The sequence below is a fragment of the Vanessa cardui genome, chromosome 16 (assembly GCF_905220365.1).
Source record: "Vanessa cardui chromosome 16, ilVanCard2.1, whole genome shotgun sequence".
NCBI classification, from domain to species: domain Eukaryota; kingdom Metazoa; phylum Arthropoda; class Insecta; order Lepidoptera; family Nymphalidae; genus Vanessa; species Vanessa cardui.
The window spans coordinates 12,212,423-12,448,157 of NC_061138.1; the positions used below are offsets into that span (position 1 = coordinate 12,212,423).

The 235,735-nt window shown below is 32.8% G+C and overlaps 2 protein-coding genes across 2 annotated transcripts; one reads left to right on the forward strand and one right to left on the reverse strand.

Moving 5' to 3' along the window:
• Positions 1 to 55,305: 55,305 nt before the first annotated feature.
• LOC124536534 lies at positions 55,306 to 56,785 on the reverse strand. The gene is made up of 2 exons (XM_047113095.1): positions 56,697 to 56,785; positions 55,306 to 56,112 (listed from the first exon to the last, which is right to left on the reverse strand). Exons 1-2 carry the CDS (start codon positions 56,722 to 56,724, stop codon positions 55,316 to 55,318), a joined length of 825 nt encoding a protein of 274 aa, XP_046969051.1. The 5' UTR covers positions 56,725 to 56,785; the 3' UTR covers positions 55,306 to 55,315.
• Positions 56,786 to 59,288: 2,503 nt separating this feature from the next.
• Positions 59,289 to 227,057, forward strand: LOC124536402. The gene is made up of 30 exons (XM_047112933.1): positions 59,289 to 59,304; positions 80,264 to 80,687; positions 108,971 to 109,038; positions 122,741 to 123,620; positions 123,889 to 123,989; positions 138,607 to 138,786; positions 177,670 to 177,865; positions 193,963 to 194,071; positions 195,373 to 195,595; positions 205,556 to 205,650; positions 210,999 to 211,235; positions 212,180 to 212,321; positions 212,778 to 212,929; positions 213,312 to 213,424; positions 213,954 to 214,114; positions 214,621 to 214,911; positions 215,309 to 215,526; positions 215,898 to 216,081; positions 216,748 to 216,888; positions 217,143 to 217,380; positions 218,250 to 218,440; positions 219,525 to 219,662; positions 220,972 to 221,527; positions 221,607 to 221,844; positions 221,925 to 222,224; positions 222,303 to 223,439; positions 223,751 to 223,912; positions 224,901 to 224,957; positions 225,597 to 225,694; positions 226,730 to 227,057. The coding sequence occupies exons 1-30, from the start codon at positions 59,289 to 59,291 to the stop codon at positions 226,995 to 226,997; spliced, it is 7,314 nt and encodes a 2,437-aa protein (XP_046968889.1). The 3' UTR covers positions 226,998 to 227,057.
• The last annotated feature ends 8,678 nt before the right edge of the window (positions 227,058 to 235,735 follow it).

Genomic DNA, 235,735 nt, shown 5'->3' on the forward strand with positions numbered 1-235,735 from the left:
CACTTGGTCATTTTTCGCGTCTGGAGCTGGCACGTGATAGAGTTGAGATCACGCTAAGGCAAGCGCAGTCGTGCGTCCCATAGTGGGGAATTAGAAGGCCAGGATAAAAAATTCGAGCTGCTAAGATCAAATCGGTTGGCTTTGGAGGCTTTCCTCAAGAGGTATTTTTTTTTAATAATTGTAGTTTAAACACCATAACATCGCGATGTTTCTTAGTCAATAGAGTTGTATCTCAAACAGTTTTACATAACATAACATACCATTACCTCAATGTAAACTAATGTGTAGTATCAATTATAGAACAAATTATTCCTGACTATTGTAACAGTGTCTTAAATTTGTTTAAAAGTTATTTAACATTTTTTATTTGTGATATCTAGGGACGTAAGTACATAACATTCAATAAAGAAGTAAGTAAATAAATACAGAATACAAAAAAAATTGTTTAATTATTTATTTAAAACGCCAGCGCTACTGAATTAATTCCAGTTAAACTTTTTATAATAATAGAGTGTAAATAAAACGTCAGTAGCAAGTCACTTGTATAGAATAGACATATCTTTCAAAGAGTATTTATGTCCTTTTCGGAATAAGTCTGTAAATAAAACATTGCTTTCCATTTATTCTTGATAAATTGGCGTTCTTCCAACTTATATCGATCGTGACGTCACTGTTAATGTTATATTTCATAAGAAAGGTTCCGTAGAATACGGATTTGTTACGCCTTGTTTTTGATGGATATCTCGTTTCCTGGATACGTTTCAGCGAAGTCGAAGTAACTTAGTGTCGTTTTACGTCCAATATAACCAACAATATTCCTTAAACTATGATTAGTTTTCATCGGTTTCAACTGGAAATAACCGGTTTAAACATGTTATTGTTTTTAATTCTTACGTCTTATACTGAGATTGATATAAACAATTCTGCGATATACCTATTATTGCCATGGATAAAGTCTGTATACGTTCCCCTCCTCTTAAAAGACTTGAAGTATATTCTACCATGCACCGTTCACAGATCTTCTCACTTCTTCTTCTTCTACTTCTTTCACAAAACCACTTAGGCTGGATTATAAAAGGATAATGTATAGATAACGCAACATGAACACAATTTATAAACTTTTGAAAAATATTTTGCGATCATATGTTACTACAAAAGAATCGCTTTTAAACGCTCCAATAATGCCGGTACCAAACTTCCTTTAGATACAAAGAACGACGAGATCGATCGAGCTCTTTCTTGTTATTTCGCTTGGTCGCATTAGTGTGGCCGTAGCTTTACGGATGATTTTGCGTGGCTTCCGCTTTATTTGTTCATGTATATGTTACCTTTTGTATCTAGGTGGTGGTTTTATTTGTACAATGCAAAATAACGTATTGAGATTTTCATCATTGTTTAAATAACCTATATGAATATTATGAATGTGAAAGTAGCTCCGTCTATGTGTCGCTCTTTAACGATTAAACCACTGAACCGAATTTCATGAAATTGGTATGTATGTATGCAAAGCCGCAGGCAACTACTAGTTTGATATATGATAAATTAGTTTGAGAAGAAATTAAGAAATTAGAGAATTTGAGAGTCGAGATGGCCCAGTGGTTAGAACGCGTGCATCACCGATGATTGCGACCCAGGCAAGCACCGCTGATTTATGTGCTTAATTTGTCTTTATAATTCATCTCGTGCTCAGCGGTGAAGGAAAACATCGTGAGGAAACCTGCATGTGACAAATTTCATACAAATTCTGTCACATGTGTATTCCACCAACCCACATTGGAACAGCGTGTTGGAATATGTTCCAAACCTTCTCCTCAAAGGGAGAGGAGGCCTTTAGCCCAGCAGTGGGAATTTACAGGCTGTTGTTGTTGTTGTTGTTGAGAATTTTGCAGTACACGTTTTTGAAGGAGAAAGGTCTCCAAGTTATTGGACCTAATTGTATAGATTGGCAACACTTGTATCCAAGGAATGCCATTTTTGCATGAGGGATAAATTAGTATTTTTAAAAGAAGCATTAGCGTAAACAGTGATAAATCTCATTGCCCGTTTTATATTTTATAAGTTTACTGATAATTGACTTCTAAGCCGTATGTGTGTCTGTATGAATATGTTTGTGTATGCGTCTGTGTGCCTATAGCGTTCTTTGTTAAAAATAAGTTATGATGATTTTTTTTTATTAAACTGATTCTTATGAGTAATATATTTGATATAAAAGCGTTCACAAAGGGCTATGCTCTTCAACACAAGTGCTATAAGCCAGGCATTCAACTTTAGTACTCCAGTGGATTAGAGGGCCTCAAGTTCAAGTTTATAGTTGAATTTATTTTCAGGATTCTTGTGAGTATTTTATTAAATGTTTGAAAAAAGTTTAGGAATTAATTCAAAAGTCTAAAATCATTCAAAATTTATTCAAGTAGACTTTTGCAAGGACTTTTGAATGGTCATTTAAAAAACTATATTAAGTAAGGGACCATGGGTTCACAATGATTGATAGATTCTATCTAAAAGTACCGGTAAGAAATTTAGTTGTTAGAAGACTCTTTTCTGTCATTTAATAATACAAATTGGGGAAAGTCGGTTTCTCAATTTTATTGAATATTTGATGTACACTCTGGTATAATTGCTATTTAATAAAAAGCGGTTTTGCGTTGCTGTCAATTTTAATCCGAGGCAGATGAATAGAGTAAAAAGTAAAGTAACAGCCTGTAAATTTCCCACTGCTTTCATAAGGCCTCCTCTTCCATTAAGGAGAGGATTTGGAACATATTCCACCACGCTGTTCCAATGCGGGTTGGTGGAAGAATAGAGTCATAGCTAATTAAAATTACATATATAAAAACATTGAATACAATTCATATGTAATTGTTAATATAAAACATACATAATGTATAAGAGTATATACATCATTAGGGATACCTTCTTTAACTCCTAATAATATAAGTAAAAATACGAATAGAATTGTATTTAGTGTTGTTAGATTTTACTTACACAGAATAACAAGTAAAGTTAAATAAAACTCGAAAAATAGGGCAACTGTGCCATTGGTAAAATCTACATACAAGTTAATAACAATTATTTCTCACACAGGAAGAAATTTGAAACACGTAAGTGTGGGAGCTACATAAAAGTGTTAATACCCTCCCAGGTGGGGTGAACGGACTGCAGTCGATACGGGTGCAACGAACTACCAGTGGGTGACTGGGGCTTCAACACATATATAGATATACATTTATGTATTACAATAATGACGAGGCGAATATTACTGCGGATGAAATAAACTATTCGGTCGGAAAAAATATGCGAAATATAATTACGTACATATTTTATATTATATTAATAGCGACCCGCCCTGGCTTTGCACATATAAATAATTTATACAATATGACTGATGATATAATTAGGAATGATGTAACTTTTTATTAGTAAATATATTTTAGGGTCATTTCGGGTCATTCCATTCGGGTTCTAAAATTAAGCGTACATACATATAAGTATATATACTTTTGAGTATTGTTTTGATTATAAGTTATTAAATATTATAAAAAAGTAAAGAAAAGTAACAGCCTGTACAGCCAATAAAACCCTACAGTATATCTATCAAAAAACAATACGAGAATACTTTATAACAAATATGTTTTTTACAAATTACCTTTTACACAATAATATACTGGATCAATCAAGGGGCTCGTATCGCTTCTTTCTTTTGATTGTTGGGGCAAGGGCACCGTGGCTGACACCGGCTCCAAATATACCAATAACTATAACTACATGATATAATCGTTAAGCGACTTTTAAGTAGTCTAATATTTTTCATTTCATTTAACTTAGGAAGACTCTAAAGAATATGTTGAATACGCAATTATTTTTATTACTTTTTCGTGCATATTCATTTGTTTTAAAATAGTGTTTTGTTTGAAGTCGGTTTTTCTTTTTGTTAAAATTTTATTTATAAGCGTGTGTCTGTCAAATCTTGCTGACGTCATACTGAGTTGAATTTTAAATCAATGTTATTCCAAATTCAAAAAAACTTTTGGAATATATCCTTAACTTTTTTTTATGTTGAAACAAATTTCGGAATGGCACTAACCAAAAAGTTTGGTTTGCTGAAACGCAGATAGAATGTCGACATTTAAAACACAGAGTTGGCACTTTTAGTACGTTTCAGTATTTGAATTACTACGTTGGAACAAGTGTCAACCGGAAGCATTTTCGGGTGTGAGTGTACCGTGTAGTTGTGTACACCACTCAGTTGATTGAGTTGGAAAACATACATTTCGTGCTGGAGACACAATAGGATAAATTAGAAGATGGATTTATATTTTAAGTTTTATTTTATACGGAGAATTTAAGTCTGTTTCTATCTTAAAGAATCTTTTATAAAATTAGTAGCAAAGAAGCTTACATTAGGATTTAATACAAAAGTAACTACTGTATTTCGTGTCGGGTATTCTTGGTAGAATCTTTATTTCAAACCAGTAATCGTTTTTATATTTATTACAATTATGAAATCTACTTTTGTTTCACATTAAAAATAACTCCAGCCCCAATCATATTAAAAAAAATTCTTCAAAAAAATTCGATATATGTGTAGCTTCCATATATGTCGAACATATTTTTTTTCTATTATTTATTTTCAAATCTATTAATAGTTACTATATAAAACCAATTATCATAAGAAAAAAAGTATTGAACTGTTTTTACCTTTTTTCACTGATTCGTACCAAATTCCATCGATTTCGGTTCTCTGGTTCCGCCGTGGAAGAAAACAAACAGAAAAACAGGCAAACAGAAATAGATGAGACATAAAAGAGACACTTTTTACATTTATAAGATTAGTATACATTTTGAATATTTGGCGGTCGAGCATATGGGCCATCTGATTGTAAGTGGTCACCACCGCCCGTAGAACGCTGTAACAACAACAAACAACAACAGCCTGTAAATTCCCACTGCTGGGCTAAAGGCCTCCTCTCCCTTGGAGAAGGTTTGGAACATATTCCACCACGCTGTTCCAATGCGGGTTGGTGGAATACACATGTGGCAGAATTTCTATGAAATTTGTCACATGCAGGTTTCCTCACGATGTTTTCCTTCACCGCCGAGTACGAGATGAATTATAAAGACAAATTAAGCACATGAATCAGCGGTGCTTGCCTGGGTTTGAACACGCAATCATCGGTTAAGATGCACGCGTTCTAACCACTGGGCCATCTCGACTCTACGACGACGCTGTAAGAAATATAAACCATTCCTTATATCGCCAATGCGCCACCAACCTTGAAAACTAAGGAATGGTTATGTCCCTTCTATCTGTAATTACACCTGTAATTACACTGGCACAACAATACTATTTGGTGATAGAATATCTGATGAGTGGTGGTACACATCTAGACGAGCTTGCACAAAGCCCCACCGCCAAGTAAAATTCATAAATTGTTTCAATATTCCAAGACCTCAAAAACAAAGTTAGCTAAATATGCACCCCTCGACAGACTCATGAATTAATTTAAAGACTTATCATCTCACGGCGATATTGACATCTTCCACGATAACAAAACTAATTTTGTTAATCTTTCAAACGATCTCGTTGGAACGATCTCATAGCTTATTAGTTAGATATTTCATTTAATTTATTACATTTTTCCTTGTTACGTTTACACTTAAATTAAAAATTTATTTTTATATTTCGATTATATTTTTAAAGTTGTTTATAGATTTAAAGACGTATCATTTTCTTATACTAGTTGATAATATTAAGTGTTAAAAGTAATTAATAAGTTGAAGCTGTAACATCTTAATAAATATATAAATCATCATAATAATCATCAACAGCCTGTAAATTTTCCACTGCTGGACAAAGGGCCTCCTCTCACTTTGAGGAGAAGCATTGAGAAGCATGGAGGATGGAGCAGGAGGTTTCCTCGAGATGTTTTCCTTCACCGCCGAGCGCGAGATGAATTACAAACACAAATTAAGCATATGAATATACAGTTCCGTTTCTATAATAATAAAATTCCGCAGACATTTTTAACTTTGCCGTTTCTTAAATTCAAATAGTTTGTAAAAAATACATTGGTAAAAAAAGCAGATTATTCGATACAAGATTTAATAGATGATAAAAAAGCGTGGAGTTAATACCTTTTGACTTCCAAGCAGGATATATTAATTTAAATAATTGTGTTAACTAACATGACTTTGTATTTTTTAAATGTTGAAAAAGAGTAACTACTGAGTTTCTTGCCGGTTCTTCTCGGTAAAATCTACTTTCCGAACCGGTGGTAGCTTCACTTCATTGTAAAATGACGATTCAAAAGTGCTTGTAAAAGCCTACTTGAATAAAGTTTACTTTGATTGATTAATTGAGTGGTGCTAGCCTGAACCCGCAATCATCGGCTAAGATGCACGCGTTCTAAACACTGGGCCATATCGTCTCAACTATATAAATGTCAATGTAAAAAGGAAATAACTCAAAGAAGGGTTTATTGAGCACACGACGTTTTCAGCAAAGTATGACAATTTATTTGATAAGTGTTTATTTTGAAAACTGTTCTATAAAGGATTTCTTAAAATTAAGGTCGATATGAAATTTCGTAGATCTCAAATAATAAAAAGTGACTTAGCCGAGCACCGTCTTGGCGTCGTCCCAACATTTTTAAAATGAATTTTTATGTGAAAATAATAAAGATTAAATACACTTCGAGACTTGGATAAGGCTTGAAGGGTTCTTGCTAATGGTATCATCTAGTTACTTAATCTTAAAAATTAAAATATATACTCGTATAAATTATAATTTTCTTTTCAAAGGATAAAATAAAAAATATTGAGCGCTGAGACTTGTTGACATTTAGGCAGAATACTATTTAAAAACAATTTTCTTGAGCTGATATAACTGTGTATCGCGTATGTTGAAAAATATTTCAGTAAAATGTTCGTAAATTCCGAAACTGTTTAACGATAAAATAAAGATTAAAAAATGCTCTTCATATTCTTATTAAATAAATTAATTTTTATTCTGCCTAATTTTAATTATGAGCAAGGTAATTAAAACTCTTTAATGCCCACCCTACACAAACAACATTATAGGCATAAGATTGTGGCAACACTGAAACAAACCATTTCGTTCTAGACTTCGTATAAATTCCGAACACAGCCAATGGATTTATTCAAGTGAATATTTAATCCTATTTGCATTGGTTTGCTCTAGTCTAATACAGATTACAATATTGTATTTCAAATTTACATTCGTATAAATGATAAAATATGAGTCTCTGTTGCCGGCTTTCAAATATAACAAAATCGACGAATATCAAATGAATCGTTATTCACCCATTCAGAGTAACATTAAACATAAATAATATTAGTCAAGTTCAAAACATTTTTATACAAATTGACATTTACAATATTATTTCACGATCTTTGAGTCGAGATTACCTACGAGAAAGTCAATTTGTATGTGATTTTTATTGGATGATGAAAATTACAGCTCGTTAGCGATAGATGACGTGGATTGAATGTGTCGAATTTCTTAATCGCGCTGTCTAGATATTCGAAATAAAATACGCCTTCAACTATTCACCCGAAGAAGGAAACACTTCACATGAAAGCGCCTCGAAGTAAAGTATCTTAATGATACTGGATATCTACATCCATCCATCCATCCATCCATCAGCCCATTTCCGTCCACTGCTGGACATAGGCCTCTTCCATTATATCTACATACATACTAATGTACATACATATACTATGTGTCTAATTTAATAAAGTCCTATCAGATGTGAGTCCATCAATCCATATTGGAGCAGCATGGGAACAAACGCTCAAACCTCTTCCAGAAAGAAAGACGATTTTATCCCGGCTGCGGGATGTTTATAGGCATTTACTATAACTTCTTACTGTAGGTCATTAGTGAAGAAAAACGTTGTGAAAAAACCTGTAAATTTCAGATGCAACTTAGCCAAATTTATTTATCCAGTCTGCTTTTTTTTGACATTGCAGAGCAAGCTCCAAGGTGTCTCTTTATAGTAGAGCATACTTTTGCTCAGCAGCAGAACACTTACAAGGTGTTATGTAACTTTTAATTCCTAAAATGTTCTGTTCTGTTCTATTCTGATCGGACTATCTATTTAATTATTCCTTAATGAACGTCTACACGAAATCTAGTAATCGCTAATTTCAAGTATCACAATCCGATCGTGTATTCGAAATTCCGTTTTCAATTTGCAAGCATTTCAGTATGTAATTAGTAGTTAAAAGTGAAAGAAGAACTAGAAACTGGTAAATAAAAACATTTAATTTTCATCGAAATTCTGCCACATGTGAATTCCACCAACCCGCATTGAAACAGCGTGGTGGAATGCACGGAAGTGTATACATTTTCACTTTCCAGACTCCGGAGTTTCGTTGAGAATCTTTCGAAAGAAAACTCCAATCACTTCTTCGTTGCGATCTTGCCTGTGTTTGGATAGGCACTCGCTATATATTTATATATATTTGTAAAACTACACTTTAAATACTACTATTTTTGCGATGGAGCCTTTACATTAATTTAGTTATCGGCAAAATTTTAACCTACTTTAGGTTAAAATTTTACTATGGGAGCGAATCCTTATTTTACTTATAAGAGTCGGGATTGGCAATTTGATATTAAGAAATAAAAAAAAAAACTGATTCAAAACAATGAGTATGTTTTAAATATTAGCTTATTATTTGTAATGTTATTTTTAAATATATACCTTCAAAGCACCCGTTATTATTACTCTAGCTTTGAATGAAATAAATTGCTAAAGATTTTAACAATAATCTCGACCCGAAGGCAGGGATCTGAATAATTTTATCATAAGGTTTAATTTCCAGAGGTCGATAAAGTCACTTCAATTTCATTTTGCTCTTTCCACTCATGATGAATTGGGATCTTCATCAGATAGAAGATAAAGTACGCTTCATATTATTTCGATGTTACTTAAGTTTAATCTGAGTAATACTTTTTGAATATTATTTTACTAAATATAGACGCTGAACAAATGTTGGTAATTTAAATATGTAGTTTAAGATGCATTGCACATAGTTTTATTATTACGATATCTAAGCATATTTGTAATATCACTTTTCTTGATTTTTATATGAATAACATTGATAATATACTCGTATATTGAGTTTTGTGTTCAGATTTCAGAAGTCCGATAATTGTTTTACTCATATTTATTTCATACATATTTAATTCTGTGTGATGATTTGATGGCATTATTAGCGAGTGTTACAGGTGCAAGAAATTTTTTTCTCGATCGTATAGTTTACGGACGCTACGTCCGTAAAATAATTAAAGTAATTTGATCTAGGAACTAGTAAAAATAATATAATATAATAATCATAGTTATGTCTAGTCAAATTTCTTCTTTTGAACACCAAATAAAACTGATTCAAGAAGCTTCAACAAATATTATAAAGTCTCTTCCATAAGTGTTCTGTCAGAAGTGCGCTATTGCCCAATTTGAATTAATAATTATTACTTAAATTACTTAATTTTACTGCAGTATATCTGTCCTTTACTTTTTCTCATCTAAATCTATCTTAATCTAATCTAGTCTATTATTTATAGAATTTTGTCAAATTTCTTTAAAGATTTTCGTTACAAATTAATTATTCGTGAGCGATGACATGAATTCAGCTAGTTAACCATATATGGTAGCACCTTTACAGTCAACATTCTTAACTCTTGCTCGCAGGTCTAGGCACCACTTTCAAAAGATAAAATGATAACAGATAACATAAAAAATTACTTACATCCTCTTCTTGAGAAGCTGTCTAAAGGCGAATTAACTATCTTTGCCTTCAATCTGAATGGTCGTTAGTCAACGACAGGCAATGAGCGTTATATTTAATCTGATTTCGATCAACGTCCCAAAAACTCAAGAGGAATCCGAGACTTCATCCAATCGCAAGAGACATCAATTTGACGAGGTCGAGGAATCGAACAATAATTATGTAGATAGTTATCTATCATATTAATTTTAAATTGTCGATGTATGATGAAAAATAAAACGATGAACTTTAGATACGTTTAATATATCAAGATATAGTATTTAACTAGAGATGAAGAGAGTTAGAACGCGTGCATCTTAACCGATAATTACTGTGATAATGATGATATAAGTAGGACAGTGTTATAATAATAATATACATATGTTATATAACATTATTTAGTAGTGCATAATTTTGCTGAGTTATTAGAAATCGTGAGATATGTATCTAAGATTTGTTCACCTTTATTTCTTTTCTTTTCTTTTATTTATTCTCTTTCGATTGGAACAGACTGTGGATTTTAAACATGTAGGAGTATTTACACGTGTCATGAAAAGTGAGTCGAGTTCGTATTTCCAGACGACATAATGACATCGTTACGTGGTGGACTATCGTAGGTATGCTGTGACCTCGTGTCACATCTAATTGCTTTTACTATTCTATATGTGGATAACTTTTGAATTCGTACGGTTAATACTTTCGCGTCGATGTGTGTGTATTTCGAATATGTTTTAATGAAAAAGTTATAATTTTTGTAATAGTATTCGAATAAAGTTTCAATATTTACTTATTAATGATTTGTGTATTCTATATATAAAAATATTTTTATTTTCAATATATTAAGCTACTTTGTTGTGTTTTTTGCAATACTTTATTTATTTCAGTTAATAATTCCGCTTAACACATCTTAGTTTAATGCAACTCTATACTATGTTAGCTTATCTTATGACAAAATTCGTTATAAGTACAAGTTAAGATTTAAAAGTGTGGAATTTAAAAAAATCATATCTTTCATTTTAAGGAATAAGCCTTTGGATCTTTGTCTACAATTAGATTAAAAAAATAATGTCAACTTAATTTTTGTTTATGTAAAAAGTCATAAGCCAATTTATACAGATAAATTATTTGTATAAATTTTTTGAATGTAGAATGTGATTAATATCTATCGTAAAATCAAGTAATTAATCAAGAAATATATGACAAATTTAATATTAATTAAACCGTTTGCCTGGCAATGACTTCCGTGCACGTCACCAACATGTTTTAATGAGCTGTACCGTTCGATCGCGTGATAATTATAAAAGCAAGATATAAATTATACAGTATAATAAAACGAATAAAAAAAAAAGTTTCGAACGTTTTTCGAATGTACAAGTCTTGTAACTTTTATGCATACCTTATTAGTGGAAGACTTTAGTACAAATACGATGAAGGTTTTATGGCGGATTAAGGTACTTTTGTATTATTTATTTTTTGTTGCTTGCTTTTTCTTATTTACACAAAAACGTTATAGAATTATAAAACTAAACCTTATGAATCCTAATTAATGTTTTGTAGTTTTGCAGTTTATCGCAATCATACAGATAGACAGAAACCACTAGGGACTTTGTTTTATAATATGTAGAAATCATGGTGTATGGTATTACTCATTCGTCAGTTCTTTTAACGTAAACAAGTCTACTCACTAAACATAACAGTTTTGGCATTTCATGTTTATTTTGGTTACGTGATTCAACACAGTTGCTTTAAAGATTCATTCCTTCATTCATCCACTCGTTACTCGTTACATATAATAATCTATAATAACACGCGATCAACAATACTACGTAACTCCCGAATATAGAGCCGCTTACGCAGATACGAACTAATATCACGTTACACCAAGACGAATATATGTTCGTAGCGATCTTATATAAGCATATGTCAACGTTAGATTACAATCTATCTTAGATTGTAAACTTTCGAAATATTGTGAACCGTGAAATATTATCTGGCGAGATAGATTGCAATCTAATGATGGTTGTAATTTTACGGTAACATATATAATCTACATGCTGTGTTAAGAACGTTTGGCTATAAATATGCCCTATTTATAGCATTATAAGCATGTTTTGGTGAATTTAGGACTACCTGTATTTCTTTTCCAAATCATGATCATACCGTATAAGACCACTAATATGCATACGTTTCTTCCTTAGCCCTTACTGAGCTCGATCTTCAGGTCTCTTCCTCTTCTGTGTTGCGTGTTGCCTCATATGTGTACTAACACACGACCTTCACTCAAGAACCAGCTTTAACGGCCATCGATTCTACTGTTCTTTTAACTCATTAATTCACTAAGCTGCACGTCGGTGAACTTTTCTAAATAAATATATATGTATTATATAATGTGTATAAAGAGGTATAATTTGATTCTCTGTCAGCTGTGAATTAATCTACAGAACTAATGAAGTAAACCTAAAAAAATCAATAGTAGAAAATCACCGTATACATCAAATCATGCAAAGACGAGGTGAGTCACTAGTGTTTGATATTCGCCGTACGTGCGTACCGGACGTACCGGACTTTCATAGCGTGCGAAATGACTATCAATAAAACGTGATGTACACGCTCGGAGCATTGTTCCTTAAGTTCCTTGTAGTTAATAATTAACATGTTTTAGTTACCGTAAAATTTAAAAGTTACATTATTTATCACACTTTTGTTTTAAATAAGGTTTAATTGCTTTGTTTCCACGGTTGTTTTTTTTGAAATCATGTTTGGATTTAAAAAATATAAATTACAGAGAATGTTTGTGAGTAAATTTTCAAGCCCTGCGTGAAACTTTGTCATACTAGTTACATATAGATACACGTGCAGCAGCGTGGTGGAATAAGATCCAAGCACTCAATAGAGGAAACTGTTTTCCCGCAGTGAGGTATCTGCGGACTTTATCGTATTACGAAACTGAAGCCGATTTAATCAGAAGACAGAAGAGCGTCAGTTTCATTACGAAGCAATATCCCTGAGAATGCAATTGGAATCCCTTTGTGATTCTTTTATTTCATTAATTGTGAAATAAGCGTATATAGAAGTATTGTTCACGATTGATTTCTTAGAACAACTCTCTAATTTATTAACGATAAAAATAGTACATATATGAATAATTAATAAAACCATTTTGACGCTTGTCTCGCCATTAGCTTAATTTAAATAATTTTAATAATATTATATAATAAAACAATCAAAATGGTGTGGACTGTGATCCACCCCAGAGGGATATACGCTGGGGGAAGACCTTGGTCCTTTTCCTCCAGTAAATAGTAGCGGCAATCGGTGTGAAGGACCGCCACCTCCTTCTGTGAAGCAGCCTAGCGCTGCCGTACGAACTATCAGAAAACTCAATTTTAATACACATGTATTATATTTAATTCGTTTTTATGGAAAAAATATTGCTTCGAATAAAGCACGCAGTCAAGTTTCTCATACGCACAGACAATATATGGACTGTCTTTCCGGCTTTGTTTCCTGAGCATTACAATCCGGGTATATTTGAGGCAAGCGTGTTCCATATTAGCCTGCATCAGGTATGATTGTGATCGATAAAAATATTGTATAAAAGCTCTTAATAATATTATTATATTGTAGTAGGATCTTTTAGAAGAACCTCTTGGTACTTCTAATTCATCAGTTATCTGTATATTCTACCAACAAAGTGCAAAATTTGGTGTTGGATTATGTTTTGAAGAACGATTGAGCCAGTGTTACTCCAGGGACAAGGGACATAATATTTTCGTTCTTAAGGCTGCCGATGCATTAGCGATGTAAAGAATGGGTAATATTTCTTACAACATCATTGGCAGTTGTTACTTCACTCGATAAAAGTTAGAACATCTGATCACAAATTTACCACTGTTTGGCTATGGTCTCCTCGCCATTTGAGGAGAAAATTTGGAGCATACTCCACTTTAACTTCAATCGGCGTTGATCTATCCACATGTGGTAGAACGTCGTCGAAATTAGACACATGCTGGTTTCCTCACAATATTTTTCTTCATAGTAGAGCACGAGATAAATAATTGAACTCCAAAATATGCTACTTAACATAGGCTCCTTTTTATGCTGAAAACCTGATGAACAACTTCTATGATACGAGTGTATCCGCGGTCTACAACTAGTATGTAATGAGATAGAGTTTCAACGTTATCGTCTTATTGTTTTCAGTCGAAAACTTTGTAGAGTCGTTCATTGTTTTCAAGTCCATTGATGTATTGTACTCACGAGACTGGACAGATGTTTCTAGAACGTATACTATTCATACATACTCTGAATAGATCAGTTTCCGGTGAAATGTCTCAAGGTCACTTATACTACTTTCTTTGCGACATTTACGAGCTAGTTCGTTCCACCAATATTATATTTATGTACTTAACTACAATGAAATCAAATTTGATATTTGAATTTAAAAAAAAAATTGCACGAGATGCAACAGACAGCCTTATCTCTAAAACAGCGAATCTTTCAGAAAATCTTTGGGTTGAGGACTGATGATGAAACAACATGTGAGAATGTGTACGATTATTTTGAATTACCAATCATATACACTGCTCATGCAATAGAATGTTACACAAAACACACACACTCGAAACATAAATACATATAAATATCTTTTATCTGCCGGAGAAAGACCACAGTGGCGTGCACTTGGAGAGGCCTATGTCCAGCAGTGGACGGGAACGGGCTGATGATGATGATGATGATCTTTTATTTGTTCATCTTTATCATATCTCTCCTCATATGCTCCATCCATGTCTTCTTATAGATCGGCTTTTCCTCTCCCTTTCTCTATGCTCATGCTCATAACTAATCAAGCATGTATAAATATATACCCATACAAATAATAATAAAATGACAAAAAATCTTAGTAACATTAAAAGATTTTTTTTATTATATTAAAAAAATGTTCAACATTAAGGGTAAACACGTAAACATGCAATACAACATCTTGTACTCGTGATATAAGTTTATATCAATCATAATCTTTGCACGAAGTCACCTCTAATCATTATTAAAAAACATATTTTATAGATTAATAAAAAAAAAGAATAATCAGAACACCGCAACATAAGCGATTATCCATAAAATAAATGGCAAAATTGTTATTCCCAAACGGCTCTGTATAAGCTCTACCACCGATGAAAGCTAATCTGTCATGTTAAAAACTACGACGGTAACATTTTCGGTATATCGCCGAGCATGTTAAGTCGTCCGTCGTAGCTATCATCAATCACGAGAATTATGCTCTGCTACGAAGCTTGCTTCAAACTGCACGTGTTTCTGTATAGTGTTAAATGGCTGACAGACAGTCAAAGGTTTTATAATACATTAGCTGTTCCCGCGACCTTGTACGCGTTTAAATTTAACAAAAAAATATTATTATAGCCTAAGTAACTCCTTATTATATCAGTTACCTGCCAGTTAAAGTCCCGTCAAAATCAGTCCAGCCGTTCCAGTATTTAGCCGGAATAAACAGACAGACAGACAGATAGATAGACAAAAATTGTAAAAAAAAAATTATTTTGGTATATGTACCGTGTATATATACATATGTATTGAGTAAAAAAGGGCTATTTAAATATTACAAATAGACACTCCAATTTTATTATATGTATAGATTTGTAATAAAATATTCTATCCCTGGACTTGGTTACTCGTTATGCCGATATGGAATTGTTAGTAGAATATATCAATGATATTTAAATATGTGATCAATAAATCAAATCTAAATATTTTTTTCACAAGCAGGCTCTTTAAAAGTGCGTTAGAAATGTGATATTACAGTTTTAGATTAAATGTACCTATTTTCGGTTTGGAAAGTAGATTCTATCGAAAAGCTCAGTAGGTTATCTTTTCCTGCCTAGAAATCAACAAAGTCTACGTTTATTTATCTTTAATATAATTTTGTATTGTGCTTTATATACCAGTATTTTTTTGTATGTGCTGTATTTTTATTTTATTACAATAAATTTTAATATATTTCATTTTTTTTATGTTTTAGATAATATTTTTTAAATATTTTTTGCAAATAATTCTACAAATTTAATACTATAAGGAAGAGATATATCTTCCATATACTTTGATATACGAAAACTAGTCTGTATGAATATTTGGAAGACTGTTATCATAGTGTGTTTGTTCAATCATCCTTCTTCAAGAGACACATTGGGTCAACATTTATTTTGAACCGAATTTAATTAAATTACGTGCCTTCTCCCATATTGTGCTAGATTTTGTTGTTTGGGAACATTATTACTTCTATGGAATTTTAGTTGGGGATTTAGAGATGAGACATTTCGTTATGTTTGTTATGTTTGCTTAATAACTCGACTCGAGGGATGCTTGAAGTGCGGAATAGTTCATTAGGCCAAAATTAAACTGTGTTTATTGTTATTTGACAACAAAATTGGATTACAGGAAGTCTCTAACGTTTCCAGTCTTAAAAAGACGTAACAGACAAGTTTAATGGTTATTATTTATGATTTTTTTTTTATATTTACAAGGATTAAGCCAAAAATATAATAACAGAATATTATAACCAATAATTGGATAAAAAGCCAGTTATCTCGTATAAAACGTATCATACTTATTACGTCTCTGAAACGAAATTGGTCTTTTGTCGTTTTTATATAATACGTAATGTTTATCAGAATATAATTTTCCTTTTACTATATTTGTTGGAACTATCTTGCTAAATTATTCTTTGCTCAAACGGGCACCGACGGAAACAATCAATCCAATATATAAGAAATTATTAAAGGCTTTTACTTATATTTATCTACTTTCCCTTACTATTATAAGGCTCAACAATAAATGTCAAAGAATAAATAACTTACAACACACACAATTAAAGTCATAATATAAAACATAATGATGCGTCCCTGAAAACAATATTTTAGTCTAATAGTTCTAAGGAATCTAGAACTATTCAGATAAAATAAAGTTTTACTGCGCGTAAAACACTAAAATCTGAAGTCTCGTAGCGTCGTAGCATGTTGCTACGAGCCTCTACGAAAACTCGTAGTATAAGCGTCCCCGCATGGGATTACCATTAAAATTCAAAATGTAATACTATCTATTCTGTTGTATTTTTATGTCCTAAACCCAACATACTTTTATGCAACATCATTCTTTATTCTTCATATATTAAACAGAGTAATATTCTTTACAAGTTAATTTATTTAATAAATGAATTTACAAAGTACTAAATGTAATAATGTTTGCTTAACTTTTTCAATAAAAGATACATTGACTTTATAAGCTCGGTATCATAGTTTACCTCGTCCTTTTAAAATAATAAGTAGGTTGTTGAATATTTTAGTTAGATACATTATAATATCGATCAGATTTGCAGGATTTCTATATATTGTAATATGAGTAAAATACATATTTTTGAGCAGGGCTTTTTACAAGCCCGTTTGAGTAAATCCTCACTCATATTATATTTAGAATTATTGTGCTAATATTAGTATTGTTTTTTTGGCTTACAGGGTAAGTGAGCCAGTAAAGCAATGGTCACCACGGTTATTTCGCAATTTTTAAGCCGATATAGATTAAACTAATGTAGATAATAATGAGCTTAGCATAAACTACAAGGACAATTTATAAGAATATTCTACTCTTACAATTATTTTAATAAAATATATTTTATATAAATAAATTTCAGGATTAACTACAGATTTATTCATTCATTTAGATCTCCATTCTTTTATCGGTGAAGACGACATCTACTTTATTCTTAACATTGAACTTGTCTCACATTGAATCTTCTGAAAGTATTGGTTGTTTACGTTGACGATATTTTTACGAACAAAATGATATTAAACATTTATTAGCCATATACTAATGAAACGTTGAAGTCACACCTCTATTTAACATATTATTTACTTGCTGGTAGAGCTTTGTACAAGCCCGCCTGGGTAGGTACCACCCACTCATCAGATATTCTACCGCTAAACAACAGTACGCAGTATTGTTGTGTTCCGTAACTACAGGCACAAGGGACATAGCACCTTAGTTCCCAAGGTTGGTGGCGCATTGACGAAGTAAGGAATAGTTAATATTTCTAACAGCGTCATTGTCTATGGGTGATGGTGACCACTTACCATCAGGTGGCCCATATGCTCGCCCGCCAACCTATTCTATAAAAAAAGTGATATAGAAAATAACTGACAAAGAGTTATCTTGTACTTGTTACTTACCACTTACCACGTACCCAGGGGTAAGTGAGCCAGTAACAAAAATCACAACAAACTTATCGAAACTAGTAATAGTAGAAAATAGTAATAGTCCTATTTGGTGACTACCACCCAGTAGGGTTGCAATTGCATCATTATTATAATTGGTTATTTCGTTAATTGGTAATCAAATATCTTAGAGCGTATTTCTTTGGTTGGTTTTGTCAAGGCAAAAGTGTTTATTTTCATCAGTCATCTGGGTCAAGCTCTCTATTATCATTGTCAGAGAACTGAAACATTAAAAACGTTCTATTTATCCATCAAAATAATAATAGCACTTGCATTAATTACCACATAATAACTCGACACCTATTTAAATACAAAGTAATTATAAGTATAAATTATGTTTCGATTTTTAATCATTAAGATTTGATATGACTATTTGATTAGCTATTATTTTAATCGTATGAACACACTGATTATTGCTTACATAGAAGTAAATAGAGCGATGAGCTAAGATGGCCCAGTGGTTAGAACACGTGCATCTTAACCGATGATTGCGGGTTCAAACCCAGGCAAGCACTACTATATATATGCGCTTAATTTATGTTTATAATTCATCTCTTGCTCGGCGGTGAAGGAAATCATCGTGAGGAAATCTGTATGTGTATAATTTCATCTAAATTCTGCCACAAGTGCATGCCACCAACCCGCATTGGAACAGTATGGTGGAATATGTTCCAAACCCTCTCCTAAATGGAAGAGGATGCCTTACCCCAACAGTGGGAAATTTACAGGCTGTTACTTTACTTTTTTTTACGTAGATAAACTTATAAAAAATAAGACTATCAAGCATCTATTAGTATTATTAGTTCACATGCTTGGAAGCATATTGCAGTTGTAAGAGATAATAAATATTTCTTGAAGCGTCGATTTCTATCGGTAGGGCCATGGCCATATCGTGTGGCAGTTAACCATTTTGAAAAAACATGTACACGTATTCAAAAAAAATAAAAGAAACATTCTAAAAAAACCATTCATAAAATGTTTTAAGGAAAAATATAATGAATATTTTGGTGATTTCCAACATAATCCAAAAGAGATTGTGAAAATTGCCAAAAAGTCCGTACATATTTCTTTACATATTAAACCTACAAGCCTTTGAAAACACATTTTTGTTTGCACACAATTTATTTTATAATAAGCTTAGATCTTAGAACTTATTCATTTATGGAAGTGGTATAAATATTTCAACAATAAATTTCGCTTTTACTTTTCAATATAACCTAAATAATTTACTTTATATTTAATAATATTATTAGCAACAATGTTTCTTTGATCAAACTGCAATACTTACTATTTTTGTGTTCCGGTTTAAACAGTAAAGTGAGCGGTTGTCTTACAGGGAAAATAACGTCTTAGCTCCTAAAGTTGCACATTGGCAACATTTAAGCATTTAAAATAATTAATTCTTATGTTAATAAAAATATAATTTGTTACTTGTACGTACGTTAATATTTAACTAAAATACTAGTTACTAGTCGTATTGACTTAACCTTAGTAAATTAGATAATCATATCAACAAAAATGCGTGCAAGATTTTAGTTCAATCTGTTAAATGAAATTGGCAATAGTACATGTATACACAAGAAATATTTCCAAAATAAAACAGGTAGCATTTCTGATTGCCTCACATCCACATAAAAGTAATTCCCTCATACATCTCCAGGGTTTACAACCTTTTTACGATTAAAAAAAAAAGAATCCTGACATAATCTCGTGTCAGTATACCGACTCCAGGGCAATCTACGTTCTGTTTTTACTATCGGCGAGAAAATTAAATAAATATTTAAAGAAGGGACCATTTCTATGCAAAATGAATATCACACTTGACCCACTTCGGACTACACCTGTTGGTGCAGTGTTGCCACTTTATTTTTTAATGTACTAAATATATAAAGAACTTTTTATTCGTTGCTCTTTTTTGTGTTTGTTTACATTCAGGAATGTAATTTTTTAATTAATGTACGTACTTCAATTCCTAGAATTAATAAAAAGGAAATAACCTTTATTTCATTTAGTCTATAATTGCTGTAATTTACTCAATGAAGTAAATTCCCTGGGACGGCTGCTTGCTATATATATTGGCTTACTATAAAGATAGAATAAGATATTGGAGAAAGTTACAATTAGGATATTTTGATTATTTTTCATAAAATAAAAACTCAATGAGAATTGTAGACTACGCACACAGAAAATTAAATCTTTAAAATATTTTTCATACATGGAAATCCCTTTGAATTCTATAATTTTGACAGTGCTTTTAGACGTATTAAAGAATGCATTGGGAATATTCAGACCGTTGCACGATATTCCCTTTGGGTAATAGACTGGGTAGGGATGGTGGGAATGCCAGGCCCGAGATCACTACGATTGATTAAAATATTCGTGAACATTTTAACGAACCGAAAAATCCGTCTCGCTCTAAATGTATGTTAAAAGTAATGTTATTTAATTTATGAAATCACCCAATCAACACAGATTTGTCATAATCTCTATCGTTAAAAAGATGACTTGGAGTTTATCACATTTTCCACTTATTATTAAGAGACATACATCCTTATAATATCAATGCGCTTCTAACCATAAGATCAACATAATAACAGTATAAAACAAAGTCGCTTACTGCTCTTCCTATGTATGCTTTAATCTTTAAAATTCCGCAATGGATTTTGCTGGGGTTTTTTTTTTAATAGATAGAAAAATTCGAAAGGAGGTTTTTGCATGTAGTACATGGACAATAAAGTATAGAAACAATGATAACTTTAGAAGATTCTAATACGATGTCGTAATAAACAGATTCTGAAGTAAATTTAGTATCAGTGTTGTACCCCTGCGAAGCCGGGGCTTCTAGTATATACATAAAAGAGTACTGAGACCAACAACGCTGTCCCTTCACGGAAACTGATTTGATTGAAATAAGTCTAGACTAGAATTTTCTAAATAATATTTAGGAATAATTCTAGTTCAAATCCTTATTCGCAAGCTTCTTTTATAAACTGTAATTAATAAAATATTTAGTAAGCAAAATAATATAAGCGAAATTTTCTTATATTTCGTTGATTGATCGAGTATCGCAAAATGAAACTCTTTTTAAACTTGTTGCCGTGTTTTCGTAATCAATCACTCGGCTTTTCAAGCGAGAAAATGTTTTAAGTGAAATATAAACAATTTTCGTTTGAATAAAATATTACAATGAATAATATAAATAAAGAATATTTAAACAATGTATATACAGTATATAATAGGTTGACGAAGGCTGTTTTGGATATATACCATTCACCGATTATTCTAACATCATATCAACGAGCCTTTTCAACGTGATTCAGTAAAATTTCTAGGCAATAGGCTGACAGATCATTAAAAAAATATAAGAAGAATGATATACTCAGATTATTGATAGACTTACATTGGCCATTTTGGCACTGAACCGTTATTTATTTAACAACACCTGGTATTGACATTCTCATAATAACCTGCCATTAAAAAAATCGTGACTCAGGACACCCTACAAGAGTTATATGACTATCGTGGTTTAGAGTGAGAAAGCAGGATTTTACCTACCGCTGTCATAGACGTAAGAGAAAGGGAAGTCAGATAGACTGGCGCCGTAACGCGTTACGTAACGAAGCTGTTTACTCTTCTGCTAACAAGTTCACGTGACACGTCATTAAATCATATAAATAAATCAACAAAACAAGTTTCTACGTTCAGTAATTATCAGTAGCAGCCTGGTTGGTAAAGAGAGAGCGAGAAGAGACAAGAAAATTTATTGCCACCATCAGAGGTGGATCATCAATCAGGTAGTGCAACTGCATTTGACTAAACCCCCAAGGCAGGGCAAATATAAGGAAATAAGGTTTTAATTACTAATAATCTATATCAATAGCATTTTAACGTATCATATAGCTCATAATATTATAGTAAAAAAATCATAATTATAATTAACAATGCAATGTAGTTGGAAATATACCTTTTTGTAATTTTGAAAAGGGTAGCACCTCAGGCGTTTGTTTGAGGCCTTGGACGTCATACCCAATATTCGATCAAGATGACATAATTGCTTATCACATTGCCGATGACATTTCAAGTGAATCTCAAATAAAATACAAATGATTCAACAGCAGTCCAGGCTAGTCCACTGTTGGACGTAGGCCTCTTCAAATGCACGCCACTGAGGTCTTTCTTCGGCACAAATGATTGGACTTGCTATATAAAAGTCACTCACCAACGCAAACCCTCAACTAGTTTCTTTATAACCCATTTCTCGACTAAACATCTATTCCTGAGAGTGTTTATTTTTAATTACGGGATGGTCATCTTAAAGCCTTCTTTGTGTTTAAAATGTAACCGTTTTCTGTTTGATGTTTTCATTTCATTACTGTGGCATTGGAATGTCGCTTTGAGACTTAATTTGGGCGATTATTTTTATAAGGAAGAGCACCGAGATAGCCCAATGGTGGTGGTGAAGGAAAACATCGTGAGGAAATCTGCATGTGTCTAATTTCAACGAAATTCTGCCACATGTAAATCTAGCAACCCGCAGTGGAGCAGCGTAGTGTAATATATTCCAAAACCTTCTCCTCAAAGGAAGAGGCGGTCTTAGTCCAGCAGTGAGAAATTTACAGACCTTATTATATGTTGATTTTGTGCAAGGAAGATTTTTCTCGACTTTTTAGCAACGACAAAAATGGATAATTCGTTTTGCAATATTATTTACCATAAAAACCTGGAAAATTGAATTCAAACTTGGTAGAAAATTGTTTTATTTTTCGTTCAAAATGCTTGAAACCGTCGACACTAAAAATTGAAACAAGATTATTTTTCAAGGGCAATAGTCGACTATCAGTTTTATGTATCAATTAGCGCCGATAATCGAATCGATAACGAAAATGTCACTTTGCCACACTAGTGAGAACATCTTTCAAATATATCTTACATGTTATATTGAGTCAAGATGGCCCAGTGGTTAGAACGCGTGCATCTTAACCGTTGATTGCGGGTTCAAACCCAGGCAAGCACCGCTAATTCATGTGCTTAATTTGTCTTTTAATTCATCTCGTGCTCAGCGGTGAAGGAAAACATAGTGAGCTGCATGTGACAAATTTCATAGAAATTCTGCCACATGTGTATTCCACCAACCTGCATTTGAACAACGTGGTGGAATATGTTCCAAACCTTCTCCTCAAAGGGAGAGGAGGCCTTTAGCCCAGCAGTGGGAATTTACAGGCTGTTGTTGTTGTTGTTGTTATATTGACATTGGAAAATTACAAAGTTTGACGAACATTTCTGACGGACACCCCGTATTATAATTTTGCGTTATCAATATTATTGTGCACACCAACGAAATTGTGGATTAAATTACTTCCTAACTATAAGTGTCTTTTATTTTGGATGCATTCCAATCTTTTATTGAAGTCGTGCCAATTTAGAGTCTCTTTAAACTGACGCCACTTTTAAATGCAAGTTGGACTGTTTGAACGAGTTAAATAAAACATCCATTTTCGTAAATAGAAATGACGAATTGTAAGAATAGTACTAAGTAATATTGCATAACCATTTCAATGATAAGTCAGCCAGTGTACAAGCACTGACTTCCTAATGTGGGATGGTTAGTGTTTTATCAGTAGTGACGTGTAGTAGTACAAGCTGAGATGGCCCAGTGGCTAGAATGCATGCATCTTAACCGATAATTGCGGGTTCTAACGCAGGCAAGCACCACTGTTGCTTAATTTATGTTTATAATCCACCTCGTGTCTAATTTCATCGAAATTCTGCCACATGTGCATTCCACCAACCCGCATTGTATCAGCGTGGTGGAATATGTTCCAAACCCTCTCCTTAATAGAAGAGGAGGCCTTATCCCAGCAGTGGGAAATTTACAGGCTATTATTTTACTTTTACTTTACTTAACAGTAGTGACAAGTCAACATCAGGTGGCTATATGTTCGACATAAAATTATTTTAATCATACATATACTCTGTATGAGGTTTGTTCAATTCAATCAGAAATGTATGGTGGCTCTGTTCCTCAGGATCGTTAAGTTATTTAACCCATAAAACCTTCTTAGTATCTATCTATATAGTGGCAATTTTTTTTTAAGTTAGTACCTAAGATTAGCTCACGAAATCATATAAATTCGCCCGTTAATTTATATATATATATATATATATATATATATATATATATATATATACATACATAAATATAAACATGTATCACGTTTGAAAATGAAATTCTAATCTCGTCATAATGAAATTTCTTCATAAAATTGCGTCAAGAAATATTTTCACACTTTGCAATATTAATATAAATTTCTCTTATAAATTTCAGAACGAAAATCTGTTTATAAGCGTTTTAACGAACACAGTCGACTAATTAACATGACAAAGGCTTTAAGTGTTAAAAATTGATTAACACGCACAAGTTTATTATCCCAGAATTGCTTTATATCATTTTACTTGATATTCATATCACTACATAGTATAAAACAAAATCGCTTTCTCTGTCCCTATCTTCATTTGTATGCTTAAATATTTAAAACTACGCTACGGATTTTGATGCGGTTTTTTTTTAATAGATAGAGTGATTTGAGTGGATGGTTTTTGTATATAATACATGGACAATTTAGTAAATAAATAAATACTGATAATTTTAGAAATTTGTAACGTGATGTCGTAAATAAACAAATTCTGTAGTATATTTAGTATCAGTATTGTACGCGTGCGTAGCCGAGGCCGGTCGCTAGTATGTATATAAAAGAAAATGCGCTTGATTTATTAATCCAGATGATCTTTATTATAGCGTAGACGAAGTCGTACTTCGCATGGCTTGGGTTACAAAGGTTAATGCCCTTAGAAAATTACCTACCCACTCTTAAATACAAAATAAGAAATGATATATACGTGAGTTGAAATTGCATGTCAAGACATTTATTTATTGTAAGAATTTATAATATATTCATATTCTTTAAGATAAAAGACTAAAAAACGACTATACTTCTATAGTTGAATAATTATATGCACACACGATTAAGGGTAAACTCTTGATTGTAGTCTACTTTATACTTTGAGATACATGGTGGTAAGACCATGTGCAAGCCCGTATAGACTTCGGATGTATTAAAGTTTGAAGGCTAAGTGAGTCATTGTAACTAAGCACGTAACATCTTACAACTAGTTCCTATGGTGGTGGCACGTTGTGATGCAAGAAATTGTTGAAAATTCATACGGAACCCAAGTCTATGGGTAGTGATAATCACTTACTATCACGTGGTCTATGTACTATGACTCGACAATCAAAAAATAAATCTCGCAAGCATATTTAAGAAGCAGATAAAAACAGAATTGAACATTTGATTTCTTATTATATTTTTATGATCTGTAAAAAATATTAATTATATATAATTAATAATACTATTAATATTTCAAATAATAATAACTACAGAATACAAACAGTTCCAACGTGATGCAGTACTCACATCAGACGTTTTAATTTAACAATTTGACATAGTTGATTACACTTGAGTAACTTATACAATGCGTTTGATTACATTGATTCAACGCCTCAATCATCTACGCCGGTTTATTTGCTATAAACCAATCATCCAATTAATAATGTCGAGAATGCCACACACATACATCAACGTTCTCTGCTATTGTTTGCTTTTGTGTGATGTTAAAACGATTTCAGTAAAAAATTTAAATTTCACATCCAACGCTAAACCTCTTCAAATAAAAGTAGCAGATGATTTATTTCGTGACCATAATGATTCTGATGCATTAAAAAAGGTTATCGGAACAGATAACGATTCGAACAATATAAATGAAGATCTGAAAGTTAAAGTTGAAGAAAAAAAAATTGTACAAGATTTAAAACATATAGAAGACGAAATAGAAAATGAAAAGACTAATTCAAGTCAAACTAATGTCAAGTTAAAATCAATAATAGAAGATATAAAGATATTGTTATCAAAAAATGGTAACCGGAAAGTAAAAGGCTTTGAGAATTTTAAAGCTTACGTACCTATTAGTGAAGACATTCAAAATCCAGAAATAACATTGCAAGAGAAAAGTCGAAAGATTTTTAAGGATGGATTACAGCTACTACCTTTACTGTAAATAATCAGAAACTCAATCAAACAGATATCTACAAAATGTTATAAAGAAAGAATAATATGAGAGCTCATCTGATATTTTAATAAAGTTTTTTCCTCCATAACGCAGCTATTTTACAAATACTTTAAAATATACGCTACATTTTTTTTTGCGCAGTAATTTACAGTTGATAAATAGAATTCATTGTGAAGCTTGATAGCTCTGTCATTCAGATCGCAAATACCAAGTCGAAAATGAAAAATATTGAAAGCCAACTACCAGTACAATTTTTCCACGTTCTGATGGAAAATATTCAGTTTTTTTTATGGTTATTGGAGAATTGTTCACTCTTTGTTATGTCAATCTGTGAATTTTTTTGTGATATCTTCCAAGTGAAAAAGAATTGACGGTGTTCGATTTTTGGATGAATTCCAATAGCAGACGCCGGAATCGCATCGTTCTAAAATTGAGCCAATCCCTATAAAGTGTCTTTAAACTGACGCTACTTTGGGAGTAGTTTTACTTTTCTTCACTAAAGAAGTTTGTAAAGTCATTTCTTTTATCAAAGTACAAAGAACAATACGGTAAGTGTTCAGTTATAATAATAAGTGTCTGTTATAACTTAGCATACTTGGTAATTGGGTTTTGTGCAAGCCCGTCTGTGAAGGCTCAGGCTTCCTTCCCTTTTTACTTTTTTTACCACCCACTCATCAGACATTCAACAGCAAAACTGCAGTACTTAGTATTGTTGCGTTCCAGTTTGAACGGTTAGTATCTAGTGTGACCACAGCACAAGGACACGTGCCTTCATAGCCAAGGTTGATGGCGAATTGGTGTGAAGTAAGGATTTATTATTATTTCATACAGTCATTAATACAGTCTGTGGGTAGTCGTGACTTATCATGAAGTCGATATACCAGTCTACATAATTATATTATTAAAAACAAAACAGAATAATTAAGTAACCTATAACTCCATGTCTGAAGTGTTGTATTAAACGTTGTCACAGTCGTGTCTGTCAACGATAAGCTGTATGGGGTACTCGATACTTCATTTTGAGTGCACGGTTATGATCATTGACATTGGTAAGCCGTATTATTGCCAGAACGTTGTAATGTCTATGATATTGGATTATACATGTCACGTTTATGGTATCAGAAGCTTATTCATATCAATAGATACAATATATCTCAACAGTAAAGTTATACGATGTTATGTAAATTATTACTATTGTTTTTATTTGTATACATAATATAAATATAAGCACAGCTTGATGTTCAATGTCATGTAGTAAACTTTGACAGTGTCCGTCATGTACGCACCTTTATACGGCATATATTAACATGATGAAGTGATTTTTGAGGGAATTAAGAAACTCAAAAGATGAGGCTGTAGCGTTACTCGATAACTTTCATTCAAGAGAACAGGTCGTTTGCACTATACCGTCTTATTACATGTATTTTAATATTACCACGAAAGCCTATCCATATCCTTGACATTCTCTCTCATTCTTCCAGTGAGCTATAGAGTGAATGAATAGTTATTATCAGTTTCCCCTATAAAAAGAACAGTTCCATGAGTTATAATTAATTATCGCACACAAGCAGATTTCCATCCCATTACAATCACTTTCCATAACTTTTGTGACGTTTCGTTCGTTCACCAATATTCAGTAAACTTTATGTAAGGCAAAATATTCAAATGATCTTAAGAACTGAAATCGAATTCAACCAATATTGACATAATTAATATGACTCAACATCTTATCTCTTCAGACTCTGATTGGAAAGTTGCGGAGTTTAATTATTATGAAGTAATGCTTTTCGAATGTCCCTTTACTGATAAATTAAACTAAAATATCAGGGACAAGAATATCATTGAAACTTTAAAATGTAACTGTTCATTTATTTTTCTCTTTTTCTTTACCGACAAAAATAAAATTCTTCTAGTATCCATATAGTGTCTCTTCTGAGTCCATCTGTCACGGACTATTATCTTAAAATATATGAGCTGAAAAAAAATAATTTGATGTACATATGTATATGTAAGGTTGATGAGCCGAATGGCCCAGTGAGCCGAGTTCGACCAGTGGTTAAAAAGCTTACATCTTAACCGATAAAAGCAGGGCAAACACCATTGAATTGTCATGAGCGTCATTCATATATAAAATATGTATGTACATTGTTAATAATAATAGCCTTTCCCATTTTCATGTTAGTGCTACACTATTGATGGTGACGTTACCGCATTAGAAAGGCTTTATTTTATATATTTCATAGCCAATTTATTTCTTATCAAAATAGATTGACTCATCAAAATATTAAGGAAAGTTGTTGAAAGGTCAAAATTTCGATATCATTAAAGGGAAGTTAATTGTTAGAACTCTTACTGTGCAAAACAAAGTTACACAAGAGCAACGTAAACTTTGATTACTGGTACTATGTAAGTGAAATCAGTGAGCAAATTCGGGTATTCATTACTAGACCCTAATGCGTATAGTTTAAGATTCATTATCGTTTAAAGTGTTATTGTGCAGCAGCCGTGCAAATACTGAACTTTCGGTAGTCTTCAAATTGCATATTATATTGTATTGACTTACAAATTTCTAATATGACAGTGAAACTATGATAGATTTTGTATCATGTTCTAATTCGAGTATTTGTTATTAATACTAGTATATACTAATATTATAAATTCGAAAGTAAGTGTCTGTTGCCTCTTTACGCTTAAACCGCTGACCGATTTCTATGAAATTTGCAATGGAGATAGTTAGTTTGAGTCTTGGAGGAGTAAGAATTCTTAAAAGTTTTATAAATCTCACGCGGGTAAAGCCGCGGGTGCCTTTTATTTTTCTGGTATCTTTTAAGTTGTGTAAAAAATTTTATTGCGATGTTCATAACAAAAAAGACTGATTCTAGAGGAAAGAACGTGTATAAGACATATTGTAGGAGAGAATTTCAACTTACGTAGCCAGAAAAAAAATAAGTTTTTTTTTCTACTATAATATAATTATGAATGTGTATACATGTATGAAGGCGGGTCGAGTAGCTAGTAATTTTTTTTAATTTAAATTTCAAATTATTACTATTAGCTAATACGCTTTTTTTTAAAAGAAGCTTTTATTTAAATTAAATTGCCTTTGAAACCATTAACTATTAATATAAACGAATAATCTCATTACGAGGTTTCATTGCACGTGTTGAATTTTGAAAAAGTAAAATCAATGAGAACTTTTTTTTTAATTCAATTGTTTATCTACACAGGCACAGACGATGAACTATTATATCATATTATCCTTATAAGTTAACTGCTTATAACATACATTACAAGTTAAATAACAGCCTTTTAAAAACTATCAAACATGGAAATTAATATAATCTGTTCCATGTAATTTGAAGGAACTAAAATGAACAACTAAACTACTTAGCACGTGAGTGTGTACTCTGACATAATTTGAAGCCTGCAGTTTACCCAACAGTGAAGCATACTTACGCAATTTCATTGCTTTAGTTTCCAAACGCTTTCAATTTGAATACAATTTCAACGTAATTCATGTTTGTTCTAAGAATTTAAAGTGCAAAACATCGTATGTAGGTTGCAATTTATAATTCCAAAACGTCGTAAGTACCATTATTCACTTGGTGGTAGGGCTTTGTGCAAGCCTGTCTGGGTAGGTACCATCCACTCATCAGTTAATCTACCGCCAAATAACAGTACTCAGTATTGTTGTGTTCCGGCTTGAAGGATGAGTGAGCCAGTGTAACTACAGGCACAAGGGACATAACAACTTAGTTCCCAAGGTTCGTGGCACATTGACGATGTAAGGAATAGTTAATATTTCTTACAGCGTCATTGCCTATGGGTGATGGTGACCACTTACCATCAGGTGGCCCATATGCTCGCCTAACTATAAAATAAAAAAAAATGTAGATAAAGGTACATCCTTTAATTTTTTGTTGTAAGAATCACCTATCATTATTACAGGCGCAATGAACATAACTTTTTGGTTACTAAGGTTGGGGCCCATTGAATATGTAGGCAATACATACAGCCCCAATGATGCGCTGGGTGGTGATCGCATAGCGTTACGTGCACATCCTCCCCCCGCCTCAATAGGCGACGCAGGGAATAGGGGGGTCTCAGTAACCCGGGAATTCCCCTAGGTGTTGGAGGCCCGTCATTACGGTAGCATGCGAAAGCGATCCCGTGGCGCCCACCGAAAAGACGGAGAGCGTACCGCTGGTGGGTATTCCGGTAAACCGGGGCGTACTCGGCGTCCAGGGTAACGGGGAGTCCCACATATCAAATCGTACTTTATTCTACTAGTCTTCCAAGTAACATTTAATCTTCATTTTATAGAACTGTATTAAACTAAAACCTACTACAATATATATTAAACAAAACCCAAATTATTATTACATTTTTGTACATACAACCCTTTACACTGTAAATATACAAAAGAGACATTTCTAAGTAATTCGTAAATAGGATAATATTTAATTAAATTAAAATCATCTCCAATAACTTAACGGTTACTTGCTAACGTGTACATTTTACGATGTTATATTTGCTAATGGTTTCGCAATCAACTTGTCGATTAATTAAATACCTCTTTCGTTGATATGTAGAATTTCGTTGCCTGAATAAATAGTATTTTCCAATATAACATTCTATTGGATTCTCAGTTCGGAGGTTGTTTTTATATATTTTAAAGACTAATAATTTGATTAGTTGTAGTAAGCACATTGAATTTCGTATAGAAATGTATTTTATTTAAATCAAATTCTTAGATTTCATGAATAGCAATCAGAATATATGACTGAAAATAGTATAGCAGTAGGTATGTTTACTTTAAAAAAATCACTGAATAATTTGTAGCTTTCGTTTTTTTTTTAAAGATCTGACCCCTCTAACAGACTCTTATATCTTCATTTTATGTATCTGTATGTAACTATTCCTCATTATATATACCCAATAGCGAATATCTTGAAAGCGCGATTCAGGAAAGTGACATTTTCGATCAGCGCCATCTATCGCTACCGAGTCACATAATACGCAATGAATCATTGTTATTATATCATCAAACAACTATCGGACTGTAACACACTAACAAGAAGAAGGAACCATTGTACCAACTTAGCCTTGGCCGTAACCCCATGGGTCAAGAAGAAAGGGAGCTATCGGGGAGGATCACGTCGGGCAAGGAAGGCAACCTCGAAGCCCATATCCGTCTTGACCAAGCAATTGATCAAGTAGGAAAACCACTCTTTCTTGATTATATATCCTCTATAATTTGTAATTATGTTAATATAACTTACCTGTAACTTTTTTATTATTACAACAACAGCCTGTAAATTCCCACTGCTGGGCTAAAGGCCTCCTCTCCCTTTGAGGAGAAGGTTTTAGAACATATTCCACCACGCTGTTCAAATGCGGGTTGATGGAATACACATGTGGCAGAATTTGTATGAAATTTGTTACATGCAGATTTCCTCACGATGTTTTGCTTCACCGCTGAGCACGAGATGAATTATAAAGACAAATTAAGCACATGAATCAGCGGTGCTTGCCTGGGTTTGAACCCGCAATCTTTGGTTAAGATGTTCGCGTTCTAACTACTGGGCCATCTCGACTCATCCTTTATTAGGCAAGACTGAAATATTACTATATGAGGCGAGAAGAGGCATCTTGCGGGCCGGCATGGCGAGGGTGACTAGTGCAGCTCATTCTTGCTGTGAGTACTAGACGTCTTCGCGTTTGGACTCCATTTTCACTTACCATCAGGTGGAGTAGAGTCATATGCTTACCCGGATAATATAAAAAAAATGTATATGACTATGTATATAAACGTTAAACAACATTCTAGTTAATTAAATTGCTCTAACAATATAAGTATTGGAATTGTGCCAATGTTTCCATTGCTGCCAAACTTCATATTTGAACATGTTAGACAAACGACGTTTTCTAAAAACTTAGAAACTTATTTAACCACACAAATATTGACATTTATATTTTATGTTACAGTTTTAGAAGATAATAACTAAGAGAAAACTAGCGATGACCCAGCCCATTGGCTAGCATGACCGGTGTGGTCATTGGGCAGCCACGTGAATAAAATCTGCTTTGTGTGTGTGTGTGTGTGTGTGTGTGTGTGTGTGTGTGACTATATATAATTTTAAAATATACTTTGTACTAATAACTAATCTCGTGCTCAGTGCATGTGTTAACAGTCTATATATACTATCACTTCCTAATTTACACCCTCTTTATTTAAAAAGTATGTCCTAACACGGGAATCAAAGTAACACCATATACCAAATTTTATTATAATCGGTTCAGTGATTAAAGCGCAAATATAAAACAGACTGAGTTACTTACGTCTTTAAAATATGCATGAATATAAATAAGTACAAAATAATAGTTTTAAAGTTTTAACACTCGAAAATTAAATTATTTTAGAAGTTAAAGATGGCGGACATTCGTAAGCATTTTTCCGTTTCTATTATATTCGCTAAGTACGTAAGTAATTTAATTCATAAGCCAAAAGAATATTTCTAAACGTGGCTACGTTTAATATTAAAAAATGCGGTTAATACTCTGACCCTCTGACATTAAACCCTTTTTTAACTGGTAACATTATACGTACCACATTACTGTTCTAGATCCGACAACATAATGGTTTCCCGTTTTTTCACGAGCAATTATGTAATTATTACAAACGAAAAGATTAAATTCTAAACATACGACAATCCTGTGTTCAGGTGGATTTTTTGTCGTCACCGGTAATAAGGTTTTGTGTGTATCCGTCTATGCGTTTAAAACCTTACTAATTATACTAGACGATGAATGCTTTGCAAGGCTGTGTTCATGTGTCAGAGATAGAACCAGCGTAATTATAGGATTTTTAGCACTAATGGGCGGAATAACTATTAGGTCACTCGTAAGTGTTCATCACTGTCTCCTTTGACGACCTCCATGGTCGAGTGGTGTGTACACCGGTTTTCATGGGTACGCCACGCTGAGGTCCCGGGTTCGATTCCTGGCCGATGTAGATTACCATTAGTTTTCTATGTTGTCCTGGATCTGGGTGTTTGTGGTAGCGTCGTTACTTCTGATTTCCATAACACAAGTGCTTCAGCTACTTACATTGGGATCAGAGTAATGTATGTGATGTTGTCTCATATTTATTTATCATATTTACTGTCTATAGACATCGATACAGTAAATAATTGAAGGATTTCGAACATCTAAAATGTGTCACTAACCTTGAGAATTGAAATGTGATGTCCCTTTTGCATTATCCAGCAGATAGTAAGCGGATCAATGGCGGTGTAATATTAAACATTCCTTACACGGCCAGTACGCTGCCAATATTAGGAACTAAGATATTATCACCCTTGTGCCTATAGTTAGAACTGGCTTACTCATCCTTCAAACCGGAACTCAACAATCTTAAGTATGGCTTGACGGTAGAATGTGATGAGTGGTGATAACTTCCCAGGCATGTACGAAGTCCTACAATTTTTTGGGTCTTTAAACCAATTTATCCACAGATTATAAAGTTTAAATTTATATAAGCTGATTTTACTTATGGTTAATTAGTTTATAACTAATCTTAGGCATTATATACTAATCTTAGGTTATATGTAACATATTTGAGTAGCATGGTGCATTGGGTTCTAAAACCATATCCTTAAAGGTAAGGAAAGGGCCTTTTTTCAGAAATTCAGACATCTGCTTCTTTGTTGTATTACAATTCGTGACATTTTACGATCAAATCGAATAATAATTCATTAAAATTCCTAAAATAAATCACAGTAAAACGTAAAAATATCAAAACAAGGTATAACGAAATTGCTTACTATGTACTCTGAATCTTTGTTGATTTTGTAATTTATTTAATTTGTTGATTTAAAAGGCCTTTTGAAATCGTATTCCGAAATAAATACGTCACTGATGCGTGAATAAATGACTTCGGATCTCCATCCACCGCACGTAATTCACTTTTTTTCATTTGTAACCGCCTGTAATATAACAATAAAATAATTTGTAACAATTGTTTTTATATTATTCGAAGCTTCTGGTTCTGCAAATAATAAAAAGTTGTTTCAAATTAATTAGTTTAGGCGTATCATTCATTACGATTTTGTCTAAATTGCCTGATATATTGTTGATTGTAGAAGTTGTAGGTAAACACGCTAGACTATTCACGTGCGAGAGTCGAGATGGCCCAGAGAGTCAAGATGGCCCTAAATTTGTCTTGATGATTCATCTCGTCCTCAGCGGTGAAGGAAAACATCGTGAGGAAACCTACATGTACAAATTTCATAGAAATTCTGCCACATGTGTATTCCAACAACCCGCATTGGATCAGCGTGGTGGAATATGTTTCATAAACCTTTTCATCAAGGGGAGAGGAGGCCTTTAACCCAGCAATGGGAATTTACAGGCTGTTGTTGTTGTTGTTGTATTCACGTGTGAAGCGAGATCTGTTTAATAGTAAATGTATAAAATTTTTGTATATGAAAATCAACTAATTATTTTTTGAATACGATTTTTTTAAATAACTTAAGTTTACACACCGATAATTTAATGTAGAACTCCATCTTACAGTATTTATACGATGCAGATCTCATCCTCTATAACGCTACGCATTTAAAAATGTCATCTAACTATCCAGCTTGTAAACTAGTATTGATCTACATCTAGAACCCAGCCTAGGCGGTTACTCAGTAATTATTTAGACCAGTGTCATTAATCTTTGACTTAAATTCATCGTCGATTTTCACGGTTTGGAATGTATGGTATTTTAGTGATTCGTCTAACGTAAAAACGATTCAAAGCGTAACAAGTTAAAGTAAAGTATAATTTAAGTAAGTAAAAAGAGTAAAAGTAAACTTTCCCATCGGTGGGCAAAGGCCTTCCCTTCCACGCTTTTTCAATACGGGATGGTCGATACACATAAAATAACGCAGAATTTCATTGAAATAAAATACATACAGGTTTCGCAGATGCATTTTTAGCACATAAACACATGAGAATAAATGGTGCTTTCCGGGGTTGGGCAATCATTGGTACACGAGTCATTTAAGTAAATAATTTGGATAAAAATATCATTGTTGAATCACCGTCAAAGTAATTATAAACAGAGCAAATGAACAAGCATTATTTGCAACCATGTAGGTCCTATATTTAATAAAAAGGACAACAATTTATAAGTTATACCATGACACTTGAAAATATCATTCTGTATCATTATAGAGAAAAATCCAATCTGAACTTACCTTTAAGAAAGCAAAATTGCCTCGTGGTGGATGGAACACATGCATTTTAATCGAAGATAAGTGCTGCAGTTTTATATGCTTTTGTTTTTATGTCTCTTCTTTCACTACAGTGGAATAAAACTTTTGAATAATCAGGGTTATATTTCTGCCAAATATATCCAACTAACCCGCAGTGGAACAGAGCCTTATAATTAGCTTCAATTCCACTTAACGAAGCCTTTGCCAATCAGTGGAACAGCTACGAGCTGTTGCTATAAATCTTGAATGCTGTGAACGGAAGTTTCTGCTGTTGGTCATTAATTATGTGAAGCTATAAAAAATATATCGCAGAGTTTGCAATTAAAACAGTCTCGTCGTAAACATTAAAGTTTGCTGAACATTTTCCAGTGTAAAGCGTGCGCCATTAAACCGGTGCATTTAACAATAAAGAAATGATCACCGGTAATGTGCTGGAAATGGTCGAACGTATGTTAAAAGCGTATGGGGTGGAAAATCAACATCGAAATATTCGAAATCGATCATGTATTTTTACAAATGCATTATCATGAAATCATTTAAGTGTTTATTTGGTGGTAGCTTGAGCAAACCCGTCTGGCCAAATATTGTGCCGCAGCATGTAGAGGATAAATGTGGCTCAGTTGGTACTTTTATGTCATTTTACAGGTGATGGTTAAAAATAACGATTTCCTTCGACGTTATCGTCGCATTATAATGTTGTTTTCGAATATATCGTGACAATATTTCACGCATGGATGAAACAAGGTTTATCTTGACTGTACTGGCGAACACTGGATGATAATGACCTATCCTTCGCTACTGGGTTGGTGCCACTCACTTCGCTACAAATTCTCCTGCTAAACAGTAGAACTTTGGATAACTACTAAGTCACTAGCACAAGGTGAAGCACCATAGTTCTCGCGGTTAGTAATGCATTAACGATGTAAAAAGTTATGTTAGATGAGTATTTTATACATTATCCACATACTCCCAGGTCCAATTACCAGACTACAACTTATTCCAAATTCAAAAACATAATTGTTCACAATAGCGTAGCTGTCGCATTATATATCAATTAAAAATAAAATTGCCAAAAAGTGCTGTGAGAATTCTTATCAGATTTCACGTCAAGAAAATCGTAGTAGCGACTCGTAGTTATAATTAGCAATATTTACTACCACACACATACAGCCGGAAAAAGACTACAGTGGCGTGCACTTAGAGAGGCCTATGTCCAGCAGTGGACAAAAACGGCCTGATGATGTGATGAGATGGGAATACCACACAACATCATTAAGCAGTTTTTTCCTTTTTAATTATTAAAATTTTAATAATGTAATATGTAAAATACATTGAGGTAATTAAGTATTCCGCTTTTAAAATACAGCGGTAATAGAATGACCAAACTTTGAATATGATAGTATAGTTCAAAAGTACAGCTAATCTCGGCAAATCGTATTAATTATTCATTTGATTATTCAGGAACATTTACATCCCTAAAAATATTATTGAATAATGTAAACCAAATACGATGAAACTAAGTTATATTTATAAAACTTGGTAAATATTCACAGTGAAATTGAAACTCCCAATTCTTTGGTCATTTCCAAATAAATCATGATATTATGTATACAGTTTTGAATTATACTTAAAAACGCTTAAATTGTTCTTTTTTTGAAAAAAAAAAGAATGCTAGTAATGCCGAATTATACTTAAGGAATTGACAGGAACAAGAATATTAGACAAGGAATACACCTCCTTTAAAGTTTCTCACTTGTGTTAGGTTAGGTTAGATGCTGAGCTGAGATGGCCCAATGGTTAGAACGCGTGCATCTTAACCGATGATTGCGGGTTAAAACCCAGGAAAGCTCCATTATATATATGTGCTTAATTTGTGTTTATAATTCATCTCGTGCTCGGTGTCGAAGGAAAACATCGTGAGGGAAGCTGCATGTGTCTAATTTCATCGAAATTCGGCCACGTGTGCATTCCACCAACCCGCATTGCAACAGCGTGGAATATGTTCCAAACTCTCTCCTTAATGGAAGAGGAGGCTTTATCCCAGCAGTGGGAAATTTACAGGCTGTTACTTTACTAATTTTATTGTGTTAGGGGTGGGGACGACTGGTTTTAGGATAGGCCCAGGATCGGTCCTGCGAATTTTTATTTGACTTGGCGACCCTTACCATTGCACTACTGGCGCTTCTTTTTCCGACAATTATTTGAACCTACGTCAGTATAAGTTGGCATGTTGAATAATAATAAATATAAATAATCAATATTGGACAACATAATAAACATTAATCTGATCCCAATGTAAGTAGCTAAAACACTTGCGTTATGGAAATCAGAAGTAAAGAGGGTACCAGAAACACCCAGACCAAAGACAGCATAGAAAACTAATGAACTTTTTCTAAATCAACTCAGAACCGAACCAGCGACTTTGGTTTGGCGTACAACAGCAGCCTGTAAATTCCCACTGCTGGGCCAAAGGCCTCCTCTCCCTTTGAGGAGAAGGTTTGGAACATTTTCCACCACGCTGTTTCAGTGCGGGTTGGTGGAATACACATGTGTCAGAATTTCTATGAAATTTGTCACATGCAGGTTTCCTCACGATGTTTTCCTTCACCGCTGAGCACGAGATGAATTATAAAGACAAACCCAGGCAGGCACCGCTGATTCATGTCCTTAACATGAATCAGCGGTGCCTGCCTGGGTTTGAACCCGCAATCATCGGTTAAGATGCACGCGTTCTAACCACTGGGTCATCTCGACTCTCATTCTCGACTCTGGCGTACCCATGACCCAAACCAGTATCGGGTACACTGACTTTGATACACTGATAATCACGGAGGTCGTCAATGTAGAAGCATTTTATTAAGAGTTAACCCGCAGTGCAAAAAAACACAAGTCTTTATTTTCTTATTTCCATTACAATTGTTAGCACTCGTCGAACACAGTTAGATTTTATTCAAACACACGATACTTTCAATACTTATATTTTCGTATTCTCACAATAACACCGTTTTCACATTAATAGAATTATAACACTTTTTCTATAAACACTTTGCTAAACCAGTATTTTAGATGATTACTGAGCAAAATTCAGAGACCGATTGATTTTACTTTTACATGACAACCATTTTTATAATCTACCTTCAAGTCAGTCACTTGACTACAATTAATACTTTTAACATTTACAACATCATTTTAAGATGTATATGTATTAGTTTAAGATGTTCATGTATCTTTCTAAAAATTAAATAAATCACAGGTTCTATATAATTACAATAAAATTTATAAAATATAAACAGAAATAAATATGTGCTGTTTACTACTTCATAATGTTTACACAATATTTACGTTTATTCATAACGTAGTTCACTATTCCTCAAAATATATATTCGATGCGGTCCAAGTGGTTTTTAGAACTATGAGAATTTACTTGTTAGTAAAGCATTTTGCAATACCATCTAAGTATTCAGGTAGGCACTTTTCTCATCGTATATTCTACCCCCAAATAGCAATAATTAAAGTTATTCTGTTCAACGGTGAGTGTGTGTTGATAAATGTTGATTCAAAAGTGCTTGTAAAAGCCTACTTGAATAAAATATATTTTTATTTTGATTAATGATTTTAAACTAGTAACTACAATCACAAGGGACATTATCACTTAGTTCTCTGGGTTGGTGCCGTATCAGCAATGTAAGTAGCTAGCGGTCCTTCCCGTCTTCGCACGGATGGACATAATTTATTTTTTTCTCTTTTCCCTATTTATACTTTTTTCCGACGTGTTTAACAATTGCCGTTCTATTTCAACTTATTAACACAAATATCTTAATAACGTATATACCTAAACCTTCCTTATTAATCCCTTAGTCTATTAGTGATGACCTCACAAAAATCCGTGCAGTTATTTTCGAATTTATCCCGAACATACAGACGCGGCCGGAACGGACTTTGTTTTATAATATGTGTATTATTTATATTATAAAAAACAACGGCGAACTGCGTTAATTATTTAAAACAAATATATCCAGTAATTAATATTAAAGAGTATGGATCTAATTAACCACGCCTTAAGTGCGGCGTCCTTGACAGCGGGCAAGGGAGGTGCGGCGTCGTTTTAATAAATGACACATGATTTATGGATAGATATACTATTTATATTATTTTTTCGCTATGTTGACTCTGACAATAAAAAATATTAAAGATAATTCTTTTCTTTTGAAGTGAGACTCCAGATTATTATCAAACAAAATAGGATTAAAATGTTATTGAGATATTTATTAAGGTTGATTATTTTTAATAGCAAGGGATAATCAGTGTTACTCAAGATAATGAAGAAATATAATGATATATAAATGTAATAAATAGCCTTCAAGTAGAAATTTTAGTTTAAGCAAATAAATAAATACTAATAATACAGTTTAATATTACTTAGATTAATTAGTATAAATGGATAGGACTGACCGAGTTTGTATAAAGCCCTACCACTCTTAAACAATAATACAACAGAATAATCAACATTATGTCTTTACCCTTTAAGGCCATTTTGCAATGAAACAAAAACATCATAAGATAAAATCATATCGAGTTGCGTTTACCGATCATAATGGAACTGCATCGTTGTTGAGCGGTCAATTTACTTAGATCTTTAAAATGGTGCTTAGCCCACCCCTAGGCAGGCTAGCCTGACCATAGTACTTATCAGATTACTAGCACTAAGCTCAAACGAGCGTAAACCCATTTTCTGAATTGAACGCGATCTGAACCAACGGTTATAGGGCTATAGAAATTTTATTTGCCTATACTATAAATGTACACGTTTTAAACGAAGCTTTATAATCGGAGTTGAAACTATATATGCAGTATATATAAACTTCTCTACTATAACTATGATCTTTCCTCATATTACGAATGTGGAAGTAACTCTGTCTGACAGTTTATGTTTTAATAGCCAAACAAACTGAAATTGATAAAATTCTATACGAAGGAAGCTGAAACAACGAAAGTATGTTACTACTTTTTTAATCCAAACACCTGACGACTAAAATACCGGCAATGCACAGAGTTAAAGTATCCAATGATTAGAATTTAGCGTGTAGCCTATCTTGATATTATTCAACACTAGCAATAATCAATACTCAATAAAGCAATAAACAATACTAAAAAACCGAAGAAATAATCTTTTTAAAAAAAATTTGAGTACCCTGTACTGACTGATTAATAACTTATAACAAGTAGTAGTAAAAGTAGTAAGTAAAAAGTAACAGCCTAACAGCCTGTACATTTCCCACTGCTGAGATATGGCCTCCTCTTCCATTAATGAGAAGATTTGGAACATATTCCACTACGCTGTTCCTATGCGGGTTGATGAAATGGTAATGTGGCAGAATTTCGATGAAATTAGACACATGCAGGTTTCCTCAGATGTTTTCCTTCACCGCCGAGCACGAGATGAACTATAAACACAAATTAAGCACATATATATGGTGGAGCTTGCCTGGGTTTGAACCCGCAATCATCGGTTAAGACGCATGCGTTCTAACCACTGGGTCATCTCATCTCGAGATGAATTATAACAATCGAATACCAAATTGTTATGATATGATATATGAAAAAGGCGATGTGCTGACGGCACTTAGCATAACCATAGAGAGAATAATTGTTTCTTTTTTTCTTCACAAAAACTTGTAACTACTTCATAACTACTATTTATATATAATACAATGAACTAGAAACAAAAGCACCTAAAAACTTAAAAATAATTAAAATCTTTAAAGAGTTATCTGTTTTTAATGCGTATATCACAATCAAACATCAAAATATTATTATAAATTATCGTGCAAATCTTAAACTAACATAACAGGCTAAACAAAAAAAGTACAAATAAAAAATATTTTTGTTTGTTAATAAATACTTCACCTTTTTGGTTAACTTTTATTATTTTTTTTAAATAATGTACAAAAGTGCACAACAAAAGATCTTTGTGTTTGTATAAGTTGCTTTGTTTGAAAAGCAATATATTTCCCATTTTTTCCTGCAACTAAACACAATGGAATATTTTCCATTCGAGGCCAATATTTAAATAAGCTCTTTTACATTCCATGAGGCATGAAAACGTTTGCAGAGACTCATCGAGAGATTGATGTTTGGTATATATTAATATGTGAAGTGAATACCACTAGACTGATAATTAATTGCAGGCAATTTACATAGTATATAATATCTATATCAATAGCTATAATACGCTTGTGTATATAAGGCTTATAAACGACACACTGACTGAAAATAATGTGTTTTATTAAAATTATAATAAGGAAATTAAAAATCTTAATATTTTATATGTTTAAATAAAACTAGTTATAACGGATTTTAATCGCGTATATTAATTATTTTGGACATCCCGACGTTTCGAGCACTTCTACCCGTAGAGTAGAGCACAATCTACCCGTGACCACGAACGCTGTAAAGTGCTCTAAATGTCGGGATGTCCAAAATAATTAATATACGCGATTAAAATCCGTTATAACTAGTTTTATTTAAATGTGTAATAATCGCGAAAATTTAAGACAACATTATTTTATATGTTACTAAAAAATATAACACCTCTCCCTTATTGCTTACAATAGTGGAGGTCTGGTTTATTTTTTACCTAGAGAATCGGAGTTGCGATTCAATGAGGAAATGTTGCTAGGATTCTTGCCACCACTCGGTCATGATTTGCACAGTAACTAATTTGCATTGTTATTAATATGCAGTTAATGTCCTTATGTAGTCTTTATGTAAATTCTTATATTAATTAAGGATTATAAGTATTTTAGTTTTAACGTACTCGCTTTGTGAGATAAAACCCATGAAAGCGCCAGATAAATTACAGTGGTAAATTTGTTTCGATGATTCATTTCGAGCTCAGCGTAAGGAAACCTTTGCTATACAAACGACGGTCCGATACGTGTATATATCAATCAACCCCTACACTGCGTAGTGGAATAATCTCCAAACCTGCCCATCATAAAATTGGTATTTACAAATGGTGTAGGCAAAATTTCAAAACCATATTTTTTATATGAAATGGATAACCACACTAGATTACCTGATAGTAAAACCCAATAGAAAATATCAGTGTACAAAAAAAATATATAACCAAAATCATACTTTATCCATGTCGCACGAGTCTTTGGAACTAATATTCTTGTGCTTGTTAGCGCTCATCCTTTAAACTGTAACACAATATTATCAATATCGCTGTTTGGTGCTAGAATATCCCTGTATAGATCGAAATTCCTCCATATATATCTACGAACTTATATCAGAGCCGTGTGAAGAAATAAGCTCGGAGAGGGCTTGATTCAAGAATGGGAAGCTTTTGGGCTATTACGTCACCAACGTAATAAACATCATGTAACTTGAATCACTTACACTTAACTTAAATATTCCTCTTATCTCGTAAACTTTGAAACATAAAACGGCAGTCATTATTTTAATTAGGGCTGACAATTTTCCTGTTGTGTCTCGGAAGTTCTGGGGTTCCAAGTGCCCCAGACACTCCAGGTCTGAATAAATACCAGGTCAGCATGAGGTTATGTTTAAGACTGAAACTACTCATGCTAGGTGTTAAAAAAATAATTAAACCTATTTAAAAACTAAAAGAAAAGGCACTAGTTTTATTAATAAAATATTTGTAAGACAAAACAAAGTTGGTGCAGAGCAGGTCAAATCAAGCAGCAGATTCGTTTGTAGAACACATCAAAATTTATGTTGAATGTAAATTACATATTTTTGGCTAACGTATTCGGGGTTGTAGAAAGAAAACATTTCACGATATTATAACACCATGTTCTGTCTCAGCATTATCAATATATCCTTCATTGAATAAGGTAAGATGAGACATCTTACTCGATAAAGAATTGTGATATATAAATATAATACTAAAGTGAGCAATTTTGCATTCTTATAAGATAGATAGATCTTGGTTATATTTAGTTACCATATCGATGTAATTGTTTGGTAATAATGAGAATGAGTTAAAAGGCCGGTTACGCAACTGCAAATCGTTGCTCAGAGCTCATAGACAGGTGTCTATGTGTTAGTAGAAGCAGAGTTAGGTAGTCTTCTTTCCATAAAAGAAACTCCCGCTTCTTTAAAAAAAGCTTGTTGTTGGTTCTCCTCGATATAACATTCATGAAAGTTGATAGGCACAATATAAAGCCAAATTATTTCACCTACATAAAATTGTTAATCTAAATAACAGTGTATAATTTGTTATTTAAATTTCCAGACCATAAATTCAATTAATAAGTTACTTTTGATAAGGGTTAGTACGATGCGTCAAATAATTTGAACCAAAATCATTAGGACGAGGTCGATCGTTAGTAAGTGAGCGTTAATCTAATTTGCAGGACTCACTGTATAATTAAGAAAAAAATTAACTAATTTTGATCATGACATTATTAAGAAAATTTTAACTCAAAAGTATTTGAAAGTATCAAAATCTGGAAAGCCATCATAGCTCTTGTTATTCTTGTTCCCATGAATTTGCTGAAGGCATCTTCTCAATAGGAACCTCAGCTGAATTGAATATTTGTATAAGGTAGTATGTAATTATACTAAACATGATAATCTACTCGTACAACAAAATAGGTTTTATTAAACAATGCATGTCTAGGTTTTATAAAATCTGAAATCAAATATTTTCTTTTCAAAAGTTGGTAGCCCTGGTTTGTACAGAAAATGCAATACTGTGCGCTCAACGAGATATACCATATGACAAACCGAGGCACTTCTGAGATTTCACGATGGAACCGAATTATATTTTGCGTGCAAGTTTCTTGTTTACGACTTTTAGAACGAACGTTGAATTTATTCAAATTTGGAATGTGGAATATAGGTTACTTGTTTAAATTATAGACATTTTTAGGATTTTCAAATTGTGTTCTATTTTTAAGGAATTTCACTAAAAAAGTTCCAAGTATCTCATTTAATATATTAATGGAAAATGTATTGAGAAATAAAAACGTTTTAGTATTCACACAAATATTTAAAAATAATTTTAATAAAGGTAGCTATTAGGCTAAAAGCCGTACGAGCTAAAATAGCAAATAGGCCATCATCAGATATCGATCCAATTTGTCGAAAATAGATTATTACAGATGAAGCAAAACTGAAATGGAAACTTTACAGTATTCTGGAAACATAATATCATTCGTGATTTTATCAATACATTAAAATATTTTAGGATGATCAAAATATCAAAATCAAGGTATACTTTATTCAAGTAGGCTATGCCCCTTCTTTATTTTTTAACTTTTCATCAATCGTTATTTAACAACTATTTTAAGTAAAGCTACCACAGGTTCGGAAAGTAGGTTCTACCGAGAAGAACCGGCAAAAAACTCAAAGATTATTTTGATTTGATTTTGATTTAAAAATAACAATGTACTCGCATATCATATTTTTGTCTCTCTGTGTCTGTTTTTTCCAGTTTATCTCTAAAACAGCTGTGCCGTTTTTGACAGGAATAAGGCTATTTTTATTTTGTAATTATATATAAAAATTCAGTTTAATTTAAACACGCATGAAGTCAGGGCTCAACTCGTATACAATAAATATGACGATGATTTCCACTTGACCAATTTTAAACAAGGTCATTCTCAACGTATAATCCGTGCAGGGGATGTATGAGTACGAGTATGAGTATACTCTCGACGGCTCTCCACAACAAGAGAATAGAGATTAGGAGCAGAATCGAAAGGTTTTATGTATGAACTCTGGCAGATAAACTCCTAAAAACTTTTAAGTTTTTTATATATGAAGTTGAAACTCCTAGCAATCTACGGCTTCATAAACTAATCTAGTGTATTTGAGTATTTGGTATATCGGGTTTCGGGTTTAAAGAATTTACATTCACTTAAAACAATAATACAATTATAAAAATTTTGTTGGGTAGTTCGACAATTCGTACGGTACACTCGATGCATAGAAACAAAGAACTGTTGCAACTGGAAGTGTTAACATACCGAAGCTAAGTTTTATATAATGTTAAAAAATATTTGATATATAATATATTGTACAGTAATTTATTAACATAGTTTCTGTAAATATCTATATTAGTTTAAGGTATATAATGTAAAAAATAGAAAAAGTTTTCTAAATAAATATAACTGTCACTGTTACACAGATCTATAACGAATCTGAAATCTTACAAAATGTTTCAACCACAAATTTTCTATCCACGATTCATTTGATGTCCATGAAGAAAACATCGTAAGCAAATTCACGTGAGTCGGGAATTCTATTAGTATTGCCAATCCGCAATGCAGCCTGTTGGAATGAACTTTCCATCATTCTACTTATCGTAGATATACATAGTTACAATGGCATGCATCGTCGGTATGGAGCCTATGCTCTTTTCAATTCTGCAATTTATATTAAAGAGGTTTTAATATGAATTTCAAATTTTCTCTTCAACTTGATAAATCAACTCCGAATACCAAAGCTCTGCTCGTTGTATACATTTTATTTTATTTATGATTTACTTGATGGTAGGACTATGTGTACACTCAACTGGGTAGGTACCTAACCAATGTATAGCATTTTAGAGCCAAACTGCAGTAATTTTTATCGTAGGTAATGCGGTTTAAGGGTTGAGTGAACCAGTGTAACTACAGGCAAGGGGATATATTATTTGGTTCCCAAGGTTAGTAACGCATTAGAGATAACCAATTACCATCGGATGGACTACCTCTTTTAAAAACATACGAATAGGGGTACTTAAACTTTGATTCCCTTTTCAAATGTATGGAAAATGTGATATCAATGAAAAGTCTTTTATTTCGTAGACTTGTAGATTTTTTCACAGCTTTATGGTCGGGTTCACACTTTCCTGAAAATACTTGACGGACACACAGGCAAACCTTTAGAGAAAACCTAAAAAATTGTTCTTCGTAATCTTTGTCAGCTGTTACTGATAATACGCAAATAATGACAGAACGCCATAAGTATCTCATAGCTTATTTTGAAAAAGCAACAACATGCCTTTACAGGTTTTGGCTGATTTTAATTAATTTAGAAGTATACAATTAAAAGGTTACTAATTTGGTCACCACCGACACCTCGAATCTGATGCATTTGGCTTCAGTAATGATTTATTTTTTAAATAAACATGAAAAATTACGAATGACCTTGACCTACGTCAAAAAATTTAGAAAGCGTTATTTGACAAAATTTTATCAATTATAATAATTTAATTTGAAATTGAAATATAGCAACTAAACTTCATAAATTGATGTTAATGGAATTAAAACCCTTTATTAACAAATAGTTTCTCTTGAACAACCTAAAACTAATTTAATACATTCTAATAGTCTGAACATTTATTAATATATTGATATCTGTTCTATAATTTATTATAGATAGATAAAATAAAACAATAGACATTGATAATATGCAACAATATTTAATTTAATTGAACTATTCTGTATTATAGATGGTGTTGATATTTCTTATCTAAAAGATAATTTAAGGTATAGACCTACCTACCAGAGCAGTTGGACTTTATTGGATTGCTTTTAATGAAATCTATAACATGACACAGAAGCTAGAGAATCATTGAGGCATAAAAGGAAACAAAATGCTGATCCTATTGCAATGTTGTGTATGGACAAATATTTATGATTTTGTGAGAAATTTGTACCCAAAATATTCGTACTAGGAACAACCCAAACTAAATTGAGTGAGTAACTCCTGTTACTCGATTGAGAGAGTCCGTTAGTGTTTTGCGAGACAGTGTATACGGTGTACAAACAGATCGATATCAGGACGAATACTATTGTTATAATAACAATAATAGGTAAATTGATTTTCTTAATTACCTATTTCGTTTTTCTACACGCAAGTAAACGTCACTCACGCAAGCATGAATGTATCTACGATGACCGGATGATATCTAAAAAGCCCTACCACCACGTTGGTGATAATCATTGTATGTGCACTAGAAGTAAGGATAAGCTTATATCGCCAATTATCCGACTCCGCAAAGTCAATAAATCCTTCTTGGGGCAAGGTAACCGTTTCTATAATAATATTCCGCTGACATTTTTAACTTTGCCGTTTCGTAAATTAAAATCGTTTATAAAAATACATGGGTTAAAAAGGCATATTATTCGATACAAGTGGAGTTAATACCTGTTGACTTCCACGCAGGATATTTTAATTCAAATAATTGTATTAACTAACATGACTTAATATTTTTTAAATGTTGAAAAAGAATAACTACTGAGTTTCTTCTCGGTAGAATCTACTTTCTGAGCCGGTGGTAGCTTCACTTAATTGTAAAATGACGATTCAAAAGTGCTTGTAAAAGCCTACTTGAATAAAGTTTATTTTGATTTTGATTTTTTTTTTATTTTGGTGATTCAATTAAAATAATATAAATTTAATAAATCTCTTTAGATACAATTAAAATTGAAGATCGTATTAACCACGTTTACGGTACCACGTTTCTACGTATATAATGCATCCTATATTAACAAGTGTCTTAATAATCACTTATGACTAGATGGTTTGCTGATAAGATATTAAAAAATAATTACTTAAAATTAAACTTAATTTCAAGTTCCCATTTATATAACATCTAAACTTCATAATAAGTAATTTAAACAGATATATTTTATCTGCTTAACTTTGTCTAAAATGTGTACTGTCGCAAAAAACATACCTTTTTTGCTTTAAAATTTTTCAATGAACAGACGGCAAAACATTTTACTGTGATTTTATTTTTGTTTCAGTACCGAAAATAATAATATTAATTAGGTGATTTGTACGTTGACAGCTGAGAGTAATGGCTCATATATTTTAGTACACAATTAAGCCTTGTAAATATTTGTAATAATTTTGTATAAAATATAAATCGGGCAATGTTTTTCGTTTTTAAATAATTATAAAGAAAAAAAAAAGTATGGTGTCGCAAATGAAACTGGCCAGTTCCGAGTTCTAATTACAAATGAAGCCTGTACGCCAAAAAACATTACCCTTGGCACACTCTCGTATAATTTGAATATTCTAAAACGAACGCCAAAAACTTGGCCACACTTCTGATCCTTTTATTGCCAACCGAATTCAGAAAGCATAGTCTTATATATTTTCCTAATTACATATTTTACAAGATTATTGCACAATTATACAAATGTACTAATTATAATAACAATAGAATAAATTAACATTCCGACGAAAAAGATAATCGAATAATAATCTCTTACAATAACTGTAGAACTGTAGTTATTTACATATAAAACCTCTTTTCATGATTTTATAACGCAAAACAAATTAAACGAAGCAAACGAGAAAGCATTAACGTAATTCCTATTTAAATCGAATCAAATAAACGCACACACCATTTAGCGTCTTCAGAAACGTAAATAAATAGAATCTTATATAACTTTACCTTAACGAAACTACCCTATAACGACCCTAATATTTATTACCCGAAATTGTATTTCTACCTTTCGTAATCACGAATCACGCTGGATATCATCTTATGCACAGTACAATGCATAAGAGGTAGCGGGGTAATTTTGAAGAAGTAATTTTGTTTGTGTATGTTTGTTATTTAAATTGTCACGATTAAATTTATTGTTTTCTGTTTCGGTTGCTTCGAAATACTAAAGAAACCGCGTCGTGTAAGTGACGCTCGCGGTTACATATATCTTAGTGTATGTAAAGTGTCAGGTTTACTGTTGTCTCGCATATGTAGTATATATAATATATTAGTTGAGCTCATTTTATAAAAAAATAATATAATCTTAAGTGGCGTCCGTCAAAATCAAACTCAAACTCAAATAAATTTATTCAATGTAGAAGCATTACACTTTCTTATTGATGTGAAATCAAATCACACAATACCACAAATTAACACTACCACAGGTTCGGAAAAAGAAACAACCAGTCCTGAGAAGAACCCGCAAAAGAAAATTATCGGGTGTCTTACTCTCAAATTAATTGAATACATATTGTATATTAATAGAAATAAGAAGGAAATATTAACCTTTCGCACACAAGCGATCCTTAACATTTTTTTTTTAATTTGGCAACAGAAGCATTTTGAATGATTTCTGGGATCCTGTTGTAGAATCGTATACAATACCATACAAAAGAGTTACTGATTCTATGCAGTCGAGTGACGTCATCAGCATGAAAGTCACAAGTGAATGGATATCTTAGTAAAGCATAGAGAACATACATTAATTTCGATTTATATATATATAATTTGTATATATAAATATAATATAATAATTTTATTTTTACCGCTAACTGCTTACTAACTAAGCCAATCGTTCTTTGTGCTAGTGGCCTATTTCTACAGGATGGTACCGCGAAATGCGTGCCGCGGGATAGTTAAAAAATAATACCGTTAGAAAAGTGAAGGAATTCGTAAGAAATTGATTATTTTGACGCTAATTGGCTGTTAAAAAAATTTACTTTCAAAATTTCATCGTATCAGGCAATGTTTGAGACGCATGCAGGCAACTCCAATTAAAAAATAATAATAAATAGTTGGTCTACTAGAGTTCTTTCATTCTGAATATAATGTAACTTGTCAATATTTTGGACGTCGCGTTGTATTTTTTCTATAATTTGTTAAGCTGTATGTAAAATATATAGACCTTTCTTTCCCATTGGGCACTTGCCCAAAGTGAGAGAGGGAGTTTCGTCAGATCAAATAAAAAGGCCGCTTATTATCAAAGTAAATATTCTGACTTTACCGATACATCCGGAATCTGCAAAGAAATAATAAATCAGTAAGTAGGTCATTCGAAGAAGAATGAAAGCTTCTTTGTCATTTCTAACATAAAGAGTTCTGCCAAAGTAATTGGGCCTCACTATCCTAATATGCCAAGAGCTTTAAACAGGTTAAAGACGGCCCTGATGATAAATATTATATTATTTTAAGTCATACTTTAAGATGTTTTATTTTACCTCATATGTAACACCGGTTTAATTGTACCGAGGTGAGCGACATTTAAACTCTCATAAAGGACATGAAAGTTTTTATATGAAAATAACAAAAAACTTTATATAACAGATACAACAACAACAACAACAGCCTGTAAATTCCCAGAGCTGGGCTAAAGGCCTCCTCTCGCTTTGAGGAGAAGGTTTGGAACATATTCCACCACGCTGTTCCAATGCGGGTTGGTAGAACCAATGCGGGTTGGTGGAAGGTGTATAACAGATACAGCGTTCTAAAACTTACGTGATGGATGAAACTCTGCTAGATTTTTACATTAATCCATAAACACAAACAACGTGGATTGAATGTAATTTATGTTTATGTTTACTGGTATACATTAAAGATAAAATACTTTTTTTTGTTCAGATATCAGCCATGGCACGACCATGCGCTTACAGCTGTTATAATGATTTTTGGGTGAACAAGACTTAGGACACATATATCTGTATACTACACTTTATATACATATGTATATTTTTGTGTTTACTTTTTTTCGTAGGAAAATAGTATTACAACATTTTTGTAGATAATTTTATGATCTACAATTTTTGTCCAAAGTTTTTTATGACAAAACTTACTGTTTTGCTGAAAATCTTGAAGAAATATTTTTATTGACCTTCAGAATTTTTTTTTCCATACACATACATATATTTAACGAATCTCCAATTTTAAGGTTGTTATGTATCTTCACTCTTGTTTTATACGATAATAAATTTAGAAAAAAAATTAAGGCTAAAATCACAAACATGTCATACATATTTTTACGTATCAAATGCCTTAAATTCTGTAATGGAATTTTCACTCATATCATCATGGTCATTAAATATTCAGAAGCAACTGAAGTAAAGCTAGTTAAATTACAAATATTAGACTTTACCCCGGTGTTGCCAGACCACTTGGAGTGTTGCCAGCCAACTAAATAAATGAACGGTGAAAAAACATTTGTTGCTGAGCTATTGTCTGTTGTTTTTTCCGGTTGCACACCGTGAATGGTTTTGCCAATAGCAGAGTAGCTTTCAATCGTTCAATAGACGGTTTTCAAAGCGTTTCTTTACTTTTTTTAAATGTACTTTAATATCTTTGTAATATTAAAATTAAACTACAAAAAACTTTCCGATGTTACATATAATTAAAAATGAATATGAAATTAATGACGTATTTTTCTATGTAAATAATTTTGTCAAAATACAAAATAATGTAATTAAAATGTACAATGTATGGTCGACTTTAAAATCAAATGTTTTTATAATCTGTGTTGTCTGCACCGCGTCATAAAATCAGATTAGTTCTGCGATCCTTCCTTTTAGCGGCTTGCAACAATGCGCCGCGATCTCTACCCTTTTCTTTGTTGGATTTTAGAGCGCTTACAATGTGCTGAAAGCGCTATAAAGTTACGGACAAACAGTATTAAAATTGCGCCTGACTATCATACCTTTCGCACGAAGCTAAAATAATAAAACGTTAATGAAATATTATCAACAAAATTATTTTTGTATCGTATGTACAGATATCACGGACTCATCAATTATTCAACCTTTGTATATAAATAGTTAGGTTAGGTTAATATTAATAATATATAATTGACCTCTTTGGTCGAGTAGTGTGTATACCGGTTTTCATGGGTACGCCACTCCGAGGTCCCGGGTTCGATTCCCGGCCGAGTCGATGAAGAAAATTCATTAGTTTTCTATGTTGTCTTCGGTCTGGGTGTTTTTGGTACCGGAATTACTTCTGATTTTCCATAACAAAAGTGCTTTAGCTACTTACATTTGGGATCAGAGTAATGTATGTGATGTTGTCCAATATTTACTTTACTTACTTTATTATTGAAATAAAAGTCTACACTCTTGCTTTATGACTATAAAATATTTGTCACAAGGCTTAATAACGTTACCTGAATATGGTTATATTGACTCTCAAACTAGACAACAAATTGGATATTAGCTACATTTCTGTATTACAGTAATAAGGATAACTCGGCCAGTGTTATATTACATGCACAAGGATTTTACAGTTTCATACGACGAATCTCTGAAATTTCAATACGAGTTCACGATTAAATATTTATAAAATACCATAAGACTATAAGAATAGGCCTGGTTTTATTTTTAATGTCATCTCTTTGGTTTTGTAGTTCTTTATAATAAATATAATATATTGATACCGGAGGAGGGTTCATTTTTTGCCAAGAATAAGAGAATTGCGATTCAACAGGGAAATTAAGCTAGCAGTTCAAATGACCATGATTTGTCCTCTATTAAAAAAGAAAAAGAAATGCATATAAATACTATTAGGTACTTTTTATTTATAGCTCTTTAAACCAAATCTAATTACATCGCTTAAATTTTTAATCAACTCGATGTAATCGCGACTTCGTTGCGTTTGAATTCTACCAATAAGTTATTGTTTTTTTCACAGATTTTACTATATGTTATTAATTCTATATTAGGCAGCTTTTATGATATTAAGTCGTTGATGACAGACAGTGCATGTCAGGCACCCAACATGACTGCAGACTTGGTTGCATGCCTGGGTAGCATTTGCGACATTGCAGCGTGACCTTATAATTATTTTATATATAATTCTAAAATAACAGTGGCTTTAGTTACTCCTTTTTACATCAGCTATCTGCCAATGAAAGTCTTGTTAAAATTGGTAGAACCGTTCTAGAGATTAGTCGGAACAAACAAACGGACAAAAATTGAAAAAATATTGTGTGTATGCATTTAGTAAAAAGTGTTTTTTGTTTTTAATATTCCAAACAGATACTCCAGTTTCATTATACGTATAGCTTAATTTTGACAAGGAAAACAATATCTCTGTGAGTGACTTTAAAGTGCAGTGTAGTCATAATTAATGGTCTAAGATGTGAAACGCTATGATAAATTGCAACGCATAGATTTTCAGTCAGTAAAAAATAAACAAAATATGTAAGAAGCTTCGCAAATATATTTTTTAAAAGATCACAAGAAAATATACATAATCCGATTCACAGCGTCATACACCTATGTGATTGACAAGCGTTTGTCATATCCGACGAAAAGCCTTACTATTTTATATGATTGATGGAACGATTGCCTTTTCTCCTGATTTATATCCTCGTAAAGTAATATCTTTATACAAATTAGCGATCATTATTATTATTTACTATGTATAGTGTATTTTACTTGGTGGTAGGGTTTGTGCAAACCCCGTCTGGTTAGGTACCACCCACATATCAGTTATTTTACAGCCAAATAGCTCAATATTGTTGCGTTCAAGTTTGAAGGGTGAGTGAGCCAGTGTAATTACAGGCACAAAGGACATAACACTTTAGTTCCCAAGGTTGTTGGCACATTAGATAATAGATAATATTTCTTACAGCACCATCACGGCCCATATGCTCGTCCGCCAACCTGTACCATAAAAAAAGTAATAGTAGCCCACGGTTTCACTCTCGTTTAAGGGGTTTTCATGTGTTAGGCAAAAAAGTAGCCTTTGTCTTTTCTTGGAGTTAAGGTTTGATTCATGGCAAATTTCATCAAATTTGGTTCAGCGGTTTGACCGTGAAAGAGCGAGAGATAGACAGAGTTACTTTCAAATTTATAATATTAATATACATTACCAATAAAAACATCAACTTATCGCTTTTAAGAATTACCAAAAGTATCAAAATCATCTTATTTCTTAGTTCCGATTTCCAGGTGCCAATAAAGCTTATATACTATAATTGACGAATTCGACTTCTTGATTTTATTGACAATAAAAATGTATGAAACTAACAGTATTTACTATTAAATTAAATTATAAAACTGATATAAACGTTACGTTATTAAAGAATTACCTCTACCCTTTACTCTTAAGCGTCCCATTTTAATTTGGCCCAGTTCTGATGATGGTATCCATATAAAAAACTATAGAAGTCTTAAATTTGCATTTTGTAAGTGCACGATAAATAGGTGAATAACTCAAAATTGTGCCAACCAATTTTGATGATTCTTTTTTTATTATAAAGGATATACTTCAAAGGTAGTTTGGTGAAAGTTTGGTAAGGTTCTGAGCATAGGATCCATGACAAAGTAACGGAAAGGTAGGGGACGGAATAATTCTGAGGATCACGTTAGCAATTTGAGTCGCCTTCCGTAACGTCATTTTAATGTCATTGTCATAGTCGAATATTGTAATCAACTAAGAAATTTCTCAGCTTATCAATGTTTCTTTACCATATTGTCTATGTATTATATACAAAAAACCTTCCTCTCAAATCACTATACCTATTAAAAAAACCGCATCAAAATCCACTTCGTAATTTTAAAGATCTAAGCATACAAATGGACACACAGCGGTATAGTTATTTATTTTATACTAATGGTGATGTTTTCAACCACTGTTTGTAGATGTATATGCCCAATTAGAATAATTCCTAAGCAGTGCGTTTCTTTAAGAATACACGTCGTGTATCATGAATAGTTGATAATCATCATTATGGCATAAGTCACCTTTTAGCTTCGGCAGACATCAAAGATGTACTACAGGCCGCAGCAAATCCAACAGCAATTTAATAGAATCGTTCCTTGTTTTGTGGATATACAAGTAAATGATTGAAATAAGACGATAACATTTTTTTAGAACTATGTCTGCCTGAGATCTATTTTAACGTACTTTTTGTAAGAAATCCAAAAAATATTATGATATTGATGTGATAAGCGTTACGCTTATCAGAACACCTTATCACAACTACTTTTAATATAGAAAAGAAAATCATTTACACATACTAGAAATAGAAAATGACTTAAAATTGAACCTTGTGGAACCTAAGAATTCAACATAAGTAATTTTGGATGTATTTGTATTTATTACTCTGACGTTAAATATTTTTATTGTGGCTGAGTTTTTTCTAGCTTTTCTGTTGTTGTAGTCAGTTCATTTTCCCGGATCTTATTCAAGTGCAGTATATACTTGATTAGATCTTTAATATCCACATTTAACTTCAAGACCTTTTCATACCACTTAAGGTGAGTGAACACTACCCACATTTTTTTAGAATACTTTCTCATTGTCGAGTATATCACCATCTGTTGTTGCTTCAACGTCCTCAACAAGGCAAAGCAATACCCCATTCTATATTTAACGTCATGTATATACTTTTGTCTAAGTATTTGAGCATATGGTAGACGGTAGTGTGTTTCGTATACAAATTGTGCCATAACTGTAACCGTTCTGTTCTTTTCGCCGTAAATAAATGTTCCATTCTCATAATCGAAGTATACTTGTCTAAGATTATTTTGTTTCTTTGCTTCCTTGCGAACACTGTTGAACCTTCTCGTTTGCATGGCTATTTCATCATTGGTTTTGTCGAAATTTGGTATCGGACTAAAATTTAAATCTAACAAATTATCTATATCTATTTGACGTTTTCTCATAATAAATTCCTCCATAGTCATGTTTTCAGCATATTTTTTAAGTCCTGAATATCTTGTAGCAGTCAATGCTCTAGTTGTTGTTACCAATGATTTTTTAGTTGTATGATACTTAGAAATTTCTGTAGTACTTTTGTAAATGAGATTGCTTTTTCGAAACTTCCCCATATAAACGTTTTCGAGCATTGAATCCATAAGTTCATCTACTTGCACATCAAAAAACTCTTTTGCATAAACAATAATTGTACATGAATCTGTAACAAACACAAAAAACTACATGTATACTTTTATTGAATGGATATCAATCGTTTATGGATAAAAAGTATTCATAGCTTGGTGTGTATAACAGCACCCAATATTTTGTAATATTAAAATAAACACTTTTTACTAAATGCATATATCTGTATACAATAATAGTTACAATTTTCGTCTATTTGTTTGCTCCGGATAATCTCTCGGCTCGGCCGATTTTGATAGGACTTCCATAGGCAGATCGCTAATGTAATGAGGAGTAACTAAAGCTACTTATATTTTAGAATTATATGTAAAATAATAATAAAGTCACGTTGCTATGTCCAAATACTGTCCAGAACCAAATGCAACGCTCGTGCATACTACCTTGCTGTACGTCGGGTACCTCCCACCAACGACTCAAACTACCTAATACAAAATTTATAACTTAAAGTAAAATCTGTAAACTGAACAATAACTTCTTTTAAATTCACACGAAGTCGCGGGCAAAGCTAAGTTCAATATAAAGTAGTAACGCAGAAATAATATTATTAAATTAAACAGTATTATTATACTATCATTTATTTGTCCGTTGATTGTCACTTACATATTATTAAAACACAATGAAATAACATTATGCGACATATCGACTATGTAATCGGTAATCGGTTTGAATGTCCACGAATTAAATTCGATAAATGCGAATGAAAATAATTGAAAATTAATGAGAACTTTATTGCTTAATGCGTTGTTGATAAAATTAAGAGCATTTCAATTAAATTAATGCTGTTTTATATTGATATAAACTTTCTGTTATTGAATTATTTTTCTTATTTTCTCAATATAAGGGCGGTATATACATAGTTTTAATGGGTAGTAGGGCTTTGTGCTGTCCCTGGGATTTTGGGTACATATCTTCTTCGTCACATATTGCATCGCCAATCAGCAATACTTAGATTTTTTGTTTTATCATAACCCGTAGTTCCCAAGGTTAATGGCGTATTGATAAGGCATCGTATACATGTAAAAATCTCACGTAGTCCATTCGCATGCCTAAAAACGGAACACATTTTTATAAGTGGTTTGGTCCTTTGGTCTTGAGCCTATATGTTTATGCATAACATTATTTCCTCTTCCCCGTCATCATGGGATCTAATTTGTTATGTTCATTCAAACAACAAAAAATATAATATTTTTATTATATTTTTTCATTGTCTTTATGAAATTCTCCATCTGGATAGAACTGAAGGATGAGTGAGCCAGTATTGATTCAGATACAAGGGACATAACTTATAAGTACTAATGCCTTGTGGCGCATTGACGATGTAAGGAATAGTTCGTCGTAGTTACAGGGCCAATGTACGATGTACCAAACTTACGTTACTTACGATCTTTGTATGAAGGTGACTATTCCATAAAGTGGCCCATTTTTGTTCCTATAGGTAGGCGGATTAGCAAAATGGATAAAATGAAAAAAAAAATTAGCCAACACATTTTTGAAAATGGAAAACACCAATACGAAATAATAAAATTTGTTTCCAGAATATCCTCTAAGAGGGAAAGTACTTTCTATTATCGCTTATATTATTTCGGTTGATTGAGTTTTCATCTCAAAGGTTCTCTAGAAAGGTTTTTTTAGAACAATATGTATTATTATTTTAATCCTCTAAATAATCATCTTTGTGTCTGTGTCTCGTAGAGTCAACAAATAAACGTAAAATACACATAGTTTCACATCAACCAATCTATTCTCCTTGCTTTTAAGCTAAATACTTGTACACATTACCAATTAAACTACATTCGAAATTTGATTGTAATCGTCATATCCCTTTTATTACTCTAAAACGTGCTGAAAATATTAAGGAATAATATAATTCGACCAACGTTATGATCACATTTGAAATGCTTACGAGCAAATGACAACAGCTTATTTGTTTGCATTTATTTTCAAATTAACTTTTATCTTATTATTGAGCCGAGATGGCCCAGTGTTTAGTTTAGACAGCGTGCATCGTAACCTATGAATGCGGGTTCAAATCCAAGCGTCGTCGTCGTAATTCGTCTCGTGCTCGACGGCAAAGGAAAACATCGTGAGGAAAAATGCATGTGTCTAATTTCAACGTAATTCTACATCCACTAAACTGCACTGGAGCAGCGTGGTGGAATTTGGTCTTAATCTGGTCCTCAAAAGTCAGCAGTGCGAAATTTACACGCAAATGTACAATGTTAGTACCACACGTAGCGACTTCGCCGTATTTATTAAATTTTTTCGTCAGACGCGTTTGTTTAATCTTAAAAACTAAATAGTTTAATCTTTAATTTAAAATTTAATGTTTACTCTTAAAAATCTAATTATTATATCTGTTTATCTTTGTATGCTAAGAATAATTATTTGAATGTGTCGTTTGCATAAAGTTGAAATCCCTTAAAATCAAAAATATACAAACTTGTTTTGCCTTTCTTTTATTTCCTATATTATAATATAAATTTATATTTTATATGAGTACTAGTAAAGTCGTAAAACATTCAAATATTTACAATAATATCAGTTCTCCTAATGAAACTTACCCCAATGTAATTTCAAAAGAGGTATTATTTGTACTGAAGAATGTAATAAATAAATTAAAACAAGATGACTGATGCTCACGTATTTGCCATTTTTAACGTCAATTTTCTCCTTTAAATTAAGCGCTGAGATGTTCCAGTAAATATCCATCCATCCTAACTAATGATCACGTCCTTGAATGAAGCGAGCACCATCGCTTCAGTATTTGAAATATTTTTTATATTTGAAGTGATATATTGTGAGGATCCTGATCCAGATTCCAACCAACTGCATTGGAACAGCGTGGTGGAACATGTTCCAAACCTTCTCCATAATGGGAGAGGAGACCTTACCTTAGCAGTAGGAATTTTACAGACTGTTTCTGTTACTATGTGAATCGTATAAAGATCAGCTATATGTATATCAACCGTTACATACAACGTGGTCGAATAAATTCCATGCCTACATAGGGGAGGTTTTGTTTAGAACGGTGTATGAACAGGCTGTTACGACTACTTACAACAGCCACTTCTAAGCGTCTATGCATACGCGTACTACGGCCTTGACTTGATATACATACAGTTATGTTTGATTTTTATTTATGTAGTTCTTCTATATTGGTGAGGGATGTTCTTCAGATGTGCTTTGGCCAAGATGGTTTTCCTGGAAGGTGACTAGATAACTACGTAGGATTTATTTAGTGAATAAGTGTCTGCAAACACAGAAGCACAATCAATCTGTTTTCTCTGATTATCTAATGGGAATGTAATCTACTTTGACCGGAATGAGTTCAATCTCAGTACCATCAGCTTTATGGACTTCCCAAGGCACTAAAGTGCCAAGACTTCTGTTTTCCCAATATTTTTTTGGCCCAACTTGGTGTTTGAATTTAGAACCTTGACAATTGTAAAAAGATGATATAACTAGTCTTGCCGCTTACCACATTTACTATATAGACGAAAAGGTTCATTTTGTATTGGTTGACAGTATAACACACAGTTGGATAAAATTATAAAAATTTAAGATACTAGTGTTTTGTTAATCAAAAATTGTAAACGTCCCTTCTATCATCAGTAAACTAAAATAATCGTTGATCATAGTAACCGGGCTTAAGACGTTATAATTAAAGCAGATCACGCCCCATTATTAATCCTAGTAAATTCAAAATGGCGCCGGAAGCTGGAGCGGCCATTAATCAAGTTGTAAATAATGATCAATTAACAAGGACGATATTTCCAGTCTCACTAAGACAATGAAACTCATTAACGCGCTTGGGTCATCCATCAACGCGAAAACGGTTTCACATTTCACTTTTCTTTTAAATATTTATAAATTATTACCTACCCTAGATTTAACCAAAGCCCAGCTGGAGTTAACCAAAGAGTTTTTATGTACGTAATTTATTTATTCATATTGTAGACGACTGTGGCAAAACATTTTGAGTCTGTTGTCCTTCTAATATTAATGATATAATTTGAAATTAAAAAATAAAATATGTCTCAGAACGCTCGTCAGAAGTGATACCTCAAACAATAGATTACTTGTTGAACTATTTAATATTGAAATTGTTTAATTTGGAAACGCTTAGGTTATTAAATTTTAGTTTATTAATATTTTAATGTAATGAAAGGTTATTTATTAATAAAATATTTTATTGATTATAAAATTTTATTTTTAGTAACAATTCTTGAATATGTACATTAAAATTTTAGGTATTTATTTTACTAACCAGCCAGCCATTATTGCCGGCCTACCGCTAGCATATGATATATATTTTTTTATATTTCTTAAAATAAATGAAATTACACGATATAAAAATAATGAGAACAATAATGTTTGCGTTCAATATTCCCACCATTGATAGCTTCAATACACCAGCTGTCAAATCTTGTATCGTCATAATTTATAAGATGTTCTGCCGTCAAATATATTATAATCTATGGCAATACTGCGTGGATGTAAATGTATAATCGTCCTTTGCCTCACTTGACTTTCAGTGACGACCAAAGCTATGTATGTAGGAATACAATAGATTTTTAAATGACGATCAGTTTTTATACATATCTTTATATATTACGATACATAAATATATAATTAAATTAAAATAATACCTTACCTTATAAATAATAAACGACAGCGAGAAATCATTGAAAATTATTTAATGAATTGTCCTTTTAAACGTGCTTTTTAAATACAGAATATTCTTATATGATTAATTTATTCATTTTTCCTCTCTAAAAATTGTACAGTTTATTAATGTAAATAAATCCCTCGGTTATCTGTCTGATTCCACACCCTGTGATTATTTAAATATGAATAAGATGTAGCAGAATCAGATTTTAATAATAATGAGGAACACAATACAATTATATTCAAGTGAATTAAGTCTTCCTACTTCTTTGAAAGCCAAATATAAATCACGATAAAGCCGTACGATCAGCGCTCTAGTAAAATTACGGTATCTTTTAATCGACAGTGATCCCAGGATACTTTCAGCTCTTGGATATTGTGGAGGATATGGAAGAGAAGTCTATTACCAGAGTCACTAATAGACTACGCCTCCATATCACATATCGAATGCGCACCGATGGTTATTCTGCTTGTAATATACATCCTAAAATAACTGGACGATATACTGCCGGCACCTGAGGCTATTCTGTAACAAGAAACTCGAAACTCACCACAGAACACAAGTCTGAAATGTCAGAGTGTGATATACGGCATCCTTATATAGTATAAAACAAAGTCGCCTACCGCTGTTTGTTAGGAACAAACTGTATGATTAAATCTTTAAAATTACGCAACGGATTGAGATGATTAATTAATGATGAAGTCATTGCGATGACATACAACACATGGACAATATAGTTAAGAAACACTGATCATTTTCAGTGATATCGTAATTAAACAAATTCTGTAATATATTAAGTATCAGCATTGCACCCGTGCGAAGCCGGAGCGGGTCGCTAGTTGATAATAATTAGATAACAAATTTAAAAGGTTCACGTATGAAAATGACGTATCACTGTAAGTCATATCAATATTTCACCAGTGAGATTCGAAGTGATTGCTCACGGAATTGCTCTGCAGATTGCGCAGTTCCAAATGCAAGTTATGTATTTTTTATTACTCATGCCATCCTCATTTCCGTCAACATTTATCATCAAAACGATGACAATTCCATATTTAAAACGTCGTCTAAATTCGAAATATAGTACAAAAATGAAAACATACTCTCATAATTAATTATAGTCGTTTATTCGCAGTGAAATGTTTGCTCCATCTCTTATAATTATTTACTACACTCGTTCCCCAGCCCGGTATTCTTTTGAATGCCTAACCGCTTTTCATAAAATAATGGACATTTCAAATATGCTCTTCATCTACTTTTATACAGCGATTTTAAAAGCAATGTTCGTCGTTGTGTTTTTAATTGTGTCTCTTTTATGTGATACTATCAACTTACTCTGACTTTGAATGGGTGAACGATATATTCAGACAAAAAAGCTTTTCCTCGACAAGCTGACATTCAACGAAAGAACATTCGGCCATGATGTTTTTCTTATGTCATTATTCGAATCTATTTAAAAAAAGAACACGTTCCAAGTTCTTTTTTTTAAATTATTTGAATGGTTTTGTTATGTCTACAAGTGAAATATAAATTTAAGTATTTTTTTTTTTTAAAAAATCGAACGTTCGATGTAATTATTTATCAGTCGTCGAACTCGAATGCTCTCTATTGCATAACTCAAACGAGTTAGCTTACATCGATTTTAGGTCACCGACACTCGGTATGACGTCACGCAGATAGAAACTCGGTTACCGGATGAATAAATAAAAAGCGATGTCGCCTCGCCAGCGCTTTTAGAAAAAGAAGAATTCAAATTTAAACACATAAAAGTAGAAAGGCTTTATATTAAGGTCTTTTCGGCTTGATTTTATCTGTCAAAGGAAATATACACTTACATAGACTTAAAAATTATAGAGCGGGATTTGTTCGAGGAAAATGTGTTGCTTCTTCAAGGGTCAGATATTTATGATCTAGATTTGAGTGCAATTTAAATTTTATTATACTAATACATTTTTACTATAATGACTATACTAATACACACGTATACTTTTTAATAACACCTACAATACTTAATACAACACTCATATATACCTTAAATATATAAATGTATGTACGTCCAACAGCTACATGCAGTATTTAAAGCATGGTGGAAAGACCGAGAGAATAAAATTTAATCGAAACATGAAACAGAGCGGATAATAAAGATATCCGTTCGGAGCGGATATTAAAACCCACAGGCTCTGCGCCACCGACGAGCTCTATCGCCTATATATTTCAAAGACTTTTCGTTTTTTTAAATTCAAAGCACTATAACAGGTAGCTATTGGTGAGTATACGTTATATAAATTAGCTTAATTACACTAAAATAATAATAATAATACTATAATAAATATTGCACAACATCACATACATTACTCTGATTCCAATGTAAGTAGCTAAAGCACTTGGTTTATGGAAAATCAGAAGTGACGGTGGTACCACAAATACCGCCGGCGGCGGTACCCAAGACGAAATAGAAAACTAATGAACTTTTTTCACATCAACTCGGTCGGGAATCGAACCCGTGACCTCGGAATGGCGTACCCATGAATACCGGTGTACACACTACTCGACCACGGAGGTCGTCATGTATAAAAATATGTATCACAATATGAAAATTTACTCAGGTAAAGTACATGAAACTGAACAATTTAATATAAAAATACTAACTACCGTACATTTTTACGAAATTATTTTGTGGAAACACACTTTCTGAACGCACCCGTAAACGTCAAACATGGCCGCCCGTTGAACTGTCATTTTCATGGATTTAAAATCGAAATATCTCGATTATAATTTCGAATTTTGCGGAAACATATTATCGACTAAAAAATGTTATTTTTTAATTATGGATTGCTTTGAACGTAATTATGAATGTTAGATTCGTTAATCGATCCAAATTCAAACTCAGACTAAAATTCCTTTATTACAACAGTGGCTCTTCTATTAAGGACAGAGTTTGGAACATATTCCACCACGCTGTTCGAATACGGGTTGGTGTTGGTTATGCACATGTGTCAGAATTTCTATGAAATTAGACACATGCAGGTTTCCTCACGATGTTTTCCTTCACCGCCGAGCACGAGATGAATTATAAACGTATATAATTCATCTCGTGTTCGCGGCTCGGCATTATATGTAGGGGTGCATGCCTAGGTTTGAACCCGAAATCATCGGTTAAGATGCACGCGTTCTAACCACTGGGCCATCTCAGCTCAGCTCTTGCTCAACTTATTGATAGTCTAAATAAATACTAACACCGGTTTGGAAAAGAAAATACCACTGAGTTTCTCTCTATATCCATTTACATTCCTAAATGGTAACTTTTTTTTGCTAAAATATAAAAAAAGTTGTATTTCGTGAACATTAGTAAAAACACTACAGTATAAATCGTTACGGTTGTGAGAAACTCATTTTAACATATTATGCGCGTCATAAATCATGAGGTACTGAATTAACGTATGTAGGCGGTCACGCCTAATGTTATTTTGAACCCTTACTGTATAAGTTCGTATACAAAAATTGTAAAAGATAATAAAAAAAAGATTAATTTCTTCTTCGTTTCAATAGAAATAAAAGAGTAACGTCGCTTTTTGAACACTGAATTCATAAATGTAAATGTGAAATGTTTTTTTTTTGGTTTTAATTGTTTCATACGACCTTACGATACAGTGAAGGACAGAAATCATTTTTCAGCTTATGAAGTTCTTTTTCCATTATGCTGTTAACATACGGGCCAAAGAGATGATACATACCGTGTTTTTGTAGTTACACTGGCTGACTCAATTTAAAACCGATGATATGGTATTGCTGTTTGGCTGTACGATGAGTGCCTACCTAAACCGCCTTTCAGAAAGCGTTATAATCAAGAGAAATCTTTATTAATATTGTAAATGTAAATGTCTGTCTGTGTGTCGGTCTTTCACGATCAAACCGCTGAACCGAATGTGATGAAATTTGGTATGACGCAAACTTGAATTACAAGAAAGGATATAGGCTACTTTTTAATTAACACATGACAACCAACACACTAAAATGCAAACGAATCCGCGGGCGACTACTAGTATAAATATAACTATAACAATCACATATAAAAAACGACGGACACTGCATTGCGTATAATTAATCACATCTTTGAAACGTTTTTATTATATTAATACTTTCCATTATTCATTGCTAAGTGCAAAATAAATTATCCCCGAGCTTTGCTTATGTATGACAATAAATAAAATTTTAACAAAAAGAAAAACCGACTTCAAACAAAACACTATTTTAAAACAAATGAATATGCACGTAAAAGTAATAAAAATAATTGCGTATTCAACATATTTTTTAGAGTCTTCCTAAGTTAAATGAAATGAAAAATATTAGACTACTTAAAAGTCGATTAACGATTATATCATGTAGTTATAGTTATTGGTATATTTGGAGCCGGTGTCAGCCACGGTGCCCTTGCCCCAACAATCAAAAGAAAGAAGCGATACGAGCCCCTTGATTGATCCAGTATATTATTGTGTAAAAGGTAATTTGTAAAAAACATATTTGTTAAAGTATTCTCGTATTGTTTTTTGATAGATATACTGTAGGGTTTAATTGGCTGACACCGACTCCAAATATAACAATAATTATAACTACATGATATAATCGTTAATCGACTTTTAAGTAGTCTAATATTTTTCATTTCATTTAACTTAGGAAGACTCTAAAAAATATGTTGAATACGCAATTATTTTTATTACTTTTACGTGCATATTCATTTGTTTTAAAATAGTGTTTTGTTTGAAGTCGGTTTTTCTTTTTGTTAAAATTTTATTTATTTTTTGATTTTAAGTGAAGCTGATGTTGACTAACTAATTTTTTTTAATATGGATAGATTAAGCGTTCCGTTTATATGAGTCAGAAACTACTTCGAGGACAATTTCAAAGGAAACTTGCGAATAAAGCAAAAATAGACTTTCGAAAATGCGGATTTAATACGTCACGCGGCGTAAACTACAAGGATCCCTCGAAAGAGCTGTAATCGAACTCAGCAATAAAACTTTGAAAAAGACCAACTATATTTCGTACATCATATGACATCACATCACATACACAAAATTTGATTAAAGATAGTAAGAAATTCTGCCCCATATCGCACCCTAACTGCGAGCCGTATAGGAGTTCCATCACTACATAGTATTAAACAAAGTCGCTTTCTCTCCCTATATCTTTAAATCTACGCAACGGATTTTGATGCGGTTTTTTTTAAAAGATAGTGTGATTCAAGGGGAAGATTTGTGTATATAATACATGAACAATATAGTAAAGAAACACTGATAATTTTAGAAGTTTGCGATGTGATGTCGTATATAAACAAATTCTGTAGTATATTTAGTATCAGTATTGCACCCGTGCGAAGCCGGGGTGGGTAGCTAGTTGATTATAATATTCAACTATGATAATTACATAAACATAACCACATTACGGAAGGTGACTCAAATATCCAAATAACCTATAAATAAAAGATTCGACCGAGTATCGCTAACGTGCTCCTCAGAATTGTTCCGTTCCCTTCCGTTCCGTTACTTTGTCATGGATCCTGTGCTCAGAACCTTACCAAACTTTCACCAAATTACCCTTGAAGTATATATTTTATAATAAAAAAAGAATTATCAAAATTGGTTAACGTGATTTTCAGTTATTCACCTATTTGTCGCGCATATACATAATGCAAATTTAAGACTTATGTCGTTTTCACATGGATACCATCATCGGAAAAAAAATAAAAAAAATGGGACCCCACGGGAAGCACTACCTTTCAAACAAAAAAAAAATTATCAAAATCGGTCCACCCAGTAAAAAGTTATGAGGTAACAAACATAAAAAAAAAAAAAAAAAAAAAAAAAAAAAAAAAAAAAAAAAAAAAAAAAAAAAAAAAAAAAAATACAGACGAATTGATAACCTCCTCCTTTTGGAAGTCGGTTGAAAAGTGAGGGAATTCGAAACAAAAACGTGACGCCGTTTCGTTCGGGTGACATTTCATTTCCCATCGCTGGTACCGTCGGCTTATTTAGACGTTTTTACCGTTCAGAAGTTTCGACAGAGGTCACTTGATGACATTAATCATTCAGATTAAGGTTCGACGTTTAAAATATTCATAATTTATAAAATCTCTCAGTTAATGCTACAAGCTTAATTACAATGCTTTTTTTATTCATGCTTTTATATGTTTTAAAATATTATTATCAGATCATGTGTTTGAATTTACTTTAAAAAATATTACGCGCTTGAGAAATCCTCAAAGTAAAACATTGTAAAATATGTTATTATTTCATTCTTTTACTTTAAGTGCCTTGACACTTAATTGGTGTTTTAAGGAGAAACTTCAATATGTTATATATTCAATATTTACATTACATTCCATACATAAAAGGTTGTTCAAACTTTTATTTGGTGCTAGGATTACAACATTTCGAAGTCCTAATCGATACGTTTCATGATGAAACACTTCCGTTTCAAATATGTCGTAAGTTTTTTTAGCCGGCCATTTCTTTTTCTATGGATTAAAGTGGTCACTATTCCCCGCTTTTTGAGGTAATAGAAATATAAACTATTCCTCCATGGAAACTAAAAGTACAGCTACCAACTCAGGCAAACTTCTTTGGTGGTAGTACTATATGAACTAAATATTTTGTATTTTTTTAATTGACACATAAAATACATTTTGATTAAACACATGTGAGTGGAAATAAAAGTTGGATGTTTATACCAAAGTTTGAACCCGTAATCTTTGGTTAAAATTCACATGTTTCAACAATGCATCATCTAGGAAATTTGCTATACGTTCTGCTATGTACGTATACTGATTGTGACACGTGAGTTCTATATAATATATTTGAGCTGTATCGACATATTCAGTTACAAACGCTCCACGTGAAAGTTTTTGCTCGATGTAAACTTTTGACATTCTGCTAAAGCCACGTGCACGTGATATGTAACCGTGTGTTGTGGAAGTGGAAAGGCTTAAGCGCCAAAATTATATATTTGGGAAATTAGCATTTAAGTTAAATTATTAAGAGTTTTTTGTGGAAACGTCACCTTATGGTTAGAATGTGTTTTGACCGATGATTGTCGTTCAAATTCACAAGCACCATTGAATATACACGAACTTATTTTTGTATATAATTTTTAATATTCTCTTATTCTAATTTTGAATCTTGAATTGTATTACAGTGTGTATTATTACAATCGTGTATACATACATTCCAAATTATTGAAAGATGCGATTTAGATGGCGCTCTTTTTGAGAGTTCTGATAATAAAGATATCTCAAGTATCATATTGTTAAACGTGCGTAGAAGCGTTGAAGAGTGCGTAAGGGACCAATTATTTTGAAATAAAATTGTCCATAACCTTGTTGACTCTAAGAGTCTCCAAAATAATATACATGTTAACTGCTCTCATCGCGAGAAATCAATCATTGTTTTTTGTATCTCTTTGTATGATTATTCAAAGCATGTTTTCTTGTTACCTTCATATAACTATATATAACTTTGTAAAGAATTACATACATATATTTTACTAAAAAATTAGTTAATTTGAAATAAGTTTATGTAATTTCAACTGAACTTGCGGCTTTAGCCGCGTGTCATTTACAAAACACAAACTTACAACCCTTATTTAGCCCCCTTAAAAGTGGAGTTTCGTAAAATCCCTTCTTTTTTTATGTTATAGGTTGGCGGACGAGCATATGGGCTTTCTGATTGAAAGTGGTCACCATCACCCATAGACAATGACGAAGTAAGAAATAGTAACTATTCCTTACATCTTCAATGTGCCACCAACCTTGGGGACTAAGATGTTATGTCCCTTGTGCCTGTAGTTACACTGGTTCACTCACCCATCAAACCGGAACACAACAATACTGCGTAATGTTGCTTGGCGGCAGAATATCTGATGAGTGGGTACCTACCCAGGCGGGCTTGCACAAAGCCCTATCACCAAGTAAAAGCGGATGACTAAACCCTATAAGGAACCTACCTACTAAATTTCAAGTTTGTTTAATTTCAGAAATTTTGTGTTAAATCAGTGAGTATATATAAGTATATCAAACCTTTTTTTTTAGTTTTACTTACTTTTTTTCAATTTATTTATTTTTAATTTAAGTTGAAATCTGTTTCTATTAAGTTAAAACTTGATTGATTTATATTTTTCTTAAACATCCATAACTTGCTTGGTTGGATGAAGAAAAACATCGTGAAACTGCATGTGTTTTAAAACAATAAAATTCTGGCACATATCCTACACGAAACGAAAAAAAAAACAAAATTTGGTAACGAAAGACTATCTTTAAAATTAATATCAATGTCTTTAAATCACCGAGAAAAGAACCAAAAAAAAAAAAAAAAAAAATATTCAAGATTTTGTTATATCTGTGGCTCAAGGGACTGTACTTCATTAGGCCGGGATTAAAATAAAATGAAAGAACCTTTATCACTGATTTAGGTTCCTGGAAAAAATAACATTGATTTGGTAAAGCTATTCTGCGCGAGCAAACTCGAAATTCACCTTAAATATCAGTCAATTTCGACAATGACTGTAATAATTTTAACATCAAAATAATACATGCAGCGCAAAATCAGTATGTCGCCTTTTCTTTATTTCAATGAAATACGAACGAAGGTCACCCCGTGGAACTCCCGCTTTCGATATACATAAACTTTTTTTTTTTTAAATTAATAGCATAATAATATGCTATGCAGCCTTTTAGACAGTCGTTATCGAGTTATCATATTTCTATGATTTCGATAATCTTGGAGCTAGAGACTCTCTTCGGGATGATTTTAACAAAATGGGAATACTTACTGTTGCGTCGCAATATATTTACAACAATATTATGTATATTCACAGTAACATTGATCACTTTGATAAAATCAGTGATAATCATTGTATGTGCACTAGGAGTAAGGATAAACTTATAACGCCAAGTTTCCGACTCCGCAAAGTCAAGAAATCTTTCTTGGGGCAAGGTATCCGTTTCTATAATAAAATTCCGCAGACATTTTTAACTTTGCCGTTTAGTAAATTCAAATCGTTTGTAAAAAATACATTGGTAGAAAAAGCATATTATTCGATACAAGATTTTATAGATGATAAAAAAACGTGGAGTTAATACCTGTTGACTTCCAAGCATACATGAATTTAAATAATTGTATTTAATTAACATGACTTTGTATTTTTTAAATGTTAAAAAAGAGTAACTACTGAGTTTCTTGCCGGTTCTTCTCAGTAGAATCTACTTTCCGAACCGGTGGTAGCTTCACTTAATTGTAAAATGACGATTCAAAAGTGCTTATAAAAGCCTACTTGAATAAAGTTTATTTTGATTTCTAGAAGGTTGCTTATTTTTTTTTTTAATTTATATTGACATACAATTGAAATTTTATTAAATCAGAATAAATAACACATAAAAATTGGGAATTACATATAAAGGATAAAATTGTCAACAAAGCAATTAATTCTCTTGTCAACTTTCAAAGTGACAAATGAACCATAAGACGAAATATTAATAAATCAGAGTGAGGAAGAATCCGAATGTTTTTGTCACGTTTTTAAACGGTTCGGAAATTTATCTATCTATCGCATATTTTTGATCCAAGTCTGTCTACTCTGTGGCAAAGGAGCCAGGAATGACTGGCTGGATTTTCTTTCCAGTGTACTGATTTAATTGAGATGGACGTTTTTTTTTTATTCAAAGCACTATAACAGGTAGCTATTGGTGAGTATACGTTATATAAATTAGCTTAATTACACTAAAATAATAATAATAGTACTATAATAAATATTGCACAACATCACATACATTACTCTGATTAAAATGTAAGTAGTTAAAGCACTTGGTTTATGGAAAATCAGAAGTAACGGTGGTACCACAAATACTGCCGGCGGCGGTACCCAAGACGAAATAGAAAACTAATGAACTTTTTTCACATCAACTCGGTCGGGAATCGAACCCGTGACCTCGGAATGGCGTACCCATGAAAACCGGTGTACACACTACTCGACCACTGAGGTCGTCATGTATAAAAATATATATCACAATATGAAAATTCACTCAGGTAAAGTACATGAAATTGAACAATATATAAATAGACGAACTATCGTACATTTTTACGAAATTATTTTGTTGAAACACACTTTCTGAACGCACCCGTAAACGTCAAACATGGCCGCCCATTGAACTGTCATTCTCTTCGATTTAAAATCGAAATATCTCGATTATACGAATTTTGCGGAAACATATTATCGACTAAAAATGTTATTTTTTAATTATGGATTGCTTTCGATTGGGTCTAGCGTAGGTCTGAACGTAATTATGAATGTAGATTCTTTAATCAATCCAAATTCAAACTCAGACTAAAATTATTCAATATTACACTCACTTATAGCATTACACAAACTTTTTGATATGTAATGTAATGTATGTAATATAACAGCCCGTAAATTTCCCACTATTAGGTTGGTATATTAACCCAACAGTGGCTTTTCTATTAAGGAGAGGGTTTGGAACATATTCCACCACCACGCTGTTCCAATGCGGGTTGGTGATATGTACATGTGGCAGAAAGTTGGCAGATGTTTTCCTTCACCGCCGAGCACGAGATGAATTATAAACACAAATTAAGCACATATACATATATAGGGGTGCATGCCTAGGTTTGAACCCGAAATCATCGGTTAAGATGCACGCGTTCTAACCACTGGGCCATCTCAGCTCAGCTCTTGCTCAACTTATTGATAGTCTAAATAAATACTAACACCGGTTTGGAAAAGAGAATACCACTGAGTTTCTCTCTATATCCATTTACATTCCTAAATGGTAACTTTTTTTTTACTAAAATATAAAAAAAGTTGTATTTCGTGAACATTAGTAAAAACACTACAGTATAAATCGTTACGGTTGTGAGAAACTCATTTTAACATATTATGCGCGTCATAAATCATGAGGTACTGAATTAACGTATGTAGGCGGTCACGCCTAATGTTATTTTGAGCCCTTACTGTTATAGGGTCGTATACAAAAATTGTAACAGATAATAAAAAAAAAAAATTTCTTCTTCAACGTGTCTATGGAAATAAAAGAGTAACGTCGCTTTTTGAACACTGAATTCATAAATATAAATGTGAAATATGAGGTTTTAATTGTTTCATACGACCTTACGATATAGTGAAGGACAGAAATCATTTGTCAGCTTATGAAGTTCTTTTTCCATTATGCTGTTAAACGTACGGCCCAAAAAGAGATGATACATACCGTGTTACACTGGCTGACTCAGATTTAAAACCGATGATATGGTATTGCTGTTTGGCTGTACGATGAGTGCCTACCTAAACCGCCTTTCAGAAAGCGTTATAATCAAGAGAAATCTTTATTAATATTATAAATGTAAATGTCTGTCTGTGTGTCGGTCTTTCACGATCAAACCGCTGAACCGAATATAATGAAATTTGGTATAATGCAAAATTGAATTACAAGAAAGGACATAGGCTACTTTTTAACTAACACATGACAACCAACACACTAAAATGCAAACGAATCCGCGGGCGACTACTAGTATAAATATAACTATAACAATCCTATATAAAAATACCACGGACACTGCATTGCGTATAATTAATCACATCTTTGAAACGTTTTTATTATATTAATACTTTCCATTATTCATTGCTAAGTGCAAAATAAATTATTCCCCGAGCTTCGCTTATGTATGACAAAAAGTTAGGGAATTCGAAACAAAAACGTGACGCCGTTTTGTTCGGGTGACATTTCATTTCCCATCGCTGGTACCGCCGGCTTATTTAGACGTTTTTACCGTTCAGAAGTTTCGACAGAGGTCATTCGGTGACATTAATCATTCAGATTAAGGTTCGACGTTTAAAATATTCATAATTAATAAAATCTCCCAGTTAATGCTACAAGCTTATTTACAATGCTTCTTTTATTCATCCTTTTATATGTTTTAATTCACTTAAAATATTATTATCAGATCATGACGACCCCATGGTCGAGTGGTGTGTACATCTGTTTTCATGGGTACGAAACTCTGAGGTCCCGGGTTCGATTCCCGGCCGAGTCGATGTAGATTACCATTAGTTTTCTACGTTGTCTTGGGTCTGGGTGTTTGTGGTACCGTCGTTACTTTTGATTTCCATAACACAAGTGCTTAAGCTACTTACATTGGGATCAGATTAATGTATGTGATGTTGTCTCATATTTATTTATTATTTATTTATGTGTTTGAATTTACTTTAAAAAATATTACGCGCTTGAGAAATCCTCAAAGTAAAACGTTGTAAAATATGTTATTTATTTCATCATTTTACTTTTAGTGCCTAGACACCTAATGTTGTTTGATAGGAGAAACTTTAATATGTTACATATTCAATATTTACATTACATTCCATAAATAAAAGGTTGTTCAAACTTGTATTTGGTGCTAGGATTACAACATTTCGAAGTCCTAATCGATACGTTTTTACATGTTTCCTGATGAAAAATGTCGTAAGTTTTTTAGCCGGCAATTGTTTTTTTTCTAAATGATTGATTTCTATGGATTGAAGTGGTCACTATCTTCTACTTTTTGTGGTACTAGAAATATAAACTATTCCTACCATCACACATGCATCAATAATCATGGAAACTAAAAGTACAGCTACCAACTCAGGCAAACTTCTTTGGTGATAGTACCAAATGAACTAAATATATATAATTTTTTAATTGACACATTCCCCAATTTTTGTGGTATAAGAAATATAAACTATTCCTCCCATCACGCATGCATCAATAAACATGGAAACTAAAAGTACAGCAAAAACTCAGACAAACTTCTTTGGTGGTAGTACTATATGAACTAAATATTTTGTATTTTTTTAATTGACACATAAAATACATTTTGATTAAACACATGTGAGTGGAAATAAAAGTTGGATGTTTATACCAAAGTTTGAACCCGTAATCTTTGGTTAAAATTCACATGTTTCAACAATGCATCATCTAGGAAATTTGTTCTTTGTTCTGTTATGTATGTATACTGATTGTGACGAGTGAGTTCTATATAATATATTTGAGCTGTATCGACATATTCAGTTACAAACGCTCCACGTGAAAGTTTTTGCTCGATGTAAACTTTTGACATTCTGCTAAAGCCACGTGCACGTGATATGTAACCGTGTGTTGTGGAAGTGGAAAGGCTTAAGCGCCAAAATTATATATTTGGGAAATTAGCATTTAAGTTAAATTATTAAGAGTTTTTTTGTGGAAACGTCGCCTTATGGTTAGAATGTGTTTTGACCGATGATTGTCGTTCAAATTCACAAGCACCATTGAATATACACGAACTTATTTTTGTATATAATTTTTAATATTCTCTTATTCTAATTTTGAATCTTGAATTGTATTACAGTGTGTATTATTACAATCGTGTATACATACATTCCAAATTATTGAAAGATGCGATTTAGATGGCGCTCTTTTTGAGAGTTCTGATAATAAAGATATCTCAAGTATCATATTGTTAAACGTGCGTAGAAGCGTTGAAGAGTGCGTAAGGGACCAATTATTTTGAAATAAAATTGTCAATAACCGTGTTGACTCTAAGCGTCTCCATAATAATATACATGTTAACTGCTCTCATCGCGAGAAATCAATCATTGTTTTTTGTATCTCTTTGTATGATTATTCAAGGAATGTTTTCTTGTTCCTTGCATGTAAAAATATAACTTTGTAAAGAATTACATACATATATTTTACTCAAAAATTAGTTAATTTGAAATAAGTTTATGTAATTTTAACTGAACTTGCGGCTTTAGCCGCGTGTGATTTATAAAACACTTACAACCCTTATTTAGCCCCCTTAAAAGCGGAGTTTCGTAAAATACCTTCTAAGCGGATGACTTAACCCTATAAGAAACCTACCTAATAATTTCAAGTTTGTTTAGTTTCTGAAATTTTGTGATAAATCAGTGAGTACATATTAGTATATCAAACATTTTTTTAATTTTACTTACTTTTTTCAATTTATTATTTTATTTTTAATTTAAGTTGAAATCTGTTTCTATTAAGTAAAAACATGATTGGTTTATATTTTTCTTAAACATCCATAACTTGCTTGGTTGGATGAAGAAATACATCGTGAAACTGCATGTGTTTTAAAACAATAAAACTCTGTCACATATCCTACACGAAACGAAAAAAAAAAAAACAAAATTTGGTAACGAAAGACTATCTTTAAAATTAATATCAATGTCTTTAAATCACCGGGAAAAGAACCAAAAAAATTATTCAAGATTTTGTTATATCTGTGGCTCAAGGGACTGTACTTCATTAGGCCGGGATTAAAATAAAATGAAAGAACCTTTATCACTGATTTGGGTTCCTGGAAAAAATAACATTGATTTGGTAAAGCTATTCTGCGCGAGCAAACTCGAAATTCACCTTAAATATCAGTCCATTTCGACAATGACTGTAATAATTTTAACATCAAAATAATACATGCAGCGCAAAATCAGTATGTCGCCTTTTCTTTATTTCAATGAAATACGAACGAAGGTCACCCCGTGGAACTCCCGCTTTCCATATACATAAACATTTTTTTTTTAAATTAATAGCATAATAATATGCTATGCAGCCTTTTAGACAGTCGTTATCGAGTTATCATATTTCTATGATTTCGATAATCTTAGAGCTAGAGACTCTCTTCGGGATGATTTTAACAAAATGGGAATACTCACTGTTGCATCGCAATATATTTACAACAATATTATGCATATTCACAGTAACATTGATCACTTTGATAAAATCAGTGATAATCATTGTATGTGCACTAGGAGTAAGGATAAACTTATAACGACAAGATTCCGACTCCGCAAAGTCAATAAATCTTTCTTGGGGCAAGGTATCCGTTTCTATAATAAAATTCCGCAGACATTTTTAACTTAAAGTAAATTCAAATCGTTTGTAAAAAATACATTGGTAGAAAAAGCATATTATTCGATACAAGATTTTATAGATGATAAAAAAACGTGGAGTTAATACCTGTTGACTTCCAAGCAGGATACATGAATTTAAATAATTGTATTTAATTAACATGACGTTGTATTTTTTAAATGTTAAAAAAGAGTAACTACTGAGTTTCTTGCCGGTTCTTCTCAGTAGAATCTACTTTCCGAACCGGTGGTAGCTTCACTTAATTGTAAAATGACGATTCAAAAGTGCTTATAAAAGCCTACTTGAATAATGTTTATTTTGATTTCTAGAAGGTTGCTTATTTTTTTTTTTAATTTATATTGACATACAATTGAAATTTTATTAAATCAGAATAAATAACACATAAAAATTGGGAATTACATATAAAGGATAAAATTGTCAACAAAGCAATTAATTCTCTTGTCAACTTTCAAAGTGACAAATGAACCATAAGACGAAATATTAATAAATCAGAGTGAGGAAGAATCCGAATGTTTTTGTCACGTTTTTAAACGGTTCGGAAATTTATCTATCTATCGCATATTTTTGATCCAAGTCTTTTTTCTCTGTGGCAAAGGAGCCAGGAATGACTGGCTGGATTTTCTTTCCAGTGTACTGATTTAATTGAGATGGCTCAGTGGTTGAAACGCGTGCATCTTAACCGATTATTGCGGGTTCAAACCCAGGCAAGCACCACTATTTATATGTCCTTAATTTGTGTTAATAATTCATCTCGTGCTCGGCGCTGAAGGAAAACTTCATGAGGAAACCTGCATTTGTCTAATTTAATCGAAATTCTGCCACATGTGCATTCCACCAACCAGCATTGGAACAGCGTGGTCTTATATGTTCCAAACCCTCTCCTTAATGGAAGAGGAGGCCTTATCTCAGCAGTGGGAAATGTACAGGCTGTTACTTTACTTTTACTTTTTTAATGTAAATGTGTATTTACTGCGTCTGCATTTCTTATACACAATATACACTTGTAAGTATGATAGCTTATTAAATGTTAAGAATTGTTGTATTAATAACTACTATAATTAATAAAGTCCCTTATAGTATCGATATACGACGACCTCCGTGATCGTGTTGTGTACACTGATTTTCATGGATACGCCTCTACGTCCAGGGTTCGGTTCCCAGCTGATGTAGAAAAAGTTCATTAGTTTTCTGCTGTCCTGAGCCTGGGTGTTTGTGGTAACGTCGTTACTTCTGATTTTCTATAACAGTGCTTTAGCTACTTACACTGATCTGAGTAATAACTAATATGTGTTGTTGTCCAATATTTATGATCTAACACATCATACTTTTTCTGTATGTTATTTGTCTTAGCGGATTTTATCAAAACCTCTCGATAAGTTCAAAAATAAATAAATACTCTCTATCCTATATATTCTCTATGTGTTAGATTACACTATTTATGGCACATTTATAAAATAAATAAAATTATAATATCGATAAACAATTTCAGAACGAATATCGATAATTTGTATTAATCAAACTAATTAATTATACATTTAAGTTTGCATCGTGTAATCTAAATAACTATCATGCGGTTAAATCATTTAAATTACCGATACAATTGCAATTGGAATAGAGAACCGATAAAATTAATTTATTATCATTATCCAATACACACACGATGTATAATTTACTAATGAACGTATAACGACACAACTTAGATGTAGCATCGACAAAATTCGTAAAACCGATCTAATCCGAATTAAGTACGCTATCTCAAATTATCAGTATTTATTTTTTACGTGAATATGATCTTTACACAAACGTTATAAGTTGTAATATCCTATGACCTAATATATTCGTCAATTTTCACGTCGACATGGTTGAACTCGCGCGTGAATCTATAGCGACTAATAGCGTCTAATGGCGCGATAGGGAGCTATTATTGGTTATGTGAATCGGCAGTAATCGTTTTCATTGCATTTTCCGATGCTACATCTAAGTTGTGTCGTACTATAGTGTATTAAATTATTGAACGTCAGAATAACTACGACGATAGTAGTACGATATCAACATCACTACATAGTATAAAACAAAGTCACTTTCTCTGTCCCTATATCCCTATGTATGCTTAAAGTAAGTAAAGTAAAGCCTGTAGATTTCCCACTGCTGAGATAAGGCATCCTCTTCCATAAAGGAGAGGGTTTAAAATATATTCCACCACGATGTTCCAATGCGGGTTGGTGGAATGCACATGTGGCAGAATTTCGATGAAATTAGAGACATGAAGGTTTCCTTCACCGCCGAGCACGAGATAAATTATAAACACAAATTAAGCACATATACATATATAGTGGTGCAAGCCTGGGTTTGAATCCGAAATTATCGGTTAAGATGCATGCGTTCTAACCGCTGACCATCTCAGCTCATGCATGGTTAAATCTTTAAAACTACGCAACGGATTTTGATGTGTTTTTTTAAGAAATAGAGTGATTCGAGAAGAAGGTTTTTGTATATAATACATAGACAATATAGTAAAGAAACGCTGATAATTTTAGAAGTTTGCAATGTGATGTCGTAAATAAACAAATTCTGTAGTAAGTATATTTAGTATCAGTATTGAACCCGTGCGAAGCCGGGGCGGCTATTATATAATAAAATTGAAGTCTGTTTGTAATATTTTAATAATTTATTTTTACTATATACATATCAAGATTATTAAAATTGTTGTTCCTTTTATTTATCTGTTTGTTCCGGCTAATCTCTGGAACGACTACACCGATTTTAATTTTGCCGCCTAAAATTTATTATTCATTATTAATAATCCTAATTACTATATTCATTAAAATGCTATATACATTGAAAAGTGATTTAATTATCGGAATGTCACTGGATAGTCGCTGCCTGAAGAATTACTAAGACGTCTGAGAAGGGGATAATTTCTAATCTTATTCATTATCGCCTTCTCAGATGTCTTAGTAATTCTTATATATCGTATATATAAATATTTATATGTATATAAATGTATTAAGCATGAGCCATGTTCAATAGAAAATTTTTCGTCTGCCTAACTAATCAAGACTTCCCCGATAAATAAGTTATTGGAAGCAGATTTTATTTCAATTTACAAAAGTTACAATTAAATTATCAAAATCATTCATATCAGATAATATATAAAGAGCAATAACGTCATAAGTGATCTTGATACATCTCGATGTGAAGTACCCTTGATCTTTTTCGTAAGAACCTACACTTAATTTAAATCAAGAATGCTTATCATCACTCACATTAAAAGCTCTTTTTTATTTCCATAATAATGAGAGGAAAGGAGATGTTTTAACACGTTAGCTGCATCATTATTTTTATTTTTTTCCGTTCCTGCTGTACGGGGCATTTAAGACCTCGTATTAAAACTATCATTATATCGGTAAGGGGCTTATATATAACCCCCTAACGATGTAATGATGTGAAGTGGTCGAATTTTATTTCTTCAGTGCGGTACGTTGTGAAAGCAACCCCGTATTAAAGCAGATACACTAAAGTATTTTCTTTTCAATAAGTATCACATAAATATATTTATCACTTGACAATATAGCAAATAGACGTTATAGCTTCCGAACGACAGAGAAATCTATTTTTTTTTTAGCCGCACCGCAAGGGAGACACATACGACGCGTGTAGATCTTGCTCCGCATTGAACGTGTTAATAAATATTATTTTGCCTTGAAGTATATTTTCCTAATAATATTTATGACAGCTTTACATTTTATTGAGGCGAGATAGTCCAGTGGTTAGAACGCGTGCATCTTAACCGACGATGACGGGTTAATACCCAGGCAAACCACTGAATATTCATGTACTTAATTTGAGTTTATAATTCATCTCGTTCTCGGCGGTGAAGGAAAACGCGATGAGGAAACCTGCATGTGTTAAATTTCATATAAATTCTGCCACATGTGTATTCCACCAAACCGCATTGGAACATCGTGGTGGAGTATACTCCAAACCATCTCCTTAATGGAAGAGGAGGCCTTAACCCAGCAGTGGAAAATTTACAGGCTGTTACTTTACTTCTACGTTTTACTGACTATATACGGTATTTAAATTGTAAAGTATAATAGCCGGCCGTTAGTAACCCATAGCTGAGCTAAGGGTTCCTCGCCACTTGAAAAGGAATCTTATAGCTTAGATCAAGTCACTCCAGTCCATCTAATTGATACTGATGTCCGACACATACATGTTTTTTTTGCCATATATTCTTGAACCACCCATATTGATTAGATACATGCAAATTAGATAAACTCCTGTTAACTTAATGTTGAAATTTAAAATGTGCTAGACCATCTTCACTATTATTTATTTCCTGGCTATTTAGGACACCTGAGGCTTTGTAACTTATTCTCGTTAGAATGATTTCAGTGTTATAAGTTTATGCTTAAGTGTATGGTTATGAGGCATTTGTTCATAATACCATATCCAAAGTTTTGTCTTCCTCATCCATATCTTCCTGTACTGCTGAACTAATACCATAATAACTTGATGTTTTCTTTCCAGTTCACCTTCAATTCGAAGATCCATCGCTACGTGACTACGTTCTGTACTCCATCGTTGGCAACTTCATCCGAGGCAACTTTACGCCCACCAGCTTCACCGAAAGACCTTGCAGAGATGAAGAACCTCTTCCCTACTTCGTGCCTAAACGAACAAGAGCTGTTCGTTCCAAACACGTCAAGACCAAGTGGCACAACGAAGATTATACTTATAGGACGAAGAGTGCGAGTGAATTCGATGGATATTACTTTAAGCCGAGGTTCCGTAGTTATTCGCGAGTGGAACGTTCTGTGTTCAAGATGAGATATAGATTCGTGCCTGCGACGATAGTGAGTGGACCGTTGGGAGGCAGGACCAGTGTTGTGCTGCAGTGGTCACTGATTGACGTTTCGCGAATAGAGGGTGAAGAAACTAGTGTTGTTTTTAGGTGAGTATTATTGGGTATTTTACATTTTCTAATTTATAAGAATGTTGATTGATTGTACTTGAGAGATGTCGTCAACGTTTGTCATAAAAGTTGGAACATTAATGTTGTTCTTCATGGAGAAGTTCGTTTCAATGGCATTACAACATACATACTTCTATGCCGCTCAGCTATTTTTCATGAAATGTAATAGTATTACATGTGGCTATTCACAATATTACACAAAACAAAAATATGATATTCAGTGTCCATATTTTTCTCAGTTTATGCAAATTATCGTTGTTGATCTTCTTTTATAATAAATAATAAGTGGATACTCAATGTAATACTCCCTAAAAGTTGTAATAGAATATAGCCTTAATATTAAATCTATGCACATTTTAATGCCTCTTAAAACCATATTTATCTAATTTTTTTTTTATAAATTGATTAACTGCCATACACGTCCCAACCACCAACTATAGGTTTGCCTGGAAGAGATTGCCTTTTCAAAACAGCAATATTTTAGTAGATATATCTTTTGTTTGTTGCTGGTTAATAAAATAGTGTAATAAAATTAAAAAAATTAGCCTTCGATAGCCTGTCACAGGAGCTTGAGTAACCTTTGGCGCGAAGGGTGATTACTACAGACGTTAAACTTTTTAGTCAAAGATAATATTTTTTTCATCCATTTTGCTTGTTGTTATTAATTATTTTCATTTATTAAAAGTATTAATATTATTATTGATTGTAATTATAAAGTCAGAGAGTTATTAGTCTATTATTTTTAAAATGTAATTTTCACTTGTTTGTGAAATGTATTTATTTTCACACTATCCTAATCTAGTTTCAATACAATTTCAATTCAAGTGGTATTGAAATGAATTTTTAAATAATAAGAACAAGCGTGTTCCAAATTTAAACGATGACTTTGACTTAAAAGAGTAAATCATGCGTCACAAACGATGTGAATGCGCCATTGACTCCATTCAACGGGGAAACATAGTTTGAGCCTGCTAAAGACAAACGAGGGGCTTAGTAACCGGTGTGACGGGCGGTCTAGAAGTTTGATTAACATTTTATACCACCATTTGTATAAAATTATATGTTTACTTTTACTTGGAAATATACGTAATTATAAATCTTAACTTTTTTTTGTTAAATTCCAGCGACCCGTCCCACCTTGACACGTGTGCAATACTTATACTAAATTTATTTAAGTAAATATATTTACAATATGGTCCATATATGCTATACAAAAAATCACCTCTCGAATCACTCTATCTATTAAAAAACCGCATCAAAATCTGTTGCGTAATTTTAAAGATATAAGCATATAATACACAGGGACAGACATCGGTAAACGACTTTGTTTTATATACTATGCAATTATGCTTAGAACCGAGATGGCCCAGTGGTTAGAACGCGTGCATCTTAACCGATGATTTCGGGTTCAAACCCAGGCAAGCACCACTATATATATGTGCTTAATTTGTGTTTATAATTCATCTGATGCTCGGTGGTGAAGGAAAACATCGCGAGGAAACCTGCATATGTCTAATTTCATCGAAATTCTGCCACAAGTGCATTCCTCCAACCCGCATTGGAACAGCGTGGTGGAATATGTTGCAAGCCCTCTCCTTAATGGAAGAGAAGGCCTTATCTCAGCAGTGGGAAATGTACAGGCTGTTTACTTTACTTTATACGTATATGTCACTTCTAGATTTTATGAATCATCGCTAATATGTCAATCTATGGTTTAATTATTTTTCTGCTCTTATAAATATTCGCTAGACAAGCCTCACGTCTGCGTGTCAGAATCCAGCTAGCGTAGGCTTAATTATCAACCAACAATTGCATCGAACCGCGTAGTGTTTGTCCAATTTATCGTGCCTACTGTTTAGTCAAATACGATTTATCGAACTGTGAATAAAGGCATTAATATAATATTGATTTGTAAACATTTTCAATTGATGACTCGTGTTTGAACCATGAACACTAGTGATGACGTCAGCACAGTAACGCTGTCATTTATATACAATCCGTGAAGACTTATATAACAAGGGTATGTTTGGATTGGAATTTTCTAGAAATGTAGTAAAATTCGAATTTGTATTCGAATTTCAAATTTAAAATAAGCTATGCGTTGTCGAAATAATTGATAATTGTCAGGTATAATTAAAATATAATATTTAATTAACATAAGATTATACAAGTATGAACTAAAACTAGTTACTGTATAAATCTTGCCCTCGTCGAATGGTGGCAAGAATGCTAGCAGCATTTCCCCGTTGAATCGCAATTCCGATCCTCTGGGCAAAAAACGAACCAGCCCTCCTGTCACCAGTGGAGGCAATGAGGCGAGGTGTTATACTTTTGATGAAGCTTTTTGCACCACTACTCCAAGGGCCAAGCGTTTCGACAGCAAATTGAATAATAATGAAAATAGGTTTTAATGATAATTATTTAAAACAAAATGAAAGCAAGCCAGTAGTACAGCTCATAGTCTGATGATCCCTTTATTCAATGGAGTCGCGTTGATGATGTGGACTGTTCATCAGTTGTGGTTTATTAAGCAAGTTGGTGTATCCAGGTGACACTAATGATTACACGAAATACTTAACGATGTTCGTAAGACCCTTTCTTTGTCTGATACTAAAAAGATCAACAAGATTTTCTTTGGCTTGATGTGGAATAGCGTCGGTTATCGGTTGTCAGCCGTCATTAGAAAAATAAATTAATTATTAATAAATATAAATACGAAATAAAACATTTATAAGATGCAAAAATATCATTAGATTCAGCTATTTAATCGCCCCCTTCTCAATATGAATGAAAAAAAGGGGTCCGAAATTTTAACTGAATAGATATTGTTTTATTGTATTAATTTGTTAGAGTTAATGTTAATAGATAACATATTTTAGTTGTATTATTCTTTAATTAAGCTATCGTTGTTTTTTTTTCTGGTCTATGCAAAGTGTATCGTATGTTTTAATTTTTGTACAGTACAGCTGGTAGGTAGTCTATGATATTTCTATTTTTGATAACTTAATTTAGTTATTATTTTTATTAATGTTTTTGTTTTGTATTAATTTTTTTCTTTTTTTTTCATCTTATTTTTTAATTTATTTATTTTTATATTTACTTTTATATTTGTAATTATATTTAAATATTTATTATGTCGTCTCACAGCAGTATACAAAGTGACCTTTATATGTCTCTGTCGTCGTCTGACGAAATGTCCGGTGAAGAAAGTTTTCACAGTACATCTCCTTCACTTAATGTCACCCTTAGTTCACATTTCTCAGATTGTCCGAAAAATTTTAATGTTATCCATATCAATGCTCAAAGTGTTCCGGCTCATTATCCTGATATGCTTGCTTCTTTTGACTGCCGTAATATTCATGCTATTCTTATTTCCGAATCGTGGTTGAAACCATGACTTCCTTCGACATCCTATTCATTACCTGGCTTTCAATTAATTCGCAATGACCGCGTCGGCAGGGGGGGTGGTTGGGTTGCGATCTACTTACGCTCATATATTCCTTATAATGTAATCAGTTCGTCAGCTCAACCTCCTCTACCCGATGTGGTTGAACATTTGCTTATTGAAGTCAGTCTTGCTTATTCTAAAATTCTTCTTGGTGTATTGTACAACCCCTCCTCTCTTATTAATTTCTACCCTAGTTTTGAAAATTTGCTAGAGAATTTTGTCCCTAATTACAGCCACTCAATTTTAATGGGAGATTTTAATACATGTTTACTTAAAGGCGACGCTAATAGTAAAAAGCTATTAACAATTACCGAATCCTGCAATCTACATGCTACCCACTTTTCTCCCGGCTGTACCCCCTCGCTCCTTGATCTCATTATGGTCTCATCTCCTGATTTAGTTTCTAAGCATGGTCAGTGTTCTGCCGATGCATTTTCCTACCATGACTTAATTTTTCTCTCTTATAAAATATGTCCTCCCAAAGAAAATCAAGAACGCTTCTTCTACGTAATTTTGGAGGAATGGATGTATATCGTCTACGCGAGGATGCTTGTCAATTGGATTGGTCTGCGGTTATATCTGCTGATTCTATTGACAAGAAGGTTCAATAGTTTGCTTGTAGGGTTATACGATGTACATGCACCTATAAGACCTGTTAGAATGAAACATCTCCCTGCACCGTGGTTGACGGAAGATCTAAAGAAGCTCATTGAGAAGAAAAATCGAGCTAAACTGAAATATAAAATTAATAATTCTGACCTCAATCGCGATAAATACAAGAAGACACGAAATCACTGTAATACATCATGTAGAGATGCTCAACGACGCTATACTCACAGATCTGTCGAAAACGGCGACACCGCAAAAACTTGGAAATTTCTTGAAAAACTTGGAGTTGGTAAATCTCGTAATACCCCGATAAATATAGATACTGAACTCTTGATTAAACATTTCTCTTCCTCTTCTACAACAGCAAATTTTGATAAAGATTCTACGCTGAATTTTCTTTCATCTTTACCAACTTCTAACTTCCCTCCATTTACCTTCTCCTCTTTCACTGAATGTGATGTTAAAAGGAACATACTGTCTGTGTCCTTGAATGCCGTTGGTACTGACTGCATAAGCCGTAACATGATCATACCCATCCTAGATATTATTATCCATATCTTAGTCCATATACTTAATTACTCCATCACCTGTAATAAATTCCCGGACACATGGAAAAATACTCTTATCATCCCAATCCCGAAGAAGTCGAATGCAACTAACTATTGTGATTTCCGATCGATTTCTATCCTACCATTCCTATCTAAAGTCCTTGAAAAGCTAGTATTCCACCAATTAAACCTCTTCCTTAATCAACACTCACTTCTTAATCCTATACAATCCGGCTTCCGTAGAGGTCATAGTACGGTCTCTGCTCTCATTAAAGTTACTGACGATATTCGGTTAGCCATGGACAACAAACAACTCACTATTTTAACACTTTTAGATTTTAGCAACGCATTCAACTGCGTTGATCACGATGTTTTACTGAGTTTGTTAAGCTTCTTTAACATATCTCCATCAGTGATTGAGTGGTTTCCGAGTTACCTCAAAGGCCGTCGACAACGTATACGCCTTAATGAGACGTTTTCCTCATGGTGTAATGTCCAGGCAGGGGTACCTCAAGGTGTCTTATCTCCCTTGCTCTTTGCTATTTTCATTAATTCCATTTCTCAATATATTTCTTCCTCCTACCATATGTATGCAGATGATATTCAAATTTATCGCCACACTACGCTTGAAAATCTTCACATTGCGATTGAGGGCATGAATTACGACTTACAGAAAACTCATCAATGGAGTAAACTGTACGGACTTGCTATAAACCCCGGGAAATCACATGTCATTATTATTGGTAGTCCGGGCATGGTCTCTAAGGTTAATTACGCTGATATACCGTCTATTGAGTACAATGGTACCTGTTTACCTTACTGTTCCGTTGTGAAAAATCTAGGGGTGTATTTAGACCAAACATTATCTTGGTCAGATCACTTGAAAGAACTGAGCAAAAGAACTTACACTTCACTGAACTCGCTACGACGGCTTCGATCCCTCCTACCAATTCCTACCAAAATTATGTTAGCAAATTCTCTCCTTTTACCTATTCTTGATTATGCCGATGCAAGCTAAACTAATCTGACCGAGGACCAACTCAATAGGCTTGAGCGACTTTAAAATCTCGCCATCCGGTTCATATTCTGCCTTCGCAAATATGACCACATTTCTGTATTTCGTTCGAAGCTCAAGTGGCTCCCTATTCGTTTTCGTCGGAACTTGCATATTTTGTCTCTTCTGTACTGTGGGTTATTTAATTCAAGGGCTCCTTCTTATTTAAAGGAGAGATTTGAATTTCTAGGCGATCCTTCTCTTTTGAGATCTTCCCGGAGTCTTACACTCAAAATATCGGTACATAAAACAAAATTCTACAGTGACTCTTTTACCGTTCAGGCAATTAAGTTGTGGAATAATTTACCATTAAATATAAAAAAAATCCAAAACACTATCAATTTTCAAAAATTCCCTAAAGAAGTTTTATTTTGATTCTGCATAGAGACGATTTATATTAGTGCTTATTTATTAGTTTAGTTATAATTATTTATTAGTCTATAATATTGATCTGTATATGTGTGTGTATGTGTATGTATGTGTATATATGTATGTATGTATGGGTATACGTATTTATATATATATATATATACATATTATATGAACATTGTATAAGTATTTACATGTAGATATTTGTATGCAATATATGTATATTACCAACTTAGCACCACCTACCCAACTTTCATACAACCTCTCTCCTTATTCGGTTGTCTGGAAGAAATGGCTACTTAGCCATAAGACCGCCCGTTGTACTCTACAATATTATATATAATACTGTAACATATTATAATGTGTAACATGTGGTGTACAATAAAGTATAAATAAATAATAAATAAATGAATCTAATAACTAAGATTCTCAAATATCTCCAATAAAGATTTTATTATAAAAGTTTTAAGAAAAACTGCAAATACAAATTTAAGAATGTAAGTATTGCAGTATTTCGTATTTAATTTCCAATACGTTCTAATGACCTAAGTCATTAAGTTCGCTATGAACAACAATAGACAGTGCTCGTTCAAAAATAATCAACTAATCATTGGCCAAATCATGGCCAATGATTGATACCAGAAGTTAATTATGTATTGTTTTATTTTTACGCCAAAACTTTTTAAGTATCATATAAGTTCTATAGATGTTAATGTGAAATTTCTTCACAGCTATACACGTAACAATACCTACGTAACATAGCTATAAATATAACGAAATACTTTAAGGAAATTAATATTCCAGCGGGGTCAAAGCGCTGGGAAGCGACCAGAATAAAACTAAGGTAAAATTGGCGTTCAAAAAGAGTCTTCAGGAAAGTTGTACGGACGTTAATAAGCGGCATAAGTTGCGAAGTTCGTTTACCAGCACATAAATCAGAAATTCGAACTCCGAACTCACGAGATGTGAATCAACTATTTTACTTATGATCTTTATTAGAAAGATTTTATGATTCTTGTTCTATGAACTTGATACGATATCTTCAGTCCCTCAGTTATATCTTCGTGGTAGCTAAACTTTCCAATGGACTTGTTAATAAGACCAAAAAAAAGTCTTTAAGAGAAGAAATATTAAAAGTAATTATATAGTTTTAATCAAGAACTGTTTGTTATTAATCATATAGCGGAATTATCAACAACACACTTGTGATATTGAAAAATACGGTATGTTTTGAATGTTTCCTTTTGTCATTGGAGTGGACTATAGATACAAGTGTATAACAGCTTACATAATAATATGTTATGTTTTTATTGGTTTTAAGTATGGTAAATATATCAAAGAGACTCTGTATTTAAAGGGGCTAGTGAGTGTGTGTGTAATCAGTGCTTTTCTTTAATAGACTTATTGATAATTAAGGTTAACTTGTATGCTATACCGCCGCTTTGCACTCCCTAATAAGTGCGTAGCGCGTATACTACGAGTATATACTATTTTGTTGGTATATACCATTATTCTGGTAAAAACTTCCACTGTATTTTTATTACAAATTCTTTTTGTAGCCATATATTGTGCCAGACGTCCCACGATGATCACATGTTTAAAAAAGTACTTTATTTTTATGTGTTTGTTTAAAAATAATACTCCGTTTCACACAAGCTTTAAAATCGAAATTTGCAGTTACTCTTATACTATAGTTACTCTTAAAACAAAGCATTTTAATATTGCAGTAAAAGAAATCAACCCTTGAGAAGGTATGGAGAATTACGAAATACGTGTTTCAAAACAAATTGAAGATGGCAAAAGCAAGAAAAAAAACAAAACAACAATTGAATAAAATAAAATTTTACATAAAAATTGTATTTTAAAAACTTCTACAAAAGTGAGTTAGAGAGTTATACAGTATTTAAATTCCACGAACAAATTTGGATATTTTTATGTGTCTGGAATTGTAAATTTACATTTTGTTTATTCTACTTAAAGCTACCCACACACGGACGCGTCACGACGTCGTGACAAGGAAATCAACGTTGAACGTTGTCACGTCATTCATGAATTCGTGAATTCACGTCACGACACCGTAACGTGCCAAGATGAACTGTAAGATGAAATTAACTACGGCTATTCAGGACGCACCGTATAAACGACGTGACGTGTAGTCCTTCCTGAAATTATTTATTGGATTCGTCATTTCAGATTCAAAAATCGAATGATTCGGACATGAGATAGCATTGTCACCAATACGGCCTATTTCTAACTGACGTTTTGAAATATTTTTTGGCTAAATCTAGTCCATTTCAACCCCAAAAAGACGCAAGTTTGCGCGTTAACCGCTAAAAAAACACCATTTGTCGTATCTCCACGATTTGAGAACATTCCGATAGCCGCTACAGGTAGTATCGGAATACTTGGCGTTGATATTTCGAGTCTCGTTCAGTTCCGCGGTCAATTGGAAGGCAAAGCCAAATTGGCTTCAAAAAAGCTGGGCGTGCTCAGCAAGGCGAGACAGTATTTCACGTCGGCCCATCGCCTTAAACTTTACAAGGCGCAAATTCGGCCTCACATGGAGTACTGCTCTCACCTCTGGGCGGGTGCTCCCCAGTACCAGCTCCTTCCATTTGACCGCATCCAACGTAGAGCGGCTCGAGTTATCGACGATCAAGCTCTTTCCGATCTCCTTGATCCTTTGGCTTTGCGTAGAGATGTCGGATCACTCTGCATCTTCTACCGAATTTTTCACGGGGAATGTTCCGAGGAATTGTTCGGATTAATCCCGGCTGCTGAATTTCACCTTCGGACATCTCGCCAAAATTCTAAGTTTCACCCGCACCACCTTGATGTCCGAAAATCCACAACAGCGCGATTTCTCAGACATTTTCTGCCTCGCACAACCACTTTGTGGAACCAGCTTTCGCCGGCGGTTTTTCCGAACCGATACGACATGGGAACCTTCAAGAAAAGAGCGTACTCCTTTTTGAAAGGCCGGCAACGCACCTGCAAGTCCCCTGGTGTTGCAGGTGTCCATGGGCGGTGGTAGTCACTTTCCATCAGGTGAGCCTCCTGCTCGTTTGCCACCTATGCCATAAAAAAAAAAAAAAAAAAAAAATTTTTCATTGAAATCGGTTTTTCTTTTCGTTAAAATTTTTGTTTATTAAGCTATTGTAAGTTTTACATTCAGGACTTAAAAATATATTTTTTTGAATTAAGAAGGGCTTAAATATATCACAAGCAGAGCAGAGGATAAGTGTAGGTACACAAGAAAAATAAGAAAAGATAGAAATAGGTAGTACAAAATTATACTTATTATTATACTTGGTCAAACAACTGCTTGGGAAATTTACTCAGTTTGATATCCTATTCTACGGTGTACAATAAATGATCCAGATTAATTACAGGTACGAAAATGTAATGTCAATACTATCATTTTCGATCCAAACAGTCCACCAATTGCGATCAGGTCTAATTTTACGGCCAGCATGTAAATTTTTAATTAAAAAAAAAATAAAAAAATGTCCGCAAAAAGGTTTCATTCATTTCTTGTTCACCTTGTGCACAGATGAAATATTTTATTTATCTTATTTAGAAACGGGCTACAGTTTATTGTCTTTAATTGTATCATTTCTTTCATAATTCACTTTGGACATCTTTTACGTGTTTTATTGCGGCCGTAAATCTTGTCTCGGTGAGAAATTGTGTAGAAAATAAAGTAAATAGACATAAATTGAAATATCTATTTTAAAATAGGAATGGCTTATACCTGTTTTAACGTTTGACAATGCGATTATTTATTATATTAAAACAAATATACCTACACTTATACCTTTCTGAAAATTTGCTTAATATTAACTTGATCCTATTTATTTAATGCTTGAATTAATAAATTTCCAATTATTGTCGCCAATCGTAATCCGTTTAGTTAGACAGTAGATAAATATATGATTTACTAAATATATGTCAATAATAGAATTGACATTAAAAGAGAGATCCACTGAGTTTCTTACGCCGATTCTTCTCTTTTTTTCTCGAACCAGTGGCTGTGTTTTATTTAACAATCAACAAGTAGGTGTAACTAATATATAAAGGAATTTGAGTTTGAGTTTAATATTCAGAAAGGCAAATATAAAAAAATATATAAATAAACATTTAAATAAACACATATAAATAAACAGCTGGATTTGAAAGTAAACATTTAATCTACAGTCCATCTAGTCTTGGGATAAGTATTTGAAAAAAAAAATACTTTTTACTTTATTATTTAACATTTATCGTGCTTCACTTAAATTTCTTTCCTTGTTACGACATTAAGATTCTTAAATATGATAATTCTCTCATAATAAATAAGGATTCCAGAAACGTAAAGCCTAAACAATAAACAAAAAGCAATCTTAAGTCAGTGTAATAAAATATAATATTCAATGAAACAAAAATAAGGCTTCGAAAACTGTCATAACAGGCAATAATATGTTTTATTTCAATGGAATAAAGATCATAGATTGGGTGCTCGGGTCACTAACGCCCGACAAGCGTTCGTGCTGATCGTAAATTGTTTCGTAATGCGATTGATCAAAGCCACGATCGCCTTTGTTCTATCCCCGATATTTCTTTAAGGCAATACTCCTTTAAGTTTCTTGAGTTAAAACTTCTTATCATTGCTGGAGTCCTGTTTCCGGTGAACTTAGAAATGCTGTGAAATACCTTTTGTGTATTTTATTTTATTTAATGTACTTGTATACTCTATTTAAAATATATATTTCAAGTCCATATTAATATTATAAATATGAAAGTAACTATTTTAACTGTTTGTCTTTCGCTCTTTCATTACCAAACCAATAGGCCGAATTTGATGCAATTTGTTACGAAGCAAACCTGAGCTACAAGGAAAGACATAGGCTCCTTTTTGGCCTAACACGTGACAACCAACCCTTAGAAAGTGAGTGAAGCCACGGGCCAGAACTTGTAGTATATAACTGCATAAACATCAGTGACTTTAAGTACATGCTACCCAATAGTATCAAGAGATGTTCTTTATTCTAACTTACTTTATTCAAGCTCAAAATAGCAAAATCAAAATCATAATATACTTTATTCAATTAGATTTTTACAAACACCTTTGAATGGTCATTTTACAAAACTATATTAACGTACTGACTAACGTACGCAACCTGAATGTGGATCCTAGCGAGAAGAACGGGCAGAAACTCGGTAGTCGCTCTTTTCCAACATTTGAAATACAAATTTATGTTAGTTAAATTCAATTATAAACATATATGTACTCGTAATATTTCGTAGCTGTTGACATTGGCTCCATGCTTTTTTATCATCTGTACAATATTGTGCTGAATAATATGCATTTCTTATTAATGTATTTTTACAAAATATTTTAATTTAATAGAAACATGTAATAATTGTTTTTTGATACCACCTAAAATAAACACAAACTAGTTTTACACTATAAGATATAAAACTGAACTTTAGATTTTATTTTTTTCTATTAGGTTTATAGATGCAATTTAAATTTAATTAACTCTGCAAAGACGCGCCCATATTGAATCCAATTAACATGTGTATAACGGGCGTGCTAGAAAGAAGTACGATCGTAATGAGGATGCTTCTGAGATCCACGTTTCTAATAGCAAATTTACACACTCGGATAACACGCAGTTAATTAGAATTCTATGTAATAACAAGCTTATGCGCTTTCATTAATACCATTATTTAAAAAAAAAACACTATCGATCTGACTAGCCTAGATTTCACTTGGTGGTGCTTTTTGCAAGCCCGCCTGGTTAGATACCACCAACTCATTAGATGTTCTATTGTCTATGAGCGATGGTGAGCTCTTGCCATCAGATGGCCCATATGCTCGTCCATCTAAGCCATAAAAAATGACTAGGCTTATTGATGGCTATTTTTCATATTTTAGCCCTTTATCACATACATTTGCACTAACCTTGCTTGCTATGTGACGTTCACCTCACGTTCCACCGCTATTGTTAACGCGGAATATCCCACTACTTTTATTTCCGACCAGGCCCGTTACAATTTTTCTATATTTAGCTCTCTAATAAACTTGTATAAACTTCAAAGTCATATCTTCATTCACCATAACCAGAGATGCTAAAAATGATGATAAAGAAATAACTACTCAATCATAAATACGTACATAGTTCAACTGAGAATTAGTAATTGGAAAATATCTATGACTCAAAAGAATCCTTTGTTCTAACCCCAAAAATGTCATTCACAGAAAACGACGGATGATTAGGGGCGAGTAGCGAATAACCAAGTAATGAATAAGTCATAATAATATACACTCCTAATAGAACGTATTTGTATGAATTTAGTTATAATAAACATTGCGTTACATGACCATCATTGTAGTGAGTGCTTAAATTATTAATACACTTCTGTCAATATTTTTTTAATAGCAACCTTAATTAAATTTCAATAAAGAAAGCATTGGCAATAAATTGAAATTGAGGGACATTTGATCATCTGATCATTTCATACTGAAACTTTCTCCGGAATGTTTCTTCCTGGCATATGTTTAGAAGTTAGGAAATATGAAAGGCATATTTACTACAAAGTTTAGCCCGCAGCTTCACTCGCGTTTAAGGGGGTTGGTCGTCACGTGTTAGACAAAAAATTAGCCTACGTCCTTCCTTGGACTTCAAATTTGCTTCGTACCAAATTCATCAAATTCGGTTCATAGGTTAGGTAGTGAAATAGCAACAGGCGTATTGACAGACATTTACAGATACACATACTTTCACATTAATAATATTAATATAGATTATATAATTGAAAAATATTGGGTATGGTATTTTATAATTAGAAACAAAAGGCTTGAGTTTTTTGTAACATTATAAGAAATATGACTTATCGAATTCTTTTAAAAAATTGTTCATGAGAGAAGGCTAGACATAATTAACATAACATAAATGCAGCCACGCTTTATTTAATTACTATTCAAAGAACTAGTAATAAAAGTGTTAAAGCTTGAGGTATATTATGAGAAATCTTTACTGCTGTTGATAAAACCTGAGTATACACGTGTTGACGCTGTAACGAAGTTGGGTAGTTTTATTTGCGTACTATACTTCAGTATTTGTATTAACTTGTTCAGTTACAAAGGGTTAATATTTACTCATAAAATGAAATTATTTGTGTTGTTTTTTAATAATTCTGATATTTATATATTTTTCAACAAAGGATTTCTCACACAGATATAGTTTTTAGATAGATATTTAAAACATTTAAATTTTGTGGCTTGCAAAACTAGCACAACCATAATGAAACTTCTTTTTTGTCATTGTTTCTTCTATGACAATATAGAGACTGGCACCGTCTGTATATTTTTTTACATACTAGTAAAGTTATTTCTGCTAAACTGTGATTATAGCTCCACCCCATCCATAGTGATAGACTATTAATACACGCGATAACAAATGGATTTCACTTTATGATTGACTTTTTTATAAAAAATAGTTATGAATTCATCATTTGAGCACCAGTAATTATCAGTATAGATTATTCTATAATTCTAGATTAAACGCACCAAAACATCGGGGACCTAACGTTATCTGGTCATACTTCAAGTCTAAGTACCTTTCTTCCAAAATAAATTTGAGGATCAAATAGACCAACAGACCCATTTTAAGTGACACTCATTGTATTTGTGAAGGCGTTTGTAATTTTGCCGTAACTTCACTAAAGCTTGTAAGCGAGTGCCAATCTTACTTGAGTTAAGATTGACATTTCTGTGATCTCTTCGAAATATACCGACCTTTTTTCGGGATGTGTATCACAACGAGATTCTGACATATTTAAACAACATCAAAATCTAAAAAATTCCGGGAAACAAGTAACAATCCAAACAAACAAGTCAAAAAATCCTATTCCAAAATCCAGTAAATAATAGCACTTAAGTTATTTTATTGGTAAACAATTGGATTTCAGGAGCAAAACAAAGGAATCGAAGCAAACATTCACAACAAAATGAAATATAAATAATGACAGAACGCATTCGTGACAATTGACAGATTCATTGAGTGTTTTGGTGTATGTGATAAGCGATCTTGTGTGTTACATACACAAACAGACCTCCCTGTGACTTGCTTGCTCTTATGGTTATATATCTGACTCATTATATCACCCACGAAACTTGACGTTTATTAAAAAGCTTTTTTGGGTACATCAAATCCTATGAAAAGTTTTTATTTGATTTCATTTAATTGTTATAATTTAAAAAATAACATGGGTACGACACTCCGAGGTCCTGGGTTTGATTCCTGGCCGAGTCAATGTAGAAAGAGTTCATTAGTTTTCTATATTGTCTTGGGTCTGGGTGTTAGTGGTGACGTAGTTACTTATGATTTTCCATAACACAAGTGCTTTAAGCTACTACCATTGGGATCAGAATAATGTATGTGATATTTTCTCAATATATATTTATTTCTTTATTATTTATCTTTCAACTGCATTAAAAAAATACAAAGTTTAATAAAAATTACATTTGATAATATAGCAGTATTTTGTGACCATAGTATTACCTTAAGTGTCAGGAATTATCTGTTATATTTGGTTTCCCTTCGTTTAGTCGAGCAATTAAGTCCCTTAGACGGTGATGCATTATTAATAATTAAACTAAAACGAGACCTTTTCTCTTTAAATCGATAAATTAAATTATTTATTCATGCCTCGCTTGATTTTAGTGGAAATTATTTACGTATTTATTCTAAATTAAAACCACTAACAACATCATTTCAAAGAAAGATTAGTCTGAGGCTGCCGCCATAAAAGTTTGCCAAATAATATTCCAAGCAGTACTAGAAACACTACTTTCACAGTAAGCATATATGCTAAGGGCAGCTAAAAACATTAATAAATACGGCATATTATTCAACACAACATTATATAGCTGAGTAAAATGCGTGGAGAATTTTGTATCGTTCTCCTGCCTGGCATATGTATTCCACCAACCCGCATTGGAACAGCGTGGAATATGTTCCAAACCTTCTCCTCAATGAGAGAGGATGCCTTAGCCCAGTGTGAAATTTATAAGCTGTTGTTGTTGGCCTTTATTGATCCCAGCTTTTGCCAGGGTCTGCCTTCCGACTAAGTCAACTCAAATTTGTATTTGTCTTTAGTGTCATACTTTATAAATCAAGTGGCTCTCATATCTTTTTTCACGACATCCAGCCATTGGAGGCCTATAATTTTCAGACGGTATAAATTATATGAATTCAATTGATTTTTATTGATAAAACTTTATTTTTCGAATGTTAGAAAATAATAACTGCTAATTTTCTTGCCGGATCTTCTCGGTAAAATCTACATTCCGAACCGGTATTAGCTTTATGTTTCAAACAATTCTGTGAAATGACGATTCAAAAGTTATTATAAAAGCCTACTTGAATAAATTATACTTTGATTCAGCTAATTTATGTTTAAAAGAAACTGTTTTACTAAAATAAAAAATATTAAAAAAAAAAACATCCTTTCAATAAGGAAAGCGTAGTGTGAGTTCCGTACCACCTTTTTTGGTATTTACATGATAATGCTACTAAGTATCATAAGCTCGAAGTTACTCATTTTTATGTAATTATCTACTACTAGAAACACACTACTTTCACTGTAAGCAAATATGGTAAGATCAGCTGAAAATCACCCTTCCATAAAAGCCGACAATGCACCTGGTAGCCCATCGTTGTTGCAGATGTCCTGTGCGGTGGTAATCAGTGATGAGACGTTCCTGCTCGTTTCCTGTAACATAAAAAATACAAGGAATCTATATTAAACACAGATAAGAAATTCATCAAAATAAAAACAACACACAAGAAACAGTAATCAAACAATAGTAAGTATGTTTAAGTAAGAAACTTAAAAGAGTATTGAGTGTTGCCATAAAAAATATCGGGAAAAGAACAAAGGCAATCGCGACTTCAACCAATCGCATTCTCATTTGATTGAGTTGCAAAACTTGAATCAATTAAAACAAACGCGTGGAGCCTCCGTCGACAAGTTTGTTGAAATAGATTAAGACGGCGCGGGATGAGGTTTGTTGTTAAGACTAAAGGCAGCACTTTGGTTAACTTTGAATGTTGGTACAGATCACTTCATTGGCTCAAATACTTTGGAACATTGGCCAATGTATAGTTGTATAGATATAGATATTTAATACATGGATTGCAACATTAAATCCACAAATATGGCAAATATATTTATATGTTTTAAAAAAAAAAAAAAAAATTATTGTTTAAATCAGTTTGTACAGCAATAGTTAGCAACAGGAATTTTGAAGTAGGTTAAACCTGTATCTCAAAATACCCGCTCCTCCTCCTGGACATACATATATCGAAACATACAATTTTAAACTAATAAATATTTAACTTATTTTAAGATTAAAAATGGAAATGAAAAACATTTTACATGTGCGCGCGCGCGCGCGTGTGTGTGTGTGTGTGTGTGTGTGTGTATGTGTATGTGTGTGGGTGTGTATTATATAATTTTATTTTTTATACCTATTTACTTATTATTATTATTATGGTTTTTTTAATTAATATGAATATTTCTTACGTTTGTACAGTTAATAATTCTTCAGTAGCATAATAGTCTAAAGTACAAAGCCAATTAGTTAATGTCTGTTTACACTGATGATATTGAAGGTCATAAATGTTAATAATCCTATTTATTTTATTATAAAGGAAGGAAGACTGTTTGTTGTATTGTCTGTTAGCAAATTGTGTGTTGCAATGTTGTAAATTAATTACTGCATGATTTCGTCTTCTATTCTTGTCTGGTTTATTATATGTTAATGACTTATGAACTCTCAACACAGTTTGTAGAACGTAAAGTTGTCTGATTGTTAATATTTTGGTTGTTGAATATAGATTATATGTTGCGCATCCATACGTTTTAAAGAACATTACTTTTAATAATGATCTGTGGGCTCTTTCTAAGTGAATAAGTTGGGTTTTGCAGGTACCTCCCCAGACCGGGATACAATACGTAAGAATTGACTGTCCGAGAGCTAAGTATACTGATTTTAACAGATCGGGTTGTAGAACGTGACGAAGTTTTTTAAAAACCCAAATAAGATTTCTTGTCCTTTTTATTAAATTATCTATTTGTTTATACCAATTGAGATGTTGATCAATTATAACACCTAAATATTTATATTCAGTTACTCTTTCGATATCTAGACAACTACAGTTATTGATATATGGATAGGAGCATGTATGGCATTTTACTTGAAAATTTTGTGGGGGTTGGGATGGTTTTCTAATCGTAAAAGTTAGGTACTTAGTTTTAGTCACATTTAAAGTTAATAGATGTTGATTTAACCAATGGGTTATTATGTTTAGACCTTTCTCAGCAAATAATTTTGTTTCTTCCCAGGAGTTACCATTAACGATCAGGGCTGTGTCATCTGCATAAGAATAGATTTTACAATTATTAATTTTTAGCATTGATAAATCGTTAATAAATATTAAAAATAGGGTCGGCCCAAGGACACTGCCCTGTGGTACACCATATGTAATAGGTGCATCTTGGCTATAGTTATTTTCAATTTTAACACTTTGTTTTCTATATTTTAAGTAGCTTTCAAAAAGTGAAAGTGGTGTACCTCTTATGCCAATTTTTTCAAGCTTATTCAGGAGAATAGGAACAGAGACGGTATCAAACGCCTTGGCCAAGTCCAGAAATATGCCTAAACATTTCCGGCCGTTGTCAAGTATTCTCACTACTTCGTTCGAAAGATCTATGACCGCATCTTCGGTACAAATTTTAGTCCGGAAGCCATATTGCGAATCGGAAAGTATATTGTGATGTTCTAAGTATTTGATTAGCCTTTTATTAATTAACTTTTCAAGAATTTTAGATAGTGTTGGCAATATTGATATTGGTCTAAAATTTCCAATCACGTCTCTGCTCCCACTCTTGTGAATAGGATGTATCACAGCTAACTTAAAAATGTCTGGGAAGATGCCCTTGTCAAAAGAGGTGTTACAAAGATGTGTTATAATTGGGACAAGAATATGTTTAGCAAGCTTAATAAAATTAGTAGGTATGTTATCCCATCCAGTAGCACAGTTATTCTTTAAATTCAAAAGTATAGATTCTACTTCAGACTCATCAGTATGAACTAAACCGAAAGAACTCGGTAAACCACTAGATGCTGAAAACCTATAAGTAACATCGTTGTAGGTTATGGTGGATTGCTTATTTATTATATATTCAGCTAAATTTTTACCAATTTTTGAAAAGTAATCATTGATACTATCTAATGATTCACCAATTAAAGGCTTTATTTTTAATAGTTCTGTACAGGCTTGATTTTTTTTAGTTATGTAAGCAATGGATTTAATATTTTTCCACATTTCCTTTGGATTTCTAATAGATTTTTTAAGTTGCGCGCGCTCAAAGTTACGTTTTACTTTTTTTAATAGATCATTACAAAAATTTCTGTAGCGTTTGTAAGTTATTTGTAGTATATTATCATTAGGGTTCTTTTTAAGTTTATATTGCATTTTATTTCTGTTCTTAATACATTTAAGTAATCCAGGAGTTATCCAAGGTTTTATAATTCTTTTATTTCTAGGAATTTTAGTAGTAATTGTATTATTCTGAATAACTGAAGTAAGTTCATTTAATAATTTATCAGCAATTTCATTAGGGTTAAATAAAGAAAGTAATGGAGACATATTACAATTCTCTAGTTGTTTCAAGGCTGCATCGACATTTAAGTTTGTAACGAATCTAGCACAATTATTTTTAATCGTAGGCATTGATGTTAGGCATATAACCAAACTTAGATGATCAGTTACGGATGTGTTTAATACCATTACAGCGATATTTTTATATGCTCGTATCATAGCATGGTCAATACAACTTACTTCTCTAGTGGGGTATGTATGAGCCGGTAAGATTCCGTATTCAGCTAGTACATTTAGATAGTTATGTCTATTTCTGTCAGAACTATTCGCTGATATATTAATGTTTATATCACCAGTTATTATAACATTCCCATAATGCTTAATAGAGTGTAACAATTTACCTAAAGAATCAACAAATTGATCTGCATTGACAAAAGAAGGTGATGATGTTTATTAATATGGTGTAAGTTTTACGATGTTGATGTTACCCTGGTTTATTTCAGTCACGGCCCACAATCCCAAAAGAATACAAGTGAATAAGTGTTGGGGCAAACACATGCGCACTAAGTATTTCACTCTCATGATAGTAACAGCCTGTAAATTTTCCACTGCTGGGTTGAAGTCTCCTCTGCCTTTGAGAAGACGGTTAGCAGCTTATTACACCACGCTACACCAATGCGGGTTGGTATGACAAGATTACGCTGAAATTAGACACATGAAGATTTCCTCACGATGTTTTTCTTTATAGCCAAGCTCGACATGCATTATAAACACAAATTAAGCATATTAAATTGAGTGGTACTTGCCTGGGTCCTTCTGCTTTCTTCTTGAGGCAAGGCAGTATCCATATCAGACACTTTCAACTTACAATTCCCGGGCTGTTAGAAAACCCAACTTTTTATCGGCCCGACCACGGCTTTGAGCTCAGGACTCTATCTCGTAACAAATAAATTTTTCATGTGCAAAAACAAATTCGAAAAGTCATATAAATTTGAAACTTCGGGCCTTATAGGCGAATATTATAAATATAAATGATGATGAAAATCTACATCGACTGAGCCGGGAATCCAACCCAGGACCTCGGAGTGCTATACCCATGAAAACCAGTGTACACACCACTCGACCACGGAGATCGTCGATAATATTATATAATAAATCATTTTATTCAACTATTGTTTTAAAAAGAAGCAGTGAGGTAACCACTTTACTCAAACACGAAACCAACAGGTGTAAAACACGGTTCCACGAGTTGGTGGTTCATTAAACAGCTATTTTAAAACTTCAACAGCAATGAAACTCTTAAACCTATTAGTGTCACGTTTCGTCGAAAAAGCTGGTAATTGTCAAGAGTGGTTCGGCTAGCGGTGAACCCGCCCCGCACTAACCGACGCATTTGAGTTTCGCTTGTGGACTTTTTGTGGACTTTAATTGTGGCATATTTTATAGTAGTTTTCTACTGTTATTTGAAATAGAATATTTATTTATATTTATGTTGTATTACATAAAGTAACATTTTTTTAAATTTCGAACTGCTGAGATAAGTCCTTTTGAAGAAAATATTGTACCTTATTGTATATCTGCTTCAACGCAAATAAAGTATAGTAAAGTAACAGCCTGTAAATCCCCCACTGCTGGGCTAAGGTCTACTTCTCCCATAAAGGAGAGGGTTAAAACCATATTCCACCACGCTGTTCCAATGCGGGTTCGTGGAATGCACATGTGGCAGAATTTCTCACATGCCTGTTCCAGCACGAGATGAATTATAAACACAACACATACACACAAATTATGCACATATATATAGTGGTGTTTGCCTGTGTTCGAACCCGAAATCAGCGTTTAATATGCACGATGCTTTAACGCGAGCTAGATTACATTTAGCGTACAGAAGTGAAATAGATTTAAGAAAGATTTTATTTAAATTCTCAATTTAAATTATTTAAAATAATTTACTAGCAAACCAAAAACAGTTCGAATTTCAAATTTATCTTAACCTAAATAAATAACGTAATCATAGATATTAAAGTAAACTACTTACTAAGTTGAGCTTATAATTCCAAATAAAACACAAGGCACTCTTTTAACAAATTACAAGTTGCGCCAATATCGACATTACAGTTCGCGCCCAAAAAGAAATATTAATGGCGGCTTAATTCACTTTCGCGCGCTTTTGTTTTTTTTTTTATTTGTACTTTATATGGATAAAGGAATCTCCTTAATAAATTAAAAATGACGAACCAATCAAAGATTAAATATAAATTTAATCTTTGATTGATTCGCCTCTTTATTTCACTTACAGAATGCAAATATTTTTTTTGATGATACTATGTTGTGAATCTCATCACGCAAATACAAAAAATAGCTGTATAACATTTTAATGCAATTAGATGAACGACACACAAACTTACGCAATAAATACAAAAAGTAAAGTTAAGATAACTGAAGAAATAGAGAATAATCAAAATTGGTTCTTAAATACCCATTTCAAATTTGGATTAAAATTTAGTTCAACTAGGCACATAAACAAAGAAGCAGCCCAATAGACAAAATGCTCATCTTTTGCCTTGTCTGCGTTTCAAATATAAATTGGAGAACCTAAAATAAACAAAAATGACCATCTTATACTTATGCAGTCTAAGACGAGATATGTATGCTTAACATCTTCTAGTGAACTTTAATTAAACCCATTAATTTCAGAAAATGTTATATAACACAGTTTTAGTATAAAGTTACGTTTGCCTAAGCTAGTGGATGCCTCTTTTGTGTGAACCTAAGAGCATCATCTTATAGCGCGAGTTAAGATAATAATACTAAATTGTTGGGAGATGTGACTCCTACTTTTTTATGGTAAAGGTTGGCGGACGAGTATATGGGCCACCTGATGGTAAGTGGATCACCCATAGACAATGAAGCTGCAAAAAATATTAACTATTCCTTATATCGTTAATGTGCCACCTACCTTGGGAACTAAGATGTTATGTCCCTTGTGCCTATAGTTACGCTGGCTCACTCACCTTTCAAACCGAAACACAACAATACTGAGTACTATTATTTGGCGGTAGAATGGCCTGTCCTGTATCAAAAAGTGTTGTTTTATCCTTCATGAAAATCAACGAATAAATCAAAGTTCTATTATCATGTATATAATCTCCTCTCCGGATAATATACCTTATTTATGAACATGAATTTTTGCTATTAAAATATATAATCCATGTAAGCTTTTATATTTAAAGTTGCCACTGAGCGTAATATATATTTTTAATGCTACTATTGGGCTTTTGAAGCCATTGTGTTACAGTATTTATACGCGAAGATAAAACTTTATCTGTATGCCTATTTCCACCAATATTAAAAGGCTGAAGAAATCGCTTGCTTGTTTTTACTTATGAGTTTGGTAGGCGGGAAAATGTGTCTCCTGATGTCAATAATAGTCATTTATTATATAACCCGTGCGCTCCCTTTTTTTTTGTCGCTGGAAAAACGCATTACGCGCTTCCCCCACGTTATGGAAAGTGGGAGGGTGTGGTACTCCTCGGAGCCCTGGACGCCGAGTGCGCACAAGTACACCGGGTTTCCCATTAAAAAACCAGCGGTACCCTCTCCGTCTTTCGGCGGACGCCAAGGGATCGACCCGTGCGCTCCCTACCTTGGGAAATAAAATGTAAATGACCTTATAGTTATCCTGGCTCACTCACTTTTTTTAACCAGAACACCAGAATACCAAGTGTATAGTATACATTATATACTGACAGGCTTAATTAAAGCTCCACCCAATTCCATGGACATATTATTTATATGCAAACATATTTTGTTCAATTAATCAAATCATGTGTATGCATTTCGGTCAGCAGCATTAAAATGTCATTGAGTAGATAGTAAAGAAATATTGGTAAAGTAACCGAGATGGCCCAGTTAGAAGGCGTGCATCATAACCAGTGATCGTGAGTTCAAATTCTCACGAGTGAATTTTCATGTGCTTAATTTTTTTATATGTCATCTCGGCTCGGCGTTGAGGAAACTTTACGTGACATCCAACTTGAGTTCCAAAGAAATTCTGCCGCTCCTAAACCTTCTCCTAAGGGTGAAATTTAGAAGCTGTTACTTGTTAAGATAAAGTAAAGTTTTCTACAACGAATCTTGGAGTCGTAACTACAACAAATACAATTATATAAAAATTCTGAGGAGAAAAAAATAAATTTTTCGTTTAACGATTCAAGCACTTATTTTATATCTTTATAAATACGAACATCTGTTTTAAGTAAAATGTATTTATTGTAGAAAATTCTGCGAAGAAATTATATGAAATGGTTAACGCACGAAATCACGAGGCGTAACAGAGAAAAATAACTACAAAACATGCCTTTCTTTTTTAACTTTTTTAAAATTTGCTGCTTATACTTCACAATTATGTGCCCGCGCCTTTGTTCGCGTTTGAATTTAACAATATAATATATAATAGCCTAAGTAACTCCCTATTATATCAGTTATCTGCCAGTGAAAGTCAAAATCGTCGGTTCAGCTGTTCCAGAGATTAGCCGGAATAAGCAGACAGACGGACAAAAATTGTAATGATTGTTATTTTGGTATATGTAATGTATAAATATATATGCATTGAGTAAAAAGGGCTATTTTAATATTACAAACAGACACACCAATTTTGTTATATGTATAGATTAAGAATTATTAAAATTTCATTCAAAGCTATACTATTTCCAGTTCTTGCGTGTTTTGGTTTATAATTAGCTGCATTTGTTCCGTACCACGAGTACGTTTACAAGAGAGCTCATTAAGCTATACAGGTTGGTGTGAAGGCTGACATTTTTAAGAATATCTTGCATTACAAAATAAAACGTATTTTCTTTCGGAGCCTGACTTAATCAAAGGGCTGATGTAACCCATTTCTATGTGTGTGTGTTATTTATAATAATTTTATATTTCATAATATGTGTAATTAAATATAAATATTCTCTTTTAATATTATAAATGTGAAAGGAAATCTGTCTGTCTCTCTTTCATGACCAAACCGCTAAACCGAATTTGATGAAATTATGTATGAAGCAAACTTGAACTCTAAGAAAGGATATAGGCTACTTTTTTGAATACATAAGACCATCAACACCCTAAAACTCGAGCAAAGACATGAAAACTACTAGTAAATATATAAATGACAAAAAAACCATACTTAACATAATAACATAATAACTCGGACGAATCACCTGGCGTAGGGCTGAGTCTCAACAGATCGCAGCACGACGCTGCTCTACCGAGCACAACACCCCGCCAGGAACGTAAGTCGTCTACAGACTATTATTCCGAGCCCCGACATCGAACTGAGGTATATTCGAAACTTCGGCGCCGTGATTCACGTGTTAAGAGCGCTCGCATCGATCGCCGCGTTCCAAATGGGCTTCGACGTCGCACCTTACGAATAAAGCGCGACTAGTAAAGTCACATCGTTTAGAGCCTCCCGACTCTCGGGGCTCCACAGTGAGCATATCCTTGCCGGATTCGGCTAGGCTGGCTTCGGCCTTAGAGGCGTTCAGGCATAATCCCGCGGATGGTAGCTTCGCACCACCGGCCGCTCGGCCGAGTGCATGAACCAAATGTCCGAAACTGCGGTTCCTCTCGTACTGAGCAGTATTACTATCGCAACGACGAGCCATCAGTATTATTATAAGACTACCAGGCAGCCCGAGATGGCCCAGTGGTTAGAACGCTTGCATTTTAACGATTTGTGTTTATAATTCATCTCGTGCTCGGCGGTGACGGAAAAATTATGAAGAAACCTGCATGTGTCTAATTTCATAGAAAGTCTGCCACATGTGTATTCCACCAACACGCATTGAAACAGCATGTTGGAATATATTCCAAACCTCCTCAAAAGCTCAAAAGGGACAGGAGGCCTTAGCCCAGCAATGGGAAATTTACAAGCTGTTTTTATAAATATTAAAACATTAATTTTCAATCTTTCTCTTGATACTCTTAATACTTACCCCACAAAAAATTATATCCCTAATTTAGTGGTGAAATACTAACAAAATAGACCGACGAAATTCATTCCTTAAAGCTGTGCAAAATTTCAAATCGGTATATTACTGACTACATTACTCTTTAAGATTAAATCAACAGTCAAAACAAAAGCCTATCGTGAGTGGGAAATCGCGCCCAATATTAAATCAAGATACATGGCCACTACATCAAACGTTTGTCACAAACATTGCCAGTTATCATATCAAACGCAGCATTGTCATAGCATTTGAACACATCATAACACGCTGCCTTTGATACAAACTAAGTTATCAGCTGTAAATCGCTCGAATCTGTTAATTAAACTATCATACAAAGTAATCAATTTTGAATTTATTATTCATTTAAACCAACAATATAAACTATAACTTTGTACTTACTTTGTATTTTTTTATAGTTTTGTATTTCACAATTTAATAGAACGCGTGCATATTAACCGATGATTGCGAGTTCAAACCCAAGCAAGCACCACTATATACATATATATAGTGGTGCTTGACTTGTGTTTATAATTCATCTCGTGCTCGGCGGCGAAGGAAAACATCGTGAGGAAACCTGCATGTGTCTAATTTCATCGAAATTCAGCCACATGTACATGCTACAATCCGCATTGGAACAGCGTGGTGCGAATATGTTCCAAACCCTCTCCTTAATGGAAGAGGAGGCCTCATCCCAGCAGTGGGAAATTTACAGGCTGTTACTTTACTTTTTTTAATTTACAATTTAATGTTAACTTGGCAAACAAAAATATAAGATACACTGATGCTTAAAATAAGACAGACTTAGCCAAACGATACCTTGCCATTAGCATAAAAAAATGACATAATAATTATTTATTAATTTTGACATGAAGCGTTTTGTGGCCAAATAATCTGCGTCCTCTGGGCATAAATAAAAAAAAAATAAAAAAAAATGAAGTTTGTTGTCGTTGACAGTACAGACGTACAATATATAGTATTTGCTTGCGGGTTTGCAAATAATCTACTACTATTACGCCTTAAAAATTAAATTAAGGCTGTTTCCTCGACCGTATCTTTAAATCTACATAGAGTCTTCTCAATTGTTCGTGACATTTGCGAAATGATCTGTGCCCTTTTAGTCCAAAAAAATGTTTCATATTAAATCTGTACATATGTGTACAATGTGATACAAAGTTTTGTCTTCACGTATTAATACAAGATATTTTTTCATCATGATGCAATATAAAACCTGAATTTATAGCTAAAAGTCAGCGTCACCAATCAAATCGGATGATAAAAACATAATCATTTTATTTTATTTTTTCCAACATGTCTAACAGTTGTCGTTATCTCAATTCAGTTACACAAAAAAAAAAACATAATAAATGAACCGAAACCTTCCTTATGAATTCACTTGTCTATTAGTGAAAACCGCATGAAAATCCGTTCAGTTGTTTTGGAACACGAACGTACAGACAGACAGAAGCGGTCGGGGGACTTTGTTTTATAATATGAGTGATTTAATGTAGGAAAATAAGACTGACAAATAAATGAATCTTTCAAAACTGTTTAAATGAATTCCGCACTCTATATTGCCAATACCTATTGGCATTCCGAGAAATATAACACACTCCTAACTTCGTCAATTTATCAATCACGGGAAATTACTTTTTATGGACAATGTGTCTCTAATTACACTGATTGACTAAAGCTACAAGACATAATTTGAATTTACTCGTTTAAAATCATAAATTTCTACAATTCCTAGGTAGATCGGAACAGTAGCTACACAGAAAGACCTAAGCAAAGCTCTACAACGATGACACAAAGCTTTTCCACTGTGGACAGGAAATACCTTAAATTATATTCGCAATTGAATATATGAATACCAAACGTATTTTAAAAATTCATAACTAGCGAATAGCTAGTTTCGGAAAACTATAAAAATGCACCACGGTAAATGAAACAATTGTGAGGAAACCTGTACGTTTCGAATGAAAATCCAACCTGTTTGAAAATCAAATGTTATATACTATTATTAAAGTAGGATTTTACAAGCACTTTTGAATCGTTATTTAACAACTATATTAAGTGAAGCTACCACCGGTTCGGAAAGTAGATTCTACCAAAATGAACCGGCAAGCCACTCTATAGTTATCCTTTTTTCAAAATTTAAAAATACAGTAATGTCAGTTAAATATATGTATATAATACATCCTGTCTGCAAATCAACTGCATTAAATATGGTACATAACTTAAAAACTTCCAAAATGTAAGGACGCTATAACCCGTTATAACTTATACAGGCTGTTACTTTAATTTTTTTTCTTATATGCAGCTATTAGAACTATAAGAAACCAAGAGTAGCAGTACTCGTTACAACTAATTAACTGAATAAGTCTTAATTGGAACAAAATTAGAATTTAAATTACAAGATTTGCTCGTTTTTCAAATGAAGACAAAGTCATCCGTCTTAAATAAAGAAAGAAGCTGATCTCGTGGGCAAAAAGTTCAAGAATCGACAAAGAGATCGAATAGATAGTGTTTTTCTTTTCTTGTACTGGTCAAGATAATCTTCACCAGTTTCTTTTTAGTTATGTAATTTAGTATTGTTAATAATGAGTTTTTAAGCGACTTCAAAAAAGGAGTGTTCTCAATTCGACCGGTATATAATTTTTTTTATATTTGTTCGCCGATTACTTCACCAGTTATGAACCGATTTTGAGGATTTTTTTTTTTTAGTTAGAAAGAAGATATTTATATATATTTTTGTGGGTGATTCCCACACCTGGAATGGTACCATGATGAGGATATAAGAGTCTGATGATGGGATCTTGAAGAAAACGAGGGGAACTCTCAAATTTTATAGGCACATGTACCGCGTTTTACATATTTTCTGAAATTATATTGGCATTTGCTTTTGGCAATTATAATGTTATACTGTTGAGCTGATGATGGAAAGTATAAGTCCTCAATTACTAGGAGTTAGGAAATAGTTCTTTCAACATTAGTATATGGATTTATACTCCTCTTCGTAGCTTTTATCAAGAGAAGTACAGACACACTAAACATTTCTTTTGTTATGTTATTATTTGGTATATAATGCTCCAGAAGTGGTCCCATATAAGTTTTATCGAAATACGTTCTCTTTCAATAATACGTGTTTAAATCAAATTACTTTATAACTTTTTAATGATCACTTCGAAGTCGATGTTATTTTTTAGAAAAAATATTTTATTATGGTTGCAACGCTTTACATCTGCAAATAATATCTATTTCGGAATCAGCCAGACAAGTAAGGCAGCTGAAAATTCATAACTGTCGTATACTTAATCTTTATTTTTTGTTGTTTGTTATGTTAATTTATGTTCTTTGTTGTATTAAATATATCTTTTTTTTTTCGAAAAATAACAAAATTCATTCACAACTATGTTATTTACAGCAAATAACGTTAAGTTGCACAAACTTGCTTCTGTTGACTCTACAATGTCGAATAATATATTGTCCGTTTTGTGACACGAATTAAATGAAGGTTTGTTTTATAATCTGTTCACTTATTTATCTTTTAATATTCTCATCTCTTTGTTTCAGGTTACGTTATAGAAAAACGACTAGTGCCACCATTTACCAAGTGTTCTTTACTAAAACTTTAAGACTAGGTAAGTTCGACATTTATTTATAACATATTTCATTTCATTTAATTTTTCATTTCATTTTATTTAATTTCATATAACATTTCGTTTAATTTAAGATTTGATAATGTAAATTTATTTATTCAATTTATAATTTTTTTTAATTCTATAATAACTTTCGCTATTTTTTAAGTTTTGCAAATCAATTCCAAAAAAGCTAAAATGTCAAAATACACTGTCGTTTTTCCTAAAAAAGTAATGCATTAATATAACGATTAATTTTATGTAAGCACGCGTGTGTATGTAAGGGTATATCTGTATATGTGTATTTATGTGTGAGGTTGGAACGGTCGGTGTATTTTGTGTTGGACCCTGAGTGGCTTCAATTTGACCGGTTGGACACAATACAGTCGGAAAACGAATAGTATTCTTATTCTCCCCAAAATGAATTCAGGCCGCGTACCTTGTGCTATAAAAGATAGTAGAATTTAAATTAAATAAATGTAAATAAATATGAGACAACATCACATACCCTACTTTGATCATAAAGTAAGTAGCTAAAGCACTTGTGTTATGGAAAATCAGAAGTAACGACGGTACCACAAAAACCCAGACCCAAGACAACATAGAAAATTAAAGATAATCTACATCGACTTGGCCGTTAATCGAACCTGGGACCACGGAGTGGCTTACCCATGAAAACCGATGCACACACTATTCGACCACAAAGGTCGTCGTCATCGAAATTGGTAAATAAAAATTCTCATACAACAATGCAAAGTTTGTTGTCTAAGTTCCTGTCCATCAGTTGTTGTTTTTATTTATTTTAAAATTATGTTCATGAATAATATGGATCATAAAGGTCAAATACAACATTCTCACGCTCAAGCGGAAAGAAACCTTATGGCAGATTTGTGACTATTTTTTTTTTATTTCGAGTATACTTCCAATGAACATTAGAAACTGATCTATATTCAATACTCTAGAGACGAGTTTTATTAATATTTAAACAATAAGTTATGAGTGCTTAAATAGAATATGTTTTATAAGCACTTTAGTTATAGAGCAATACAGTTAATTGACGATAAACTGAAGCATCTGATAGATTATCAGGGTTTAATAATATAAAATTATTTATCGCTTTTGAAGCACTTATTTAGTTTATTTTTAATTTAAAAAACATAAAAAAAAATATTCAAAATCATACAAAATATTATTAAGACAATCTTAATTCATACACAAATATTATATCACCATCATACCAAAACTGAAACCAAAAAAAATATATATTTTAGGTATTTTTGTAAAATATCGCATTTTTTAAAATAAAAAATCTAAATATATTTTATTCAAGTAGGCTTTTACAAGCTACCGGTTCGGAATGTTGATTCTACCGTGAAGGACTGGCAAGAAACTCAGTAGTTACTCTTACAAGTATATTTGTATGTAATTTATCCTGCCTATAAGTCAACAAGTATTAGCTCCACCTTTTTTATCACCTGCTTAATCTTCTATTAAATAATAATAAATAAAACATCATTGGCATTTATATTTTCAAAATTGACGTAATTATTCGCCGTAAATAATCTGTCATCATTCTGATCTCATATCGGAAAAAAGAACAGTATTTCTAAGTATTTTATTTTATTTGTTTCCATAAAGTTTCATAATATATAAGATCTGACGTTGATAGATGCTCTATGTAAGATACTTTCACAAGGACAAAACGATCCCATTGGGTCTTACAAGACAAAGTGATTAATAATATGGTAACACCTACTGTACAAGACCCGCAGATCCGGAGGTCTTAGGTACTAACCCCGAATCGGGCGATTTACACTTCCATACATCTGAAGTTTTTTCGGTTATGTCTGCTTTGCCGTTCGGATTATTTGGGTGAAGGAATAAGGAATGCACCCACTTTACTATGTCCTGCGCTGATTAATCGTCTTTAATCGGTCGGGACGATGTCACCTTCTTCTAATTATTTTCTTATGGTAAGAATGATGGAGGAACATTTTCGCCACATGGTGATAAGTGGCAATCAACACCCAAAGATATTTACATTCAATCATTATTTACAGCGCCAATACGTTTGGAAGCTATGATGTTATGTCCTTTGTTCAATAATATTGACTCACTCACCTTTCTAAGTGGAACACGACCATACTGAGTATTGTTTGTTGGTAGAATATCTATGTATAATCTAATATATAAACAATCACAAACTAGCAACATAAAAACTAAGTAATATTCGTCGGAACTTAAACTAGCGGTATCCATTTATTACTGATGTATTTAATCGTGTCTGCTTATTAAAAACTTTTTTGTGATTTTGGTAAATGACTTTTTTATCAAACTTTGAAACATATTTATTTTTTATTTGTTCAAAAAAGAAAAAACGTAAAACTAGTTTAAACCACCCCGAACCATTAAACTGCTATAACCTTAATGTTTTCAACCGACTTCAAAAAGGAGGAGGTTATCAATTCGTCTGTATTTTTTTTTTTGATACCTCATAACTTTTCACTGGGTGGACCGATTTTGACACCGCCCCCAAATATAACAATAACTATAACTACGTCATATAATCGTAAATCGACTTTTAAGTAGTCTAATATTTTTCATTTCATTTTACTTGGGAGGACTCTTAAAAATACGTCGAATACGCAATTATTTTTATTACTTTTTAGTGCATATTCATTTGTTTTAAAATAGTGTTTTGATTGAAGTCGGTTTTTCTTTTTGTTAAAATTTCTATTTATATATAAGCTTCTGTAATTTAAACTTAGATAGTTTTTATTATTTTCATTTTGAAATGTCATTGTACGAAAATGTAAAATGACTGCGAAAATAATATAAGTGAGAACTTGGCTTGATGTTGTTTCTTGTTCAAGTTTAATATGATATTCAAATTTTCCTCGCTATTTCAGCAGCAAGAGAAAATTGACACAGATTATTACACGTTTCATAATAAAGTTTATTTTCTGAAATATTATAAAGCTTGAACAAGTACGAGAATAATCTTTTGCTTTTTAATTTATAACATCAATTCTTACGATATTTAGAGATTGAGTGTTGATTCGTTATTTTGTAATGAAGATATTTGTTTTATTGATAATAGTTTTTCACAATTTATCGAAAGTATAATTTTCCTAGTTCTATTCATAGAATACCGAACATAAGTATAAAGCTATAGGCACAAGAAACATAGCATCTGATATCATATACTTTACTTATGTCATCATTAGCTATTGGACTACCTGGTGGTAAGTATTTACCACCACCACCACTGTGAAAAATATAACCAATTCCTTACATGGCAAATACAACAACCTTGGGAACTGAGTTGTTATGTATCAGTAACACTGGCTTACTCCTTGAAGCCGGAACTCAAGAATACTAAGTATTATTTGGTGGTAGAATATATGATGAGTTAGTACCGTATCTACTGAGACTAGCTTACACAAAGACCTACCAAGTACATATAACCTTGTAAAATGAGACAAAAGTTCTCGTCAGAGCCTACTTGAATATCTTGATTTTGTATTCTACGACTTCTCGTATTGTTCATTCTATTGAGATATAACTTTATGCAAGCAATGTTGGCAGCCGTGAATGTTTCTGGAATCATATAATTGACATACAGTAGATAATGCACGAGCGATCACTTTTAGCCGAGATGGTCCAGTGGTAAGAAAGCATGCATCTTAAACGATGATTGCGAGTTCATAAAAAGGATACGCAGCTGAATTTTCATGTGCTTCATTTGTTTTCATAATGCATCTTGACCTCGGCGATGAAGGAAAAATTCGTGAGGAAACCTGCGTTTGTTTTCAACGAAATTGTAACACATGCAATCTACCAATCTGTATTGGAGCAGTGTTTCAGAATATGCTCCTAATGTTCTCCTCAAATGTAGAGGAAGCCTTAATTAAAGCTATCCTAACCTAAATTGGTGGTTATTTCTGTGAACACAATTTCAGAAATATCGGATAACTAGTAATGTATGTCGAAAATAATAATTTGAAAAGAACACTCCAGAAATAACTGATTATATTCTTATATTGAAAATTTTTAGCTTTTTAGATTTAAAATGCAATACTATGGATTTTTTTATTTTAAATATCATAATGAAAAAAGTGTTATAATTTGTATATGAGAGAGCTTAGAAAGACATATATTTCTACTCTTAAAATTGATCTAATTGGAAAAATCGTTTTATACAGTAAAAAACTAAGCCTAAATTGACAACCTTTTATGAGAAAATCGAATAAAAACTAAAGTAAAAAAGTAGTACAGCGAGCTGAACATAACCTAGTCAAATTAAAAAAGATGAAAAAAATAAAACATCGCGTCATAGTATCGTAAAAATTAACAAGCTCGCCTATTAACAGTGAAAGCAACGCGACTGTAATGCTTGAAAAATATATACAATATATCGTTCGAATGTTTCATTTGCAAGCGTCAGACATTTCTAATTAATAGCATTATAAATAAATATAAAAAGTAAAAGTAAAGTAACAGTCTGTACATTTCCCACGACTGAGATAAGGCCTCCTCTTCCATAAAGGAAAGGGTTTGGAACATATCATTCCACCACGCTGTTCCAATGCGGGTAGGTGGAATGCACATGTGGCAGAATTTCGATGAAAGTGGACACATGCAGGTTTCCTCACGATGTTTTCCTTCACCGCCGAGCACGAGATGAATTATAAAGACAAATTAAGCACATGAAACAGCGGTGCTTGCCTGGGTTTGAACTCGCAATCATCGGTTAAGATGCACGCGTTCTAACCACTGGGCTATCCTAACTCACAAATAAATATAATACTGTAATTATTCCTCATTATTTAACGTTTGTTTTTACGTTTAATTTTATATGACTCAATTAAGGTAAAAATCGAATCGATCAAATGAAAAACATCTGTCAAAGAAAGGATCGGCTCGCTAATCGTGAGTCAAAGTTATTTACTTGGAATCAAATTATGCAATATATGTATTTAATAAATATTAAAAAAAGACCTGCTGACTTTAATTCGCCAGTTCTTATCAAGTCAGGCTGTTTTTTTAAGCGGTGGTAGTATTTAATTTGACTATTATTAAGTATGTGTAATGCTTCCATATTAAATAAAAGAATTTGAATTTGGAATGATTCATCAAAAATTAGAACTAAGAGGGGATTAATTTCAATTGCGGAGAGCGCCTGAATGCTATTTCTAAAGCAATTTGTCAATTAATAGAATCAAAATGTAATCCGATACGATACGAGTTGCTAAGTAAGCTAACTCCGTGGTTGAGTAGTATATACACTGGTACGGGTACGGTACTCCGAGGTCCCGGGTTCGATTCCCAGCCAAGTCGATGTAGAAAATGTTAATTTGTAGTAACGTCGTTACTTCTAATTTTCCATAAGCGCTTTAGCTATTTATATTGGTATCAGAGTAATGTATATGATGTTGGCAATATTTAAAAAAATCTAAATAAATAAACAGAATAATATTGATAATAATATTAATAGTCCAAGTTGGATCGAAATAAATCGGGATCGTATCGTAACGTTATGTCAATAGAATTGTTCCCTGAACTCATATTATACCGCCCAGTAGCAATATTTTTATTTATTTATTTATTATTTAGTATTATTACTGAGATGGCCCAGTGGTTAGTTAATGGTACATCTTAACCGCATCAGACTAGGACCTCATATAATTCATCTCGAACTTGTAGGAGCTCGTTTCCCTTTAGACCTTAGCTCAGCAGTGGAAAATTGTACTGTACTCTAGTATTATTGTATGCGCATTAGAAGTAAAGAGAAGATTATAACGCATATATGGGGCAAGGTATCCGTTTCTATAATAAAATTCGGCAGACATTTTTAACTTTGCCGTTTCGTAAATTCAAATCGTTTGTAAAAAATACATTGGAAAAAAAGGCATTAATACCTGTTGACTTCCAAATAGGATATATTAATTCAAATAATTGTATTTAACTAACTTAACTTTGTATTTTTTATATGTTGAAAAAGAGAAACTACTTAGTTTCTTCCCGTTCTTCTCGGTAGAATCTACTTTCCAAACCGGTGGTAGCTTCACTTAATTATAAAATGACGATTCAAAAGTGCTTGTAAGAGCCTACCTGAATAAAGTTTATTTTGATTTTGATTTTTGACATTGATTATTGTGATCCGATTTTATGTTAAGCGAGCTAACGTAACTATAGTTATACTGTGGTTAATATGTCACCATTGCCACTGCTTATTTGATTAACATTAAAAAAATAATCAGACCAATCGAATTTACCCAAATATAAATAAATATATCAGTAGCAAGACTTAAATTTTCCAATTTGCAAATTGTTTGGTTGAAGAGACACTCGACTCCGAGAAACGACGCCAAAGCCTCGGTTTTGTAGTTTGTCAAGTAATTGAATCTATTTGTCGGGGATGCCATAGCCTATAAATAGTGATCAAAGCTACACCACTTAAGATAATCAATTCAATTATGTATGCAATTAAGAGCCACGATAGCTTAGCGGCTAGATACATGAATCAGAATTCTAAGAAAATCGAAATGATATTAACTTCTTAAGATAGGAATCAAAATAATATTATTCTACAAAATTAAATTGTTCGAAGAATGTGTACAACGCCTAATTTAGAATAATAATAGTTATGTATGTCATCTCTTAATTTTTTCTAGTGCTTATCAATTTCTTATGTTAATAACACTTTTTTCAATACACCGTGTTATTTGTAGTACTCCAAATCGTATTACATAAATGAGCACAATATTGTGTCATTTTAAATCGTATTTGTCAAATGGTACTAACGATTTAGCTACAAATGGTTTTTTTAAGTATTGCAATTTTTAAAATAATTATTGAAGCCAATTTTCAAGCATTCGTTCAACTGTTTCAGTTGTGTTAATTGCTTATTGTAAATATTTCCTCATGGATCAGAGGTGAAATTGATGTTTACTGATAGAATTTATGGTTAGATAAAACAAATAAACAAATATGGGAAAAATAATAAAATCATACTTTTGTAATTAAACAATTATTACTTTTATTATTTTCTTATTTTATAAGGCTAACAACAAGCCCCAGTATTTAGGTTAGAGACGCATTAGCGATCTAAGGAATGGTTCAAATTTCTTGCACATTAAGTACATGCAGGATTTAAGAGTACCTGCAACAGCGTGCTCGAAAAAAAATCTAATCCCAAATCCTGACATGTAAGGTCAGTGAGGCTTGCTCGCGTCTGAACCTGCAGTCATTAGTAACGATACATAAGTTATAACCGCTATACCATCTCGCCTCGTCACAGACCTTTATGATTCAATAATTCATAACCCTCAGTAGTTAATTTTTTATACTAGCACTTCATTATTTATTCAACCAGAATTATAGAGTTACCTTCTATGAGCAACGTTATTGACCTAATTACTAAAATAGAAAAACTCTACGACGCTCAATGTAGAAATAAAAAATAAACAACTCAAATTAGGAAAGAATCCAGCCAACTAAAACGGATTGCACTAATTATAATCTAAAATCACTAACTAGGTAGTTATATTAATTCTTTTTTCAGCCGCTTGAGGTTCAAAGATTAAAGATCTGTTTCCATTGTTTTACTTGGAACTTATTGTAATAGTGACAATATTTAATGGCTTCTATTGTATTCTCTGAAAGTAATGACTAAAAGAATAATGAACCATTCCTTAATTGGTATTAAGGCTTTCTGATCAATCTTATCGGATGTATTCCAGTAATAGATTGGTTGAGCCAGTGTAAATACAGGCATCGTCAGTGCATCACGGTAGTATGCGTAGGCGATCCTGTGATGCCCGCTGATAAACGGAGAGAGTATCGCTGGTTTTTTAGTGGGTAAACCCGGTGGACCTGGGCACACTCAGCGTCCAGGGAACCGGGGAGTCCCACACGCATTACGCCTTTCCTCCACGTTCCATAACGTGGAGGAAATGCGTAATGCGTTTTCCCAGCAAGAAAAATAAAAGTGTAACTACAGGCCCAATATAACATCTCAGTGCCCAATGTTGGTAGTTAAGTCAAATCTTTGGTCAGTGGTTAAGAGAGAGAATGAGTTAATGAATAATTAAAATTTCTTACAGTACCTTTGTCGGTGACCACTATCTGGTAGCCCATTATGCTATTAATCTATATGATATAAGAAAAAGAAAAAAACAAATCTTTAACACTATTTGGTACAGTAAACGCATAAAGACCTATAATAATCTCTTAGCTATTACGACTAATGAACAATCCCTAAAAGTGTTAAGTGTATAAAATTAACACTGTTTCCTTAATTTTGTTTGCAAAGGATTCCTTGACAAAAAACCCAATTATATTTGGGAGCCGATGAATTTTTTAACAATACATCGAAAATGTACTAGATTATAAAATTTTCATATCAAATGTATACGCAGCGTTGGACACCCTGCATTCGTTTCGTTCGACAGATTTATTTCGGGATCTCCCTATACATACGATTCGAGATATATTTTATTCACTGTAACTGCCACGTGATTTTATATATTTCTAACACTTCATTTTGTTCCCTTCTCTGATAAGAATTGATGGTCAAGGCGAGGATATAGATGAAATAATAAAATGTTTAACCAGAAAACCTTATAAAAATATAAATGTTAATCTCTGTGACATCAAGGATTTCTTCTTCGTTACGAAAATATAATTAAAACAACAAAAAGTAATACATTTTGTAGATTCTGATTTCATTTATAATTTCCTTTTTACCTACGATATTTTATCAAAAGTTTTTTTTGTTTAAATCAGTATTTAAAATAACACAACACTAAGAGAGCCTTCGCCTTATTTTTGCCTATTAATTTTTAAATCGATATTTTAACGTAATCGATACACGCGACGATACATACCCTCCGTAGGAGACGATGTGCTGACATGTGACACTTCACAAGGCATTTGCGGTGTGAGGTTTCCTTATGGGATATTTATCAGTAACGCCCAATCGAGCAAGGTTAACAATGTACATATATCTACCCCTTAAACTATCATTGCATTTGCCTTCAAACTTTAATGATGTTCTATCCTCAATTAATCTTCGTCCTCCTTCATTTACAACTTTATTTATTTAATCCGTTATAACTTGCTAAACTGTACGAACAAAGTCATAACTTCTGCGGTAAGTTAGTAACGATCAATGAATGATTTGATGACCTCCGTGGTCGAGTAGTGTGTACACCGGATTGAGTATTTTCATAGATACGCCACTCAGGTCCTGGGTTCGATTTCTTGCCGAGTTGATTTAGAAAAAGTTCATTAGAGTTTTATGCTGTCTTGGATCTGGGTATTTGTGGTACTTCTGATTTTCCATAACACAAGTGCTTTTATTTACATGGGAATCAGAGTAATGTATTTGATGTTGTCCAATATTTATTTTATATAATGTAATAAAACAAATAAAAATGATATCCAAACGATTTTATTTATAAGGTGAGAGTGGCGCGGTCTGCGGGTTGCAAGTAGTTGTTTATAATAATAATAATATTCAGAAAATTACTATCCCAAAATACCACACAAATCCAATCAAATACCCCACTTTAAGACAGACGTGCACTTGGCCTGGGCCCGCGTATGCCGACTGAATCCGGCAAAATTATGCCGAGCAAAATTTACTTATATAAAAAAGTTATAATAATAATAAATAAGGTACAGACATTAAAAATGTATCACTATTAGTTGTAATACTTCTCAAGTTGAATTCGAAGGGAGTTTTTCACATTTTGTCGTATCGACAGTTTTGTCGATAGCGGACTGTAGATTATTTTCGTTCACTTTGTATGCCCTACTTATTGACATTGATAATATATGAAGCCGCAGATCCCAAAGTTCTAGGTTTAGACCTAAGGTTGAGCCCATAAATTACAAGTGTGTACACTCGAATGCCTCGGAGAGCACATAAAAGCCTCTTTTATTAATGCATCTGCTACCTATAAATATATCTGCTGAATATTTTGCTGCATAGTGCTATTATGCTGCATAGTTGGCTATAATCGGCCAAATCAACATCACATACATCATTATATCATCATCATCATCATGTCCCGCTAACACATATACCTTTTCTGAAATAAGAATATTCAAACTAATATTTACGCCTAATTTTGAATAATGATTATGGTCGAATTTCGATCCCAAAGAGAATAGTAGTAAAATTGAAATGACCACTGAAACCGCTACTAAAGCCTCTATGAGCACTGTCCCTCACATTAGTAAAGTAATTTATGTTAAGCTAATGGAACTCTCTCATAAAACTAATTATCTTTTATGAAACAATTATAAAATTATCTGGCTTTCAGAGATGATTTAGCCTAGAGCCCTAGAGAACAATAGTTCTTTGTGGATTATATTTTTTTATACTTCGTCATTGTTTCACTGAAACCGAGTTCATATTCGAATATTTTGTTTTATATAAATAATGATATTTTATATAATCGTAAATATTAGCAAAGGGGGTTATTGACCGGTATAAATAGGTAAATACAAATACATACTTCGGACTGTGGAACAGTATTGAAGTTTATGTGGTTCATTGACCCATAGCGATGGGTGGGGACGAGCAATTGTACCTTAAAGGTCAACAGCTTATAGACATTGGCGCCAATTCTAATTCCCTACATTAACAATAGACCAATCTTTTTTAAGCTATAGCTTGGCACACTAGCATATAGGCCACCTAATGGTAAGTTGTCAACACCAATAGATAGTGGCGCTGTAAGAAATATTAACTATTTCTTACATCACCAATGCGCCAATCATTGGAAATAAGATGTTATATCCCTTTTGCCTATAGTAGCTGATGCTATAAGCCAAAATACAATAATAAGAATAGCTATTTGGGGATAGTACCTACGATGAGGTACTTACCAAGACGGACTTGGTCCAAAGGGCTACAAAAAATCATTTGTTAAATCTTGATACTTTACTATTTCTATTTCAAAGTATTGACTTTGAATGATTTATTTTGAATTGCAAATAATCACCCCTATCACCTCCTAACTGATATACGTCGAGTTACCAATAACCCTGTATATTTCACAAAGCCCGACTACCATGATGTCAAAAATATTACTATCAGTTCAAAGGTCATGAGTTTATGACACCAAAACATACAGACATAATATTAGTTAGTTGGTGTAACTCATACAACATCAATGGGGTCGCTGATGTGACCACTCTTGAGGGGGACGGTGTCAGGCAACTTATAGGTATCCTACCTCCTTTTCTGTATTTCTGACGAAGTGTTTCTCCACGAACACTGATTAACTGTTCAAGACGTGGAAGTCTTTGAAATAAACTAAATTTCATAGTACTGGCATTAGTAAGGACATATCCATGAATTTTCAGTGAATACGAACAAAGATCAACTCCATAAACAACTACATGTAATTCCATAAACTAACCCGGATGTGGTCCGTGGAGGATTAACTCGGGCCAAGATTCAATACCCGAGCTTAGGGTGTTGATAACCTAATATTATATAAACAAAGTTTGTCCTTAACACACAATATAATACAAATAATTTATATATCTTGCGCTTATGTCAATAATATCTACAAATACTAGTGTTTCCATACTGAAAAAAAAAAATAGTAAAACCTTTTTGTTTGATTTGGACTAATGATCCAAGACGAAGAAATTTTATTGATAGAAAGCTACGTCATTATCTCTGATTGCTTTAGAATATCAATTGTATGGCATGTCATAATTATATACATATATGAATTTTAGCAGTTTTTATATATATGAAGTCCTTGACCTACATTTTGTGTATTTTTTCTAAAATTTAGGTTGGTAGACGAACAAATAGGCCACTTGATGGTAAATGGTCGCCACCGCCCATAGACAGTGGCACCAAACAAATATTAAACATTCTTTTCATCGCCAATACGCCTCCAACCTTGGGAACTAAAATGCTATGTCCCTTGTGCCTGTAGTTACACTGGCTCACTCATCCTTTAAGCCGGAACATAACAATACTGACTATTGCTATATGATGATATGATATCTGATGAGTGGTTGGTATCTATCCAGATGGGCGTTCACAAAGCCCTACCACCGAGTATTGTGTAAAATTTCGATACAACATGATAAATAATAATGGATTTACAATACCTCGAATTTGAAATTAATCTTTTAAAAATATAAATTTGTTGTCAATAATTATATTGACGTATAATTTGTATGTTTAATTCGAATCGTTTGACTATGAAGGGAATTATGAGAAATTCTTCAAGTAGCGGATAAAATCATCAAACCAACTTGAAACAGAAAGAAAGAATAAAGCAAAGGAATGTTTATTTTAAAGTGTGGTTGAATAAACTGTAAACCTTCTCCTTAAAAGGAGGTCCCACTAAGGAAGGTTAATAGGCTAATCATGCTTGTTTCAAATGTTTATTACTAATATTCAAAGAAAAGTAATAAAAATAAATTATATGATAAAGAAAATTATATCATAAATGTATTTTGTTGCACGCGTGACTGTAAAAATGCTATATTAAGAAGTCACTCTACCCTCGGGATTGGTTTAAAGAACCATAAAGAAACAAAAAGCCCTTTAGGGATTCCCGTTATACAAAGTTCCCTACGTATGAGATTGTTCAAGTTACGAGCACATTTTCTTTTATATACATATTTAAAACTAGCTGGGCCCACGGCTTCGAGTGCGTTTGAATATAACATAAAACTTATGGTTGTATGTAGCCTCCGATATGTTGTATATACTCCTTGTTACATCAGCTATCTGCCAGTGAAGGTCCCATTAAAATTTGTCCAGCCATTCCAGAGATTAGCCGGAACAAACAGGCAAACCAAAATTGAAAGAAATTTTATTTTGGTACATGTATCATAAATCGATAACAAAACATTTCATCACGAATGTATAAATAATGTTGTGCCTATACATATGTATACAAATTCCATAGTGGTTTATTCTAAGATTCTAGGACTACGGCAGTCTCTATCTTATACATCACTAGCTGAGCCCGCGTCTTTCTACGCGTTTGAATTTAACAAAAAAAACATTTTTGTAGCCTAAGTTACTTCTTATTATATTAGTTATCTACCAGAGAAAGTCCCGTCAAAATCGGTCCAGCTGTTCCAGAGATTAGCCGGAACAAACAGACAGACATAAATTGTAAATATATTTTTTTTTGTATACTCGTATGTACCGTGTAAACATACATATATGTATTATATGCATTGCGTAAATAGGTCTATTTTGTTATCACAAACAGACGCTTCAATTTTATTATATGTATATAGACATGAGGTTGTATAAGATACAAATTACGATACTTAAGGAATAATTAGTTTTTGCTTACAAACTCTACTTGAATAGGGATTATATATAAATCGTTCATTACGCTAAAATGTATCCGGCTCGTTAGTGTAGTTCAAAGGGATACAAAAGAAACACCGACAGACTGACGGAATACAAATTAGCGTCATCGAATTTCCAGGCCGGCACTCTGGGAATGTCATTATGGTTGTGGCCATAGATAAAGACGGAAAGTGCTTTGTGCTTTGTGGAGCGCTTGCCAAAGGTGTATCGTACGAAACTACTAGCTAACGGTCTGAGCTGAAGTATATTTAGTTATAAGTACTTCGATTACTATTGAGTTTTTGTCGTTTGGAGTATTAAGATTGTAATATCGTTCATTTGTTTCAGATTGTGCAATACACATACGACCAATGAGATCGGGACGCGTCCACTCCGGGCATCTTCCGAAAAGCCACGGATGCCGCTTGCTCTTCTCTCCGCCTTCACCGAAAAACGCTCTTCTCGTTGACTTACACAAATTAAACGTTCCTTGCTCTAGTGGATTCTTGAAGTTTATGCCAACATCACCAATTATTTGTGGAAAGTTGGAACAAATACCAGTTCCGAATAGAAAATATCTATACCAGTCTTCATTGAGCAATCCAGAATTAGAGCTCCACGGTCGACCCACGTTCGCCGCGATTTACCGCCTTGTGGATCATTGTCACGATGTTCTCCTGACGGAAAGAAACGGCTCGTTCGAAGTTGGCCCAACAACAAAATTATTCTGCTCTTATAAAATTCACCTTCCGTATGGAAACCGAGTCGCTTTACGTCTGCAAATGGGCACAGGACCGATAAACAGAAGGGATTCTGAGAATTCCAATATAATCCATGAGGACTTACATACATTTTGTAAAGGAATGGAGTTGAACTTAATAGATGGCGATTCGAGATGGAAGCATTGCTCGCAACCAGGGGATCCCTTGCGGAGCGTTCAAATTATTTCTGAGAGAAATTTTGTCAGACTTAATATAAGTATTTTGGCTAAGAAAAACTCTTCAGCGATGTGGTTGAAAGTTTGGTGGATGGACAAGCCGGTAGAGGAAATTATTGGGCACTGTGAATATGGATGGGTGGTGTCAGGGGATTTCTGTATAATGGCTGTAAGAGAAACTAAGAAGGCGTGGAGACAAGCTGAGAACGAGTGCGTAAAAATTGGCGGCCATCTTGCAAGCGTACTGAATGAACGCCAACAACAAATAATGGACCAACTGCTTATACATGCGTAAGTTCTTAATAAAAATACGTTACGTTTTTTTTATTAAATATCAGTTTCCTTTCTAGTCTAACTACTTTAATAAACATTAATGAGAGTCACTGTCAATCTGTCTGCTTCAATAAAGGTAATTTTTGTGTTTGAATAAAAATCTTTTAAACGTTTTTAAATTGATATCAAAGTCTTATCCTTAGAAATTAATGAGATAGAATTTAAAAAGATAAAAAATGGCGACTCTATGAATTTACTGATAATGAAAATATTTTTTTTATCGCAGACCTGGCGCCGGAACTGACGATGTTTACTGGATCGGGGCTACGGATGCCGTCCACGAGGGCGAGTTCCGGTGGTCAGATGGCCTACCTTTTTCGTACGCACGTGAGTATTGCAATACATTTCATAATTCGTATAAAAAATCTGTATTCTAATCTCAAGATTCTATTAAAAGTATTATACTAATATTCTTCGTTTTAGAAAATGCTCTAATAATTACAAATGTTTTAAAAAGACGATATGAACATCAATAATTGTTGGAGTCGATTACTCTCATGTACATATTTGTGTACTTTACTATACAACACAAACTAACACACAATACACAATATTTGAAGTTGAATGACGCGGTCAAGGACTTTCATTCATAATTATTGTTTCATGAAAAAGTGGCATTTTGAATATCGACGAAGCATAAAAGAATGAAAGTTTCTATGAGTAAAATAGTGATTTAGTTCGGATCGTACATCTGTTTAGTGCGGTTGTGTTATTGCGGAGCGTTATCGACGTACTAATTGTTTACTAAGAATCAAGGGCCGTCGCGGCGTTATCTACACGTGCGCAGCCGCTGGCGGCTCCCGGCCGTATGGTGCAGTATAATGGAGTTGAATAATAATATTCTAGTTACGGAGAATGTAAATAACTTTGTTGAAGAGTGCACTATTAGAAACGATAATATTATGGATGCGGAATTATTGCATTCCGATGCTGAATTAACATGTATGGGTGATGAGGATAGTAGAAGGGCAAATAAGCGTTTGCGGTCGTCAGACTCAACAAATGAATGGACAACCGTTGATAGGCAAGCAAAAAGAGTACAGACTAGAAAAACAAGATCTCAGACTAATCTTCAAGATGATATTATAGAAATTTGTATATATTCCAAAGAAATATTACCTAAACAATTTCAGATGGCTAAGTTATTGAAAAAAGAAAATATAATGAATATCACTCGAGTTAAATACATTAACCCTTACAAGGTTCTAATTCAATTTAGTAAGGAAGACAGCGCGAATAAACTTATTGATTGCACGACCTTTTTAGAAAGTGGGTGGAGAATTCAAAAGACATATGAAGTAGGATTATCATATGGTATCATTAGGAATGTGGAAATTGAGTTGTCAGAAGATGAGATTAAACAGAATATAAAGACTGAAAATGAGTTAGTATCAGTTAAAAGGCTTATGCGGAGAAATGATAGTGGGACGGGCTGGATTGATAGTGAAACAGTTCGTTTAGGATTTAAAGGTACATTTCTTCCTCAGCACGTATATGTGTATGACATAAGAGTTAAGATAGAACCCTATAAATTTTTTGTTACTCAATGTTCTAAGTGTTGGCGATTTGGTCATAGTAAAAAGATATGTCCAAGTAAGAAATTAGTATGTCCGAAATGTGGTGACAATCATGACAATTGTGAAGCTACAACTTTTAAATGTATTAATTGTTCAGGCCAACATTTAGCTTTGAGTAAATTATGTCCTGTATATAAAAAAGAAAATAAAATTAGAGAAATTATGTCAGAATTTAATGTCACGTATAAGAAAGCCCTAACAATGTATGTGCCTCCCACTCCACCAGTGCATAAAGTCATTCATCATAAAAGTCCTCTACGAAAATTCAATCTGTCTCCTGCTATTTCGACTGACTCCTTAGCGCCAAGAAGCTATGCTGAATGCTTAAAAGTAGGTAATGCCGAATCAACAAAGCCGAGTAATATCTTTAGGAAATCTACGAAAACCAAAAATAAAAAAAACTACAGTAGAGAAAAGGTTAATGATTTTAAGGACATGGATAGTGAATCGAGTACAGAACATTATCCTCGAGAGAATGAAAAAAACAAAACAGAAGACGTAACCAAACCAAAAATAACATGTTCTGAATTAATTGAAAGGATTGCTGATATTATTTTTATTAAGAAGTATTCGGGAAGAAAGAAGATACAACAAATTTTAACATTAATATTTGAATGGTTTGTAATTATGTTCGGAGGCAAATTCTTGAGTTTATCTTTTGTGAAGAACCTACTTTTTAGTAATACAGATGGCTAGTGAAGTTAGAATACAGAGGCTTAACATAATGCAGTGGAATGCGCAAAGCATCAAGAACAAATTGGCAGCAATTAAACAGTTTTTGTATTTAGAGAAAATTCATATTGCTATTGTTTGCGAAACCTGGTTAGACAGTAATACAAATTTAAGAATAAGCGGATATAATATCTTTCGAAAAGATAGGGACGATGGTTACGGAGGTATCGCTATTTTTACGCATAATTCAGTAAAAGCTAACGCAGTACCAATACTAAATTTCACTAATACGGCCATTGAGTTACTACATTTACAAGTCTATAACTGCTGTGACGTAAAAGATATAATTGCAGTTTATTGTCCTCCCTCTGTCAGAACAAGGCAGAGGGACTGGGAATTTTTATTTTCATTAGCTAATAAGAATTGTCTTATACTAGGTGATTTCAATGGTCACCACTCGAATTGGTCTAACAGGACGGATATGCGAGGTACTCAAATTTGCGATGCTCTGTTTGATAGTCATTTTGTCACATTGAACAATAAAATGTCGACCCGTTTAAAACTAGTAAATGGCGTATTACAGGAATCTTCCCCAGACTTATCGATAGTTTCTACGGATGTTTCAATGAAATTTGATTGGAATGTTTGTAATGAGACATTGGGAAGCGATCACCTTATTCTGAAAATGTCTATTGGTTTTAATCCATTGTGTAAGCCTATCATACGAAGAAATTTTAAAAAAGCCGATTGGACTAATTACAAGAACTACTTAGCTGAAATTTTTTCTGATTGTATACTACCCGAAAATCCTCAGCATGCATACGATCTCTTTATCGCTTGTTTGAATGATGCGGCTGATAAATTTATACCGATGTATAAAATTAATCAAAATCCTAATAATAAATTTACTCTTAAACGCTATTGGAGTGCGGATCTGTCAAAAGTAGTTGCTGAACGTCGTTTAGCTCTCTCGAAATTTCGAAAAAACCCAATTCCAGTTAATTTAGATTTATTGCAGGACAAAATAAGGGAATCTCAGAGGTTAATGCGGAGGGCTGAATGTAGATCTTGGCATACTAACTGTTCATCACTAAACGAAGTTTCAACCTCTAAAGAAATGTGGGATCGTATGCGTTGGTTCAAGGGCTATAAAAGTCAAAAATCACATGTAACTGTAGATTCTGCTAACAAATATCTCAAAAGTTTTACCCCCGATTATGTTCCTAGGCCGGCACCCATATTTGAAATAAATAACAATCAATTGGAGTGTCCGATCTCAATACAAGAAATATTATATGTCATGAAGTCCAAAAATACAGCTCCAGGGTGTGATGGCATATCTTATTCTATGATAAAGAATATGCCTAGGAAGGGTTTTCTAATTTTGTTACAATTATATAATATGTTTTTATCGCTAAACGTTGTTCCTCATCAATGGCGCAATATAGCTATTGTCCCAATACCAAAACCAGGACGAGATTCGAATTTAGATTCATCCCTAAGACCAATTTCTTTAATATCATGTTTGTGTAAAACATTTCACTCTATTTTAAATAAAAGATTGGAATGGTATTTTGAACACAATAAATTATTTTCTGAGTCAACAATTGGATTTCGAAAGACTAGGTCATGCCACGATAATCTTTGTCAATTAGTTTCTAATGTACAAATTGCTTTTTCTAAAAACGAATCAACTATTGCTTGTTTTATAGACCTAACTAATGCGTATAATAATGTCGATATTTATAGTCTCTTAAAACTTCTTCATGATTTTGGTGTTGGAAGTAAAATTTGCAATTACTTGTGGAACTTTTTTAGTGAACGTCGGCTTAAAATTCAAACAAGTGATTGGGAAGTCTCTAGAACTACTTCTTTGGGTTTAGCACAGGGGGACCCTTTGTCACCCCTATTGTTCAATGTGGCAACAATCAATATTTGTCATCAAATTCAAAATGTTAGTATCTCTCAATTTGCTGATGATTTTGTCCTTTATTATTCAAATTCAAACTTAGTTTTTGCTCAGAATTTGTTACAAACAGCATTAGACTTATTTAAAGAATTAGTTAATAGAATTGGTCTTGATATTTCCCCAACTAAAAGTAAAATTTGTTTATTTTCTAAAGGTAAAAGACATGATGTAATAGTTCTCAAAATAGATAATTATAATTTAGAAGTTGTCGAAAATATTAAATATCTCGGGATGTGGCTGAATCGCTCTTTACGATGGACTAAACATATAACGGAAACGACACAAAAGGTTTTACAGTTTCTTAATATATTTAAAGTATTAACAGGATCCAATTGGGGTGTTCATCCTAAACATCTGAGACGTCTGTATATAGCCTTGATTCGAAGCAGGTTAGACTATAGTAGCTTTTTGTATGATAATGCCGCAAAATGTCATCTTAAAAAACTTGATTTAATTCAAAATCGCTCAATGAGAATAATAGGAAACTTTATAAAAACTACTCCTATCCACGTTATGGAGAGTGAATTAAATCTACAACCATTATGCATACGTAGACGTTTCTTAGCAGGGAAATTTTGGCTTAAGTCGAAAGCTCTTAATAACAATTATAATATAAAATTATTAAATGAGTTGTCTCATCTTTGCGAAACTCAACGATATTGGGCAAATAAACGTAAACCGCTTTTAGTTTTGATTCATCAAGAATTAAATTCCTTTCCTATACATCGTAGTAATTTACTTGATATGTTCTCTCTGCAGACGTGGATAAGTAATGTGAATGTTACAAAATGTATTAAAAGCGATATTTCGACAGTTCACGAGGCTAAAAATACATACAGCACACAACAATTAAAATCTTTGGTAGAACATTTTATGAGAAACACCTATAATAATTGTTATGAAATTTTTACTGATGGCTCCAAGGAAAATAATGAGTCGGGAGCTGCATTTTATGATGTACAGAATAATTGTAATATGAAAATTAAAATAGATCAAAATATTTGCATAGTGGTTGTAGAATTTGTGGCTATCTTAGAAGCTTTAGCATATATTGATACTATTGACAGTAATGAATTTGTAGTATTCACCGATTCAAAAAGTGCCCTGCAACATTTGGCTCGATGTACCTCGACTTATCGAGGCACACCGATAGCTTATAATATTTTAAACCAATTGTTAAAACTAAATTCAGGTGGAAAAACTGTATATTTACAATGGATTCCATCACATGTTGGTGTTAGGGGCAATGAAACGGTTGATTACTTGGCTAAACAAGCTTGCTTCGAAGGTGAACACATATCTATAACGCCATTTTTTACGGATCTTATTTGGCATATAAAAGTTAAATGTAATTCTATGTGGACTGAGTATTTTGACAAGCGATCTAAGGGGAAGGGTATTTGGTACAAGACGATACAGCCTCATCCACTAAAGATATGCTGGTTTGACAACCATAAACTTAGTCGCAGAGATGTAATAACGGCTCTAAGGCTTCGCGCCGGGCACATCCCAACTAATAAATTTGCCTTTCTTATAAAGAAATCGGAAACTCAGAATTGCATCCCCTGCGGAGTAGTAGAGGATATTTACCACGTTTTGTTGGAATGTGTTCGGAACGAGAGTCTTAGGATGACTATAGCTACTCAATTTAATATTAAGGATTTCAATATAATTGATTGTATGACTTTTTTGGCATTTCCTTTAAGTGTTGAAGCTAAAGCATTGTATAAGTTAGCTAACAAGTATTTTAGGTTAAGGAAATAAATATGTAAGGTTAAATAACAGAGCGACATAGTCACACATGGTGACAAAGCTCTTTAAATAAAGAGAAAAAATAAAAAAATAGTGATTAATGGGGGTAGGCCATTGGGCCATTGCGCAAGCATGTCTGGATAGTTACGACGCATTCCTCAAACATTCTATCATCAAACAGCATTTTGCAGAATTTCTGTATTTCGGTTAAAGTGAGCCAGTAACTACAAACACAAGAAACACAACATCTTAGCCCCCAAGGCTTCTTGATCATTATTATTCTTCGATTAGAATAACCTAAGCACGTAAACGGCTCTAGTACTGTCTTGTAGGAAACTAAGAAGGTTCTTAGAAGTACTTTTTTAAATCGTCCTTTAACAAGATAAAAGAAATGTAAATCTACTAACGGTTCGGAATACAAATTTTTACCCTAAAGGATCTACATCCACAGAAACTCAATAGATACGTAATAATGCTTGCTATGTGTGGATTTGATGTCTGTCTATCTGATGCGTGGATCGAGAGTTTGGGGTAAGGTCGTATCGTATACCATGACGGCATGACGATCTCTTATGCTATCACGACCCCTCTGTACCGCCTTTATATACTCTCTCTAGATCAGATTTGTGTGCGTGCGTACCTTTGTGTGTGTGTGTGTATTGTATGTGTGTGGGTGGCGCTTGAATTGAATACGTCGATTCCAAATATTTCTATTATGTATAATTATTCTATTATAAATTTAATTGTATATAACTTTATATTCCAAATGTTCGAAAAGAGTAACTACTAAGTTTATCGTCAGTTCTTCTTGGTAGAGTCTACATTCGGAAATCAAAAGTGTTTGTACGCTTACTTAAATAAAGTGTTGTGAATAATAATTGGAAAATATATCTATACGAACCTAACTCTTTTTTTGGCACACAAAATTAATTATTATATCATTACAATCTGAATGATTTTAATGATTCATGCCCACACTTTGTTTTACAAACTTAAAGATGCTTTAATGTTACTCAAAAACATAATTCAACTTGTGTACACGCAATTAGGTAAATTGATCAAAGTTGATTACATAAATGCCTAGTCTAGACTAAACGGCGGCTGAGAATTTATTGTGAACAGTTACAATAAACATAATGCCAGTTTGCTTTCAATCCTTTAATTCTAAACATAAAAGGCTTTTAATACTGTCTGTAAATGCAGAAGGTTAGTAAAAACATGTACATTACTGATTGTCTCTATCACGATAATGTGATAAAGGGCTTTTTAATATGGAAAATTAACTTACAATTATGTTATACAAGAGCTGAGATGGCACAGTGATTATGCGTGCATCTTAATGGATTTGCGGGTTCAAACCCAGGCAAGCACCACTGAATATATACTCATGTGCTCAATTTGTATTTGTCATTCTTCTCGTGCTCGGTGGTGAAGAAAAAAAATCGTAAGAAACCTGCATGTTTCTAATTTCAAAGAAATTCTGCCACATATGAATTCCAAGAACCCGCACTGGAACAGCGTGGTGGAATATAACCCAAAAAAATCTTCTCAAGGGAGAAGAGGTCTTAGCCCAGCAGTGGGAAATTTACGGACTGTAGATATAAATGTTGATGTTATAGATTGTTGTTGTTGTTATTTATTGTTGCATGCGAAAGCGGTTCTTTTACGAGCGCTGAAAAGACGGAGAGGTTATCGCTGTTTTTTTAGATAACTAAGTCACATTACGCAAAACTATTTATCTGAGTAATGTGGAAAAATAAGACACAACTAGGTTTTAGATTGTTCACGGCAAAATTCGTTCGCAAGAAAGAGGTCCTGGGGTGCCCGCTGAAAAGACAAGGTAACGCTGGTTTTTAGTGGGTATTCCAGTGTACTTCACGTAGGGGAAACGAGTAATGCGTTTTTCCAGCAACAAAAAAAGTTTTAGATTGTAGTCGGACAGTTATCGACAATTTCTGATGTTGATGAAAGTAAAATTCACCAATTCCTAAGTCAGGCAGCAATACTTAGTATGATAGTATTCCGGTTTGAAGTGCAAGCTAATCTTTAAAGGCAAAAGAGATATATTATCTCAGTTCTAATGTTGGTAACATATTGGTTACATAAGAAATGCTTTCAATTTACCTTTCCATCATGTCACCTATTTGCCGCCATACTGACGCCATAAAAAAGTTCATCGATGGCAGCGAACGACCCAAGAGACCAGTTACAATGCTGGTAAAAATAAGCTTCTCAATGAACAGGATAAGGGCGACTGATAATGATAGACGTGTGCATAAAACTTTGACCTTGAACTAACACTATATCGACAACTGACGCGTAATAAATTGTATGACAAAGTTTGCGATTTTTAACTTTCATCTATGCGTTCCTTAGCGACCAAATACAGTTTGTGATTAATTTTGGAACACATCAATAATTGTAGTTCAGTTATAATAAAGATTTTTTTAATGAATTAAAAATTCATATTTTGTTTAAAAAATGTATATTACAATATGGTACCAAAATCTCATAATAGTTTTACAGTCGAAGACTGTCAGTCGTGACGCCTATTCCACAGAAGGTTCAAAAAGCAGTTAACGCGCCACCTGAACTCTTCCAATCCAATCTTTTGGATTTTCCGTCCTATCAGATTATGCGAGTGAGTGAAAAGAGAGTGCGTCTGTGTTTACACACACACTTATTATATGTCCTTCGTAGTTGGTCGGTTACCCTTGACATTGACGACCATGACCAAAATCAATAGGGTCTACATTCCTTCCAATTGTACAAAGAGACATATTGTTATGAAACCAATGGAATAAATTAAAATATATATCTATAAGCTATATATTTTAATTTATTATATGTATGAAAGTGTTGTATAATAATATTCTCTAACGTAACTGATAATTCTCATAATAATAAAGAGATTTTTGACCCTTTTCATTGCGTGTCTACAAATAGCAACATTGTATAGAAAAACATGAAAGTATTTAAATTTATATAACGTAGGAAACTGGTTTACACCGACGTCTCAGAGCGGAAACGTAAATTTACATATCAAATATAGCATTTAATATTCACAGTATGCGTGTTATGCAAATTGTTTTAATTAACTAAATTCTTGCATTTTTTTAATTTAATTTAATTTGACTAAAAGTTTGAGGTTTATAAACATCCAGACTGTTTTAAGATTTGAAGATGTTTATTAGCCGAAGATTGTTGATACCAATACGGGTGGCAACATCAATAATCAACCTTACATCGCCAATCCGTCGCCAATCTTGGGAACTAAGATTAAGCCTTTTGTGTCTGTTGTTAAATCATCTATCAAACTGGAACACAACAATATTTAATATAATATTAACTAGTGCTGCTTGATTGTAGAATATAAGAAGCGGTAACCTTCGTTGGCTTGCAAAGCCCGACAATGGGTCAGTGACATTTAAAGGTTGTATATACTTTCAGATTTTATAACGTGTTATCCATATGAAATAAAACCCAACGCAATTCATGAGCTTATTTTTTAAATATCTAATGAATGAATTAACTCTTAGATCTACTATGCCTTGCGTGTTACCTACGTGAGCTGTGTCGATCGTTAACTGAATATTATTAAAATTTGTCTGTATTTTATTAATTAGTTAGCTATTTAATTAAGCCTTAATTTCTTGTAATTATCTCCAACTATTTAAAACACGAACTGGCGCTTTTGTAGATGTTACCGGAAAAAATAAACTTCTAAAATTTATTTTGAATTGCTTTCGCGGTGGTTAAAATGAAAGTTGGAAACGGAATTGCATGTCAGTATCTAAGACGTATACAATTATACGATCCGTGAACCGTGTGGGAAATTAAGTTGAAATTCTTCCTTTTCCTTGAGAGAGAATATATTTACTTAAAGTAAAGTAGACGTATCCTCTTTCGCGGAAAAGAAATTCATTCCACCACGATTGCTGTGGACCATTCGTAAGAGCCAAAATTATACCAGAATTAAACCATTTTCCTTATGTTTTCTGTTCTTCTCACACAAGTAAGCGGATCAGTGGTTTTGAAACCACAATTTTCGGATAAGACTCACGTGTGCTAACCACAGGGTCACTCGCCTCGTTGCAATCAATATTTGACTATTGCGAACATTAAAATAAAAATAATTTTGTTTTTCGAAAGTTTTGCTGACAAAAAGTTATTTACAGTTATATATGTACATTTAATTATTAGGAAAGAGTAACTGTTGCAGTTCTTGTCGGTACAGGAATTTGTATCATGAGAAATTGCTTTTTCAACTTACTTCTCGCTTCCTAAAAACCTTTATAATAATGAAGCACTTTATATCTACCAAATACAACAAAACTGAATCAGTTTACTGAAAAGGGAACAAACTATACAACAAGATTTTTTGTACAATAAGGAAGGTGATTCAAAATTGAATACATTTAAAATAATTTAATGACAATTTGAAATTTAATAAGATAGTGTTCTCAGCATATTATGTCATATATGTGTAAGGACGTCGAAAATTTAAATATTTTTTCAGTTATGTGAAGATTTCTAACCTTTTTTAAAGCAACATTTAAAAATGCACTTTTCCTAGAATTAAGAATATTTAATTTGAATATAAAATTATATATGCAGTTTAAACTATTATACCTAACATCTATTAGGAAAGCAACATAACATTGTATCCACTAAGCACCAAAGGAGCAATATGTAGCAAAAATCGTTTAAAGAAAATATTTTACTCGAACATTTTTTATCAACAAAAAAATAATAAAAATATATAAAAAAAAACTAAGTAAGTAAAAAGTAAACAGTCCGTAAATTTCCCACTGCTGGGCTAAGGTCTCCTCACCCATTAAGGAGAGGGTTTGGAACATATTCCACCACGCTGATACAATACGGGTTGGTGTTGGTTATGCACATGTGGCAGAATTTCTATGAAATTAGACACATGCAGGTTTCCTAACGATGTTTTCCTTCACCGCCGAGCTCGAGATGATTTATAAACACAAATTAAGCACATATATATATATATATATATATATAGTGGTGCTTGCCTGGGTTTGAACTCGAAATCATCGGTTAAGATGCACGCGTTCTAACCACTGGCCATCACATCAAAATAAAATATATACATAACCTATATTCTGTCCTAGCTTTCGTAAGTGCCATTTATCTAAAATTCATCCGAAAACGTCCACCAACCACTCAAGCCAAACAAGTTGTTTACATCGAAGCGATTACCCATATTGGTGTTCAGACACCTGATCGCCAAAACAATTTTACATAGAAGCACTCTTTGTAAAATTATACTTTTGTTTGTAGTTACAATATTCGGAAAATTGGGACTTTAAACAAAAAATATAGGATTATAATGTCACAATTTATTTTAAAAAAATGTACATATTCAAAGACCTATACTAATATTATAAGTATGAAAGTAACTCTGTCTGTCTGTGTTTATTACTGTAAATTGTAAATTGACATTATAAACAAATAAATTTAAAAAATCCCGCTGAGTTTCTTTCGCCGGTTCTTCTCAGGTTTGAGGTATTACATATAGTCCGAACCGGTGGTAGACTTTCGACAATCAATAAGAAAGTGTAAACACTTCTATTTTGAATAGAGGTTTTTGACTTTGACTTTGTCTGTCGCTCTTTCACGACCAAACCGCTGAACCGAATTTGATGAAATTTGTTATGAAACAAACTTGACCTCGAAATAACGGACATAGACTACTTTTTGCCTGACACATGACAACCAACATCCTAAAACGCGCGCAAAGCCGCGGGCGATTACTAGTATTTTATATATCAATGACCAAATCAAGTATACAATTATTTTAAAGGATTGTAAAAATGGATATTTTTAAAGGATACTAAAGTGACAAAATCAAGCTCATTCCATTCGTTGGTAGATGTATCCGATGGAGTTTTACTCGGCTCATGTAGAACGGGTAAGTGAGCCATTGTAACTACAGGCAGATAGAACATAACATCTTAGTTCCCAAAGTTGGTGATGCATTGGCAATATTAAGAAATAGTTAATATTTCGTATAGCATTAATGTATATGTACCAACTGCTAGCTCATTTGTCTGCCTGCCTATCCATATCATGAAAAGAAAAAAAAAATCTACCAATTTTATTGACCTTGACAGCCGAACTCGAAATAAATTATAAACACAAAGAAAGTCAAAATTTAATGGTGCTTGCGAGATTAACATGTTTTAGCCACTGGACCTCCTGGTCTCATCAGGTAATTACGCAAACAATATTATGTTAATGCATACATAATGTTTAAGATGTGTGGTCTATATAAACCGCTAGTATATCACAAGTTCACGACATTCCAAGTGGTGGAATTCAGGGTTGTCAATTGTGTGTTGCAACGGGATTTGCATATTGCAATAAGTTTTAAATGAAGGTTTTTCAGGTTGAATAACGGGCGGAATTACTAGACTACCCTCAAATTGAGTCATTTCCGTCTAGGAAAGCAAAGCAATTGGATTAAATTACCTTCAAAAAAGTCCCAAAGTCTATGGCTTTCCATAACGTAACGGCAACATTAGAGAGCAAATCGTTCGCTTGCCACTTTACTTAGTTTCAGTGTTTTCAACAACTATTTTAACGCCGAATATCAATATCCAGTATGTATGTATGTTTCTTTTTAAATGTGGGTCAATGTAATGACATGATGGAAGGAACGGTTAATATATTATATAAAAAATGCATATTGCCAATCCATTTACATTATCTGAAAAAAAAAATGAAATTAACATGAATAATTAAACACATCACTTCTTTAATTCGCGTCGAAGTCATAGATTTTTACAAAGGCTGTCTTTTACAATGACTGATTTGTTTGTTATTACTGTAGCTTGTCTAGATATAGCTGTAATAAATTGTATTCATGTAGCTTTACTTACAAATCTTAACATACTTTATTATTATTGAGTTTATTAATGAGTATAACTATGCTGTAGATTTTTCTGTATACTCTATATAACACAGAATACATTAATAAGTAGGGTTATTTTATAATATAACTTTAACATATAGTTAACATAACTTATGAAGCATTCCATTTAAAAATGAAAAGTAGGTACAAAGGTTGATGGCGTATTGGCAATGTTATTATTTCTTACAGCGCCATTGTCTAGCAATAGCGACTACTTATTATCTGGAGGCTTAGAATAACCTATAATAAAAAAAACGATAGCTTATAATTATCATATTTAAACCATAGCGTAACTGACAATATGCGCCGTTTATAAATAAGTATTCGAGATTATAACCTCTATACAACAACAGCCTGTAAATGCCCACTCGGCTAAAGGCCTCCTCTCCCTTTGAGGAGAAGGTTTGGAACATATTCCACCACGCTGTTCCAATGCGGTTTGGTGGAATACACATGTGGCAAAAATTTCTATGAAATTTGTCACATGCAGGTTTCCTCACGATGTTTTCCTTCACCGCTGAGCACGAGATGAATTATAAAGACAAATTAAGCAAATGAATCAGCGGTGCTTGCCTGGGTTTGAACCCGCAATCATCGGTTAACATGCACGCGTTCTAACCACTGAGCCATCTCAACTCGAAAATAACCTCTGTCACCTTTTTGTAACACTAAATTTTTAACAAAATTAAATGCCATTTTTCTATTAAACATCTTATAATAAGAAATAAATCGTCGTTAACCCTGAACCGGTCTTTGCGGTGGCAAACTTGCCAAGCTCAAACCTTCGCTAATTTCCTAACTACGCCAGCATGTCGTGCGAAGTTGACTTGCGGCTATATCCATTATTTCAGATTTCAAACACATTTTCAAAGCCATTTTCGAACTAGACTGGATTTTATTTTAAACGAGCTGACGTGAGTTCAACTTAGTTAACGTTTAACGTGATGATGGTCATTAGGTATCCTTTGGGAGCCCAGTCATTACATGATAAAAATTTACACTCCTATTTGAAACTAGCTACGTTAGGCGCCTATTAAAATATAAATCTTTTAATCTGATGTTGAAATGCAACTATGTTACTACATAGTATAAAACATAGTTGCTTTCTCTGTCCCTATGTCCCTTTGTATTTTGATGTATTTTTAATAGATAGAGTCATTCGAGAAGAAGGTTTTGTATATAATACATGGACAATATAGTAAAGAAACACTGATAATTTTAGAATTTTGTAATGTCATGAATAAGAAAAAACTCTGTAGTATATTTAGTATTAGTATTGGATCCGTGCGAAACCGGTTCGAGTCGCTAGTTAAAAATATTTTATTTTATATAATTTGAAATTTGTGAATCTTCAACTGTTTTGTTAAATTGTCTACTAAATATTTTTATTTACTATTTAAAATTGTTAAGATACCATTTGTATCGTATACTCTTGTGATACAGCTTTACTTAACTGTTTCGAGTCAGTTGACCACGAGGTCAAACCTGTTGAATCTTGACCTCAATGGATTAACAACTACAATCTAAATATATGGCTAAATTGTTTTTGTTACTTAAAATGATATGAATATTTGATTTGTAATAACGATAAAAAAATAAAAGAATACGAAAACGGTTTTCATGGGTAAGCCACTCCGAGGCGGGACCTCGGTTCGATTCCCGGCCGAGTCGATGTAGATAATTCATAAGTTTTCTATGTTATCTTGGGTCTGGGTGTTTGTGGTACCTTCGCTATTTCTGATTTTCCATAACACAAGTGCTTTAGCTACTTACATTGGGATCAGAGTAATGTATGTGATGTTGTCTCATATTTATTTATTTATTTAATAGCCTCGTTTGTTTACTTGTAAGCAGATTCCAAAGTCTTAGGTTCAACTGACAGGACACTCAAGTAATTCCTTTAAGTCACTTTCCGATTATTAATAGAATAGAATAATAATGGATTATTCTAGAATAAGCAACATGTTCTTAATTCAAATAATTCTCATGAAGTTGCAAAAATGTTTATAGTAATTAATATTCTTTGTCCGATAGACTGGTTCCCTGGTTGGCGCAAACACGCTAGTCAGCCCAACGACGATGGAACCTCAGGGCAAGACTGCGTAGAAGCTCGTAGAGAACTGCCTCCTCGACCGGCTCACCCTACTTTTATGTGGAACGACAGAAGTTGCAGGGAACGCAATTACTTCGTCTGCGAGAGACCCGGAATTGAAGGTATTGTCAATTTCTTTTTCAAAAACCAAAAATGATATATTTTCTTAGGATGCAGATGTTATCTCAAGCAAGTTATTGATTTTGAGGTTTTAAGTTGACTATGATCTCGCTACTTAGATTGAATTTAATAATTGGATTTTGGCTGACACTTTCTGATAATAAGCCATATAACGCGTGATATGCCCAATATCACTTCCATATTAGAGAGCTCTTAAATTATTGTGGCTAACTATTTAACCTCGTAAATATTCTCTTAAAAATTCGTTAAATTTATAGCGAACAACGTACGGAGGTACAACAATTTAACGTATTGATCGGTTTCATGGTGCCGTTACAAAATTTTTGATCGATATCTCCTTTTTTTATGGAATAGTTTGGCGGACGAGCCTATGGGCCACCTGATGGTAAGTGGTCACCATCACCCATAGACAATGACGCTGTAAGAATTGTTAACTATTCCTTACATCGTCAATACGCCACCAACCTTGGGAGCTTGTAGCTAGTTACACTGGTTCACTCACCCTTCAAACCGGAACTCAACAATACTGCGTACTGTTGTTTAGCGGTAGAATATCTGATGAGTGGGTGGTACCTACCCAGGCGGGCTTGCACAAAGCCCTGCCACCAAGTAAAGTAGTAAGTAATAAGTACTCCTTAGAGATATCGTCATCCGAACTTTATTAAATTTCATATTTCTGAACAGTCTGTAATACTTGTGAATGGAACGAATTAGATTTAATTATTTTGTGAACGTGGGTCTATGTTATGTACCGAAGCGAGAAAGAAATTTCGGCGTTTCTCTCAACCGGGCAATACTTGAAATTTTTCTCACGCCAATGCCACCGTACAGAATGCTGCCACCGTAGCTTGAATCCAGAAATATCCATCAAGAGATAAATTTAGTATTTTAAGTGCCTCAAGAATAATTCCAGCATTAATTTTACTGGTAAGGCTGAAAATATGAAATTGAGATCACGTGTCAATTGTACTTAAAATATTTATTTCGAAAAACGAGTACGGTTTACATCAGTTTTGGGTTCCTTATTTGTCAATGTTATCCAAAAATATTTAGTAATGGAACTCGGCAAAAGAAGTGTACTTTTAAGATTAATTGAATTTATAATGAAGATCATTGACTAATTTGAAGATAATTTTAGTACATTATTCTTTATTTTGTCTCCAATAATATTATCAAATTCACCAATTAGTCCGAACCTTTAATTCCATCGTTAAGGTCAAACATTTTTTGTTTAATTTATGTTCCAATATTGTATTTTGTAAAGAATCAATAGTTTGGCGACCTACATGATCGATTAGTGTGTACACCGGTTTTCGTGGGTTCAATTCCCTTCCGAGTCGATGTAGAAAAAGTTCATTAGTTTTCTATATTGTCTTGGCTCTGAATGTTTGTTGTACCTCCGTCACTTCTGACTTTCCATAGCGCAAGTGCTTTAGCTACTTACATTGGGATCAGAGTAGTGTATGTAACGTAGTCCAATATTTATAGAAAAAAAAATTACAATTATAAAAACTACTATCTTACTTGAAAGCTGAGAATGAAGAGAAGAGCTGAGATGGCCCAGTGGTTAGAACGTGTGCATCTTAACCGATGATTGCGGTTTCAAACCCAGGCAAGCACCACTGTATATATATAAATGCTTAATTTGTGTTTATAATTCATCTAGTACTTGACGGTGAAGGAAAACTGCATGTGTCTAATTTCATGGAAATTCTGCCACATGTGCATTCCACCTACCCGCATTGGAACAGCGTGGTAGAATATGTTCCAAACCCTCTTCTAAATGGAAGAGGCGGTCTTATCCCAGCAGTGGGAAATTTACAGGCTGTTACTTTTACTACTTTTTTACTTGACTGTCTTACTTTTGATATTTATCATCATTACACACACACACACTTTAGACTGCTCCAAATGTTTTGAGTAAGAAATTTTGAATGAACACATGAATTTGTCTAAAAGAGTTCGTTAAAATGAAAGGTAGATTTTCATCATTATACATAATAGGATTTGATACAACGATAACACAAATTTTGACATTTATACGAAACGATAACCTCAATTACACAGATAAAGATAAATACACACACATCGTTTCCATGTTAATGCGAAAATAATAACAGAACGCTATCTAGCTGATCAAATAATGGATGTAATTTTTCGAACGACGTTTTGTTTTTACATTCATTTAAAACAAATTTTTAATACTCACTGGCTTCATTAAATCAACGTTCTGAAATAAAAACGTTTAATATAGTTTTATGTACACTAGAAACTTGAGCTCAAAGGATTTGATTGGGGTTTATAAGAGATATAGAAGACCAGCAGTTACCCGCGACGAAATATTACGTTAATTTAACCTATGAAGACATCGGTGGTCGAAAAGTGTTTACAACGGTTTTCATTAGTACGCCACTCAAAACTTAATTAGTTTTTTATGTTGTCTTAGGTCTGGGTGTTAGTGGTACCGCTGTTACTTCTGATTTTCCATAACACGCTTAGTGCTTTAGCTACTTACAATGAGATCAGACTAATGTATGTGATGTTGTCCAATATTTATTTATATTAAAGACCTCTTTACGTAAAATATTGGTGTATATTCAACCATCACATTACATTGCATTGCATTTTTTAATTTGGATCGATAATTACTGTTTAAATATTGACAAATATTCAGCGTTGAATCATGTTTATAAAACAAAAGAAAAAAAAAAGATTTTATTTATCTAATACTTTTTTTAAATAAATTTTTGTAGTTGCATTTTTGACAAATAATGAAATAAGCTAAAAAACGTGATAACTAAAAATATAATATATATAATAGGGGATATATATGCATATGGGAGTTAAAATTATTGCAAATAGTCACCCTTATCACCTCGGATATACGGCGAATTACTAATAACCCTGTATAAATTTGCACCAAAATTACTAAAGGAAATTTTAAATAAAGCTCGCTGAAAAAGTTTCCTTACTATCAATCTTATTGGGAAAGCAATTAAACTTCAATGACAACTAGAATGTGGAATGAGAAATAGCTGGCCTGGAACGGAAGTAGGCGTAAGCGGAGTGAAGTAATTTCAAGTCGGCCTTTTAAGTCATTACTGTAAATGGATCCTTAATGCATGAACTCGCGAATTTTTCTAAAAATACTTACTGTCTCTGAATAATGTTACAATCATATTATAAGATCATACGTGAGTTTATTTTTAGTAAAATATTTATTAAATCAGAAGAATAAATTGTAAACCAACGAGGCCAGGGTTAAAATATTGGATGAAGAGTTAAGATTTGATAACTTCTTATGGGATACAGTTTCGTTACGTAACGCGTTACCGGCCATTCTGGCTTCCCTTTCTCAATCGACTTCAAAATTAAGGTTATCAATTCGTCTGTATTTTTTTTTATTTTTATTACCTTATAACTTTTCACTGAGTGGACACCGGCTCCAAATATAACAATAACTATAACTATGTTATAAAATCGTAAATCGATTTTTAAGTAGTCTTATATTTTTCATTTCATCTTACTTTAGAGGTATCTAAAATATGTTGAATACGATATTATTATTTTTTTTTTTTAATAATAAATCTTTATTCATTAAAAAAGATTGAACAGAGTGGTTTATAGTTTTATAATTGATTTGTACAATTGCATCTTATTTCAATCAGTTGGGTGTAGTACTATACTCCTCGCTAGGTTATAAAATAATCTGTAATAAGGAGTAACAGTCCCTTTCCCTTCTTTGGGTGTTTCATAAACATTTTGTACAACATGCAAACACGTTATAAAGATTTACAAAAAAAATAAAAAAAAAGAAAGAGAAAAATTAACAATATTATATGTTCTACAGTTATCTAATTAAGAGTTTGTGTGTTGTGTGTGTGTGTTTTAGTGCACATTAATTTGTTTTAAAATAGTGTTTTGTTTGAAGTCGGTTTTTCTTTATATTACAATTTTTTATTATGTCTTAGTTACAATTAAAAACATACAATTCTTGATATTGTACATTAGAATTTAATGTAGATTGTACATACACAAATAAATGTACATAAAATTTAATTAAAAACCTAAGCTTTCTCAAGTTAATCAATTTCAGTAATAAATAAATACTGTATGGAGTATCATCCCTACCCCACTAGATTGTTTTTTTAGCCAATTACCAATTTCTGATTCTTATAATACAAATTAAGTTTTTGTATATATTTAGCGTACAGTTTTTTTTCGTCTAACTTCTGTTAAAAATGAACAAATGAATTTATTTATGACTGCACGCAAAATAGGACGTTTTAAAAGGTCAGCTTGATCCACAAATGACCCATCACCACAGTCAAAGGCCTGACCACTTACATGGACTCCACGTACGCCCCTAGCGACGAAATACGTGAGCTGTGTACCAATCAACCATCCAACGTAAAGCCTACTTTCCGCATTGGAATTAAGATTGAATTTCCTTTGCACATTGACATTCAGAGTAAAATGAGATAAACCGTGACATTAAGTAATAAGCGATTCTATTCACTTACAATAAGGTTCGAAATTGTTTTTTCATGGGCCCCCTTGACCCTTAGCTTCACAGAGCTGGTAGGTACTTAACATACCTTACGTTAACAAGTGACTCGTTATACACAATTGACTTAACCAAATCGTTCTATCAATTTATTTATTCTACTGATCGCTCATTGGTCGAAATTCGAATGTCACTCACTGCTAAAAAAAAATTAAGTAACATTGATTGGTCAAATCTATAATCTATACTGATACTATAAATGTGAAAGTAACTCTGGCTGTCGCTCTTTCACCAAACCAATGAACCGAATTTGATGGAATTTTTTATGAAGCGAACTTGAACTCCAAGGAAAGGAAGGAAGAAGAAGAAGAAGAAGAAGAAAGGAAAGGCAAAAAAAGTAGCTTATGCCTATAAGCTACTTTTTTTGCCTAACACGTGACAACCAGTCCGAGCGAGCGAAACCGCCAACAACAACTAGTAGAGAAATAAAAGCTCTGCTAGACGATATCCTATCTTATGATTACAATAAAAAACTAAATATAAACCATTTTATTCAGTATAAACGTAAACTATGAATGTTTTATATGAAATGTATATATGAATAACAAAGCTATGGTAGTGTGTGTTATTTTTTTTTTATTTTTATTAATAATATGAGTCGGGTACTGTTACAATTACCTCGGGCGTCCCTCAGGGATCTATTCTTGGACCACTACTATTCATTCTCTTTATTAATGATATTAGTGACTGTTTCATTAATTGTAATTATTTGTTATATGCTGACGACCTTAAATTATATCGTACTATTACTGACAGTTCTGATCACGACAAATTTCAGGAAGATTTAATTAGACTTAACGAATACTGTAACAAAAATAAACTCAAACTCAATTCAGGTAAATGTAAAATTATAACTTTTACTAAGAAAAGAAAGGTTAGTATATACGATTATTCAATATGTGATACTACTCTTGAAAGGGTTCAGAATATTAAAGACCTTGGAGTAATTTTGGATAGTAAGCTAACACTTGACATACACGTTGACAATATTTGTGATAAAGCGTACAAAATTTACGCTTTTATTGTTCGTGCCTGTAGTGATTTTAAACGCCCGACCACACTTGTACATCTTTTCAAAATGTTGGTACGTTCTCAACTAGAATACGCAGTTGCTGCATGGGATCCATTTTATAACACATATGCTGAGAGAATTGAAAGAGTGCAAAGGAAATTCCTACGATACCTTCATTTTAAGTGCTACCACAGCCGCCTTCCCTATTCCATACTTTTAGAAAAATACAACTTAACGCGATTAGTATCTAGAAGATTACAATTACAAGCGATGTTATTGTATGACTTATGCCATAACAAGTACGACTGTATTAATATTATGAATAAAATTTGCTACCAGGTACCGATCAGGCCACACATAAGAGCATGCCGCACTGCATCACTTTTTTCTTTACCAAAAACTCGTACTAATACTGGTAAACGCTCGCCCATGTATCGCCTGATCGAAATATACAATAAATATTTCAATGATGTAGATATCTTTATGAACACCCCTGGTTGTTATAAAAAATCTATTCTTGATAAGTTGCAAGATTTTAATACACTGTTATAACAGAAGTCAAATAAACTTATGTAAGTTCCTAGTTAGAAACAACTTTTAACTAATAAGTAATTAATCCACTTTATTTTTCTTTTTTATATTATTTTCTGTTTATTTTTTTTTTGTTTTTTTTTTTTGAGCTACCAAAATTGTTATTCTTCTATTTATTTACTATCCTTTAATTTATTCTGTCTACTTTAAAATTTGTTATTTCTTTTTATTTTTTTATGTTCCTCAGTTAAATAAATAAATTATTTATACATACAAATTAAGAAAAATATATAAAAATTGTATCGTCTATCTCTCAATAACTTTAGTAGTAATCTGTGGTTAACGGTGTTGGTTTCACAATTATGTATTTTTAAATCTAAGCTTAGTATTTAGACCTATTGTGACGCTGTTTGTTAAACCCGAATAAATAAATAAATAAATAAATAAAAGGTAAAAATATTCGCTGCCTTCACTCCTTCTCCATATAAATATGTCATGTAAAATAGACCACAAAGTTTTAGCTTCACATATTAATATATACCTAACTACCTATATATAACCTACTTGTAAAGCTTTTTAAATATTTTCTGGTATATTAACAATAAAAGTACTCAACAAAAGCAGTCAAATTAGAAAGAGTACTATGCCTCCGTCTTTGACAGAACGAAGCCGACCTTGCTCTAAGATCTGCCAATTATTTCTGTGTAAATTACACACACATACACAATAATAACCAACCGTTTCATTACAATAAAAACTTTTAATATCAGATATTACTTATTACTTTAAATAACTCTAAGTAACGTGTACATCAGTTCAGGTACAACTGTCAAAATACACTTTATTCAAGTAGGCTTTTACAAGCACTTTTGAATCGTCATTTAACAACTTATACTGATATTAAATGAAGTTACCCCCGCTTCGGAAAGTAGATTCTACCGATAAGAAACGGCAAGAAACTCGAAGTTAATCTTTTTCAGCGTCTAAAAATACAGTTATGGTAGTTTAAACACTTATATATGTATGGAATTAATTCTGTCTAGAAGTCAACAAGTATTAATTCCACGCTTTTTTATGATCTGTACAATCTTGTATTGAATAATATGCCCTTTTTACTAATGTATTATTTACAAATGATTCATGAACATTAAAAATATTCTTGAACAAAACTCCAGTAATGAAATAGCTAGGTTTTTGATCAGGCCTACCTCTAATACTAAGCTACATATGTCGGCTATGTCTTGTAAATATGTATAATAGTTTAATGTCTTGTATATTTCATTTATAGGTCTCTGTTGCTATAATTGTAGACGACTCGGATTCGCAGAGCTGACCTAGATGCCCTAAGTAAATTTAGAGATAAAATAACCACTTACCGTTACATGATATCTTACTTTACCAGCACACGAACACTTACTTGACCTGAATCTTTTACATGGAATTTGTTGTAATTATTAATAAAAGTCCTAAGTCCTAACAAATTATACAGCTAAGTCCGTAGAGGAAAAACATCATATGTGACTATACACAAAAGTCGGAAAAATAGATCTTATTTCATAATCAATTCGAAATAGAATTAATTATAGCGTTATGTTATATTCTCAAAATAATATTTTTAATGATTTTAGTAAGCGGATGAGCAAATGGACCAACTGACGGTAGGTGGTCACCACAGACAAAGGCGCTGTAAGATATATTAAACATTTGTTACATCGTCAATGCACTATCCCGTATGGCTCGTAGTTGCTGGAACACAACAGTACTGAGTATTCCTTTTTGGCACTAGAATATCTGATGAGTAGGTGGTAACTACCTAGACTTGCACAAACCCCTTCCAAGTAGAAATGAATGGTAAATGAATGAAATGACACATATAATAATGATTATCATTACATAGTATAAAACAAAGTCAGTCACCTGTCTGACTGTCCACGGGTATATTTTAATCTTTTAAATTACACACTTTTTATGAGAAATAATGGCTTATTTTTGTTGCGTTGTGATCGAATTAAGTAATTTAAATACATTTTACATATAATATAAATTAATATGATGCTTTACAGTATGCAATTTAAATAAATATTTTCGAAGATACTACAGATTTAAAATGCAGAGACATTATGAACTGTACATGACATTCTGTAATAATAGTATACATAGTATCAGTATTGCAACCGAGCGAAGCCAGGACGGGTCGCTAGTATAGTCAAAGAGTCAAACAAACAATCGGCAAAAAGCGTTCGGCCTTTAATTTCTAATACATATTTCAATTATTTTGGGATCAACTAAAAATTTTCATTTTACATGAAGTACAAGTGTGTGGCTCTATAGACAAACTTTTAGATTAAAGTTTGTCTATATATCTATATATATATATAGATATATATATATAGATATATATATATATAGATATATAGACAAACTATATATATATATAGTTTGTCTATATATCTATATATATATATATATATTACAAACAGACACTCCAATTTTATTATATGTATAGATATAACTTTTAGATTAAAGAACAAACACAAAAAAATCTTGTTTTATCTGGTCAGAAAAGTTAAAATTCTTGACTTTCTTCGACGAGTATATATAAACACTAGCAACCCGCTCGGCTTCACACGTCGTCGTAACTCCTGATTTTCCATAACACAAGTGCTTAGCTACTTAAATTGGGTTCAGAGTAATGTATGTAATTTGTCTCATATTTATTTATATATTTATTTATTTGTAGAATCCAAGTATCTGTATGTGGATCTATCTCGTACGTACGTACGTATAAGATCACTTTAAAAACCTCTTTAAGGGGACTACATGAGCTAAATGCAAGTTTTAAAATGCCAAAAAGTATATAATCCAATGCAATAAACCAAATGAAAAAATATATGTTAATCTTCAGGATAGATGCTAGTTATTAATTGTGTTGAAAACATGATGTAATTAATTTGGTACGATAGAAAAAAATCGCAAAGTTACTTCTAAAAAAGTCTTTTTTTGTTTTTTAACTACACTTATATACCTTCAATAATTTTGGTCTTTTGTCAGATTATTCTACAAACAATATACTAAAAATTTATTATCTTAATTATTTAGTAAAATCAATAGATTTTTTTTAAATCAGATTTTTTTATTTTCGACCAAAATGCGTAAGCATGTGTGCGTGAGCGCCTCGTACAGACACTGCCGGCCGAGGCCTGTTGCTATAAAGACGTGTCGCTCTTTTCACCGCATCGTTGCGAATAAAATCTCGTAGATTTTATTTTTGTGTAATTTTAATTGTAAATTAATTGTCGAATATTATTATTTTATGTAAATAAATATATTAAGTTAAAATAGTCTAGTTGTAGTATATATATATATATATTATAAATAATTATTATTGGAAACATTTATTAAAAACAATGCAATTAGTTCGCATAGAATCAGATTTTTCGACAGATTTCTTACAGTCACCATGGAGTATTTGGTCAATGCAAGCAAGTCCAAGAAGAATGTGCGGGTTCAATCCCCGCACTCTGAACTAAAATTTTATTATTTTTAAAGGACTATATTTAAAAATATATATATATTTTATAATTAATAAAATTTAATTCCTAACAACTATGCATTTATTTTTTCAGAATTAAGAAAATCGAAAAAAAATAACACGGAAGCTATTTCTATTACGTTAGAGTTTAATTTTATCAATTTTGTTTATAATAGGAAATATAGTTATGTATGGATAAAATTTAATAATAAAAAAAATAAATAAATACAAATTAGCACATCACATGAATATTTAGTGGTGCTTGCCTGGGTTTGAACCCGCAATAAGATGCGCGCGTTCTACCCACTGGGCCATCTTGAAATATGTAATTGTTGTGAACCAAAGAACTAAAATATTTAGAAGTGTCATATACGTAATTCAATATTTTTTAAAGATTGGAAATAGTATCAATTGAAAAATTTTAGCTCGTAGCTTCAGTGAAAGTGGGTGAAATATTGATTGCAAGTATCCAAAATATTTTAATAACGAACGACGCAGAACGAATAATTAAAAAAAATATTTTAATAAAAAAATTGAAACGAAATTTATTTGTTTTTTTTGTTAAACCAAAAATAAATAAAAATATTTGAATTTAATTGAATCAGTTTTATTTCAAATATCAGTCAAAAACAATACAAATAATTCTAATATCCAAACTATTTTTATGAGATTTATGACTAAACCCACTGTGATTGACCGAGTTAACCAATAATTCTACTAAACCGACTTGACGATATTATTTTTATAGTAACTTTTTGATGCTGACTTTTTTAACTTAATTTTTTTTCTTTGTGTACCGATATTAATAAAACGAACAAACTCTACGGTTTTTGTCAGTGTACAAATTACGAACAGTTCCAATTTTATTTAATAAATCGCTTAACAAACTAACAAAATTTAAAAATAGGTACGATTTAATATTTAGTATTACAACTAATTGAATTGATACAGTAAAAATTAAAGAAAAAAATGTTTAACTATTTTTTGTACATAAAATAATAATAATTTAAGTTTAATTAATTCAGTTTAATTTTATCATAATTTTTTAAATGACACAAAGAAATTAAAATAATTCTGTTGTCCTGTCTATTTTTATGAAATCTATGATTGATAGAATTGATAGAATTGACTTCGCTTCGCTTTCGCTCGGCGCGGCGCGCGGCGGTTCGGCGCCATCTATTGGAATATTCAGGCGTAACCTCGCCGCCTCGCTAAGCGTAGTGCGCGCGGGGACATGCCGTTTTTGTCGTTAGTGTAAGTGTGTGCGCGTGATTCTCAAGGGCAATTAGCTCCTGTAGTCCCCTTAATTATCAGTGTTTCTGTACAATATTCTACATGTTTTATACATACAAACCTTCCTCTTGAAATAATATATCTTTTAAAAAAAGAGCAATAAAATCCGCTGTGTAATTTTAAAATCTAAGCATACATAGGGACAGACAGCGTAATGTATGTAATGATAAACAAGATTTTGTAGATGATAATCAAAGCGTGGAATTAATGCCTGTTGGCTTCCAGGCAGGATATATTAATTTAAATAATTGTATTAACTAACATGACTTTGTATTTTTTAAATGTTGAAAAAGAGTAACTTCTGAGTCTTGCCGGTTCTTCTCGGTAGAATCTACTTTCCGAACCGGTGGTAGCTTCACTTAATTGTTAAATGATTGAAAAGCCCACTTGAATAAAGTTTATTTTGATTTTGAATGATGATTTATCTTGAATCTTTGATTAATATTAATGAAAGCCACATTAAAATTCGCTACATAGCTGAAAATCGAACATAAGTTTAGAAGATTAAAAAGGTTCATATCGTATGTAATGATATCAAATGCACGTAGAACTATGAAAGAGTCACGTGCCAAAAACAACTCAGATAAAACCGCAGTAGAATAAAATAAGTCAACATTAACTACCTAGAGGCACATATAGTACACAGCTTAGATGTAGCATCGGCAAATTCAATAAAACCGATTACTGCCGATTCAACAACACCAAGATATATACCAATTACAACTAATAGAAATAGCTCCCTATCGCGCCATTCGACGCTATTCGTCGCTATAGATTGTGTCGCGTCATTTCAACCCGAGAAAGCAAGTGCTATGTAAATTGACGTGTCAAATTACGAATATACTAGTTCATATGACATTACAAGTTATTGCATTTGTGTAAAGATTGTATTCACGTAGGAAAGTAATATTGATGATTTGGGATAGCGTACTTACTTCGGATGTGATCGGTATTACGAATTTTGCCGATGCTACATCTAAGTTGTGTCTTACTGTATGCTCTTGTTGGTTTAAAGTGTTATAATAAACGTCAGCAATAAAATAACTTGAAAGCTTTTCGAAAAGTACCGTGTACATAAAAAGTCAACGGTCGAAATTTGTTCATTTTTACCTGCTCGTGTATTTTTCTGACGGTGAATTGAGCGCTGTTTGTATTTGCTCGGGAAATGGAGATGGATAAACACACGGTTATTTGTTATTTCAATCGCAAGAGTTAGCGTTATTTGTTTAAGGAAAAAATATATTATTTTTCCCATGTCAAATTGAGTTAGAAAAAACAAGTGTGAATGATTTTGATAAATGTTTCATTTTCGAAGGATTTCAAAACGTAAATAAGGAACTATTGATCTTTATGATATTTTGGTACGAGCGTTCTTAACTTTGCCCGTCATCCATTGAGAATTTGAAATCCATATTGACCACACAGTTAAAATATACTATTAACAACATTTATTAAACTTAAAATTACTTTCAGTTTGATAGTCGTCATTATCATATTGTATCAAGTATGTAAATAAATCATTCAATATGATTTTTAACATAAGATTTTAGGAGAAATCGTGCTTTATAAATTTGCTATAAATATCAACTGAATTGATTACAGAAACGAATACACAGCCGAGGAAGAATTTATTGATGCGATCCATTGATATAGTGCAGTAAATTTATTTTGCAATTTATATTGCTACTGGTTTAAAACATAATTATATTTTAAATATATTGTGGTACAACTCAAAGTAATGCTACAGTATTGAAATTGCAATAAAGCTATCTAGCTAATCCCTCCCATTGTAAACAGCTCGAATGGCACTTTTTGTTACAATGACAACAATTTCAATATCTCTAACAATATCAATATCAATATCTGTACCATTATTTGCAAATCAAATCAAAATAAACTTTATTCAAGTGGGCTTTTACAAGCACTTTTGAATCGTCAGTTAACAATTAAGAGAAGCTACCACCGGTTCGGAAAGTAGATTCTACCGAGAAGAACCGGCAAGAAACTCAGTAGTTACTCCTTTTTAACATTTAAAAATACTAAGTCATGTTAGTTAAATACTATTATTTAAATTAATATATCCTGCCTGGAAGTCAACAGGTATCCAGGCTTTTTTATCATCTATGAAATCTTGTATTGAATAATATGCTTTTTCTACCAATGCATCAATATCTGCATCAATATCTCTACCATTATTTAAACCCTAAAAGTTAAACAAAAAAAAACATTGTGTAACTCAACTAAGTAGATTGCAGAGCTGAGTCTTTCTTTTAGGGATGATATTTGACGATTCAGTTTCGTAGCTGAAATCTCTCCTAAACAGAACTCATTAACGATTACTTTAATGATAGAATTATATTTAACATTATTATATTTATATTTATTATTATTATATTGCTGAGATGGCCCAGTGGTTAGAACGTGTGCACCTTAACTGATGATTTCGGGTTCAAGCCCAGGCAAGTACCGCTATGTATATGTGCTTAATTTGTGTTTATAATTCATCTCGTGCTCGGTGGTGAAGGAAAACATCGTGATCAAACCTGCATGTGTCTAATTTCATCGAAATTCTGCCACCTGTGCATTCCACCAAACCGCGTGTTGGAATATGTTCTAAGCCCTCTCCATAATGGAAGAGAAAGCCTAAGCCCAGCAGTGGGTAATTTACTTGCTTAGTACTTTATTACTATATTCGGTTACATATATGTCACAATATTATTACACGAAGACTCCAAGCATAACAGACGTCCTCAACGGAGACTATCCAATAGTTCTCTTTGTTTCTCCTTCTCAAATTCCAATGAGAGAATTTAAATGGAACAACGGGAATAGGCGCAGAACTCGGCTTCATTTATTTTACGACACTGTGATTTTAAACACTACTAATTTCCAAACTTCGTTACTGTGAATTTGATATAAGAAACTATTAACTTCTTAGTATTCCTATCTGCTTTGAGCCAGCGAGGCAATCAAGGCGAATAATGTGCCTCTGTTTTTTTTTCGTATTAATTTGTGCATATCCACTGCTCTACTTTATTTATATTTTAATTTTGAGTATATATAAGATAAAATCAAAACAGATCAGTTTATTTTTATTCGCCGTTTGTCTGATTCTTGATGAAACTCCTTATTGCATTTTTTAGCAATTGCCAAGTTTTATTTTTTTATACTAATCAGCTTTAGAGTAATAAATAAAACATTCGAAATAAAATCGGAAAAGGATATTTGAAAAATTTATTTATTTATTTTTTATAAAAAAAAACAACAACAAGAGAGACAAATATGTTGGAAATTATGCTTAAAGCAACCTTAATTTTGCTCAAACACCAATAAATTGTATTTTAGTAAAATTACAGTAAACAAAATTCTATCCATTCATTTAGCAAATTTCTAATTTAAAAGATAAACACTCAGTGACCAAATAGCTAAACCTGTGTGGGTTTTTGAAAGCCTTCTCAATACCCTACATCACTGAACGCCGAGGGAAGCGGGTAGTTCAATATATAATGGCCACCGGGGGCATTCATCGTGTAGGGTGTCCATCAAAAATTCGGAATTCCGTTTATTTTTATAGTTCATTACATTTTAAATGTTTATTTCTGTTTTTTTACACAACACTTTATCAAAAATAATACTTATACTGAGCTTTGTTTTAATTATAAATAGTCATAGTGCTTATTTGGAAATTTTAAAGTAAAACCGTCTGTGAATCTGTGATATTATTAAATTGAAAAATTAGTTTTAAGCGAGATCATGCGAAGAAAACTCATTGAAATGTCATTAAAACTCGATAACTATCAAAATGTTAAACAAAACTTGCCTTTACATTACTACAAAAATGTTTTTAAAATAACATGCATTTTTTTCCAAATCTCAATGCACATTAAATCACATTTATAGCGCTACAATATACGAAATGTTAAGCCTAGTTTAAGCTCACATTACATTTTTAGAACACAGAGAGACCCAATATTTATGGTATAGTTTGGTAGTCTGCCAAATAATCGTTAAAAGGTAAATTGGGCAAGAAAATACGAGATAACGGAACGTTTCTCGTTGATTGTGCCAGTATGTGGCAAAGTTTTTTGGCATCAATGGCCAATCGCATCACATCTTAAAAAACTGCACTGACCAACAAAATAAACTTGCATATCGCTGCGCTTTTTGGTTTCACCCGTTTTAAATTTGAATGATCATCATTAAAAACATGTTCTTGTATAGTTGATAGCACGTTGGTGATGTGGAAATGGAATGGAACGGAAATTTGTAGATGATAAAAAAGCTTGGAAAAAATACCTTTTGATCTCCAGGCAGGATACATTACATACATATATAATTGTATTTAACTAATATGATTGTATTTTTTAAATGTTGAAAAAGAGTAACTAATGAGTTTCTTGTCGGTTCTTCTCGGTAGAATCTACTTTCCGAACCGGTGGTAGCTTTACTTAATTGTAAAATGACGATTCAAAAGTGCTTGTAAGGGCCCGCTTGAATAAAGTTTATTTTGATTTTGAATATTTCGTACAGTGTTATATCTATGCGCGGTGGGACATGAAATACCTCGTCCTTATTTTAAAGTGAAAACTTACTTTACACAAAATCTATATCTATACTAATATTATAAATGTCAAAGTAACTATGGCTGCCTGCCTGTCAGTCTTTCACGACCAAACCAATGAAAATTGGTGTGAAGCCAACTTGAACTCTAAGAAAGACACAGACTGTTTAACCCCTAAAACGCCAGTGAAGCCGCGAGCGACAACTACTGTACTAATAATCAACACAGTTAAAATATCATATTATGTTTATTTATGGTCACTTATTTTTATTAATCTAGTCTGTTGTCAAATACGACCTACTTACCCTGGTCAACAATATTTTTAACTTGAACTTACCCAGACATTGATGCCAATTTTTTTATACTTATTAAATACATTTATCAATGGTAGAATTACTAAAATTTTAAAACGTGACTCCTTTATGCATTCTCCAGTTTGTTTAAAAAATGTAATTGTTTTTGTTTTTGCCAATATCGTTAATTACAACGATACAACTTGAACTTAATAAGATTTTTTTCGCAGAAATAAAACGTGCTATCCTCAATTTTATCTAGAATTGTTTCTCCAGACTTGGCAACGTTTCGTTAACTCGTAAACCTATTTCCCATAATCTAGATATAATGTAGGCTTACGAACTAAACGATTTCGATACTGATCTTTAGCGCTTGTATTGTTATTAAAAACAAATTCAACGTAAACAAAATAACATTACAGTAGAATACACCTAAAATACCATTGAAAATTATAATTGATATCTTTGTATAAAGTGGATGTTTAATATTTCTCTTAAAGATTATTATACTTTATCAATGTTGACTAATTATATATATCGACTGATTCAGACGCGTGTTTTTTAATGAAGGAGGTTTATATATTTACTCTACGCGTTTAAAGAATAGTAGCAATGTTCTGTGTTAAGAAATGACTAATATTCTTATTAACATCTTCATTCAAGATTAAAGCGTGGACTCGGAGTAGGAAGCACAATAACCCCAGGGGTCAGGATTGAACCTGCTATTTATAATCGCTAACCCGTAACCCTTGCTTCACATCGCGTCAACTTCTAAACGGTTTGATGAGAACTATAGGAGACATGATAACTGCTATAGATATACATAATCGGAATGAAGAATATAAAAATATATTTGTCTGATGGTGTTGACTTAACATATTACTGATGTTCTACATAAATTGATAAATTCTTTACAGAAACGAAATTGTCTTATTAAGTCTTAATAATAATATAGATTTTTGGTTGAAAAACTGAGATTGTCCCGAAGTTAACAAATATCATGGTCAACAAAACTGATCGCGATATTATTGAAAGCTTTACTAATTTCAATTGTGTGGTCACCATACCTGACCCAGTTCGGGCTACAAAACGGAACGCACTTAGCACCGCACGTGTATTGTCATACAGAAAATGCTTAATGAACCTTATTCAATTGATATTAATGATAAATATCAATCACTATGAAAAATTGTCTCGACCTTTCCATTGTAATCTTTAACAAAATTTATGTTACCTTATTTAACAGAGATGGCTCAGCAGATATAATTCGTGTACCCTAACCTAAGATTGCAAGTTCAAATCATCTTTATAGAGTGTTCATGTACTCAAAGTCGTGTTTGAGCCCCTGGTCAGGCTGATTATTCCGTGTTCATAAGAAGAAGGATCTTTGTCCAACTGTGAGATATTAGCCTGTTACTTTTTCTTAACTTCTTAAGAACTGAAATTAATTTATATTCTTTACTAGCTATACCCGCCCGCTTCGCTGGGCATTAGTCGCAGAAAAAAAAAAAATTTTTCATTTTGTAATTAATTACTGATCATCAACAATGTACAAATAATAAAGGAACAAATAAAGAGAAAAAAACATGCGAGACATAGTCAAATTCTTAAAAAAAAATAATAATATTCGTCATCCATATCATATTCTTCAATGATGTTCTCGATAGGCTGCAGATTGGTCATAACACCTATAAAATTATACGATGTTACATTGGTACGATGAATTTTTAATTTAATTTCTATAGTCTATAAAAGTTTGCATCAAACCAACACGTACTCTTTTATCCGGTTCTATCGAATATCAATGTTATTACATTTACAACCTTGTCAATACTTGCGAACGTACGTCAAAGCATCCTGAGTATATTCGTGCATATGTTTTGGACTTCCACTGTACTAAGATCTTTGTCCAATATCAGCAGATACTTTATCATTCGATATTGTATCTGTAAATAAATGTACTCTTTGGCTCAGAGTTTTGATAGGTTGTATCGAATGTAGTTTAATCGTTCGTTCTCGACCATAGCGTACATGTCAACAATGAATTGTTAAAACAGTTGACGACACTTCAGAATATGGTTAGTTTGATTATCTCTAATCATTATACGATACGCAAAAAAATCCATACAACTAACTCATCGATGTCACAGAGCCTGTCGTGAGAATATTTTGATACAGTCCGAGATTATATCCATCATCTGTTCGCATAAACATAATTGGATAATCGTAATAATTGTCATACTATTGATGTGTTTCAGCGACACCTTGATTGTTTTTGTGTCGCTTAGTGATAACAATACCTCGTTTTGTAATTTCTGTACCGACAACTACAGCTGTGACTTCAGGAGCTACGGCAGCATTAAAACACCTTTCATGCTCTGCATTCAATGGCATTCTATCTGCATTGATAAAGACTTTGAATCATTTGTTGTTTCACCTTCTAGAGCAGTTTTAAAATCTTTTACTAAACATTTATTTTCATAAAGCATAATCCAAAATTTAGCGATGATTTTTCGATTAGTTGTGGTACTGAACATGCATCGAAGATCAATCTTTTTCTACGTTGTCCATGGAATAAATGTCCAGAAACTGGATTTTATTTAGATACTGAAAGAAGTGAACCAATCATATGATACACTTTAAACGTAGACGCGAAAATATTGTATTGTACAATGTTTGTTGCTCCAAATGATGTTATTTCAAAGCAAGAATTGTAATTTCTAATATGTTGAAGGAAATATTCAGACTCCTCAGTAGTTCCCGTAACGTAGATAAGAAGAGGTTCTGGTGGTTCAACCAGTTGTGGTAAAAACATTTTGTCAGTGGAGTAGCACTATATCAGCAGTTTATTTGAACATCATAGCGTGACAATACGGGCATACTATATTCATTGAACCAATGATCACATCGGGATTAATGGGATTGGTTCTAGTTCTTGACTTAGTCTATTCTAATCGTTTATCATCCAGTAAATGGGCTCGCTCGTCAGGTTTTTCAGTATCTCTTGATAAAGATTCTTGTTCGAAGATCTGGAACTTGATCATTACGTTGACTAACTGTTTTGGCAACTCTCAAAGTAAAAATTCGGATTCTATTTGTTTCTAAACGTATTTATTGTTGGTATGTTGTTTCCGTAGCTCTTTTGGATGACGCTGCGCATATATTGTTGATGTTCCGATCTTTTGTTTCTTCAATGTCATGGTAGTTTCTATTTATATAAATTATTTTATTCAATGATGATCAATGATTTGCATTTTTTATTTCATATTTTATACTTATGGGTTGATCGACATATAAATGCATCGTAATAGTCGTAATGGCCATCTGTTGGTTATTTTTAATGATACGGATGAAATAATCACTTTCTCCGTGACAAAATACTTGTACGTACTCATTTTCATGACAATCGGTTGAACGGTGTAGATATATTTATATCGCAGCGCTACTTGGTGGCGAGTTACATCAATGGGGATAGCGTAATCTCTTTATTCATTTGATCTTAATGATCGATCAAATAGTTTCTGAGTTTATCGATGACGCACATACAAACACATCTACTTTTGTATATAGATAGCCTATCATTTGCGCAATCACATGTTTTTCCTGTATACCAATTTTTATAAAGATCGGTGCATCTGTTCTCGAGTTGTAGCAGAACATACAGACAGACAAAATTGTCACTAATGGTAAAAATTATGTCAGTCAATCATAAAAAGAATACTTATGACGAATTACGACAAAAATAAGTGTACAGGTAGACTCTAGACATTTATATTTTATTGCTTGCTTGCTTTATTATTAGCGTATTTCATTATTATTTATATGCTTCTTTTTTATGGAATAGTTAATACTGTTAACTTTTTTAATTTGGGATGATTGAGAGTGTTATAAAAGCAGGAATAGACAAATATAATCAGAAAGCTTCGAACTACTAAGCTATTGGGAGTGACACGTGTTATTGTGAGTCAACCATAAAAGATAGACAAAGGCTGTCATGTGATATTTTTTACATAATTTTAAGGAGAACATTTCCGTAATACACAATTTCTATGTAGTTTTAACCATTAAGGATGTACACACGACGGAAGCTTAAAATTTGGAGTAACTTCTCCCATTTTCTGACATTTCCCTTCACTGCTCTGCTCCTATTGACTGTAGCGTGATGAAAAATACTATAACCAGCTCAGGAGTATGAAAAATAATTGTACCAAGTTTCATTAAAATCCGTCGAGTAGTTTTTGTTTCTATAACGGTTATACGGACAGACAGACAGACAGACAAAAATTTTACTGACACACCTTGCATACACACACCTTGTTACACCCCTTGATAGTTATTTTGGAAAAATATTTCATGTACAGAATTGACATCCTTACAGATTTATTATAAGTATAGATAATATATTATATAGATTATTTTAATTAACTCTTTACTTTAATAATATTTCCATCCGATTCTTAATCTACTAAGGTGATGTATACGATCACTTATACAATTTAAGAATAGTTTTATTTTACAATCTACAGGTTTGTATGGTCATTTACCATATTTAAATTATAAATATTTAAATTAATTATACACAACCACGATATCAAATATCGATATCACTTGAACAATTTTTGTTTTGCAAGTAATGAACAGAAAGCAGTATCTACAATAGATGTAAATAGATAAATAAGATATTTATAACTATTTTTTTATTTTTCATTTCATCGTCATTCTTAACTATTCTTGTATAAAACTACCCGTGACCTGTTCACAGGAGTGTAATTGATCAATAAAAAAATGACCTACAAATAAAAATATATTTTAAGATAAAAATATTTTTTTGGGATTGGATCTTTAGTTCCGAAGATGAACACCAACAAAAAAAAACTAATTTTACATTTCCAATAATATTAGTATATATTAGAGCTTTTATTTTTTAAGTGTATGTTTAATATGTTATACTATATTACAGACACTGCAACGTTTATTTTTATGTTTAGTATGTTTATAATGCCCTTAACAAAATAAATAATATAAAAACATATCAAAGAACCTCCGGCATTTCAAGTGAAAACAACAATTAATGGTGGAAAGCTTGTCAAATTACCGACACAATAGGGTAAATTGCACCGAAAACTTAACAGATTCGAGCGCTTTCAGACGGCACTAAAACAATCAGTGCCTCAGAAATTCAACCGAAGCAAATAAAATACGTTTTGCGCGTAATTTATATTTGAAATGAAATTTGTATGGGCTTTTAATGTGTATTTGAGAGGACGAACTGTTACACTTTTATATGTAACATTAAAACGAAATATTTATAACGAAAGAGGTTTATCTCTAAAGAAAAAAGGAAACCATTTTATCACATAACGTATTAAATCGGGTTCTTTCTTACCATAATTAGTGTCACTAGTGTGTTCAATAAAGAAGATGGTTTTCACTATAGAAAAAAAACGTGAGCCTTATTTAAGAAATACAATTTTTACAAGATGGTTTAAACCGAGCTGCTTCATTTTTGGGTACTTGTGGCAAAATTTCACCCCACACACATTCAGGTTACATCACAAAGATTTCGCTTGCACACGATATGTACTATAAACACAAACTGAGTCCGAAGCAGCTCAGGACTTGCCCTGCATGATTGTTCTTCACCATTCTTCACTTCACAATTTCAAATAAATGGATCTTTGCTTATTTTAAGTTTTAAATGAATGCAATGTGAAAGACCCTAATACCCCTTTGTTTCGTTTCTCTAGCCATCTCAATATTACTTTGGAACTTTGTTTAAATCTCTAATTTAATATAAGACTAAAGTTTTTGACGTTTTATCTAAAATGTTTGCTTGTTTAAAATTATTACACTAATACAATCAACGGATATTGAAGATAATAATAACTAATTACTTTTATAAGATTACTTATAAGATCAAGTTCAGTAATGAAGATATTTCGGTCAAGGCTGTTGGCGATGTTATGATGGTGTTGTCCCAACCAATTATACAATTTATCACGACTAATCTCCTTGGAGACCAACCAATGCACACCGAACATACTATCGTATAGAATGATGCACGAACTTGTTGACTTCCAGGCAGGATATATTACATACATATATAATTGCATTTAACTAACATGACTAATTTTTCAAAAAATCCGACACCCAAAATGCAGGACCAATTAGGCTTTACGTGCTTACCAGACTCTGAGGATGTTATTGAGAATTATTCGACTTAAAGTAACTCAAAATATTTAGCCTTTTTAGCCGACTTAAAAAAGGAAGAGGTTATCAATTCGTCTGTATTTTCATTGTTTGTTACCTCATAACATTTGCCTGGGTGAACCGATTTTGAATTTTATTTATTTGAAAGCTAGTACTTCCCACGTGGGACCATTTTAACGACTCTAGACTCTAAAAATTGTAAGTAGGTATATTAAATCGTAAATCGACTTTTTGGTAGTCTAATATTTTTCATTTCATTTTACATAGGAGAACTCTAGAGAATATTGTGAATACGCAATTATTTTTATTACTTTTTAGTGTATATTAATTTGTTTTGAAATAGTGTATTATTTGAAGTCGGTTTTTTTCTGTTAAAATGTTTGTATGACCAGACCATCGATGGAGTCACAAGTAAATATGAACTCTATTTTACAATATCATAAACCGATGAAACGGAAATCTGACAGGACTGGAAGAGTTCGGGCGAACCGGCTAAACGTGCTCTCAAGCGTGGCAGGGTTATCAAATTGAACTCCCAAACTTCGGACTGCCATTGAGAACTTCTTGTCAGAAAAATCGTCAAACCAATTAGTTAGGACATTGATCGTACTTACTAAAGCTTAGTATATAGTTATAATTTTCATCATCATTATTCAACAACAACAACAACAACCTGTAAAATTCTCACTGCTGGGCTGAGGCCTCCTCTCACTTTGAGGAAAAAGTTTGAATATTCAGTTGGTGGAATACACATGTGGCAAAATTTCTATGAAATTAAACACATTCAGATTTTCGGACGCGTTTTAACCGCTGGCCCATCTCGGTTCAATTATTATTGAAATCTTTAATTTTATATTACCTGTCAAAGCTGACAGCTTTTTGATAAAAATAGAGGCCAACTTTTGGCTCCTAAATATATGCAAACGAGTTTAAAATGATTTTTAACGAAGCTCTATCGTAGCTGTCACTAACACCTTTCTTCTTTCTTTTGTGATACGACACTCTATATATGCATGAAAATAATCTGATATTTATATTTGCAACTAAAATTCACTTAAAACATGAAATAAAATGAAAACTCATGTTAACGACTCATATAGAAAGATTTACAAAACTCTAATCATAAAGCACTTTTTTATTTAAAACTGGTATGCATGTCGTATATATGAATCAAGTTAAAAAAAACGCTTTAATAATTCTATTTAAGCTGGATTTTAATTTCAAAGGTTTATGAATAACCATTATCCACTTGAACGGATACGTAAACTCAAGCAGGTCTTATATATTAACTCGCCTAAGACCACTTTATGATTAAAAATAAATTACATTTTTAAAACTTCAAGCGCAGGTTAAAAAAAATCGCTTAAATGGAACAAGCTGGAGAGTTTCAAAGCATACTACGCTCTTGAGAAATATATTTTTTCTCTGTATTATAACTTTCAGGCAATTGCTATCTGACCGTTCCGATTCATTACGTTGAAACTTGTTTTATGACTTGAAGATACTACTTTTAAAAATAAACAGAATATAATATATACTAATATTATAAAGAGTTTGTATGTAGGAGTTAATCTTAGGAAGTAATGAACTAATTCTATAAGAAATTTACTGGTATGAAACAATTTTCCTGAGAATAAATAATAAATAAATAAATATGGGACAGCATCAAATATATTACTCTGATCCCAATGTAAGTAGCTATAGCACTTGTGTTGTGGAAAATCAGAAGTAACGACGGTACCACAAACACCCAGACCCGAGACAACATAGAAAACTAATCAATTTTCTGCATCGACTCGGTTGGGAATCGCCTGGGACCTCGGAGTGGCGTACCCATGATAACCGATGTACACACTACTCGACCACGGAGGTCGTCAAGAATCATGTATATAAATAGCGTTAGCCGATTTTTGTCCCAGTGAATATGGGACTGCATATATAAAATCGGTCATTTTGAGCAGCTCCAACCATAAATTTGCAGAAAATTAAAAAATAATTCTTGATTGCAAGTTACTTAATTCTTACCTTATTGTGTTATTTTAAATTTAATATTCAACGACCTTTTTTATTGTTTTTTTTTATGGCTTTTATGTGTGCCAAGAGAACCCAGATTATTTCGCCAGTGTCACGTGCGATGGAGAAGATACGATGGAGATTGAACGGTCCGGACGAGATCTTTTTTATAGTTGTTAATATGTTTATTGAACATACTGACGACCTTATTTATGAGTTAGATTTAATACGTTATGTGATATAATGGTTTGCAGTTTCCTTTAAAGATAAACGTCTTTAGTTATAAATATTTAGTACATTCAAAGCCCATACAAATTTCACTTCAAAAATAAATTACGCGCAAAACGTATTTTATTTGCTTCGGTTGAATTTCTGAGGCACTGGATTGTTTTAGTGCCGTCTGAAAGCGCTCAAATCTGTTAAGTTTTCGGTGCAATTTACCCTATTGTGTCGGTAATTTGACAAGCGTTCTACCATTAATTGTTGTTTTCACTTGTAATGCCGGAGATTCTTTGATATGTATTTCAATTATTCACGTGAAAGAATTATGGTGACGTTTTATTAATTACGAGCCGAGATGGCAAACGTGCATTTTAACCGATGATTTCGGGTACAAACCCAGGCAAGCACCATTAAATATCTATGTCCTTAATTTGTGTTTATAATTCATCTCGTGCTCGGCGGTGAAGGAAAACTTCCTAAGGAAACCTGAATTTGTTTAACTTCATTTAAATTTTGCCACATGTGCATTCCACCAACCCGCATTGGAACAGTGTGGTGGAATATGTTCCAAACCCTCTCCTTAATGGAAGAGGAGGCCATTAGCCCAGCAGTGGGAAATTTACAGGCTGTTACTGTATTATTTAAGATTTAACTTATAATATATAATCAACACAACTCCTACGCCAATATTACATATTAGTACACTAATCTAGAGTAGGTACATATTATACAATAAATATTAAAAACCACCAGCTTCTACAAGAGTTGTTGACCTGGTTTGTCTTGTTAGTACAAAAAAGTAGGACATCAATTATTTCTTTTATAATTAATGAAGCTGAATCAAAATATTGGACATGTTATATATTAAATAAATATTGGTTAAAATTACATACATTACTCTGATACCAATGTAAGTAGTAATCACTTGTGTTATGGAAAATCAGAAGTAACGACGGTACCACAAACACCCAGAGCCAAGACAACATAGAAAACTAATGAACTTTTTACATGTACACACTCGACCACGGAGGTCATCAATAAAGCTATATAAACTTTCTAGAACTAAACTTGGCATTTATGACGCTACTAATAGAGTCCTGCGATGCTAATGTTTCACAAATAATCCTGTACAGATGTAAATCCCCCATTATATATTATTATAACTTTCTTTATTATGTTATCCCAGAAAGCGTTCAAAATGCATCTGTTGCCAAATTTAAAAAAACTATTAAGGAACGCTTGTGTGCAACAGGTTATTATACAATTAATGAGTTTATGATTGATAGTACACCTTGGGAATGATACGATCGCCTCTTGGCTATTTCATTTCATTTAAATTGTTTAATATACTTAATACATGAGACAAAAAAAATAACCCGCTGAGTTTCTTTCGCTGGTTTTTCTCAGGGCATTTTCATTTCCGAACCGGTGTTACTGTTTCAATAGACCATCAGTAAAAAAAGTGTAATACATCTATATTGAATAAAGCAATATGAGTTTGAGTTTTATTTCCATTATATATAGAGAAGTGTATCATACAGACATTAACCATGAAATGACAACCAATTTTATTACGTCATAACAAAAGGCAGAGCGGTCGGTTAATAGTCTGTTTAATTTGTATAATTATCACTATTCAGTGTACTGTTTTATTTATCTACTAATAAAACTCATCAAATAAATGTAATTAGTTTTAGACATAGAAAAATGTACAGTGTATTTATGATTCTATATATTTCTAATAGTGGATATTGTGTTGTTGCGATGTAAAAGATAGAATAGTAGTAAGGTCTGGTTTAAATATAAAATAATATATTTTTATGTTAGAGTCGCGCTGGTTTTGTTTGGAATATAAATAAATAAAAGAATGCTCGTATTGTCACTAACAAAGCTACCAATACATGAAACAAACTAATAAATCAAAAAACTAAATCAAAATAAACTTTATTCAAGTAGGTTTTTACAAGCACTTTTGAATCGTCATTTTACAATTAAGTGAAGCTACCACCGGTTCGGAAAGTAAATTCTACCGAGAAGAACCGACAAAAAATTCAGTAGTTACTCTTTTTTAACATTTAAAAAATACAAAGTCAAGTTAATTAAATACAATTATTTCAATTAATATATCCGCTTGGAAGTCAACGGGTATTAACTCCACGCTTTTTATCATCTATTAAATCTTGAATCGAATCATATGCTTTTTTTTCCAATGTATTTTTTATAAACGATTTGAATTTACGAAACGGCAAAGTTAAAAATGTCTGCGGAATTTTATTATAGAACCTTGCCCCAAGAAGGATTTATTGATTTGCGGAGTCGGAAACCTGGCGTTATAAGCTTCTTATGTTATTATATATATAATCCTTACTTTTAGTGCACATACAATGATTGTCACTGATTTTATCAAACTGATCGATGTTACTGTGAAAATACATACCTAATATTGTTGTAAATATATGCAACAGTGAGTATTCCTACATTGTTAAAAAATAAATACCTCGGTCGAAATCATAAAATATGAAAGAATAATTGAACCGCCTAATAAATCTAAACTATCTGCATATTATAGTTCAAGTAAATCTGTTCAGCGGTTTCAGAGTGAAGAGGTAAAAGACATAGTTCCTTTCACATCCATAATATTAGTATAGAAGTATATATGTATGTATGCGTCTGTAGTTTACGTGTACAAGTACAAAATTAAATAGTATTTTCAAATATTCGAAGTAAATCAAAAAATTGATGATGCATTGAAACAAAAAAAAATTGAAACTTCAGAACGACGGGCGCGTCAAAAAACTGGTATTGTTAACCTGAAAAGTGGAGCGAGATATAGGCCGCCTGTCTACCTGGCGCGTTGCGCAACGCAGCGCCATGAACGATCCATATCTATACGAATTCGTATATTACAAAAGTAGACTCAACAACTATTATATATATTTATTACATTTTTAAATGTTAAAAAAGAGTAACTACAGAGTTTCTTGCCGGTTCTTCTCGGTAGAATCTACTTTCCGAACCGGTGGTAGCTTCACTTAATTGTAAAATGACGATTCAAAAGTGCTTGTAAAAGCCTACTTAAAGTTTATTTTGATTTGATTTGATTGGATTTGATTATTATATAATACACTAGCGACCCGTCCCGTATACCTTAGGGTTCAAGATTGTTTCATAACTAATTTCATCAAATTCGGTTCATTGGTTTGGAAGTGTAAGAAAAACAGACAGAGAGAGTTATTTTCACATATATAATATTAGTATTGTAGTTTAATTAAGGCATTCTTTGAAGCGTTAATTACGACTGATTATGACTACAGTCATATTTACAACAACAACAGCCTGTAAATTTCCACTACTGGGCTAAAGGCCTCCTCTCCCTTTGAGGAGGAGGTTTGGAACATATTCCACCACGCTGTTCCAATGCGGGTTGGTGGAATACACATGTGGCGGAATTTCTATGAAATTTGTCACATGCAGGTTTCCTCACGATGTTTTCCTTCACCGCTGAGCACGAGATGAATTATAAAGACAAATTAAGCACATGAAACAGCGGTGCTTGCCTGGATTTGAACCCGCAATCATCGGTTAAGATGCACGCGTTCTAACCACTGGGCCATCTCGACTCTCACATTTTTACACTTACGTTTATTTACACTGGCTTACTTTTAAATTAAGTAGGAGCACATCTATATTCCCCATATAATTTAATTATTTCAATCAACATACCTAAACAATTTTGAATTCATTTCATTCACTATATCGATAAAATCGTTTTTCAAAATAAAAGTCATTAGTACGTGATACTGCAAGTACATGAGATGGAATATAAAAACGCCGTGAACCCAACAGCATCCTAAATCCATTAGTATATTGAATACGCAAAACATCGGAAAATCTGTGTTACAGTGTGTGGCATCTCTACAACTGGAACTTTACTTTCTCGTTCGAAATTACTTATATTCATTTTGTAAAACTTTCAATCATAAAGTAAATTTGGATTGTTTGTAACAGCCTGTACATACCAGGCGGGACGACCGGATCGTATTGTTTTCATCTTGCGTCATAATGATTGGATGATGAGAGTGTTTGTCGCTTCTAATTTATCTATTTTGTATAATTTTCTTTGCCTACCCTATTTTTGTTCTCTTTCTTGTTTTTTTTTTTTTTTATTGATATTTCTTTATATGCCTAAATTAATGCCTCCTCTCCCTTTGAGGAGAAGGTTTGGAACATATTCCACCACGCTGTTCCAATACGGTTTGGTGGAATACACATGTAGCAGAATTTCTTTGACATTTGTCACATGCAGGTTTCTTCACGATGTTTTCCTTCACCGCTGAGCACGAGATGAATTATAAAGACAAATTAAGCACATGAATCAGCGGTGCTTGCCTGGGTTTGAACCCGCAATCATCGGTTAAGATGCACGCGTTCTAACCACTGGCCCATCTCGACTCTCATAACGTATTATGTTAAATTTATATGTTAGGGGGAGTGCATTAGTCTGTCTGTAGATTCGCGATAAATTCCAAAACTACTGAACGGATTTTCATGCGCTTTTCACTAATAGATAGAGATTCATTAGCAGGTTTAGATATAATTTATTAGGGTTTTTGTGTAAATAAGTTGAAAAAGTAGTTGCATCTAATGAAACGTCATTTTTGGAAGGTTGACAAGAATTGACATTTATTGACAAATAATATCATTAAAACAAAAATTACTAATAATAAATTAGCTGAAATATAAAATAATAATTGTAATTTTTACATATAAGGTTGATTCACCAATTGTTGCACACACGCCCATTTATTTTCCCGCGCTTTTCGATATATGTCACCCAAGATGACAGATGCAGAACTACACAGATAATATATACTAATACAAAAGATAAATCTTATATTCATTAATATGTTATTATAAATCTGTGTATATTACCATAATCATTAATTACAAAATACTTTAATCAATTTCTGGTTTGCTAATATTATAACAAGAACAATATAACAGTATAACATACGCCTGACCGTATTTCGCGCTGCCTCCCGCCAAAATTGAACGAATTAAAAAGCCATCTGACAGCTTGACGTATGACGTTCGGAAAGTCACACTTATTTATTTTTATAATGCGAAATAATCTGTGCCCTCTTGGCACAAAGAAAAGCCATAAAAAAAAAAAAATATTTTTATAATATTGACATTAAATTATAGATTACAAATATTTCAATATTAAACTAGACGGTTTTTTTAATAAATTACGAGATCCGATTAAAGCTATTTCTGGACAACATTTAACAGAAAACTCTACCATTAATACATTTAAGGCATATCAACAATGAATCAACATGTTAACCCAGCGGCATCATAACTAGAGTTTGAATAATTTAAGTGGTTCAGCTAGCACGCATATAAATGATTCAAGATTTACTTGAAGCTGGATAGATGGAAATGAACGAATGAATGGATGAACGGATGAACGAATGTAAGCTTTGGTGAATGCCAAATATTCGGAGAGTTGCTTGCAATATTATACAACATTGAGAGATCTAGTACAACGCTTCAGATATTTATTTATTGTAGAAAAGTTAATAATATTTTTTTTAAATATTTTATTTTTCTATAATTATAAACATGAAATTATACAAACGATGAACGAAGATTGCAATTGAAAACAGCGCAAATACAATAGTCTTGATCCCACAGTATGAAAATATAGTAAAAAATCTGCACGTCTAACATTCAGACAGTAGTATAATATTGTGTTAGAATAAAAATCCTATTTTCAAATTAAAGGAAACAGAAGGTATAAGATACACAGGAGGTCAGTCATAGCTTATTTACGTTTTACTTGAGTTAACATAGAAATACTGGACTTCTGTGAAAAACCAGCCTTGCCATTCGAATGAATTGAGTCAATTTTTGTCCATTCCGTATTCAGTTGCTTGTTTGAACTGGCTGCTCGTTACAATCAATATTGTACCTTCATATCAAAACTCGTTACGCTGTGGAAATATGTGAGAGAGTTCACAGCTTGGCAATTTAGTGATGCCATTATTATTTTAAATGCTCATACATTTATTACAGTTATTAAATACGGGATATTTACCATGTTTTTTATTCTTATTCGGTCGAGCTCGTTATTTCGACATTATCTACGAATGTCTTGTTCACGCGACTCAAATAATAAAAAATAAAAAACATGGTAAATAAAATCTTAAACGTACATTTATATGTATTTGTTGATGGATAAAACTGAGTGTACCTAATTTAAGTATTTTTTAATCAAAATATACTTTATTCAAATATCAAATTAAAATTATTTTTTTTTAATTTTAATTTACATTTTATAGAACTGTATTTAGTAAAGTTACCACTGTTTGGAATGTAGATTCTACCGAGAAGATCCAACAAGAAACTTAGTAGTTTTTCTTTTCCAGCACTGTATAAACCATACTTATAAGTATTACACAGTTAGTACAGGGTTTTGGGCTCCAGTCTCCCAATTGAACTCATTATTAAAGATCTGTGCTAGAAAATAAATCATTATTACTTACAATACAAAGTTATGTTAATTTAATAATATTATATTTTGTATAAATGGTTTAAAGTCAACGTCTTCTCGTGTTTAATATTAATGAATTTTAATAAATAATTAAATTTTATAATCGGTGATTTAAAGTTACAAAAATCCACGGAATTTTAATATAGAAACGAATACCTGTATAATAATAATTCAAATTGTTTCTAATAAAGTTCGCAAAAAGGTAAAATTTTAAGACATTCTTTATTTTTTCGATACATTTAACCGACTTAAATAAATTCGTGTGACCCGGCTTTCTAAGGTGATTTTTATTTCACACCTATTAAATAGACGTTGAATAGTTGAATCTTTATCGGACTCTTGAACAAGAATGAATGAACTGGTCTTTTGAATTTCAAAGACTTCATCGATTCAAGGGTCATTTGTCAAGGGACTTTCATAATTAGCAACACAAGATCACTGTAATTTAACAAGATGATAATGATCAGAAAAAATGTGTCGAGTGGTGTGTACGCCGGTTTTCATGGGTACGCCACTGCAAGGTCCCGGGTTCGATTCCCGGCTGAGTCGATGTAGATTATCATTAGTTTCCTATGTTGTCTTGGGTCTGGGTGTTTATGGCACCGTCGTTACTTCTGATTTTCCATAACACAAGTGCTTTAGCTACTTACATTGGGATCGGAGTAATGTATGTGATGTTATCTCATATTTATACTTAATTTTACATAAATTTCTTACACAACATCGGAAAGAAGTTATAATACTCAACAAAATAATACAAAACAATACAATGTTACGAAAACATGATTTCGAGGTTTCAAAACCCTTTTCTGAAACTACAATCAAATCGAACGGATTCAAATACTCAATTTAAAAATACGTTTCCTTAATTGAATTCCTTGTAATACCAAAAACGAAGAAAACTGACAGAGGATGGACGTATGTTTCAGGCAAAAACAACTATAGGGCTATTCTGTAATAAGAAACTCGAATCTCACCACAGACACGATAGTGTAATATGACAGATTTTAATACGTGCCACTGTCTATTATAATTATAAAATTTATTAGATACACGTGTCGAAAGGACGTATCGTCGATTTCACGAATGACACCAAGTGATCTCTTAATGAATCGCACTGCTGAATGGATTTGGATTAAAGGTGAAATAAAGATAGCTTATCACTTTGAAAGTGAAACCGATAGCCGAGAAGTTATGGGGAAAGCGGCTATATGTGTATGTACATGTAATGCGGAGGAATGAGGAACATATTGTGAGGAAGGCCTTGAGCATGGATGTGGATGGATATAGAGGTAGAGGACGACCAAGGAAACGATGGATGGATTGTGTGAATGACGATATGGTTAAAAAGAATGTTACTTGTGAGATGACGTCTGACAGAGAAGTATGGAAGGATGCACATGCTGTACCGACCCCAAATAAAATTGGGATAGGGGCAGGAGGATGATGATGATGATATCACTTTACATATATGTTATCTAAAACCCGCTCTCCCCCTGTCTCAACTTGACGGTGGCTTTTATTAAATCATAAAACAATAAGACTCATTTCTAATAATTATATACCATAATTAATCCTAACTTTTACGACAGTTTCTCTTCAAAATATGTTTAGCAATAAGTTTCGGTATAACCTTATACATCGTAATATCTTAAAGAGCTTAGTGTCATCCCTAACTTAAGGCAATTTTACGATGGGTTTATGAACTCATCTTTACAGCACTTTTATGAGAATTACGCCCCTAACGACTTCCGAAGGAGCGTTATGTGGTCATAACTGCATGTATTTCGAGGTTTGAACTTTGTAATGTTATGAATACTTTGACATTTTATCACGAATACCACTGAAGTTTGAAGTCTTGCGTCGAGTCGTGTTTTTACAACCCATATACTTGGATTTTACGCAATAACGAACGAAACCTTCATTCTGTACCTATATGATTACCACTCAATATCAAAATTATAATCAAAATAATTTTTGACAAGTACGCACGTAAAAGAACGCTTGTATCGTCAGATTCAGATTGTTTATATAAATTAGATTCTCCCGAGAAAAACCGGCAAGAAATTCAGTAGTAATCTTTTCCACCATTTTCATTACAAAGTATATCAGTGAACAACGTTTATGATAAAATTCATTGATTGATTATTCCATCATGCGGTCCATATATCAAAGCTTATTGGTTTGTTTCGGTTTGAAAAGGATAAACGGAGGGAACTTACATGGGACTGTCGACACATTTGTCATCTGACAATCTTCCTATTAGTAATATCTATAAGGAAATATGAACACTTACGATCAGATGATGTATTGATTACATGTCTTCCCAAAACAACAGCAACAATAGTCTGTAAATTTCCCACTGCCGGGCTAAGGTCGTCTTTCACGCAGTTCTGGACTGGTTGGTAGAATACACATGTGGCAGAATTTCTATGAAATTAGACACATACAGGTTTACTCACGATGTTTTCCTTCACCGCCGAGCACGAGATGAATTATAAACACAAATTAAACACATGAATATTCAGTGGCGCTTGCCTTTGATTGAACCCTCAATCATCGGTCAATGCACGCGTCCAACCACTGGTCCATCTCGGCCTTCCCAAAACAATAATATTTTTTCGTATATCGTAAATAGAATATTCAAAGTCTAAACTAAAATTCATTACGAATTGAAAGACGTGCCTCAGATCAATGAAAATTTCCGTCAGAGCAAAGAATAAAATGCATTTCGAATACAAATTAAGCAGTTGAAGTCATGACGATAGTTAAGATCCGAGTGCTTATCGGGCTATCTCGACATTTTATATCTTCAGATAAAAGTGAAATAATAGCCTGCTAATGTCCTACTCGGGTAAATCCTCCCCTTTTGAGGAAAAAGTTTATGAGTTTCCACAACGCTACATCAATGAGATCTGATCGAAGCATGGTTAAGATTGTCATCCGATACATTCGAGTTTCATCAAGTTGTTTTTTTTTTAACAGCTTGTAATATTAACAGCATGGGAGTTATTAAAAACAATTTTGGCAAACATTAATGCCGTACTGCTTGTCCGAGATTTTGTTCACCTGTTCTTACCATTAGATCATCGGGAACAGTGGCGGCAATGCAATCGCCCTCGCGCCCGAAATTTGGAAAAAAACAAGGGCCTCGCAAACAGGGTGGACAACAGGCCCACATTCGATCTTGCGCCACCACTGATCGGGGAGTCACGGCCTCACGGTGTTGAAAAAGTACAACATTTGGATACCGGAAAAAAATAAAAACAAAGGCCTCGCAAACTGTATCTTGCCCACATTAAGATTCGATCTTTCACCGCTACTGATCGGGGAGACACGATGAATATTAATATTCTATACGAAAAGTGTATATTTTTTTTGCTATCGGCTATGCAAATGAATAACAGCTATCGACACAGCTTGAGAAAGATTAACCATTCCTTACCCCAATAAACCACCGACCTTGATTAGATTAGAGGTTATACTTGCCTGGTATGACGTTAATTGACGTTTATTTGAACAGTCAGTTTGTTTTTTGATATTTAAAATGTATTATGAAAATAAATTGAAAACTAAATTACTAAGATCAAATCAATCAATACAAATTGAATCGTACTTTATTCGTACATATTATATTTAACTAGTTACCACTACAACTTTATAAACGGAGAAATGTTGACAAAGTACTTACACAAATGATTTAAATATATCGAATTAAAAAAAAAGTTAAGCATCTACTCAAACTGAGATGGCCCAGTGGCTACAACGCGTGCATCTTAACCGATGATTGCGGGTTCAAACCCAGGCAAGCACCACTATATATGTGCCTAATTTGTGTTTATAATTCATCTCGTGCTCGGCGGTGAAGGAAAATATAGTGAGGAAACCTGCATGTGTCTTATTTCATCGGAATTCTGCCACATGAGCATACCACCAACCCTCTCCTTTATGGAAGAGAAAGGGCTTATCCCAGCAGTGGGAAATTTACAGACTGTTACTACTACTACCATCTACTCAAGTAATATTAATGATATCAATTTTACGAAATCTAATATTTCGTCATCAAAACTAAAGACGGCAAGCTTATTTCTCCGAGGCGCGGTTCATTATAGAAGTTTCACGTTCATTAATTAATTATTCGGTTCGCGCAGTTTACGTACTAATTCGTTACTGTCTCGAAGCCCCTGGGATAACGCTTGCATGTACTTGAACTGTATACAGTCGAATATGTAGATGATAATAATATTCGAACATTCTGTATAGCTAATATAAGACCTTTTTACAAATTTTCCACCGTTTATACTTTTACTTTACTTGGTGGTAGGGCTTTGTGCTAGCCCGTCTGGGTACCACCCACTCAACAGTTATTCTTCCGCCAAATAACAGTAACAGACATAACATCTTAGTTCCCAAGGTTGGTGGCACATTGATGATGTAAAGAATAGTTAATATTTCTTACAGCGTCAATGTCTATGGGTGACCACTTACCATCAGGTGGCCTAAATGCTCGTCCGCCAACCTATACCATAAAAAAACTGATCGATTTAATGATATAATTATAAGAACTTTGTGTCCATAATATCTCTCATGCTTGGTGATGAAATATCGGTAGAAAAACTGCGTACGACACATGAAATTCTGCCATATGTTTATCTACCAAACTCCACTAGACAACCGTCGTGAAAGCTCCCTTAGTTTACCGTGTCTTTAAGTGTTTTTCCTCTAAAAATATATACGTTAACCTACATGATATATGGCATGTATTCATTCTTTAAAAAGTAATAGAAAAATGTGTGTAAAGTATACTCGGCTTTCGTAGTTATTTTTTTTTTTAACTAAACGATTGACATTTGGTTTATTCTTGTATTACCTTTTTATTTTAAACGTTATTTTTTTTAAACACGCCAAGCAGGTTGCAATACCGCCGTCGCCTAATAAATCGAGCGGGATGGTTGAAAGGACCTGTGACACATTTCCCCGCAGTCACAAAGCCCAGGGGGTGTGAGCAACAACAGCCTGTAAATTTCCCACTGCTGGGCTAAGGCCTCCTCTATCTTTGAAGAGAAGGCTTGGAATATGCACCACGCTGTTTCAATGCGGGACACATGTGGCAGAATTTCTATGAAATTAGACACAAGCAGACTTCCTCACCATGTTTTCCTTTACCGCCGAGCACGAGATAAATTTTAAACGCAAATTAAAAACACGAATATTCAGTCGTACCGGCCTGGGTTTGAACCCGCAATCATCGAATAAGATGCACGCGTTCTAACAACTGAGCCATCTCGGCTGTTACATATACGCGATGTAAAATAACCATTCCAATATGCTATGAATACGTGAAAGGCAACATTAACTTCAAATATGCCACCCACAGCTGTGGGCAATTGAACGTTGAAAGATGGTATTGTTCAAAGCGAAGCTCACAATATGTAGAGGACAAACGCTTCTTTGAAAATATTTTTCACTTACATTTGGGAAATGCTTTCAAAGTAACTACATCACGCTTATGTTCTCGAATACGAATGACGTAAACTTCGGATCAGGTCGGAAATCGATGTCGATAATTGAATATTTACATATTTTTGACACAACAATTGTTTATCCTCTCGAGCAATAAAAATACATCCTCAAATCTCTGGGAATAAATAAAGTGAAACGTCATAAAAAGTACGAATATCTTATTCGCTATGTTTACGGCAAAATATTTATGTTATTTCGCTTAATATCACCGGGTTCGCTCTTTCTATAAAAATCAATTCCGAATACACGCTGATTTGACATATTTTGTATGAAAAAGCACGAGAGGCAAACACTATATTGCATGTCTCAACGCGGGAGCTTGTGGCGTTCTACTTTCAATATGTGACGATTTTAAAATATATAATCATTCCTTCATAAAGACTTTTTTACTTGGTTTTAGGGCTTTGTGCAAGCCCGTCTGGGTAGGTACCACCCACTCATCAGTTATTCTACCACCAAATAACAGTACTCAGTATTGTTGTGTTCCGGTTTGAAGGGTGAGTGAGCCAGTGTAACTACAGGCACAAGGGACATAATATCTTAGTTCCCAAGGTTGGGGGCACATTGACGATGTAAAGAATAGTTAATATTTCTTACAGCTTCATTGTCTATGGGTGGTGGTGACCACTTATCATCAGGTGGCCTATATGCTCGTCCGCCAACCTATACCATAAAAAAAAAAAAAACAAAAAAATTCTTATATTAAAAATAAGATATTAAATCAATGAAGAAGGGATATTCTAAACACAACAATTATTACAATACTAGCTGTGCCCGCGACCTCGTACGCCTTTGAACATAACAAAAACATATTATTGTAGCCTAAGTTACTCCCTATTAATATTACAAACAGACACTTCAGTTATATTATATGTGTAGATAAATATACTAAAAAATATATATTCTACTTTTCAAACAATCGAATCAAAAATATTAGAATTAATTGGCTGTTAGTTAGTTAATGCTTTACTTGTTAACAAGTTATAGAAAAAAAACACAATTGATTGTGATGTTTTTTTTTTTTCAATTAACAAAATAATTCTTATCGTGATTGACTGATAACTGAAACTTGATGGATTTACTAGGTGTTTGATAACATATGGAACATCCATCTACAGATGGATCCATGCCTCACATATTTATTTTCAAACAGATTACAAAATATATTACATTAGAACTCATTAGATAAACGACACTTTTATTAATGTATTTAAAAAACAAAATTAAAATACATATATAAAATAATAAAATACATTATTATGAAGTCTTAAATGGAATTTGTGGTGGTAGAAGGGTAACAAACAGCATTTTGTTTAATTTATATAGGCAGAAAAAGAATTATCCAAAGATATAAAATGGAATGTAAGCATGTACCTACGTTTTCAAAAATTGTTTTATAATTACGTTAAGTTAGTTTGTTAATATTGGAGAAACATTAGTGTAAAAGTAGTTCTATTTTCATGTAGTGACGTATAACTTCAGTAGTTCGGGATGGCCAAAATAATCTTATGTTCTACAATGATGCTCCAATCTCTCTATCTTTTTTTACAATGTCACGATATCGTCCAATTGTTTTCTAATGACAGCTCAATCATATTTAAAATAAGAAATAGTGTTACATGCCAGTAGTAAATGCTATGCCATATAAAATTATATTAATTACAATTTTACAAATTATTGATCAATTAAATACATTAAAAATTGTCTACAATAAAGTAAATTCAATAGCCTCTGCTATATTCATAATATGCAATAATAATGTGATATAAATTAGGATGTAGAATCAAATTCCATAACACCGTATTGAAGGCTAAGAGCTAGCGCGCACCGGCGATTTTTGTCACGGTGACTTTAAAGTGTTTGTCATTGTCACGTCACGTTTCCAAAGTGGAGTGTGCTCATTAATAGAGACAGTGACAAAACATTTTCAGTTCAGAAATCGAAGTGTCATTTGCCACTATGGATTTCGAAGAGACGGTGGTTCTCTGTGAACTCGTGAGACTCGGCAGAAAAAGACAGCGAAGAGAATACTGGGTACTAATTTCTCCCCACGCTTTAATTTTCACGTGAATATCTGAATACTCTTTCAATTTTTTATCATAAAGATCTGGTCTCTTTTCCACTTCTTCTATCAGAACATCAGTATCAGTATTGTCTTCACGAATGTTTACGTTTTGAATAGATGGTGGCGCTATTTTGCGCGCGCCAAAGTCGGCAGTCAAAGTGCAGTGCGCGCACTGCTATAAAAAAACGTAAAGAAGCTGACAGTTTCGTCACGGGCTTGTTCACCGGTCGGCAGCACAAATGTCCCCCAATGGTCACGTCGTAACATGCGCGCAACACATACATATTCACCGAATTGACAAGAGTGACGAAACAAGACAACACAATAGCGCGCGCTAGCTCTTACATTTGTCACGCACAAGTTATCTTATGTACGACATTGCACTATATATCTAATTTTCCTAATTTTGTTTCAGATCCATATAAAGCGTCTAAAGTACAATGTGCACTTTTAGATACATATCTAATTTTCCTATTTTTGTTTCAGATCCATATAAAGCATCTAAAGTACAATGCAACGAATCAATAGTGCTGTCTCACTTGCATCCACACGCCACCGTATCGAGCCCTGGTTTTCCTCGCCCGTATCCTGACGACGTCCACTGCGTCACCGTGATACAAGCACCACCAGCGCACACCATCCGACTTCATTTTGAGGAGCTACTCACTGAGCATGAACCACAGTAAGTTGCTAGCCTTATTTACATTTATAATTTTCGAAATAAATTAAATGTCAGACTTGGGGACAAATCGGAATGAGCGGTGACGTTTGTGCATTAATCTTAAGTGAAATAATTATTGTTTTGGTTGTTTCCTTTGACATAAAAGAATAAAAGCTGTTATTATTATTATGAATAAATACCATTGACAAAACAATTTTCAAAGATTTCGTAATTATAAACAGTATATCGCTATCTTTGCTTCGAAAGTAATATGACGATCAAATTTTAAAAGAGCATCTAAGTTTATATTTGTTCTATTAATAAACATTTATTTAAATATAATTATTCAATACAATTGATTATTATATTTAATTTTTACAACGTTGGTTAGCGGTCTAGCAAATTACTACATAAACATAATAAACACACCCAAAGATTATCTTTGATCTGTAGTAACACTAGCTCACTGGGTCAGTGGTTAAAACCGGCTTGCATCAATACTAAATAACACGAGTATATACGTGTAAAAAATAATAATAAACAATTAGCTGACATATCATTCATGAGATTTTGTTTAATTTCATCAACCATGTCATGTTGACACAATATACACATGTCGATATTATTATTAATATTATAAATGTGAAAGTAAATCTGTCCGTCTGTCTGTCGCTCTTTCATAACCAAACCGCTGAACCCGATTTGATGAAATTTGGTATGAAGGAAACTTGAACTCCAGGAAAAGACATGGGATACTTTTTTACCTGACACATGAAAACCAACACACTAAAACACGAGTTAAGCCGCGGGCAAGTACTAGAATATATATAATATGTGGCGTAACAAAGAGATGATTTATGTCATTTTCGATTTACAATGTTATAGATTTAATTTCATTTATATAATTTCTATGATTTTTTTTATAAATAAATATTTGACAACATCACATACATTATGATCCCAATGTAAGTAGCTAAAGCACTTGTGTTATGGAAAATCAGAAGTAACGAAGGTACCACAAATATCCAGACCCAAGACGACATAGAAAACTAATAAACTACTTCTACATCGACTCGGCCGAGAATCGAACCCGGGACCTTAGCGTGGTGTACCCATGAAAACCGGTATACGCACTACTCGACCACAGAGGTCGTCAAATGAATTGATTTATTAATTTCAGTTTATCGCGTTAGATACTGACGTAAATTGGGATTGGGATTTACCATCAGAGTTTTGAAAAATGGCCTTAATATCTGAATTCTCGTAATTGACGTTACTTTAAAAGTGCCTTAATATTGTTACAGTACGAGAGTATTCGTATTAACTGTTCTGTTATCAATTTAGAAATATTAATATCACAATAAAGTATGGATATATAAAAATTAATTTCTATTTCCATTGGTCACGCCATAACTGAACAGCATTATTGATTTCATTATTACAGTTATTAGTTACGGGATATTTAACATGTTTTATATATTTATCCGTTGAAGCTCGATATTTCGACATTATCTACGAATGTCTTGTTCACGAAACAGACAGTCTGGTGAACACATTTGTCGGATAAAAATAAAAAACATGGTAAATATCCCGTAATTAATAACTGAAATAACAATAACTACATGTTAATTTAAAATCTTATATTATTGATTTTATTAATATTAAACTACTTTATATTTTTTAAGTTTTTTAATTATCTATAGAAAATTTTCTCGGAACGAAAAATTCATAGAATAATAATAGAAATTTCCAGATAACTCAAGAGCCTTTATACCGTATTAGCAGAGTACACGAGTTATCTTATTTTAATATTTATTATTGTGCCAGTGGTTTATTCGTAGCTATATAATCTAATACATGGATGTATATTGAGATAGCTAATAATAAATAAAATAAATGAAAAACTATGGAGCGGAATTAATAAAAACAAAGACATTAGTTTATAAACTATGCATAATGTTCTTATTGTTATTATGTAAAACAACGAAGTATGTAAGTAAATAAGGGCGGTGTAAAGGGTGCATGACGATAAGTGACCTTCACATTACCGTTAAAAACACGAGGCGATCCTACCACCAAAGACCGCAAATAAATATATTGCAACTTAAAATAAATAAACCATAAATCAGGCATAGAACTGAAGTAATAATTCTATCTTACTCAAATATAGACAAGACAGACAACCTTGGACGGTTTACACAAAGCATTAACGAAATTAAATTTGATGTCCCACTGTGTCGCGAAATGAAATAAATTGTATTCAAATTTTTAAATTGATTTGCATGCCATTCTTGAATAATTGTATTTTATTTTCAAGGAACAATTATTGTTGGATATATACTCACATTTCTCTTATTAATGTCTTTGTATAAAGTCAGAATTAATCTCATTAAAATGTATGCAAGGGTTTAAAACATTACCAGTGACTATAGACAATTAGCTGACTGTTCTGACGACACCAACTTACCAAGTCTTTTTTACTCCTTTAAAGTTAAAATGTTCAAAACCCGTTTCGTAATTTTTATTCTAATTAACAAGGCTCCATTTCCATTCAATCAGACATTTCATATTGGAGATCTCGTGATCAGTCAGTGATATTTTCCTTATACATAACTATGTGGATAAGACTCAAATAATACAAGACAAAATTACAAAACCATTACGCCGTTTCGTTGTAAGCGAAATTTCATTTTACAATTTAAATGGGCCATTATATAAAAACAGATTTAAATTTGGAACGTTATAAATTACTTTATTCAAAACATTTGGAGGGAAAAATGTCGTAATTATTTTTTTGAAGTCAAACGTCTTTAGAATCTTTGTGATTTGAAACTTGATGAAACGTAAATTAATCGTGAAAAAGAGACAAAAAACATAATTAATTATTTTTGATTTTACCTTGTGTGAAGAGCACTCAAATACTTTGTTATTCCTTATTCATGTAATATTGTATTGCCAGGTGAAATATGTTACATTATTATTTTTCTTCAGTTCGCATGTTTAAAAAGAATCAACATACTACCAAATAAATAGAGTTAATATAATAATATTACTGTAACTTCATAAATTCATATCATTTGTAAAAACACATAAAAAAAGCTTATTAGGATTATATGGATGATAAAAAGGCGTAGAGCTAATACTTGTTGATTTCCAAGCAGAATATAATCTATGCATATATCATTGTATTTCCATAACATTACCTTGTATTTGAAATGTTGAAAAATAGTAACTAGTAAGTTTCATGTTTGTTCTTTTCGATAGAATCTACATTATAAATAATTACAAAAACAAAAGGCAAATAATACAAAAACCAGTGGCAGCATCACTAAATATAGTTTTTAAATGGACTATTCAAATACCTGAATAAAGCATAATTTGATTGATTGTTTGTTATAACAAATTGTAACCCGGTTTCCTCTCTGAATGCATCTTATTAATCTCAGGACCATTATGGATTTTCAATTCGGTTTCAACAATATAAAATGAATTGGTTTGTTAGAAAGGTCCAGATTTATCATTTGTCAATGTCCAGCGTAATCGTTGTGACTAAACAATAAATAATTATTCATTTATTGTAATGAATATTCCATGTAACTGTAATTTCGGGAAGGTGAAACTACAAATTATTTTGTTTTTACTATATTGTCTATGTATTATATACAAAAACCTTCCTCATGAATCACTGTATCTATAAAAAAGCATCAAAATCCGTTATGTAGTTAACAATTAAGTGAAGCTACCACCGGTTCGGAAAGTAGATTCTACCGAGATTAACCGACAAGAAAATCAGTTACTCTTTTTCAACATTTAAAAAATAAAAAGTCATTTTAGTTAATACAATTATAAAATTAACATATCCTGCGTGGAAGTCAACAGATATTAATCCACGCTTTTTTATCATCTACAAAATCTTGTATCGAGTAATACGCCTTTTTACCAATGTATTTTTTATAAATGATTTGAATTTACGAAGAGGCAAAGTTAAAGATTTAAGCATACAAAGGGACATAGGGACAGAAAATGCGACTTTGTTTTATACTATGTAGTGATATACATACATATAAAGCTTATTTTAAAGAAATGAACCTATATTCTAATTTTTACATTTCTAGACTCATTAATTCGACAACAACAAACGATTTTATGAGTAAATATATAAGGTAAAGATTATCCAATGAAAAAATGTATTAATAATATTTGAATAATATAAATAACTTAATATTACAACTACTGTCCTACTGTTTAAAATTTGTAGTAGTCATGTAGTGCTACGGCACACTGTCGTAGCAATGCTACGCCATGCAACGATGCATTTAATTACATTTTCAAACATTTGCTCTTTGATAATGCGATTACGTTCCTCTGAATTTTAATTAAAATTACTCTTGCGTGTTTTGTTAAACATTAATTACCTCTAACTCACGGTTTTCATGGGGAAATGTCTCATTGCGCTGAATTTTTCCAAATGAATTTAAAAGTCCGCTCTTTTTATTAAGAAACTAGATAGCGTATTCTGCCCCTTATGGACTGTAGTGTGATGTTAAATAGCCTAGAACCTTCCTCAATAATTGGGCTATTAAAACAGTTTTATTATTAAAATATATTTTAAATATAAAATATATTGTAGATGAAATAATCAATTAAAATCTTGGTTATCTCTATTAGCATCCCTAACGGATTTGCTATTAGTAAAAAGCTCAAGAAATTTTACATTTTTTATTTTAAGAGAAACCAAGCATTGATCAAAACAAGCTCTACCCCTGCAGTGGAAAGTTTACAGACTGTAACTTTAAAAGTCTAAGTATTTTTTTTACCAATAATGAAGCGTTAAATTCACTTATTTACTTGTAAGGATCTACCATTCGGAAATCAAGTGGGTTATTTATTCCAAATTTCATACATTTATAAATATACATAGATATATTTTAATATAAGACTTAAATAACTTACTAGCAACTATCTTAATAAACATAGTTTTTTTTTAAATGAAAGGTAATGTAACCTTCTATAAAATATGCCTATGTCGGAATGCATCGATCAAGAGTTATTTATCTTCCTCTATAAAATAAAAAACAAAACAGTAACTAGGTATAATGATAATAGTTTGATCCATTATTTAGTTTTATTAATTAGCAAGTTCATTGAAAACACACTATGTGTCATATTCATATAGTAATATATGTTACCCTACCGCATAATTACATTTCATTAATATTTCGCTATAACACCTAATGCTATGTCAAAGGTTAATTGATAAATATGCACAAAGCCTGCGTGTATGTCAGTCACTGTAACATTTAATCCAGCCTTATTAATTTACGAGTTTAGTTTTAGAGGTTTAGCCACACTAGTTAGCCACACAAAAAAATTAAGCCACACATAAAAAGTAGCCTATGTCCTTATTTGGACTTGAAGTTTGCTTAACACCAAATTTCATAAAATTAGCTTTATCTGACAGACAGACAGACAGACTTACAGACAGACTTACTTTCACATACAAGTATAATAAATAAAACTATAAAACTGTTACGATAATGTATTTCTAACCGACCCAGAAAAAGGTTGAATAAGCAAGATAAAGATTTATGTCGTATTATATAACTCCAATAAGAATAGAACTCATGATCTCCTAGATTTTTTCAGATATTAAAAAACCGGTATCAAATATCAAATACCTTACACAAACTCTTAATAAGATTATCATGCCTTAAGAGCCGAGATGGCCCAGTGATTATAACGCATGCATCTTAACTAATGAATACGGGTTCAAACCCAGGCAAGCACCGCTTAATATTCATGTGTTTAATTCTAAATATTACTCGGCAGTGAAGGAAAACATCGTGAGGGCATATGTATTCCACCAACCTGATTTGGAATAGCGTGGTGGAATATGTTACAAAACTATTCCTCAAAAAGAGAGGAGGCCTTAGCCTTAGTTGTTGTATGCCTAAATCTTCCTAGTATATAGTTAAAGGCGTTTGAAAATGCTTCTTGTAGTTTTTGAGTTAATCACGCTAAGTTAAACAGGACTGACGCGTCAATACGATTTATTTTATAACTTGAAACATGCTAATAATAATAATGATGCCACTATCAATGTGAACGAATAAATTTTTTACAACAATACTATCGATATATATGAAATTCTGTCGTCAGTTTTCGAAATGATTAAATCAGAACATTGTCCGGGATGGTCTGGCGGGTAATAAATCTCGTGGCGGAATGAATCCGGAACAGGGAATCAGTTTATCGGAACTTTCTTACGACATTATTCCGACATATTTATTTCAGTTTCAAACAATGTCGGAACTCGGCGACTGTTGCTATCGAGATATCAACTTTAGTTTTGATTTATTTAAATGTATACATAATAAAAGTTCCTTTTTCGAATGTTTAACTCTATTATGAATACATTGGTGATGCTTCGCTACGTACGGGTGCAACTTTAAAAAAAAATAAAATTGGAAATGTCTTTTGCTAAATGTATTTAGTTTATTAAATCGTTTATAATGAGAAAGTACGGTGACTTGAGCATGTAGATACAAATGCTGGGAACACACCTGCAAGCCTCCCGGTGTTGCAGATGTCCATGGTAATCAGTTCCCATCAGGTGAGCCTCCTGCTCGTTTGCCCCCTATATAATTAAAAATAAATTATAACCAAAAATTAAATCCAGGAAAACAACAATTTTCAAGTATTTATGTTGTCTCATGTGCAAGAAAGAAAAAGAGAGAGACAGAGAGAGGTAGCTGATCTCGAAACTCGATTAGAAATATTTATTTTAATTTGCTGTATTCCTTTATGAAAGATTATCGAAAGAAAACAATAAAACCTCGTTGAATGTTTATTGATATTCGTATTTTTTATTATAATTATTATTATTATTATATTGATGACCTGAAACAATTTTGATTCGGATCTCGATTTACAAAGAAAGCCTTGGATATCGGCCAGGTAACTGAGTCAGGTCTTCGTTGCCAATAACTATTTGGCAGAACACTGACTGCTTTGTTCATTACGTCGGCAAATAACAGGTATAATACAATCAATACTTGCATCAGTGGCTTTGGCGAAACGAGAACAATTTATCTAAACAACAAGGAATTTTATTTACTTAAAAATAATATACTTTATATAATATTTGAGTGTGGCAACTGGAATCAGTCTAGTAGAATCAGTAGTCTAGTCTATTTTTCGCTGTGACTAATTTTGTTTTTCAACGGATTATTTAAATATTTAATGCTACAAAAATCATAAAAATATGATATGAATTATATGAGGAATATAAGTAATGTGTCAGATTATGTTCTGAGACTTATTGTGTCAATTCTAAATTGTCTTTGGTCGCCTGAATCTATAGACTATCTAAATTATACATTTGAAAGGTAAGGACATAATGACGATAAAAAATACACTTCTTAAAACAATAATGTGCGATATTTTTCCCGATATACAAGTATAAAGTACAGGTTTCATCTTTAATTGTAACATAAATGAACACAAAACAATCTTTTGTTGATATTAAAACTAAATTTACACAAACCACTTTATATTCTCGAAAAGTATAATACAATTACAATTAATATTAATTGTAATTGACAGTAAATTGATATAACACAACATTAATTTATGTCACTATATTAATTTATCAATCAATACATATATTATTTATTTGCTTATTGTATATAATTATATCCTTTGACCGCCCATCCACGAATGTAGATTTCTTCTCCCCTGCCCGTTCAAAATACACCGCCTTTTGTTTTTCTCGTGCCAGGCAGTACCAGTCGCCACAGAGAGGAAGTGGCGGGAGTCTCACAATAAAGTGTCGATAACCGAATCAATAATTCTACTAATAAATGTTATTTCAAAAGTATTTAAATATTAAACACGTAATAAATATTATTATTTCAATTCAAATTATATAAGTATATTTAAAAAATCATAACACTTGGTTATATTAAAAGTGGACCAGGATTTTTTATGACCATAAAACAGTTATTATTGTCAGTTTAAATTGTGATATTCCCTGTAATATTTTCAACCGACAAAGCGACATCAATAGTTTAACTTTAAAATATGACGTCTAAACACATTTCATAACTCGTATATATCTTAACTCCGTAATGTGCTAAGTAACCGAACGTTCGAAGCCCTCCACTGGAGATAGTTGGCACAAACTATGCTCAGCAGGCGGGCTAGATTTATAGTTTGCAATATTTCACGAATATGCTACACGCTAATGTGTGTAGACTTTGGCAATATATTTAGCTTCGTTTTAATATCTGCGAAGAAAAATTGCGTTTAGTTATTATGCGAAGTGTTTGTAGCAAAAGCCATTAAATGTTAAGTGTTTACCACTGCCCAACACCTTACATCACCAATCCATCACTGAACTTGTGAAATAAGATGGTATGACCCTTGTGCCTGTAGTTTGGAATGTAGATTAGAATCAGAATGTAGAATAGGATTTTAATACAAGCATTTTTTTGTCGTACCAGACACTCATTACCTATCCCAACACTATACAGCAATATATAAGTGGTATTTTGGTGATGGAATATGGTACGGAATAAAACGATTTTTATTCTGGTTTGAAAAGTTTGACTGGGTCAGTGTAACTAATAATTACACGTTAAGCAAATAAACTAAATTTGCGGGTAGTTAGTAATCTGAGCCCGGGTTCGAACCTGCAGTCTTTGATCACATTCCATCCCAACTCTTCTTACATAATATTATCGTCAGTAGAAAGGAAAAAAGCTAAAGCGCCAATTTGGTAAATGAGATTTAAAGTTAAGATTAAAACTTTAACTTCCTTTTCCGAATGAATGACTTTTTTACTTTCAAATATAAAATCATACCAAAATCTTCGAATCGACAGTTACAATATTGAATGAAATGTAGGGTTCCAAAAGTCGATCCACTGAAAAGAACCGACAAGAAACGAGTTCCGGTCGTAAGTTATTGTTTTAATACATTTTACATAAAACTGAAACACAATTGTACATTTATAAAGTGTTATTTCAAACAGACTTCGCTGATATCTTGGCAGAAATGTCGAAGAATCATGTAACATGTCGGTGAGTCAGCGTTCCCAGAAAGTCACTTGATTCGTGTCATGGGAAAAACGTCTCGATAAAATGCTCGTATTTTAAACCTGCATTGCGATTCTGCTTCACGATAAGAAATCACTTCGCAACTCGCTCGTATTATATTGAAAACTGACTTAAAATTACATGCCAATTTGTTATTTTTCTTTTATGTTATAGGTTGCCGGACGAGCATATGGGCCATCTGATGGTAAGCGGTCACCATTACCCATAGACAATGACGCTGTAAGAAATATTAACTATTCCTTACATCGTCAATGTGCCACCAACCTTGGGAACTAAGATGTTATGTCCTTTGTGCCTGTAATTACACTGGCTCACTCACCCTTCAAACCGAAACACAACGATACTGAGTACTGTTATTTGGCGGTAGAATAAATGATGAGTGGGTGGTATCTACCCAGACGGGCTAATTATAATTTTAACCCATAAATTATATAATTATTATAGTCAATGTCGTCGTTAGTATATATTTCAAGCTCGTTTTCTGCGGTGAGTTTCGAGTTTCTTGTTACAGAATAGACTTTAGATTTGTTTATATTGAGATATCATATTAGAAATATTCGACTTGAATAATATGTTTAATGAGATCTTATCTTAAGTAATAACAGAAATTATTACAGTAAAGATTCGTAAAAATATGATCAAAATAATTGCCTATATGTATATGTTACAATGGGGCAAAGATCTTTAAAGAAAAACGTATTAATTTTATTATATCACGCTGGTTAAGTAATTTAATTAACAATAGTGTATCTGACAAGAGCCGAGATCGCCCTGTGATTAGAAAACGTGCATCTTAACCGATGATTTCGGCTTCAAACCCAGGCAAGCACCACTGAAAATTAATGCTTAATTTGAGTTTGTATTTCATTTCGTGCTCAGCGGTGAAGGAAAAAATCGTGAGGAAAGCTGCTTGTGTCTAATTTCTTCGAAATTCTTCCACATGTGTATTCCATCAACCCGCATTGGAACAGCTTGGTGGAGTATCTTCTAAGCCTTCTCCTCAAAGGGACAACAGGCCTAGCCGTGAGAAATTTACAGGCTGTTAACGCTAACATTAATGTATATGCCAAAATTTTATTTTTGTATAAATAACGTTTGTCTAACGTTTCATAAAAGCTCGCTCAATTTTATTTCTCATTTAAATGGTAATACGTTTCATCGCGATGACTTGTTTGAATTCTCGTATGATATTCAAGATGCTCCGAGTGTGTAGGAGTTTGATAGAATGCATGAATATTTCATAACTTGGGAATTCGAATTGTTATTTCCCTATAAGCTATGTATCTGTTTTTCAATCAGCTGGCTAAATCGTAAACGAATCGTTCTATTTTTATATACTTTATATTTATACCATTACATTTTTTTTTTACATCATTAGCCTGTAAGGAGGTCTGGAACATATTCCATCAGGCTACTGTATGCGGGTTGATGGATAAACATTCGAATTTCGTGGAAATTAGTCACATATAGGTTTTCTCGCAATGTTTTCCTTCAACACCGAGCACGAGATGAATCATTAACACAAATAAAGCACATGAAAAATCAGTGTTGCTTGAACCCGTAATCGTCGGTGAAGATGCACGCGTTCTAACCACTTATCATACCGATGGTAGATAAAATTAATCCTTTAACATAATTTAATCTTATCAAAATCAAAAATCAAAATAAACTTTATTCAAGTAGGCTTTTATAAGCACTTTTGAATCGTCATTTTACAATTAAGTGAAGCTACCACCGGTTCGGAAAGTAGATTCTACCGAGAAGAACCGGCAAGAAACTCAGTAGTTACTCTTTTTTAACATTTAAAAAATACAACATTAAAAAATAATAACTTAAACATTCAAAGTCTGTATTATTTAATGTTATAAATGTAAAATTAACTCTGTCTGTCTGTCTGTCTGTCTGTCTGTCTGCCTGTCTGCCTGTCTGCCTGTCTGTCTGTAGCCCTTTCACGACCAAAGTACTGAACCGAATTGGTTGAAATTTGGTATGAAGCGAACTTGAAAACCAAGAAAGAACTTAGGCTACTTTTTTGCCTGACACATGACTACCAACAAGAAAGCCACGAAGCGAAGCCACGTGCCACTAGTCGTTTCTTATATGTATGAGTTAATAAAAAAAACAAATGAAAATCACTTTTGAGCTCTTCACACATCAATATCACGCAAACACACCCACCTGTTTTTAAAACAGTCATTGTACTGGTGGGTTCATTAATCTTCTAATACCTATAATTTATTCTACGTTTCCTTTTCATTTCTATTTAATCACTGTTATTTTTATTTCAAGATAATACAAGAACAAGATAAATTGCTATATTTTTCTTTAGTATTAAATATTTTACTCGACCTTATTCTTTTATTTGTATCCCTTCGCCCGAAACCACATTTGTCATAATATGTCCTGCGTAGTTGATTAATCTTCCTTGTGATTGGCGGCCGTGCCTGAAAACGTTAAGGATGTATTATTTATGTAGGTACACTAGTGGGTCTCCCTTAAGACGTCGAGTTTATTAAAAAGATTTTTAAGAATTTTGAAACCTATAGCAACCTAATTTTTTTTTTTTTTGTTTATAAAGCCGCAAAACGCTCTCCAACTGGTCGGTAACTTTCTAATGCTAATAAGTTTTGATAATCTTAAATATTTGTTAAATTACAATTTTTGTAAATTGCAATCCAAAAGTCTTCATTATTTTTCTGCTTATCGTACAGTCATTTGGTCGAAAAAATAGAGGTTACCTGGATAGTTTTCCGGGAGTTTTGATAATTGGTAATTTTGTAGATTTTGACCTGCCTTTTCCGAATTTTAACTTTGCCACCTCGTCCGCCGAAACTATTGGTTTTAGGAAAAAAAGGTTATGACATAAATTGTAGAAAATTTTCTCTTCTATTATTTTGTATAGATATGTTTTTCTTTTAAAATGCGTCGGAAAGGATTTATTATCAAAAAACTGCTTTTAGGCACAATTTTTGCAATATGGCTGCGAGAGCGGCAAAATTACAAGGTAGCAAAGTTAAAATTCGGTAAGAGCACGTAAAAATATATGAAATTACCAATTTTCAAAACTCCCGGAAAACTTTCCAAGTAAAAGTACCAAATGACTGTACTATTATGGATGGAAGCTCTTCAAAATGGGACGATAACAAATTTCTATGTCCAGCTATCGTCCCATAATCATTGGGACAAAAATCGGCTTACGATATTAACATATAAGATACGCTATGGGCTGCTATAAGGATGAATATATCATGGCTCAGCATTTTTGCCGTAATATGTCGATTTCCTGATAACACTTCTCACTGCAATGCACCAGATGGGTTTTAAATAAAACTTAAGGAATGGAAAAAGTTAAAAACAGATCATTTACATATTGAACGCGCTATGCTGGGAAGTTTGTTCGCGCGTACTCTAAAAGAAACGTTTGTACGACTATCTCTAGGGTTTTCTTTGATTTTTCAGTATAAATATATTTTATACATTCGTTTAGAAACAACTGCGGCCTGCGAGTTTTACTGAACCTACCGATATTGGCTTCAGTTTGCTCTGTATAGACAGTAAACTAGAGCGCTACTTCTAATACTTCATTTTGGTTTTCGGCTTCTAGGTATATGTAACGAATAGTTTTTACATCAGTAACCGATCGTTTTTGAATTAATCGAGCCGCCATTATCATAGTCTCTGCTATTTTTCCTCACCCTTTCTGAAATCACTTTTACATAATTGCAATTAACAATGATTTTCGTAATTTTGTTCACTTTTCTCGTTTGCTTTATGTCATCTTGAATCCAAATTCTCACAATGTTTTCCTTCACCGCCAACGGTAGAAGGAAAACATTGTGAGAAAATATGTCCAATCTCAATTAAATTCTGCCACATGTGATTCTATTGGAGCAGCTTGTTGGAATATGCTCTTAACCTTCCCCCCAAAGGAAGGGGAGGCTTTAACCCAACAATAGGAAATTTACAAGTTGTTACTATTATCTATTATATACTAATATTACAAAAACGAAAGTAACTCTTTCTGTCTGTCTGTCCAATTGTAAAATTTTGATGAAATTTGATTTAAATCAAGCTTAAACCTTACGGACATAGCCTGCCTTTTCATGTTTTAGTATTGAAGATTAACATCAACATCTGTTGAAGAATCCCAAAATGCAAGCGTAACCGCGGGTAACAGTTATTATATAAAGACGACCTCCGTGGTCAAGTGCTGTGTATACCGGTTTTCATGGGTACGCCACTCTGAGGTCCCGGTTTCGATTCCCGGCCTAGTCAATGTAGAAGATTTATTAGTTTTCTATGATGTATTGGACCTGGTTGTTTGTGGTACCTTCGTTACTTCTGACTTTCCATCAGGCATTTTAAGTTGTTTGTACTATTTCCTCTCCTAACCTTATGGGATGGCAAATCTGACACAACCTGATAGAGTTCAAACGCAGGACCAAGGATTACACGTGCTTCCTGAGTCTCGGGAGCCACTTCTAACTTCAAACTGAACTGCTACAGAAAAACGCCTGGATCTGCACCCATTAGACCAACTTTTATAAATGTTTACGAAAACAAAAGTTCAACCTCAGTTTAACCATTTGTCGTACAGCTACGTTTATCGCAGACTAAATGTACGTTATAAAATAAATAGAATACACTCCATCGAAGCAAAACCATGATAAATTGTTCAACTTTCGTACATTATAAATCACGGTAACATTTCACTTTGTTCTAGAAAGCAAAATTCATGGCATAGTTTTGTACACCGTTAATATTAGTTTATATTTTTAGCTAACACACATGTTTTGCATAAGCCAACAAAACGTACCTAACGACTGCAATGAATAAAAGATTTTTCAATTTGACAAATTGCCGTGCGTTCGTTTTCATTAAAACTGTTACTGTTTAAACATTCAATATTTGCCTTTGTTTAATAAAAAATAGTACAAACAACGCTCGCTTTCCAAATAATTATCAATATTAAGCGTCAAACAGGTGTTAGGGGAGTAAAGGCATACCAAGGGGATGGGATCGCACCTGTGGCATTTACATCACATCACAACTTTACGACAACCCAATTGTAATTACACATTGTATATATATACATATAAGTGTGTACCTTTATGTGTGTGTATATGTGTGTGTGTGAGTGTGGTGTTGCTCGTCTTGTGTATGTATTCCGTATAAACACATATTTATTTAAGTCCAGTGTTATTGAACTTGCTAAGTCATTCAATGATTCAAATATATTCTAAAGTGTCTTAATATTTGATAATTGCATTAACATATAACAGTCAATCTTTTTTAATAGTTTTAAATTGCTTGATTTCTAAAATACTTATATTTATATCATCAGCGATAAGATTGTCTGGACACCTTCAATTTATTGAAGTTATTGCATCCTGTAACAATAAAAGCTTCACATAAAACCAAATCTTAAACGATTCGGACAAGAGGAAATCGGAATGCCAGAATCAGGATAGACTTTACTTGGTGGTATTGATATTCTTTCACCAAACAGCATCACTCAATACTATTGTAACTATATAGTTATGTGTATGTAGAGTACAGGCATAAGGGACATAACATCTTAATTCGTAAGTTTCGTGGCGCATTGGCGGTGTAAAGAATGCTTAATATTTCAGAATCATTGTCTTTGACCTCTTACCATCAGGTACTCCGTTTGCTTATTCATTTTCTTAAACAAAAAAGACTATGTAATTAAGTGTAATAATAAAGCAAGAAGCTCATAAAGGTCAGTCTGATCATAGACTCCAAATGCTGAATTTAAAAGAAAGCGCTCACCAAATCGATAGTGAAATTGACTCCATAATCAATTTTCTTATAAATTATTTATAACTTGCACTCATTATTGATTCTGAATTTTCCGTTTCCATATGTATTTAAATGTAATTTGAAATTAATTTATATTTAAGGCACCAGATGCTTTCATTTTTGTATTCGACTTCTACGTATGAGGTTTTTGGTTTGATATAAAAGTATATAAATATATATGTATACTCAGTTCCAATCATCAACAACAACAACAACAACAGCCTGTAAATTCCTACTGCTGGGCTAAAGGCCTCCTCTCCCTTTAAGGAGAAGGTTTTTGAAACATATTCCACTACGCTGTTCCAGCGCGGGTTGGTGGAATGCACATGTGGCAGAATTTCTATGGAATTTGTCAAATATGCACGTGATGAATTATAAAGACAATTAAGCACATGAAACAGAGTGTTTGCCTGGGTTTGAACCCGCAATCATCGGTTAAGATGCAAGCGTTCTAACAACTGGGCCATCTCGACTCTCTGTTCCAATCATAAGCGAGGAAAGCCAAATAAACAAAAGTTGACAGCGAATTGACGTGATATTATTGGTCGAGATTAATCTTTGATATTTGCTATAGATTTGCGAAAAAGTGGCGTCTTGAACGTCGACGAAACTGTTATCGGAATATTGGAAGTAAACGTAAAGTGAATATAAGTTAAGTTAAGTTAAGTGGAGTAGTGTCATTTCTAAAGATAATTTAATCATAAACTTTTTAATAATATATCGGCTATATTGTGCATTGAAATACGTGTTTGAATTTAACAAAAAATATATATTATTGTAGCCTAAATTACTCCCTATTATATCAGTTATCTGCCAGTGAAAGTCCCGTCAAAATCTGTCCAGCCGATTCAGAGATTAACCGGAAGAAACAGACAGACAAAATTTGTAAAAAAAAATTTATTTGCTATATGTACCATGTATACATATGCATTGAGTAAAAAAGGGATATTTTAATATTACAAACAGACATTCTAATTTTATTATATATATAAATTTTGTTCTTTACTCCTACGATTGGAATTCAAATCCGGCTCGAAGGACCATAAAATCTATTCATTTGATTGGTCCGTTGCTGTGTGGAAGATGAAAAAGCTGTTTCCTATAAAATATTAAGTAGGTTTCTTATTGTTTCCGAACTAAAGTAATACCATACTAACTATTTATTTATGATTGCAGTTGCAGTTACGACTTCCTGGAGATTATCGAGTCGGGTCTGGAGAATGCGACGGATTTGGGACCCGAGGAGTGGATTTCGCATGAACATGGCTTCGGCTCTGAAAATGAGGTACAGTTTGAGATGGCCCAGTGGTTAGAACGCGTGCATATTAACCTGTGATTTCGGGTTCATACCCACGCAAGCACCACTACATATATGGGGTTAATTTGTGTTTATAATTCATCTCGTGCTCGGCGGTGAAAGAAAACATCCTGAGGAAACCTGCATGTGTCTAATTTCATCAAAATTCTGCCACATTTGCATTCCACCAACCAACATTGAAACAGCGTGGTGGAGTATGTTCCAAGCCCTCTCCTTAATGGGAGAGGAGGCCTTAGACCAGAAGTGGGAAGTTTACAGGCTGTTACTTTTATTTTGTCAATTTTTTTTTCAAATACTATACTGTAAAATACTACTGAAATTACACGATTGGTATTTTAATTAAAATAACGGTAGGTACACGCTATCCATCTCAAAGAAAAATTAGATTATTGATGAAATTGATATTTTAATTAAATGTATAATTAACTAAGATTAGGTTCAATGAATATTTACTTAATTAAATTTGAAAATGATTGATATACAATACACAGCGTAAATTTGTGTCTGACAAAATCATAGTATACTTTATTCAAGTAGGCTTTTACAAGAACTTTAATTATCATTTTCCAAACTATAATGAATGAAGCAATCAATACATTATATAAGGTATATCCTGTCAACCAGTATTACCTCCATGAATTTTTATCATCTGAATAATATTGTATTGTATAATATGCTCTTTTATTAATTTTTTTTATACAAATGATTTAAATTTATTGCCCAAGAAGGACTTATTACGGAGTCGGAAATTGGCATTACAAGCTTATCCTAATTTAGTACAAAGAATAAACATAGTTGAGTTACTAACATAACATTATACTCTCGTCGATAATAAATATTTTAAATTCACTTTACGAACTAGGCACAAATCAAATCAAATATATTTATTATTAATGTATCAAATAGCATACGTCAAATAACCTCTGTACCCATAAACTAGGAGCCCTGTATCTTAGGCAGAATTTATTTATTATATTATTATTTGCAAGTAAAATCTACACTTGTAGTAACATAGTATTAGTTATACGTTATAAAGGTGTTTTTAGTTAAAGTCTGATGTCTTTCCTTCAATTTTATTTTCATGCTAATCGTAATAAGTCAAAGTATTATAATAATAATATTTATTTGCCAATAACAGTAATACAGAAAATAAATGACACATACAGAGTACTTAGAAAAAAGTCAAAGTATTCTTTAACCATAATAACCTCCAAACATTAATAGTTAATAGGTTGATATTATATTAAAGTTTCTTATTATAATATTAGGTGTGGGAAGAGTTGGAAACACTTCTGTCCGAGTCGGATGCGGTGAGCGCGGGGTGGTCGCGCGACACACACGCGGCGCGCACTCGTCGTCTCTGCGGCGACTGGAGCGGGAAATTGAAGCTCTTGCGGTACCAGTCACGCGGAAACTCTCTGCGTCTGCGGTTCCGATCTGACCACTCCCGACACTACGCTGGATACCGCGTTAAACTTACCTTAACGGATAGTAAGTATTGGTTTTTATTTGTGGAAACTTGAATTAACATTCACATATACATAAAAAAAGGGTACCATTGAAAACCAGCATTAGGTGTCCACACCTATGAATTGCTGAATGGTATACCTATTTGGGACACGTCACGTATATTGTAGTTGTTCTTGTTCTTTATTTTTTTTATTGTTCATTTTATTTCTTTTTTTATTGTGTAAATGATAAGTTATTAGTACTTAAGTTTTTTTTATTATTATTATTATTTTTACTTTTTATTTTGTACCAATTGTCATCTTGTCCCAAATAAAAGTGTTCTTTCTTTCTTTCTTTCTTTCTTTATACATTATATACGCAACGGCTGGTGATGAGGTTTTTTTTAATAGATAGAGTGATTCGAGATGAAGTTATAATATATTGATTATTGTCCATGCATAGTTTAGAAACACTGATACACTCAAATTAAGCTTTGATACTTTTAGTCTTTAAGAAGTTTCAAAGTGTAAAAAGACACTGGGAATTATCGATGATATTCAAATATTTTTTTTATATAAATCGAATGTCATCTATATATTCTGACATGAGTAGGTATATAATAACAAACGGTCCTTTACTTATATATGTTGATAAATAAAAATATTGACGGCGGCATAGAATATTTTTATAAATATTTAGCGTGAACATAGTTTTATCGATAAAAACTAATTTTTCTGTGTCAATGTGTATAAAGCCCCGGGGTTGAATATTTGATAACATGTCAAAAATAATTTTAAACCGTTCGAAGTTTTAACAACCAATCAGGACAAAGCTCAGTGCATGCTACACATGGATCATTATAAAGGATTGTGTATAGAAATCCAAAAAAATATGTTTATATTTAATTATATCACTCCTATGAAGTAACATTGTATAAAAACCTGTATGTATCGAAAGACATTCAGAGAAATATCATCACCGTTAAACACCCATGCTAGACATAGGTCTCCTCCCAAAGATCGGCACAACTACCGTTCTCGTGCAGCCCGCAACCAGCGGCTTCACCATTTCATGGGACCGCCTTATGAGGAGCCTACCCACATATATACAGAAACATAAATTCAACATACTCTCCTCAACGTCATTACAATTTAACCCTAAATATTATAAAAGAAATCTGTTCAACGTGACTCGAAAATACTTTTATTTTTTTCTCATACATTACATTTTTAACTCAAATAAGGCTTCATATACAATAAGTAAGAACCTTCACTTGAGTCCATTACATTGATTCCGATTTTGATTCGATGAACTTATTTAAACTTGTACAAAGTGACTTCATAACTATTCCACTTGATGTCTCAAAAGACATCTGTTGCTTGCAATAATATTTCACCGACATCATATTCCGTATAAAATGGTCGCGTGAAGAACAATGTTTTTCAATTCAAACTACGACTTCGGTTCCGACGGAACGAGTTCTGAATGAAACTTCACCGTACGGAACAAGTACGGAAGTCGCCGCGTCCACTACGGCGTGAACTAAAACCAACTCTATACAATCAACAATAGAATTCTAATTCGCTTGTCTCGCAAGCAAATAACTTTGTTTTACACGTGGAACTTTTCCACAGCTAACTAGCCTAGTTCGAATAGAGCTCAAATTCGTTAGTTTCGGCGTTTCTAATTGCAAAATTTGAGTCTTGAATCGAGTATCGTAGTGCATTGGAATAAGGCATGATATCGTTTGGTAAATAAGTTGATTAAGTTAGCGGTGCGATGCTTTTAATTAACTGCACAGCGCTTATTTCTCATAATTTTTAATGACGCAATGAGGATTCTTGTTCCTGCTCGATTAGTTCTGTGTGCAGTTTTTATTTAGAGCAACGAGAGCAGAACGATAATTATCGCCACTGGCTCAATGGCATAAAGGCTGCTAAAGCTATTTAAGTCACGGGTTCAATTGTGATACTTAAGGATAAATAAACAAATAAATATAAGATAAATATTGGACATCACATGCATTACTCTGATCCCTATGTAAGTAGCTAAAGCATTTGTGTTATGGAAAATTAAAAGTAACGACGGTACCACAAACACCCAGACCCAAGACAACTGACAAAAATAATTAACTTTTTCTACATCGACTCGGGCGGGAATCTCGAAGTGGCGTACCCATGAATACCAGTATACATACTATTCGACCACGGAGGTCATCGACACTTAGGCTTTATATCTTAGCTTCGATATTTCAATTGAAAACAAGGATAGAAATATAAAAAAAATATTCGGGACTAACTTGTTCGACACAACCTAGTACCTGTATCTTAAAAGATAATTATTGTGTGACATTTTAAAGGTTTTATTTATTTATAGGTACTTCTATACGTAATTAAATTAAATACAGAGCTAATTATAGTACTTAAAATATATTATTAACAAAATTTTGTTTATGAAATGAACTTCGATTCGAGTAACTAATGAAAAATGTTTTAAATCTGACCTACGAAAACAGCTGCTTTCATTCGACGAGGACAAGCAAAAAACTTCACTACCTCGTTAACTCGTTCATTCATCCATTCATTCGCAAGCTTCAAGCGAAAGAATTTTTATCACGAAAATTTCAACCTGTACTCCAATTTAGCGCTTAAAGCGCTGCGTCCGTTATTAAATAACTCAAGAAGCGCTGAATGAATGGTTCCAGTTCATCGCTGTAATAGATGCTTGACATTGGACCTCTCAATGCAGCATTAAATTGCTTTTGTGTAATACGATTTTGATGTGTCAGTTATTACATAATATGCAATTGTACATATTATAAAAGAACCTAAATGATTCAATTTTAAAGTAATTTTATGTCCTTTTAAAATTCAATGAAATGTGTGTAGTTCGTGTGTGATTAATGCGTCGACCACTGAATTAAATTCCAATATGGTACTTTATGATAATATCCGCCTTACTGATTTTTTCCATGGAATTCTCAATGAGGACTAGACTAGTACCGCCACAAGTGTGTTTTTTTTTAAATTCTCATAATCAAATGGAATACAATTCTAAATGATCGGAATTAATATAGTTGCGTGACGTAGTTCCAGTTTGAAGGGTGAGTGAGCCGGTGGAACAAAAGGCACAGGATAAGATCTTAGATTGGTGGAGCAATGGCGATGTAAGAAATGTTTAATATTTTTAAAGCACCATTGTCTATGGTCGAAGTTGATCACTTACCATCAGATGGCCTATATACTCATAAAAAAATACATGGTTAATTCATAGCTTCAGATTTTTCAATATAAATTGTAAAAATAACTAAAAACGGTACGAATAACAATATTTCTCTCTAAAAGCTTTGGGACGATATGACAAACCAAGGGTCTTTCCAGTAATATCTCTCAATGACCCTCAGTGCAAAACTCAAGTGGTGCTTGCCAGACTTTTGGAAGTCATGACCAATTTAATTTCATAAACTTTATAAGAAAAGTTTAAGGTAAAGTGTTATAAATGGTTCGAAAGATAAGACGACAATTTGATAATCGGCGTATTATTATTTAATTCACGCTTTGAAATAGCGCTTCAATCCTTAAGAGATTTTTGCCCATGGAACTCTCGTGTTTGTTGGTAGGACTTTATGTAAATCGATCAAAATAAAAACTAAAATACACATAATTCAAGTAAGCTTTTACAAACAAAGTCAAAGGTAATCATTGTATATTTAATGTAAAATTCGTTAAATACCCCTTCGTCGTATATTCCACGGTAATCATTGAAGGGCGAGTGAGATAGTCTAGTACAGGCATATCTCTAAACTGAAAATCAAAGAAAAACATATTTTCTAGGGCTCGTGAATGTACACTACCAACTTTCCAACTTCAGTCTCCCCCTGATAATTTTGTTGATAGAAAAAGCCAATAAATACTACCTCAATACAAACTAATCAGTAGACCAATGAGACTTTTCAGAGACCATATCGTCATATAATGATCGTACTATACTTAAGGAATATCCCAAACAATAAAAACGTAGGCATTGCTTTTAGTTTGACTTGAATGTGATTGAAGGATCCATGGCATTTGAATAATAAATTCTTATCCAAATATTTTGATATTATTCTTCATTCAGCATCCGTAGATTGTAATCCAGAGCCCGACACGAGATATGCGTATAAGTGTATTTACATTTCTGTTATTATGGTAATGTGGAAGCCGTCGTATTGTTGTTCTCAAAGTATTCGCTTTGATAACATTTCGGTTCTTGGTTCCTTTATCTCGGGAATGTTTTTTAGATTCTTTGTCCACCTTTTACTTTTTTGCCTTTCAATGTTTATTAAAAAATCTTTCGAGATATTTGTGGTTTTACTTGATATCAAATACGTTCTAAAAACAAACGTATACATACGTTTCATACGATCATACATACGATCCAATGACATACCCGTTTTGTCCCAATATTAATTTAAAAAAAAGTAATGAGTTGTATAACAAAAACAAAGTCCCTCTGACTTTGTTTTTAATTCGTAATACATTTTCTCTAAGAATAAAATGAGGAATATTATTATGTATGTATTTTTGCTAAATGATGAGCGTGTGAAATGAAATGGAAGCCCCAAAAATTCCGTTTGACGGACGAAATTAAAGGCATATCTACAATCTGAGCTTTAAATCCAGCTTATCTAACTATACCATCGTTACTAAAACTAATAATATATGCGTCAATCCCTTTTACACTCGATCGTTCCTTTAATGTCATGTGATTCGTGTAACGGTCAAAATTTTTCACGAAGAAACTTACTTCAGCATTAAAATATCGTTCTTGATTCAAAAGTACTTTTAAATGCTAATGTAACAGGGTTAAACATACATATTACTATTCGTCAAATTATAGAATGTATCAAGAAAAACCGATGAAAAACTCAGCAGTTACTTATTTTCTGAAATCAAATAGTCACTTAAATGGATAAGCTTTGTATGTAAATCCGCTATATGAACTTTTTTAATATACATTATTGTTTTTATCATGAGATTTATTAAAACGTCTAAAGAAATAAAATATAAAATGACAAATTTCACAAATCACAATAAAATTTCTAACATTTCACTTATCGATTTCGTAACTAAAGTTAAGACGAAAGCTGTCTCCGTATCATGCTCGTATCTCGAGTTACATCAACGCACCATTAGGCATGTCAGGACTTCCATTAAGTATCTCCCATATCTAAACGACTGAAAGACTGCCAGCTACGACGTCATAACGTAACCTAAATTCGAATATCGCTGTGCTATACTGACTTTTGACCTCTTTTTCGGTTTACAAATAAAGTGCAACTTAATCATGACTAATAGGAAAGCTGATAGTGTTATTACAGGCAAAAGAGTCGTAACATTTTATGTCTCATTTATTATGTTTTATAGGATGGTTTATGCTGTATACATGACAATTTATGTCATGATCACTTAGTATTCCATTTCCCCACCAACTTTTCTGCCACACACTTGTAATTATGTATGTATTTTGACATATATATATAGATTAATACTAAATAATCAATACGGTGAAATTGCCCTTGTTTAATAAGGCAGATGTTTGAAATTAGTAGGAATGAGATGGTCAACCGTATATTTTAAACAGAATATATACATATTATATTGGTCAAGGAACTATAAATACTAAAACTTTTATTTTATCAAAGTGCTAGGGATTTTATTAGTTTGCTTGAGAAAAAAAAGAAAAATGTCCAAGCGTAAGACAAATCGTTATTTATTTTCTTATTTGGGATTGTCTGTAAAATTCCATTGCCAGAATTTCAGAATAAAAATAAATTCCAGTTATGAAATGTAGTAAAGCTTCAGATGATATTACGATAGGTTTTGTAGTGGTTGACATTTTGATATGAAGTAATAAAATAAAATCTGAACGTCATACAAGGAAATAAAAACGTCCAAATATTAAATGCACATGAAACTGTTTTTATAACTTTTAATTTTAAGTTTGGTATATCATTGGTATTAAAAAATCCTTTGTTTTATTATTTTATCCCGATATCGATTATGAATAAACTCCTGTGACAGATTAACTTAAGGGTGTTTTTTCCTATGTGAGATAGTATAAAGATAGTGATGTAACAACAACAACAGCCTGTAAATTTCCCACTTCCGGGACTTCCTCTCCCTTTGAGGAGACGAAACATATACCACCGCGCTGTTTCAATGCGGTTTGATGGAATACACATGTGGCAGAATTTCTATGATTTTAGACACATGTAGGTTTCCTCACGATGTTTAACTTCACCGCCGAGCACTAGATGAATTATACATACAAATTAATCACATGGATATTAAGAGGTGCTTATCTGGGTTTGGGTTGGCAATCATCGGTTAAGATGCACGCGTTCTAACCATCTCGATTCGTGATGTAAATGTTAATATTATTGTTATTAAAATCATTCCGATAATATCGATACATTCCTATCTGTAGTAATGGAATAACTTGTCTTCTCATTTTCATATTTACTCGTATTTACATTGTATAAGAGTCAGCCATTTTCTGTTTATCTTTCCCGCCAATATGGATGCAATATCGAATACGTAATAACTTCCACGACTTGCATGTAAAGAACCCAATAACATTATAAATATCGAAGCATTTATTCTGCTATTTCATATCTGTATTTGTTTTGTGTAAAATTGTTTTTTTTTTTTCAAATTAATAACGTTCTTAAAGATATATCACGCAAGGGTATACAGTTGCACAGCAAAACTCGTAGGATCATTACACACACTTAAATTTTTAGTAATCAATAATATTAATGTATCTACCTACCCTTTAGTAGCAGGACGGATCTATTGTGTTATATCTATTCTTTTAATCTAAAGCTTAGATATCTAATCGTATCGTTAAGGTTTCTCTCCTCTGTTATAAAAATATATCAAAAAAGGTTGGAATAACCAAAGTTAGAAAAAAAACATGGTTGTACTTAATTAAAAAATAAAAAGTTATGTGAAAAAAAGAAGATACGCGTGAAATTCTGCACTTAATACAAGAGCGATTTCTTACCAACCTCAAGGCATAGTTAGATTAGATCTTACAAAGGCTTTTTGTGTGTCACAAAGACGCTTGCAGGGCGTGTAGGGCTTTGTGCATGGCTGGATACCTAGGATACTCAGACTTTACAGGAAAACATCAATCTGTATTGCAATATACCAATTTGTAATTGACTGATTTGCTTTAATTACGACTATAACACCATTGATGTTATGATTGACGGTGACCAATGATGTGGCTATGTGGTGGTACATAAAGACGAGCGATGATGACCACTTGACTACGTTCCATTTAAAAATATTAAATTGATATATATGTGAATATTTAGTTTATAGTTAAAGTAGAATTATATCATGTATATGTTTTCATTTTGAATATAAGAATGCGATACAATAAAAAATCTTATATCACAACAAACACGCCGTGTCTTACTTGCGTACATCTTACCTGGTCTTACCTCTGTGTCACTGTGAAAGACAGTAAGATAGAATAAACAACTGCCTTCAATTTCACGAGACGGCAGCTCGGGCCAACGTGCCGACAGTAATATGCTGTTCGTTTGCAGCAGCCCACCGATGGACCAAATGTCGGTATGGACTATTTCTGGTAACAAGTGTTACAGGTCTATTTAACACGAATTTACGTTTCCATGGTGCTATATAATTTACACCGATGTTCTTAAAGAGTCTCTTCGCGATCTTATTCAAACCACTTAGACCGATAAATTTATATCTGACTAGGTTTACATATAAATAAATAAATCACTTAGTGAAACCGTAAAAAACAATAATAGCCCAGGCAACGAAAGTAACGGATGAGCTCAGTATTGCTTCATCGATTGATGACATGGTTGAGGATAACCCAACTATCATTAAAACCATTAAAAAGCGTCGTAAATAAACAAGTGAGTTTGAAAATTGGTAGAATGAACAAAAGTTTGTTGTAATAAAATTTATCTAATAAATATGAATTTTTCTGTTCACAGTCTCTACATCCATTCGTGATCCATTTGTGCATAAAAATATAACTTTTACAAAAAAAATATTATACCTTTTTTAAAGAAAATTTAATGGTCTCCATTCCACTTTTGTAATAACAATTTTTTCAATAAATATCATAACTGAGAAGTTATTTAGCAAAAACCATAAAATTGCGCCTTTCTTTCAAGATGGCGGCGATTCCGGAGCTTCAATTGTTCAGGACATTTAACCCGTTCATTAATAAGCCAGAATGAACATTGTAACCAAATTTCAAAACTTTCGTATTTATTATTTTTATTTCGTGAAATTTGGCTGACTGGGCTATAATACGAAAGTTACGTAAAACGCATTAGTTGTTTCTTTGTGAAAACGAAAGAAACAAAATATAGGTACCATTATGTAATATTAGTAAGGTTATATTGAATTTATATTTTAAGCTCTCTGAATTTTACTCGCACGATATCCTTTTGAAACTCAACTTGTTGGAATATTTTCCAAATACGTCGTATATTGTATGAGTATTGAATATACTTGGTCATAGTTAGTTTGAAACATGTGGCGAGGCGGTTGTCGCGACAAGTTATTCATGAGAAAACATTTTAGCGATCGGATCCAGGCATTTGAAATTCAACGTATCGTTTGATTACTTTCTGCTTTGCTTGTTGTTGTTGTTGTTGTTGTTTAAATAATACGTTGCACATTTATTTGTTTAAACTTAAATTTCATGTAAAAATAAATCCATCGCTTTCATATATAAAATAGTTTGTAATATTAAACAACGATTAAAAAATATCATTATATGATAAAGTTTGAAATTATCTCTTTGAAATTCGCAAAAAAGACAATTTTTTGTTTTTCATGAATCCTCATTTAGTTGTTAAAATAGATTTTACTTTTAGATTTCATCAATACTGTTAAATAATATAAACTTAAAAAGGAAATTTAATATAAAAAAACGCAGAAAGATATTTTACTACTAAATTTATAAAATTACGAGGAAATCTGTTGATAACACCTCGCTTGTTATTTTACCTCCGATAAATAAGTAATTTTACAATTGGCGATATATATTACATATATATATACATATAATACTAATAGTAATACCAAAATGTACACCCGAGAGATAAGTGAACTTTAGTTTTAGTTGATTAAGAAGGGGAGTTGTTCAAATTCTGGGCTCTTGGTTTTGAAGACACTTTCTTCTTATTGGGAGCGCTCCCTTGGTCTTCACACACTCGAAGAACACGCTAGAGGATCTAATTAATTTCGAAGCGAGGCGCACTCACATTGCACACGTAAAAGTTCCATCGCAGAAGTTCGATCCCGTATTAAGGATAAAGTTTAGTGGTTTTTACGCTTCAGCTTCACCGCAAGGAAACGTCGTAGAAATTCATGAAACGCAGAGGTTTTCTTGCAATGTATACCTTGACAGGCACGATAAAATAAATAAATACAAATAATTATTAACACCATTAAAGTAAATAACAATTCAGGTCTGATCAACATTTGAATTTGGAATGTGTGGTTTAGATCTACGCTATTAGTACTGGACCTAATCGTAGCGGTGTTTGTTAAATCAACAACTTCGCTAAATTAATCTTGAACTAGTACGACACTTGCACCAGTACTCAGAATCATATATTGACTTTGTATCTCATTGAAGAATAAGAGTAACCATTGAAATTCTTGCTGGTTCCTCCGAATACATTAGAAATTGGTTTAACTTTACAAACGTGCTTATAAAAGTTTAATTATAAAAATACCACATACACAGGCGACCTATTCGCCTAGCAATATCATAAATAAAAACCGTTATACTGGTTTTTCTATTCTATGTTCTTGTTACTTTATTTTAATTGTGTGTACACATACTCAGCATTGTCACATAGCTTTTGACGTTGAATCCTGAACTTTGTTCAATTTATTACTTTCGGGATTCAAAATGGTTGAAAATATTTTATAATAGCTGCATTTGTTTCAACAGCACAGTCATGTATGGACGTGAAGCAGATCCTCTTCAACGGCTATTGCTATCTCTTCTCCGGCTACCCGCAGGCATCCTGGACTACAGCTAAGCAGGTATGAACAATGACCATCATCTTGGGTCTTTCTCTTGCATTCATGTCTAAAGCACTTACTTGTATCCTTCTGCATTTGCATTCATGCTCTTGCATTCTTGAAAATTTTATAACATAAAATAATTTTCCATAGTTATAATCAGGTTATTTTTAATGTTTATATTAGTTTACTTTTCAAACTTCTTTCTTTTCTAGTATTTTCTTCACAAATTAATTATTCATAACATGGTGTTATAATATAAGCTATGTTCACACATCGAATTTATTTGATAAGTATAAGGGTTAGAAGTATTTTCAATGATTAGTAGCACAATTCACGAAATAATTATAAGATACTCATAATACTGGTACAGAATTGTTACACAACTGCATCGAGTCTGCAGCTTTTAGAGCGTACTGCACGCTCTTCGGGACACTATCCTAGAAGGATAGGAAAGCACCACATTACCTCTGTTGCTAACTTAAAATATCCTATCATTATAAACGGTTATTAAACTATGTGAGGAAATTGTGAGACTGTGTATGTAACTGTGAGATTACAGAAATTTTAGAATAAAACAACTCAAGTATTTTATCAACTCACCCCTCCCATTTTGGACAATGTAACTATAAAATAATTTGGATTAGCGCTAGACATATTAATCCAAATTTACCGTATGAATAATATTACAATGTATACACAAAGATCCCTAATTACGAAAGGTCCAAATTACCTCGAGCAAGGACCCAAGTTAACGATAAGTCCCAAAAGATCCAAGTTAATATTTAATTTTATATCACTCTTGACAATCAAGCATGAATTCTCAAGGTTTTATGGCTCCCTTACGGTGTTAACAAGAGTGGTAAGCCTTTTGTTTATACCGGTATATTTCAATACTTTAGGATTATATTATTAAAACCAGACACAACAATTTTTCAAGAGTATAATATTCGTCCGCAAGCCACTTCTTAGTATATAACAACAACAACAGTTTGTAAATTCCCACTGCTGGGCTAAAGGCCTCCTCTCCCTCTGAGATGAGAATGAGAATGTGGGTTGGTGGAATACATATGTGGCAGATTTTCTATGAAATTTGTCACATGCAGGTTTCCTCACGATGTATTGTTTCTAACCACTGGGCCATGTCTGCCCAAAATCCATTATGTCCAATATTTTAAATTGTATATTGTCATCGGACAGATTTTGGATCCTCTGTTTAAATTCAAGAATGGGACAAATCAAAATATATACAAATATTTTACCACTTGAAATATAAAACCAATACTTATGCTAAGGAATATTATGGAACAGCTTGACAATTTCCTGTTATGAAACTCACCTGACAATAATTTCGATGCTCGCTTTAACTCTTACTGGTGTTACGGTTCTTTCACATTAAAAAAATGACAAAATGTTGCTGTAAATGTCTAAATGGCCTTTACTATTATAATATCTCCAACATAAATAGATTTAAAACAGGTAATTATAATTTTGCCTTTAAAAACATGAATCTGTTCGAATAATATTAATCAACAGTGTTAGAAAACCATTTAACCGAATTACATCCAATTATGAGGTGAAATTTCGCACTCTATAACCGTAACGAGCTTAATTCATTTACACTGGCTCTTATTCTAGAAAATTCTTAGTTTAAATGGCGAAAATTTTCCTCTACGGAATACATTTAACGGCTCATATCGATTGTCTAACTTTTAAGTACCTGAGACGGGAAATATTCTGAAATTCTTCGTTAGCCGAGCGTATCCTTAATTACTAATTGAAAAAGTTTATTATCATAGAAAATAAACTACTTAAAATATACAGCAGTTTAAAATTACCATTTAACTTCGTTCTATATTTATTTAAATAGATATTTCGAAGTATGTACCTACTTTTGATCTGGATCTTATTAGAATTTTCGACAAATATAATAAATGGATCGAGAGCCAAAACATGTTATTTTTCCGAAAAATAATCGTTCAAAAGCGGATAAAGCCCTACCGGGTTGTAATTAATTCCTGATTATGACTCATAACTTGCTCCGTGATGAAAAAAAACATAGTAAGTAAATTGCCTAACGTAAGTAACCAACTACACTTAGAAGCGTGATGAAGCAAACTCCACAACTCCTTCTTAACTTAACCTAACCTAATATTAATAGGTTATTTTTTATGGTACCCGGTAGTCGGTTAGGCCAAAAGGCTATCTGACAATTGGTCACCACTTATCGGGTAGGAATTTAAATAATTTCGTACACAACCATGCGCTACCAACCTTAAGACATGATATGTTGTGTCCCTTGTGATTTACTTACACATACTTCTTACTGGATCACAACAATACTGAATATTACTACCTCGTCGTACGAAAGTGGTACCCAGATTGGTCTACTTTTTTATGAAATTGGTGGCAAACGAGCAGGAGGCTCACCTGATGGAAAGTGACTACCACCGCCCATGGACATCTGCCACACCAGGGGGCTTGCAGGTGCGTTGCCGGCCTTTAAGAAAGGAGTAGGCTCTTCGTAAAGCTGGTTCCACAAAGTGGTTGTGCGAGGCAGAAAATGTCTAAGAAATCGCGCTGTTGTGGATTTTCGGACATCAAGGTAGTGCGGGTGAAATTTAGAATTTTGACGAAATGTCCGAAAGTGAAATTCAACAGCCGGGATTAATCCGAACAATTCCTCGGAACATTCCCCGTGAAAAATTCGGTAGAAGATGCAGAGTGATCCGACATCTCTATGCAAAGCCAAAGGATCAAGGAAATCGGAAAGGGCTTGATCGTCGATAACTCGAGCCGCTCTACGTTGGATGCAGTTAAATGGAAGGAGCTGGTACTGGGGAGCACCCGCCCAGAGGTGAGAGCAGTACTCCATGTGAGGCCGAATTTGCGCCTTGTAAAGTTTTAGGCGATGGGACGGAGTGAAATACTGTCTCGGCTTGCTGAGCACACCGAGCTTTTTTGAAGCCAATTTGGCTTTGCCTTCCAATTGACCGCGGAACTGAACGAGGCTCGAAATATCAACGCCAAGTATTCCGATACTACCTTTAGCGGCTATCGGGATGTTCTCAAATCGTGGAGATACGACTAATGGTGTTTTTTTAACAGTTACGTCAAGTTACTTTCTTTCCTATCTATATTTCAAATGTATTTAAATTCACAAGAGCGTTAATTAAAAACAATCTTCAAATGAAATAAATAAACCAACATTAAACGACTTTAAAATAGTTTATTGCGAACAAAAATTTTCCAAAGATAAAAACATCCGCAGTTTGGAAACGAGTTGAAAGCTGAGGCGAGTTTATTTCACTAATGTATTGTAAGAGACTCTTTTTGTTATTTCAACGATAAAACGTAGTTGAATGTATCTTTTGTATGGGAATGCTGCCTCAGGGGAATCTTCTAAGTACCGTATTTTTTCGAGGAACGTGATATAACTGTTTTGCTTAAATTCGCTTAACGTTTTCAAATTATATTTGCAAAAATATGTATATTTTTGTATCGATCCTTAAACCATAATCAACATAATTGCTAACGTTCCTAAAAAAATCATACATTAGCACAAAGAAATATATATCATTTCTTTGTGCGTCAAATATTCCAGGATTTTCAAGATTTGTCCATTATTAAAATATAAATCCAACGGATTACTAGTTAAAATAAGGATTAATTTGACCTTCGAAATTATTGGAAATACAAACAGTTAATTTGAATAATTCTCATGCCCTGATTTAGCGATTAACATTGAGATAACGACTGGGGTGATCGCGTGAATAATAAAGAGGCTTGATTAAAACAAATGACCCTTCACCTTTTGAATTGACCGATAAAGTTATGGAAATCAATTAAATGTGCATTGTTCTCCTACGCCATTAGGGCAACAGTGGTCATTTCCATCGAAGCTATTAGCTAGCTGTGCAACATATATTATAACAAGTTTGTGCGCAAATTGGCAAATACTCAATTCTCTTGCACTCAAAGTATTATGAGATGGAAATTGTCATCACCGGCCACCCGTCAAAGGTAAACCGAAATTAATGATTATTAAAAAAAATGTGCTTAAAGTAACAGCCTGTAAATTTCCCACTGCTGAGATAAGGCCTCCTCTTCCATTAAGGTTTCGAACATATTCCACCACACTGTTCCAATGCGGGTTGGTGGAATGTACATGTGGCAGAATTTCGATGAAATTAGACACATGCAGGTTTCCTCAAGATGTTTTCCTTCACCGCCGAGCACGAGATGAATTATAAACACAAATTAAGCACATACATATAGTGGTGCTTGCCTGGGTTTGAACATCGGTTAAGATGCACGCGTTCTAACCACTGGGCCATCTAAGCTCGCGCTTAAAGTATATTAATAATATTCTCATATATATATATTAACTAAATTTGTAAAATAATTCATAAAACATTGTTCTTAGTATCGCAATAATAAACAACAACAAAGTATTTAGTAAACGCGCCACGCATACAAATAGAAGTAATAAGTTGCGGCAGAAAGGGGAATGGCGACATAAAAGAGAATTATACCCTTTGCCTTCACTGCCTTAACACTGAATCTATCTATCTATCTATTCATCAAATCTATGAGATACACTTATTAAGTATGAAGTCAAATATAAATTCTGAGCTCTACGTTTATGAATAATAAATCACAGATAATATTTAAATATAGAATGTCTCTCAAGCTCGCGTTCAACTCTTTAATATAGTGCGTTATGTTTGTCATATCCCAACGGGCGTTTTGTATTTATTCAAAAATGCCTTATGGAAATCATATTGCCTATATTCGCAATAATTGAGCATTTATTTAAACGTAGACAATATTGCCTTTTGAAATGAATAAATTCTCTTTGTGATGTTTATTGTTTATTGGAAAAAAATACTTTCACTTTTATTAGAAAAATATTTCTACAGACGGTACAGTTTCACTATTTTCATATATTTCTGAAGTAATTTTTTTTTTCTATAATTACATTTTTAAATAACATATACATATGAGGTAACTTTAAAAATAAATTCAAGTATCTGGGTCTGAACAGTCTGAGTTGATAAGATTCCAAGTATGCTATGTTTGGCTAAAACTGTTCAGTTGAGCATCACTTCTTAAAATATAGCTAATTTTGTCGAAGTCCGAGAAGAACTGGTTAGTTTTGGGAGCCTTACAAGTGAACGCTGTGTGGTGTTTGTAGATCTCCAAAATCTATTTTATGGATTAATGACCCTAACAATTCTGCAAAATTGTCCTCAAGGGAAGGAATAAGTGTCTCAACCATTCTCTGCGTTGCTATCACCCGAGCAAGCGACAAAACCCTAATAAAACTTAATGCTGCCAGTATTTTCATATTCCTTATTTTACTCCAGGTTTGTGATGGATTAAACATGAAGCTGTCATCCGTTCACACAGCAGAAGAGGAACGATTCGTAGTAACAGGCATCAGACAGAGCAGCGATTACAGCGCCGGCTCCGTGTACTGGCTCGGTGCTCGTGTTGACAGCAGCGCTGAACTCAGCTGGATTGATGGATCGACTTTGGATTACCACGCGTGGCCACCGTATAACGATACGGAGGAAATCGACGAAGCTTGTTTAGGTGTACAAGTAAGATACATTAATACATTTCAATATTTATCTTAGTTGAAATAGAGGATACATTTTATTTGTAACCAAACTATCATATCATATCATGTCTATATAACATTTCATAAGTTTTTGTTAAGATTTCTTCACATACATACATCATATTAGACATATTGTAACTAATAACAATAATTCATACTACTTATTCATCTAATACTTGAGTAATACTTATAATCATATTATAAAAATAGAATAATAAATTAGTAAAGAAGGCATATTATTCAACACAAGATTATACAGACGATAAAAAATGGTGGGATTAATACTTGTTCACTTCCAGGCGGTATATATATTTACATATATAATTGTATTTAACTAACATTACCGTAATTTTAAATTTTTAAAAAGAGTAACTACCCAGTAGTTACTCTTTTTCAAAATTTCTTGCCGGTTCTTTTCGGTAAAATCTACTTTCCTCACCGGCGGTAGCTTTACTTAACATAGTTGTTAAATGACGATTTAAAAGTGCTTGTAAAGCCTACTTGAAAAGAGTACCCACCAAAAACATTTAATATAAAACAACGCCAAGCCTCTCGCTGCAGTCTCCATCGTAAAAAGTTTTGAGATCTTATAATAGCCAAGTCCTATTCAAATTATTATGTAGTTAGAAATCAACATTTAATAATTATACGCTCATTGCCAAGTCACTATAATTATAATGTAAAGAAAACTATTGATACAATTACTAGCTTTGTCCACTTCAAAGATATAGGGGGGGGGGCGAAACAGCCGCGAATCGCTTCGAGAAAAGATGGTACAGCCGTGCCTGTTTTGCTCGAGACTTGGCTGGGGCACTGCCGTGCCACCAGATATATTTGATTTGATTTGCTGCAACTTTTACATCATTAGACGGTCCCAAAACCATTGATAGCTCGTATACGCTTATACTTTGACACTAATTGCAGTGGAAAACATCGCCAGTACCATCCCAACCCAGCGGCTTGTATTGGACGATGCATAAATGTGCAGCAACTGGTGGATACGTGTGCAAACGTCGGCTCTATTCGGAACATATTCTGACGAACACAACTGTTGAAGGAACATCAGGTAAAACATGTACTTCTATGACTCTTTAACAAGAAGAATTTGATAATTATTTAATTTTGTATTTCTAGAATAGATTTGAGGAAACTTAGATATAAACATAATTTAATTGAGCAAGTACAATGATCTCTGTGTTATCATTATGTAACTACAGTCACAAAGAACATATTCGTAACATCTTAGCACGCAAGTTTGACTGCGCTTAGGCTATGATAAGAAATACTTCAAATTTCATTAGGTAGCCCATTTGCCAATCAGCCTATTGAAGCCATAAAAAAATCTCCCAATATATTTTCTCTGTAGAAACTTTAGATTATTAAGAAAATTTTATGTAAGACCTTAAATATATTTAATTTTAAATTATATTAGTAAGTCTTTACTGAATCCTAAAAGACTTTCCGAGTCACTTCGTTCACCTTAGCTAACGTTTTTAATTAATTTGTCTCACTTTTTTTCAAGGAGTACTAACCAGCCCAAATCATCCAAGCATTTATGACAACGATCTAGATTATTGGGTGCACGTCAGAGGACCTGCCAATACGCGACTCGTTTTCGTCTTCCAGACCATCGACCTGGAGTACCAGAACGACTGCCTTTATGATTTTATTGAGGTATTATTTATTATATTTCATTCATGAAAAAAATATACAGCTTTTTACGTTGACTATTTTCGATAGAATATTGTGAAATTACGATTCAATTGTTCTTGTAAGAGTTGATTAAATATATTTTGTTTTTTTTTTTCTTTATTTCGACTTGAACTTTTTATTCTAAGTCGTATGAAAATTTGCTAAATTTGCCATCTTACGAGTATACTCATCATATTTGAGTATTATTTTTAATTTACACAACATCTAAAACAATAATTGTCTTAATTAAACAAATATCTTTCTATCTTTGCCTAAAGATGAAGATCTTCGTTTTACTAATTTATATTTATTTTTTGATTATATGACGATATATGTATTTGGTAATTTAAAATGTTATTCGTAGTTACGAGATCGGAAAGTTCATTCGAAGTCGTCAAGGTATTGTGGTTCAGTCGGTGAAACCAGATGGGTGGCAACGAGCAACGAAGCTGTACTACATTTTCACTCCGATTACAAGTGAGAATATTAATTTTATTATTAATCTTTATAATATATTATTAATCAATTCTTTAATAATATACATCGCTTCTAATTTCGAGTTCAAAGATTATACTAAACTACATTTAAGATAAAAATCACATAAATAGCTTCGAAATTGACAATAGTAGTTATTGTAATTAAAATTCTTAGTAAAATTAGAGATACTATAAAATTATCAAAATTCTTTGTAGTAATAAATAACACGATATTTAAAAGACTTTACTCCTTGTATTTATCTTTATATGTTGTTATTTATATTTGTGGTTGATACAAAAGTTTAAACCAAATCCTATCTGCAAACAATCCAATAATATACAATTTGGTGCACTTTTTTCGTGTAAATGTTAATAGTAATTTAAGTTGTTTTTCTTTGGTTAACTTTTTTTTTATTTATTTCTAATTTTGAAGTAACTTATATATATTTTTATATTTTTGTACGGTCCCAAATAAAAGTGTTCTTTCTTTCTTTCTTTGTAATTAATGTATAACTTTTCTCTTATTTTAGCACACCAGGTTCAGGGTTCTCAGTAAATTGGCGAGCAGTAGAATTAACAGGTTGTCCGTCCCAAACGTTCACGTCCAAAGAAGGAGTCCTACACAGCCCGAACTACCCACATTTTCTTTTACCTGATTTGGATTGTACCATTGATATTTTTGCACCAACAGGTATGTTATTAAATTGCAATAAGCAGAATAAAAATGTAATATCAAGCATATTTACATTTGTTGTAACTTCGATTTTATTACTAAATTAATACATTTTTACAAATAAAATGCTAGCCATCGTTTGAGATTTAATTGACTACCTTATTGTTCTACAATCTTATAAGACTACTCCACATCTTGAGCTCAAATCCAAAGTCAGACTTAAAAATTGTTTGGATTAGTCTGGTCCTGCATCTAAACTCTCCAAATATTTCGGATTGCTGTTCCTCTGGATCATATGCATGAAATAATATAGACACCATAAAAAATCTTCTGATTCGGCTAGTGTCCGTAGATAAGCCTACGTGGCCAAAATACGTCAAAAGGTCATCATAGATACCAATTTTTCCCTTACTTAAAGATAATTCAAGAGGTACAAGAGAGAGAGTGTATCATTTTTTTTAAATTTGAAAAGCCCCTGCCCTTCAACAACAGCTATTACGATCCTGACTTTTTAATTATTTCAGGTAAAAGAATATTCCTTAACATCAGCTTCTTTGATTTTGGCTACGGGATGTTCCAAAATGGTGTCCCGATCAACGTAACTGAAGTTATACCTGAAGACAATTACGTAGAAGTTCAAGTAGATACGCAGAGTGCTCCTATTAGACCATTTCTGAATTCGAAGATACTAAATAATGGAATTTTTGTATCTCAAGCTGAAGTCATGAGATTGAGGTTGAGAACTGGTGAAAATGCCACAGGAATAGGATTTTTTGCGCATTTCAAAACTGGTAACTTTCTGATATATTTATTTAGTATTCAACATTTATATATAATAAATTTACTTTTAAAGTTTTTAAGCAACTTACTCCAATTAGTAATTAAATAATTTCAGTGTATATATTTAACAATTGAATGAATATCTCAATTATAAAACAAATATATTTAACTTAAAATATTACGAGTAAATTTTTAGTAACCGTTTGGCTTTTGGAGTATGTGAGGTATTTTGTGTTTTTTTTCTAAAACGTTTCTGTAGACGATGACCATTTGATATGAAACCGTCCATAGGTGGTTTTAGGGTATTATCTTTTTGAATGTTATTATTGTGTTAAATCGTAAATTATTATTATTTATAATTAAAGTACAAGGATGGAATAAAGAAATATCGGAGATTTTTGTTACCGATGTGAAAAACGCCAATATCTCCAGAGTGGGTCGTGAACGTGTCCCACGTGGTGCAGCTCGGCGAGAGCTCGCGCGGCGCGCTGGCGGCGCCCAACTGGCCGGGCGCGGCGCCGGCGCGCGTGGCGCTGCGCACGCGCGTGCTGGCGCCGCACGGACACACGCTGTCCGCGGCCTTCGCACGCACCGCGCTCGTGCCCAACCACGCGCACTGGCCCTGCGGCGAGGGCAACGGCTGGATCGAGGTGATACGTTCTGTTGATTACTAAATTAAATTAATTACTAGAGACTCAAAAACATTACATGCTGTAATAATAATTGTTATCACTAACCTAAAGCTGTGTGCGTGTGTAAACCATTAAGAGTGACTACGTTTATTCTTAAATAGTAAAAATAATTACAAATACTAAATTGTTTGATTTTTTTGCTTCGCCGCCTCGCTCTACGTGTATAGTAAAACAAGCAATTAAATATACACATTAAATTGTGTAATGTTTTGCTGTGCCTGTAAACTATAAGCATAGTTAACATATATACACATGCATATAAATGTAAAGAATTTCTTATTTTTAATTAAAAATTTACCATATTTTTTGTTATAAAATGTTTATCGCAGGTGAGAGACAGCTACACAGACAACAACGGCACGCAATGGACGCTCTGCGGAATCACTAGAAGCAAAAGAAAAACGGAGTCGAATGCGCCTCTCGTTATCAACTCCTATCTCCACTCGCTGATCGTGTCCCACCACGCTGGCGACGCTGGACTGAACATGGAAGTCTCTCTTATGGTCAATATAGGCTAGTATTCACACTTTTATAGAAAAATAATAGTCGGCTGCAGTTTCGCTCGTGTTTTAGGGTGTTGGTTGTCATGTGTTAGGCAAAAATCTTGGTGGTAGGGCTTTGTGCAAGTCCGTCTGGTTAGGTACCACCCACTCATCAGTTATTCTACCGCCAAATAACAGAACTCAGTATTGTTGTGTTCCGGTTTGAAGGGTGAGTGAGCCAGTGTAACTACAGGCACAAGGGACATAACATCTTAGTTCTCAAGGTTGGTGGCACATTGACGATGTAAGGAATAGTTAATATTTCTTACAGCGTCATTGTCTATGGATGATGGTGACCACTTACCATCAGGTGGCCCATATGCTCGTCCGCCTACCTAACCTACCCCATAAAAAAAAGTTAAATTTCATGAAACTAGCTTCAGCGGAGAGTTACTTTCAGATTATAGTATTACAATATTAATGTAGATTTAAAGTAATAACTTTAAACATTATTATTCTTCATACAAAAATGTTTACTTTCAATCAGGCTCATCAATTTGCAGAGCTATGTGTTTGTTTTCTTTATGCTCAACATCAAATTTATTATTTTTTATTATGAGATGATAAACTATTTTATTACTGTCGTTTTTATTTGAAAATAGGCTGTTTTTAATGTATATTTTTTATTCTATTTTAGATGCGGAGTATCACAACAAAATGCTCGTTCTTCCCGACGAAACCAACTTGGAGTCGTGCTACCCTAATCCCTGTTCACATGGCGGGCGATGCGCGGCAGACGATTCGAGAAATTTCTGTCAGTGCTCAGGATATTACACTGGTAAATCGCAAAGTTAACAAAACTGTACAAATTAACTTTAAAAAATTAATAACCTGAAAAGTGTAACTTTATGTACCTTTTACGATTATTCATATAATAGGTTCAAATCGGACTGATAGTTTCCGAGACGAACATACTTAAAATACATCCTAAAAAATAGCTTTATAATATTAATTATAGATTACTTCAGTCAAGGTAACCTCTGTAACTAAAATCGTATCCATATTTATTAATGATTTTTTGTACGTTTGCAGGAGCATTCTGCTTGCTCACAGCTTGTGAGCGATCACCATGTATTTTTGGCAACTGTTCCCTCGTAATCGGCGGCAGTGATGAAGGGTTCAGTTGCTCTTGTGCTCGAGGTTGGAAGGGCAAGCGCTGCGCGGAACGAGTACGTCCATGTGCTTCCAAACCCTGCAACAACAGAGGAGCGTGCGTAGAAAGAGATGGGGCATTTCTGTGTCAATGTAATCCATCGTGGAAGGGAAAAAGGTAAGGATTTTTTGTTTTTGTTGAGATTTTCTTTGGTTGCCGCTTGGTTATATGATACAAATCAAACCAATAGTTTGACTCAAATATTAATCTTCTAAAATTCACCCGCAGAATATTTCAAATAGACATATTACTACGTGGTGGATTTTATTCGAACTTGTAGTTTTTTTGTTTAAATTTGGTACCATATTCTTTCGTTAGTATGTTTAATGAATATACAATAAATAACAATATTGTGTGATTTGTTTTTGTCAACAACAACAGCCTGTAAGTTCCCACTGCTGGGCTAAAGGCCTTTGAGGAGAAGGTTTGGAAAATTCCAAATGAGATGTTAATTATAAAACTCGTTAGGTAGTCTCTTATGTCATTTATTATATTGATCTGATTATATCTTTCTATAATGGTTAATTAGTATGAAGAATAAAATTAAAATCATCAAAAAAAGATTATAATCTTAAATGCCACGAAGACTATAGACGTGTAAAGTAAAGTAAAGTAAAGTAACAGCCTGTAAATTTCCCACTGCTGAGATAAGGCCTCCTCTTCCATTAAGGAGGAGGTGGAACATATTCCACCACGCTGTTCCAATGCGGGTTGGTGGAATACACATGTGGCACAATTTCTATGAAATTTGTCACATGCAGGTTTCCTAACGATGTTTTCCTTCACCGCTGAGCACGAGATGAATTATAAAGAGAAATTAAGCACATGAATCAGCGGTGCTTGCCTGGGTTTGAACCCGCAATCATCGGTTAAAATGCACGCGTTCTAACCACTGGGCCATCTCAACTCTGTTTTTTTGTCAACGAGGAGTAAAAAATGTAAGTTATTAGCTTATCAGTTATAGGATGTCTTGCCGTCAATTGCAGATGTGAAGTTCCAAATCCAACACCAAACATCGTCGGTCTTGGTACACGAATGATGCAAGAACCATTTTGGCTGGGCCTATTCGCCGTATTCGTAGTCCTCGGCATGATAGGTCTAGTGTGGTGTGCCAAGAGACATTTCCCAGAGAAGATAGAGAAACTCCTCGCCGAGGAAGCCGACAGATGCGCAAGACGTAAGTTGAATTATTACACTAAGATCACGTTTGGAGGACAAATCTTTAGGCTTCGATGAAACACGGAAAGAAATTAGTAAAAATACATTTAAATGATACGAAGCACACTACAATATAACAGCTTTTCACGATTTTATAACACAAATTTAAAACAAATCGATTACCAATAGATTCGTCACCGTACATTAATGCTTTGATGTATGTTTTATCAGATCTTTCGCATTTATGTATTTTCTAACGCACTGTCTCTCGGATGGTAAGACACCTTTTCAGTAATTCGTTCCTTATATGTCTTATTTCTTTCTATGTTATAAAGCGATATCAAAAACTGATCATAAGAAACTTACTATAATAAATAATATCTGAAAGATAAAATTTAGTTATAAAACGATCTAAGTTACGTAACTATTTGTAAAGTTTTTGATATTCAAAATGAACACAATTATTTTAGCTTGTTTTAAAGTGATCAGAATTATTTACGCTGTTCAAAAGATTTCTTCAAGTTTCTTAAAGTTTTGAGTTTATATACCAAGTATATATATCATATAATATGAAATACCCTAGATCGAACCTCTTTTGTCAAAATATTTTAGTCGTATTATATTTCATAATAGTTATAGTTTTTATTAATGTTATATTTTATTCTCAAAAAAATTTACAATCAAATATTTTCAAGATAAAACAATTGTGTCAAGATTGGCTTTAATAAGGCTTTATTTAATAGCCGGGATATAAAGAAATGTGTATACCCGAATATTAGATGTATGGCGACAACTCTACCTTATAATGAAATAATGTTCTCAATGTGGTAGCTATTATATATATAATCATATACATAAGATTACGATGGATTAATGTGTAGTCTTGATGAATATGTTACTCCTAATAAATGAGTGTCCCCTTTCCAAGCTAACTGTTCTCCTATTAATGTGTCCATAAAATCACTCGGTTATATATCCCGGCTTGATGTGGTGGCGCTAGCGTCGCGGGGCGGCGCGCGGGGTCTCGGGCGCGGTCCGGGTCGGTACGCCGCGGTGCCGCAGGCGGAGCCCTGCGGCGCTAGTGACTGCGCGTTTGTCCACAGCGAGGGGCGCGGGCGAGGCGCCGCACCGCACGCTGCTCACGCGGCTGGGTATCCGCAAGCCGTCCGTGTCGGGGCTCGCGCACCCGCGGGCCGCGCGCACCTTTAGTTTGGACGATCTCTTAAAGCCGCCGCCCGGACGTAAGGAGTGGAGCGCGCTCCTACCCGTGCACTCCGCGATCGGACTCATACATGTTTCTGTTCTTCATACAAAAAACCATTCATTATCTTTTGTCATAATTCTATTACTCCATTTCTCCGTCTTTGTTTTTATTCACTTTTGAATGTTTCGATGTTGATATTTATATCTCCAAATTTTTGCTACATTTTTTTCTACCTTTATCTCCTCAGGTGTACTTCTACTTCTGTCAGTTTATTTATACCTTGCCTGTCCATTTCTATTTCGTTCGACTTGTTTGTTTAACGCTTCATCAGCCATTATCGACGGTCATAGCGCTCTTCATTCAGTGTTGGTCACGTCACGTTCGCAAACATCTGTCAAGCATAGCGGAGCGCGCGGTGTAACTGAGCTAATGTCTTGAATGTACCCTTGCTGTCTTGATACTTGGTGTGGAATGCTATCCCTCTAACGGTCTCGCTATAGACCAGTGATACATAAACGTATGCACCCTTAATTATGCATTTACATCTTATAAGCAATTACTGTGTAGACGCTCCTTCCTTCGTTAGCACCTTTTTAGATCGTCCAAATTTTTAACCAAATTTTCTATCGTCAATATATTTAAGAATTATGTCTTCTTTTAAAGTTAAGCGTAAAGCGATTTCTATCAAAAGTTGTTGACGATAAAATATTTGGATTTTGATACTGAATTGAATGTTGCTTTAGCATGCTCTGGACATTGTTCTGCGCTATCTGTGTTTTTCATTGTTATTGAGATAATTTCTTTCTACTTACTAAAAATACTCTTCAACTATACTATCCAATTCTCACGAATTATATTTTTTAGAATAGTGTCTATTAGAATCACGCCGTATAACTTTGTCCTTATACGATTGTATAGCTATCCCAAATATGTATATTGATTTTTATAATAAAATAAATTCATACAAAATATTTTTGTAAGGAAACACGATAACTATACAATCATTAGATTTTCATTACCATTCGTCTTAAAAAAATGATTGATAAAACTACTTAACACAGTACAAGTCATAACACAATTAAAATTGGCACGTTAAAATCTACACTTTCTTTAATGGCACCTTACCCTAAAGAATTGGCTTCCATTAGATGCACTCACTTCTTGGTAATAATTAAAGGCATGATAGTGTTTACTTGATAAAGCCTTTCAAACTAACGTTCTTTTTAAAATAAATTTTGTGACTAATCATTCTAAATGGTATAGTATTTGTCATGAACATCAGTGTCGTAGCTTTTGTAGATTTTTTTGTATGGTGATTCATATTACATTGATAAAATTTTATACAGGCTCACCGTCACCTCGTAAGAAACGAAATAATTCAACCCCAACGAAGAAGAATGCTGCAGAAAAAAAGCAAATATTACAACAACTCATAAGCCCAGCACCAGCCAATGATCATTCGAAGAAAATAACAATGGGGGAACTAATACAGATGTCTGAGAAAAGAACATTAAGTACAGTAGAAAGCGCACCAGCTTTTGTAGAATATGGAGTAGATAACAAAGATACGTCATTTGCCAGCGAAGCGTCCTCGCCATCAACATCTCCTTCGATGCGACAAATATCTGACCCGAAATTAGAGAAAAAAGTGACCTTTGCGAGGTTACTTAACAAAGTGTCTGCAGAAATGAGCTCTAGCTCTGACGTAGATATGGTTAATACAATCGCAATACCGATGGCAGTTATAGCAGATAGAACTATTAAAGCTAAAGCTTCTAGCACACCGCCTTCGCCTGGAGTAGAAGTTAGATCACCGCACAGTACATCAAGCAATCAGGGTAGTGATTCAATGTCGAGTCTTGATTTAACGCTAGCGCAATCGGCCCTCAAGAAGTATTCCAGGTAACATAAGGTATATATTATGGATTTACCTAAATTTTTACCTTAATACTTATAATCTTTTTTTCGTTACATTTTATAGAACACCAAAAATTTCAAGCGCAGATTCGATATTGGCAATGTTCAGAAACTTCGCATCATCATCAGCGATGGTTTCCCGGACGTCATCTGGTGCTATATCAGCGTCTAGTACTCCAACGGCGTCTTCTCCTCAAGACGATACGGTGGATGCAGACGATATATCTATCGCTTCTTCACACATCCCATCGCTTGCACCGGATTCACCCATTGCAAGACCACATAATACTATAGAAATACAGGTAAATAAACAAAATGTAGTAATATTTATAGGAAAAATTGCAATATTATTTGGATAATACGATATGTAAAATAATTTCAGGTTGTAGATCCTCTCAGTTCACACAAGCAGACATCGTCTGGTAACTTACTCCATCCACCTTCCATCCTTCTCGAAGTGCCTAGTAGTATAAATAAATGTCTATCTCCAATACGAGAACTTCCAACTCCTCTCCCTACACCTCTTCCCACTCCTTTACCTACACCATTACCTTCACCTCGTATGCCTCGTGCAAAAATCGAATCAGATTTGAAAAGTGACTCCACAATTACGTGTATATCACCGAGTGAAGATGAATTAGACGATAAAGTTGAACGACCCAAGTCTGGATTAAGATTAAAGGTAAAAATTTATACTTTAAAAAGTATGTAGTCATAAAGTGATGTACACATATACAATACATGTTAACTGTATTTACAGCTGCGACAGCCGGCGTTGAGTACAGACACACCGACACCGTCCACCCAAGTGACTGATTCACCCAGCCCTAGCATCACACATAGTCAAGATTCCGAAAGGGAACTATCGTCTCCTTCACCTGCTCCACCATCTCTTAGAGTTCCTGTCCTCACTATTGAGCGTCCATCTCCTGGATCACCACCTCCAAGAAGAACACCGCCGCATTTAGACTTTCAACCGCCTCCTCTGATAACAGTCACTTATAATGCAAGCGAGGAATCCGATGAACCTTTGTCACCTAGGCCTCCGCCACCGACGGCAAACATGTGCTACTTAAGCCCATTCTCGATGTCAGCAAGAGGTGAAAGAGCTCCATCCGAATCCAACTTATCATCATCTGGCTACAGCTCTATGGCAAGCCCAGGTCCTTCCAGATGTGGTTCGAGCAATCCTCTATGTCCGTCTGAAATGGAAGATCCGGGTTCAGGAGGTGGTCCTTCTTGTTTTCAATCTCGAAGAAGACCTCTAATGAAAACGAATTCAAGTCCAGCTACATCTAATGACGGAGGAAACGAAAAGAGACGTGGTCGATCAGACTCAGAAACCTTATCCGATGATCCATTGTTAGAATCGAATGATGAAGGGATCGGTACAGATGAAAGAGTGGACGATATACCTTCTAGTGCAAAGGAATTAGCAAATTTATCTGTTTTAAAGGAAACTTTAGAGATACCACAAGCAGCAATGTGTTCACCAAGTGGTGTTACAAAATGTACAATAGTTAAATGCATAAGTGTTGAGAGAGGTCTCGATGAAAAGGTTAGCTTAAAACCACCTATACTCTTTTCTGATTGCAGTCGTCCATTGAGTCCTGTCAGTTCAAGAAGTGAAAGCCCTTTAAGTGATAAAACCGGTCTCGGTCTATTCTCGCCACAATTTTACGGGCGTCAGTTACCTTTCACAGACTCCGATGGGCTTTACGATTTTCCAAGTTCAGAATGTGTGAAGGGTGGTAGCTGTAAGAACGGAAGCAGTCCTCATAGAAAAGCTGGGAGAAGAAGAGACAGAAGAACCTCAAGAACGACATCTCACGAAGCAACCGGAACAGCTAAATCCACTTTACCTCATATGCCGCATTCCATGCACAATTTATTAGAAGTAAGTTTGATCTATACTACTCTATTCTATACTACTATATTTAAATAATAAAGGCAGCGACACTATTTTGGAAGTAATTAAATCAAAAAGGCGCTGAAATTATTTTCATGATAAATGCTTCAAATGAAATAGATTTACTTTGTGCTCTAAGATTTTATCCCAGATTTTATCACAGTTGTCTGAAAAAAGTATTTAATATTGAAATACTTGGTGAAGTATTGCCCGTTTCACGTGCTGCTTAAAAAACATTCACAACGACATCGCCTCATATACATACATTACATATTTTTAATTTTACATGTAATTAACAGGTGCCTTGTTGCAATCGAGGTCGAAAATCAGGAAGACGTAGGTCCAGATCACAAGCGCCAGCACTGGCTACTTCGTCGTCTTCTGAAGAATCAATATCCAACGCTTCCGTTGCATCTGTTGCATCAGCCAGAGAGTTCAGATTACCAGATATGGACATGCAGGTTATATAAAATAAGACAACCTCCCTGACCGATGATCAAGGTTGATCTAATAAATTTCATAAAATGTTGTGTCACAAAATAAAAAGCTTATAATTCTTTAAAAACTAATAAAAGGCACTAAATATGAAAATTCATGATTAGATGATGCTTAGAACGGTCACGTTCTAAGCAATATATTATAAAATGTATTGATTTATTTACTTATGTCTGATGCAATGAATGTTCATATTTACAAAATAAATAATGGCACAAGCTTCCGCGTAACTAATAACTTTTTAATATAAAATATCAATATATCATAAAATATTATTGTACGCACAATACCAGCACATATTAACTGTTGTTTGATTATAGCTTTCAATGTTTTATCTACTAAATCACAAATGGTTCGTAATCACTTGTATCTTTTGAGATCATTTTAAACAGTAAATTCCCTGTTTATCAAATTACTAATTTATAAGGCGTGAACAAAAATCGTGAGTTGAATCACTTAAAACTTGATCTTTTTTGATCTGTCCTAATGGATTATTGGAGTGGAGAAATAGATCTTGCACTCGTTTTTGCGCATAAACTTTTACACTATAACGACTTGCGCAGTTGGCTATAATTACTACAAAGTTTGAAATTAAAATCAATTATTTCAAAAGACAATTACTGAATAATTTTCTTCACGTCAAATATTATAGAAACTGACATATTTGATCGACAATCTAGCGAATAACTTGTTGCTCCATACACCCCTAGTGTCAGTATCAATTAAGTCAAGCACTAATGTTAATTAAAAAAAAAGTGCCACAGTAAAACCTTTTTTATATCACACTGCTCGAGAAATAATACAGTTTTAAGAACAGTTAAGGGTTCATCCACTGCACTATTTCGCCTCATATCAACAGAATATTAAGATTTATTCGCTTGGTCATATATATTTTTCAATGTGATATGTTCCGCTTGTTATATTCAGTTTTCGCAACGTATAGTATATTTGCAGCCAGAGACGATGAGAGTCAAGAAACCTCTGCGGCGTCAAAAATGCAGGAGCTCTGAGGTGATTCTGAGTAGACCAGTATACTGACTGTCATTGTAAAGACTATATTATTAACAAAATATAATTACTTTTAATAAATATATTGCAAGCATATAAAATACTTCCATCAATTTCTGGTTTTCTAATATTATTACAAAAATAATACAACCACGCTGCCTCCCTCCAAAATTAGAATGAATTTAAAAGCCACCTGAAAGCTTGACGTGTGACGTTCGGAAAGTCACACTAATTCTCCTTACAATATACATATTATTTTCAGTAATAATTTTGACTAACCAGTTCACGTAAAAAAAAAAAAAATAATTTGTGACGACTTACATTTGATTCAATAAAATGAGGTTTTATATGTAACGGTTTGTTAAGACTTTAACATTATCTATCTTTGTTTTTACAAACTTAATATAATGTTAATAAAGTCTTATTATAATAACAGTCAGTATAAGATTTGGGGAAATATATTTAATTTCTGATAATCTATGTAATTGCTATTGCGTCTTAACGTTTATTTATTTAACTTTACAAATGTTTTTATTTATTCTATTTATCGATATCCTTTAAATAAATTTTATTCTTTGTATTTTTACTATAAGATTTATAAATAAATGATTGTTCCTAAATAATCATAGAGATCAATTACAGGACACTACATCGAAGATTTCGTCGAATCTGGACTTGACGGAAGACTCACGAAAGCCGGTCAAAGTAAGCAAGCTACGGACCATCGGCCACCAAATAAGGTTTAGTATATACTTCCAAGATTTTACCAAACCTCATTAGAAAACACACTCAGGTACAATTACTTAAGAACGCAAGTAAAACCTTTACTTTTTTAATTTAAACTTAACGTAAAGTTAAGTATAAAAAAAAAACATCTACACTTAATATTTTAAGAAGTTAGGCCCACGTTGCGTCTTCACTATTAATAATAATAGAATGACTACATTTCGATCATTCGTATTTAACTTTAATTGGTGGTAGGGCTTTGTGCAAGCCCGTCTGGGTAGGTACCACCCACTCATCAGTTATTCTACCGCCAAATAACAGTACTCAGTATTGTTGTGTTCCGGTATGAACATGGGTACATGGGTGAGTGAGCCAGTGTAACTACAGGCACAAGGGACATAACATCTTAGTTCACAATGTTGGTGGCACATTGACGATGTAAGGAATATTTAATATTTCTTACAGCGTCATTGTCTATGGGCGATGGTGACCACTTACCATCAGGTGGCCCATATGCTCGTCCGCCAACCTATAACATTAAAAAAAAAAAAAAATTTAACTAGTACGAAAACCTAAAATTGTTTTGACACATAGAATTGCAAAACTTTGTGAGTGCCTTTGTTGCAATGAGTCCGACGAACTATTCTAATGCGAAATGTTTCGGCACCGCTCCGCTTATTATTTTTCTTATTTCGTTCGGTAGGTTATTGGGTCGTATCCTTCTATCAACATTTTACATTTGTGGATGACTGGGTATAGAGCCGGATTTAAAAGTGTGGAGGCCCTGGAGAAATGCTCTGGATTATTTTAATCGTTCTAGTAGCCCCTCTGTTGTAGAGGCTCTTCCCTAAACCCAAGGCACAGACTGTATGCACAAAATAATATCATACATCGTATTTATAATATAACAATAAAAAGTGATTACATAAACCATCTCTAAAATGATTGATTCACACATTTATATAGTTGCTATGTAAATATTAGTATCTTTTATATGTATTTAAAAAAATGTTGTTTCTTCATTCAGTCAGAAATTTAACACTTTCCAGGTTCCTTCGTCGTATAGAAACAAATCTAAAATTGAAAGAAACCTACCCCGCGATATCAGACGACGAAGGAGACGAGTCCTCGAGTGTCACGTCACCCCTGCTTCAAGGGAGGAAGGATCTTAGTGGCATGCCCGCCCACGCTATATCCGCTCCTCTTCTCGGAGCAGCAAGGCCTAAAATCACGAGACAGAGGCGCTATGATAAGTCGCTTTTGAACGATGAAACGAGAACGTTTAGTGCTGCACCGGGTCAGGATAATTCGGATTGATTTTGAAGTTTCGTTGGTGAGTGAATGTATGATTTAATGAATTTTCTATAATTACTTCAGAATTATTTAACTGTTAATCGATCGACGATGTACGTTAAGTTAGAGTTAAAATTATCGGAAAAAAAATATTTACCAATAATGCTAGCGTCTAAAAACGACGACGAATTCAAAGTTATACAAGATTCTAATCTAATGTGATAAAATGTAATATAAAGACGCGTAAAAGTAGTAATGTTGTTATTACGTAGAGTTAAATGTAATTTTTAATAACTTACAAACTATCATTTCCCTTTCGTTACGTTTTGATGTCTTAAATTTTTCTATGTAACTAAAAATTTTGTAAATATATTTCGAATAGCAATAATTCATTTTATAAGTCGTAAATGTTTTATTATGATTAGATATTACTATTAGGGTTTAATGGAATAAACTATCTTATGAATAAAAGTAATATTTTATTGGGTTGGCGAATCTTACTCATACACTAATAAATGAAGTGCGTTAGGGTAGGTTAGGTTGTCAGAATTATATAAAAAAAAAAAAAAATTGTCTTATATTTTATCCATATAGCAAGACATGTTTTTTTAATCTTTATTTATTGGTTTGACGCTACAATAAAAATATTTTTACTTGTCTAGCCAAACATTTGCGTTTCGGTGTATTCTATATATTGCTGCATTAATTTTTGTTCTTTAATTTTGTTTTTAACAATTGACCAGAAATTTATGGACTTTCAATCTTACGAATCTCCACAGGCGCGTTGTCCCTGTCTTACTCGTATTTATGATGTACGGCCACCTTTATTTTTAGTCAGAATCACAATCAGTTTAAAACATTATTTGATAGGTGAAATAACATGCACTACTAAGAGCTTATGATTAATATATCTTTATTTATATTACATCTTAACTAGCTATTTCCACTTTATTGTTGCGTCGACATTCCGATAACAATTTACCAGCGTTTAAAACGCCATTTTTTCGCGAATTCATAGATTGAACTCTTGGCCAACAAATCGAGTTGATTTGCCGTCAAATATTGTTTATTAGACTTTTCTTCTCTTATTGTTGGGATAGAGTATATGTATGTGTAACTGATGATTACTATTGGGACACTGAACCTTACTCAAAAAAAGAACAAATACCTATTTCGCTCCTAATTCTTTTAAACGAGTCTAATTCATTCTCGTCTGTACCCGAACGTACTCGAACGCACTTTTCCTGTTATTTTCTATCCGTAAGCACGAAGCACCTCGCTTTGTTTTCTCATTAATAATAAAATGTACTGTACGATAATGTTTATTTGTAAATATTTTCAAAGGTATTGCTCAAATGCATATTTTGTGAGTTGTCTTTTGTGCACTATTTGCTACTTTGTAAATACATAAGTTATTGTTTTGATAATGTAAATACCGGGATACGAGAGAACTCTCTTTTTTTTCATTCTTTGTAAGTGTATTTGCTAAAAGACTTAATTGTAAATCGTTAGTTTCTAAGAAAAAAAAAACAAATCGAAAGGCCCAAAAAAAATGGTATACCAAAAAGCACAATTACTATTACTCTTATATACAATATGTTGTATCAATGTAGTTAACCATATACATTATACACATATATATGTATATATATTGCTAGTAGATGAATTAGACCACAATCTCCATGCGACCTCATAACTATCATATGTCCATTTCAACAGAATATATATTCAAAATTAAAACTCTAAAAAGGATTTAAAAAAAATCGTTTCTCTTCATGGTTACCGTTGTTAATGTTGATGTTATACATGTATATTGTTTTTTTCACTAAACTAATTGAAAATAGCTTGAAATATTATGTTAATAATATACTTGGTACGAATTTGGTAAAATTATAAATTACGTAAATTTTCTTTAAAAACTTACATAGTCATAGTTTACATAAAGCGGGTAATCTAATAGAATCAGTGTATTGAGGATAAATTTGCAAGAAATAATAGCATGAACTTCACTTTAATTTACACGAGTGTATTTTCCTTAATTGATTAAACTTGGAAATACGTGAAGTGGAAAAAATTATACATAGATAAGACAAAAATGGAAAGGTAAATTTGAATAAAAATTTAGGTTGTTAAAAGAACAAATACAAGGTCTGTAGAGCAAAATTCGTGGCAACTGGCCGGCTACTTGCGCACATCGCATGCAGGATAGTAGCTGGTTAGCACATAACGTGTGTTCCCGGCTTTACTATTATAGTTCTCATTCAAATAAATGTCATAGCATAGGTAAAATCACTATAAAATGAATAGAACTACAAAATTAAAATCTATAAAAACTTGTAGAGTAGGCTTAACATAACATTTTCAAAGACAAATTAAGATTATGCCATATTTCATTTAACATGAAACGAGTTTTAACTATTACAAAATAAAATATTTATAAAAGAAAAAACAAATTTAGCGCTACACCCAGCAATAATAATGTGATGTAAATGGCGTAAAGACTGAAATTTGTGTGTGTATCAGTTACATAAATGTTTCAATGTCTACATTTAGTCATTCTCTGCTCGATCGTAAGTGACATTCGCAGAATAATTAGCGCCTTAATCGTGCAAGAAGACGCCATAACAAAAGAAAATAAATAGAGACAATTAATTAATCATGTATTATTTTTTTATTTCTTCTAATAAATAGACATGAACATAGATATAGACCTTAAATATAATGAAGATCACATTATTTGTTGCAATTCTATAATTGCTTAAATTGTAACTATAAATAAATCATATGCAGCACATATAAATATCTATCTTTAGAAAATTATATTCTAGATTGCTCTTTTAACTTGTGTTTTATTTTTTAAATATAAATAAATTACTATGGCTTAATATTTGTCTTCTTAGTTTTACTATAAAAAAATAAAATAATGGCCTGTTTGTGGAGACTGATTTTCTAAAACTAATTCTTAATTTTTTTTATTCTCTTGCACTATATTTCTTACTACTGTAAATTTAAAAAAATATAATTAAACGTCACACTTGTCATCTCAAACTTTCACTAATGCCTACTCCTTTTACTTTTTATGTTACAAAAATTTTAGTACTGATTTTTATTTTATTTGTTAGCTATACGTATTTGGAAAAAAATATTGTTGTAAAAATATAGAATAACGTAAAATTATAACGCACCTAATACAATGCTTTTTCTCTTAGTGCAATTCGTTGGGAAAAAAAACATCCTGAGGGCAATCTCTATATTATCTAAACGTAAAATATTTAATGCCACTGCCATCAAACAACATTACGTGAATTTTAATTTATGATAATCGATTGATTTCACGATCAAATAAATTCAACGAATGCGATCGCAATTACCTTTTAAATATTACGTAGATTTAGAAGTAGAATTATATTATTTATAACCCGTAGATTAACCCTCACGTCATGATATCAAAAATACTATTAAAATAAAAAAAATCAGAGGCACCTTATGACCTTATTCTTATAAGCAATACCTTAAATTAAGTAATATGTTAAGACGTAAGCACATATAATCCTATGATATACTTATAAAAAGCTGTGATGGGAAGCGTGTAGCGACATTCTAATTGAAAAAATCTAATTTTTTTGTTTTCGTGAAATGTATTCGCTGTCCAAGACAGGGGTCTCCAAACTTTAGCGTAAGACTCTACTTCACTTCTCATTAACCAAGGAATGAGACCTCATCATACTAAAGGCAGAAAAATATTATGTCATTTTAGTAATAATACGGACAGAAATTGGATAGTTTTGGATCTTAACCATAACTGACATTTTGTATATACATAAATAATGCGTTAACTAATTAATAACACTTTGAAATTAACGCATATAACGGGAGTGCTCAAATTATTACAAATTGTGCACTATAACGATCGCTTACAGAATGGTTAAATCTGAGCAAATACAATATGAACAATATTAAATACTCCCGGTGAGTGACCGGCCTGACAGACACACGGACGGACAAACTGACGCTTGAAGGCGCACAAATGTCAATACACAGTTCCCCGATTAATAGTGCTTACGAAAAAAAGTTGAAGACCCCTGTCAAAAAACTGTCAATTTTATATAAAGCAGTTGAATTCATGTTGTTTTTTATTATTACAACGCTAATCGGCTCGAATTTATGAATTCAAATTAAAATAATAGTCATGTTGTAGGACCATTGATGTAATTTAAGAATAGTTCACTTATTATTAAGGATAAAGTGCACCTTTTTAGGTTAAGACTCGCTATGTATTAAAAATATATATTTTCTGTATCAACCCTAATCATTTGGAAATTATCTTTAATTTTATAAATTATTTATTAATGTGTATAATTAAAAATAAAAAAAGTTTCTAAATTTGAATTATTTTTTTGAAAATTATGTAAGGTTGAAAGGTTGAAAGCTGGATGCATTTTACTTGTGTCATTAAAAAATAAGAGTTTAGTTCAATGACCTTTATTTTAATGCTATTGTACTTCGTTTCATTTCATTGTTTCCTATGAATTATTGTCTATTGTAAATAAATAAAAAGGTTTTACACTATACGCATATATTTGTTAAGATGTATAATCACTATAATTACCATCTTATTCACAATGTAAAAACGAAGTAAAATAAATTTTGCTTGTTATTAAAATATGTTTATTATTTATTCAATCACCTGAAATTCCTTTTACACGGTATCGAAGGTTAATCTTGGGTTATAATTTGCTGTAACATCTGGGACCGACAAGAATGCATTGGTTAACTGGCATATTATATAGTATACACACAAAAATAAATGAAGAAATTCAAACTTAAAATAACATGGTAACCAATCAAGATTCGAGATCTAAAATAATTATAGATTCTTCAACTTCGCCGAGTCAAGTTGTTTTTGACTGAAAAGTTTTAGTCGAATCTGTTAGACAAAATTTAACTAAGACAATTTAGGAACAGTGCTGTCACCCTGACGACAAGAGTGAGGCAAACTCAGACGCACTCTCTCTCTCTCTCATTCACTCTCAAACAAACGAGACAGCAAATCTGACACATTCGGATGGACGCACTACATAAATTTATGTTCAGTAAATCTTACCGTAATAGTAAAAAAACATCTAAAAATTCACCACACTCACCAACTTACAGACCTAATTACTATCCTAAATTCTTTCTTAGAATTAGAGCTTTAGAACTACAAGGTCTAAAGCTTTTTCCATTTAAGAAAATAAATAAAAACTCAGGAGGGCAATAAAAAACTCAATGAGTGTGTTATTAATATATTACACGTTTTTTTATTATAAATACAATAATAAATTATAAAAGATGAAGGAAATTTTAATCACAGTGTTACAATGACAATGTTTGAAAATTTTCTTTCAGAATTAGCATCGCTCATAGCCGACTTGATTTTTTTTCAGCTTTTAATTTTCGGTATATCTTAAGACAAGAAAAACCTTCGGCTTACCCTTGCAATATTTTTCTTTTTGTTTTTTTTTTTTTAAATCATAGCCTGTGTTAATTACATTGCTGAGTTTCTTATTTCATTGTATATCATTTTGATATTAACAATAAATACTCATCTTTTGAATTATTTTGTCTTTGAGTTTTAAAATTAGATTATATTACACTACATATAATTGTGCAATCGCTTTAAAAAAAACCGCAAAAATATTTACCTGGATCAAAAATTATGATCAGTCATTCAGTATTTTAAAACAATTATCATCTCTATATTAAAAAAAGGTCCTTTTTATTCATCACCATTTTTTTTCATAACTTAATTTTACATCGTATCCATCCTACCGTCATTATGAAATCGCTTGAAATGTATTTAACATTTGAGTTGTATAGAATCAAAGGTAAAGTTATAGCTGTATATATCTTATATTTAGTCATCAATTGTAAATAAACGATATTATTATTGCTCTTTATCAATGGCTACTAAACCGGCCAAGTCATATCCAAGCGTTCCTCACCGGATCAATTCAATTAAATCATACAAATGTCATTATTGCTATTTTATGTAGCTCCCATTTGATCCTACCATGCAATTTAAGCCATTGATTTTATACAATCCAAATTGAATGTGAAACTAATATAAAATCACAACACAAAGCCTTAGATTTAAAGAGATTATCTTTAAACAGCACATCAAATGATCAAATAATCAGGATGCCCGAATCAACTATTAAGCTACTACCACATTTCTGCTTTTAAGTTGCCGTAGTTGCGCAGGTGTTGCTACGGCTTCATTTCTTAATTGCAATGACAAAGTTATAATTATTATGCAAATAATAAAAGTATTATGGTAATAGAAACATTATATACACATGTTATTTCCCATTTTAAACACATGGTTTTATATAATTTTAATTGAAGTATTGACATAGACGACTTAGTAAAGTTTGTTTCCGACACAATTCTTAATAAAAGTATAGAACGTAAGCTATGTACGTTTATATTTAATGTTTATTCCAAACTATGTGATACTAATGAATACTTTTTATCTTTTTTATATACAGACCTTATTCTAAATATCACATATATTATGCCCATGGTCGTTTTTTTAAATTATAGTTTATTTATGTTAATTAAACAAATAATAAAAGACAAATATGAACCAAACATTATGCATATTAAAAAATAAATAACGTTGCTAGTGCAAAAGGTCGTATGTGCAAAGTGCAGTAAGCTACAGGACAGCATTCAATCGTGTTTTCTTCAATAATTTTATAGATAATATGAATATGTAATCCAATTCTATAGCTTTTTTTTTTTAAATTGAGTACTAAAAATAAAAACTACTTTTCACTTGCAACCTTTTACACTAACAGTGACGATAAGTCAAATTATTCAATAATATTGTTATCCTCATATGTTAAATTACATCATTTGTAATGGTAGAAGTTTAAACTATTTTGTATGTACTACTTTTTATTACGCTACTACCATACATGCGCGTCATTCACCTTGACGTACAAAGCTTATACGCTATTCCTATAATGCTGAAACCGCACATTACAAGTCCAAGTACTCTTACATACATGAAAGGATGATATTGAATTAATTGCACCTTATAAATAATTCAGACATACATCTATCATTTATTTAAACATTTGTGGTCGTTTGTAATTTTATTATGCAAGTATAAATGTTAAATAATATTGAATGTACATACATAATCACACTATAGTAAACGAAAACAAATTATTTTAGTCCGTCATTAGTACTGTTTCAAAATACAATTTAACCAAATCTTCAAAAAGTCTTAATACTAGACCAAAGACAATACATAAAATGTTTGCAAACATTTTTCCTCACACCGAACAAACACACGCACACATATACAGTATACAAAAAAACACACATTAAACAACTATTGTGATAACTTATCTGTACCTATATTAGGATTAGGACATTATGTAAACTAAAATTATATTTATTCCGATACGCGTTACACATACATATGATAAACAAGTAAAGTTGTAAGTGTACCGAAGCTGGGAAAGCTCTCTCACAAGAAGATTTTGAAATTAGAATAACACGAATCTTTAGTGTGCGTTGGAAACACACGTGGCAGAATTCTTACCCCACATGCAAGCCACCTGACGATATAATCCTTCACCATCAAGCATAAATAAAGATTGACTAATATATTAAACACATGAATTCTCAGTGTTGTCTAATTTTAAAAACTAAAAAAAAATTAATAAAAACTTTTTAGAGAAAAAAATCAAATTAAAAATTTCACTCATCTTATGAACTAAATTTTGTTGGCATTTTTCATCACGCTGTGTTACAAGTTTAAATAATCAAGCACAATATATACATATGTAAAATTAATAATATGCGTCACAAGAGAAGCGTAGCATCTAATTATATTATTATACAAATATGACTGGCAGACAACATATTCTATAAAACAACTACATATATACAAATAAATTAAACCGACTCTATGATAATAATTTTAATCTATATTAATATTATAAATGTAAAAGTAACTCTGTCTGTCTGTCCGTCGACAAACCGCTGAACCGAATATGATAAAATTTGGTATGAAGCAATCTTAAGCTCCAAGAAAGGACATAGGCTACATTTTTTTCTGACACATGACAACCAACAACCTAAAACGTGAGGGAATCTGCAGGCGACTACTAGTAATAAATAAATGTTAATATTTTGAAACTAGACGTACTCAATTCAAGTTAAAATTTAACTATTTTAAGTACAATCAGCCTCACAGAGAAGACATACGTATCCAATATTAAAAACGCTGTGCTTTCTAACCCCTAACAGATAAATATGTAAAAAATATTTTAAAATTAATATTTGACGACCTCCGTGGTCGAGTGGTGTGTACACCGGTTTCCATGGGTACGCCACTCCGAGATCCCGGGTTAGATTATCATTAGTTTTCTATGTTGTCTTGGGTCTGGGTGTTTGTGGTACCGTCGTCACTTCTGATTCTCCATAACACAAGTGCTTTAGCTACTTACATTAGGATCAGAGTAATGTTGTCTCATATTTATTATCATTATTAAAATATGCCCAATAATACAAGTTGTTAGTATAAAATACAATTAAAGCGTATATGTACTGTGTCTTAAGTTAATTTTATTGATACGAAATAGTTTGTGTTCTCAATCTTTAACAAAATATGTAAACTGAAACCCATTAACAAGGACGTATATTTTTGATGCTGACTGTACTAAAAACTTTGCAATAAAATAAGATTTTTTAGTTACTATCGA

Excerpts from the sequence above, each read along its gene's own strand:
- LOC124536534 (XM_047113095.1), bottom strand. The coding sequence starts at position 56,724 with ATGTTATTTCATTGTGTTTTAATAATAT. Across the intron at positions 56,113-56,696 it reads TCATTGTGTTTTAATAATAT|ATTCATGTACAATTATTGTT; the intron begins GTAAGTGACAAT and ends TGTTTGTTACAG.
- LOC124536402 (XM_047112933.1), top strand. Across the intron at positions 177,866-193,962 it reads CTCACTGAGCATGAACCACA|TTGCAGTTACGACTTCCTGG; the intron begins GTAAGTTGCTAG and ends TTATGATTGCAG. Across the intron at positions 219,663-220,971 it reads CTTAAAGCCGCCGCCCGGAC|GCTCACCGTCACCTCGTAAG; the intron begins GTAAGGAGTGGA and ends AATTTTATACAG.